At 42.2% G+C, this 288358-nt stretch overlaps 4 protein-coding genes and 1 long non-coding RNA gene across 8 annotated transcripts; 2 read left to right on the plus strand and 3 right to left on the minus strand.

The window, feature by feature from the left end:
- Positions 1 to 77832: 77832 nt before the first annotated feature.
- On the minus strand, positions 77833 to 150628 carry MACO1 (macoilin 1). 2 transcript variants are annotated; one of them, XM_070949681.1, is made up of 11 exons: positions 150395 to 150628; positions 125951 to 126092; positions 124135 to 124261; positions 121522 to 121645; positions 117346 to 117524; positions 112064 to 112559; positions 94171 to 94329; positions 90892 to 91074; positions 88263 to 88383; positions 83363 to 83537; positions 77833 to 79604 (listed from the first exon to the last, which is right to left on the minus strand). In XM_070949681.1, the coding sequence occupies exons 1-11, from the start codon at positions 150472 to 150474 to the stop codon at positions 79402 to 79404; spliced, it is 1989 nt and encodes a 662-aa protein (XP_070805782.1). In that variant the 5' UTR covers positions 150475 to 150628; the 3' UTR covers positions 77833 to 79401. The 2 variants fall into 2 exon arrangements, with proteins under 2 accessions (XP_070805782.1, XP_070805781.1); XM_070949680.1 differs by having other exon boundaries at positions 112064 to 112562.
- Positions 150629 to 152619: 1991 nt separating this feature from the next.
- On the plus strand, positions 152620 to 180792 carry LOC139321050 (RH-like protein). Of its 2 annotated transcripts, XM_070949657.1 has the most exons (10): positions 152620 to 152842; positions 158291 to 158477; positions 163404 to 163554; positions 164872 to 165019; positions 172373 to 172539; positions 174255 to 174392; positions 174747 to 174877; positions 177428 to 177507; positions 178911 to 178984; positions 179875 to 180792. In XM_070949657.1, exons 1-10 carry the CDS (start codon positions 152704 to 152706, stop codon positions 179899 to 179901), a joined length of 1242 nt encoding a protein of 413 aa, XP_070805758.1. In that variant the 5' UTR covers positions 152620 to 152703; the 3' UTR covers positions 179902 to 180792. The 2 variants fall into 2 exon arrangements, with proteins under 2 accessions (XP_070805758.1, XP_070805759.1); XM_070949658.1 differs by lacking the exon at positions 177428 to 177507.
- A 235-nt stretch (positions 180793 to 181027) lies between these two features.
- On the minus strand, positions 181028 to 190759 carry TMEM50A (transmembrane protein 50A). Its single transcript, XM_070949659.1, has 7 exons — positions 190613 to 190759; positions 188146 to 188258; positions 187633 to 187745; positions 187019 to 187086; positions 185659 to 185751; positions 183922 to 183991; positions 181028 to 181476 (listed from the first exon to the last, which is right to left on the minus strand). The coding sequence occupies exons 2-7, from the start codon at positions 188236 to 188238 to the stop codon at positions 181431 to 181433; spliced, it is 483 nt and encodes a 160-aa protein (XP_070805760.1). The 5' UTR covers positions 188239 to 188258; positions 190613 to 190759; the 3' UTR covers positions 181028 to 181430.
- A 1760-nt stretch (positions 190760 to 192519) lies between these two features.
- Positions 192520 to 195813, plus strand: LOC139321031 (uncharacterized). Its single transcript, XR_011600747.1, has 3 exons — positions 192520 to 192735; positions 194276 to 194334; positions 195121 to 195813. It is a non-coding gene; the product is annotated as an uncharacterized lncRNA (long non-coding RNA).
- Positions 195814 to 203626: 7813 nt separating this feature from the next.
- Positions 203627 to 211185, minus strand: SYF2 (SYF2 pre-mRNA splicing factor). 2 transcript variants are annotated; one of them, XM_070949578.1, is made up of 7 exons: positions 211105 to 211185; positions 209490 to 209591; positions 208246 to 208371; positions 207312 to 207429; positions 206373 to 206463; positions 204730 to 204828; positions 203627 to 204171 (listed from the first exon to the last, which is right to left on the minus strand). In XM_070949578.1, exons 1-7 carry the CDS (start codon positions 211147 to 211149, stop codon positions 204006 to 204008), a joined length of 747 nt encoding a protein of 248 aa, XP_070805679.1. In that variant the 5' UTR covers positions 211150 to 211185; the 3' UTR covers positions 203627 to 204005. The 2 variants fall into 2 exon arrangements, with proteins under 2 accessions (XP_070805679.1, XP_070805678.1); XM_070949577.1 differs by having other exon boundaries at positions 211113 to 211172.
- Positions 211186 to 288358: the final 77173 nt, after the last annotated feature.

Below are 288358 nucleotides of genomic sequence, written 5' to 3' on the forward strand. Positions count from 1 at the left end.
GGTGGCGATTGTGAGTCCCCAGGATTAGTCGTGGATTTCAATTTTTTTTTACTACCGGTTCTGTGGGCATGGCTTGGTGGGCGTGGCTTGGTGGGCGTGGCAGGGGAAGGATACTGTAAATTCTCCATTCTCTCCCCACTCCAGGGGAAGGATACTGTAAAATCTCCATTCCCTCCCCACTCTAGGGGAAGGATACTGCAAAATCTCCATTTCCCCCCCACCCCAGGGGAAGGATACTGTAAAATCTCCATTTTCTCCCCACTCCAGGGGAAGGATACTGTAAAATCTCCATTCCCTCCCCACTCCAGAGGAAGGTTACTGCAAAATCCCCATTTCCTCCCAATCAGCTGGGACTTGGGAGGCAGAGAATAAATGGGGGCGGGGCCAGTCTGAATTTTTACTACCGGTTCTCCGAACTATTCAAAATTTCTGCTGCCGGTTCTCCAGAACTGGTCAGAACCTGCTGAAACCCACTTCTGCCCAGGAATCTGCAACCATCGTAAATACATCGTAAAGCCAAGTGTGTGAGTCGAGAACTACCTGCATAGTCTGAATAATTTAATTTAATTTAATTAATTCAATTTATATGCCGCCCCTCTCCGAAGACTCAGGGCGGCTAATTTGCCTTCCAATATCACTAGGAGATTCTCAGTCTCCCAGGTCATGGATGTCCCAAAGGTGCTTTTTCAAGAGGCAGTTGGACTTTTTCTGGTTTTCCTTTGAAGAAGAAAAGAGCTGAAGAAGCTTCTTGGATGAGAAGCAGAATGTCTTCAAAGAGAAACCAGAAATTCCAGGTGCTTCTTAAAAGAGCACCTTTGGGACTTCCAATATCAACTTTTAACATACACCAGATTATTTTAAATGACTTTTTTTTTTTTTTGAGGGAACAGGAAAAAGAGAACAGGAACAACACAAAACTCCTTTTAGCAAAAATTGCCATGAAACTAGAATCCAACTAACCAAAAATCTAGAGATCTGAGACTCAAGAAACATTGACTGATTGTCTCAGGTTTGGCCATTTACTCCAGTTTTATAAAGAATTTACAGATTTTTAGAGCCTCTACGATATTTTTTTTTCTCTTAAAGGTACAACAGGATGTGATTCACCATTCTTTTGGATCTTTTTTTTTTTTAATCTTCTCAGGCTAACCTATAGCTTTGTAAGCAACTTCACAAGGTTATACACATAATACAGCAAAAAGGAAAAACCAGAAGCTGAGTTTCATGAAGTATTTGCTTTTATGACTATACTATTAACTGCTATGTTGTAAAACCAAACAGGAAGCTTATAAATGACAGCAAAGTGACTAAAAACCTGAGCAGGAAGATCAGGAAATCTCTAGTTTGAATCTCACTTGTACTGTACTAATAACTCACTTAAGTCCCTCCCATCAGTAATATGGGGTATAATAAAGGCATAGCGAGATTAAATAGTGACGCCTAGATTTCTGGATGTAGCCTCATCGGATTCAGCCAATGGTGAAGCATTGTGGGACTTGTAGTCCTACAAAGTGCAGCAGGCAACAGATTATCTATTCCTGGGCTGCAGGCACTTTAAACAGGTCGCAAGTATATTTAACACAATCCTTGGCAACCTGGTTGCCAAGTTGGGGGGGATTTTCTCTCCCCCAACTTGGTAACCAAAAGATAAGTGGATGAAGATAATCTTACATTCCGGGCAAACAATTATAGAAGGAAATGATCTTTCAGGAACCTGGCCCCAGCTAATTCGTGCTGTAAAATTTCACATCTAATATCCTACTTTAAAGGTAAAGGTAAAGGTTCCCCTTGTACATATGTGCTAGTCGTTCCCGACTCTAGGGGGCGGTGCTCATCTCCGTTTCTAAGTCAAAGAGCCAGGGCTGTCTAATGACAATTCTGTGGTCATGTGGCTGGCATGACTAAACGCAAAGATGCACGGAACACTGTTAGCTTCCTACGAAAGGTGGTCCCTATTTTTCTACTTGCATTTTTTACGTGCTTTCGAACTGCTAGGTTGGCAGAAGCTGGGACAACTAACTGGAGCTCACTCTGTTACGCGGCACTAGGGATTTGAACCGCTGAACTGCCGACCTTTCGATCAACACGCTCATCCCTCTTTAGACACAGGCTAAAAGATAGGGCCAATCAGACAACCCTGTTTTAAAAGGCCTTTACAAAAACTGCTGGCATGATTTACACCTCTACCACTCTAGCAATTCATCAGGATGGCTACAAATAACAATAGATAAATGTGAAATGCGTGGCAGTAAGTGAAAGCAGCAAATTGCAAAAGCAGAATTAATCAAAAGAGCACAATCGGGACACGCTATCAAGTCTCAGAATATAAAAGCAGCTATTCAGCTGGAATGATGGTAGTTTGTACTGCATTGATTTTATGTGATTTCATATGTTTTAAGATTGTATTTGTCCTTTTTTTAAGCTGCACAGAGCCATAAGTTTGGATGGGTGATTATATACATTGAATAAATAAATCTAGGAAGACATTATAGAAGGCAGACAGAGTCCTTCTTGGGAGCTCCACTACAGAAAAAAGAAAAAAAAACCTTCACTATTCAGGTGACAAAGAAGGGCCTTTGATAACAACCAATAGAAATAGGCTTCCTAAACTGAACCAAGCAGAATAGAATAGAATAGAATAGAATAGAATAGAATAGAATAGAATAGAATAGAATAGAATAGAATAGAATAGAATTTTTTATTGGCTAAGTGTGATTGGACACACAATGAATTTGTCTTGGTGCAAACACTCTCAGTGTACATAAAAGAAAAGATACGTTCATCAAGAATCATAAGGTACAACACTTAATGATAGTCATAGGGTACAAATAAGCAATCAGGAAACAATATCAATATAAATCGTAAGGATACAAGCAACAAAATTACAGTCATACAGTCATAAGTGGGAGGAGATGGGTGGTGGGAACAGTGAGAAGATGAATAGTGGTGCAGACTTACAGTAGTAAATAGTTTTACAGTCTTGAGGGAATTATTTGTTTAGCAGAGTGATGGCGTTCGGGAAAAAACTGTTCTTGTGTCTAGTTGTTCTGGTGTGCAGTGCTCTATAGCATCATTTTGAGGGTAGGAGTTGAAACAGTTTATGTCCAGGATGTGAGGGGTCTGTAAAATGCAAAAATGAACCAAAACCCCTGCTAAAATGCAAAAGTTCTCTAATCCCCTCAAATTTTGAGACTCGCCAATAGCTCCAGCAACTACTACGACATAAAAACTTTATAGAACCCTGTTAAATCGGCTGCTCTGGCCTTTCCAAGCATTAACATTTCTCCAGACCAGGGGTCTGCAACCTTAAACACTCAAAGAGCCATTTGGACCCATTTCCCACAGAAAAGAAAACACTGGGAGCCACAAAACCCTTCCCATGCCTGACTATTTCTTGAGCGGCCACAAAACTAGCATATCTAGTTGAATTAAACATTCTGTTTTCTTCTGAAACTTTTCTTTTCTTGGATTTATCCACGGTTGGCCTACCAGGGGTTGAAAAGCTGAATAAATCAGGTGCTGGTGGGTGTCGCACATTGGCGGTTGTCACACATATTTTGAGTGACAGGGAGCTGCAGCAGAAGGGTGAAAGAGCCACATGTGGCTCCAGAGCCGCAGGTTGCTGACCCCTGCTCCAGACCAACCTTCCTTGCTGACCCAGATTATATCTGGGGCACCTTTATCCAGGGATAACTTAATCATGGCTTATGCAAGTAATGCATCTAGCTGGATTTGCATGATACACTGAATTATAAATGAATGACAGGGGAGGAGCACTGGGGTCTCAGGGTACATGACCCAACTAACATTTAGCCCCATCCCCCCAAATAGTATATCATTTGCGGTTCTCATTTTCATGTAAGGAGAATGAGAAGGAAGAGGAGGAGGAAGGGGAGATAACCAAGAAAGAGGACGAGGAGATCAATGCTATTTATTTATTTATACTACTCTTAACTACTCATGTCTCTCGGAGAGGGAAGGAGGAGGAGAAGGGGAAGAAAAAAGAGGAGGAGGGAGGGAGGAAGAGAATAGGTTACCGTCATCAAGACTGTGTTTACATGACACACAGCAGTAGAGTTACTCACTTAAATTTAATAATAACTTGCTAAGTTTTAAAAGAAAAAACAAGATATGGAAGGACGGGTGGGAAGGGTGATTCCTATTTTGAGGTTTTAGGAAGCAGTTTATTCAGAAAAAAAAGTTAACTTTTCCAAAGGTGGTTGTTATCCGTCTGAATCAATGTATCTGGCTGCTGGGAGGGGGAGGATATGAGATGTGAAAAAGCTGAGACTAAGAAAGAGACAAAGCCTTGAATCATCATCTGGTATGCAAAGGGAACACCTGTTGTGACCCAGGCCCAAGTAGTTAGTATTAAATGCAAACAGTTCAAAAACAAACAGACTTTATTAGAACAGCTGAGAATTAACTCATTCTCAGCGTAGTCCAAATTAAATTAAAGCAAATTCTTCAAAACACCATTCCACAGTTTATCACCGACCTTGGTATAATTAGGCAAACTGCCAAAGGCTTCTCTGGGCAAAAGTTCAGAAGCAGAAGACGCCGACAAGAAATGAATACATCCAAACAAGAAGCAATTCTCTCAACGGTTGTTTTCTGACAAAGAGGCCAAGAGCCATTGCTGGTCTTTTAAGCCTTATAGGAGAGGCCAATCATCTCTTGAGCCTACTCCCAAGTCATCCTCTCTGCTTTATCTGCTCCTGCCTTCTGGCAGCTCTTCTCATGCGTGCACTAGGAACAGGCTCCTCCTGTTCCTCTGCCTCTCTACTGTTAGCCTCTGGAGGCTCCGAAGTCCATACATCACTCCCCGATGGCCCTGGCCCCATCTCTGCCTCCGATGCAGAGCCCTCATCCGGGTCTTCCCCAGACTCCAGGACTGGCCCATGTTCTTCCTCAGCCTCATCGCTGTCCGACTCCACTGCCAGCTCCGCAGGCTGCTGGCGGACCACAACACCACCTGAGGCAGGGGTGAAATCCAGCAGGTTCTGACAGATTCTGGAGAACCGGTAGCGGAAATTTTGAGTAGTTTGGAGAATCGGTAATGGAAATTTTGAGTAGTTTGGAGAACCAGCAAATACCACTTCTGGCTGGCCCCAGAGTGGGGTGGGAATGGAGATTTTGCAGTATCCTTCCCGTGTCACGCCCACCAAGCCACACCATGCCCACCAAGCCATGCCCACAGAACCGATAGTAAACAAATTTGGATTTCACCACTGACCTGAGGGATGTGATGGGAGGAAACTTGATGTCCAATGCTCTCTATGGGGGCATCTGTCCTTTCAAATAGTCTGCCCCCCCTCCCCAGGCACAATGGTTCCCACTCTCATGGCTTTCAAAAATGCTTGTTTTTTCAGAAGGATTTTACAATGTAATCAAGATGGACTCACTGGTGCCCAAATGATTTTATTAATGTCCACTACATTATCTTACTTACATGTTATTGTTTGAAATTTGTGTCCTAATATTTAGGTGATAAATGCATCCCATGACTAAAAGAAATGAACTTAAAAAAAATACGCTAACAGTTAGCAAACCATTAGAGGACTCTGAATACTATAGAGCAGTGTTTCTCAACCTTGGCAACTTGAAGATGAATGGACTTCAACTCCCAGAATTCCTCAACCAGCTATGGAATTATGCTGTGGGGAATTCTGGGAGTTGAAGTCCATTCATCTTCAAGTTGCCAAGGTTGAGAAACACTGCTATAGACCAGGGGTCTCCAAACTTGGCAATTTTAAAACTTGCAAACTTTTAACTCCCAGAATTCCTGGCTGAGGAATTCTGGGAGTTGAAGTCTACAAGCCTTAAATTTGTCAAGTTTGGAGAGCACTGTGTTAGACAAATATTTCATACTTCCTTTTGTCTTTTAATCAACAACATTCATATTCTCTCCCCTCAAAAGAAATCTGGACAATTCATGTTATTTCCATCCATTTTCACAACACAAAAGACATAAATTGCATCATTAGCTCATAACCCCTTCAGATTTGCAGGACATTTTTGGAGTAATGGTCCATTGTTCTTTGCATCCTCAAGAGTCACAAAGAAGTCGCCTCTTGTTAGATATTAAGATGATATATGACTATATGTCATACATCAAAAGAAGGACAACACTGGATAGTTTTATAAATAGAAGAGTCCAAATTACATCATTCTGATCAGCGGAGCCTGTTCTTTTCAAACTAGATCTATTCAGTTGAATGAAGATCACAGCTGTCTGGATTCCCATCTGCTTATTTCATTGTCTTTATTTATCAGCCCAATCATTGGAAGTCAGGGCAAGGCCCATAATAAGAACCCACAGACAAAGAAATAACAGAAATATCCCCTTCTCTAGAGCAGTATCTTCCCCAGACCCAGGTTAGACCATCACTGTTAATTTTTGGGAAAGCAATTAAGGCAGATCCCGATTGCTTCAGTGGATCTTCCAAGGTTGCATTTGATCCAACAAGGAGAATGAACATTTATCTGTTATGGTTGTTCCTGGGTGTCTGGATAATGCACATTGCATTTTGTTTTTAATCCTATCACTGTTTGGAAGCATGTAAGCCATTTAAGATTCACTTCTGACTGGAATGGCATTTAAATCCAATACAGAAATATCTGTTGCTGTTCCATCCACCCAACCATCAGCTGGATCCCATGAACGGGTAACCTCAATTTGCTAATCAGGAATAACAGGTACTGTGAAATAATGAAGTTCTCTCTGATTTCATAACATCAAACGCTCACTCACGTGGATCACTTTTCATTGAATCTTTTTTTATTTTTCAACTGGGAATTTGTGAGCCTATGCTTTGGATGTCAAGAGCCCAGATTCCCAAAGTTCTGGAAATTAAAAATAGAATAAATCTGGAAAATTCCAGGTAAGGACTGTGTAGAATTCCTAGCCTGTTAGAAGATTAATGGTGGCTTAATCTCACCCTGGCTAAAGAAGGCTTTGAATCGCTCACCTTTAAAGCATTGTTTATATTCTGTCCTACTATCGCGGCACCATTGAGAGTGTCCCGACATAGGGCATTCTTGCATGGTATGGGAGCAGCTCTGCAGCGGACAAAAAAGCTCTACAGCTTTTTTACATTAAAACTGCCTAGAATATCATCGGGCTCCAGCTACCAGCCCTGGACAACATTCTTCGAATCTCGCTATTAGAGGAAGTTGCAAAACATTCTCAGAGACTCTTCCCATCCTGCTTCCAATCTTTTTGGACTGTTGCCTTCTGGCAGAAGATACCGAACAATTAAAACTCGAACCTCACGTTTTCTGAATAGTTTTTATCCCAGAGCTATAATTGCACTCAACAATGAACTAAAGGGCCACCTATAGTGAGCAGTTGGACAGCATTACTTGGTCTGTTGTGTGGATGTTTGGGTGGTTGAGGGGTGGGGAATTTGTGGTGGGTGGGAGTGTGTTTGGGGATTATGTGTCTTTGGGTGTTAAGTGACTTTCGTTGTATGGGTATACTGTGTATATGCATACAATGACAATAAAGTTATTATTATTATATTTCCTGTGCAACCCACAGAGACAAAACGCAATCAGAGAAATCAGCGTGGCAAGAAACACTTAATATTTGTATACACTCCTATCAATCAGAGTGCAAAAAAAAAAAAAAAAGGATAAACCCCCCGCTTTAAAACTCCTACAGTAGAAATTTTAACACAGCAAACAACAGAAATTACAGCAACCTCGCTCACGCAATAGGCAATTATGCCGGTTGCAAATGGAGAGGGAGGCTGGTGTACCGGGGAGGCAAGTGTTCTTTGACACTTCCGTTTTTTGTTTTTTGTTTTTGGTTTTTTTTTTGCATGCTTACGACTTTTCAGCTGAATGACCGTTTTAAAGACTTTTCAAGGCGCGCCCCACAGCAACGAAACCCGTGAAAAGGAGACCCGCTTCCCCTCCATAGATCACGTTCGGACTACGAGTCCCAGCATAACCCGCCGGGACAATCCCTTGCTAGGAATTCTGGGACCGGTAGTCCAAAACGCATGAGGAGGAAGAGCGGCGGGGCTGGGGTGGTGGGGAACAAGTTAACTCAGAGGTCTTCAAAACTTGGTAGCTTGAAGACTTGTGGAGAATTCTGGGAGTTGAAGTCCACAAGTCTTCAAGCTGCCAAATTTGAAGACCTCTGAGTTAAGAGAACGATAATAAGCCAATATTCCCACCACTTTAGCGACTTTTAAGGCGCGCGGACTTTCAACTCCCAGAATTCCCCCACCCCACCCCCTACGGAAGGAATTCTGGGAGTCGAAGTCCACAAGTCTTCAAAAGCTGCCAAGTCTGAAGACCTCTGACTTAAGTTAAGACAAGTGTTTCTCAACCTTGGAAGCTTGAAGATGGGTGGACTTCAACTCCCAGAATTCCCCCCCTCCCCACCCCACGGAAGGAATTCTGGGAGTCGAAGTCCGCGCCTCTTAAAAGCGGCAAAAAGGTTGAGAAACATTGGAAAACCACCACCCCCCCTCTCTCTTTTTAATCGGAAAGCGCTTAAAAAAAAACCGCTACCCGCGTCGGGCTGGCTGGGCGCTTTTCCGATCGGGACACCGGGCAATCAAGAGGCTGGGAAAAAGCGGCCGCCGGCTCCTTGGCAAGAAAAAAGTTGGCTGACATAAAGTTACTCGCTCGCCGAGCGCGCGGCGCCTCCTCAGCAACAAGGGCTCCGCTTTCGCTGGGATTCCCATCCCGCGTGCCCATCCATCCAAGGGTGGGGGGGGATCCCCGGGGGGGAGGGGAAACCCCTTCCTCCTCTTACCCGCCCCCCCTCCCACTTTCTCCCGTCATCGTCTCCGCTTCCCCTGTGGAGAAAAAAAAAAAGGCTTGGGATTCCCTCCCCCTCATCCCCATAGCCGGCGATGCTGAGCCTCCCCCCCGCCCCCCGAGCCGAGGAAGGAAGGCCCCGAGCTGAGCCGGGGAGGCTCCTCTGTCCGTGGCTCCCGCCGGCGGAGGCTTACTTTTGTGGCGGCCGCTGGCCCAGCTCTGCTTGGCGATGCTGGGGCTGCGGATGATGGCTCTGCCGGCGGATTTGAGAGCGTCCATCCTCCAAGATGCCCGGCCCGCTCCTTCGCCACTGCATAAACTCTGGGCAAAACTTTTTTTTTTCTTCTTTTCTTTTCTTCCCCCCTTCTGCGCGCTCCGGGACCGCCCCGCCTTCGCTCCTCCTTCGCCCACAGAGAGGCTGGCGGGAGGCTCCGTCGCGTTGCAGAAGAAAAAAAAAAACCCGGCCCGACCTGCAGCTCAGAGCCGCCGGTCGGTTGATCGATCGGTCGGTCGGTCGGTCAGTCGGTGCCAGGCGGCGGGAGGCAGCCGGCCTTGCGCTTGGCGGCGGCGGCGCCAGCAGGAAGCAGCTTCCAGCCAAGGCGGGCAGGGTCATCAGCTCCAGTGCTGGGGGCCTTGAGCGCACCGTGCGCCGGGGACGGATTAGTTTCCTCCGATCTTTCCTCCGACCTTCCCGGACAGAACAAGGTGGTGGTTACTGAGGAGGATCCCTTGGTTGGCAGGGCCAGGTGGCACCGGCTTCGGTCGGAATGGTTCGCCTCATATGGTTGTCTATGGCAGGGCTCTCCAGCCTTGGCAACTTTAAGCCTGGAGGACCTCAACTCCCAGAATATTATTATTATTATTATTATTATTATTATTATTATTATTATTATTATTATTATTATTAATTATTAATTATTAATTATTAATTTATTATTAATTATTAAATTAACAATAAATTATTATTATTATTAATTTATTATTAATTATTAAATTAATAATAAATTATTATTATTATTATTAATAATAATAATAATAATAATAATAATAATAATAATAATAATAATAATAATAAATAATAATTAAATTTATATGCCGCCCCTCTCCGGAGACTCAGGGCGGCTCACAATACATTTAAAAAAAAACCATTCTAAAAACAAAAGATTAAAAAAACATTAAAAACCTTAGAATTCCCCAACCAGCAAAGCTACCTACCAGTGGTGGGTTTGAAATTTTTTTACTATCGATTCTGTGGGCGTGGCTTGGTGGGCATGGCAGGGGAAGGATACTGCAAAATCCCCATTTCCTCCCGATCAGCTGGGACTTGGGAGGCAGAGAGAATAGATGGGGGTGGTGCCCAGTCAGAATTTCGCTGGGGAATTCTGGGAGTTGAAGTCCTCCAGGCTTAAAGTTGCCAAGGTTGGAGACCCCTGGTCTGTGGAGATTCTCAGTCATCCAGGTCATGGTTGCCCCAAAGATGCTTTTTTTTCAAGCAGCAACTGGACTTTCTGGTTTTTCTCTGAGGACGTTTCGGAGAGCGGAAGAAGCTTCTTGGATGAGAAGAGAAACGTCTTCAAAGAAAAACCAGAAAGTTCAGTTGCCGCTTGAAAAAAAAAGCACCTTTGGGATCTCATACCCCTGTTTCCCCGGAAATAAGACATCCCCTGATAAAAAGCCCAATCGGGCTTTTGAGCGCATGCGCTAAAATAAACCTCCCCCCCCGAAAATAAGCCCTCCCTGAAAATATTTAAACACAGAGCTGGAAATCAGGTAAGATGGCAAGAGGAGCCCCCTCCACGCGCCCCAAAATGTGTTGGTTATCACCTTTAAAACGCTCCATGGCATAGGGCCTAGCTATCTTCGAGACCGCCTGCTGCTACCGACGACCTCCCAGCGACCCGTGCGCTCCCACAGAGAGGGCCTCCTCAGGGTGCCATCAGCCAAACAATGTAGGCTGGTGACCCCCAGGGGGAGGGCCTTCTCTGTGGGGGCACCTACCCTCTGGAATCAGCTGCCCCCAGAGATAAGGAGAATCCAAGACCTCGGTGCCTTCCACTGTGCCCTTAAAACCCACTTTTTCCAGCAAGCCGGGCTGGCTTAGGAAGAAATTTTTTAAAATTTTTAAATGTTTAATTGGTTTGTGGTTTTTTAAATTTTGGGCCAAATTTATATAGATTTTAATTGTTTTTAATATTTGTATTTCATGTTTTTAATTCTGGCTGTGCACCGCCCTGAGTCCTCAGGGAGAAGGGCGGTATATAAATTGAAAAATAAAAATAAAATAAATAAAAAAAAAATAATAAGATCTCCCCGAAAATAAGGCCAAGTGCTTATTTCGGGGTTCAAAAAAAAATATAAGACAGGGTCTTATTTTCGGGGAAACAAGGTAGATTTGTTATTGTTTTTAACCCGTTTAGTTGTGCCCAACTCTTGGCAGTTCTGTAAGCAAGCAACTCTCCGTGTTAACCTTTCAAGCAGAGATTCTTTCAATTGTTGGATGTTCAACGTTGCCATCAGATTTGGAGTTATCAAGCCAGCCTGTTCTTTGCTTGCCCCTTTTATTCCTCTAACCATTCCCAGCTTCATTGCCTTCTCCAATGAATTCACACCCATGACATGGCCAACGGAAATCAATATGATCATCTTTTGTGACCTTTTAACAAGCAAAGTCAATGGGGAAGCCACATTCACTTAACAACCATGGTACTAATTTAAGAAGTGCAGTGATTCGCTTAACGACTGTGGCAAGAACGGTTGTAATCTGGCATGACAATGACCTGGTTGACTGAGAATCTCCACAGACATTTGTGGCTTAAACATTTGTAGCAAAAGATACTTTCCTATTGATTCTACTGTAGCCATTTTGAGCAGTGTTTCTCCAATTTAGTAACTTTAAGATGTGTCGACTTCAATTCCTAGACACTTAACAACCGTCTTGCTTAACAATGGAAATTTTTGTAGTTGCAAATCGAGGAGTTCCTGTCTACCAATTGTTGCTCTAACAGGAAGGGCCCAAATTTGGGCCAAATGAGGAGCATCTAAAATAGGCATGTCCAGGCCGCCTGCAGCCCTGCACAGCTAATAATGCGGTCCCACAAGATCGTAAACTGTTAACAATATGTGCATTTAAATACATTAAATAATTAATTAATTAATTTAAATACATTAAACTGCATTATATATATTCTATATGCAGCCCAAGCAGTGGTGGAATTCAATTTTTTTACTACCGGTTCTGTGGGTGTGGTTTGGTGGGCGTGGCAGGGGAAGGATACTACAAAATCCCCATTCACTCCTCACTCCTGGGGGGAGGATATTGCAAAATCTCCATTCCCATCCCACTCTGGGGTCAGCCAGAGGTGGTATTTGCCGGTTCTCTGAACTACTCAAAATTTCCACTACCGGTTCTCCAGAACCTGTCAGAACCTGCTGAATTTCACCCCTGAGCCCAAGACAATTCCTCTTCACTCAGGCAAGCCAAAAGGTTGGACACGCCTGCTCTAAAAGGTCTTTGCAAGGTCCCACTTTTTATTCCAAGTATTGAGAAAATTTGAAGATTAGCAGGGAACAGGCTGTTCCTTGGTGTGCGTGTTTTTTCGGACTGGTGAAATGAAGGGGCTATTGAGTGAAACCAAGCTGAAATTCCAAGGGCAAAATCTAGAAACTGTACTTCCTGCCCATCCAGAGACGGGAAACAGATGGTGTCAGGCTACAATGTTGTACATATTTATCCCAAGTAAATCTATAATTGAACTCAATTGGGGTTATTTCTCGGTAGACCTAAGACGGCATGGAAAATTAAATCTTGCTGGAGACAAGATACAGTCGGTTTCAAGTTTGGAAACTGTGGACACGAAACCACAAAAAAAATAAAAAATGTAGCCATCCTAAAACATAGCATGTGTTTAAGTTGCAAGGCAGAGAGAGCAGCAGAAGGAAATGTAGAGGTTTATTAAAAACCTGCAAATAGATTTTAAATATTACAATCGGCCCAGGTGGTGATGTACATTTGGACTAGGGGCTTCCCCTGATCTACACAAACACATACACACATACATCAGCTGATTTTCCACAGCATACCAAACCTACAACCCTGTTGAATAAAACAATCATTGTTTTCATGCTGGGCTCAAATAAACACACCAATAACACAATATATACAACTTCCCCCCCCAAAAAAAAGACTAAATTCCCACAACATGCTGAATCACAAACTACCTAGCTGCATTTTAATGTAATCCAGATTTTTCAACAAATGCAGCATGCAGTTATGGCTATTGAATGAGTCAAAATTATATTGTGAGATGACTCGATTTACAGACTGTGTTAAGCATCGTTTGCTTAACTCTGGCTTATTATCTACTTATTAAAACATTACCAATCTGCAATTGGCTAACTGGTTCAGTACAATATGAGCCATAGATTAAAGTCCATAATGAATATTTGACTTTGAAAATCAAACAAGCCACATTTTTTAATTATTGCAATGTATAAACAAAGCCAGCACATTTTAACTAGAATTTCAAAGTTTTTGGGTAAGGAAATCTGTATCTGCATGCATGACAAGAAATAAGATACCTTCATGATGACTGTCAGATCTGGGCTGCAAATATTCAAATGATCAGCAGATAAAAGGTAAAGGTAAAGGTTCCCCTCGCACATATGTGCTAGTCGTTCCTGACTGTAGGGGGCAGTGCTCATTTCCGTTTCAAAGCCGAAGAGCCAGCACTGTCCAAAGACGTCTCCGTGGTCATGTGGCCGGCATGACTAAATGCCAAAGGCACACGGAACGCTGTTAACTTCCCACCAAAGGTGGTTCCTATTTTTCTACTTGCATTTTTTACCTGCTTTCGAATTGCTAGGTTGACAGAAGCTGGGACAAGTAATGGGAGCTCACCCCGTTACGTGGCACTAGGGATTCAAACCGCTGAACTGCCGACCTTTCAATTGACAAGCTATATCTTACCCACTAAGCCACCGCATATATCATATATCATAGCAGATATCATAGAGCTAAAAGGGACCTTAGAGGTCATCAAATCTAATTCCTTGCACACTGCAGGATTCACTATACCACCTCCATAGGTGATTATCCAGCCTCTGAAAATCTCCAATGAAGTAGAAGAAACCATGATGCACAGTCCAGAAGTTCTCCTTTGCATCTAATCTGTATTTGCAACCTTGAAGTTTCAATCCTACAGTATTTTTTCTAGTGTTGCCATCTGGAGCAAGTGCAAGCCTACTGCAACATGAAGCCCTTTCAGGTATTTGAAGACAGCTCTCCCGTCCCCTCTCAACAGTCCCTTCAACAAGCTAAACATTCCCAGGTCTTTCAAATCTTCTTTTGTCATCTTGGTAGCCCATCTTTGCCCTTGCTCCACCCTATCAATGATGCAGGAACATTAGCTCCTTGTTGCCATCTAGTGGTAAGCAGAATTAGTTAATCTTGCCTTAATACCCCAGCCCATGGGTGGGCAACTATGACCCCTTTACAAACCTATAGACTTCAACTCCTGAATTCCTGAGCCAGCATGGAATTCTGGGAGTTGAAGTCCACAGGTTGTAAAGAGGCCATAGTTGCCTACCCCTGCCTTAGCGCCGTGATGGCGAACCTATGGCACGTGTGCCACAGGTGGCACGCGAAGCCATATTGGTGGGCACACAAGCTCAGCTCTGGCGTGCATGCGCGTGCCAGCCAGCTGATTTTCGGGCCTTCTGGGCCCACCGGAAGTCAGGAAACAGACTGTTTCTGGCCTCTGGAGGACCTCCGGGGGGGTGGGAAAGGCCTTTTTTGCCCTCCCCAGACTCCTAGAAAGGCTCTGGAGCCTGGGGAGAGCGAAAAAACGGGCCTACCGGGCCCACTGTGCCATCACGTTTCAAAAGCGGGGTGAGCGGGCACATGCGCAGGGGAGTGGGCGGCATAGAATTATGGGTGTGGGCACATGCACATGCTACCCCCCCCTGCATTCCCCCCACTTTTGGCACGCAATGGCAAAAAGGTTAGCCATCCCTGGCCAATAGAATAGAATAGAATAGAATAGAATAGAATAGAATAGAATAGAATAGAATAGAATAGAATTCTTTATTGGCCAAGTGTGATTGGGCACACAAGGAATTTGTCTTTGGTGCATAAGCTCTCAGTGTACATACAATAAAAAGACAAGATACACTCATCAAGAATCACAAGGCACAACACCCAGTGACAGTCATATGGTACAATAAGCAATCAAATCAGAGGTGGGTTTCAGCAGGTTCTGACCAGTTCTGGAGAACCAGTAGTGGAAATTTTGAGTAGTTTGGAGAACCGGTAGTAAAAAGTCTGACTGGCCCTGGCCAGTTATGGGTTTCAAAAATGCTTACTACCGGTTCTGTGGGCATGGCTTGCTGGGCGTGGTATGGCTTGGTGGGCGTGACTTGGTGGGCGTGGCAGGGGAAGGATACTGCAAAATCCCCATTTCCTCCCAATCAGATGGGACTTGGGAGGCAGAGAATAGATGGGGGCGGGGCCAGTCAGAATTTTTACTACCGGTTCTCCGAACTACTCAAAATGTCCGCTACCGGTTCTCTAGAATTGGTCAGAACCTGCTGAAACCCACCTCTGGCCCCATCCCCATCTATTCTCTGCCTCCCAAATCCCAGCTGATCGGGAGGAAATGGGGATTTTGCAGTAACCTTCCCCTGGATTGGGGAGGGAATGGAGATTTTATAGTATCCCTCTCCTGCCACGCCCACCAAGCCACACCCACAGAACCGGTAGTAAATATTTTTGAAACTCACAACTGAATCAAATCATACTAGGAAACAATATCACAAGGATACAAGCAATAAAGTTACAGTCATGCAACATACAAGTATAGCCAGAATTTAGTGGCAAGAGCTGGTTTTCTCCCACTTGGCAAGAGAAGGGAGCAGACAGAGTGGGTGGCTGTACGGAGAAGACTGAATATTTCTGGAAATAAAACTGAAAGAGGCAGGGCACTACGTTTCCTCTGCAGGAAATCAATGGCCTAATGCTTCCCCTAGGAACCTGCATTTAACACAGAATGCTCTGCCTAATTACACTGATGACATAATGGCTGCCTTTACACAGGAAGTTGAGCAGAAGTCAGTTGGAAAACTCAGTGCCACATTGCCACAGCACGGTAAGCTGAGCACGATGGCTGTGTTGTGTAAACCAAGCCCATTGGGTCAATCTGTACTCGAGTGTGTTGCACAATTATTTTCTATCCTTTTTATATATACAGTAGTGGCCAGAATTGTGGAAATCTTTTGGGTAAAGTGTTTTTTCTAAAGGTAGCTAATAACAGCACTTTTTTTGGGAGTAGTAGTACCATAAAATTATATATCAATGGAAAGATCGTTTAATCAAGAATGCAATGCAATAACTTTTATGAAGGATTTGCTATTAGAATAGCAGGTACAGTATAGTGGTGGGTTCCTCCTGGTTCGGCCTGATTCGGCCGAGCCGGTAGCAGTGACGAAATGACGTCACCGAACCGGTTCTCTTTGTTCAGAAGCTGGGCCCTCCCACCCCGCCCGCGTTATTCTTACCTTTTATTTGGCCCCGCCCCCAATCTATTTGCTGCCTCCCAAGTCCCAGCTGATCGGCTAGAAGGAAAAAAAACTGTTTAAACTCTTGCCGCGGGGCTTCAAAGGGCCACCCTATAGCTGATCAGTGTTAAAAGGCAGTGTGGTGGTAGATCAGTGCGCTCGAAAAACAAATGGGTAGACCGGTACAGCTCTGCAAGCAGTTAAAAGCCTGGTAGACCAGTACCTCTGCTAAATCCTAAAGAATTGTCACATGACCATCAAGCCACGCCCACAAAATAAGCCACGCCCACAGAACCGGTAGTAAAAATTTTTAGAACCCACACCTGGTACAGTATAAAAAAGAAAAGCGAAACACACACACACACAAAAATGAGAAATATAAAAATTATCACCATAGAAAAAATTGACATATACCAAAATGATCACCATGTCAGTTAATACTTAAGTTGTGTAACTTTTAGCATGAATTACGGCCTTACAACATCTTCCCATGGAGTGAACCAAGTCTTTTAGTTCTGCAGCTGTTATCATGTAAAACCAAGATTGAATGATTGCTTCTATTAACTGGGTTTTATTGCTGGGTTGCTTCTAAGTAGCAAGTTTCTTTAGTCAGCTCCATCGATTTTCAATTGGGTTAAGAAGGTCTGGGCTATTCCCAGGCCATTCCAGCAGTGGAATAGGATTTTCTTGAAACTTCCCCCCAAAAGTGGTGTTATTAGCCATCAAACCTCAAAAATACACTTTTCCCAAAAGGTTTCCACAATTTTAGCCACTACTGTACAACTGAAGGCGAGGTACATAATGGTCCCTTGCCCTTTCTATGGAGATTCTCAATCATCCAGGTCATGGTTGTGCCCAAAGTGCTTTTTCAAGAGGCAACTGGATTTTCTGGTTTTTCTATGAAGATGTTTTGCTTGTCATCCAAGAAGCTCCAGCGAGCTGAAGAAGCTTCTTGGAAAGGAAGCGAAACGTCTTCAAAGAAAAACCCGAAAGTCCAGTTGCCTCTTGAAAAAAGCACCTTTAGGGATCCTTGCCCTGTTTTCCCCATAACAACTGTGAGGTGAGTAAGGGCTGAGAGAGTGTCAGTCTTACTAGGCAAACTGAACAAGACGCGTGGCCGGAGAAGCTAATTCTATTTTATTGTAAAGCTACATTAACAAAATCTTGAAAGACTTGAAAAGTGCAATTCTCCCACCCATATATTTACAGTCCAAGAACTTAGGAAGGAGCCCTCCGGAGCCTCTTTCTCCACCCATTGTCCAGCTGCTGGCTATGCCATCTGTTATCTGATTATTCCCTAAGGCTGCAGCTCTTTGCCTGTTCTCACAGATACTATTGCACTGCCCAGAGTCACCTGTCTGGTTTCCATGCCTAAGGAAGGCATGGAAGAACTGACATTCTCCTGGCTTCTAACCAGGATGGATAAAAATCAATGATTTTTTTTTAAAAAAAATCAAAAAAATTGGATTTTTCTTAATTTAAATCGGATTTTTTGATTTAAATCAGATTTTTTTTTATTTTTATTGAATTTATTTTAATAAAAAAAACTTTGGGGTAAAAATCTATCGTAAGATAGTTTTCTATTTAAGATACATAAATGTTTATTCAGCATGAAATGGAGCTTAGTTATGTAGCATGAGGCTGTATATTCTGCAGCACTGGGACTATCGGTGAGTCAACAGCGGGTCAAAGGAGTAGCAGAGATGACAGTTTAAAAATTATGATTTAAATCGAGTTGATTTAAATCAAGCCTTTACTAGTGATTTAAATCATGATTTAAATCGTGATTTAAATCGACTCGATTTAAATCAAATCCACCCTGCTTATAACCCAGCGCCTTCCCAGCATGTATGAACTTGTAGTCCAATCTGCCTCAATAGGTTAACATGTTGTAAGGCTAAAATAGAAGATTCAGATCATTTCATAACATGGGAACTATTCTATAAATGGTTAAATGATAAATATTGAGGTTAGAGGAGTGGAATTAGGTGAAATATGGTTTACAGGAGAAAGGAAAACAGATGAGTACATTTTTGTTGACGGTTATATAATTGATACTATAATGGAAGATAATATATGTTATAATGTGATTGACGTTATTGCATATTTGTTTATATATTACCACATATTTGTTTATACCCTGTTTTCCCCCAAAATAAGACATCCCCTGATAATAAGCCCAATCGGGCTTTTGAGCTCATGGCAATAAGGCCAAGCGCTTATTTCAGGGTTCAAAAAATATAACACAGGGTCTTATTTTCAGGGAGACACGGTATATATAAGATTATAATGATGATGATGATGTTTGTACGTTTGTAAGTTAACACCTTGGACACCTAGAGAGCACACTGCTCAACATAGAAAAGAAATGTATGATATAAAATAATAAAAAATATTTATAAAAAAAAATATGTGTCGATAACTCTCTCTATATCCTCTTAGGTTCCCAGAGGAAAGGCAGGATATAAATGCAATCAAGCAATCCAAGGGAAGACAGAGCATTAAGATGGTCTCATCTTTTGACCCTTCTGGAATTATTATCATTGTTTGCTGACTCTGGCTGGCTCACAATAAGCAAACAATCAAATCAATAAAATGTAAAAGAGAGATAAAGATAAAAGAAGCCTGTTGCAATATTTTCAGGATCAGACTCAATAAAGATAGTAGAAGTTATAGGTTTAAATATAATTCTCTTTAATCATAATAGGCATTCTATATTCGCTGAATATTCAAGATAGAAGCAAGGAAAATGGGGAGGATGGCTCCTTTTATATACAAGGGGCGGAGCCAGGAATGGGAGTGGTAAAATATGAATACATTAAAGCTCAAGTAATAAGTTAACCCCTGATGTTCCATATATACATTATTTACACATTAGAGAATAAGGCATTTACATCTGACAAATCCCCCTCTAAATGCCGGTTCGTTATACAACACCAGTTACATTCAGATTCAGGACAATATAATACATATAATTTAGAAGTTAAATATTTGTGTTGTTTAGAAGGTAAGGGTTTTGTTAATATGTCAGCTAATTGTTCAGAAGTATCACAATGTATTGCTTTGATGAATCCGTCTTGAGATAGTTGTCTCACGTGCTTAAATTTTATATCAATATGCCTGGACCTTTGTCCAATTGCATCGGATCTAGAAATTTCAATGGCCGCTTTGTTATCTTCATGCATAATAAATGGTAAAGTAGGTTTCTTCCAAACATCTGTGATCAAATCATTGAACCATACAAGGTTATTTGCAGCTTTAGACAAGCAAACATATTCTGCTTCTGTGGTAGAGGTGGCTACCAGTTCTTGTTTACCAGTATACCAGTAAACTGGACAATCGTTCAATAGAAAAACATAACCAGAGGTACTCTTTCTGCATGATGTATCACCAGCCCAATCTGCATCAGCATAACAAGTAATTTTTGGTTCTTTGTCATTATTGGGTTCCAATATTAAACAAAAATCTAATGTACTTTTCAGATATCTTAAAATTCTTTTGACAGCTTCCCAATGATACAAGGTTGGTTTGCTAACATATCTTGACAATAAATTGAGAGGTAATGCAATATCTGGCCTAGTCCAATTAGATATATAAAGGAGTGAACCTATAACTGATCTGTAAAATGTGTTGTCTTTAAACTCAGGGGAAGATTCATCATTGTTTCTAAGAAAATCAGTTTGCATAGGTGTGTCACATGTTTTGGCATTATTTAAGTTACATTTGTTTAGGAGTTCAATGATTTTATCTTTTTGAGTAAGTTTGAATCCCCTTTTTGTTTTGTTAATTTGTACACCAAGGTATTTATTCACTTTACCTAGTGATTTCAATGAGAAGTGTTCGTTTAACTTATTTACAAAGATTTCCCTGCTCTCTTTATGCTTTCCAATATATAAAATATCATCCACATAAATTAATACAAATTCAATATGATCATTACTCTTTTTTACAAAGAAACAGTTATCAGCAGTGGTGGCGTTGAAATCCATGGTCTTTAGTACTTTTACCAAACAATCGTACCATCTTTTGCCAGATTGCTTCAATCCGTACAGACTCTTATTTAGTAACCAAATTTCGTTCTTATTAGTGTATTGACTGTGTGGTGCTCTTACATATATTTCCTTATCTAATTTTGCATGTAAGTATGCAGTCTGTATGTCATATTGAAACACGTCTAGATTGAGTGCAGATGCTACTACAAGAGCTGTTTTGACACTCTCTGTTCTCACTGTGGGTGAATATGTGTCAGTATAGTCTTCTGGATATTTTTGTGCGTAACCTTGTGCAACTAGTCTGGCCTTGTATAAGGTATTACCTCCTTCTAAATTCTTAATTTTATAAATCCACCTGGTACCTATAATTGTTTTATCCTTAGGTGCGATCGCAGGTGTGAATACATTTAATCCTTGTAAACTTTTCATTTCTTTTTCCATAGCTAGTTCCCATTTTTCTCTTTCTTCACGGGGAAGTTTCAATACTTCCTCATATGTATTAGGTGTTATTTGTTCTCCATCCATATGCATAATATAATCTTTGTATTTATTTGGTATTTGATTTCTATTATTTCTAATATTTCTTTCAGGTTTGCTATGGTTGTCATGCAAATATCTGGCTTCCTTTTTTGTTAATGTGTCTGTCTTTATTTTATGCTGACTATTTGTCCAAGTTTTGGTTTTGTTCTTACTTTTGTTAATATTTTGATTTTCTGTTGTTCCTTCCTCGCAAGATATATTATCTTTGCTTTTATTAGGAAAAATTTCATTAAGGTGCAACTTAGACCAATTGGCCTGCTCATGAAACACAGCTGTTCTGGATACTATAAATTTGTTATTATTATCGATGAATCTGTACCCTTTGGTTCCAGTTTCGTATCCCATGAATCTTAATCTCCTGGATACGTTTTCTCCCTTTCTCCTCAATTGTTTAGGTATGTGCACGTCTGCAGTAACTCCAAATATGTGCATGTGTGCTAATTTAGGTTTTCTATTGTACATCACCTCATATGGTGTCTTATTCACAATACTGGACCATGTTCTATTTTGAGTGTAATTTGAATAATGTAAGGCTTCTGACCAAAATTGTTTGCCTAAACCAGCATCCTCTAATGTGCATCTAATCATGGTTTGTAGTGTGGAGTTCTTTCTCTCTGCAATCCCATTTTGAAAGGCAGAAAATGGATTGGACGTGAAATGTAGCATCCCTCTATCCTTTAACCATTGGGAGAATTCTTTAGACATGAATTCACATCCCCTATCTGTCATAATTTGTTTTATTCTGATATTATGTTGTGTTTCTATGCGTTTGTAGAATTCCTTAAATTTCTGAAAAGTTTCATCCTTGTGCTTTAATGTGTAAACAAAACCATAGCGACTGTAATCATCCACTATTGTTAGGAAGTAACGTTTCCTATAGGTAATTGATGGAGTTAATGGACCAACTAAGTCCATATGTACCAAATCAAAAATATTGTTAGTTGATCTGTTAGATTTTTTTGGTCTAGGACTGGTTTTTAGTTTGGTGGATTTACATACTGAGCATTCTAAATAATTTTCACAATTTTTTATTTTTACACCTTCTGCGTGTTCAGTCATTTTTTGTACTACAGGAAAGCTAGCATGTCCTAACTTCCTATGTAAGATATGAGCACACTCATCATGAATTGGTTTACCTATTTTTGGTTTCTTCTCATTGTGTGTATTTTTGTTATCATGAGTTAATTTACATTCATCATTGTCACTGTTACTGACATTTTCATCATCTGCTTCAATACAATCTTCCATATTTGAATCAATGTTATGTAACCATCTTTCTTTGGTTATCAGATAGGGTAGACCCCCTTTTATCATCACAGTGCCTACATTTGTTTTGTTCTTTTCTATAGTTGCTTTCCCCTTTGAGAAAACTATATTGATGTCAGATTCTCTGCTTAGTTTTATAGCACTTAGTATGTTGTGAGGTATTTCTGGGATTAATAATACCCCCTCTATTTTCCCTAAACCAGGCAAGGTCACATTTCCTCTGCCTAATACTTGAACCTTTTCTTGATTAGCTACCTTTATCACAAACTTATCTTCTGTAAATGAAGATAATATACTTTTGTTATTAGTGGTGTGATTTGTTGCACCAGAATCAATAAGCCAATTATTGTTCTCATCTTGTTGTGTTTTGGTGCTGTCTTGTTTATTTAGCCCATTTAGTGACCCAGATTTTCTCTCTTTTGAATTTTCTCTACCCCCTCTACTTTCTCTGTAGTTTGGTGGACTTCTATATTTGTGTCTATCTGTGGAAGATTGTCTGTAATTGTATTTGCTCCTATATTCTGGCCTATGTCTCTCCCTTGGGACTTTGGGACAGTCTCTTCTACTGTGTTCCCTGGATCCACAATTGTGGCATCTAAAGGCTTCATTATATTTATCTTGAAAGACTACTTTCCTAAAAGATTTGTGTTCTGTTTGGTTACTTGAACGATTTTTTCTTGAATTGTCTTCTGCTATCAATTTGTTAGATAGACTTTCTATTGATAAATATCCCAAATTAATGGTATCTAAGTGTGACATAAAGCTATCCCATGATGGATCAAGTGAATTGATAATAACACTTTTCATAGTTTGATCTGAAATCACTTCCCCCCTCAATTGCAGCTCAGCTCTTATTTTGTTTAGATTTATCAAATGTTCACTTATAGAAACCCCTGGTTTCACTCTAGAAGAAAAGAAATCCTTAGACATTCTTGTGGTTGTGGCTACGCTATCGCTGTGAAATAGATTAAACATGCATTGAATTATTTCTGATACAGTTAGGTTTGGTTTGATGCTATGATACATTGCAGGAGACACGCTAGAAATTATTATGAAAAATGCTCTATGATGTAAACAGTCTATTTTTAAAGTCCAAGGTCTTCTTGGAGGACTAGTTATAAAGAATAGTAAATTTTCTTTCATAAAAATAACCTGAAGCTGTTGGTACCACTCTTGTAAATTAATGCCATCAACTCTAAGTTTTGGGAAGTCACTGGGTAAGTTCCCCACATTATTTTGTCCATTACTTACAACCTGAGGCAGTCCGTGGTCTCTCAAATGCAGGAAATTACAGAACGGCATTGGGATGCTTGTAATGAGTCTGCGCGGTTCTCTGGCCAGTTCAAGTCTTTCGGGGCCGTCTACGTAGTTTTGCACATGCGCGTTGCTCATTTCTTCTTTGGCGCCGTTGTGGAAGGTTCTCTCCATTTCAGCTCTCTCGATCCTCTCCTCTTCAGATGAGTCGGTCTCTGGCTCGGTTTTTGGGGCTTTGGTGATGGCGGCGGTTCTTCTCTTTCTCTTGTGTGTGCTGGCACTCAATTCTGTCTGCGGTGTAGGGCGGAATCGGCATGGCTCTCTGGGCTCGGGTGTCGTCGTTTTCGAAGTCAGGATGGGAGCGTGCAGGTCTTGAGTTGTCGGTTTGATTTCTTGCTTCTTCGTCGATGTCTTGGAGATTTTCAATCTTGGCCCAAAAGCAGCAAAAAGCGTTTTCATTGCTGACTTTACTTGAGACTTTGTTAAATCGTCTTCACTTTCTGATTTTGGTTCATCTGAAGAGTTTGAGACTTCTTTTTCACTTTCTTCGTCTGATAGTGTTTTTCGCGCCAGAAATTTTGAACTGAGCGTTTTGATTGGCTCTGCTTCACTCTCTTTTGAAGTTCGTTGAAACCAAGATGGCTGCCGTTCAAAATTTCGCGCGGGGTCACATCTTTTCTTTTTTACAACTATTTTCTCAGTAGTCATTTCACTCACAGTTTTTTGATCTTTGGGTTTTTCTTTAATGACGTTTTTCTCTCTCGCTGCTCCGCTGTTCCTCAGCATCTCCTGGAGGTCCGCGATGAGGCTTTCATCATTCTTTTGGCTTTTTAGTATTTTTAATATTTCTGACCTGAGTTCGTTATTTTCTATCTCGATTTCTTCCTGGTCGTTATTTTCACTCATCAGTTCTTCTTCTTCAGTGGTGTATTCTTCGGATTCTCTCGAAATCGCATTAGTGGATTCGTTGATCATCTCTTGATCAGTTTCTATTCCTTTGCTGTAGGCCCTGGTGTTGGGCCTATCTTTCTTGGACATTTTTAATTACTTATTGAGTCAATTAACCATCCTCTGCTACCAGCTTGTTGCAATATTTTCAGGATCAGACTCAATAAAGATAGTAGAAGTTATAGGTTTAAATATAATTCTCTTTAATCATAATAGGCATTCTATATTCGCTGAATATTCAAGATAGAAGCAAGGAAAATGGGGAGGATGGCTCCTTTTATATACAAGGGGCGGAGCCAGGAATGGGAGTGGTAAAATATGAATACATTAAAGCTCAAGTAATAAGTTAACCCCTGATGTTCCATATATACATTATTTACACATTAGAGAATAAGGCATTTACATCTGACAAAGCCAAGCGTGATGAAGTGAGGTGTCTTCACTTTCTTTCACCAAAGAAAGTGGTGGGCAAAGACGAGCCAGGTCATCATGGGTCTTTTCAAAATTGCAGAGTGGGGGGGGGTGTCATCCAGATCTTGGGGGGGGGAGAAACCTGGTTCCAGAGGGCAGGTGCTGCTACAGAGAAGGCACCCTTCTGTGGTCCCAATAGATTAACTGAAGGAATCCACAGCATGTCAGCCCTGTAGTACTAAATCAGCAGGGCAGATGTGATCAGAGACAGGGGGTCCCCACAAGGACCAGGCCCTATGCCCGTGATGGCAAACCTATGGCACGCGTACCACAGGTGGCTCACGGAGCCTTATCTGTGGGCATGCAAGCGTTGTCCTAGCTCAGCTCCAGCACGCATGTGCGTGCCGGCCAGCTGAATTTCGGGTCTTTTGGGCCCACTGGAAGTCAGGAAAACGGGACATTTCCAGCCTCCAGAGGGCCTCCAGGGAGTGGGGGAGGCTGTTTTCGCCCTCCCCAGACTCCAAGAAAGCCTCTGGAACCTGGGGAGGGCGGAAAACGGGCCTTCCGGGCCCACCAGTAACCTTTTTGCTGTCACGTGCCAAAAGGGGGGGAGCGTGGGGGGGTCGCACATGCATGCGTGGGGGGGTGGGGCATGGGGAGCATTGAATTGTGAGTGTGGGCACTCAATCCCCTGCGCTCCCCCCACTTTTGGCACGCGGCGACAAAAAAGTTAGTCATCACTGCCCTATGCCAACTCTTGAGAGATAAGGGAAAGGGAACTTCATAGGCAATCCCCATGCTGGCATCTCGCCTGGCTTATTTTTAGGTAAATGGGTCTTGGCTTAATCAGTAACCAGTTAAACAGACTCTGAGTTGAAAGTTAAAGGGGCCGGTACTTGGTTTGAGGTGTAAGACAATTATATGCATAGAGACACACAGAAGTGAATATCTCTCCTTTGAGCTTCTCTCCTTCTTAGTTCCTTCCTAGAGATCTTTTTGTTCAGCCAAGCATTTGTGGGTTAAGCCCACAAATGCTTGGGTGTTTTGTGATGTGTTGCTGCTATTATGCCTCCCTTAAGTGCTGGGATTAGTTTTAAGAATGGCTTCAACATTAATAGTGTGCACGGTGTCCTTGTTTATATGTTTATATGTCTTTGTGTGCATGTTTGTTTTACAAGGTAACACTGGCTGACTGCTGCAAAGGTGGCGTTTGGAGCCGAACCGCTGGCAAAAGAAAAAGAAAAAGAAAAGAAAAGTTAATTAAATCAATACCGCTCAGGGCAGTATTAAATGAATGGGATAAATCTCATAAATAATAATACTAAATAAAGTAGAATGAATAACTAACCGTCTACATATTGTAGAGTTCCAGATTTTGTGTAGTAATTCAGAGTGTTTCTCATTTTAATAATTTACCTGTGCCAAAGTCCAAAGAATCAAACACATCTTTCAAATGTAAAATTTAGCAAGACCGGCTGCCAATCTGGGGAGGAAGTGACTGACTCTGGGCTCAGCCAGGGGACTAGTGCTGTCCATCAACACAGGAGCTGCAGAAAGGAATACCAGTGTCATATTTACTGCCCTGATTGCTAAGCTCTATGCCGGTTTCTCACCTGCTATTACCTGCCACCTGTAGGAGATGACCAGGCTGAGCCCGAGGGAGGGGTCAAACGCATCATCAGTCATGAGTCCCTTTGCGCCCACAAGAGATCTAAATCCAGCCCACCGCGAATTCCTTATCTACCGCCAAATTGCTTTGACTGTTAGTAGTTCAGATTCTTGTAGAGAGCTTAAGGTTGCAATAAATCTTTATTACACATCTGAATTGACTGGATCTCCTGATTTCCCTGGTGCTTAAGATTACCTGTTCTTAGGCTTTCTCATCAGCCCTCCCCTCCTCCCCAAATAAACCAGACAGGAAATATGACCAGATGAGCTGAAACTTCTTTATTGTATTATTATATTGTATATATTGTATTATAGAATCTTGCAAGTCTGAAGTCTGCACTGATGCCATACACTAGTGATGTTACCAGTGGTAGGTTTCAAAATTTTTTACTACTGGTTCTGTGGGTGTGGCTTGGTGGGCGTGGCATGGCTTCGTGGGCGTGGCAGGATAAGGATACTGTAAAATCTCCATTTCCTCCCCACTCCAGGGAAAGGTTACTGTAAAATCCCCATTTCCCGGGGATCAGCTGGGACTTGAGAGGCAGAGAATAGATGGGGGCAGGGCCAGTCAGAGGTATTTACCGGTTCTCCGAACTACTCAAAATTTCCGCTACCGGTTCTCCAGAACTGGTCAGAACCTGCTGAAACCCACCTCCAGATGTTACCTAATTTGGGTAAAAAAAACATCTGTAAGAAAACCACCAAGCTCAGAGAACACCCAGGGCTGTCAAAATAGTTTTTAAAGTTGGGAAGGTAGAGTACTTCTAATCAGACTGGAAAAATGCAGAGCAGAGTTTGGTAATTCAGTTCAAACTGATACAGGATAAGCTGCAGTTATTGAGTTATTTGTGTGACCTCATCTTGAGTACTGTTGTTTTAATCATATTGCATTGTTGGGACACTTGCTGCTTGAGGTGGATTTAGTTTATATTTTTATATAGACATTTGGGATAGACTAAAGTTCAAGCCTGCTGTTTTTATATGCATGGATTTAGTTTTACATTTATATTGGTATTCTGCCACTACCTTGGAGTTTTATTTTGTTTTATAAATCTGTTTTGTTCTGGAAGAGCAGCCAAAGCAGAGACTTGGAGATTGATTGCCAAGAATAAGATTAGAAGTCTGGTTGGCCACCAAAGGCCCAAATCTTTTTAACTGTGTGTGTTCTCCCAAAGTCAGGAAAAATGCAAGAAAGAGCTTCCAAATATGCTTTGGAATTGGATCCATACTCCACAGCAGTGGTGAAATGTAAAATTTGTTACTACCGATTCTGTGGGCATGGCTTGGTGTGTGTGTGTGGGTGTGTGGGTGTGTGTGACTGGGTGGGCGGGGTCAACTTTAAAAAAAAACTTTTAAAAGCATTTTTTCTACAACCTCTTCGGTCAGAGGCTTTTGTTTTCTTTTAAAAGCTTTTTTTTTCTTTTAAAAGAAAAAAAAGCCTCTGATGATCACGCGGCTCAGCTGGGATTGTCAGAGCCTTTTAAAAGCATTTTTTTACAACCTCTTAAGAGGCTTTTAAAAGGCTCTGATGAGCCCAGCTGAGCCGTGCGATCATCAGAGACTTTTTTTATTTTACTTTTAAAAGCATTTTTTTGGTCGAAGAGGTTGTAGAAAAAATGTTTTTAAAAGTAAAAAAAAAACCTCTGATGATCGCGGGGCTCAGCTGGGCATAGGGGGGGCAGGGAGTTTTGCTACTGGTTCTCTGAACCACTCGCCGCCGTCACTACCGGATCAAGCGATCTAGTCTGAACAGGGAGCATTTCACCCCTGCTCCACAGTCCCACCAACCATGCCTCCCAGTGGCTGAAAAAACAGATAAATGAAATTAAAACTGCATCACTCAGGACTTCCAAGAGCGCAAACTTCTTCTACAGGTAGTCCTCAATTTAGACTGCAGTTGAGCCTGACAAATACGGTTGTAAATCATGATGATTGTAAAGCAGGTCACCGCATGCCTGGGCCCATTTTTATGACTTTTGCAGTGGTTGTTAACCAAACACTGTAGTCATCAAGCAAAAACGCCCCATGTTCATTAAACGAATCCATGGTTCACTATGGGCTGGTGTTTGTTAGAAATCAGAAGTAAACCTCAGTTTCTGGCAAAACTGTTGCAAATTGGGGTGACCTGATTGTGGGGTACAGCCAGGGGTGGACTTCTGGGAGTTCACAGGGGTTCGGGAGAACCTCTAGCTAAGATTCTGTGCCATTCAGAGAACCCCCAAATCCCACTCCTGGCTGGCTCCGCCCACCCCTCCCCTCCCAGGAATCCCCATACAGCCGATTTTGGATGCAGGTAAGTGCAGGGCATGCGTGGAGGCTCGGGGAGGGTGAAAAACGGGCCTACCGGAAGTTCGGGAAGGCCGGAAACGGGCCTCCAGAGGGCCTCCGGAGCCTGGGGAGCCCGTTTTCGCTCTCCTAGGGGCTCAAAGAAAGCCTCTCGAGCCCGGGGAGGGCAAAATGCCCCCCCACTGTGGTGCAGGAGCCCAACTAGGCCATGCCCACCATGGCCACACCCACCCAGCAACCGGACAGAGAATCCCTTGCTAAAATTTTTGAAGCCCACCCCTAAATGGCCCTAAATGAGGGCCAGTTGCCATGGTCCCAAAATGTTGTCATGTGACCATGAGGTGGGCAACGTCAGAACTTTGAAACAGGGCCATAAGTCCCTTTTGGAAGACCATTGTAACTTTGAACACTAGGCAACCAGCCGTAAATCGAGGACTACCTGTATAAGAACAGCATTTGCAATCTATAGGAGATGCATGGATTCCTTTACGGCTTTGCTCTGCTGTGTGAAGCCAACCAACTTATTTTCTTGGCTCATACGAAGAGGCTTCCACCCTCAAGGGCAGCAAAGCTTAACTGTTGACCCAGATTTGCCTGGATGTGACCCAGAGTTGCTAGGCAACTGCAAAGTTCTGCAATTCTGCTACTGGATTATTTCCAGTTTGGAGGCTTGATGAAGGACCGTTTTCAAACCACGCATCGAAGAGCTGTAAACCTGTCCGGATGCATTGGGGAATCTCCCTGCTTCTACGCACCTTCCTGGATGTCTCTCCCCATCCTCCAAGTCCTGGGCCCTGCCTTTACCTTCATCGATAAAGCAAGTTTTCAGGGTAGGGATGCGGGGAATTCAACTAAATCTGAATGCTTATGATTTTCCAAAACTTCTTGGTAGAAAAATGTCTGGCCAATGAAGCACCAGCTTACTCTCCCTGTGGCCAAATTCAGCTTAATTGGTTGAGTGAGGCACCATTTATGTCCTTTAGACAGAACCTAGTACTACTTTTGTTGGAATTCATTGTTGGAATGTATTTCTATGCAACAACTACAGTAGTAGTCAGCCAATAGATGGCAGTATTTACAAGTCTGGATCTATGGTATATACTTTTGTCCTAAGCAGAGGTTCCCGATTCCTGTTACAATTATATAGTTGAGCAGTAAAGCACATGGTGACAGTACTGCTTGTTTGCTCTATGTAGTGCTTTATATAAACAGAATTTCTAACAACTTTGGATTTGTGCTATGCCTTGTCCTACCCGAGATGTCTGTAATGTCTAAAAAGGTAGAGAAAGAATTAGCTTTACTCGATCATATTGATGGGTGCAGGGCTAGGTAATTTCTCTGTTTTTCTACAAGGAGTGTACAGGTAGTCCTTAACATATAACCATTCATTTAGTGACTGCTTGAAATTACAATGGCACTGAATGAAAGTAATAGTAATTTTATTATGGTCATAGACCAGCGTTACAAATAGGAAGCATTAAAAATATGATAAATTAAAAGGAGAAGATAATATTTCACAATTAGTGGTGGATTGTCACTGGGCAGTCAAAGTCTTTCTAATTTTGCAGGCAGTAAGTACCCTGTTTCCCCGAAAATAAGTCATCCCCTGATAATAAGCCCAATTGGTCTTTTGAGTGCATGTGCTAAAATAATCCCCCCTGAAAATAATCCCTCTCCGAAAATTTTTAAACGCAAGCACAGCCAGTCCCCGCCATTTCCTCTGATTAGGGTTAGGGAAACAGAGCAGGAAATCAGGTAAGATGGCATAAGGAACCCCATCTTCCTCTATGTGCCCCAAAGTAATAAGACCTCCCCGAAAATAAGGCCAAGTGCTTATTTCAGGGTTCAAAAAAATATAAGACAGGTCTTATTTTTGGGGAAACACGGTATAACAAAATTTAGCTACATTCAAAGAAAGACTACATCAGCCAGATCCTATAACAATTGTGCATAGAAAGCATCGTGTTGCCAGGTATTTTTATGAGGTGAGATGTTATGGAATGGATCCATGGGTCTTTCTAGTTCTAAAACAAACAATGTTTTTGTTTGCTGAGCCACAGGGCCTGGTGGCTCAGCAGACTGATAGCATTGTGATTAACACCAGCTGTCTGCAATTACTGTAAGTTCGAATCTCACCAGGCTCAAGGTTGACTCAGCCTTCCATCCTTTCTAAGGAAGGTAAATTGAGGACCCAGTTTGTGGGGGGCAATAAGCTGACTTTGTATAAATATACAAAAGGATGAAGGCTATTGCTTAACGCATTGTAAGCCGCCCTGAGTCTCTGGAGAAGGGTGGCATATAAATCAAATTAAGAAAAAAACCACAATATTTTAAAATAGGTATAGTAAAGACGTGAGCTGTAGTTTCGAAGGCCTCTTGTCCACAGGGCGAATGGTGCTGAAAAAAGAGACTTATGACCAATCCTTGCATTTACAACCTTCACATTGTCCCTCTGGTCATTTGATCAAAATTTGGGCACTTGGCAACCAGCATGTATTTATGAACATTGCAGCATCCTGGGGTCTATTTAATCGCCATTTCCCATCTTCCCAACCAGTTTCCAACAGGCAAAGTCAATGGGGGAAGCTGGATTCAACTGCTTGATTCATTGAACTGCAGTGATCCGCTTAACAATCGTGGCAGAAAAGGTCATAAAACCCCACATGATTCATTTATGAGCCATGGTGGCACAGTGGTTAGAATGCAGTACTGCAGGCTACTTCTGCTGACTGCCGGCTGACTGCAATTTGGCAGTTCGAATCTCACCAGGCTCAAGGTTGGCTCAGCCTTCCATCCTTCCGAGGTCGGTAAAATGAGGACCCAGATTGTTGGGGGCAATAGGCTGACTCTGTAAACCGCTTAGAGATGGCTGTAAAGCACTGTGAAGCGGTATATAAGTCTTAAGTGCTATTGCTATTGCTATTGCTATTGCTATTGCTATTGCTATTGCTATTGCTATGAACAGCCGCCTTACTTAGTAATGGAAATTCTGGTTCCAACTGTGGTCATAAGGACTGCCCTTATAGCAATTTTGGTCAATTGATGGCAATGGCCCACCAGAGATTTATTCTTTCCCATTCCCACCTCAATGCTGTGCACGCTGACTTGTCATTAGCTGAATATATCACACCAGAGTTTATGGTGGGCAGCAGATGATTGTAGAATCTGCCAGGTCATCTCCTCATTCTCCTGCTTCAATTTTTGTCTTGGCCCTGCTTTGGCCTTCTCCACAGATCTCATTTGTGTGTGGGGGGGGCGGAGGGGAATGGGGGGGGAGGCAGGGAGAGAGGTTTATTTATTAATTTTTTTCATATTTATGTCAACATGAATATCTTCATTTCATATCATCCTATTGTGGGCGATACATGGTTGCTGTACTTTTTCTTTTCTTTTGTGGTTTGTATGGTCCAATATTTTAACTATCTTTTAATTTTTAATAATGATTGTATTTTTATTTTTATAATAATTGTCTTCATTATGAATGCTTTTCTACTGTGGTTTTATCTGATGGTTGTACCCTGCCCAGAGTCACTTCTGGTGAGATGGGTAGCTAGCTCTTTAAATTTGATAATTAAATAAATATATTTACGTGGTGTAAAGAACCATGAAAAGATACATGCTTGGCATTACAAGACCAGATAGAAAGACCTGCACGTGGATTAGAAATCAAACAAAAGTGTACAATATCATCAAGGGAGTCAAAGAATGGAAATGGAAATGGGCTGGTCACATAGCAAGAAGAACTGGTGGCAAGTGGACTAAAGCACTCATAGAATGCAGGTTCTGAGAGGGTCTAGAGAACTGGTAGCAGAAATTTTGAGTAGTTCGGAGAACTGGCAAATACCACCTCTGGCTGGCCCCAGAGTGGGGTGGAAATGGAGATCTTGCAATATCCTTCCCCCAGGAGTGGGGAGGGAATGGGAATTTTGTAGTATCCTTCCCCTGGAGTGGGGTGGGAATGGAGATTTTGCAGTATCCTTCCCCTGGAGTGGGGAGGGAATGGAGATTTTGCAGTATCCTTCCCCTGGAGTGGGGAGGGAATGGAGATTTTGCAGTATCCTTCCCCTGGAGTGGGGAGGGAATGGAGATTTTGCAGTATCCTTCCCCCAGGAGTGGGGAGGGAATGGAGATTTTGTATTATCCTTCCTCTGGAGTGGGGTGGGAATGGAGGTTTTGCAGTATCCTTCCCCTGGAGTGGAGTGGGAATGGAGACTTTGCAGTATCCTTCCCCTGCGACGCCCACCAAGCCACACCACACCATGCCCACCAAGCCACACCCACAGAACCGGTAGTAAAAAAATTTGAATTCCACCAGTGATAGAATGGATCCCGCTTGATAAAAAGCGTCCACGAAAGAGACCTAAAACAAGATGGCGCGACAACATCAACAGGTTTTGCAGGCCCAATTGGCAAAAGAAAGTTCAAGACTGTATTGGTTGGAAACATGCAGAAGATGTTCCACCATCATGCAGTCGATAGACAATGACTGGAAGGAGGAGGATGTAGCCACCCAACTCACAAAAGTGACTCAACCGTCAAAGGAACAATATTTTTTTAAATCCACATTTTAAAGATGCAGGATAGAAGGACAATTGATGCCTTTGTACTTCGGTGTTGGAGAAGACTTCTGAGAAGACCATGGACAATCAAGAAAACTGTTAAGTCCTCAGACTTATGATGTGACGGCGGGGAAACTCCTGATTGGTTAAGCTGTACGGCCTTCGCGGCGGGAGAATTAAGCCCTGCGATTGGCTGAGCGTGTCTGACAGCTGTGATATAAAAAACTGTCAGACGAATGAAATGTTCTGTTGCCATTCTAAGGTTGTTCTGTTACTGTTGTCTGCGTTAAGCCAATAAAGGCTTGTTAGCTTCAGAACCTGTCTCGCCTCAGTTATTCCAACCCCCTGTTGCCCAACAGAGCAAAAACAACCTGATGGATCACTGATCCAGAGTTTTCTCTCACTGAGGGCACAAATGAACAGGCTCAAATTATCCTATTTGGGAAATATTATGAGAAGAACCAGCTTTCTGGAGAAGGCTCTGACGTTGGTAAAGATGGAAAGACAGACAATAAAACAACCAGCAGAAGGTAGACAAACTCAGTTACAGAGATGACGTGTGCACTGTTGAGAAGCTTGAAAGGACAGGTTAATGTCAAGTGCCAGGAAAATCAGGAGATCCAGATAGTTCAAAAGGGTATAAATATTTATTGGAAGCTTCAGCTCTCTACAAGAATCTGAACAACTAACGGCCAAAGGAAATTAGTGGGAGATAAGAGTAGAAGGAATTCAAGGTGGGCGGGACTTAGATCTCTTGTGGGTGTGAAGGGACTCGTGATTGATGATATGTTGACTCCTCCCTTAGGTTCAGCCTGGTCATCTCCAACATCTAGGGATGGATTGTCATGGAGACAATCTATCTCAGAGGTCCCAATTTCCGGTCTTCGGCCCAATGCTGGACCACAGTCTGTTTGGAACTGGGCCACAAAAGTGGTAGGTTAGCATGCATGTGTGTGCGAAGCTGCATTTGTGAAAGTGGTGCATGCCTACAAAACCATCCTCTCTCCACACACACACCCTCGCCTCCGCCAATCTGCTGATCTGGAAAGGTTAGATAGACCTCTGATCTATGTGGTCACCAGGAATTCAAAACAACTTGATGGCACTTCATCAATCAATCAAAAGAGAGAGTATTTGATGTTATGGCCAATGTGGACACCTCATTATTACTCATTTCCTTGTGATCTCTACCCTCAAAACGACGCTATAGAGCACTGCGCACCAGAACAACTAGACACAAGAACAGTTTTTTCCCCGAATGCCATTACTCTGCTAAACAAATAATTTCCTCAACACTGTCAAACTATTTACTAAGTCTGCACTACTATTAATCTTCTCAACGTTCCCACCACCGATCACCTTCCACTTATGACGGTAACTTTGTTGCTTATATCCTTACGATTTATATTGATATTGTTTCCTGATTGCTTATTTGCACCCTATGACTATCATTAAGTGTTGTACCTTATGATTTTTGATGAACGTATCTTTTCTCTTATGTACACTGAGAGCATATGCACCAAAGACAAATTCCTTGTGTGTCCAATCACACTTGGCCAATAAAAAATTCTGTTCTGTTCTGTTCTGTTCTGTTCTGTTCTGTTCTGTTCTGTTCTGTTCTGTCTCCAACCCTATTGACACAACCATGATTTAAAGGATTTCAGGAAGGAAATCAAGGATTATTGATGGGAATGAAAAGTCATATGGCCCATGTAGCCCTTGCTCCTCCTCGCCATAAACCTTGAGGAGCATCTAGAAGTGATGTTCAATATCCCCTTCCGAGCACCCACTCAGCTGCAGCATTTCCTCTCTTGTGAATTACACACACACACACAAACACACACACAGAGCAATCAATATTGATATCTTCATCCGAGGTGAAAGGCGAGCAAGCAGCATGCATGCTTACCTTTGGTGAACAGAGCGGGTGAGGTGCAGAGGCGAGGCGATTAGCTGGGCCGCGTGGTGAAGGCAACATATATAGGGCGGGGTGGGAGTGTGCAGGATAGGTGGGGCAACCAGGTGGGCAGGGGCGACTGGTGCCCGGGCGGGAAGGGGCGGGGCCAGCCAGAGGTGGTATTTGCCGGTTCGGCGAACCAGTTAAAATTTCCACTACCACCTTGCCTGAACCGGTCTGAACCGGTTGAATACCACCTCTGATCCTTTTCCTTCATCTTCTCTCTCATGGTGGAAGAATACCCGTAACAATGCAGAAACAAATTTATGTTGACATCCAAAAAGACAAGCTTTGAACATAAAATAAAATCTCTCCTGTTCTGCCTCTTAAAAGGATACAGCCTTTGCCTCTGAGGAGATCCTCTGTGACTCAAAGTAGTTAAACTGAACACACACACACACACACACACATCAAATTTATATTTCGCTGATAAAGAAATAAAGGGAGACTAGTATAGATCTATTTCAAGCTATTTAGCTCTCATCAACTAGCCATACCCTTACTCGGATTCAAACTTGGGGTGCCTGCATGTTAGGCAGTTGTACTAACCTCTGAGCCACAAATTCTCCTCCTTTCATCAGCTTGAGCCAGGGGAGAGATTAAGTGTTTTTCTATTGAGACAATTGGTCTACCCCAACATGTAATGTGGGAGGGAGCATACTGCATCCCTTTCGCCTTTCAGCTCCAATCCAGGAGCCTTCAAGCAGTCGCATTCACGACAAACCATTTTATACCAAATTTATATTTCGCTGATAAAGAAATAAAGGGAGACTAGTAAGGTCTATTTCAAGCTATTTAGCTCTCATCAGCTAGCCATGGATATATATATATATCCCACCCCTGGTCTGTTAAACTTTGCAGCTAATCTTGTCTTGGTAGAATTTTTTCTTTTTTAAATTCTGCTGCTGGACTTTTCTGACCATATTGAAGATGCCAGCACTGGAGTCTAATGACGTGTGGGTGTAGTAAGAGAACAGATTTCTCCAAAGTGTCAAAGCAGCTTGAGGCTGAGCAACTGTGACAACACCGCAAGACATTTGGAAAGGAGTAGGGATTTATCAGAATTGCTCCTCTCCCGACAGTTCCTTCCCCATGATTAGCAGTAAATAAGTGGAGCACCCATGCTATCATCTAGGACAGAGAGAATATCCCAAGTATCATCAGCCGGAAACGTTCCTAAATTCACAAGATTGCTGCTAAAAATGGCAGATGAGTTTTTAGTTCTTTGCTTCGAGGGCTACCTTCATGCATTCCACAATGCCATCGTGCGATCTGTGAGAGTCCTGCTTAGACTGTGGCATGGAACCAGCCAACTGGGCTTTATTTAAAATTAAACACAGTTTAATGGGATTACGGGCCAGGTCTATGTGAAAAAGTGGCATAGAGACTATATAGGTTATTGCAAAGTAGATCTTGGTAGTGCACCATTATTTATTCACCCATTCAATTTCTATACTGCCCATCTCAGACAAGTGGCTCTGGGTGGCTTACAATTCTAAAACTATTAAACAGTTAAAAACAATAAAAAAACAATAAAAAGTATCTCAAAAATATTTATTTATTTATTTATTTATTTATTCGATTTGTATACCGCCCTACTCCCGAAGGACTCAGGGCGGTGAACAGCCAAACAATAAAATAACATAGACATAAAAAATTTAAAAACCAGATAAAATCAAATTAAATTATTTTGGCCCAGACAGATTAAAACACCCCAATAATTTAAAAACAGATTAAAATTTACATATTTAAAAGGGAAGAGATTAGGCCAAGCCCGCCTGCTGGAATAAAAAGGTCTTCACAGCGCGGCGGAAGGTGCGCAGATCCGGGATCCTCCGTATCTCCGGGGGGAGCTCATTCCAGACGGTAGGTGCCCCCACAGAGAAGGCTCTCCCCCTAGGGGTCGCCAGCCGACATTGTTTGGCTGACGGCACCCGGAGGAGTCCCTCTCTATGAGAGCGAACTGGCCGGTGGGAGGCTATTGGTGGTAGTAGGCGGTCCCGTAGATAACCAGGTCCTAAGCCATGGAGCGCTTTAAAGGTGGTAACCAAAACCTTGAAGCGCACCCGGAAGACCACCGGGAGCCAGTGCAGCTCGCGCAGGAGAGGTGTCACATGGGAGCGCCACGTCACTCCCATTACCACCCGCGCGGCCGCACTCTGCGCCAGTTGGAGCCTCCGGGTGCTCCTCAAGGGGAGCCCCATGTAGAGAGCATTGCAATAGTCCAGGCGGGAGGTGACGAGGGCATGAGTGACCGTGCGTAACGAGTAATACATAGCCACCGATATAGTTAACTGACTAACCATAAAGCTATAAACAACCCCTGGTACCAACAGTCCAATCAGCAAGGGGTACTCACTGGATCCAGTAAATAAAATATAAACCTCCAATGATGAATAGACAAGAAAAATGTTTTGTTAGTACATGTGTTAAGAAACCAACAACCATATAACTCCAGTTTTGTTTCCATTGGCCCTGCAAATTTCAGCCCTTTTGATATAGAGATGATACACATTGTTGTATGTTGTGTTTCTTTTTCTCTCTTTTCTTTCTTTCTCTCTCTCTCTGTCTGAAGTGGCCCTCAAAACTCTTTCAAAAGAAAGATATTTATAACAGAAATGTTGCAGCTTTTCCGCTCCTAGTGCCAATTTTCTTTTTTCACAATTTTAAAATAGGACCCCGGTTGGCACATTTGGAATTTTGAGAGCGTGTTGTAGGGGCTGTCACAAAATGGTGGCCAGAAAATGGTTGCCCAAATGGCTGAAGCAGAAGAGGTTGAGAACATCCAATTCTGAAAAGGCAGATTGGGAAGTTGCTCTTTTGCGCTTATCTAACCCAACTGAATGATTGGGCAGGTAGATAAGCATACCCGCATTACAACTGCCTGCCATATTTATTTTTTTAAAGAACACCATGGAACACAGGTGTGCCTGGAGGCATTCTTGTAAATAAAAACAACCCCTTTGCCTGCCAGTTTCCAATCTGTTATTTTTCATTATAAAAATATCTGAAGAATGAAATCAGGTGGAGCAGAGGAGAATCTAAACTGTGTTTTCTCAGTGATTTACAGACTCCAGATGCCTTCTGGACTCTAATAGTTCTCCAAAATGCCTCAAGATGCTGGATGCTGGTGCTTAATAGTAAGATCACATGAGTATTTTGATTTGTTCGTGAAGACATTAATACAATTGAGCGAGTCCAGAAATATTTCACGAGAAGAGTCCTCCACTCCTCTGCTCGCAACAGAATATCTTATGCCACCAGACTTGAAATTTTGGGTTTAGACAACTTAGAACTACGCTGACTTCGGTCTGAACTAAGCATAGGACATGCTACAATGTCATACCTGTCAATGACTACTTCAGCTTCATCCACAACAATACATGAGCACACAATAGATACAAACTTAAGGTAAAAAACTTAAGTTGCGTCCCTTTCTGGATCAGGACGCCTTGCGCACAGTCACTCACGCCCTCATCATTTCCCGTCTGGACTATTATAATGCTCTCTACATGGGGCTCCCCTTGAGGAGCACCGGGAGGCTCCAACTGGTCCAAAATGCGGCCGTGTGAGTGATAATGGGGGCAACTCGTCGCTCCCATGTAACACCCCTCTTGTGTGAGGTGCACTGGCTCCCGGTAGTCTTCCTGGTGCGCTTCAAGGTGTAGGTTACCACCTTTAAAGCGCTCCATTGCTTAGGACCTGGTTACTTACAGGACCACATTCTGCCACCGTTTTCCTCCCATCGACCGACACGCTCCCACAGAGAGGGCCTCCTCAAGGTGCCGTCAGCCAAACAATGTCGACTGGCGACCCCCAGGGGGAGAGCCTTCTCTATGGGGGCTCCTGCCCTATGGAATGAATTGCCCCCGGACATACGAAGGATCCCTGATCTCCGCGCCTTCCGTCGTGCTCTGAAGACCCTATTATTCCAGCAAGCCGGTCTGATGGGATAAATGATTTTAAATTGGGTTTTAAAAGTGGTTTAAAATGGTTTTAATTGGAAGTTTTAATTTGGCCAAGGATTGAATTGTTTTAATATGTTTTTTAAATTTTGTCTTGTATGTTGTTTTATCATGGCTGTTCACCGCCCTGAGTCCTTCGGGAGAAGGGCGGTATACAAATATAATAAAAACTAAAACTAAAAACTAAAAAACCGCTCTAAACTTGATTGCAGAAAATACGACTTCAGCAACAGAGTGGTCAATGCCTGGAATGCACTACCTGACTCTGTGGTTTCTTCCCCAAACCCCCAAAACTTTAACCTTAGACTGTGTACTGCGGACCTCACCCCATTCCTAAGAGGTCTGTAAGGGGCGTGCATAAGCGCACCACCGTGCCTACCGTCCATGTCCTACTGTCCCCATTTATTCATATCCATTTCATGCATTCATAATCATGTTTATACCAGTGATGGGTTCTAATTGGTGTTACCAGCAGTTCGCTTCATGCATGCGCTTTGCGTGCAATCAGCGCACAAATGCTCGCTATGCTCTGCACACACGCCAAACGTGCACTTCGCGCAAGCGCATTGAATTCCATGACAGCTGAGGCAGCACAATCCACTTTGCCGTGCCTTTCAGCTGAGCAAAAAAACGAAGGAATAAAGGTAGGTATAGTGCAGGGGTGGGTGGGGGGGCCCAGCTGACAGTCGGAGTGAACCGGTTCACTCTCACATCAACATTTCCGCTACCGGCTCTCCCAAACCGGGGAGAACCGGTAGCAACCCACCACTGGTTTATACTTATATCTGTTATCTTATACATGCTTGACAAAATAAATAAAGAAAAAAAGTAAAGAAAAAAAGTGGGGAGTTCTGGTCTCACATACCTGGAGGACCCCAGGATAGTGAAATCTGAAATAAACTTTCCACCATCGATAACATCTCGTAATCACAAATGAGCCCAGTTTCCAAACTTGGCCAGTTACCTCCAGCCGTACGCTCTAATCCATTAAAGAAGTATGAACAATTAGACTGTTCTGCCAGGGGAAGATAATTCCCCCTGCACACACGTCGGCTGTAACGTGAGCTGGAAGCGATGCAGCTGACGAAGTCTCATTTTGAAGGAAATAACTCCTCTGAGGTAAAATATCCAAACTGTGCAATTGGAGAAAAATGAAAAGGAATTAAATAAAAATGTCATGGCTTGAGGGAGTCAGGAAGAGCTCCAAATAACTCTCTCTCTCTCGCCTGCGCAGGTCCGCCATTTGAGCTGAGGCTTTGAACATTCGGGATCCTAGCTGTCAGGGAGCTTTCTCCCCCCACCCTCAGAGTTATAAATTGATTGCTCTTCCATTGACAGCAAACAAATCTCATCCTTGCGTCAAAACCTTTCAGGAGCTCGCCTTACCATGACTTCCTTCCCTTTATTTCCTTTAGCCCAGGGGTATCAAACTCGATTTCATTTGAGGGCCAATCAGGGTTGTGTTTGACCTCGGGGGGGGGCAGGGGTGTGTGGAGAAAGTGGGCATGGCCTGCTCGATGTCACTCATGTCAGGTGGGCGCCTATGGTGGCTTGAGCGCTCTGCCAGCGAAAACCGGCTCCCGAGCTCTGTTTCCGGCTGCGACGGCCTCCTGCAACCCTCTGCGACCGAAAACAGAGCTTAGGAAGGCCACACGGCCCTCCCGAGCTCCGTTTTCGCTGGCAGAGGGTTGCAGAGGGCCGTCTCAGGTGAAAGGAGCCTGAGTGGCGTAGGAGGCTAATGCCTCCTAAGGCAGTATTTAACATCCAGCTGCCTGCAATTACTGGTCGACTCAGCCTTCCATCCTTTCTAAGGTGGGTAAATTGAAGACCCAGTTTGTGGGGGCAATAAGCTGACTTTGTATAAATATACAAAAGGATGAAGGCTATTGCTTAACACATTGTAAGCCGCCCTGAATCTCCGGAGAAGGGCGGCATATAAATCAAATTTAAAATAAATAAATAATTTTTTTAAAAAATGGAGCTCGGGAGCTGGTTTTCTCTGGCAGAGTGTTCAGGACTGGTCCTTTACTGTTTCCAGGGTGGCCCTGCGGGGCAGATCTAAGCACCTCGCAGGCCGGATGCGACCCATGGGCCTTGAGTTTGACACCCCTGCTCTAGCCGAATTCCCCCTCACAGACTAGTTAGGAGCAGACACTTTTTTTAGGTGGTGTTTTTCTGGCTCTTTACCCCGCCCAGTGTTTATATTTGTCTAAATTCTATTGATTAAAGAATAAATTAAGTGGAAATAAATTAAGTGGAAAGCAAGGAAGTTGCCAAGACAATTTTCATCTCTTTGCTCGCATCCTCGCTTTTTTTCCTAAGGAGGCTCCTGAGCTCCTGATCGGTTCTGCGTCATTCTTAGAAAATTAAAACAGCAGGTAGCTGCCAACCATCGCAGGGGCTACAAGGACTGTGTGCTCACCTATCAGAGAAAAAGATGAAGAAGGGGGCCTTGGGGAGTGGGGGGGAGGTCATCCAGTGGGGCAAGAATAGCAAGACACACCTGAAACTCCCAATGCGTCTCCTGGCTGAAAAGAAATGGGCAGCCACTCCCCATTATAGCTTCTATATCTCTATGTAAGAATGCACTCCTATGTGCTTTTGCTTTATAAATCAAGTTGAATCCAGTGGTTTGCTGGCTGGTCATGCGCGCCGCACGCCAAAGCGTGCAGCGTGCACATGTGCAATACACAAAAAAAAGGAGGCTTGGGAGGATAAGTAGAAGCGAGGAGGGGGGATCAGCTGTGGTGCGTGATTTAGCTTCGCTAGAAAGCAGGATTTCCTGCTTTCTAGCAAAGCTTAACCCCGCGCCACAGCTGATCGTCGGAAATACCGGTTCGGAGGAACTGTTAGCTTTTTTAAACTACCGGTTTGCCCAAACCGGAGCGAACCGGTAGCATTTCACCGCTGAGTTGAACCCAGTACACTGTGTATGTTACATCTGCATGAGAGAGCTTAGCCAGTGACCCAAACAGTGGCCTTCCCAGGGCTGTCTTAACGCATGGGCCTGATGGGCACTTGCCCATGGGCCCCATGAGCATAGGGGCCCCATACTAAGCTGTGTATGTTAACCCTTCAATGCACCTTGTGTCATATAAATACAGCAACTGTATGGCTTACCGAGTATTATTGTGTTTTTCAAAGCTTGTATATTGTTCAAATGTTTATCAGTTTGATATCATGTTGATTAGTTGTTGCTGCCCAGGATGTTTTTAATGTTTCAACCAGTGATGAAATCCAATTTTTTTTACTACCAGTTCTGTGGGCGTGTCTTGGTGGGCGTGGTGTTGGCTTGGTGGGCGTGGTGTGGCGTGGTGGGCGTGGTGTGGCTTGGTGGCCATGGCTTGGTGGCCGTGGCATGGGAAGGATACTGCAAAATCCCCATTCCCTCCCCACTCCTGGGGGAAGGATATTGCAAAATCTGCATTCCCACCCCACTCTGGGGCCAGCCAGAGGTGGTATTTGCCGGTTCTCCGAACTACTCAAAATTTCCGCTACCGGTTCTCCAGAACCTGTCAGAACCTGCTGAATGGAACCCACTGCAACAGACGCACGGATGCCCACCGTTCTAGCAGGGCAGGCTGAGATGCTAATGAAGGCCGTTCCACATTCTTTTTCATCTTTTTTTTAATCCTCCTAATCTGCTTTGCTCAGGAGCTCAGATGTTTGGCTGCTGTCTTGTGGCCAAATCTCTTGTTCCCGTCGTGCCAAAATCAATCTGACCAGACCTACATTCAATCTGCTACTTTGCCTCCCGCAGACGTGCCAACGAATCGTCTTCCATTTGTATAATGTATCATTTATTAACAAAATATACTTTACGTGCCAACCCAATCTCCCAACCATAATAGATTTGTGCGGCATTCTGGATCCGGTTCCAAAAATTGCTTCAGAGCACACAGGAGCATGCCTATAAATGTCCTCACCCCTTGCCTGCAATTCTTTAAGACAGAATCACACAGTAGCCACATGAGGGGTCCTTGCTGCTCGCTGAACTGGGATGTTTTCTTGTTTCATGACCCAAACTAAATAATGTCATCAGTGCTTATTAGCAGCTACATGAACTTTGCAATACCAAACCTATGGTGTAAATAAACTGGTACCTTCAAATATGCCAAATGGTTTTTTTAGTGCTCTCTTCTGGGTTTTTTTTATCTCCAGGGTGGATTTTTCTGATTATTCCCCCATCCAGTCTTTAACCAAAGCTGATCCTGCTTAGCTCTCTGGATCAGCCAAGATTAGCTAGGGGCTGCCACCTAGTGATGCCATAGGGTAAGACAGTCACTCACATCAAATAAACAAGTTTGTGATACCATAAACCCGGTTACTGTATAATAACCATGATGGCGAACCTATGGCATGCATGCCCAAAGTGGCACATGAAGCCATGTTGCCTGGCACATGCGGCCTCGTCTGTTTGTCTTCCGGGTTTCTGGTGTACATGTGCGTGTGATGATCAGCTGTCCTTCGCACTTGTGGCAGTGCCAAAAACTGGCCTGCACATGCGTGCCGGCTAACTGATTGTCAGGTGCGCACGCACGCTAGAACCCGGAAGTATGGCTTTTCCAGAGCGGGCTCTGATGGCTTTTTCTGGAGCACGACATTTCTGTGCAATCTTTTCGGCACTCAGTGCAGTGGTGAAATCCAAATTTTTTTACTATCGGTTTTGTGGGCATGGCTTGTGGACGTGGTGTGGCTTGGTGAGTGTGGCAGGGGAAGGATACTGCAAAATCCCCATTCCCTCTCCACTCCTGGGGGAAGGATATTGCAAAATCCCCATTCCCTCCCCACTCTCGGGCCAGCCAGAGGTGGTATTTGCCGGTTCTCCAAATTACTCAAAATTTCCGCTACCAGTTCTTCAGAACCTGTCAGAACCTGCTGAATTTCACCCCTGACTCAGTGCCTAAAAGGTTCACCATCACTGGTATAGTATGATATTCAGTGGTGAAATATAAAATTTGTTACTACTGGTTCTATGGGTGGGGTTTGGTGGGGGTGGGGGTAATGTGACTGGGTGGGCGTGGCCAACTTTTTTTCTTTTTACTTTTAAAAGCATTTTTTCTACAACCTTAAGACATTGCAGAAAAAAATGCTTTTAAAAGCCTCTGACGCTCCCAGCTGAGCCACCCGATCATCAGAGGCTTTTTTTTTTTTTTTTTTGCTTTTAAAAGCATTTTTTTGGCTGAAGAGTTTGTAAAAAAAATGCTTTTAAAAGTAAAAAAAAAGCCTCTGATGATTGCGCGGCTCAGCTGGGCATGGGGGGGGGGAGGCAGGGATTTTTGCTACCGGTTCTCCGAACCACCCGCTATCATCGCTACTGGATCAGGTGATCCGGTCCAAACCAGGAGCATTTCACCCCTGATGATATCCAAACCTGATTGCAGAGCAAACAGCAGTTAGAGAAGAGCAGTTTAAACAATTTATAACCATGGCTTGTTGTAAGCGTATTTAACTAAACAGCATGTTATTTGGAGGTCATGTTTGTTACTCTAGGAGTGATGAAATGAGAACAAACCAACAAATAGGCAAAGCAAGGGGCATGTGGATTGTCTAAAACCATACAAATACATGTCCAGATGTTTCCAGGCAAGCAAGAAAAGACACTGGGCACTGCTAATTGTTAACACATTATAAAGGTAATCCTCAATTTACAACCATTCATTTAGTGACCACTTGAAGTCAGGATGACACTGAAAAAAATGGCTTACGACCATTTTTCACACTTACAACCCTTGCAGCATCCCTGTGGTCATGTGATCAAAATTTGGGCGCTTGGCAATGGGAATGTTATTTAGAATGGTTGCAGGGCCTTGGGGTCATGTGATCATCTTTTCTGACAAGCAAAGTCAATGGAGGAGCCAGCTGTTACTAACTTAACTTCAGTGTCTCACTTAAGAGCTGTGGCAAGAGAGGTTGTAAAACTCACTTAACAACTGTCTCGCTTAGCAACAGAAATTTTGGGCTCCGTTGAGGTCGTAAATCAAAGACTACCTGTAACAAGCCAGTCTGACTCAACACACCCTCCTCCCCAAATATGAAAAACAGTTTTGATTTATTTTATCTATTCTGTATTTATGCCTTCCTAACCTAAAGCAAGAGGGACTCAGTGGCTCAGTGGCTAAGACGCTGAGCTTGTCGATCGAAAGGTCGGCAGTTCAGCGGTTCGAATCCCTAGTGCCGCGTAACGGGGTGAGCTCCCGTGACTTGTCCCAGCTTCTGCCAACCTAGCAGTTCGAAAGCACGTAAAAAATGCAAGGAGAAAAATAGGGACCACCTTTGGTGGGAAGGTAACAGCGTTCCGTGCGCCTTTGGTGTTGAGTCATGCCGGCCACATGACCACAGAGACGCCTTCGGACAGCGCTGGCTCTTCGGCTTTGAAACGGAGATGAGCACCGCCCCCTAGAGTCGGGAACAACTAGCACATATGTGCAATGGGAACCTTTAATTTTTCCCTTAACCTAAAGCAAATCCAACAAAATATATATTTTTTCTCCTGTTCCTTTTTCCCCACCATCCCCTCCAACTCCTCCAAGCGAGGCAGACCAAGAACTTGTTAAGGGGATGAAAGCAAATTGCATTTTTCGCTTGCCTTCATTTATAAAAGTCATTATTTTTGATCTCCTGCTCCTTGCCTCCCCCACCCCCCTTCCCTGCCTTGAATCTACCATTAACCACCGAACAATGGAAGGTTAATAAACAAAGGAGCTCTTGGGAAGGGCTTTTGGCGTAGGTGGTTTAATTAATCAGATGTAAATTGGGATATTGTCTTCAGGAGGTGGAGCAACAACTCAGCTGGGGAAAGGAAGGGGGCGGGAAGAGGGAATTGCTTTCCTAGGAGGGAATTCTCCTCAGACATTTGGAGTGGAAAAAAACTACCACAGCTTTGTCTGTGGAGATTCTCAGTCCTCCAGGTCACGGCTGTCCCAAAGATGCTTTTTCAAGAGGCAAGAAGACATTCTGATTTTTCTTGGAAGACATTTCGCTTCTCATCCAAGAAGCCTGGATAGCTCTGCAGACAAGGCACTGTAATTTAACACCAGCTGTCTGCAATTAAAGTAAGTTCGAATCTCACCAGGCTCAAGGTCGACTCAGCCTTCCATCCTTTCTAAGGTAGGTAAATTGAGGACCCAGTTGTGGGGGGCAATAAGCTGACTTTGTATAAATATACAAAAGTATGAAGGCTATTGCTTAACGCACTGTAAGCCGCCCTGAGTCTCCGGAGAAAGGCGGCATATAAATCAAATTAAAAAAAAAAAAAGCTTCTTCAGCTCTGACTGGATGGTGGGGAATGGAAGGATTTATACACAGATAAACCTCCAGGGGGCCTTAACAACTCACTAAAAGAATGCAAATGACCAGCTGTCTGCAAAGAGGATAAGAAGATCAGTGTGCCAGCCAGCTGATCTTCATGTGTGCTGGAGTCCCAAAAACCCAAAAACCAGCTGGCCGGTGCATATGCACTCGCCAGCCACCTGGTCTTTGGGTTTCCGGCACTCTGGCACACATGAAGACCAGCTGCCCAGCATGCATGTGTGTGCTGGAAACCAGAAGACCAGGTGGCCAGAGCGCGCATGCGTACTGCCCAGCTGGTCTTCTAATTTCTGGGGCTCCGGTGCATGCATGCCAGTGGTGGCATTCAGCAGGTTCTATCCAGTTGGAGCGAACCGGTAGCAGCAGCTGTGGGTGGCTCCGCCCATCCGCCCAGATTTAATCACGTCCTATTTATTCATATTGTTGACGTTCTCTGCATGCGCGGAAGGCACTGTGCATGCGCGGTGGTGGTGAGCATAATGCACACTCACATTTGCGAACCGGTAGTGAATACCACCCCTGACGCATGCGCGTTCCGGGTTTTTTTTTTTTTTTTTTAATTTGATTTATATGCCGCCCTTCTCCAGAGACTCAGGGTGGGCTTACAATGCGCTAAGCAATAGCCTTCATCCTTTTGTATATTTATACAAAGTCAGCTTATTGTCCCCACAAACTGGGTCCTCATTTTACCTACCTTAGAAAGGATGGAAGGCTGAGTCAACCTTGAGCCTTGGAGAGATTCAAACCTGCAGTAATTGCAGGCAGCTGGTCTTAATAACCAGCTTAATAACAGGGTGCCTTAGACAACTGTACTACCAAGGCTCTTTGGGCACTCTGTGCCGAAAAGATTCACCATCACTGTCCTAGGCCATCTCTATGATCCTCTATACCAGGGGTGTCAACTCACGTTGTCACGGCAGCATCATGGGATGTATCGGGACTTTTCCCCCCTTTGCTAAACCGGGTGTGGGCGTGGCCAGCACGTGACGCATCCGGCCTGCGGACCAGGAGTTTGACAGCCCTGCTCTACACAACTGTGTAGAAACACAGTTTTAACAACAAGGAGTACTGTGCCTAGGGACCTGGGAGTGGAAATCATTATTCCAGTGGTGAAATCCAAATTTTTTTACTACCGGTTCTGTGGGCATGACTTGGTGGGCATGGCTTGGTGGGCGTGGCAAGGGAAGGATACTGCAAAATTCCCATTCCCTCCCCACTCCTGGGGGAAGGATATTGCAAAATCCCCATTCCCACCCCACTCTGGGGCCAGCCAGAGGTGGTATTTGCCGGTTCTCCGAACTGCTCAAAATTTCCACTACCGGTTCTCCAGAACCTGTCAGAACCTGCTGGATTTCACCCCTGCATTATTCCCCATCCACCTTCCCCTGCCCCCAAATCTGAGGAGCAAAGGCTGGAAAAGCCATGTCATGATTGCTTCGGAGCAGAGAATCAAAGACTGTGAACTGGCTTTCCTGGCAACCATTCATTTTTTTTCATAAGCTTTATGTCAACATCAAAGCAGAGAAGAGTCAAAAAGAATCAGATGATCAGAGAGAGACTTGTGTCGTTACAACTGACTCCCCCCCTTTGGGGGGTCTGTTTTGAAGGGTGCCGCTAACGAAACCTGCAATTTCAATGTAGGAAGACTTTTCAGACGGCTCAGCTATTGCCCTCCCTCGAAATAGGATTCCAGGGGTTAACATTCTCACATATACACATACAGTAGTGGCCAAAATTGTGGAAACCTTTTGGGAAAGTGTATTTTCTAAAACTAGCTAATAACACCACTTTTTTGGGGGGGGGAGTAGTACCATAAAATTATATATCAATGGAAAGATAATTTAATCAAGAATATAATGCAATAACTTTTATGAAGGATTTGCTATTAGAATAGCAGTTACAGTATAAAGAAGTGAAACATGTTGAAAAAATGAGATATACAAAAATGATTCCCATGTCAGTTAATACTTAGTTGGGTAACTTTTAGCATGAATTAAAGCCTTACAACATCTTCCCATGGAGTGAACCAAGTCTTTTAGTTCTGCAGCTGTTAGAATGTGAAACCAAGATTGAATGATTGCTTCTATTAACTGGGTTTTATTGCTGGGTCGCTTCTGACTAAAAAGTTTCTTTCGTCGGCTCCATCAATTTTCTTTTTTTTTTTTATTGCAAAAGTTTTACAATTACATTTGCACCCCTTTCCCCCCCCCTCAACCCACCCCAACCTTCCCGACCTCCCTAACCCTCCCTAACCCTCCCCTCCCCCCGGACTTCCACACAGTATATTCATATCAAGTAAAAAAAAAAAAACCCCTTTGTATAAAACTTATATAAAACTTGAACCCCTCCCTCCCCCTTATACTTTTCTTCTTTATCTTCATTACATTAACATATTTCTATCTTAATATATCATTTTCAAATAAAAGCTATTTGATACTTCCTAGTTTGATATTTGCTCTGAACATAATCTATCCACTTTTTCCATTCCCATTCATAAGTCTCTTGTGAACAGTCTTTTAAATATGCTGAAATCTTCGCCATCTCTGCAAAACTGGCCATCTTCAAAGTCCATTCCTCGATAGTGGGCAAAACTTCATTTTTCCAATATTTACCTATCAACAATCTTGCTGCTGTTATCATATACAATATCAACTTTGTTTCACCCAATGTGAAACCCTTAACTATACCCAATAAAAACAGTTGTGGAGAAAATTGAATTTTTTTCTTTAAAACATTCTGCATAACCCACCAAATTTTTATCCAAAAAGCCTTAACTTTCCTACAAGTCCACCAAACATGATAATATGTAGCATCTAAACAGTCACATCTCCAACATTTTGGCTGAACATTAGGGTACATACACGACAATTTTTTGGGGTCTAAGTGCCATCTATAAAACATTTTATAAAAATTTTCCCTCAGATTCTGCGACTGTGTAAATTTTACATTCTGAACCCAAATTTTTTCCCATGTTTCCAACATCACTGGTTCTTCAAAATTTTGTGCCCACTTAATCATACAATCTTTAACTAATTCAGTTTCTGAATCCCTTTCTAACAGAACATTATAAAGCCTTTTAATATGCATTGGACCTTTCTCTTTTATATGTCTAACCAATTCTTCCTCATGCAACATAATACCAGTTTTTTGGTCCTCTTTCCATCTCAATTGTAATTGATTATATTGTAGCCAAGTTAAATTAATCCCTTCAGCCAACAGTGTCTGTAGTGTTTTCAGCTGCCATCTGCCCGCATCTGTAAAAAGAACCTCTTTGTATAAAAACCCCCCGAGTGACATTATATTTGTATTCCACAAATTTTTCATCAATTTTCAATTGGGTTAAGAAGGTCTGGGCTATTCCCAGGCCATTCCAGCAGTGGAATAGGATTATCATCAAACCATCAAAATTACACTTTTCCCAAAAGGTTTCCACAATTTTGGCCACTACTGTACACATATACAAACACACATATATATATATACACATGTACTTGACTTACAATCATTCGTTTAGTGACCGTTTGAAGTTACAACAGCACCAAAAATGGTGGCTTATGACCATTTTTCTCACTTATGACCATTGCAGCATCCACATGGTCACATGATCAAAATTCAGACACTTGGCAACTGGCTCATATTTATGACTGTTGCAGTGTCCTGGGGTCATGTGATCGCCTTTTGCACCTTCTGACAAGCAAAGTCAATGTGGAAGCCAGATTCACTTAATAACTGTGTTACTTTACTTAACTGTAGTGATTCACTTAACAACTGTGGCAAGAAAAGTTGTAAAATTGGCCAAAACTCAATTGATCATTGTCTTGCTCAGCAATGCAAATTTTGGACTCAATTGTGGTGGTAAATCAAGGTCTGTCTGTCCGTCCATCCATCCATCCATCCATCCATCTATCCATCCATCCCATCCATCCCATCCATCCCATCCATCCATTCCATCCATCTATCCATCCATCCATCCATCCATCCATTCCATCCATCCATCCATCCATCCATCCATCCATCCATTCCATCCATCCATCCATCGATTCCATCCATCCATCCTGTAGCTATCTAATCATTTGGCTATGGTTCTCCGAACTACTCAAAATTTCCACTATCGGTTCTCCAGAACTGGTCAGAACCTGCTGAAACCCACCTCTCCCTTAACCCAATTAAAAATCTATGGAGCTGACTAAAGAAACTTGTTAGTCAGAAGCGACCCAGCAATAAAACCCTGTTAATAGAAGCAATCATTTAATCTTGGTTTCACATGATTACAGCTGCAGAACTAAAAGACTTGATTCACTCCATGGGAAGATGTTGTAAGGCCATAATTCATGCTAAAGGTTACCCAACTAAGTATTAACTGACGTGATCATTTTTGTATATCACATTTTTTCTACGTGTTTCACTTTTCTTCTTTATACTGTAACTGCTATTCTAATAGCAAATCCTCCATAAACGTTATTGCATTCCATTCTTGATTAAAATTATCTTTCCATTGATATATAATTTTATGGTACTACTCCCAAAAAAAAAAAAAAAGTGGTGTTATTAGCTAGTTTTAGAGAATATACTTTTCTCAAAAGATTTCCAGAATTTTGGCCACTACTATAAAGTACAGCATGTCAGACATAATTAGTATTTGGATGGAAGACCACTCAGAAACCCTGGGATTGGAGATGAGACCAGGGAGTCAGATAGTCTCCCCAAACGCAGCCATGGCAAGACGCTTCTACTCGGCTGCCAAGAAAAACTACATAGAGGTGTCCACCTTTGACTTAAAAATGACTTTAGTTACTGTTTGAGGCACTAAATAACTGACAAGGACAGGACTGGAGGTTTTATGAGACTTTGGCTCAATTTCAAATAGCCTCTGCCAGAATCAATCTGAATCTTTGGCAAAAGCAATGTTTTGTTCCCCGGCAGTCAGCTGAAGTGGGGAAAGAGGCTGATGGAAGAGAAAGAAAAGAGGGAATAAAACGCATATGAGAAAGCGAGGGGAAAAGGAGGGTGACACACACAGAGAAAATGCACAGCCCAAACTATTTGGGGGTCCCCCTTGTCCATAGTTCCTGCCCCCACCCCCCAATCACCTGGCACATTGCTCCCTGCAGATGGATTGAGTCTTGGCTCAGGAAAAAGTACTAAACTATCTATTGATTACTGATGGAACGTTAATTGAACACGGGCTAAATGCAAGATAAGGTTGATGTAAACTTGTGTTTCTAGTGTTTTCTAGTGTGAAAATATCTACAGACCCCTCACATCCTGGTCATAAATTGTTTCAACTCCTACCCTCAAAACGACGCTATAGGGCACTGCACACCAGAACAACTAGACACAAGGACAGTTTTTCCCCGAATGCCATCACTCTGCTTAACAACTAATTCCCACAACACTGTCAAATAATTTACTAAGACTATATTACTATTATTCTTCTCTTCCTTACTAGCATCTAGCTCTTCCCACTTATTACTATAAGCATGTTGCTTGTACCTTTCAATCTATATTGTTTTTACTTGTTTCCTAGTACAATTTGATAGCTTATTAGTAACTTTGACTATCACCGTTGTATCTCTTTATTCTTGATGAATGTATTTTATTCTCCTTATGTACACTGAGAGCATATACACCAAAGACAAATTCCTTGTGTGTCCAATCACACTTGGCCAATAAAGAATTCTATTCTATTCAACCATTTGTTGACTTCAACTCCCAGAATTCCCCAGCCATTATGCTGGCTGGGGGTTTCTGGGAACTGAAGTCCACACACCTTAAAGTTTCCTGAGGTTGACAAACACTGCTCTAAATAAATTGAACTTCACACATTTAGCAATAGCACTTAAGATTTATATACTGCTTCACAGTCCTTTACAGCTCTCTCTAATCGGTTTTACAGAGCCAGTCTATTGCCCACAATAGTCCGGGTCCTCATTTTACCCACCTCGGAAGGATGGAAGGCTGAGTCAACCTTGAGCCTGGTGAGATTCGAACTGCCAAATTGCAGGCAGCCGGCAGGCAGCAGAAGTAGCCTGCAGTACTTCAGGGATCTGAGAAACCCAACCAGATGTGAGCATTAGGAATGGTCAGAAGATAATAGAATAGAATAGAATAGAATAGAATAGAATAGAATAGAATAGAATAGAATAGAATAGAATAGAATAGAATTTTTTATTGGCCAAGTGTGATTGGACACACAAGGAATTTGTCTTTGGTGCATAAGCTCTCAGTGTACATACAAAAGAAATATGCCTCAAACTAATGTTTAGTAGAGCAGCCAAGAAGGCCTTGGAGAAGATATTCAGATGTCATGAGGGAGTCTATGCCTATAAAGATTAAAATTGTGCAAGCCATAATTTTCCTGGTGACAACTTTCAGCGAAAGTCAGACATTGAAGACATGGGTTAAAAAGACCACTGAGATTTTCAACTTTGGTGCTAGAAAAGACTCCAGGGAATGCCACCAAGATGGCAAATGCATGCTCGCTTTGATTGCCAAGACCCAGGTCTAAGCTCCACCAGGGTACATCAGATGAACAACATGCAACTTTGATGGTGAGTCAAGATATCTCATGGAAGAATTAACATTCAGACTTTCCAGCTGAATCTTGAGGACCTATCACTCCCACCCAACCACAGAAAAATAGAAGACTGCAACATTGATGGGGGGAATGGGTTGGGCAATCTGGGTGGCCATTAACATGGCTTGTTCATTGGGCTAAGCCACTGTTGACCAGTTTTGCCTCCAGTTTTGCAGTAAACTGTTACTGGCTGGGTTCAAATACGTTGAGTCCAACTCTATGATCACAAAATTTAAAAATGGGGTGGAATGTAGTCTGGATTCCAAAGAAAGAGGGGCTGCATTACAGAGGAGCAAAAGATGATGTAGTTTACATTCTTTGTGCAGGAGAGAGAGAGAGAGAGTTAAGACAATTCCTCTCTAGCAGTTCCTAGAGTATATGTTTTATGGTGCAAGTAGTCTGCTTTAGCTTGGCAAGATACTGTCTGTAGGGGAGGAACAATAAAGGAAACTGCTTAGAAGAGTCTCAATGTGTCTGTCTTGGATTTTGGAGTCTGGCAAAAAGTTAGGTTCACCCAGCATGATAGAGAGAGCAAAGATTATTACGGCACAGCTGGATGTAGGAATTGGGCTCTCTCCGTCTGTGGCATGGGGCCATCTGAGATATGCATGTATCTAGGAGTGGGTTCTATTTACCTTTACTACCAGTTTGCATGTGCAAATTGCCGATAATGACATCTGGGACAGTAGGCCTCCTGCCAGTTTTACTACCGGTTCTTGCGAACCGGTCCGAACCGGGGGCAACCCACCACTGCATGTATCCCAAGGACAGCAACTGGCAAATTCCAGCCATTGGCTGGCAATTCAGAAAAGCACACTAGGAAAAAAAAAAAGAGGACAGACGAGTGCAGGACACGGCATCAAAGAGATTTGCCTTGCTTCTTGCGATGGTCTTCCCACCCGTCTTCCAATACATCACATTTCTGCTAGCTAATCGGCACTGCCTGCTGTTCAGTTAAGTGCTTCCTGTTTTGCCATTAGCTACTCTGAGACAGTTTATCAGAAAACCTACATATCTGTGGAACAATTGCATGCATGTTACTTGCCTCTTGGGCTCTCAGTCAGAGGCCTGTATGCTCTGCCAATCCACAGCCATTTGCATTTGCATTTTCCTTTTATACTTCTTGCAAGCCAGGCTGTCACGGGGGAGGTAAATTTTCACAGTTCAACTGCATCTTTTGCTCCAATTCCACGGTGATCAAATTAAGAACTTAACTATAACAATAAACCATGGTTTATTGAACAAACGACAGCTAGATTTACATAGTATGCTAACTCATAAACCCTAGTTTATAGATCACAATGCCTAGCGAGGCAAAACATGGCTAAACTCTTAAATGAATTCGTTGCCAGTGTTAGAATGTTTTTAACTCTTCCGATGAGTTATAAAGAGACGAGAGGATCAGGAGCCTGGTGGAGGGACTTAATTACAGTGGTGAACCCTGGAACCTCAAGTTGGGAACAGATCAACCTGGTGTCAGCACTTCAAACTACATTAGTTCCAGTGCTGACATAAGGAGGAGGAGAGGGGCAGCTGGCAAGAGGACGCTTGACTTTTCACCTACTTATTTTCCCTGAAGATAATATCCCCTAGGAGATGGGGTGGGAGGGGGGACATTCCTGGGAGCTGAAGTAGTAGATATGGGGAGAGTGATTTGGAAGATGGCCAATGAGATGCAGAGAATTGGGGAACAGAAAGGGAAGGTTTGGGGTCAGGAAGTCAGTGTTGGCTTCGACATAATCGGGGACAGATTGTCGTGCTTAATAAATGAAAGATTTCATCAAAGATTATCTGTTTGGAAATGCAATTTATTTGAGACGACATCGAAACCTGACACCTGGATTAGAATTCTATTTATGTGGTTTTAAAGGTTGATACCAACTGGATGGCACACAATCATCTTGTATGCTGCCCCCAAAGATCCAACTTTCAGAAGAAATTATCATAGTTGGAACAAATAAATAAAGCATAAAGGACTCTACCATATTTTCACATGGAACGTCTAGTTACATTTTTATTAATATAATTTTAAAAAACCCACTCTTCTGATTGAAAGCAATTCCACAGTAAGGTAAAGGTAAAGGTTCCCCTCGCACATAGGTGCTAGTCCAGGGGTCAGCAACCTGCGGCTCTGGAGCCACTTGTGGCTCTTTCACTCCTCTACTGCGGCTCCCTGTCACTCAAAGTATGTGTCAGAACTGCCAATGTGCAACACCCGCCAGCATGCGATTTATTGAGCTTTTCAGCCAACCATGGATAAATCCAAGAAAATAAAAGTTTCAGAAGAAAACAGAACGTTTAATTCAACTACATATGCTAGTTTTGTGGCCGCTCAAGAAATAGTCAGGCACTATTAGTCAGGGAAGGGTTTTGTGGCTCCCGGTGTTTTCTTTTCTGTGGGAAATGGGTCTAAATGGCTCTTTGAATGTTTAAGGTTGCAGACTCCTGTGCTAGTCGTTCCTGACTCTAGGGGGCGGTGCTCATCTCTGTTTCAAAGCCGAAGAGCCAGCACTGTCCGAAGACATCTCCGTGGTCATGTGGCTGGCATGACTCAATGCCAAAGGTGCACGGAATGCTGTTACCTTCCCACCAAAGGTGGTCCCTATTTTTCTACTTGCATTTTTTAGGTGCTTTTGAACTGCTAGGTTGGCGGAAGCTGGGACAAGGAACGTGAGCTCACCCTGTTACGCAGCACTTGGGATTCAAACTGCTGAACTGCCGACCTTTCGATCGACAAGCTCAGCGTCTTAGCCACTGACCCACCGCGTCCCTTTAATTCCACAGTTAAGATCCAACAAATTCACCAGTAAGACTAGGGAAAAGTGCACATTAAAGCACAGAGCACCATTCTAAATGATGAGAGAAAGAATACTTAGAAGTCCAGGCACCAAAAGCTGAGGCAAATAGATGGACTTGAGCCCATACTGAAAGCTCACTCATCTCAGCCCTTCTTTATAAACAGGACAGAGGTCCCATGTTTGGGATACCTGCTCGAGATCTTTCTTTCCATCTACAGACTAGGGGATTCTGGTTCTACATGACACCAAGGTGGTCATCAATTATCAAGTCTTGGGGCACTACAGGCCTTGATACCTCAGCACAGGAGATTTAACCTGGTTCAATTATTAGAGGAGAGCCAGCCCAGCTTCTACCCATGAAGGCTATTTCCCTTCAGCAGCCTAGCTGCAGTGTTTTACATCAACTGCAGAGAATATTGATATTCTTTGTCATTTTTACCTCAATTATCCTTGGCTGAATGTTCTAACCGGGAAAGGCTGCTATTGACACCTCCTACTGATTTAGAACAGATGAGCACTCGGATAATATGATGCTGCAATATATTGTTAATAGGTCATCCTGAAACTCTGCTGATAGCCGAACCAGCAGCAAGCAAGCACTTACGCATTTCTGTATGTGTGTGTATATGTACCTGTGCCAAAACAACTAGACACAGGGACAGGTCCCCCCCCCACTTGTGCCATCATTCTGCTGAGCACTTAATTCTCTCAACGCTGTCTAATGTCTATGTATATTAACCCCTGTAGTGTGGCTGCAGTGTTATTTATCCTTATTATCTTTTTTATTCTCCCTTTTACTGATATTGTTCTGTTGCTTTGTATGTATACTGAGTGTTTCTGTACCGGAGACAAACTCCTTAAGGGTCTAATCACACTTGGTCAAATAAAGTATTCCATTCCATTCTATATACCCGTGATGGCGAACCTATGGCATATCTGTGGGCACGCGAGCGTTGCCCTAGCTCAGCTCCAGCACGCATGCGTGCGCCGGCCACCTGATTTTCAGCCCTTCCAGGCCCACCGGAAGTCAGGAAATAGGCTGTTTCCGGCCTCTGAAGGGCCTCCGGGGGAGAGGCAGTTTTGGCCCTCCCCAGGCTTCTAGAAAGCCTCTGGAGCCTGGGAAGGGCAAAAATGGCCAACCGGAAGTCAGGTAACGGGCCATTTCCAGCCTCTGGAGGGCCTCCATAGGGGTGGGGAAGGCTGTTTTCACTCTCCCCAGGCTTCAAGAAAGTCTCTGGAGCCTGAGGAGGGCGAAAAATGGGCCTACCAGGCCCACCGGGCCATTGCGTGCCAAAAGCAGGGGGAGTGTGGGGAGGTCACGCGCACATGTGTGGAGTGGGGGGGTGGGGCACATTGAATTATGGGTGTGGGCATGCACATGTGCAAACCCTCTGCGCTCCCCCCACTTTTGGCATGCGATGGCAAAAAGGTTAGCCATCACTGCTATATACTGCTATACATAAAAAACAGAGGTCCCTCTATGTGTTTACTAAGAGCAACAGAGCCCCTCCCCCCCACTTTGCCAACAGCCTCTTCAAAGATAGCTTGGAAAGGGGTATCCAGGTACTGCTGCAGCTGTCAATCTCCCCCACCCCTTCCCCATACTTGGGAAGAACAATCTAGCAAAAACAACATGGGTATCAGTTCAAAATCTTTAAGGCTAGTCTGTCATAGCAATTAGGAACTGTAGAAGCATTTCCTGCCTTCTTTTATTGCCCCCAAAAGTGTTCGGGGCCCTGTTTCCTGGTTGTATTAACATCTATGGTTATGATTTTTCTCAACTGCTTTATATTTGGGGGGTTTTCATATTGTGTTACATTTGGTTTTAATTGATTTTATGATTGCTGGCTGCTCGGAGTCAATTGTTTGTGATGGGTGGCCATTGAAATGGAATGAATGAATGAACGAATGAACTTGTGAGTTAATCAAGAAAAAAAATCTCTTTCAATGTCTCGATTCTGGGCAGCTCACAAAATCCAACCGCAGTATTAAAGCTATCAAAAACGTGAAAGAAGTAAGGACAACCTGGAATATAAACAGCCATGGCAATGCTGTTAACTCAAGACAAGGGCACCATTAACACACCAACCCCAGTCCAGGGATCAAAGCCAGATCTTAACAGCTTTCCAGAACCCCAGAAAAGGGGGCTGCCTAGATATCTCTCTAGGGATGCTATTCTAGAGGGTGGCAGCTGCAATAGAAAAGGCACACTTCCTCGGTCTCACAAGCAGGGGTGAAATCCAGCAGGTTCTGACAGGTTCGGGAGAACCGGTAGCGGAAATTTTGAGTAGTTCGGAGAGCCGGCAAATACCACCTCTGGCTGGCTGCGCAGCCTTCCCAAGCTCTGTTTTCTCTGGCAGAGGGTTGCAGGAGGCCATTGCAGCCAAAAATGGAGCTCGGGAGCTCATTTTCACTGGCAGAGCGCTTGGGCCACCACAGACACACCCACTTTCATGATGTTGAGCTGGCTACCCTCACCCCAGCCACACCCACCCCACCCCCCAAGGTCAAACACAACCCTGATGCGGCCCTCAGTGAAATTGAGTTTGACACAGGGGTGAAATCCTCCCGGTTCGGACCGAATCAGGCGATCCGGTAGCGATTGTGGCACGTGGTTCGGAGAACCGGTAGCGATGGCAGCGCGAGGCTCTGCCCATCTACCCGGGTGTTGTTACTTCCTGGTTTTAACCAGGAAGTAATGTGTTTTTTACTGCACGCACATGTGACATGCATGCACGCAAGCGAAGCGAGCACACGCACATGGCACATGCACTTCCGAACCGGTAAGGAAGGTAAGTAGATTTCACCCCTGGTTTGACACCCCTAGTCTACACATTCTGGCTAATGGACTTCACAAGGATTTCCCAGCATGAAGCAGCAGCATGAATACTGAAAATTTAAAAGTGATTTCTCATGAATCACTAGTTTAACGTGATGTAACAGGGATATGGTTTGGGTTTTTTTTAAACCAACCGCTCGAGTTTAGTTCAGCAATATATTTAAAATACTGCCTTAACTTTTTTTTTTTTTTAATGTTTTAAATGGGTTTGTTATTGTTCTTAAATTACGGGGCCAAATTTATATATATTTTTTTAATACTATTTTAATGTTTGCAATTTATGTTTTTCGGCTGTACTTCGGCTGAGTCCTCAGGGAGTCCTCAGGGAGAAGGGCGGTATATAAATTGGAAAATAAATAAAATAAATAAAATAAATAAAATAAATAAAAGTAAGTTTTAGCTTCTGGAGTGAGATGGTTAAATTCAGGAAAGAAACGTCCAAACAATAGAGAAAAGATAGAAATCAAATGATTTCAGAGGAGGAATGAACATGAACAGTCAAATCCATGATGATTTCTTTTTAGCATTAGCCATTGCAAGTTACCTTTCCATTTCTTTAAATTAGCACCCATGCTGATTTCTCAGTAGGAAAAGATGCAGGATGAGAAGAGGACAAGTGTGTTTATTAGCATCTACTGCAAAGACAAAAAAAGATTAGATGCAGATGATCAGGCTGATCCTGAGGAAGGGTAAATGCATCATCAGTCTGGAGTCTCCACACCACCATAAAAGACCCAAGTTCAGCCCACTTGAGGTCTGTTGATTCTTATCAATGCAATTTGCCTTGACAGTTAATAGATCAGATTCTTGCATATAGGGAGCATGGTAGTGCTTTCGACCTTTATCCTCGCTCTTGGTTTCTTGCATCTGAAATTGACAGTTGCAGTGGGGCTGCAATCCTGGATTGGGGCTGAAACAGAGGTGGTATTCAGCAGGTTCTGACCAGTTCTGGAGAACCGGTATCGGAAATTTGAAGTAGTTCGGAGAACTGGTAAATACCACCTCTGACTGGCCCCGCCCCCATCTATTCTCTGCATCCCGAGTCCCAGCTGATTGGGAGGAAATGGGGATTTTGCAGTATCCTTCCCCTGGAATGGGGTGGGAATGGAGCAATGATGGGTTCCTCCCAGTTCGGTCCAGTTCGGCCGAGACGGTAGTGGTGACGATATAATGTCACCGAACCGGTTCTCCCCCCCCGCCCTCCCACGTTATTCTTACCTTTTATTTGGTCCCACCCCCAATCTATTGCTGCCTCCTGAGTCCCAGCTGATGACTAGAGGGAAAAAAACTGTTTAAACTCTTGCCGCGGGGCTTCAAAGGGCCGTCCTACAGCTGATCAGTGTTAAAAGCAAACAAATGAGTCGGGTCGTAAGTGCAAGGACTGGTCGTAAGTGCGAGGGCCTTCCAGAAATGACTCTGACCAGCTAGCCATGCCCACCTAGTCACATGACCTCCAAGCCACACCCACAAAATAAGCCACGCCCACAGAACCGGTAGTACAAAAATTTAGAACCCACCCCTGGAATGGAGATTTTACAGTATCCTTCCCCTGCCACACCCACCAAGCCACACCTACAGAACCGGTAGTAAAAATTTTTGAATCCCACCACTGGGCTGAAAGGCAAAAGCAGAAGCAGTATGCTCCCTCCCATATTTGGGTAGACCAAGTTGCCCTGATAGGCCGGTCTCACTGGAAAAAACACGTAAGCTCTCCCCTGGTATAGCCGACAAAGAGAGGAGTGTCTGTGGTTAGAGGTTAATACATCCACCTAATATGCAAGCAGCCCAGGTTCGAATCCCAGAAGGTTATGGCTAGCTAATAAGAGCTAAATAGCTTGAAATAGATCTATACTAGTCTCCCTTTATTTCTTTGTCAAGTAAATATAAATTCAACACAAAAATAGTTTGTCTCGAAAGCGACTGCCTGCAAAGGCTCCTGGATTGGGGCTGAAAGACGAAAGCGGAAACAGAATGCTCAGAATATTTGGGTAGACCAGGTTGCCCTGATAGACCAGTCTCACTGGGGAAAAAACACTTGCAGTGGGAAAGTTGCAAATGTTGATCACATGACCCCAGGGCCGGTTGTCAAGCACCCAAATTTTGGTCACCTGACCATGAGGATACTTTGATAGTCGTAAGTGCAAGGATCGATAATATCTATGCAGATTCTCAGTCCTCCAGTCCTCAGTCACATTTTGTTGTGGTCCGCCAGCAGCCTGCGGAGCTAGCAGCGGAGTCGGATAGTGAGGAGGCTGGAGAGGAACATGGGCCAGTCCTGGAGTCTGGGGAAGGCCCGGATGAGGGCTCTGCATTGGAGGCAGAGATGGGGCCAGGGCCATCTGGGAATGATGCGCGGACTCCGGAGACCCCAGAGTCAGACAGCAGAGAGGCAGAGGAACAGGAGGAGCCTGTTCTTAGTGCACGCATGCACAGAGCTGCCAGAAGGCAAGAACAGTTAAAACTAAAGGGACGACTTGGGAGTAAGGCCAGGAGATGATTGGGCCCCCTCCCATAAGGCTTAAAATAGAAATAAAGGCACTTGGGCTTTTTGCAGGAAAGCAACGTTGCTCACTCAGTTTCCAGTCGGCATCTCTTGTTTGTTTCTGAACTTTGTGGGGCTTTGCCAAGTAAGGCCTTTGGCAAAGAAGATAAAGGTTGGTGATTATCCCGAAGGACTTCTTCCGAAGGACTTGTTTTGCAACTAATTGGGACTCAGCTGGGAATGAACGTAATTCTCAGCTGTTACAATAAAATAGATTTGTTTGGGACTAATTGTGTCTTGTAATGACTCAGTAAGCCTAGGTCACAACACGGTTGTCTCAAAGGAGCTTTCTCAAATGGCAACTGGATTAGGTTTTTTTCCTTGGGAATGAAGATGTTTTGTTTCTCATTCAAGAAGCTTCATCACTGATGAGAAGCAAAACGACTCCTTCCTCAAGGAAACACCGTAATCCTTTTGAGAAAGCACCTTTGATTAGAAGTCAATTTTTCAATGCTGCTGTAACTTTGAACGGTCCCCTCTAAACAAATGATTGTAAGTCAAGGACTATCTGTACTTCTATTCCTGTTGCTCCTTATTGCTACCATGCAAGCTAGCAAATCCAAGCTGCAAAAATCCTGAGAATCACTAGCAAGCCATTTAGATTTTTGTGGCAGAGATCCAATAGTCCCAGGTCCAAGACATTGAAGAACCTGTAGAAGAAGGCTAGGCTTCTTTCCCTTGAACCAAGTCAATGATTTGAATCTTCCCCTTTGACTTCTTCTCAACAGTTCTGACATTTTGGGCTCTCTGATCAGCCAGGGATTTTGTCTTAGTCCGTAACACCATTTATTATAACAAGAAGTAATTTGTACTTGGGAACATTTCAAGCCTTTTACAAATGAGCGGTTATTGTTGCTGCTGCCACCGCTGTGGCTCCCATAGCAACCTCCCATTCTTTTTATTTCAGAAGGCTGCAGAGTAATAATTACTACACCATTTTCATTCATGCCGTGTGTGTTCAGAAGATGCAGAGGTAGTAGGCATGGCTGGGTTTTATCTGGCTCAAAAGAACAGCCGTGGCTGAAGAAACCAAGAACAATTCTAGCTCAGTTCAATAACAGTTTCTTTCCCAATCTTGGGAACTTCAACAAGACTAGACTTCAACTCCCAGGATTCCCAACCAACTCTCCTAATGAAGAAGTGTATATTGTTCGCATTATTTTTTGTTGTAAGCCGCCCAGAGTCCTCAGGGAGTTGGAAATGCGACAAATAAATAAATAAATAAATAAATAAGTGTGTTTCTCAATTTTGGCTACTTTAAGGTGTGTGGACTTCAGCTCTCAGAATTCCCCAGCCAGCCATGCTGCTTTAGCACTAACCTAATTTCTATGGGTTTTCTTGGTTGCTCTTCTAAATTGATCCAAGTTATTATAATGGGCTTTCATCACTGCAGATAGTGGTAGACCACCAAGAGTCTTTTGGAAATACGAGAGTACCAGGGATGAAATTCAGCAGGTTCTGACAGGTTCTGGAGAACCGTAGCAGAAATTTTGAGTAGTTGGGAGAACCGGCAAATACCACCTCTGGCTGGCCCCAGAGTGGGGTGGGAATGGGGATTTTGCAATATCCTTCCCCCAGGAGTGGGGAGGGAATGGGGATTTTGCAGTATCCTTCCCCCAGGAGTGGGGAGGGAATGGAGATTTTGCGGTATCCTTCCCCTGGAGTGGAGTGGGAATGGAGATTTTGCAATATCCTTCCCCTGCCACGCCCACCAAGCCACACCACACCACGCCCACCAAGCCACGCTCACAGAACCGGTAGTAAAAAAATGTTGAATTCCACCACTGGAGAGTACAGATATCTCATGAACATTTATATCCCACATTTCTTCTGACAGCTCAGGGCATATATGAACATTCTCAATTATGGCAGTTTTCACACACAACCGTTTTATGAGGCGGGCTGGACTCTAACATATTGACCACATCCAAGGTTGTGCTTAATTATGGTTTGCTGAGGGTCAGTCATTGAACGATAAAGTAATTATACTGTTAGAGCTTTCTGCAACCTGATATGTCAGAACAAAACGGCCCATATGGTAGCTTAACACGATACAAAAGACATGAGTTTATCAAAATTCCTCTAACGAAGGCTATTGATGGAAATGTCATTTGGCTATTGATGGAGATTTCCACAAGGTAGAACCACGTGTGATAAAAGTTTCAAGAGATTAAATTCTAAAGGGATCCAACTTGCTTTCTTGCAGCCAGTTCAACCAAGCTTAGAGAACACCAAGGTCTCCAGAGTTCAACCCTGAGCTGAAGATATTCTCTTCTACTGGATCTAATTTTTTGAAGGTATTCAGGGGTATCTGCCAGGTGGGGCTGAAGAGGAGAGCCATAACTGTGCAATTAAAGCTTTGCCTTTATCATGCATGTAAAAATAGGGCAGATCTTCATTTCTCCATTAAAGTAAGTTATTTAGAAGCTGTTTCCATTTTAAAATTTGAATTGATTGTTCTATCAGGAAATTTCTCTTTAGTTCTAAGTTGCTTCTCTCCTTGATTAGTTTCCACCCATTGCTTCTTGTCCTGCCCTGAGGTGCTTTGGAGAATAGGTGGACTCCCTCTTCTTTGTGGCAGCCTCTGAGATATCTCTTCTTTCCTTCCGCCTTTCCCATAAAGATATGCCTCCCTCCCCTGCTTTCCACACAAAAAACATACAAATGGGTGCTTCCTAAGAAAGAATGAAAGAGAAAAGGAGAAAAAAGAGAAAGAAGAAAGAATGGAGAAAGAGGAAGGAGGGAAGGGAAGAAGAGAAGAGAAGAGAAGAGAAGAGAAGAGAAGAGAAGAGAAGAGAAGAGAAGATGTAAGCAGAAGGAAATGCACCCAACTCCAGTGGTTAAAAGCAGGGATGGGCTTCAAAAATTTTAGCAAGGAGTTCTCTGTCTGGTTGCTGGGTGGGCATGACCATGGTGGGCATGGCCTAGTCAGCACCACAGTGGGGGGGGGCATTTTTGCCCTCCCCGGGTTCCGGAGACCTTCCTCAAGCCTTTGGGAATGCGAAAACGGCCTCCCCGGGCTTTGGAGGCCCTCTGGAGGCTGGAAACAGTCTTGTTTCCCGAACTTCCAGTAGGCCCGTTTTTCACCCTCAAAGCCTCTGCGCGCGCCCTGCACTTACCTGCATTCAAAACAGGCCGCGTGGGGACTCCTGGGAGGGATGGGGCAGGGTGGGTGGGGCCAGCCAGGAATGGGATTTGTGGGTTCTCTGAACAGCACAGAATCTTAACTAGGGGTTCTCCTGAACCCCTGCGAACCCCCAGCAACCCACCCCTGGAGGGGGTGAAGAAGAGGGCCATAACTGTGCAATTAAAGCTTTGCCCTTATCATGCATGTAAAAATAGGGCAGGTCTTCATTTCTCCATTAAGGTAAAAGGCCTGGTGGCTCAGCAGACTGATACCATTGTGATTAACACCAGCCGTCTGCAATTACTGTAAGTTCGAATCTCGCCAGGCTCAAGGTTGACTCAGCCTTCCATCCTTTCTAGGGTAGGTAAATTGAGGACCCAGTTTGTGGGGGCAATAAGCTGACTTTGTATAAATATACAAAAGTATGAAGGCTATTGCTTAACGCATTGTAAGCCGCCCTGAGTCTCCGGAGAAGGGCGGCATATAAACCAAATTTTTTTTTTTTTAAAAAAGTAAGTTATTTAGGAGCCATTTCAAATTGAAAATTTGAACTGGGTGACAATAACAATATTCGCCTTTAACAAGAAGCTCATGATTCAGATAAACACATCTCTTGCTTGGATAGAGATGCAACTATGTGGAACTCTATAGTTTATGGGTTCAAAAGAAAGGGGTACCTTTCCTGTCCCATTTTTATTCACATGAGCCTTGCAGAGAGATGACCCTCAGATAGGAAACTACAAATTCTGAAATAGCTCTAGGAACACCATCATTTGAGAGAATGGGAGATTTAATTGTTTCCATAGACAACATTCACTTCCCAGGCTTTTGAGCAATTTATACGAAAATGGATAGCCATCACAGCGATGGCCTTAAGCAAAAAATCTGCCACACTTCAGAAGGATAAGTGCAGGAACTAGAGAGTTTATGATAAATGAAAGACCATTAAAGATCACTTAGGTTTCTACTCGGTTGCCCACACAAACACACAGAAAATGGAATAAGACAGAAAAGGATGACACAGTCAAAGAATATTAAGGAACAGTTCTAGAAGAACTTGAACACTGACATTCTTCAATGTCCACCTGACCAGATCCCACCATCTCTTCCAAATGCTTGTTTCTGTATTTTCTTACACCAAGACTGAAATCTACGACGGCTCTGGAAGCTGGCATTTCCATTCCCTCAGCAGACCCAATGTTATTTTTGAAGACCAGTAGTAAAACCAGGGGTGGGCTGCTGGGGGTTCGCAGGGCTTCAGGAGAACCTCTAGTTAAGATTCTGTGCAATTCAGAGAACCCCCAAATCCCACTCCTGGCTGGCCCCACTCCACCCCTCCCAGGAGTTCCCACGTGGCCTGTTTTGGATGCAGGGAAGTGCAGGGCATGCGTGGAGGCTCAGGGAGGGTGAAAAATGGGCCTACTGGAAGTTCAGGAAGGCCTCTGGAGCCTGGAGAGGCTGTTTTCGCCTTCCCGGAGGCTCAAGAAAAGCCTCCGGAGCCCGGGGAGGCAAAACTCCCCCACCCCCCATCATGGTGCAGGAGGCAGACTAGGCCACACCCACCATGGCCATGCCCACCCAACAACTGGACAGAGAACCTCTTGCTAAAATTTTTGAAGCCCACCCCTGCTTATAACCACTGGAGTTGGGTGCATTTCCCTCTGCTTACATCTTCTCTTCTCTTCTCTTCTCTTCTCTTCTCTTCTCTTCTCTTCTCCCCTCCCCTCCCCTCCCCTCCCCCCTTCCCCCTTCTCCCTTCTCCCTTCTCCCTTCCCCTTTCTCATTTTATCTTTCATTCTTTCTTAGGAAGCACCCATTTGTATGTACCCACCTCTCACAGTTAGAAAAAGACTTTTCCTACCTAGGAGAACACTGTCTTGCCACCACTCCTGACTTTTCTTTAGATGGGTAATGTAAGTATTGTGGTACTACAGAATATTAGAAACCTGCTAAAACTGTTAATCTTTCCAGGCTCAAATACAATAAGATAAACCAAACTAACCAAATTGAAGTTCGTAGTGAAGTCCAGGGAGAAAACTGGAGCTCAGTGGTTACCAAAGCTTGAAAAATCTTCAAGGAAGAAGCCAATGCTTGGGACTTGCTAGAAATTATAAGTCATTATTTTCACCTGCTGGAGTCCCATCCTAACCCAGCTGCTAGCTTTTATTCCTCTCTTAAGTACTGCAGATCAGTTATTCTCAAGGAGCCCTCCCTCAAGTAAGGGAGCAAGTAAGGGTACTTGCTCCCTTACTTCCAAATATTGATGAAGCTTCAGGATAACTCCAGTTCTGAACTATTTAGTTTGGAAAGGTTTTGCTGCCATGATTCTATGTTTGTTTCCGGATCTGAATATGGTGCACATTCCGATAATTTGACATCCTATTTTCAGGTCTATGTAAATATCCTAATCCATGGAAACCTGAATTAACCAAGTATCTGAGTTTGCACAACACATTTATCCATGGTTTGTTCAGTTAACACAGTTTCTAGGTTCAGAAAACACATTGAACCATGAACTGGCCACAAATGTGGGTTTGCAGAATATACTGAGACACAATCGCGCGGGGGGGGGGGGGGGGGGGAGCTTATCAAAATGAAAACTAGGCAAACCTGGTGTGTTGTGTGACTGCAACTATTATGCTACTAACTACTAGATCATCACATATTAGCCATGTGTGTTGTATAAACTCAGCATATGACTCAAGGGTGGATCGTCTTGAGTATCAAGTCTCTGCATTAGGGTACATCTGGCTAAAATTCCTGCAGATGGTGAAGAAATGCAAGCAAAGAAGGCCCTTGGTGGTATCTGCACCAATTTAGCTTAACCATCAGGAATCAACAATATGTTCACTGTTGTGAGTTTTGCTAATCAATGTGTGTAGTTTGAACTGAAGCTTGCATTCCAGCATGCATGTTTTTAGGTCTCAAAAGCTCCATGTATCAGAAGTTTTCCATCCAGGTCTATAGAGATTATAGTCAGAAAAAACACTTACCGTATTTTTCGGAGTATAAGACGCACCTACCTTTTTTGGTGAGGAAAAGAAGAAAAAGAAATCTCCCTCTGCCTCTGAGCAATTTTGCCTCCTTACAGCAAACAGCCTGCTTTACTTTCAGTTTCGTTTTCAGCATAGCTTGATTAGCACAAGGGGAAGAAAAAATCTGCTGCAGCAATTTACCTCCTTGCAGCAAGCAGCAAAGGCCCAGGCAAAACAGCTGAGAGCAAAACAGCTGAGAGTTGGGAGGCCGATCCAATCAACTTGTGCTAATTAGGCTGTGCTGAAGCTGAAAGGAGCTGGTTTTTTTTCTTGCTGTTTGCTGCAAGGAGGTAACTGCTTGGAAGCAGAGGCCAAAGGGTAGGGGCCGATGGGTGGGCAGGGCTACATTCGGTGTATAAGACGCACCTAAATTTTCACCCCCTTTTAGGGGGGAAAAAGGTGCGTTTTATACTCCGAAAAATACGGTACTTACGTCCTCTAAGAAGTTCTGTGAAATCCAACTGGACTGTTGCATTGGATAAGAAGGTGTGGTTTTTTTGGCCATATCAAGTCTTTTGTGTTATGCATCTTAATCAGTGCTGACTTGTTCTGGAGGTCTTATTCCCAACTCCATCCTTAGTGAGTATAGGAAGAAGGAACGGGCAGCTGATAAGTACCAGTTACTATACTAAATGAAAGCCAATATAATTTGGCCATCAAAAGCTGCTGACCAAGCATTCTATGATATAGGTCCATGGTGGCGAACCTATGGCATATGTGCCAGAGGTGGCATGCAGCGCCCTCTCTGATGGCACGTGAACCATCGCCCCAGTTCAGCTCTGCTGCACATGTGCGCGCGCCTCCTGCTGGCCAGCTGGTCTTTGGGTCTCTGCCATGCATGCATGGGGGGTAGGGCATGTGCAGGGGCCACACGTGTATGCATGGGGGGCCGTGCATGGGGGGCAGGGCACGCAGGGTGCATGCAGGAGGCCGCACACATATGCACGGGGAGGCGCATGCAGGGGCCCTCACACATACGTGGTGGGCAGGGCACATGTGTGGGAGCCGCGCACACATTGCATTTTGGGCTTTCTGCACTCGGTCCGGAAAAGGTTAGTCATCACTGATATAGGTGATCCTTGATTTACAACCACAATTGAGCCCCAAATTTCTGTTGCTAAGTGAGATATTTGTTAAGTGAGTTTTGCCTCATTTGATGACCTTTCTTGCCACAGTTATTAAGCGAATCACTGCGGTTGTTAAGTTAGTAACATGCAGGGGTGAAATGCTCTTGGTTCGGACCGGATCGCCCAATCCGGTAGCGATGGCGGCGGGTGGTTCGGAGAACCAGTAGCAAAAATCCCTGTGCCCCCCCACCATGCCCAGCTGAGCCACAGGATCTTCAGAGGCTTTTTTTTTTACTTTCAAAAGCATTTTTTCTACAACCTCTTCCGATGAAAAAATGCTTTTAAAAGTAAAAAAAAAAAAGCCTCTGATGATCGCGCGGCTCAGCTGGGATCATCAGAGGCTTTTCAAAGCATTTTTTTCTGCAGCCTCTTGGCCGAAGAGGTGGTAAAAAAAATGCTTTGAAAAGTCTCTGACGATCCCAGCTGAGTTGCATGATCAGCAGAGGCTTTTCAAAGCATTAGAAAAAATGCTTTGAAAAGTTAAAAAAAAAAAAGTTGGCCACACCCACCCCAGTCAAATAACACCCCCCACCAAGCCACGCCCACAGAACCGGTAGTAACAAATTTTACATTTCACCCCTGGTAACATGGTTGTTAACTGAACCTGGCTTCCCCATTGAAGGTTTCAAAAGATGATCATATGACCTCAGGACACTGCAGCCGTCATAAATTTGACTCGGTTGCCAAGCATCTGCATTTTGACGTGCCCATGGGGATGTTGCAATGGTCGTTAAGTGTGAAAGATGGCCATAAGTCACTGTTTTTCACTGGCATTATAACTTTGAAGGGTCACTAAATGAACCACCTGTATTTTGAACCAGTGTTGCTTACTTCAAGGCCTGTTCACATTCTATCAAAAAAAAAAAAAAAAAAGGTCTCTTGATACCATAAACTCAAATTTCAGTCGCAATATTTAGATTTTATTGGTCCCTAACTTGGCTTTCCCCAACAGCTGTTACAGCCAGAAGGTGCGGATTTATTTGTAACAAACAACATCTGGATAATGTGATACTGCATCTCTGAGCCTCTATGGCTTTACGACTGATAGCAGCAGTGAAACATTAATCATTTCAAAAATCTTCTCCCCATGCCTTACATTCAACATGGGCATAAGCCAATGATTTTGGGCAGAATTCTTTCCCCCTCAGGCAGGAGGGATTCCGGTGACTTGATTCATACATTGCACAAGCTGAAATGAAGCCTGCTTGTCTGCGGCAGAGAGAGCTGTATAAGTCCAGCCACCGTATTTCACAGACCATGATTTATGGTTTAACTTGTTCTGCATGTCCAAACAATTATGGCTTATGCGGCAAACTACCACTGAGAAGAGGAAGAGGACTGTATATAATTTTCCCAGCAAATCTCTCTCTCCCTTTCCCTCCCTCTCCCTCCTTTCTCTCTTCCAAGTTTATGGTTAAAAACTTTGTGCGAATGCCGGTAAAAGAGCACTAAATGAAATCTTTGTGTTGAAATTAAAACAAAAAAAGAAAATCCCCCAGACATTTATACTTTAGCTCACAAAAGTCTTTCTGGGTTTATATATTAATTTCGCAGCAAACAATCACCAGGGAGTGTTGGTGGCTCTTAATAATTGATGGTTTTATTAATTCACAGGCAGTATTTTGAATAACATTAAAATCCCAAAGCTGCATCCAGGATGAAGCAATGAATATAATCATCCCTGAACAAGGAGCAGAATTTGGGGCCTGCAGCTCCACATCTGGGTAGCTCTGATTGGTTGCTTCCACTGTACATATAGTCCTCAACTTACAACAGTTCATTTAGTTACAACGGCACTGAAAAAAGGGATTTACGGCCGTTTTTCACCCTTATGACCTTTGTAGCAGTATCCCCATGATCATGTGATCGAAATTCAGATGCTTGGCAACACGGTTCATACTTATGACCGTTTCAGTGTCCCAAGGTCATGCAATCCCCTTCTGCGACCTTTTGACAAGCAAAACCAATAGGGAAGCCAGATTCACTTAACAACCGGGTTACTAACTTATCAACTGCGAGTGATTCACTTAACAACTGTGGCAAGAAAGGTCGTAAAATGGGGCAAAACTCACTTAACAAACATCTCGCTTAACAACAGAAATTTGGGGCTCAATTGTGGTCATAAGTCGAGGACCACCTTTACCTGTACAAGGTTAATAGAAAGGTCCCAGATAACAGTGGCCGGCTTCTGGTGTCCCTGCATTTTCAAGGAGGAGGGGGGTGAGTGACACTTGCCGCTAATACAGGTAGTCCTCAACCTGCGGCCACAATTGAGGTCAGAATTTCCACTGCTTAGCAAGGGGGTTATTAAGTGAGTCACATCCTTCTTGGCATGGCTGTTAAGTGAATCATGCAGGACATTAAGTGAATCTAGCTTCCCCTATTGAATTTACTTTTGGAAGGTCATAAATGACAATCACATTGAACCTGGGATGATGCATCTGGGGTTAAAAACTTGCCAATTGAAAAGCACCCAAATTTCAATCATGTACCATGGGGATGCTGCAATGGTCATATGAGGCTGGTCCAGTAGTGGGATTCAAATCCCATTGCTACCGGTTCGCTTGTGGGCGTGCTCATGCTTGCAATGCTTCCAGTCTCTGGAGGGCTTCCGGAGCCCGGGGGAAGGAGGTTTTCGCCCTCCCGGAGGGTTGAGTAAAGCCTCTGGAACCTGGGGAGGTTGAAAACGCCCCCCCCGATGGTGCAGGAGGCCGAGTAGGCCACACCCCTGTGGCTACGGCCACCCAGCAACCGGTCAGAGAACCAGTTGCTAAAATTTTCAATCCCACCCCTGGAGGGATTTAAATGGAAACTGTTGGTACCATCCAAGCTGTTGCCCACCTGGGTCTCCCAGAACACTGGTCTACAAATTTTGGGAAATTATCAACCTCTGAGATAAACTGTGTTAATTTTACATATTTTGATTAGATGAATTAGAAGGCAGATGATAAAGATACTGTTTTTTTTTTTTTAATTTGATTTATATGCTGCCCTTTTCCGGAGACTTAGGGCGGCTTACAATGCGTTAAGCATTCATACTTTTGTACTTCATACTTTTGTATATTTATACAAAGTCAGCTTATTGCCCCCACAAACTGGGTCCTCAATTTACCTACCTTAGAAAGGATGGAAGGCTGAGTCAACCTTGAGCCTGGTGAGATTCGAACTTACAGTAATTGCAGACAGCTGGTGTTAATCACAATGCTATCAGTCTGCTGAGCCACCACTGGTTGGCTGAAGTTTTCAAGATATTTCACAATAAAGATTTATACCCAGGTGGTATGTTTGCCTACAAGGGAGGAGGTGTCTAATGATCCCGATGCATCAGAACTTCTCAACTAAGTATGGTAAAACAATGAAAATGGCACCACATGGTAGTGTATAAATTTATCTTCGCTCTGAGAGCAGCAAAGCAGATGACTTGTGAAAAACACATGGAAAATTTGCTTAGGTCCTATAAAGCACTTGGTACAAACATGTACAAACATGTTTGTACCAAGTGCAAAAACATGTACAAACATGGAGGGGCCCAGTGGCTCAGTGGCTAAGACATTAAGCTTGTTGATCAAAAGGTCAGCAGTTCAGCGGTTCGAATCCCTAGTGCCGCGTAACAGGGTGAGCTCCCACCTAGCAGTTCGAAAGCACGTAGAAAAATAGGGACCCCTTTGGTGGGAAGGTAACAGTGTTCTGTGCGCCTTTGGCATTGAGACATGCCGGCCACATGACCATGGAGATGTCTTCGGACAGCATTGGCTCTTCAGCTTTGAAACAGAGATGAGCACCGCCCCCTAGAGTCAGGAACTAGCACATATATGCGAGGGGAACTTTTACCTTTACCTTACAAACATGTCACTGAAAATTCACTTCTTACACTCGCATTTAGACTATTTCCCTTTGAACTGTGGGGCAGTGAGTGATGAGCATGGGGAGGGATTCCACCACGATGTTGCAGGCATGGAGAAAAAGATACCAAGGGGAATGGAGTCTGTCCATGCTTGCTGATTACTGCTGGAATCTCCCCAGGGATGATCCTACTGCAGCTCACAAGAGAAAAGCCAAAAAGCACAGTTTAGATACTGAATGAAGATGGAACCTTGTAGTTTAATCTGATGTTAGAGCTTGTCAGTTTGTCATGCAAAAAGCATGAAAATGTTACATGAAAAACCAATAAATGAATGGAAAGTCATGTTATTGGTATCAATAAAAAGATAAATTTATGATGATTGGCGTGGCACCGTTCTCATTGCTGTATCACATTTTGCAGAAAAGGTATGGAGCATAATCACACATTCTTCTCATAATCTTGAATTATTTTGATGCAATTTTGACCTGAAGGCTGGATCTTGGAAACTGCAGCCAATTAATACTCAGGACTTAATTTTCCTTTTATTAGTGACCCAATTCTGGTAAAATTAAGCTACTTTCGTTTCCGAGGCTTTCTCCTTGTAGACCAGTGTAAGCGATGCTCTGAGGAATATTTTCTGGAATTCTTCTCGGCAGCTTCTGGTTGAGTTTGGTTTACGGTATCATCAAGCTTGGTGCTTTGCTTCTCATCTCACATCCAATATTTGTCTGGTTTTTGCAAGGTTACCTTGCTGACACAAACACAATCCCAAACTCCTTTACACAATTTATTTCCAATATTCTGTTATTGATGAAAGAATGAAAAACAACATAATGCGTTGGGAAAAGAATGAAAGACGACTGATGTATTTCTAATTCATAGGTCAAAACCATCACAGAACATGGAAGATGCATTAAAAAAACATGCAAAACCACAAATCCTCCGTTTTTGTTTTTATTTGGTTTATTTTCTTTAGCAGGGAATATCTTGGGAAGCAACCTGATTTTTCAAGCACCATAGAACTGAGAGAGGGAAATGGCAGCCCCATTGATCCCCCAGTAATGGAAAACACACCGTTAAACGTTTTTTTTTCTATCTGCCTCCCTTGCCAATAAGGAACATTAAGTGAATTGTTACACCTCATCTTTTTGATAATATCTTCCTTCTCCACTCAGTGCAAGGAGGCTGTTAAAACCAGGAAATGAAAGGGCATCCTTGTCTGTCCTTGTTGTTAAGGCTTGCGCGTGGAAGCACATGTCAAAAGGACCATATTGCTCCCGGGTGGTTTTTTTTTTTAAAAAAAATTTGATTTATATGCCGCCCTTCTCCGGAGACTCAGGGCGGCTTACAATGCATTAAGCAATAGCCTTCATCCTTTTGTATATTTATACAAAGTCAGCTTATTGCCCCCACAAACTGGGTCCTCATTTCACCTACCTTAGAAAGGATGGAAGGCTGAGTCAACCTTGAGCCTTGGAGAGATTCGAACCAGCAGAAATTGCAGGCAGCTGTGTTAATGACAGGGTGCATTAACCACTGTACCATCAAGGCTCTTTTAAGGCAGTTGCTGAGGGGGTTTCTTTGATTAGCACGTTCAATCCATTTTCGGTGGTCCGATAACACTCTAACCCTGCAGCTTGACTCACGCTATTTCACAAGAAGCGATTTACAGCATCTTGTGGTATGACCATGTCATTATGGAACAGACCTCAAGCCTGTCCTCATTAGTAATGACGGTTAGAAACTAGAAAACGCTCTACGTTGTTAGATGGGAAATGAGCAAGATATGAAAAAGGGGTCATTTCACCTTGACATCTTCTCAAGTCCTCTAGTGAAGAATCAGAATAACGGCATTGGAAGGCCATTGGAGGTCTTCCTGTCCAACTATACCAACTATAGGCAGGAAACCTATACCGTTTCAGACAAATGTTGCCCAATCTCTTCTTAAAAACCTCCGATGTTGGAGCATTCACAACTTCTGGAGTTCCATTGATTTAATTGTCAGGAAATTCCTCCTTATTTCTAGATTAGTTCTCTCCTTGATTAGTTTCCATCCATTGCTTTTTTTGTTGTGCTCTTGTCGGGACAATTGATTCAATTTGGGATCCTTTGGTTTGCCAAGTCCTATATTTGTTCTTACTGGTTTAATATTCTCAGCATTTTCCTGGTGTCTCTCTAGTAGAAACTGACCTCTTTTCCCTTCCCCCATATGCTAAGTGATGATCCAGCAACTGCTATTATTTGGGGAAGGAATCTTCACAGCTCTGCAATTTAAAAAGATTTTCAACATACAGAATTCTGCACCCTAGGAGACAAGGGACACATAAAGGAGTCCATAAAGGAGGCAGACCAAAAGCAAGTTTTTTTTTTCCAAAGCCAAAAACAGCGCAGCCAAGTGGGGAAGAGCTCAGGTAGAAAAGAGCTGCGTTCCAAGTCATTGAGTTGCATCTGATTTTAACCACCTTTTCCCCTCGGTTGTTAAGTGAGTCACCGCCATCATTAAGAGAATCACAAGGTTGTTAAATGAATTTAGCCTTTCCCCTTGACTTTGTTTATTGGAAGCTGGGTGGGAAGTTGTAAAGGGTGATCATGTGAACCTGGGATGTTGCAAATCATCATAAATACATGCTGGTTGGTTGCCAAGTGCCTGAATTTTGATTAAGTGACTGTGGGGACACTGCAACACTCATGAGGGTGAGGACTGCTTGTAAGTTACTTTTTTTTTTTAGCACCATTGTAATTTCTAATTGTTGTTAAATGAAAGTTCATAAATCAAGCGCTATTTGTATGCTGCTGAGTGTCACTGATACAGGGGTGAAATGTAAAATGTGTTACTACCTGTTCTGTGGGCGTGGCTTGGTGGGGGAGGGTAATGTGACTGGGTGGGCGTGGCCAACTTTTTTTTTTTAAACTTTTCAAAGCATTTTTTCTAATGCTGTGAAAAGCCTCTGGCGATCAGGCAACTCAGCTGGGATCGTCAGAGACTTTTCAAAGCCGATTTTTACCAACTCTTCGGCCAAGAGGTTGCAGAAAAAAATGCTTTGAAAAGCCTCTGACTATCCCAGCTGAGCTGCGCAATCATCAGAGGCTTTTTTTTTTTACTTTTAAAAGCATTTTTTGTCGGAAGAGGTTGTAGAAAAAATGCTTTTAAAAGTAAAAAAAAAAAGCCTCTGATGATCCTGCAGCTCAGCTGGGCATGGTGGGTGTGTGTGTGTGTGTGTGTGTGTGTGTGTGTGTGTGTGTGTGTGCAGGGATTTTTGCTACTGGTTCTCCGAAACACCCGCCGCCATCACTACTGGATCGGGTGATCCGGTCCGAACCAGGAGCATTTCACCCCTGCTTTCATGTGAAACGGGCAGCTATACAAATATAATGAATGAATAAACTAACCTTATCAGAGTTAACTTTTCTTTTTTCTCTGGTATATTTTACTTCCACTGGGCCTGTACTTACAGGGAGATCATGGCAAGAATTATGCAAGGATTTCTTTATAAGATTTTTGAAAAATGCTAAGTAGCCGAGAGGTACCACATCTTGGAAACCCAGCTATCAAATAATGCTTCACTTAAAACTGGATGGGAAATTCAGAAATAAAAGGAGTCATTTTTCCTTTCTGCTGCTTTGAATTGGTGACCTGGCTCCTGCACAGTCTTATTAAAGATGATTTGCTGAAATACGATAGTTTGTTGGGTCTGTACAATTGTTAAGACAAAAATTGTGGCTTTTGCAAATCTATAATAGCTGGTTTTGCATAACGAGTGTTATTAGCCTCAAGCAAACTGCATCATGGCTGTAAAGGCTTCTGTAAGGTCTACAATTTTTCTTCCAGTCTGAGGTCTGAAATGCGGGTGAAAGAGCCAAAGTTCCCACCCTTTGAAAGTAATTTATTGTTCAGCCTTTTGCTTAAATTATTATACAGGGTTTTGAAAAGGTTGCAGGAAGAAAAGACTTCATTTTTTAAAAGAAGTCAGCTCTGCAATCCTTTAGAGGTAAAAAGACTTAAATGGGATGAATTTGGGGAGACAAATAATGAACAGCAAAAGTCAGAAGTGACAGGAGCATCCTTTTGATAAATTTAGTCATTTAGAGTTTATACCTGAAATGACGTTATCAATCCATTATAAGCCAAGTTTATTTTCATCCAGCACCTTTGTCTTCTATTTTCCCCAACAATAAGCATCTCAGAAAATTAGACTTGATGAGCCCATTTGAAGAGATTTTCCTCATTTTATTTAAATCAGAGTACTTACCTGCAGATGAAAGAATAGCTAAATCCAGGTTTCTACTATCTAAAGAGACTCCATTTAGTTCTAACCCTATGCATAAATGGCATGGATCACATGCAATAGTTTTTACTCCAATTTGAAATTCTGATGGAAGCAACAGGACACAAAACTGCATTGCACTTTGATCCCCATCAAGGAGGAGGAAACCTGAAACCTCAGGATCACATACGGCTTCCAATCCCATTTTAGATCACACACAAATCAGCAGATTTTAAATCAAGGAATTCCTGAATTTCTTGTGTTAGCCAAAACATTGGCTTAATATTAAGAGGTGCCAAACTTAAAACGCCGAATCCACCCCAGAAAATAGCAATAGCACTTAAGACTTATATACTGCTTCATAGTGCTTTACAACTCTAAGTGGTTTAAAAAGTCAGCATATTGCCCCCAACAATCTGGGTCCTCATTTTACCGAACTTGGAAGGCTAGTCAATCGAGTCGGTCAGGATCAAACTCCTGGCAGTGAGCAGAGTCAGCCTGCAATACTACATTCTAACCACTGTGCCACCAGGGATCCTTGCCTATAGGTATTATTTGGGTCCACTCTGCATCATCACTCTGCCTACTGTGCCCTCCTCAAAGATTTCAAGTGTAGTTCTCAGTGATCTAAGATGATCTTACTTGAGCACATGTTGGCTTGGGAATTCTGGAGTCTTAAAGTTGTCAAGGTTGAGAAACTCTATGCTAGATGACACCCAAACTATTCTTAAAACCCAAATCTGTTTACTTTTCCAAGAGTTTCCCCCCCCTCTTTCCAAGTATTTTTAATCTAGCTGATCAATCACTTAAACAAACAAACCCCCCCAAAAATGACTTATCTGCAAGAAAATGTTTATTTTTATATTTTTTTTGTAAACCCCACAGAAAAAAAAAAAAGGAATGCAGCCAAGACCAAGTATTTCAACAGAAAGAGTGCCCAAAAGGGCAGCCAAGAAAAATAAAACAATAAAAAATAAAAATAAAAAAATGGGGGAACCTCAACACAAAAAAAGTCAATGACAAGAGTCCATGTTTTGCACAAAGATGAAAACCAATGACATTTCTGAGTAACACTTTCATGGTGACAATTACACAAGATGATTCCAAAAAGCAAAATGACAGCAACATGCACACCTGGCTAAAGCTAGGATTTTTTTTTTTAATCTGAAAAAGAATCTGATTTAAAATGATGGACCATTAATACTCATATTTTATTGACTTGCTTGTCCTACTTAATTTGTTTTCAAACAAGGCATACCTGCCAATTATGAAACTTTAAAAAGTGTTTTAAAGAAGAACTTTGTCCTTCCAGAGTCCACTGCATGTTTGCAAAATCATAATGAATTCATTTCTCTCTTTAATAATTTTGCTAGTTACTAATACAATTTTGAATCCCTGCCCCACTGCCCCTCCCACCCATACTCAAACCTTAAACACTTCAAAAGTCGCCAGTGCAACACACTTTCCTACCAATGCACAATATACATTTAAACTGAAACCTTTGTGCAATTTTGAGTTTCTTTTTTAAAAATTCTTTAAAAAAAAAACAAAACCTCCTTGGCACAACGGCTGAGATTTTAGCCCAGTCTCATTGAAATGAAACTGTCAAACTCAGGATGATAAAAAGCTTAATTGAAATTTGACTTTAAAAAAAAAAAAAAAAAACCAAAACACCCAAGCTGCCCTTTTTATGAAACCAGTCGGACAGTCTCTGGAATACCCTATGTTGCACCGCTCTGCTTTTACTACAATACTCCCTCTGTTACTATTCAGCTACAGCGTATCCGCATCATCGGAAACACTGTTGGATTTGGTACCCAAAAATGAACAAAAAAGAGATGTAACCGCAGATGGCATCCAAATTATATTGGTGACCTGCAATAGACTCTGTAAAACGAGTTTTAGGTGTTTTTTTTTTTTAGGTTATGTGGGAGCAAAACGGGAGTGGGGGAAGAGAGATAAGTCTTAAATTATCAAATTCCCTCTTGGCATCTCTTAGTTTCTCAAGGTCCTGCCAACATTAGCATCTTTCAAAGCCATTAACCATCCTGATGGGAACCTTCACACAACTACCAAGAACATGTCATTATCATGTGTTTATTGCCTTCCTTCAAGAAAATGATGCCCTCTTATTACACATTTGGTCCTTAGTGGGGTAAGCTAAATTGGTATCTTGGACATTCTTCCTTCCATTCAACCCCATCTCACCATCCTTTATATCAAAGCTTTATTTCACTACAAATCCTTTCGCCATAAAAAACAAAAAACAGACTAAAGAATTTCCATCATTATTCCTTGCCATTTTTAATTTGCCATTTTGGCTTCATTATATTTAAAAGAAATGGGTGGGGGGAGAAAGAAGGGTTTAAAATCAAGCAGAGCTGCTTTTTTTTTTTTTGGTAGTTTCAAGGGGAAATTTTTTGCAGCAATTCATTTATGTGTGGGTATCTGTCTGTGAATTGACTTTAACTAACAAAGAAGCAGAATTTGCTATATGAAAACCAAGAATTGTGGGTTCTTTCCCCCTTAATGCATTGGCCAAGAAAAAAAAATTGTAAAGTTTTGTGAGTTTTTCTAAAAATTTACAAGAAAAAACTGATGGGCAGTTTGAGTCAAACCTTGGTGTTGGGCCCCCCCACTTCCCTTTATTTTTATTTTTAAACAAGAAATCAGTACAGTTTCACACTATACAAATTTCATCTTGACTGCAAGAGATTTTTCTGTGTTGATGCCTTCGGTGCGACAGGTGGAAAGTTGGCGCTTACTTCTTCAGGGGTTGATAAACTGAGGCATTAGGATCAAGTCCAGAAGGGCTCGTCTCCACAAATTTGGAAGAATAGTGTGGAGAAACTGGGCTCAACGTGCTGGTGGCTGCAGTGTATGTTATGCTGGGCATGACTGCCATCACTTCCGCTATCTTCTGTTTTAGGTCCTTGATTTCCTGATCTTTCTGAATTATTTGCCCTGCAAAATGGGAAGAAAGAAAAGAATCGCTCACTTTAAGGCACAGGAAGACCTTCACTTTAAGACATAGGACAGGGGTCTCCAAACTTGGCAGCTTTTAAGACTTGTGGACTTCAACTCCCAGAATTCTGGGAGTTGAAGTCCACAAGTCTTAAAGCTGCCAAGTTTGAAGACCTCTGACATAGGAGAAGAGCAAGCAGAGAGCTGGAGGCGGAGTTAAACACATCATTAGCTTAGAGTCCTCATGTTGCCACAAATGACCACAGCCTAGTCTTCCCATGAATTCCACTGACCCTTATTTAGTGCCAATTTAGCGCTGACCATTAGTTGACTGGATTCTTGTGTATAGGCTTGAAATAATAAATCTTCTTGTACTGCAACTTAATGTAGGGCCCCGATCCTTTGTGCCTGACAGGAAGGGCTTTTCAGCGGTAGCTATATAGCACAGCCAAAAAAAGAGAGGCTGCAATAGTGTGACCGAAGCTTTATCGGCACACACAACACACCAACAATAATGGAGATTGAAGTGCACTGTCATCTCTTGACTTTTTTTTTTTTTTTAACCATACCTTGTTGAAACCCTAGACCAGGGCTGTCAAACTTGCGGCCTGTGGGTCGGATGCGTCCCGCACTAGCCACACGCTCAGTTTAGTGAAGGGGGAAAAAGTCCCAATACGTCACGTGATGATGCCATGACGACACAAGTTTGACACCCCTGTCCTGGACCAATATATGGTTTTAAAAGAAGTATTATGATAAAAGGCATGTTAAGGGAGGGTGGTGCTACAGCATATCAAGGAAAAATAAATATCCCAGTTCGGAGATTTGCGCTGGTATGACTCAAGAATGACAATTCTTTTGTTAGCCTTGTGCACCCTCTGCTGGATCAAATGGCAGTTCGCAGCACCCAACAAAAACTCCAAATTGAAACTGAGGAGGGGAGACTGATTTTGCAAATGTTTTCAAGCCCAAAGGGGCCCTTCTCTCCTTAGCAATATTTTCTGGGGGGCCAGAGAGAGATGGACACAGAAAGATTTGCTTCTGCTTATCCTGCGAGACCCTTTTGTGCCTTTTCTTTCAATGCTAGAAACCTGCACTAAAAAGCATTTTCTTAAGGTTTGAAAACACAATAGCCACAAGAGTTAGGGATACAATTCATCTATTTCAGAACAATTTAGCAACGTATTTTTCTCTTTTCTCAGCATTCCATTGTGCTCAGAACATGAGGAACTCTAGCTGTGCCTGTGCTCTTAATTTGTTAACACTGCATTTTTTGTAATGTCCACACTTCGAATTGCATTTGCAGATCTAATAAAATTTAATGATCTGTTTTCTAGCACTGCTTGCTGTTATCTTCAGAAAGCCAAAAAAACCCCAACCCAACAACAAACAACAAACAAACCCGGCAATTTCCTTTTTCTGGCCCAAGCTTGCACTCTCTCCCCCATCTCACCCCATTCTTATTTACTGAGCTGATTCAAATAGGCAGGACTGAAATCAGAATAACAGAGTTGGAAGGGACCTTGGAGGTCTTCTAGTCCAACCCCTGCTCAGGCAGGAAGCCCTATACTATTTCAGACAAATGGTTGTCCAATTTCTTCTTAAAAACTACCAGTGTTACAGCATTCACAACTTCAGAACTGATTGTTCTCTCAGAACTGAAATTTCTCCTTAGTTCTAGGTTGCTTCTCTTCTTGATTAGTTTCCATCCATTGCTTCTTGTCCTGCCTTCAGGTGCTTTGGAGAATAGCTTGACCCCCTTCTCTTGAGAATCCCTGCCCCTCTTCCTGCTTTTAGGGCCTGTATTTTGATTTAAACAAAATGATAACAGAAAACCTCTAATTTCCCCACTTAACTGCTTCAACATAAGAGAGAGAAAATTGCTATACAATTATTACTCTGCAATTGAGTTTTGGCTGTGTAGTGTTGGAGATTACGAAGGGCTTCAGAAACGGGTTAGGAAGGAGCTGTCTTTGGTTAGACTGTTTCCTTTTTTATAACAAGGGTGCTTAATTTTATTAGGTTTATCTGGCCATCTCATTTCCCTTCAGAAAAAGAACTGACATTGCTGGAGAAAGAAAAAAAAAGTTCTGACTTTGGGATTTTCTGAGTAGGTAAGTCTATTGTTGTAGAAATGACTAATATATTAGGTATGTAAAAGTAAAAAGTTGACGTTGTATCTTACTATTTGTATTCTAACTGCACTAAAAAAAAGTTGGAAGTTAATACTTTTTTCTTCTTTTTCCCTCTCTACCCCACACTTCTTTTTTCCTGTTTATTCCCTTTCCCATTTCCCTACTATCTTTATTTTCATTTATTTATCATTTTTCATAGTATGAAAATGTAATAATTCTTTAAAAAAAGGGAAGTAAAAGAATAGATTTCTGAACCAACTGTCCATACTTTACCCAGTTTTAACTGATGCTCTTATGATTATAGTGGACTTTTCTAATGGAAATTAATTAGCCAGTGAATTATTGAGTCAAATGCTCAAACAGAGCAAAAGCACTTTTAAGTTAAAACAGAGCAAAAACATTTTTAAGCAGATGGGAGAGAAATGGCCAGGTCAGGGTCAGAAAAGAAGGGCCATAGGGATTTTTCCTTGCCAGTTTTTCCCAATTAAAACTTTCTAGAAATGGCTTTGGAAACAATAAGGAAATGCCATCACATAACACACGGCGATATTCAAAGCTGCGATGGAAGCTCCCACAAGGATTACAGGTAGTCCTCATTCAGTGGGTAACTTGCTTAGCAACCATACACACAATTATGATGTGATGAAAATTCTTGCACTTATGACTTTCGCATGTCTGGAAAAGCAAAGCAAAGCTAAAGACCATAAGCACAGTCATGGTTTCCCTTTGCAATCGCTTTGCTTAATGACTGACTTGCCGGTCCCAATTGTGGTCACTAAATGAGGACTACCTGAACTTTGGGTTCTTACAGTGCACTGAAGCAGGGGTCACCAACCTTTCGGACCTCAGGGACTACTAAATTCATAATTTTAAATCCCGCAGACCACTAATATAATCTTCCTAATGACCGGCTGGGTGGACGTGGCTAGGTGGACATGTGACTGGGTGGGCATGGCCAACTTGATGTCACTTACGTAGAGGGGTGCCTCGCCGGCCTCTACTTGCCCCTCCCCTCCCAGCCACTCCTCCCCTGCCCACTCAGGCTCCTTAGGGCCCCAACAGGAAGCAGTTGTTGGAGCTAAGCAGCCACCACAAGAAAGAGTTGGCAAAACAGCTGGCTCAGTTCAAATTGGATCTGACTGAGAAGAAGGCTCAGCAGAAGCACCTCACTGAGGACTACAAGCATAGGCTTTCCAAGAAGAAGGAAGACCTGTGGGAGTGCAAGGCCAGGTACCAGCGCCTGGAGGCTCAGCGGGATGAGATGATCAGCCAGTTCCAGTTCCACTGGAAGAAGGCCCTCCGGCTCTTCGCCACCAGCAGCAGTTCCCTGCAGCCTTCGCCCAAAGCCCCACACTAGGAGGCTGAAACAGACTCCGAGTCGGAATTTCTGCCCCCCTCCGACCCACACAAAAAGACCCCGAAGGGGGAGACTCTGCAGTAACACAAGCGTTCATTGCACTAATCCGGCCCAGAGGCCGTAGTTTGGGGACCCCTGATTTAATGCAATATAAAAAATGGAAATAAGCTTTCTGCAGACCACCAAAATTTTCTCATGGACCACCAGTGGTCCACGGACCACCAGTTGGTGACCGCTGCACTAAAGGCACCCCGAGATTGACTTACCTTGAGCTATTTCCAGCTGTCTTTTGGCATCTCCTAAAGCAGAGAAGAGGTCCAATTTGATTCTTGTCTCTGCGCTCAGGCTGTTCTCTAAGTGCTGCGTCTTATCCTGCATGGCTGAAAGGGCCGACATTAATACCTCGGTGTCCTTTTCATTCTCTTTGTATTTCCGCCATTCCTTTCAAAGGAATTAAAGCAGGATTGTTACAAGCACAGTCACTATTAGGAGATTCAAGGGGGAGGAAAAATTATGGGTGGGGAAGTGGGGGAGAAACTGGGGCAAACACCTGGCTCTGGGCACTTGGGAATACTTTCTGACTTGCATGTTATTTGTTATACTAGAGGAAATCCTAAAAGGTTAATCAGGACTAGATTAGGAAGGTAAACAAAAATCTTGGAAAACCACCTTTCTACCGTTGCCAAAAAAACAACAACTTCTGTGTAGGCATCAAGAGTCCAGCTGTAAAAACAAACTCACATTTAAGCCATGTTTGAACACCAAAGTAATTCATAGGGATTGGAAATGTTTAGCTATCACTAGACAACCCGTGACTTGTTGGGTCTTCCTTTCAGATATATTTTGTTACCCAAACCCACTACTGCCTTCTTGCTATCAGCTGCAGTCATGGAATCCCCACTGACTTTCTCCTGCTGGCTTCCCCAATGATTTTTGGGAAGGCGTCAGGAAACGATGTAAATCTATCTCAGCATCTACTTCTGCCCTACTATTGCAGCACCACTGAGAGTGTCCTGACATACGGCATTCTTGCATGGTATGGGAGCAGCTCTGTAGCGGACAAAAAAGCTCTACAGAGAATCGTTAAAACTGCCCAGAATATCATCAGGCTCCAGCTACCAGCCCTGGACGACATCTTCGAATCTCGCTGTTTGAGGAAGTTGCATAACATTCTCAGAAACTCTTCCCATCCTGCTAACAATCTTTTTGGACTGTTGCCTTCTGGCAGAAGATACAGAACAATTAAAACTCGGACCACACGTTTTCTGAAGAATTTTTATCCCAGAGCTATAATTGCACTCAACAATGAACTAAAGGGCCACTGTCAGTGAGCGGTTGGACAGTATTACTTGGTCTGTTGTGTGGATGTTTGGGTGGTTTAGGGGTGGGGAATTGGGGTGGGTGGGAGTGTGTTTGGGGATTGTTATGTGTGTTGGACGTGGTCTTTGGGTGTTAAGTGAATTTTGTTGTATGGGTATACTGTGTATACACGTACAATGACAATAAAGTTATTATTATTATTATTAAATGTCAGTGCTCCAGCGTGGCAGCAATGCTGAAGAATAACAACGTGGCAGGGCAAGAGCATTCCAAAATGTCATTCCCATGGGATAAACGGATCCCAATATTCTGTCCATTTGAGGCACCATGGTTGAAACAGTTTTGCCCTATGATGTACCATTTTGCCCAGTTAAAGGTTACAGGTAGTCCTTGACTTACAACAGTTCATTTAGCGACCATTCAAAGTTATAACGGCACTGAAAAAAAGTGACTTATGACCATTTTTCAAACTTACGACCGTTGCAGCATCTCCATGGTCACGTGGTTTACATTCGGATGCTTGACAACTGACTCACATTTATGACGGTTGCAGTGTCCTGAGGTCATGCGATCAACTTTTGCAATCTTCTGACAAGCAAAGTCAACGAGAAAGCCAGATTCACTTAACAACCGTGTTACTAATTTAACAACTGCAGTGATGTACTTAAATAACTGTGGCAAGAAAGGTCATAAAATGGGGCAAAACTCTCTTAACAAATGTCTCACTTAGCATCTTAAAATTTTGGGCTCGATTGTGGTCGTAAGTTGAGGACTACCTTTCTAGACACAAGAGTCTAGATATAATATAGATATTATTTTTTTGCCAAGAGCTTTGAAAAGACTGATATATTCCTCTAGTTACCACTGAATGTTGATGTTGGCTTTGGGGTGGGGAAATGTATTATCAGATGAGGCATATAAAATAATAATTAACCTATAGTTGAGAAGGTACACATTGATCTGTGTTTCTCAGGCTCCAAATTAAAGTCAAAGCATAAATGTCCTGCTCATTCACACACCATTCTTGTCACTTGCAGTGGACACTTAGAATGTCTCTGAGAAGCCTACAGGGTGGAGACAAGCAAAATCCTTGGTGCATATTTTCCCCAAAATGTTATTCAGATAAATTCTACAGTTAGCATATAAGCCTGGTTGGTAACCCTATTCTCCAGAAATGTCTTTAATCTCATTTCAGAATAATTCGTCATAATGGCTATAATGACTTCCTTCATAAATGAACCCTCGGTAATCAACTACGTAATGGATGCGGTGGCTCAGTGGCTAAAATGTTGAGCTTGTCAATCAAAAAGTCGGCAGTTCAGTGATTTGAATCCCTAGTCCCGCATAACGGGGTGAGCTCCTGTTACTTGTCCCAGCTTCTGCCAACCTAGCAGTTCGAAAGCATGTAAAAAATGCAAGTAGAAAAATAGGGACCACCTTTGGTGGGAAGGTAACAGTGTTCCGTGCGCCTTTGGCGTTGAGTCATGCCGGCCACATGACCACGGAGACGTCTTCGGACAGCGCTGGCTCTTCAGCTTTCAAACGGAGATGAGCACCGCCCCCTAGAGTCGGAAACGACTAGCACGTATGTGCAAGGGGGAACCTTTACCTTTTAATCAACTACCTGTTTGCTTAGCCAATTTGACTTGTTCAACTATGGGACATACAGAGAACTTTCAAAAAGTGAAGATATTTCAATGGAAATTCATAGGATGTTAAATTCTCAACAAAACATGAAGGTTTCCCCGAAACAATTGTAGATTCTCCCCAACCCTGTTCTATTTAAATTGAAGAGTCTGAACAAAGTGTTTTTTTCTTAAATAAGTGGGCAAGTAAATGCAATCATTAGTTGTTCAAGTACATTTAATAGCTGCCTTTTCTAGTATCCTCCAGATCTGCTGGACAGCTTTCAATCCCCAATTGGTCTCCCATAGACTGCTTTTGCATTGTGCTTGCCTAGTTCTTACAACAAAGCTATTAGTGCAAGATGCCATAAGGGATTTTGTCTCTCAGCCAGCTTGTCACACATCCTGATGCTGATTTGAGTTGAGGGGGAGTGCATGGCCCAAGGTCACCCAGCCAGCTTGTGTTCTTAAAGGGCGATTGAAATCTGGCTCTCCCTACTCCTTAACTTTTACACCTTGCTTCCTTCTTTTGTTTTCACAGTCCTCAGGAAATAAGGTAAATGGTTAGCCTTCCTTCCCCCCCATTCTCCCCTGGAAATGTTGCCTTATCAAAAATGTGAAACTGCTCTAAGGCTTGTAAACAATGGGTTCCAGACTCTGAAAATATTTCTAGTTTATTTTTTTTTCTTAAGCACAGTTTACACATTTTTCCACAATTGTGATGTCAATTCAATTATGGCCTTCCTCCCTTTTGCACCCACATTTTGTGAACATAACTTTAGTTTTGGAATGTATATCAAGAAAACTTTTTGGACTGGATTAATTTTGAAATTAATCAGATAGAACTAAGGGAATCCGTTAGACCTCATTTTGCAGATTGTTATTACCCAAACAGTGATCTGTAGGTTAAGAAATGCTTCTCAGTAAGCAAATATTCTTTCTGGAAAAGGCATGGAAAAGAAAAAAAACAGTTTTCAGGTTCAGACACTCTTCCCTAAACTATCATGTTTCCCCAAAAATAAGATCCTGTCTTACATTTTTTTGAACCCCGAAATAAGTGCTTGGCCTTATTTTCGGGGAGGTCTTATTATTTTGGGGCATGTGGAGCAAGATGGAACTCCTCTTGCTGTCTTACCTGATTTCCAGCTCTGCATTTAAATATTTTCAGGGAGGGCTTATTTACAGGGGGGAGGCTTATTTTAGTGCATGTGCTCAAAAGCCCTATTAGGTTTATTATCAGGGGATGTCTTATTTTGGGGAAACAAGGTAGCACCTTGGAAATGTGTTAAGATTATATCTTTCATCATTCCCAGCATGACCAATCTGTCATCCGTGGTTTTGGGGTGGAGTTCCATCAGTATGCTGATGACACTCAGCTGTACATCTCCACCCCAGACCATCCCAACAATGCCTTGGAAGTGATGTCCCAGTGCCTGGAGGCCGTGCGGGTCTGGATGGGGAGAATCAGGCTTCGACTCAACCTTTCCAAGACCGAGTGGCTGTGGCTGCCGGCGTTCCGGTATAGCCAGCTGGTGCCATCGCTGGTTATTGGGGGCGAATCACTGGCCCCCACGGAAAGGGCCCGCAACTTGGGTGTCCTCCTGGACGCACGGCTGTCTTTAGAAGAGCATACGACGGCCGTGGCCAGGGGGGCTTTCTATCAGGTTCGCCTGATACGCCAGTTGCGGCCCTTTCTAGATCGGGACTCCTTACGCACGGTCACTCAAGCACTCGTCACCTCTCGTCTGGACTATTGTAATGCTCTCTACATGGGGCTCCCTTTGGGATGCATCCGGAGGCTCCAACTGGTGCAAAATGCGGCTGCGCGGGGGATTATGGGAGCGACAGGGCGCTCCCACGTGACACCTCTCCTGCGCGAGCTGCATTGGCTTCCGGTGGACTTCCGGGTGCGCTTCAAGGTGTTGGTGACCACCTTTAAAGCGCTCCATGGCTTAGGACCGGGGTACTTACGGGACCATCTTCTGCCACCAATTGCCATACAAATACAAATTTGTATTTGTATACAAATACAAATCTAAAAACAAATAAAAAAACAAACAAATCTATGGGTGATGGAACTGTAGCCTGCCTCAAGCTGATTTAGAGTGAGGAAAAAGTAAAACCCTGGTGTATCTTTCAAATCTTGCAAATGTTTTGCTAACTTTAAAAGAATTTTGGCTGAGAGACAGAATCCCAGAACCTTTTGTTACTTTCTCCTTACCTGAACTTTCATTTCTAGATCTCGTATCTGATCTTCTTTCACCTTTATATCAATAGTTAGCTTTTTGCACTCTGTCTCCAGGTCTCTGATGCGATTTCGTAACGTCTCAGTGCATTCTCCTCTAGCAAAAAAATAAATAAATAAATAAATAAGGGGAAAGAGAGAAGAGGGCAAGCTTTCAGTCTGGGTTTCCGCTAATTTCATGAATGTATTAAAATAGCAAGATGTGTGGAAAAAAGGATGCAATTGTGTGGACTCTTTTTATAAAGCAGCTGAATTAGCACTGCAAAAGAAAACATAATTTGTGAACCATATAGTCCTCTGTTAGGTTTGCAGCTGTAGGCTTCCAAAAATGAGGTTTTGTTTCCTAAAAAACCAGAAACTGCTCTTTGAGCAACAGGAGAAGGGGAACTTTTGCCCGTATTTACTTGATGTTTGTAATCTTCCCTTCTCAGTTCAGTATCTGGCATAGAAAATGCTGCATTTTTAGTCATATTTGTGTAGATAGAATAACAGAGTTGGAAGGGACCTTGGAGGTCGTCTAGTCCAACCCCCTGCTTAGGCAGGAAACCCTACCCAAGACAGACAAATGGTTATCCAACATCTTAAAAACTTCCAGTGTTGGAGCATTCACAACTTCTGGAGGCAAGTAGTTCCACTGATTAATTGTTCTAATTGTCAGGAAATTTCTCCTTAGTTCTAGGTTGCTTCTCTCCTTGATTAGTTTCCACCCATTGCTTCTTGTCCTGCCCTCAGGTGCTTTGGAGAATAGCTTGACTCCCTCTTCTTTGTGGCAGCCCCTGAGATATCAGAACACTGCTATCATGTCACCCCCTAGTCCTTCTTTTCATAAGACTAGACATATCCAGTTCCAGCAACTGTTCTTTATATGTTTTATCCTCGAGTCCCCTAATCATCTTTGTTGCTCTTCTCTGCACTCTTTTTAGAGTCTCCACATCTTTTTTTACATCGTGGCAACCAAAACTGAATGCAGTATTCCAAGTGTGGCCTTGGCATTATAGGCATTATAAAGTGGTATTAACACTTCACGTGATCTTTAATACTTCACCAATGGCTGAAAAACTTTGGCATCAGATAAGTTCAGATTAAATCTTTTGCATACCCTCTCTGGATTCATCCATCCTGCCACTGATAAGAGAGCAAGTTTATAGGCTCTCATATACTGTAATAAAGCTTGTTCTGGACTGTTAAACTTCAGACTATACTGTAGGGGAAGGACTTTGCATGTTTGGATGAGAATAACATGCTCTGAGCACACAAAAGACTAACTTGTTAGAAAGGTCACATCAGCTGAGCTTTACAGGTAGTCCTCAATTTATGACCAGTCACTTATCAACGGTCTGAAGTTCTGACGAACCTCTCCCAAGACTTATAGCCCAGTTTCAAAGTTCTAACATCAGCCCTCCCTATCGTCATGTGACTGCATTTTGGGCACTTGGCACTGGCATTCATTTATGGGCGGTTGCAGGGTCCCGCAGTCATGTGATTGATTTGTGGTGTTTTTGCCAGAAACTGGTGTTTATCTCTGGTTTCTGGCAAAAAGCAGCCCGTAGAGAATAGTAGGTTCGCTTAATGAGGGGTGCCTTATGACTGCCATAATAGTCTTTAAGACAGGTCACATGGTGATATGTATGAACATAATTGCCAGGCTTAATGATGATCGAGACCACCTGTACTATTTCATTCATACAAAGTAGTTTTATTGTCTCGCGGTAGAGTCCCCCACACACAGCCTGAAATGTTATAAACCAGAATGTTATCTTCTTGGAGTATCATTTTTTTTTTTAATTTGATTTATATGCCGCCCTTCTCCGGAGACTCAGGGCGGCTTACAATGTGCTCAGCAATAGCCTTCATCCTTTTGTATATTTATACAAAGTCAGCTTATTGCCCCCACAACTGGGTCCTCAATTTATCTACCTTAGAAAGGATGGAAGGCTGAGTCAACCTTGAGCCTTGACGAGATTCGGACCTGCAGTAATTGCAGGCAGCTGGTCTTAATAACCAGCTTAATAACAGGGTGCCTTAGACCACTCTACTACCAAGGCTCTTTTTATATTATGGCATAGACATTTGTACACATCATATATCAAATACAAATGAATTGCATGAAACAGCACAAAACCTTGCTCCTATATCACTTAATTGACAGCTTCCTTTAAAAAAAAGGTTATCAAATTATTGTAAATGGTGAATAAAGACAAATATGATCAAGGAAATTTGCAACTCAGAAACACAATCATCACTTTTTCACCTGTTCAGGCGTTTTTCCTGAACTCATATATAACTGGCTAATCTGATCATTATAGGCATGCCTTGAGCACTCAAAATATTAATCAGAGAAAGAGCAGAGTATTTCTCACCATTATTGTTCTAGCAAATGTTTGATAAATTATTAACTCTTTTTTTCACCATTCTTCCCTTTCAAATCTTTGGATCTAGAGCAGGGGTTCCCAATCTTGGCAACTTTAAGATGTGTGGACTTCAACTCCCAGAATTCCCCAGCCAGCTGGCCGGGAAATTCTGTGAGTTAAAGTCCACGTGTCTTAAAGTTGCCAAGTTTGAACAACACAGTTCTAGAAGAAAAGAAGCAGCAGGAACCAAGTACCTGGTAGCCGCGGCAAATGCAACAGCCCGAGCAGCTGTTGCTTCCTCCAACTTCTTCCTTTTTTTTTCTTCCATCAACTGCTTTTCTACAAAGGTCCGTGCTTCTTGCTCTGCTTTTAGCTTTTTCTCCAATTGGCCGATGGTCTGCTTATCTTTCTGTTTCATTTGTACAGCATTATGCAGTCTGAAAAAAAGGATAAAGTCTGTAATATCTGTGTGTAAATGGGAAGAAAACCACTCATCCACCCCAACTAGCTTTGAATAAAAGTGCTTTATAATAATAGGTCTCCAATCCCTGTGTCTATCTTGAATTACTGACTGCTTATAAAGAATCTCAGATAAACTCTTTCAACTGATTGAAGTTGAAACTTCTAGGGTTCTAATCCTGACCTGCATCCATTTTTCAGAGATTTTTTTTTTAAAAAAAGAGAAACTTTACATGATGACATGAATGTGATGCTACTGCTGTGCACACATTTCCCCAACACATTCAAAGCCAAAATTCACAATGCATTTTTCAGGAGTGGATTTGGAAGAGCTGCCTAACAGTTAAAAGCAAGTCAACAGTGACATCAATGACTTAGAAAGAAAGAGACTACCATATTTTTCAGAGTATAAGACGCACCTTTTTCCCCCCTAAAAGAGGCTGAAAATTTGGGTGCGTCTTATACTCATGCAGCTTTTTCGAAGCTTTTTTTCAGCCCTAACGAGGCGCGAGCGATCTTCCCCAGCGATCTTCCCAGCTTTGCCTGCTCCCTCGACTCTCCCTGTGCTTTACCGAGGCGCTAGCAAGTGAAGCAATCTCCATGCTTTGCTCCGACTCTCAGCTGTTCTTCAGAAGCTTTTTTTCAGCCCTAAGTAGGTGCTAGCCAAGTGAAGCGATACCCCCCCCCCCCCCCCGGTGTTTTGCCTGCTTTTCTCATTGCTGCTTCCTCTCAGCTGTGCCTTAGAAGCTGTTTTTTATCCCCAAGCAGGGGATAAAAAAACCAGCAAACTAATGTGCTGAAGCTGACCAGACTAAGGACGCTAGCCAGATGAATACCTGGTAGGCAGATATTTTTTTCCCTATTTTCCTCCCCAAAAACTAAGCTGTGTCTTATACTCCGGTGCGTCTTATACTCTGAAAAATACGGTAGGTTATTGGCTGGAAGCTAGACAGCCATTTATCAAGCTGTCAGGAAAGCTTTGCTTCAGACTTCTGCGGTGCAAAGGGGAAAGCACCAACTGCTTAAAAGTCTTTTCTCACTATAATAGTGTTAGGATACTATTATCTATTTAATGAACTGAGAACAACTGAAAATAACCAGGGACCTAGCCTAAGAGAAGAAGATAATCACACATATGCAGGTAGTCCTTGGTCATGTGATCAAAATTTGGATGCTTGGCAACTGACTCATTTTTATGACGGCTGAAGTGTCCTGGGATGATGTGATCACCTTTTGTGACCTTCTGACAAGCAAAATCAATGGGGAAGCCAGATTCACTTAACGACTGTGTTACTAACTTAACAGCTGCAGTGATTCACTTAACTGTGGCAAGAAAGGTTGTAAAACGGGGCAAAAAATCACAACTGTCTCACTCAGCAACATAAATTTTGGGCTCAATTGTAGTTGTAAGTCAAGGACTACCCGTATGTGAATATAACTGATTCAGTATTCATGAATCACCTATCCTATAAGTCTTTTATGAGATTTTGAAATATGTGAGAAGCCAAGAACATGTTTTAATTGGCCTGAATTATCTGATGGTTCTGTTATCATAACACGGGTATCAAGCTTGCAATGGGCTTGCTGAGGAATATACCCAATTCATTTTTTGTACATTATTCCCTTTCAGAGAGAGCTACACTAGAAGTGCTTAGAATTGGGAACAGGACAGAACCTGGGGGGCAGAGTTAAAAGAAGGACTAGACTAGAATCCCTGCATAGCCACAAGCAAACTAATTCCAACCTCCCTTGAATTCTGTTGAGTCTTATCCAACTCCAAGCAGGTGCTGTTAGTTGAGAAGATTAATGTCAGACACGAAAGACTAGGTCCACACCAGGGGTGAAATCCAGCAGGTTCTGGAGAACCGGTAGCGGAAATTTTGAGTAGTTCGGAGAACCGGCAAATACCACCTCTGGCTGGCCCCAGAGTGGGGAGGGAATGAAGATTTTGCAATATCCTTCCCCCAGGAGTGGGAGGGAATGGGGATTTCACAGTATCCTTCCCCTGGAGTGGGGTGGGAATGGAGATTTTACAGTATCCTTCCCCTGCCACGCCCACCAACCCACACCACACCCACCAACCCACACCACGCCACGCCCACAGAACTGGTAGTAAAAAAAATGGATTTCGCCACTGGTCTACACTGTGAAGATCCAATCAAATGGAATTATTGCTAACCATGCCTACGCATGAGAATCTTCTCAACTAATGATTAGCACCTGCGTGAAGTTATGGTCAACAAGATTCTAGGGAGGTTGGACTTAGTTCACCTGTGACTACATAGGGATTCTAGGCTGATCCCACTTTTGACTCCACCCCCAGGTGCTGCCACTCCTTCTCCTACATGAGGGGAGGGATGTAGATGGATACGCTTTTCACTCATTCCAGTCTGCTTGCCATAGACCCGTAAAGGAAAATTCAAGGTACAAATGGACCCAACATGCATACATTCACCAAAATGAGTGAATGATGATCCAAACGTTCACTGTAGATTTGGGTTAGATTTGGGTTTATTTTGAGCAGTTTAGCATAGGATTTCAAGAGGGAATTTCTTACCTCTCAGAAGAAAATCCATATTGTAGCAGAACTAAATTTGGGCGAATGTTTCTGCTAGCCAAGCCTGACCTTTAGCTTTCTGTCTGAATTAAATATCATTCTGAAAAAAGAACCAGGCTCACTTTTCATATTCTCACGGTGCGTTTATTCAGTTCACGGAGAGTCAGTCCCTAATTAATATAGCACTCCTATCTCTGAAAGAACTATTTAGTTATTTAGCTCGTAATCCTTCAATACAGAATTCTCAAGTCATTAAGACGTTTAAAGCTGATGCATTAGCTTCCCACTTGAGGACTGCAGGGCAGCCAGTGAAACGCTAAGTGAGAGAACAGCTTTAATCTTTCTAACCAAAATGGATAGCGCTCAAAACCACTTAATTTTGTCAAGATTCAGATTTTTAAAAATGCTGTTATCCCTCCTCCAGAATAAAAATGTAAGAGTAAAAAAAGCAGCAGCATTTAAAAAAAAAACACCTCTCGTATGTATGGTGAAATTGGAGATAGATGGGTAAACTTACTTATTCTGAAGCAGCTCATTTTCTTGTCGGAGCTGTCCAATTTCCGATCGGATCCCCCGCTCTGTGCTAGTCAGAGAACTGATCTGACTACGCAGCTCTTGTTCGATTTGTCTGCTGGCTTGTAGATCAGCCTTTAACTTCTTAATATCTTGTTCCAACCTAGCACAGAGAACAGAAGTGCCTTTTAGAATATTCACTGGTTAAGAGCGGAGAATGTTATCATCTCTCGGCATTCAGACTTTTGCAACAGAACTTTTCCTGAAAAGTCAAACACAAAAACGGTGCTAAGGATAGGAGTGACTTTTTTTTTCCTCTCCCTTCCTTTTTGCACCTTTGACTTCAATTTTTTTTTTTTACTGATAGTCACTGGTATACAGATAGTCCTTGATTTACGACCACAATTGAGCTCAAGATTTCTGTGGCTAAGCAAGGACAGTTTGTTAAGTGCATCTTGCCCCATTTTGCGACCTTTCTTGCCACAGTTGTTCAGTGAATCAGTGCACTTGTTGAGTTGGTGACACAGGTTTTTGTTTTTTTTTTAATTTGATTTATATGCCGCCCTTCTCCAGAGACTCAGGGCGGCTTACAATGCGTTAAGCAATAGCCTTCATACTTTTGTATATTTATACAAAGTCAGCTTATTGCCCCCACAACTGGGTCCTCATTTTACCTACCTTAGAAAGGATGGAAGGCTGAGTCAACCTTGAGCCTGGTGAGATTCGAACTTACAGTAATTGCAGGCAGCTGGTGTTAATCACAATGCTTTTAGTCTGCTGAGCCACCAGGCGCCAGTTGTGGAATGAATCTCATTCCCCCATTGACTGTGCTTGTCAGAAGGTTGCAAAAGGGGAACATGTGATCCCTAGGACACTGCAACCGTCATTAAATATGAGCCAGTTGCCAAACGTCTAGCATTTTGATCACGTGACCATGGGGATCCTGCAAAGGTCGTAAATGTGAAAAATGGGCAAAAGTCACTTTTTTTCAGTGCCACTGTAACTTTGAACGGTCACTAAATAAAGTGTTGTAAGTCGAGGATTGCCTGTGTTAAGTTTCATACAGGATATATTGCAATGGTTCCAAAACCTTGCTCCTATCACAGTAAGTTAAGTACAGGTAGTCCTCGACTTACAACAGTCCATTTAGTGACTGTTCAAAGTTACAACTTCCCTGAAAAAAGTGACATATGACTGTTTTTCACACCTACAACCTTGCCGCATCCTCATGGTCACGTGATTAAAGTTTGGATGCTTGGCAACTGGTTCATATTTATGACCGTTACAGTGTCCTGGGGCCATGGGATTAACTTTTGCGACCTTTCTGACAACCAAAGTCAATGGGGAAGCCAGATTCACTAAACAATTGTGTTGCTAACTGAATGGCTGCAGTGATTCACTTAACAATTGTGGCAAGAGAGGTTGTAAAATGGGGCAAAACTCAATGAATTTCTCACTTTGCAACATAAATTTTGGGCTCAATTGTGGTCAAGTCGAGGACTACCTGTAGTAGATTTTAATCTGGTAAAACAGATCGTAGCTTCCAATAACAGGTAGCGCGGATTCGCAACAGGTTGAAGCATGAGATACATCATTTCCAAAGTATATTCTAAAAAGCTGAAGATGGTTCTAAAACCATGGACCACTTCGTATCGTGATCTAACCACCAACGGACTGCTCACTTTCTGGTACCCAAGTTGTCAGGGTTCCAAGTAACACCTCCAACGAAATCAAACTCCGAGGCCTGAGTTTCCTCAAAGCTAATTTTTATTAGAGATGTCATATTGGCACATCTGGGAAAAACCGATTCTGAGAGCTTCTAAGTTTTCCTCACCCAAAAGAAAGTTCAAGTCCTTGCCCTTCACCCACATGTCCATCACACGAACCAATCGGGTACCCTCCAGAACAGAAGATACCTCTTCATTCTTCTCAGCACAGCTGCAGGGTACAACAGCCTTGACTTTCTGGAAAGAATGTTATTTTGACTACATGTCATCTTCACTCCCTACAATCCCCCCCTCCCATTTTCCCACAGTAGAATTTGTGGCAGGCCTGAAGGCTCCAAGGTAAAAGATGGCTTCCAGGTCTGACACAAGCAGTGCTAAGAAGCAGAGAGTTTCTGAAGCTAAATTGGAAATGAGTCTGACTACAAGCTTCATATTAGGAGAGACACATGATTACTGATGATTACGTGTCATGAAGTTAGAGTCTTCCTAGTGACCAAGCAGACAGAACTTCTCCAGGATAACTTGGCTTTTTAGATCTTTTGGTGGTACGCCCGCTGCTGCTTGATCAGAGTGCTGGTTTCCCTCTTCTTCAATTTCCTCCCTTCCACCTTCCCCAGCGCTAGGGACCCAAGGCTGGATTTTTGCATGTGTCCAAGATATAAATCATCTGAGTAGGTTTGAGAGTCAGGGAGATGACCTTAAGGGAAATGGCAAGAACTTTTATATAGGCAAGAGGAATGAAGTATTCCTTAATCTTGGAATAAAAGATTGAAAGAAACTCAGGCAGGCTCCTCCTTGATCCATGGGGATGTAATAGAAGGGGATTAAAGCACAATCAAGCTTGCAAAACTCTTTTATTATAGACTATATCAACAGATCTCTAGACTTCTTATGGAGTCTGTTACAGACATCTCTTTGTATGTTTGTTCGACTGATATCAGATTGAACTCGACAATCAAGCTTGTTAACCTGCTCATATGCTGCATCACAGTTCAAGCATACACCTGGATAACTGCTTTATTAAAGGAAGATTTATGAAGTCTAATTCATATTATTTGTCATTGACTGCACTGGACCCATATACTGTGTTTGCTCTGTACCTCTTGACTAGGAATGAAATGCCATCTCTTTTCTATTTCCTATTCTATTGTTCCTCAATAATAAACAGCATGATATTTTGATTGAAAGTATGCTATGTCAGTCCCTTTCAATTTGCTGGTGCCTAAGATGTCAATGTGTGGTTGATTCATTTAATATTTCAAAATGTTGAGCTTTCCCTTTTTCGTGTTTCTTATGATCCTTGTTCCCACTGTAATTTTGTCTTTTCAGTTTCAGCTTTCATTTTCCTGCATGGCAACATCAGCAACTAGACTTCTGGAAGGCTTTAATCAGCTGCATCATAAACATCATTACTGCATCAAAAGATCTTCAGCTCTTCTTCAGTAGCATGGTAAATTCACAGTGAAGATTAATGCACATTAATTTCTCCAACAAAACTGGTTAGAATTTGTCTGGGTACACATGATCTCTAAAGTAAGTTATCCAGTTTCAATATTGTCAACACCAACCACCTGTTACAATGGCACACAGACTTATCGTTCCAAAAGCATCACACAATTATTTTCCCAATAGCATCATATCTGGAAATCTCATCCAGAACATTCACCACTCTTGGTAGCATGGAAGAGATAAAATGCACTCAAATCATTTTTTTTTAAAAAGAGATATGAGGAAAATCAACCAGATGCTAGTAATATACATCCCATTATACACCAACTCAGGCAGATTTATCTAATACATAATGACATTCTTTTACAGCTAAAATACAATTGTCTATATTTTTCTCCTTCCCTCCCATCCTCATACTTGCTTAGAGCAACCCTCTACAAGAAATAAATGAATTGCAGTTTAAGAGGGTTAATTTTAATTTCCCCTGACTAGACCATCATGGTCATATTTAGAAATAGAAATAGAAATAGAATAACAGAGTTGGAAGGGACCTTGGAGGTCTTCTAGTCCAACCCCCTGCTTAGGCAGAAAACCCTACACCACTTCAGACAAATGGTTATCCAACATCTTCTTAAAAATTTCCAGTGTTGGAGCATAACACAGTGTTGGAGAAATAACAAAACTTGTTTCATATTTAAAAAGCTGTGCATTTAAAACCACTGGAGTCTTCCAAATGAACATAATAGCAGCATATCAATCAATTCTTTTTCTACCAAAAATTTCGAAGGTAACAATAAAGATACAGCAGAAGAAGAATGAAACAAATCAATATGATTAAAGGCAGTTGAAACACAATTGAAATTGTATTAATAAAAAGAAAACCAAACTAAAAAAATAATAGCCAACAAAGTAACTTAAATCCCAAATGCCTGCTTCAATGAAAAAAAGAACAGCAGGAGAGCCAGCCTACATAAGGCGTTCCAAGCTTGCAAGCTCATTTCTTACGTTCAAACCAACCTTGTCTCTTATGGTACAAGATCAAGAGGGCTTCTTTTAGCAGAACAGCAGAGTTAGAAGGGACCTTGGAGGTCTTCTAGTCCAACCCTCTACTCAAGCAGGAATCCCTATACCATTCCGGACAAATGGCTGTCCAATCCTCCAGTGATGGAGTACCCACAACTTCTGGCAGCAAGCTGTCCCACTGATTAATTGCTCAAACGGTCAGGAAAGTTCTCAAAAGAGCCTTGGTACTACAGTGGTTTAAAGCACCCTGTTATTAACACAGCTGCCTGCAATTTACTGCTGGTTCGAATCTCTCCAAGGCTCAAGGTTGACTCAGCCTTCCATCCTTTCTAAGGTAGGTTAAATGAGGACCCAGTTTGTGGGGGCAATAAGCTGACTTTGTATAAATATACAAAAGTATGAAGGCTATTGCTTAACGCACTGTAAGCCGCCCTGAGTCTCCGGAGAAGGGCGGCATATAAATCAAATTAAAAAAAAAATAAAAAAAAAATTCTAGGTTGGATCTCTCTTTGATACTTTTTCATCTGTTATTTCTTGTCCTGCTCTCAGCTGTTTTGGAGAATAGGTCGACCCCTCTTCTCTGTGGCAGCCCTTCAAGTATTGGAAGGCTTCTTCTATCATGTCCCCCTTTAAGGATTTTTAATTTCAAAAGACAGTCTTTCGAACAACTGTTTAGAGTTTGTTAAATCGTGCCTCATGCTTTGAACTGAATCTGGAAAGGGATCCATAAATATGGCTGGCTTACAAGACCTAAGCAGATGTATTAGACCTGTAAGCAGGGGTGAAATGCTCCCGGTTCGGACCTGATCGCCTGATCCGGTAGCGATGGAGGCGGGTGGAACCAGTAGCAAAAATCCCTGCCCCCCCCCATGCCCAGCTGAGCTGCGCAATCATCAGAGGCTTTTTTTTTTTAGTTTTTAAAAGCATTTTTTCTACAACATCTTCCACTGAAAAAATGCTTTTAAAAGTAAAAAAAAAAAGCCCTTGATGATCGCCCGGCTCAGCTGGGATCGTCAAAGGCTTTTAAAAGCATTTTTCTACAACCTCCAAGCTGAGTTGCCTGAACGGCAGAGGCTTTTTTTCTTTTAAAAGCCTCTGATAATCCCAGCTGAGTTGCCTGATCGGCAGAAGCTTTTAAAAGAAAAAAAACCTCTGCCGATCAGGCAACTCAGCTGGGATCGTCAGCGCCTTTTGGAAGCATTTTTTTACAACCTCTTTGCCGAAGAGGTAGAAAAAAGGTTTTAAAAGTAAAAAAAAAAATTGGCCACGCCCACCGTCACATTACCCCCCACACACCAAGCCACGCCCACAGAACCGGTAGATTTTAGATTTCACCACTGTCTGTAAGGTAGGGAGTTTGGCCCTTTTCAAGTCTGGTAACTAGAATATTAAAGAATATTGGAGAAGTCTATATTAAGTGCATTGCTTCCTAACTCTGGTTAATAGGCGATACTGTAGCCCTGTTCAGGCACTTACTAATCATAGCAAGACACAGTCATAACCAATCTTGAAAAAAATTAAGGAGCATCACATGTAGTTAGCATTTGGATTAGAGAAAACTAAGACAATCCCAGAGCTAGACCAGACTGGGATTCTGAAAATAGTTTAGGAGAAAACGGCAAACACTTCAGTGGCATTGCCAAGAAAGGTATACAGTATAGAGGTGGGTCCATAATTACCAGGAACTGTACTCAAAGAAGACTTTATGAATCTCAAATATTATTAAAATCAGGGCACCTCAATTAAACTTGACACGCCAACAAAATGAAGTCCATCGCTCTCTGACACTTGTGCGTTCAACGTAGATGTCTGCAGGAGAAAAACCTCTATATACACTATGGATGTTGGCTTTCATGAGTCAGCATCCTGACAAGAGAACAGAACTATCAAGTGGTAGCTGAGAATTAGGAGAGCTTTGACGAACAAAAAAGATTTAAATAATTTGGTAGGAAATTATTATTGGATAGTTACTGTTATCATTAGATTGTGAAAGCAACTGAAATGATTAATATAAATGTTCTACATATATTTTGAAGTGCTCCCAGAGTAATCCTACAATTAATATGGCTTATCCCACGTCTGAATTGCCAACCTCTAGATCAGTGATGGCTAACCTTTTGGCCGCCACGTGCCAAAAACGGGGGTTGCGTGGGGGGATCGTGCGCATGTGTGCCCACACCCACAATGCAATGCCCCCCGCACACCCCACCCCTGCACATGTGACCCCCCATTCCCCCCACCCCATGCGCAAGCGCACATGACCCCGCCATGCATGTGTGTGCGACCCCCCATGGATCATTTTGGGCCTGACAGGCCTCCCTGAAGCCTCCTGGGATCAAAAACGGGCTGTGGGGAGAGCGCATCACCCCCACCCCCCCGCAGCCTGTTTTGAGCCTGTCAAGCATCCCTGAAGCCTCCTGGGACCAAAAACGGGTCGTAGAGGGGCACGAATCCCCCCCGTGGCCCATTTTGGCATGGGGGTGTGCACCGCTCCCCCACCCCTGCTTGAGACCCCTCCCACCTCCACACATGTGCGCAAGACCCCATGCATGCGTGCGCATCTGCCACATGCGCCCCATGCCAGTGATCCAAAAATCAGCTGGCCGGCGGGAGGCGCACACGCATGCGCAGTGGAGCTGAGCTGGGTGATGGCTCGCATGCCGGCAGAGAGGGCTCTGTGTGCCACTGTGGCACACATGCCATAGGTTCGCCATCACGGCTCTAGATGGAGACCATGAGTCTGCTTCAGCTAGTGCAGAGGTTCCCAAAGTGGTCAACATCAAGGGGTTGATATTGTTACTATTTGTAGTACTATTAGTTAAAATAATATTTATTAAATTCTTTTGATATAATAAATTTTGGGGGTCATTGAACAGTCTGAAACTTCATGACAGGGTCAACAAACTGACTCCTGAAATAGCATATTCTCCTTTATTTCAACCTATAGCAGTATAAACCAACAGGGAACATTCATTGCACAAAACTGTAGCCGCTAGCTTCGTGGGCACTAAGAGGACCAAGATCAGATGCCAAGACTCTTAATATCAGACAGGTCTGTTATGATCACAAGGCAGATATCAACTGTACCTCCCATTGAGAAATTAACTGTTTTCACTCTGTTGGAATGACTAGGAGGGATATAAAGATTGAAGATTAAACCTGGAAAAGTACCTTCAGACATATCCCAAATTTAATATAATGGAAGGGATTTCATCTAACAGTTAGGATAGCGATGGTGAAATGTGAGGTTTAGGAACTATAATTCAGAGTTCCAGAAGAGTTCAGGAAACACATACTGTAGAAACTCCTCAACATTTTCACCCATTATTGACAGCAACAACAATAGGAGTGGCAACAGCAACAAAGTTCAGCATAAAGGATTTCTGCAGTCTACAGTCACAGGTTGCCTGCAACTAAGTGAGAACTTGTTACCATAGCTTTATGCAATATTAAAATATGAAGAACACAAAATGCATACATTACACAATGTGTCCTAAAAATAAATTAAACTAATCTGAAGAAAACCACCTTCTTAATATAGTATTAAGGGAGATAGCTATCCATAACCTATCAATTTTTTTTTGTCTATGTGTGTGTACGCGCACACACACATATATACATATATTCATCTCCAGATTCTTAATTTAGGTCACTTTGCAGAGTGAGATGGATGGCATATAAATTTAATAAATAAATAAACAAATAAATGTATCATCTACAAGAGTCTTTAAACTAGCCTACCTTCCATGGAATACCAGATTTTTCCTGATATAGTAGCTCTCTATTGAACAAAATTCTAGCATCTATATTCTTTAAATCTTATTACATCCAAGAACTTTGTTGGGTCAGATTAACATCCATGTATCCTGAACTTTCAAAACTTAAACTTGATCGCTAAGCGGCCGCTTGTTAAGTGTGGACTACTATATGGTGAAACAGGAGAATTTGGTTTTAATAGTAACCAAAGAGCAGTGACGCAACTGCATTTCTCTGCCCTTATTTGTTCATGGATATCCATCCTGTGGCCCTGTTTTGGGTGACACATGCCCTCTTGAGCAGGGGTGGGTTCTACTTACCTTTACTACCGGTTCGCATCGCGCTCCCGTACGCTCTTCTGTGCATGTGCAGAAGCTTCTGCACATGCGCAGATCACCTATGACAACGTCCGGATCAGTGGGCGAAGCCTCCCGCCGGTTTTACTACCGGTTCTTCTGAACTGGTCCGAACCGGGGGCAACCCACCTCTGGTCTTGAGGTGAGGGGCTCAGAAAACCCTATGGGAGCATGTGAAAGATTTAACTCAGCATCTGTCAGACAAAGTTGCTTAAATTTGCTCACAGTTGGACACTAGCTTTATTGCAGGTCCAGAGGAGATGCCTGGGGAGGATTCTTGCCCAGTTATCTGGAAACAGTTTGAACCTGTTGGGCCTGATAAACAGACAGGGTATTTAGGACTGTGAGCTTAGTCACCTGCTCTTTATAGCTGTACCCCTCCAGGCTGGTTAAGGCAGTCTGGAGCAGGGGGTGGGGGAAAGGGAGCAGGCATCATGTGCGTTCAAGCAGTGGTAAATTCTTCTTTGAGTGTAGGATAGTTTCATTACCTCTTAAGGAAGATTTTGTTTTTCCTCTTCTCAAGAGAACAATTTTCATTCATTATCAATTCTTCTCTTTTTGGGGAATGTAACTGAGAAGGTGATTGCAATGCACAATAGCTTCAGAGGTTTAGATGAAAACAGATTATCTAGAATTGAAGGGAATATTCAATAAGGGAAGCCAGATTTGTTTAACAGTTGCATGATTCACTTAGCAAACACGTGATTTGATTAACGACCATGGTTAAAATGATTGTGAAATTGGATCCTGTTACTTAATAATTTGCTTAATGACTGCATTGCTTAGCAATCAAAATTCTGGTCCCAATTGGGGTCATAAGTCAAGAGATGAAATTGACTGGGCTTTCTGTGTATTAAAACTCAGTTTTAATTAGGTTGCCATTTATATAATTTTTTTTATATTGTCATATTTATATCATTGCCTATCTCACAGTGGCTCTGGGTGGCATACAACAAAGTTCAAAACGAAATGTACAAATTAATATTAAAGTTATTAATATTTAAAACTTTTTGCATTATAAGAAGGCTATTCCCTTCAAAACAATCTCTGCTTGTTGGAAGCCAGCTGAAGAGGTCGCAAATTGCAATCACATGACCACAGGACACTGCAAGTAGTAAACGTGAGCCCATTGCCAAGTGCCCACATTTTGATCAAGGTAACTGTGGGGTTGGTACGGACAGTTGTAACTTCAAGGATGGGTTGTAAGTTACTTTTTTCAGTGCTGTCGTAAGTTTAAATCATTGTTAAAGAATACTCATAAGTTGAAGGCCATCTACACAAGTTTTTAAAATACAGAGGTCCTGGGGACAGCTAACTATTATTTGTGATTGTAACTCTGGCCTCCCTTCTGCCACTGAGATACACAAACGATTTGAACAATTTCAGCAGGTCAATGCATGAATTGACAGGGCTGCATCTATGCACAAGTCTATAGGACTGTCACCTATAAGGGTGAGAACAGCTTCATTTTTCTTCTTTAAAGTTAAATTTCTATAGTTTAACTTTGAGAGTATTTTTGAGAATAGGTTGACACCTATTCTGCTGAAATTGTGTGAATTCTCTTCTATCCAAAAGGCCAAAAATAAGGAGCAAGTAAGATTTCTATTTTTATCTTTTTAATGATGGAAATTATTGAAAATGCTTTCTAGTCAAAATTGTTTTGCCCTATTTACCACTTTGTAGGTATCAAATGAAATTTATTTTATATTAGAAAGCCTATGAGACTGAATTGATTTTTTCTTTTGTTTTACTGTTGGCTTTTTGTGTTTTAATGGCAGAATGTATGCACGTATCCGTAACTAAAATAATGTGCACAAAGGATAGCTACACATAATTTTCATAACTAATGTCATTCCATTGTTCATCACCCATTTTACCATAATAATGAAATATTCATAAGGCATATTGTTCTGGATAACAATTAAATGGGAAGAAAATTAAATATGCTGGTTACATATAGTAGTAAGAGTTTTGTCTGGCAAGATTCTGTCTATTGTCTGTAAGCAAATAAAGAACTGAACTCTGGCCGAATTTCTCTTCGTTGTTCTTGGGCTTAGCCAAACGCCCATTTCCCAGATTAACCCTTACTACTCTCACAGAATAAACAGATATATTCTATGGAGTATATCTTGCTATCGTGACTCTCTTTCTGTCTCCAATCCAGCTGCGGGCTGTGCTGTCTCTTATCTCCCTCCTCCCCTTCTGGAATGTACTCCCTCCTTCCTGGGAAACTGCCGCTTCGCTGTAGTCCATCCTACGGTGGGCACCATCGCTCACACTACCTGTATGTAGTACTGCTGCTCTAGTGGATAGGAATACTAACCTTAATTTTAACTCTAATTTATAAACTTGGAATGCATAGATAGGAGAAAAGCTTTGAACTTTCTGAATTTCAAGCGTTGCTGAAAAGTTAATTTGGTATTGCTGGAAAGAAACGACCACTCTGGATTTAAAATCCTGAAACTAAAAGGGGTGTGTGAGGAATGGTCAAATTTGGTAACCCAGATGTACTGACAAATATGCTTACAATTCTTAGTGCCTCATTCTTAAGCACCATGTTACTACGTAAAACATGCTTTCTTCTTTCTTTGTCTCATGTTCTCTGTACACAAAAAGCATAAACTTAATCTTTTGTAGAGTCTCCCAAGTTAAAAGCACACACTAGAGTTGAGGATCGGTTTACCAGCTTTGGCATGGTATAGATGTTGACTTTAATTTCTAGTGTCCTTTTCTTTTTTTTGTTTTGGGGCAAGGAGGTTGGCCAAGATGTTGATGTCTGTTTCGACACCACAGTGACAGTCATAGCTAATGCAGGTACAGAAGTAAATGGTGACAGGATGTGCAACTGGAACGACTGCACAATTCTGATACACATCACAATTTTTACTACTAGTAAAAGAGCCACAAATGTATTTGGTGGAAGTTGGTAGTCTTACTTGCATGAGCAAAGAAGAGTCAACAAACTCTTCCCTGCAAATGGAGAGAGAGATTTTGTTAGTCTATGAAACCAGTTACACGGGAGACTTTTGCCAGGGATAATTAATGGGTGAGGTTAAGCATCCTTCTATTAATTTTCTTCTACAAATCCCTCCGTTTACCTGTTTGGAAATGTGCCAGATTAATGTAAAAATAAAACAAAAACAAACAAAAAATACCCAGGGAAAGTTGTGCTGATGAAAAAAATATGCTGACCAGCCACGAAAGGAAGGAAAAAGTGGCTTAACAGATCTCTAATGAGTACAAATTTCACAGCTTGTAATCACCAAAGACAGAATTTAAGCTGGATTCATTCATTGTAGCAAGGTGTGATATTTGGTTGTGTCTTAGAGTTTAACATGAAGCCAGTCACTGTGATTTGTAAATTCTTTATGATTTAAAGGATTGGTGGTGTGTGAACTTAAACGATTATGGCTTTCTTAATAAGCCAGCTGCTTGTGAGTCCACCTGTTACGTCTCATGCTTGCCTATATAATCTCATAGCGAGATGGTGCAAGGAAAGGACATCTAAGGTTAGTCTCAAAAGTGTTTCCCTCATTGGTGACTAAATGTTTTGAGTTCTTATTTAGGATACATTAATGACTTGTATTTGTTCACTGAAATGTGTGAATTGCTTTGAGAATCTTGTATCGAATTCTAGGCAGGATACAAACATAGAAAAACAAGATATAAATAATTATCAACATACAGGTAATATGCTAAAAATGAACACTCTCCCCATATCTGACTTTTACCCCATATCCGATAACCGAACTCCCCAATTGTATAAAACTATAAAGCAGCACTTGCACATAATTATTCCTTGCCATTTTTGAGATGAAAAGACATTTATGCTTGTCAAAACTGCTTGATTGGATACCTTTTTGGAACATTACTTGTTACTGTTATTAATTTACTGAAATTCAATAAATTGGCAATTAGAACTGCTGGTCAATAGAAATAGATTACCACTTTGTAAAAAAAAAAAAAAAAAGTAGCAGCAAAAACCTGATGTGAGCTCCTGATGGACATATGTACTGTATGTAGCTCCTGATCTCCTTTCAAGGCTGAGAGTAATCTGGAATTTATTTTCTCTCAGAAAGGAATTAAAATACCTATTTTTATACTGCCATAACTGGTTTAATATGACAGCATGTTGCTTTAATATATTTTTATATGTTGCGTGTTATTGTTTTTTTGTAAAGGTCGTATAAAAAACTATCAGCAGTAAATTTCAATAAGAGATTAGAGAACTGAATTGGAGAAAACCTAATTGAATAGAATAAGGAAAGATAATTGAATTAAAGATTCATCAGAAGAGATTCATTATCTAGTCAGGTAATGAAACATCCGTAAGTGAATAACCAGGCTTAGAGAGTCAACAATAGTGAGTTTTTAATATTTATTACTCACTACTATTCACTGGACGTTTCTTATTATTTCTTACTTTTTTTTTTTTTTACTAGTTTCTTCTCTTTCTCAGAAGCTGTGTATACCTATGCTATATGCCAAGGGTGGGCAACTATGGCCCCTTTAGATCTGTGAACTTCAACTCCCAGAAATCCTGAGTCAGCAGGGACTTCTGGGAGTTGAAGTCCACAGGTTGTAAAGAAGCCATAATTGCCCACTACTGCTGTAAGCCATTCCCAGAACTATTTCTTATGTATATTGTGAGGGGGGTAGGAATACACAACAAATTACACAATACAAATGTATTATTCTTTAAAATGCCACAAGACCTGTTAACTTCTGTGTCACTTCACTTTGCACAAACTAAAATCACGAAGGTGTCTAAAATTGTAATATATCATCAAAGGCTTACATATGGGTCACACAAAATTAACAAACCTAAAAAGTGGTAGTATAAATCACTGCTGACAATAAAATGTTTGAGAATTCATGCTTTATCTAAAAGATCTTCCTAAAATAAGAATGAAGAGACTTGTAAACTGGGGAAAAATGGGGAAAAGAACTGAGCTTATCTATTGATAGCTTTATAATAAAATGCAAAGCTAGGATCTCTGGCTGAGAAAATATAAGTAATCTTTGACTTAAAACCACAATTGAGCCCAAAAATTCTGCTACTACATGGGACATTTGTTAAGTGAGTTTTGCCCCATTTTATGACTTCATTTTGTTAAGTGAATCACTGCAACTGTTACATTAGTAACATGGTTGTTAAATGAATCTGGCTACCCCATTGACTTTGCATGTCAGAAGGTCACAAAAGGTGTTCTGTCCCCCTTCCCCACACAGGCAAACACACAACCAGGCATGGTTTATTAAGCAATCAGACTAGAAACCCTTGCAGATATGAGTTTTGGCAATAAACTGCGAAATGCCTGCCAAGTCAGTTTTCACTCACAGTAAGCAAGAGAGAGTTTCTCCTCAGTCCAGTTCAGTAGCAAAAAATAATCCACGAAGCAAGAGTTAGCCAAGGTCCAATCCAAATATGCACAAGCCAGATTTCACGTAACGCAATGTCTCTCAGGTTTTTAACTTTGACCATCACAAAGCCTGAAGAGCAATCACACCCACTTTTATTCCTTGTCGGGTGTGGCTCAGTGACTCAGCTCAATCTCTGGCCCTCCTACGCCTCTTTCGTTGCTGTGCACGCTTCTCCCTCTGACGCTGCCTGGGATCAAGCCAGGATTCATCGTCCTTGCTCCCTATCTGTTGTTGTTTCAATATGCTTTCCTCCTGGCATATCCCAGGCTGTTCCTCTTAGCCTTCGGATGGAACCTGAGGCATTGCCAGAGAGGAGGGTCCTGGAGAGGGAGGCCTTATCAGTTCCTCTCCATCACCTTCTGAGTCCTCTTCCTCTGTTAGGACAGGCTCGGGAGTCGGGGTCACAACAAAAGGTGATCACCTGACCTCAGGACACTGCAGCCGTCACGAATATGAATCAGTTGCCAAATGTCTGAATTTTGATCATGTGACCATGGGGATGCTGCAACGGTCATAAGTGTGAAAAGTAGTCTTTTTATAGTGCTGTTGTAACTTGGGGCGGTCACGAAATGAACTATTGTAAGTTGAGAACTACCTCTATACCAACCAGGGAAATTTATTTACCAAAAACTATACAGCCACTCTTAATGCGAATGGTCGTTAACTGGGGCGCCCTCTGAAAAATGGGTGCTTTCCAATCATGCGAGACCTCCAATTGCTAGAATTCATGCCAGCATAGGCTAATGGAGCTTATCTATTAGGCAAAATTCCTGCAAGGTCACTCATTTCTGAAATCTTTCTGTTCTGTAGATCAATCTTATGTTCTAAATGTCCATGTTTGTAAACGTAAACGTTTTATTAGAGTTGAGTGAAGGACTGTCGAGAGATTTCAAAGACTGAATAAATTGAATAAATGTGCAGGAACCTCCAGCTAGACTGGAAGGTGGTGTTAAGAGGGAGTTGAGTTTAGAGTCCTGGCACTGCAGAAAGCGGCAAAGGCCTGACTGCCCCCAGAATCCCTGAAACCTTATATGACCCTTCCCAGGGGAGTGAAGTCAGTCTGGCGAGATTCTTGTACCATAGATAACTAGCAATAAAACTTCAATTAGAGACTCTTCTTGAGACTCTTCTTCTTGAGACATGAGTGATTATGGTTGCTTCTGCATGACAATAAATCTATTTCTCTGATGCTGAGGGTAACATTACTGATCCCACTACTATGGGGCAGAAGAGGCATGCAGGTCTGATGTGGGAGTTAATTCCATTCCAATGGTTAGTTGCCTTAAGATTTGGTGAAATATGCTTGATTCATAACAGCAACTACAGGTAGTCCTCAACTTATGACCATAATTGAGCCCCAATTTTCTGTTGCTAAGTGAGTTTTGCCCCATTTTATGACTTTTCTCGCCACATTTGTTAAGTGAATCACTGCAGTTCTTAAATTACTGACATGGTTGTTAAGTGAATCTGATTTCCCGATTGATTTTGCATCTCAGAAGGTCACAAAAGGGGATTGCATGACCCCCCCCCCCGAGACACTGCAACCGTCATAAATATGAGTCAGTGATCAAATACTCAAATGTAAATCAGGTGACCATGAGGATGCTGCAATGGTCATAAGTGTGAAAAATGATCAACAATCACTTTTTTCTTAATATACTAAGTTCCAGTTTCTGGTTAGGATTACATGAAGGGCAAAAAACAACAACAACAGCAACATGGGCTCTGTATTTAACTCTTGAGTTATACAGAAAAACAAATACGAAACTTTTTTCTTGAAGAAACTGTCTTCCAATACAGCCCCATTTTAGGAACAGTGTAACTATTGGAACATTTTAGGAAAAGACACTGCTATACAAAAATATTAATAGTGGAAAAGAATAGAAATACCACTTGAATTTGCAATCTAAAACTATTCCTGTTGCATGTTTGTCTTGTCCAAACTTAATTTGCTAGCTCTCATCTAACATCAAGCATCAATCTAAGTATGATCAGCACATACAGTAGATTGAAAAACACCCCAGGGTCAGAACAAATTCCGAAGAAATTATTATTATTATTATTATTATTATTATTATTATTATTATTATTATTATTATTATTATTATTATTATTTATATTTCTATGCCGCCCACTCTCCGAGGACTCTGGGCGGCTTACACCAAAGACAGTATACTAAATAGCATATTGCCCCCAACAATCTGGGTCCTCATTTTACCCACCTTGGAAGGATGGAAGGCTGAGTCAACCTTGAGCCGGTGAGATTTGATCCGCTGATCTGCTGAACTAGCAGTCAGCTGAAGTAGCTGCAGTACTGCACTCTAACCACTGCACCACCTCGGCTCATTAAGCTTATTAGCTTAATGAATTAGCTTATGAATTAGCTTATTTCCTTCTGGAAATACTACCATTACCATTACTTTGATGTTGGACTCAGATAAATAATGCAGAAGGACACCATAATAAATGGCATTAAATACCATTTAAATTATAATCAACAGAATCCTGTTCTAAGGATATTTTACTAAGGTCTACCCTTTTAGTCTCATGTCCAGAATGGTTATCAGGTGAAAATAAGCCTAGAATATTAATTTAATCTAGGAAAATCACAATCCCTGGCTCCACACTCTATTTTCCCCATCAAAGAAATACTGAGCCTAGCCAAATAATTCTGCAATGTCTTAAATAATGGCTTTAAAGCAACATATTTACATTTTAGCTGATAACATCAAAATAATAAAATTGTTGTTTGTATCTCAGGCCAAAGCTTTCCAAAGCCAAGACTACAACCTTCAGATTTCCCATGTCGGGCAGGAATTTTGGGATGAATACTTTCGATACATCTGGAAGATACCTAGTTGAGGAACAGCTTGTTCATATGCAGCACACAATAGTAGCAAATTAAACATACATGGATAGTCAGAGCAGATTCAAATTGAGCGCACTTAAGTATTTTGCAGAGAAATGAGAAGAAACCTTGATCTTCTTGGTGGAAACCAGAGCTGTAGGCTACACTAAAAGTGCCAACAACTATGCTGGAAGAAAGCAATGACAATTTCTACAAAGCTTCAAAAACAAATTACATGTCCATGAAATCTACAGGGGTTGAACTACTCAGAAGAGACACTGCCTGCAATCAGTGGTATATGACAGTATATTCACCTCCATCAGTGAAGAGTAAGATGGAAGAAGAACTAAATTTGTGAAATTTTATGGAATGTGCACAAACAAATCAGTTCCAAAATCTTGTGGTGAACTCTTTTCATCATTTTTCTTCATACCGAATAGTAAACATGCATTTTTTTCTTTACCTCTCTTTTTTATGGTTTACCCCAGACTTCAAAATATCATCTTATTTAGTAGAGGCCAATTAATTTGTAGAGGCTCTCAAAAACCTCTCCTGCATGAGCTAAACATCAAGGCCACTATGATTGACAACTGTAATCATCTGCTTATTTATTCTTAGCAATAAAACACCAACTCAAAAAACTCTGCACTAAGTAAACTACAATCAATCATGTGCCAAACTAAAGCCTGTATATCATACGCTGTTTTGCCGATCTGACTACTGGACTGCATGAATACAGGTAGTCCTTGACTTACAACCAAAATGGAGCCCAAAATTACTGTTGCTAAATGAGACAGTTAAATGAATTTTGTCCCGTTTTATGAACTTTCTTGCCACAGTTATTAAGTGAATCACTGCAGTTGTTAAGTTATTAACATGGTTGTTAAGTGAATCTGGCTTCCCCATTGACTTTGCTTGTTGGCAGGTCACAAAAGGTGATCACATGACCCTGGGACACTCTAACCGTCATAAATATGAGCCAGTAGCCAAGCGGCTGAATTTTGATCACGTGACCATGGGGATGCTGCAAAAATCATAAGTGTGAAAAACGGTTGTAAGTCATTTTTTTCAGTGCTGTTGTAACTTCAAATGGTCACGAAGGAAACTGTTGTAAATCAAGGACTACCTGTATGGCCCATCAAAGCTAACAGAACCAAATCTTGACTATGGACACGTCTCAATACATAGCATGCGCCTCTCCTAACATAACAGGTTTTCCCCCCTCAAAACAGAGCACTCTCACTTACTGGGAAACAAACAGTAAATAGGTAAGGGTGTTGTGGTGATGACAGATCAGTAACATATCAAACTTACCTTACCAGTGCATCTGGTTTGCTTAGCTGGTTATTGGGGATACAATTTTCCATTAAGTCTTTATGTGTGCTTGGGCTCTTGCTAGTGCACTTCTGTTTTTTCTCATTCTTAGCTGATGAGGAAGGGATGCTTCCATTAGTTGCACTGTGGTTGTGAGGTGAGGAGTTCACAACTCCACTAGCATTTTTGTAATTTTTGGATGAGGCAGTGCATGAGTCCTCTTTTAAGAGGTTTTCTGTACTTCCCACAAGATCGTTATTTAATCTTTTACTGTTGATATGGTTCTCCATATATTCAATTTCCTGTATTTTAGAGTCTACAGGTTGCAAAATATTGTTATTTATTCCAAGGTTATGTTTTTTGGCATCCTTGTCTTTTTCTTTCCCTTTTTCTCTGTATTCTAGTTCCGGTAATGTTGTAGATAATTTTTTATTAGCTGGAATGCCACCATTGTGTTGCAAAAGTATTGAGGAATCCATCTCAGACAATCCTTTGGCTACTGAAACATCCAGAACGAAGGAAGGAAGGAAAGAAGGAAGGAAAAAACAACATTTAAAATTTAAGTCAGAAGTAGCATTTATTCTCATATTCCTTTTACAAGCATATTACATTACTCCTATTATTCCCCCACACCCAATCAAATATTTTTCCTTTAGTTATATTGCAAAAAATAAATTAAAATTCCTAATAGTTTCCAAATTAATGGAACCCTGAGACTGATTCCTGTGTTGCACCAACCAGGGCATTTCAGTAAACTTCAAAATAATTTTTAAAAATCCATCTAACCCTCTTTCTAAATACAGACAAAATTTATACCAATTTAAGAAATGTCCAGCTGCTATTTTGTATGATAAATTAATATAAAATAATAATAATGTTGAAACAAAATACATCTTCATCAATTTTAGTCAAGATCTTATGTCCCTCCTGGAACTTGAGCAAGCAAGTTACAGCTCTAAGGCCAGACCCTGTTCTCAGCCAAATTTCCTCTAGTTTCTCTGCCTAATAGCAAGAAACATTTCTGAACATGTTTTTCAAATATTGAAGTTTTAGGATATTATTTTAATGAACCAAACCATGTTTACATCACCAACAGAAATAAACAAGTAACTGCAAAAGACTTTTTTAAAAGGTAAGATTTTTTTTTAGAAAATAAGTATTTGCCCCTGCTACAACATAATTTTCTAATCTGATTTAAATCAAAGGCATAAAAGGCTATAGGAATCTGATTAATACCAAGCACAGTTACCTAAACTTATCATTTCAACTGAATATATTTCTTAACCCATATCCCGTACGATTAAGAAATACTTTTCAAACTGCCTCCAACAAGGCTAATTTTATTTTATTAGAATATTGTCTGTATAAAAATAGGACAATCAGTTACAAAGAGGCTACACAGCATCCTACAAAGAATTATACTCCCGTAGCAAAAGATTCACTATGGGTATATTCCAGTGGTGGGTTTCAAATTTTTTTTACTACCAGTTCTGTGGGTGTGGCTTGGTGGGTGTGGCATGGCTTGGTGGGCGTGGCTTGGTGGGCAGGGCAGGGGAAGGATACTGTAAAATCTCCATTCCCACCCCACTCTAGGGGAAGGTTACTGCAAAATCCCTATTTCCTCCTGATCAGCTGGGACTTGGGAGGCAGAGAATAGATGGGGGTGGGGCCAATCAAAATATTTACTACAGGTTCTCCGAACTACTCAAAATTTCCGCTACCGGTTCTCCAGAACTGGTTAGAACCTGCTGAAACCCATCTCTGGTATATTCACAGACATTTCAGCCTTTATTCTTCACAGTATGATAATACTAAATATGACCTATATGACAAGTTTATAGTTTAAAATCCACTGCAAAGTTGCTTGTTTTGAATATTAAAAAAATGACTTCAATTTTTCTTCCACCTTCACGTTTCATAATACGGAACATAACTTTTATCTGTCAATAGTCTCAAGTTAAGAACTATTAATTACTGCAAAGTCCAGTGAAAGTAATAGATGAAATCTCTCCACATACCCCACACAGGATCAGGTCATTAATTTATGTTCAGATATTTATTTCCAAAATTCTTTTCATTCTGTACTATCAAAGAGCATACACAACCATCATTCAATTAGTACACTGAACATGATTAATGTATAAATATCAAATAATTTACTGTGAAAGGTTATTAAGTCATAAAATGTACATGCTGTCCATGTGTTTAACAAAGGAGTTGATTTACTAGCCTTTAATTTCTCCTGAGAAATGGAGAACTCTAAATATCACCTACGATTTGGAACGAGCTCCCCCCGGAGATACGTAGGATCCCGGATCTGCGCACCTTCCGCCGTGCGCTTAAGACTTTTCTATTTTATCAAGCTGGCCTGGCCTAAATCTTCCCCCTTTTTAAATGTGGAAATTTTAAATTTTTAAATTTTAAATTCGTCTTATTTATAGGGGTATGGGTAAGGCGTTTTAAATTGGGGAGCCATTTTAGATTTAATTCTGTTTTAAACATATTTTAATTGTTTATATTGTATGTTTTTTAATTTTGGCTGTTCACCGCCCCGAGTCCTTTGGGAGAGGGGGCGGTATAAAAATCTAATAAATAAATAAAATCATTAATTTTTCCCCAAAATCACTGGTGACACACAGAATGTGAACTGTCTGGGGCTCTCATACCTCTCATTCCAAACTCTAAGAATCAGGAACCTATTCCTTTCCCGTCCCCCCTTCAGAATGATCACCTCCCTTTTTTTTTTTTGAATTGACTTGTATGTGGTTTTTTTTTAATCCTTGTAACAGTGTTCCTATCTTTGCACACAAGTCTGAGAATGTTCTGACTGAAACCTGGACAGCAAAGCTAGAATTTACACAATGTGGCCTGTATGCAGATCTATGGCATTCAGAAAGACATATTCTGCTGAATTTAAAAAAAAATCACGCAAAAAACAATTTGGCCAATAAACAGTATATTTCAAAGAAAATGCTCACAAATCTATCTGTGTAAGGAAATACACCAGTCCTTATTAACAGTAACAACATTATTGGTTATTCTTGAACACTGGTAAAATATTCTGCAAATATATAAGTCAAAAGTTCTCTTCTGCTCTTTTCCCTCTCTCTCTTTTTTTAATATCTTCAAGTCAGTCTTGACTCTTGGGCCCTGAACATTTTTGGCAGCATTTTCTGAAGTGGTTTGCCATTGCCTTCTTCCTAGGCTGAGAGAGAATGAGTGACCCAACATCACCCAACTAGCTCTGTGCCTATTGGTGGGGCTAGAATTCACAATCTCTCACTTTCTAGCCTGGTCCTTAACCACTGTATGAAGCTCTTATCTTTTATTCTTAAGAATCTAGAAAAGAGCAGCAGATGAAATCACATTTGCAAAAGTGGTATAGAATCAGCTTTGTCCCTCTTCTGTGACTTTGCAAACTGACAGGAAAAAAAGGGAGCAGTGCAGCTCACTGACTGGAAAGATTTACATCAGGGATGGGTTCTGCTTACCTTTACTACCGGTTTGCATCGTGCCTGCGCATGCTCTTCTGCGCATGCACAGAAGCTTCTGTGCATGCGCAGATTGCTTATGACGACGTCTGGGTCAGTGGGCGGAGCCTCCCGCTCGTTTTACTACTGGTTCTTGTGAACCAGTCCGAACCGGGGGAAACCCACCACTGATTTCCATACCTACTGCACTTACTATTGTGTACCAAGGTAATACTTAATCTGGAGTAGAGATATCAACTGCTAAGATATGATACACATTCTAACATAATTTGGGCAAAAATTCCCAGGGCAAAGTGCGTTTTAAAGGGTGAATGGTCTTCATGGATGTTGAAGGAAAGACATGGAGTTCAAACAAGTCAAAAAGAGGAAACTCAGAATTAAGACCATCTAGCAGTATAAAATCTCCTAGTGAACAGAAAGAAGGGGGGAGTGAAGAGTCTCTAAATTTGAGAAGACAATTTGGAAGGCCTGACCACTAGCAACAATAGCAATAACAATAGCACTTAGACTTATATACCGCTTCACAGTGCTTTACAGCCCTCACTAAGCTATTTACAGATTCAGCATGTTGCCCCCAACAATCTGGGTCTTCATTTTACCGACCTTGGAAGAATGGAAGGCTGAGTCAATCTGGAGCTGGTGAGACCCGAACTGCCAAACTGCTGGCAGCCAGCAGTCAGCAGAAGTAGCTTGCAATACTGCATTCTACACACTGTGCCAACGCGGCTCAGTGGTTAGTATGACACATACTAAACCTGGGCAAGTCTGGTATATTCCATTCATCTTCCAAGGATGTTTGGATTAGAAACTGCTGAAGAACATGCTGTAAACATGTGTTTGGTTGGTGCTAACTATAGCTAAGTTGGGGAGGGGGGGGGCGTGCGGGACGGGGTGAAAGAGGAACTTGGTGGATTTAAATTGTGGCTTTTTATTGCTGTATTCCAACCGGAGTCACCATATATGACTTGGCCAACTATATAAATTTGTTCAATAAGTAAATCATTAACAGATAAGTTACTAGAGTAGCAGAATCTGCAATGGCACAGAGGATACAAGATTTCGGAGATCAATAGTAACATTATCATAGCAAATAACGTTGTGACCTAAATTATTTAGACAACTGCACCAAGTTCTAAGCAAAGGAGCACACACACAATTTTGTAATATTGATCACTATATAGAGGATTCCAGAAATAGGAAGTTTACTCATAGGTAATCCCATCCCTTTAAAAGCCCATCTGCTGCAAGGAAAAAAAGGAGAGGCAGATGGGAGAGAGAGAAGGCAGTCTTCTCTCCTAGGAAAAATGAATCATGTACCTTTACTTATCCTGGGGCATGACCAAAGATTCAACCTGTGCTTCTTCTAGAGAAGGGCAAATGGAATATCTCCAAATAAATTCTGCATATATATTTACAGACTATACAGGGGAAAAAAGCCTTAAACTGTATAAACTGTGCTGTGGTACTGATTGAAGAAGCCATGGTCTGGATTTAAAGAGAAGGGGGGAATGTACCATTGATTCATAAGATGGGTTCCAAAACTGCAGATCATTATGTCTATGGAGATTCTCAGTCATCCAGGTCATAGTTGTGCTTTTTTTCAAGAGGCAATGGGACTTTCTGGTTTTTCTTTGAAGATGTTTCACTTCTCATCCAAAAATCTTATTCAGATTCTTCTTGGATTAGAAGCGAAATGTCTTCAAAGAAAAAAAAGAAAGTCCAGTTGCCTCTTGAAAAAAGCACAATGGTGCAAACCATTACTTCTACCCAAGGCCTGTGTTAAGAACCTACCTTCTTCTGCTTCTCTTTCTTGCCTTTGTAGCATCTGTTGTTCAGGGGGTAATGCTTGCTGAAGGAGTTGCATGTAAAATTCATTTTCTTTCTGCACTTCCTTTTGTTTTCGCAATCGCATTTTATAGCTGACATAACTTTTGAAGCCAAAGCCCAAAGTCACAACAGGGTATCCAATACTTGAGGGGAAAAAAGCAAGACAGACTTTACTAATTAAGATAGAACTATCTAAGCAAATTAACATAATACTCTAGAACCGTGATGGCGAACTTATGGCATGTGTGCCAGAGGTGGCACCCAGCGCCCTGATGGCACACGAGCCGTCAGCCCAGTTCAGCTCTGCTGCACATGTGCGCGTGCCTCCCGCCGGCCAGCTGGTCTTCAGGTCTCTACCATGCATGCACAGGAGGTGTGGGGCGTGCGGGGGGGTGCGCATGCATGGGGAAGTGCAGGGGGCCGTGCATGCATGCGTGGGGGGCAGGGGGCATGTGGAGGGCATGCACGCATGCACAGGGGTGCGCACACATGCACAGGGATGTGGCGCATGTGTGGGGGCGTGTGCACATTGCATTTTGGGGGTTTGACCACGTGCATGTGCATTCACGCGCGCACACTTTGGGCACTCGGTCCGGAAAGGGTTAGCCATCACTGCTCTAGAATATGACAAAGGGAAATCACAATGGAGATATCAAAGAATTATCCTTAGAAGCACTTTGTCTACAGAGGAAGAAAGACATAGATATTCAGTCACTTTTCAGTCATCCGGTTCAAGTGCATCTTTCCTAAGAGCTTGGTATGGCTGCTGCTTAACTTAGCTGCCAAGTCTCCACTGTTGTGAGAAACAGAATCCATTTTTAAATATTGGGAAGGTGCAGTTGAAATTATTGAAAGATTTTATAATTTCCCCCACTGGGTGTTTCAAAACACAGAGAGTAAAACATTAATTTTCTACATTTATTATTTATGAATTAAAATAATACATTTCGGAATAAAAACTAAAGTCCTGCAGCTATACATTTTGCTCATGTTTGGAAACTGAACATTTTTGAGACTTATACAATCTCAGCATAACCCAGAGTGCCAATTTGGTACAGTGGTTAAGGTGCTGGCGTAGAAACCAGGAGTCTGTGAGTTCTAGTCTCATTTTAGGCATGAAAAATTGGCTAGGTGATTTTGGGCCAGTCTCTGTCTCTCACACGGTGGCTGTTGTGGAGAAAATAGGAGGCGGAAGGAATATTGTGTATGCTGACAAACTTAAATTACCTATAATAATGGCGGGGGAGGGAGAGACATCTAATAAATAAATAAACCTCTATGAAATTTTGCCTCATTTTATGACCTTTCTTGCCACTTTTGTTAAGTTAGTGACATGATTATTAAGTGAATCTGGCTTCCCCATTGTTTTTGCTTGTCAGAAGCTTGTCACGTTGATCACATGACTTCTGGGACACTGCAACCATCATAAATGCATGCTAGTTGCCAAGCGTCTGAATTTTGATCACATGACCATGGAGATATTGCAGCAGTCTTGTGAAAATTGATCATGTCACTTTTTTCAGTGCCATTGTAACTTCAAGCAGCCACTAAATGAATGGTTGTTAAGTCAAGAACTACCTGTAATCATATCCAGAATAGCTTATATTTGTTTGGTTGGTTGGTTCTATTGTTTGATTACAAAGCCTGTGACGTTTTTGTAATCAAATTATTTTTCCCCTTGTTATTTAACTAAATGTTAGCTCTGAGCAGTTGAATCCATTTTCCTTTCAACTTTCATATTTATGTTTTGTGGATGAAAAGAAGTGTTGGGTGATTCACAAAAGGGAGTGTTCTCAAATCAAATCTTTATTACAGTCATAAACCAGCATAAAAAATGGAGTTAAGCCATGGTGATAGTGATTTCTAAAAGTTGTATTTAATTCTGGATATGATTACAGGTAGTTCTCAGGCTTTGTAATCAAACAATCGAACCAACCAACCAACCAAATATAAGCTATTTTAACTGAAAATGTATTTTTGTAATACTCCAATAACATAAAAGGTGCAAAATCAGTTAAGTAACAAATGCTGACAACAATCTGAAGGAAGAATTCAGGAGATTTTAGCAGGCAGTGAAATAAAATGATTTTTTAAAAAATCATGGTCAATGACCAGAAAAATCTCTGTTAAAAAAATATATGCAAAAATGCAAAACAGTAAAAGTATAATAGCAAAAGCTAAAAGGCAATAAAGAATAATGCAGATAAACAATAAAACAATAAAAATAAGATAAAGAAATCAACAATTGTCCAGTTCTATAGGCAAACTGTAGCAACATTTAAGGAAATTATGTCTTTCTAGTCAGACTATAAATAATAGTGATAAAATACAATTATGTGGTCTGAGAACTTGATTAAAAGGGGAATTATAAAAGTTGCTTAGATATAAAAAATGGTGAGCTGTGCTAATTCTGATCTGCATATGGCATCTTCTTAAATTTCCCTTTCAATGCAGCCATGGTTAACACACAGAAACACACTCAACAAACACAATGGTTTTTAATAAACCACAATTGCTAATTTCAATCAAAGGTTTAATCATTAATTTGATTCAAACAACATCTGCTATCCCAGGTCCTTGCGAAGAATTCAATAGGTGGGTCAAAATGCCAAATCTAGTCTAGACTGGCTAACTGTGAGACCAACCACAATAATTTGGTAAGATACTTGTAATCTGACTTATTATGGAATTTATATTTGCGTAATGAAACCTGGTCTCTCGCTTTTCCTACCTAGTTCCAATTTAAATCCTATAACAATTCTGCACCTGATGAAGAAAAAAAATGCAGCTTCTGGTTTTTTTTCCCCCTACCACAGGTTAGGGACATTCCTCCTACAATAGATAAATCTCTTCTAAATTTTGGCACCTTCAGGTAATTTAAATATCTAGTTGATTTTTAAGGAAATATGAGAAACTGGTTTGAACGTTATTGTACCAATGATGGCCGGGGAATAATGCAAATCCAGTTTCCCCCATTGGCTGTTCGAAGTCAGCTGGGAAGGTTGCAAATGGTGAAGATGTGACTCCAGGACATTGCAACCATCATAAATAAATGCTGGTTGCCAAGCATCCAAATTTTGATCACGTGATTCCGGGGATACTACGCTGGTTGTAAGTACGAGGACCAGTCATAAATCACTTTTCTCAGTGCCACTGTAGGCTTGAATGGTTAAACAAATGGTTGTAAGTTGAGGACTAGCCTATAGATGGGCTAGGGGTCCAATCCAGCAGGGCATCCTTACGTTCTTACAGGCAGTCCTTGAAGTATGATCACAATTGAGCCCAACATTTCTGTTGCTAAGCAAGACAGTTGGTAAGTGAATTTTGCCTCGTTTTATGATATTTCGTGCCATGGTTGTTAAGTCAATCATGGCAATTGTTAAATTAGTAACATGTTTGTTAAATGAAGCTGCTTTCCCATTGACTTTGCTTGTCAGAAGCTTGCAAAACGGTGTTCTGCCCCAGCTACGGACCCCAAAGAATGCAGCACACACAAAGTCCGTTCAAACCTTAGTTTACTAAATAAACCAGTTTTTTACAACAACGGCTATTAACTGCATTAACAGCCGCCAAGAATGCAAAGAATAATACTGAAAGCTTACTGTGGTTGGCAGAATGCCCAGAAGCAATTTGCAGGAAGCTAATAAGATAAGCAAGACAAGACACGAAGATATGTGAACAAAGTTGTTCCCTGCAAATTGCTTCAGTCAGCGTTCCTCCTTAGGCTAAGGGAGTGGCCAATTAGCCCCAAGCCTTACTCTTGAGGAGACCTCCTCCTGAGGAGCCACTCCTGCCTTTTGGCAGCTCTGTGCGCCCATGCATTGAGAAGAGGCTCCTCCTCTTCGTCCTCTTCACTTAAGGGAGGTCCTGGAGGTTCTGAAGGCCCTGGCTGAATCCGCTGACGGGCCATAACAAAGGGGGATCACGTGACCCCAGGACACTGCAGCTATCATAAATACATGCCAGTTGCCAAGCGTCTGAATTTTGATCATGAGATCACGATGAATAATGCGAAAAGTGGTCATAAGTCACTCTTTGCTGTACCATTGTAACTTTGAATGGTTACTAAATGTAAGTCAAGGACTACCTGTATTTCAAAGCATTGCTTAAGAGAGGAAAAATCCTGGAATGTACACTTACCAGTGTGCAGCAAAAGGTCGACAAAGGTCTACATGAAAGTTTTTGAGATCCTTAAATCTGATTGCTGCTTCAATATAAACAAACAGTATCCATAGTGATACTGTTGGTAAACACACGCCTCTCTCTGTTGGAAACAGAAAACAAGCCAAGCATCAACATTAAAAAGAAAAAAGAAAAGAAAATTAGACTTCTTAAAATAGGATGCGTAATTATGAAGGGGAAAAGCCCTATGCTATAACTGAGCAAAGCTAACATCCATTACTCTTCTTTGTACAGAGACCCAAAATGACATGGAGGTTAAGATGCTGGACTGAGATTAGGAAACCAGGTTTCCAGTCCTCCCGTGGGCCCAGAAGCCAGTGGGCTGATCTTGGGCAATCACATCTTTTCACCACAAGCTCTGCAATAAGTCAGCTGAACAGCAAAACCCCTTATTGCATCATCCATTTGATAAACATCGCTAAAAGAACTAAGTCAGGGGTGGGGAACTGTGGCCCTTTTATAACTTGTTGTTCTGACCTAGGCTTCCTGAGAAAGCATAAACCACAATTTTAGTCCCCAAAAAACCTCTTTTATTGAGGCGGCTGTGAATTATGGTCATTCACCGCCCCATAATGATTCACAAACAGTCTGTGAAGATTCAAACAGATGTTTGCTCGAATTGACACAGTCGTTCAGGGTAATGTTGATAAGGAACCCATCTTAAAACGCTGCCAGAGACCTGGTTGCCAATTACTTTTTCTTTGCAAGGCCAAACAGAACACAGAGTCAAACGGACTTCTCAGAGCTTGAATTGACTATATGAACTAATTGCTTTAATTTAATTTTGTTTTAATATATTTTAATATTTGTATTGTGTGTTTTTAATTTTGGCTGTTCACCGCCCGGAGTCCTCCGGGAGAAGGGGCGGTATAAAAATTTAATAAATAAATAAATAAATAAAATAAATAATTGCTTCCTGCAAAGACTCACGTCTGTTTGCTCCTCTTTTATGTCTTATGGGAGGGGCCAATCAACTCCAAGCCTTACTCCCGAGTCACCTTTTTTTTCTTTAATTGTTCTTGCCTTCTGGCAGCTCTGCACATGCACACACTGGGAACAGGCTCACACTGTTCTTCTGCCTCGCTGATGTCAGATTCCGGAGGCAGCACATAACTCCCAGACGACCCTGGCCCCCTCTCTGCCTCCAACACAGAGCCCTCGTCCGAGCCTTCCTCAGACTCCAGGACTGGCCCATGTTCCTCCCCAGCCTCCTAACTGTCCGACTCTGCTGCCAGCTCTGCAGGCTGCCGGCGGACCACAACACTTATGAACTTCAACTCCCAGAATTCCTCAGGCTCAGGAATTCTGGGAGTTGAAGTGCACAAGTCATAAAAGGGCCGTAGTTCCCCATTTTGAACTAAGTGAATGCAGTGCAAAAACAAGTAGACATGAAGCTATGTCGAAACAGCATTAACTAATTGCTATTAATTCAAAGCACGTCTTTTGAATCTCTCTATGGCAAAGCTCATGTCCTGCATTGTTGGGCTCTGTCATTATATATGCTACAATATAACCCCTATAACACCCAGCCAGCCTTGGCCTTGCCTGCTAGGAATTAAGGACGGTTATTTCAACTTTTCTGGAGATCAAAAGGATGGTTTACTGTAAGGTTAATAATGAACTTTACTACCTAAAGATAAGAAGAAAAACAGAGCCAGTATCCTGCAAGAATTCTAAACATCAAAACACTTCGGAGCTTCCCACACAGTTTCCAATTTATTAGGCTGAATCGCAAAACATGAGATCTGACATTCTCAATAAACATTTTAAATTTGAAGACAGAGTAAATATGGACATCAGGCTTCTGTTCCTTTTGCTCTTGCAAGTTACAGGGTGGATTATGAGGTAGGGTGTGTTTTGATGATATAGTTAATTATTGCCAAAGCATGAATGAATAGTGAGTGACTCCTTGATAGCTTCTCCTGAAGCACTTTTACGTGCATTCACAAAAGATATTTTACAAAGAAGTAAGATACATGAACAGGTCCACCATCTCATGCATAATTTGGAAGAGAGCTTCTATATTTTAAATTGTGAAATAGTTTAACTGTGTACAGTCCTCAACTTATGACTGTAAGTGAGCCCAAAATTTCTGTTGTTGAGTGAGAAACATCCTAGTCGTCCATTTTACGACTTTTCTCGACTCATTTGTTAAGTGAATCACTGTAGTTCTTAAACTAGATTGTTAAGTGCATCTGGTTTACCCACTGGCTTTGCCTGTCAGATTGCTGCAAAAGAAGATCCCATGACCCTGGGACACTGAAACCGTCATAAATACGACCTGGTTGCCATGTGTCTGAGTTTTGATCATGTGACTACAAGGATGCTGCAATGTTCGTGAAAAACAGTCACTTTTCTCAGTGCCATTATAACCTTAAATGGTCATTAAATGGACTGTTGTAAGTCGAGAACTACCTGTAATGAGATTTCAAGAGTAAACCTGGGATCATTGGCAAACTGGAGGCCAATTTAATAGGGACCACATGTGATTTTTAGACAAAAACAGGATGATGATTATTTTACAACTTGTTCTCAGATTTAATAGGCAGTAAAATAAATAGGAAGACTTACCCGTATGCCAGACATACTGTACCCAAACATATGTACTGGCAGCAAAAAACAACCACTGTATTGGTATGAATAGCAGACATATGATATTTGATGTGAATGCTACACAAACGAAAAATACTGAAAATGCCTAAAGAGAATCGAAGGGTTGGGGAGAAGAGAAAAAGGAGAAAGTCTGTTAGGCTTTTTTAAAGATAGTGAACAGATTTCACTGAAGGCATTGCAATTGCATCTATCTATCTATCTATCTATCTATCTATCTATCTATCTATCTATCTATCCATCCATCCATCCATCAATCCATTCATCCTTACAAAGACTCAACATTCTACCAAGAAAGCCACATAACAGCATTTTCCCCCTAATTATTAATAATAATTTCATGGATAACATTTTATTGCAACTTTATAGAAGAGAATTTCCTTTTTGTAAATACTGGTCATGCTCCTGATTTTCTCTCACATGGAATTCTGAATGTTTGCCTTCAGTATAATTTACCAAATGACTTGCTGGAGTAGCATGGTTGTCTTTAATTCAAATTTGTTTCAGCTTATATGACTATAAGCACCCTTCAATCTAACAGTTCTAGAAATTCCACAAAAGTTTATCTATCAGGGTTCTTGCATGAAAATAATGTATATGAGTTATACATGAATTCAATGGGATTCACTCTAGTATACACAGGAACAAAAATGTAATTTTATTACTTTAGAATTATCTTTCCTTTATCTTAATCACTATCCATCACAGTCTTTATCAGTGTTTCTCAACCCTGGCAACCATGCTGGCTGGGGAATTCTGGGAGTTGAAGTCCACAGAGCTTAAAATGGCTAAGATTGAGAAACACTGCTCTGTATGAACTGAGGCACTGTTTTTATTTTTCAGAACATAAAGGGAATTGCTAAATAAATTTACTCTGCATTTTAAGTAGCAATTTGAACCAGAGTATGCTAGTTGGATAAATTCATATTGATTATTTTTAAAATCTTATGCTGCCTTTCAAAGCATATTAAAATCTATTTATTTTCATTTATTCAATTTACATTCATAGAACAATATGTAAAAAGAAAAAGATTGTTATTGCGTAAAAGCTCACTGAAAGAAAAGGGAAAGACAATAAGCAAGCAGGATTTTTTTTATCCAGAAGTATAGAGTTTCTTGATAAATCACAATGCATATATTTGATTTATATCTTTCCACCCAAGAAAATCTTAACAGCTGCTAACTTTTTTTTTAATTCCCAAAAGTTAAAACTATAAAACTATTCTGTTATTCTATTATTAGAAATCTGGCAAAAGAGATGCGCTTTTAAAATGTTTTTGCTGCGGTGATTTTAAGGGTATCTGCAACATACTATAAACATCTGCTTATAATGACCATTATAATCCAGTATTAACCATGTTTGGTAACTATGAGACAAATGACTATTAGATATTGAGAGACACTCTGTCTGTATTCTTCCTGTCCTTTTGTCTCATGTTACTTGGTGTTCTCAAAATATCTGTTAGATCCAAAGCCTGCAATCCAAAGAGCTGCTTACACCAGAAGTCCTTTCCCCCTTAAAGTTCCTTGACCCTTGGATAAAAGTTGCTTCTGAACATCAAGGGGCCCTATTAAAGCAACAGCCAGGGTAGCAGAAGGGGATGTTCTGCAGCTGAAAATAGAGACAAGTACTCCTCCTTTTTTTGCAAATAACTTTTTCAGAGCTATATATATCAAACAGGACTTCAACTGAGAGATACATTGGAGAGCTACTAATGCTAATGCTAGTAATAACAATAAATAAGTAGATAAGTAGTTTTTCTATTTTTATACATACCAATCCCTGGTATCTGAAGGAATCATAAACACTCCGGATGAAAAGCCAGAATGGCCACAAATATTCAAATCTGAATTCCAAAACAAAGTCAGCCACCAACACGAGGGCCCAAACTACCAGGAACTTCAGATACAGGAAAGTACTGAAAGGAAAGAAGGGGGGGGGGAGAAACCCATTAATTTTGCATGTAGGCAAACTAGTAGGGCAATTTCATTTCTTATTCAAAATAAGCACATATGGGTCTGTATTAATAAACACAGAAGGAAGGATCAAGTAAAAACAAAAAAAGTTTCATAACTGAAATTTGCAAACATAATCTACACTATGTTATACAAAAGCCAACAAAAGTACATGGACAGTTGGTAGAGAAGGGACATTTAAAGAGCTGATGAAATAGAACTTCTAAAAACTTTTTTTAGAAGTGCCTGTGTTTTGTTTTTTCCTCCGGAGAATAACTTCAACATTCAGCACTTTCATCTTTCAAAATGAAGCATGTCTGCCATAGTTGTAGTTTGAATTATGGTCCTGTATATCAATCTGCAATGCTCATTTTATTTGCCTTCTGCTCAAAGATGCAGAAACGCTGAAATTTTGCTCCATTTGCAGTCCATGCAAAATACAGATTATACTGAAGCAGACTGAAATTATATGGTTTAGTGGCATATAATACATATCCCAGTTCCAATAAATGCTCAGATAATCAGTAGCAAGCATCAAAAATACTCTTTTTGATATTGAAGAACCAACAAAACTACATTGAGGTGAGTCTGTTAAAAGCGAACTTCCTTTTTGAGCAAAAACTATTATCTGGGGGTTAGGTTTCTATATCATTGTGTTGCCTGCTGCTTGGCTGTTTCCACTTGCTTTTCTGATTAAGGAATTTTTAAAAATGTGCCTGCTGGCCTTGGCTTATTTTTCTAACAAATCAGAGTTAGAAGATGTGGTATGTCCTTGGCTTCCAATATTTGGCTTATTTGTAAGATGTAAGACAGTTTCTGATTTACACATGACAGTAAGTAACTTACAAAGGGAAAATTTGCTTTTTCATTCTCATTGGCAGGAAGAAGTTAGCCCTGTTGATGTTGGAAGAGAGCCATTATCTTTGCCAAGATATCTGCCCAACAGTATTGATTTCATTAGACCTGGGTGCATCTTTATTTGTAAATGCCTATTTTTTTTGGTATAAAAAACTGCCAGTTTCTACTACAAAATTATGTGAATTCTTTTATTGAATTATCAATACTTCAAAGGATAGGCAGCTACTTGTAATACTTTAGTTCCCCTAACAATCAGTTTCCCCTAACATTGTACTAATTTCTGAATTACTTACTAAATATCACATATTTTTCTCAAAGCTCACCTTCCAAGTTCACCCCAGGGAGCCAGTGAGTATTCTTATAGAATTTATATGATTTTTATGATCCATCTTCAGGGTGGTTGCAAGCAGAGTTCTGGAACTGAAGCTGTAACATTCACCTTGGGGAATGACTTCTGTCACCAGAACAGTAGGAATGCAGTCTTGTAAATTTTTCTAGCAAAGGAACATTTTCAGAGCAAGAGCCACATTTGATTTTTGAGCAGCATTTTGGGGATTCCAAAAATAGGCTAAGCTGGGACAAATGATCAGATCATGACAAATGGAGCATCTACCTTAATTAAAAAGTGAATACCTTACATCACACCTGATAAATTTAATATTTTTCCCCTGGGTTAAATGAAAAGTTACAAACTAGTGACAAATTTGGGCAGGGCCTTGAGGCCATGCTTTTCATTGAACATGTGTTGGCCTCAGGTTATGCATTTTTGCAACAACTGACAGCAACCTTTGATATCATTGACAGTGCTGTTTCCTGCTAAGCTGCACAGGTTGGGAATGAGAATAGTCTTATAGGTTTATTTTCTAACTGAATGGAGGAATTCTATTTGACTCCTTAAGACAACGGAATTTTGGAATCTGATAGGTACCCTTTCAATTCTCATACATTAAATCACTTGACATTGTTACCTGGACATTTGGGCTAAGGTGCCATTTGTCATAAAAATGACACTCAGTGTTTTGTCTCCTTCTGATTTCCATCAAATTCAAAAGAAGTCCTGTACTGCATGTTTTGATCAGTGGTTGGGTGTAGTAATGCATTGGTTGAAAGCCATTTAACGCAGGGATGAAATCCAGCAGGTTCTGGAGAACCGGTAGCAGAAATTTTGAGCAGTTCAGAGAACCGGTAGCAGAAATTTTGAGTAGTTCGGAGAATCGGCAAATACCACCTCTGGCTGGCCCCCGAGTGGGGTGGGAATGGAGATTCTGCAGTATCCTTCCCCTGCTGTGCCCTCCAAGCCACGCCCATCAAGCCACACCATGCCCAAGCCACGCCCACAGAACTGGTAGTAAAAAAATTTAGATTTCGCCACTGATTTAACAGTGCCTCAATTTAGTCAAGATGGAGACATTATTGCAGGATAGATCTTTTGTTTAGCTCAGTAGCCTTCATCCTACTCTACTTGTCTTCCACAGCCTTCTACAGTTCACAGTTCAGGAGTACTTACTGATCTAGTTTACGTACAAAAGAAAGCAAGCTATTGCTGGTGACTTAGCCCTATAAAAGACACCGTCTGAGTACACAGCAAAGCACAACCAGGTGGATCTCACAGCAAACCATCTCATAGCAAACCGCTGTTTGTATACTAGCTCAAGTAAGTGGTGGTTTTGCATGGATTTGCAATTTGTTGACACAGAAATATTGAATTTGTGAACCAAAACAAGAACTGCTTGGCGAACTGTTCCTGCCACTGAAGGACAGGAGCGATGCATACATTGCCCGTGTCCAAACCTCAAGATTGTGACAGCTGTGAGAAATTGCTAGACGTCTGTTGTTGTTTTTTTAATGAATCATGAGATTATTCAAATAGGCTTCAAATGGAAAAAAGTCATTTATGAAACATATCAGTCTTGTAGTGTCACTGTAGTATCATCATTAACAGAAAGGACAGCCAGTTTGGTATACAATTAAAAGCAATGAGCTAGAACCTGGGGGACTGTGAGTTCTTGTCCTGCCTTAGCATAAAGCCAGATAAATAACTTTGGGCTAGTCCCTGACTCTTAGCCCTAGAGAAAAAGCAATGACCATCTGTTTCTGAAAATATTGCTAAGAAAACTGTAGGAACTGGTTTAGGGAGTCACCAGGAGTCAACACTGACCGAAAGATAACAGGCAAACAAACAAACAAACACACACACACACACATACAATCCCCCCAACCCCCCAAATCCTCTAAACCAGAAAACACCCCTTCCATCTGATGGGACTTCTTTACCAGACAGATGGTTCAGTTTAGTTCATATGAGTATCTTAAGAAGATTACTTCATATGACTAAAAAACATCTCACACAATCCTCATAAAGCAATGTTGTCAATTTCAAAAGCTGAATAAAATAATTTAAAGTATTTATCTGTTATAAAACAAGTTTTCCTGACCATTCAAATGCTGATTATCCTTGAATAATAGATGAAAACACTCTTTTCCATCGTTTTTTTACTTTCTGTTTGCAGCGTAAAAGATAATGCACATGCTGGAATCCTTAACAGAATAATAAATTATCTACATGATTAGAATTACTGACACAATTGCTCAAGACTGTCCAAATATTTACCATATAATAAACACTATAGTATATAGTATACTATATATTATATGTATATATCACTAGACATTTATTACAAAAGCAAATGCTTCAGACATCTGTTCCCAACTACAATCTTCAGAGATAGGCCCCCATCTAGTAAAGCAGCTGATTAAATGAATTAAGGCAAACTTAAATGTTAACGAAATGAAAGAGTTACTGCAAACTTAATATTACGGATCTTTTAAATGATTAAAGAATTTAAAGAATATTGGGTCCATGCATTTTCTTCACTTCCAAAGTAATCATACCCTGAAAATGAAGATAAATACCCTCATAAATACAATGCAGTAATTTATTTTAAAGATGACTATATAACACATTTGAAAGAGAGTGATGAAATTGTAAACATTTATGTTCCATATACTGTATTTGTCCAAAAACAGAGGAGAAATTACTATTAGAAACATTTTTTAAAACCCAGAGTGGGCTTTATACACAATGCAGATTACACCATAGCAAAGGGAATCCCTGTGTATCAGGATTGCCTTTAGAAAGATAGATTGGAACAATTTATAAGGGCAATACCAGTAAATGGCATTTTCATAGCAAAAACATAGCCAAAAAGTGAGAAGAAATTTGCACAGGAGAAAAAGAGGAAAAGCCAAGAGCCTGATAAAGTACTATTTGCTCCTACATACATTTAATCAAAACAGAGTAAAGAAACAAGGAGAAGGAAATGTCAGAATGTCAGAAATGAAGAGAAAACAGAAGAAAATCTCCTGCTTTTTGGGAAAAAGTGGTGGTAGTTTAACTCTTTCAAGAAATATAAAAAAGATATTACAAAAGAAATATAATCTATAAACCCAGATCAGGGATTTCTTTTCTTTTTTCCCCCAGTTCTTTTTCTATGCAACAATGCTGTCCTATGAAATCACTATCAAGGGAATTATGAAGTTAAGATTTTTAACCTATCCATTTATATCTCAAAAAGCATCATCTCACTCAATTTATGACCTCAAGACACAAAACCAGCAAAAAACATGCTGTAATAGCAATACCGAATCACAGATGTAGCACTTAGCATTAGCAGATCCAATCAAACATCAAGCATTAATGTTCTCTATCCTCATGCAATTTCCTCTCTTTAACAAACCGTAGTTGAGATTGCAGTCTGAGATCTGTAAGGACCAGGAGAGCTGAAAATCAGGAATTAACTCAAACTAGAGGAGGAGTGAGCAAGAACACGGCCATTCATGTAACTCCCCCCCCCCCAAACCATGCCTTGGCATTATAAAATGGCTTTTCCAGTGATGCCATGTTAACTTTAAAACTAGATCAAGCTAGATCAATATTAAGGCAAAGGAACTTAGATATAGGGTTGTAATTTAATTGTATACTTATAATAATTATAAGAGGGGATGCGGTGGCTCAGTGGCTAAGACATTGAGCTTGTTGATCGAAAGATCGGCAATTCAGTGGTTCGAATCCCTAGTGCCGCATAATAGGGTGAGCTCCTGTTACTTGTCCCAGCTTCTGCCAACCTAGCAGTTTGAAAACACGTAAAAAAAATGCAAGTAGAAAAATAGGGACCACCTTTGGTGGGAAGGTAAACAGCGTTTCGTGTGCCTTTGGCGTTTAGTCATGCTGGCCACATGACCATGGAGACGTCTTCGGACAGCACTGGCTCTTCGGCCTTGAAACAGAGATGAGCACCGCCCCCTAGAGTCGGGAACGACTAGCACATATGTGCAATGGGAACCTTTACCTTAAACTAAGCATCTAAGCCATCTTCATATTTATATCATATCACAGTCCCCAAATTCAGGTAAGCCTTATCTTTCACCCAATTTAATATTTTCTGTGGGGTTCTTGGTGCTCTGAGCTTTGTTGTTTTCTTGCAGACATTTCATTACCTAACTAAGTAACATCATCAGGACTAGAAGGGAATGCTCTCTGTTTATATACTAGTGGCTTGCCTTGTCAGTGCTAGTGGGAGTGTTGGTGGTTCCTTGAATTTGCTGTTGTTTTCTGTTAGCTTGTTTCCTTCATTGGGGTATATTTTCTCCAGTTGTTTTGGAAGGGAAATATGAGAAAACCCCTTCTGAAACTTGATACTGCCCCTGTGACACAGGTGTCATAGAAACCACAGCACATGTTATTTTGTATTGTCAGTTCTACAGGGACATTCACCACCTGTTGATTACCCCTTTTTAAAATTTCCTGGGCACGCCAATATTTTTTACTTGCATCCTTTGTTAGATAACTAGGACAAATCTATTTATCTAAAAGTAGCAAAATTCTGCTACATTATGACTAAACTTTGCCCACAAATGGTTGCCAACAATCCTTAAAATTAGCAGTTAACTTTGCTTTGTTTTACTGAATGTATTTTAATTGGTCAATGGTGGAAACAAAGTTTCTGCCTGTCTGTCTGTCTGCCTGGGCATTACGTTTGAATTAATGCAGCAAAGCTTTCCAATCTGTCATGCTCATGTATACAGAATCAATTGCCTTCAGTGGTGAAATTTGAGTTGAGGACAGGGAATGAAGTCCCTGCCCGGTTTGGAAGAGGAGAACAAGGCCTCGTGGGGGTTCGACGCGGACGCAGTCTCAGATGTTGCAGGCGCAGAGGCAGACATGTTAGTGACCTGACGAGCCTTATGTAGAAGAGATTTAAACAATGAAGGCCTGAACAGCCCGGTAAAGGCAGGAACATCAGGAGCGAGGCCCTCGTCCTCCGAAAATTCTAAATCCTCAACAACATTCTCCCCTTGATCGGACTCATCCGAAGAATCAGGCGCCAAAAGGTGAGAAGGCCTCGGAGTCGGTGCCATAGGTGGTTGGGGCACCTGATGGGGGGCCATCTGTGCAAGAGGCAAGGACGGTTGCTGGATTCCCGCGGCCAAAATTGAAGACAAGGCGTTAGACAGCAAAAACTGCAAGTCCATCTGGGGAGGCAATAATTGTCCATCAGCCCCACGAAGACCAGCGGCGGTTGGTGTGAAAGTCGCCTCAGGGTGAGAAGCAGGAGGAGGGGGGGCGGGGTTGAACAAGCCCACCGATGAAACATCAGGCAACGAGATTGAAGCTCTTTTTGACAGCTGTCCAGAGGTACCTGGCTGTGGTGGATCAGGCACCTGGGCTCCACCAGACGCAGGCGACAAAGGTGGTGGATTCTGGCCAGTCGGAAAAACAGAGGCCAAAGTGGCCTGCCTGGCCTTGTCATATTGGCGCTCCAGAGCCCTGTGGCGTCGCTGTGCGTCCTTATCCGCCGCTGCCGATGATTTAGGCTGGCGGGAGTCCTCAGAAGCAGACACGACTCTGCTACGAGATTTGGACTTGTGCTTGGCTGGAGCCCTAGGGGGGCTGGGCTCACGCTCCTCATCAGAGGAAAAAAAGGCATCCGCCATGACTAATAAGATTAGATATAATCAATTGGTTTTTTTTTTTTTTTTTTTTTTTTTTTTATAGAAAAATGTAATAAACAATAACTTGTATAATGTTTAACTTCTTTTAGTCCTTTTTTCTTTTTTCTTTTTTTTTTTTTTTTTTTTTTTTTTTATATATATATATATATATATATCCAAACACAAGCTGAACTATATACACTTAGCCCTCTTTAACTCCGAGGGTGTCACAGGGGATTAACAAATACTGCCCAAGCTCCAATAAAATTAGTGGGACAACAGACAGCTGGTCCCCTTAACTGGGCGGGCTGACAAGCAAGCGTACACCCCAACTAAAAAGTGGCTTAGAGAGAGGGTGACCCAGGAAAAAAGGCGGCCCTTAAAGAGCGACTTTGCCGTTCAAAATGGCGCCCGCCAAAACGCTGCCAGGAAAACTGCTCCAAAATGGCGGCCTCGGGCCGTTCAGAAATGGCGGCAACACAGGCGGCTGAAATAGCGTCCAAATAGGGATCAAGGGCAAGCCTCGCCAGACGCCGCCCGAGGGACGGGCGTCAGCGCAACCTCACCGCCGCAGCAGCCGACTCTCTCCACAAGGCTGTGGGCTGGAACGAAGTCTCCGACTCTGCCTGGGCGCCTGAAGCTCCGAGCGGCAACTTTGAAAGGCTGACAAATGGATCGCAGCGCACACAAAAACAGCAGCGGTGAGAAATTGACTAATACGTCAGAGGCCGCAGGGCAAACCTTGCGGAGCACTCCGGAGCCGCCCTAAGAGAGCCAAAAATACCGTGCAGAAATTGGTGTGGGGGAGGAGATGCAGCAATCGCAAATCCCCGCGCTCCACACCGGCGGCTAGGAATAAGAGAGGGAACCGCCCCGAAGGGCCGGTAACCCGAGCTGCTGTCAGAAATGCGAAACCCCCGGGCGGAGGACGTGCCGGCTCCCCAGGCACCTATCTCGCGCCCCGCAGCTCACCAATAGAGGCTCTCACCGATCAGACAAAAAATTACTAAGAAAAATAAATAAAAAAACCTAACGCAAACTGCTAAATTCTCCAAAAAATGAGCACGAAGAGAAAGGCACACCAGTCAGTCAGCGACTGAGTGAAAAGACTGGTGCATCATGGGAAGGTGGGCGTGGCCACAGCACGGAGAGACAGTTTTAAAAAAATCACCCAGTCAATAGGAAGCGAGGAAGAAGGAAACCCAGAGGTGGATTGCAGGAGCAGAGGGCTGGAAAATTAGCAGTTAACTTTGCTTTGTTTTACTGAATGTATTTTAATTGGTCAATGGTGGAAACAAAGTTTCTGCCTGTCTGTCTGTCTGCCTGGGCATTACGTTTGAATTAATCCAGCAAAGCTTTCCAATCTGTCATGCTCATGTTTACAGAATCAATTGCCTTCAGTGGTGAAATTTAAACAAATAATGCTTTAAATATTGATTATTTCATTGGGAATGCAAGAGAAAACAAAGACAGAGTGCAGAAATATTGGATAGTGTAGGTGTGGATCAAATATGGTAGTTAGAAAGCCATACAACAGCATCTATTTGCAAAAATGTATATAGCAAATAAAAGCATAGGGAATTTCCATTTTAACATAAGAAACTGTTACCTAATAAGAATAATATAAAAACCTGCAGGGCTTCTTTGACAAGATAAAACATTTCTCCTACACTGGAATTATTGCTGAATTACAAACATGATACTGTAAACTCTATGTTATGGAGACCGAGTTCCTAGAAACAGCACTCAGTGCAATGCCTTTTCAGAACATCGTAGTCGAAGTAGCTGGATTTAAACTTTCTTCCTTTAGAACACATGAACAGCTGAAATTGAAAAGCTGTATTCTCTCATTGCAGAAAGAAGAGCTGCAGGGCTATTATCTATCAGTAAATATTAATGTAAGCTTCTGATGGATAAATTAGACTGCAGTTAATTTTCCTCATTTTTATTAAAATGACTGATCTTAGGCCAGATATATTGTAAGAGAAATGCACGCAGAAAGAATAGACGTGAAGTTTGTGTTATTGTACAAACTTCACCTATTCTAACTTAGCTTGCCCATAACATCTAATCAGTACCGTAAATGTAATTTTTCTCAAAGGAAAATGTTTAGGACAAATGTTTCTCAGTTTCAGCAGCTTTAAAATGTGTGGATTTCAATTCCCAGAATTCCCCAGCTGGCATTCTAGGCATTGAAGTCTGCACATCTTAAAGTTGTTGATGCTGAGAAACACTGGCTTAGGACAGTCTCCAAGGAACAAAAATTTCAGAGTATGTTATATTATCTACTACAATAAGGGGTATTATATTCAGCAGCAAATAAATATTCCCAATAGTAGGTCTAATTAATTTTTAAAAATTAACTGCATCAGGAAGCAGAAAAGTTGTGCATAAAGAAACAATACTACTCCTGATCTTTGCATTTACAATACTTTTTATTTATATTGCCATGAAGTTCATTTCCAATCTCTAAGACAAAATAGTATAATGTTCTATTTTAATATTTATTACCTTCATTGCAAATTGTTTTAAAATGTGCCTGAATGGAAAACAGTATAAAAACATATTTAACATTATTGAAGTACCATAAGGAAGTATATCCTAAGTTAATGAAATCTAGCCACTCCCTATTTTTAATGTAGAAAACATTCAACCATAATTTGAAGTTGTCTTCTATTAAAGCAGTTACTTATTTAATTATAAAAACATTATTGAATCTCCAATATGGTCAATTTATTCTCTTAATGAATATTTGCTCATTATTATTATAAATACTCATCCCTTATTGAAAAGGAGATGAATAAGTCTTGTGGGAAAATTTGAACATGGCCAAAACTTGTTCAGTTCCAATTTTGATTTCATCTTTAGTTTGATGTCATTGATAATTGTTAATTGATCAAGTTATTTTCATACAAAGATTGGCTATACATCCTGGTTAAGAAAAAGGGCATAAAAACATTATCCTGATAATCAAAGTGAAGAAGTTAATGTGGGTAAGTGCATGGAGAGAGCCAGTTTGTGTAGAGAACAAGTTTGGTGTAATGGTTTAAGGCATCTGGCTACACAATGGGAGATGAGTCCTAGTCCTGCCCTTCTAGCATGAAACCCTCTTTGTATAGTGACTTTGGGCCAGTCCCTGTTTTTCAACCCTAAGACCCTAAGAAAAAGACAATCGTAAACTATTTCTAAAAATCTTGCCAAGAAAACTGCATAGACTTGTCCAGGCAGTTGACAGAAGTCAGGAATGACCTGAAGGTACCAAAAAAAAAAAAAAAAAAAAAAAAGTAGTTCAGGTAATTCTATACACATGGGTAAACAGGTGGCAGAGGATGAATGAAAGAGCTACCTTTCTCTTTAATGAGCAGAGAAATAAGCGAGCTGCCAAAGGAAAGAGCTCTTCCTATATCCAAGACAGAAATATATCAAGAATCTCCTCTGCCAGCTTCCGGAAAGGTGGTGAAGGATTTTGCAAGTTAGCAAATGTTTGTGGACTTGGTTACAAGAGTGGACTAGCTAATAGATTTTGGACAGAAGTTAAGATTTCTCCTAAGAATTTCCAGGCATTTTGTATCATCAAAAGAGAGAGAGAAGATTGTGTTGAACTATGTCAGTAATGTGCAGTCCTCTCAATTTGCTTTCTGGCTGTTCCTTGTTATTAGCATTTTTTTCTGAATGACAAATTAAACCACACACCCAGTTCCCCCACAATCTATTAGCTATTCTGTTTGTTTGCCAATAAGACATAAAATTACTTGTCATATTATTCAAACATGGTCAGAGTGATATGAATATGTGTGTCTGTTTTAGTTAATGATTGATGGAAAGATGGAAACACCAATAAAAGAACCACTCCCTCCCACAATTTCTAGGGAAAGGCAGCCCTATTTTACCAAAGAGTATAACAGGTAGTCCTCGACTTACAACAGTTCGCTTAGTGACTGTTCGAAGTTACAATGGCACTGAAAAAAGTGACTTATGACCATTTTTCACACTTACAACTATTGCAACATCCTCATAGTCACACGATTTACATTCGGATGCTTGACAGCTGACTCATATTTATGACGGTTGCAGTGACCCAGGGTCAAGTTTTGCCACTTTCTAACAAGCAAAGTCAATGGGAAAATCAGATGCACTTAACAACCGTGTTACTAATTTCACAACTGCAGTGATTCATTTAACTATGGCAAGAAAAGTCGTAAAATGGGGCAAAGCACACTTAACAGATTTCTCTCTTAGCAACATAAATGTTGGGCTCGACTGTGGTCATAAGTTGAGGATTACCTGTAGTTGAGCTAGTACAGTTGAACTAGGTTTGCAGAGGCCCAGGAGCTTCAAGTGCCTCCTCAAAGAAGCTCACCAAATGATTTGTACCTGGTCATTAGCCCAATTGACCTCAAAGGGTTGTGGTATAAAACATCTGGAGGAAGGAGATGTACTTTTGTCACATTGAGTTCGGGGAAGAAAAGTGAGGTATTCACTAGATATGTAACATACTAATTAACAAGTTAATATCCATACTTTCTCCTTATACAACAGTGTTTACCAACCGCTGCAATTTTAAGATATATAGACTTCAACTCCCAGAATTCCCAATCCAACAGGCTTGGCAGGGAATTCTCATAGTTGAAATCCATAAATTATAAAGCTGTTGGGTGTGAGAAACACTTGGGGCAGAATAAGTAACTGACAGACAGACAGGTTTACATAAAGGAAACAATGAAAATGAGTAAGCCAAAGCATGGAATTTTCTAATAGGCTCAAGCAAAATTATTTAACAAGATTCTTTCCTTATGGACAAAATACCCTCTGCCAAGAAGCAACCAGAGCTGTTTGGAACTGCTGCGATGACATTCTACCTAGATTTTCTAGGCGCCAAAGAAAATGCAGTTAGAGGGATGGATGCTTCATTTGTGAAGGAAGCAAATTGTCCAATGATCTGCAATACATATTTCATAATATATCACAGAGGAATAACCCAAGAAATGGAAATAAAATCTGAACTTATTTCAAAATTAAACCTGACAGAGGTAGTCATTAACCACTACTACCTGTACAATAACAGAAAGATATACAACAGAACCATTCATCATATTTTAAATCAAAAGATAAGGATCGCAAAACATTTTTCAATTATAAACATTAAAAATCACAGATCAAGGAAGAATAAAGAGCCAGAGAGAAATACATATCAAATGGCATTAAGCCATTCTAAAACAAACTTGTCTATTTGACAAAGAAATGGAAATAATTACGTTCTACTCAACAAAAGTCAAATAAATTGCAGTTTTGCCACAAACACACTTTGCTATATACAAAAGGTTCTACAACAAACAAGAAGAATGTAATTATATGTCAGGTTTCAAATAAATGCAAAGATGTGGTGGGAGTGGAATAATCTAATATAAAAAATAATCCATGAAAGGATCTTTTAGTATTTACCAATATTCACTCCATTATGTATTATTAGTCACTAAAATTTCTGAAGTATAAAGCTACTGAACAAAAGAAGCAGTCATCTCACATCAAAGCAGATTTGCCAGTAAGGAACAGATGTTACTATCTATTAGCATTTTTTTATCCACCACTTCCTTTCACATATGATAGTTATTTGTGGCCACAAGGGGAGTTGGATACTGAGCAAGCTTTTGTCAGGCTCCTCTCGGGTCTTCCTGGAGGCAATTCTTAATTCCCATAAGGGTGTGGTTGTTTATAAGCTCGTTCCACCGCACAACTGCATATCAGATGTGGCATTAAGAAAGCAAATTTAGACATTGTAGAGAATTATTCTCCAACAATAATGCATTCAGAAAAGACACATGGTGTATTATCCTCCAGATGGCATCCTTTCAGGGCATAAGTAGGTTGAAATCCGAAAAGATGAAATGGGACAACTCGCCACAGCCAACTCTCTATGGCCAACTAGCTGTGGCCAAGTCACCATGACTGTAGGACGATTTGCCTTGGCCAACTCGCCACGGGCCAACTCACCACAGGACAATTTAACAATGCAATTTAATTATGTAAAATAAAAACAAACTGTCATTCAATTTTTTTTGTCCCTCCTTTTGCATCCATTCTTTAATTAGTTTATTCCACCATTTCTTTCATATTTGCGAGTTTCCGGTGGCAAGTTGGCCATAGTGAATTGTCCTATGGTGAGTTGGCTGCAGCAAGCTGCCCATAGCAAGTTGGCTATGGCGAATTGTCATGGATCCCTGAAGAAGGTGAGGCGACAAGTTTCCTTATGGCAGGGGTGTCAAACTCGATTTCATTGAGGGCCGCATCAGGGTTGCGTTTGACCTTGATGTGGCCAGGGGGCATGGTCAGCTCAGCACCACTTGTGGCGGGGGTGCCTGTGGTGGCCCAAGCACTCTGCCAGCGAAAACAGAACTCGGGAGGGCTGCCTGTGGCCCTCCCAACTCTGTTTTTGCTGGCAGAGGCACCACAGGCTTCTCTTTCGTTGTTTCCAGGGCAGCCTCGCAGGCCAGATCTAAGCACCCCGTGGGCCGAATCCAGCCCCCGGGCCTTGAGTTTGACATCCCTGCCTTATGGTAATGGCATGCTACTATATTAGGGTATCCCAATTTGCCTCATGGATTACTTGTATTCAGAAACCACACTACCTGCAGTACTATATCACATGCTTATTCTGAAGGCAAAGATTAGCATAAAATAGATGCTGAATTATGTTTACAGGAGTGTTAGGCAGAAGAATGTTTTTACCCAAGGAGAGACCCAAAGAGACCCATCTGTAATGGTATCTACACAGATTCTAAACTGGTGGGTTTACAAGGACATTTCTAATTTGCTCCACACTTTTCTCTATGGGGAAAACTAGTACCAGGGATATAAAAGAGGCAGGAACTTGTTCAATTCCTCATAGACCAAACGTTTTTCATCCTTGGCCTACAACTTAATGTAAGCAACCATGAAGCATTGGAAAATAGGCCCCTCATTCTTTCACCATAGAAATTTCTGTCCCCCCAAAATAGAGAATGTTTAGCAGTTGAAGAAAATGGAGGCATTAACTATAATCATCACTGTAAGATAAAGGTTCCCCTCGTACATATGTGCTAGTTGTTCCCAACTCTAAGGGGTGGTGCTCATCTCCATTTCAAAGCCGAAGAGCCAGCGCTGTCTAAAGATGTGGTCATGTGGCCGGCATGATTAAACACGAAAGGCGCACGGAACGCTGTTACCTTCCCACCAAAGGTGGTCCCTATTTTTCTACTTGCATTTTTTACGTGCTTTCAAACTGCTAGGTTGGCAGAAGCTGGGACAATTAACGGGAGCTCACTCTGTTATGCGTCACTAGGGATTTGAACTGCCGAACTGCTGACCTTTCGATTGACAAGCTCAGCGTCTTAGCCACTGAGCCACCTCATCCCTCTCAATCATCACTGTACAAAAGGTTATTTATCAGTACAATTTATATATGCTAGCAAAGAAACACCATATTAACGATCTATTTCAAAATCCTGTACAATCTTGAATAACACTCTTTTTAAATGGGCAGTTATTTTACTTGTTTTTCTGTGTTTCATTTTTGCATGCACTTTGTTAGAAAACGTATAACTATGCAATTTCTTAAATTCTACTAGAAGAATTTGGAACTCAGTCTGCTTTGTCACTGCCAAACCTAAGGGCTTATCGTTCCTATTTGCTCTGCTAGAAAGGGATTCCTTAGGAAAGAACTATTCATTACACAGAGATTCCTGTGGGCATGTGTCCAGTTGTGACAAGGAAAAGAAGGATTCTCTTATGGCTTTCATCACAAGTTCATCACACTACTTTGCCTACGATGTGGCCTGCATTTAAAGTGCAGCTACAGTACGAGTCCATCAAATTTGCTGCTGCTCTAAGGCAAGTCAGAAGTATTCTCTATCTCAATTGACAATATTCAAACCCTGAATAAGATTACTTGCAGCTTTTTTCCCTAAAACTGTAACTTACAAAGCCAGGATATGTGATATAAAATTTAAAAAATATGCAGGTAGTCTTTGACTTATGTCTTCCTGTAGTGATCGTTCTAAGTTACAGCAGCTCTGAAAAAAGTGACTTATGACACTTTTTCACCCTTACAACCGTTGCAGAAGTGTCATGTGATAGACTTTTGCAACCTTCTGACAATGAGAAAGCCAGAGTCACTTAACTGTGCTACTAACTTAATAACTGCAGTGATTCACTTAACAACTTTGGCAAGAAAGGTTGCAATTCACTTAACTGTCTCACTTAGCAACAGAAATTTTGGGCTCAGTTGTGGTCATAAACTGAGGATTACCTGTATTTCCATTGCTAAACCCTTATTTTACAAAGCAGTTTGCAACATGTCAGCAAGATATACTTACAAAAGCTATTGGTAAAAACAAAAAATAAGGCTCCCTTATTTCATCTCTGAGGCCTACATGATCACGTTGATGTTATTTTCTTGACAGAAATACAACATTAAAAAAATGTAACAGTTCAGATAAAGCAGTCTGATTCTTTATTTTTGAAGACACAAATGGGACTGAAAGAATTTAAGATAAGAATCAAAACTCTGGCATCCCATTATTATTTCTTCTGTAACAAAGCAGTTAAAATGCAACTCACATAACTAATGTGCTCTAGAATTGTCTTGTAAATTCAGGAGAAAGTTCCCATAACATTTTAGCTCTAGTCAAATGGGAACATTTTATCATTTCTGAACTGCATTTATTCATCAACCTAGATGAATACTTTAGAGCAGGGTTTCTCAGCCTCAGCATCTTTTAAGATGTATGGACTTCAACTCCCATAATTCCTCAGCCAGCACATTTGACAGTACTGCTGTAGAGTAGATGTATATTCCAGTGCTTAAGATAAACCAAGACAAAACCTTGCAATCAAGATACAGAAAATAGGTTTTTTAAAAACATATTATTTAGCAAGTGATTGCCATGCAGCAGCTTATGTGCTTTATTCTACCCACAGAATCAAAGATGACCAAAAATGGCCAGACCAGGAGTAAGAAAGTTTCACCAGCTGTGCAAGACATTCCAAGCCAACCACTTAGATTTTTTTTCCATCTTCTTGCCAAGGCACTCCTCCAAAAACTTCTGTGTTATCACACAGTCTGGCTGGGCCATTTTTCCCTTTAGAACTAGGGAAATTTAGTATGTCATCTCTCCAAAGTGGCACCTGGTTTCCAGATGTGCAGCACTAACCTAATTTCTTGATTCTCTCACCCAACTTGGGTAGGCTCCTAGACTGGAAAACATATTAATCCAAATTAAATTATAAAGCAGTTTACTCTGAAAGGCTCAGAACTGCACTCTGCATTGAGAGATCAGTGCAGGAATCCCAATGCTTTAATATTACCCATAAAAGGTTTTTCACAATATGGTAATATCTATTCTACATTCATTTGCTTCTACCCACTACCCACTACATACAGAGGCCAAGTGTACTATAAATAGAATCAGTACATTATCACAGCCTATGATTTTCAGCAATCTGCTCCACAGTTCTTTCTGAACATTCGCTATTTCTCTTCAAGAATCTTTTAGCCATATAGCTAAACTCAATATTCCTCCCATTTTCTTATATGGAAGAAATAACCCTGTGCCAAACGAACATCAAGAAAATTCCACCTTAAAAAATAGATCCAGAATTTAGTGGCTTTGCTGAAGATAGTATTAACAATCATCCTTAAGCAAGCTTAAGTCTTGGGACAAAATACCTTTATAATTATTCTTCATTGCATTGCATGGCATGGCTTGGCTTTCTGTTGCCCTAATTACACCCATGGTTTAACGCTATCTTGTATTTGATACTTAGAAAGTAACGATTAAACAACAATTGGAAATACAGTTGTTGCAACAATTGCAACATAACTGTTGCAACATGCCTAGTGGTAATTGTGGTTACCAGTACTTTAACACCAAAGAGCCTATGGACATGATGTAAGATCAGATCTGTAACTGTCCTTGTCTCTCTAACACTGTTATTGTTTGCTTTTCTCAGAAAACCAGGTTCAAAATTTCACATGTACAACCTTCTGGACTATCCATTTGAGGTGCATCGTTTAGTATTTTTGTGCGAAAAAAAAGCCATCATTATCATGAGCGTAATCAATCCCTGAAATGGTTGTGGATAAGCTTTAAATTTCAATATGTATAACTTTGTGGGTTTTTTTTTTTTACTAAATAGTGTTGATTCCATAATTTTGATTGTATTTATTTATATTTTGCATTTCTTAACCACCCAGCTCTCTCATTTTTCCTGATTTAACTTAACAGATCTGCCTCTTTGTTATACAGAATTTCATGCAAAATCAAAGCAGAACTCATCCTATACTAAGTAGTCTTTGCTGAAAGAATCTCCTACTACATATAAGTGTGGTGCCTTTCCAATTTAGATACTGCTAAATCTCACCACTTACACTTCCTGTTACAAAGAAACCCCTAATCAAATGATAAAAATTTCATAGCAAAGTATATTTGAAAGCAGGTCTATGAGTCCAAAGATGCAACCATGAGCACAATCTACTGTACTTTTGTTTGATTCTCCTTAATTTGAGAAATAATGAGAAATTAACTGATCTGATGACTAACCTCTACATAAAAATACAAAGGCTCTCCCCCCCCCCCCAAAATGAATACAGGGCTGTATAAAAATGGAAATGATGGAATAACACAATTTAAAAATCTGGTAATGATTGTTCCCCTAATCCATTGCAGCAAAAATATTCTTCAAATAGCTACAACATTTATTTGAGCCATAGCTATTTCAGGCCCTAATCATTATACAAGAATGCATTGGCTTGCTTGGTACCAAAATTATCATTTCATTTTTTTAATGGAAATTATTCTGGGGGGAAAAAACCCTGACTAAACTATTATTTGGTAGTTCCTTTTAAAAGTGAAACCTACATTGCTGAATAACAAATAATATGCATTCATATTACATATGTGACTGATGTATCAACACTTTTTCTCAGACAAGAGAAATATTTTGCACACAACCCTGAGCAACAGGTCCATATGCCAATGGAGCCTTACATTTATTTTTCTAAAACAGTAGCCAGAGATCCTAATCTTACCAGTTACATAGCAAAGGACTTCGAGTACTGATTTGGAATGGGGGGAAGGCTTAGGAATAGGTTTTCGTCAATTTAAAATTAATACCACTGCTATGTACATCCATTTGGCTGCTGCAGCAGAGTGACAAGGTAGCATGGCATACTCCATTTGTTTGGCTGGCATCAACTGGATTCCCCCCCCCCCGAGCGATCTCCTTCCAATGACTACCCCATCTATTCTTCATTAATGATTTATTCATCTATATAATACAATCTATCAGTACATCTCACTACAAAGAGCAGGGAAACTGAAAAAGGAATGGAAGTGAGAGGGAGGAATCTAAAGATAGAAATCATGTAAAGCTTCGGCTTAGTTCTACTAGTAAGAATCAAAATAGAATCCACATAGCCTTTCCAGAAAAGGTGAGTTTTGGGATAAACATAAAGTAAGTAGGAGATTACAATACGGCATTGTTTGACAACACAAGTGGTTTTTGGTAATGTTACATAAGGAATGTGCTTTTTGTTCTCAAAACATTCTCATGTAAGGCAATGGCAAACCACTTCTGTAACAATGCCACAAAAACGCATGGAGGCGTCTGCCATTGTTTTATTATGACTTTATAGACTGTAAATATATAGGTATGGTAATCTGTCTATGGAGATTCTCAGTCATCCAGGTCATGGTTGTCCCTTTGGGAACAACGCAAAGCACCTTTGGGACGTATGGTAATTTTTTTTAAAAAAGTCTAGAAAATATTAATCCATACACATACATTTACTAATCTAAGAAAACTAGTAAATTATATTAGCCATGAAAAGAAGCCACATTCTTTTTGGCTTAGCATGTAAGCTATTTGTCTCTTTAAAACGTTAACAAAAATGCCCGTTCTAATCCCTCATTCTTCCATCTGCAGCAATGAAATGATCACATTGCTTGTAGGGAATCCAGAGTTGCTTACGGCTATCAGACAAGTTACTCCACAATGCATCCAATCTGAGTAGCTACTTGAAGCCTCTCATATTTACAGAGACTAATTTAGCACAAAATTTCTCAAGCTTTTCAAATTCTTTGATGTCAACACGACAATTCTGTAATTATGCTAGCTCTGACAAAACATGGAATTGTAGAAATATTTTCAACCAGTGTTCAACATTTATGTAAGATCACGTCCATTTTCAGTAAGCTTATAACAGCTTTCTAAAATAGATCAGTATTATCACATTTATTATTTATTACAAGTCTTCCACTGTGATAGAATGCTGAGATAATGCTTTAAAGTCACTTCCTGACTTTATAGCTGAACTAAGATTTAAACTAACATGCCAATAAGAAGTGATTAGTACCCTCCAGAAATGTTGACTCCATATGATAGTTGGAAGTCTGGTAGTGTAATTCTACACAAGGCTGTTGAAACATGATTTATACCCAATGCAGTTTTAGCACTTCAACTAGAACTTAATGCCTATGATCTAGAAATAAAATTGTAGAGAAAGCTGATAGTTTATTCAAATGTTATTTCTGCATACACCAATAGGAAAAGGCAGGGCTCTTAATAATGTTATACAGACCCCTGTTTTTCAAGCAATCCATCCTACAACAGCATTTTAGTATAGATACACTTCTAACCTAGTATCGTTGTCTTTCCAATCCTTAATCACCTATATGACAAATTCTTCCATACCAAATCCCTGCTCTGCAGACAAAAATATTCAAAATAAAGCCAAAAGACTGTTCTTGGCATGGTATCACAAAGTGCAAGGTAATATTCTGCCATATTAAGATTAAAGAAGCACAGGGATCTGGTACAAAGCTAAACTCATGCATTAACCTAATAAATTAATCATAGGTCTGAAACATCTACCAATCAATGTTCAATAGGGAAGCAGAACATAAATCTTGCAATTTTTAGCCCCATGTTTGAAAGAAAAAAACAACAACAGGATTACTATCTTCTGTGGCCTGGCAAAAAAGCACAACAAGACCTGAGCTGAAGGTTGGGTCATGATCTCTGGGATCACACCAAACTTTGTCTGCAGCATGTACTGTATGTAGCAAGTTTATATTCTGACTGTCTTTGCTAGCATCTTCAGGGAACATGAGTCCTGTATATACCCAAGCAAGTCTTCTGCCACTCAAGATCAAGAAAAGCTATACTTTATGCCTGTCATTCAAAAACATTACCATCTAAGAGAATAGGGGACTTAAATAATGGTATACTCATTTTTAACAGTATGTGACAAAAATAACCATCATAGGTTAGATTTAGAGACATGCAGATTGGTATTAATTCTGTGGCTGGGAGGGCCGTGCTTACTTCTTTATAGGAAAGGATTATCTTAGTACTATAAACATAAATGAGCAGTCAGAGAAGAGAGCTAGTCCAGGAGGTATAACTAGAACTGGGCTCTATTTGGAATCATTTTTCAAAGCAAGCAGTTGATAATTTTATTTGATCTTGACTGGGCTAACTTTATCACATCAATAAAGAAACAGGCCCTGTCCAGTGCGTTTTGATAGCCGAAAAATAACTAGGCCAGTCCTCTGTTTGCTTCTGTGAAAGATCTGGTTAGCCTTGATTTAAAAAGCCTCAGACTTTTTTTATCAAATTTTGTTTTGTGTAAGTAATAATTGGGAGAATACCGATACTGATACAGCCTGCCCTGTCAACTGTTTTCCTAAACATTTAAAGAGTACCACTCACTATTATATATAGAGCACGCACCAGAAATATGTGAAAAATATAGAAATTAGCCTGGAAAATAATAACTGCTGTTCTTAAGCAGTTAGCTATGCAGTATTGCATAACAGAACTTCAATTCAAGTGGGCAAATTTCCTTTGGGGGAAATATAGATTTTCACAGATGGGTCTCATTCTAAATTATTCTTTATGACAGTTATTAATCTGTGACTTCTCTGAAAACAAAACTCATAGAGCAGTGGGTATTAATTGATATTGTGATCTCTTTTCCTTTCCCAGTCATTGTGAAAACATAACTCCTCAGGCTTAGCCAATGACAAGTATAATTTGTCTGCCAAACTTTGTATCTATTAGGCCCTTTGTAGTTATATAAACTGACAGCAATATAGCATTTTCTGCAAATTGTGTAGTACCTTCACTGGGAAACTATTGAAATTAATGATTGGAAGAGGTGAATGAAGTATTATTATGTTCAGCTAATAGGTACTTCAAAACACTATTGCATATAATGTGCAAAAACTAAATCGCCACAGAAAATTCCACTACTTTAATATCTTTCTCGCCAAAGAATACAAACCATTTTTGATATAGTACCAAAAAAGAAAATAATGCAGAAAAAAAAAACAGACATGGAAAATTGAAAAACCCAACAATGATTCTCCGGCTTGGGAAGGAAGTCTGAAGTTAAAAGTCTCCAGAAAGGTTATGGTAGTTACAAAAAGGAAAAGCCCATTATTTAAAACTATAAAGCCAAAAAAGGTCTTTGGGTAAGGGACTGTGGCAAATAATAAATGGGTAGGGAAGTAAACACGAGAAAACTAAGCATAGAGAAAAACATAAGGTGTGTAAAACTGTTACAGAGAAGGACTGGGAAATGTAATTGCTGAGGAAATAGTAAAAAGCAGATGATCATAATAAATGAGTCGAGTCATTACCAAGGCTCATTGACAAGAAACACTAATGGCATGAGGGGGGGCAATGGAGTAGCTTGGCAAAGTACAATGGGGAGGGATGAAAAGGCGAGACCAGGCTCATTAATGTAGATAAGAGCTACAGGAAGAGGTCCTTAAACATCATCTACAGAAAAGAGTTATCACTGTAGGACACAAGTACAAAGATAGCATTAAAAATTACAAAATCAGAAGTTTCCTACAGAAAACTCTGTCAACATAGAGCAGAAACAAAAAAACAGGTGTCCTCTGAATTTGAGAATTACAGAATCTACAATTAGCCAATGGGAGCCAAGAGTGTTGGCCAAATTTATGTCTCTTTCTTGTTCGTCCTTTCAAGAGGTGGCTGTTTCACTGGATGATGTTATGAATAAATGAGTAGGAAAGCAAAATAATCCCTGAAAACGTTGCCAAACGGAAGAGTTGAGAAGAATCTAGAAGTAATGGGGGATTCTAGAAGATGTTCTCTATGAGAGGGAAACTATGGATGGCTTCTAATTGTTGGATTGGTAGAGTATATTTATAAAATTTATTTGCTGCCGATCTCATATCCAACGATTCTGGGCAGCTTACAACATAGAAAGCTTACAACATAGATTTGAGAGCATCAAAACAATCTGATGAGGCCTAAGTAATAATAGACTAACCATGTGGGACACCACTATTAGGGAAGGCTGTTCTAGAAGAAAGACAGGCTCTCAGGGCAAGATTCCTAGTGTAGGTGTGGTGTAGACTGAGGACCAACCACAGGAAAGGAATGACTTCACACAGAGTCTTGCAGAAGATCACAAGCTACTTCTACCGTTAAAGCCGTGTTTCTCAACCTGGCCAACTTTAAGCAGGGTTCATTCCAAGTCTCAGAATTCCTCAGCCAGTTATGTCGGCTGGGGAAATTTGGGGAGTTGGAAGGTCCACACACCTTAAAAAGTTGCCAAGGTTGAGTAACACCGAAGGGTACAAAAACTACCTAGGGGAGCAGTAGACCCAGGAGAAATGACTTCCATTGGGTGCCAAATGTCCAAGCTCGAAGGGCAGAGACCAGCCAAGGGTGCATATAACGGGAGGCAGAAATGGGGCTGCCAGGAAAGGAAATCCTGTCCGCAGACCACACTGTTCCACTCTTAAAGACTCTTAAAAAGCTGCTCTCAGAACTGTGGCTTAAAGTAGCTTGTAAGGTAGAAGAACCTGAGTAGCTGAGCTTGTTGATCAGAAAGGTCGCGGTTCGGCGGTTCGAATCCCTAGTACAGGTTGGACTAGATGACCTCCAAGATCCCTTCCAACTCTGTTACTGTTACTGAGAATGGCCGGCGGTTCGAATTCTTACTACATGTGTCCTGTGTGAACAGGGGGAGTTGGACTAGATGACCTCCAAGGTCCGTTCCAACTCTGTTACTGTTACTGAGAACGGCCGGCGGTTCGAATTCTTACTACATGTGTCCTGTGTGAACAGGGGGAGTTGGACTAGATGACCTCCAAGGTCCGTTCCAACTCTGTTACTGTTACTGAGAATGGCCGGCGGTTCGAATTCTTACTACATGTGTCCTGTGTGAACAGGGGGAGTTGGACTAGATGACCTCCAAGGTCCCTTCCAACTCTGTTACTGTTACTGAGAACGGCCGGCGGTTCGAATCCTTACTACATGTGTCCTGTGTGAACAGGGGGGTTGGACTAGATGACCTCCAAGATCCCTTCCAACTGTGTTACTGTTACCTTTCCCCTCACACACACACACACACAAAAAGAGGTTTAAAATCTGAACGACAAGTTTATGTACGAAAGGGACTTCTGACTTTTAAAAACACTGCTGCTTCACCCCTTTATCCAAGGTGGGTCACAAACATCATATATTCCCCTCCAGAGACCAACTGTTCTCCCCACCCAAAAAACCCCCAAACATCTGGTGCTTTCCAGAGACCCAGGACTACAAAAACCAATCCCACCGAGCCAGCCATCCTGTGGATCAGGCTAGCCCAGTGTTTCTCAACCTTGGAAGCTTGAAGATGGGTGGACTTCAACTCCCAGAATCCCCCAGCCAGCGCTGCTGGCTGGGGGATTCTGGGTGTTGAAGTCCACCCATCTTCAAGCTACCAAGGTTGAGAAACCACTGGGCTAGCAGCTGCCAGCCCTAAAAGCCGGGATTAAAAACCTTGATGGGGAACAGCCTGGAGTTTGGAAAAGAAAGGAAAACTGAAAGGAAGCCCAACCTCCACCTCCACCACCATAAGGCCACTTCCAGAAACAGGCCAGAGCTTTGCCATTTTTGGGGGACGGTGGGAGGGGGGGGGAGAGAGAAAGAGAGGGGAAGTTATTGAGGGAAAGGCACCCCTTCCCTCCACCCAAGCAGGCTGCACTACAACTCCCATGCTTCCCTCCCCTTCTTATGAAGAGCCGCGGAAATTGTGAGGGGGGGGGGGAGAGAGAGGAAATTGAGGTCATCCAAACGATCCTCCGGGCCGGCTGGGGATGAGGGCAAAGTCGCCTCAGCGCTATCTTGAAGGCGGCTGGGAAGGAAGGGAAGCCCGGTCTGGTCGTGGGGGGTGGGGGGTGGGCCGGGGCTTTTTGGAAAAGGTGTGTGAGGAGAACCTGAGGGGGGAGAGGCGGCGGGGGGTGTCGGGGCAGCGGCGAGGGGGTCCATCCCGCCTGAGGGGAACGCGTCGACCGGGACGGCGCCTCTGACAGGCCGGGGCGGGGCCGGGCGGGCGCGGCAGGTGCGGCCCTACCTGCCGTAGATGCCCTCCGTGATGCGGTTCCGCTTCAGCGGCCGCCGGAGTTTGCTGCAGTCGGCGCTCCGGCGCTTCATCCTCCCGCCCGGCTCGGGGAGTCCCAACCTGGCCTGCTGGCGGCGGCGGCAGCTGCTCCTCCTGCCCCGCCCGGGTCACGGCGACAACATCCGAGCGCGCCGGTCCTCGCGGAGGCCCGGAAAGACTCCCGCTCCCGTTTAGGTGCTCCGGCTCTCTGTCTCCCCGCCCCTTCCTCCCCTCTTTTTTTTTTTTTTTCTCCCCCTCTCGGAAACAAAGAAATAAAAAATAATTTCAGATCCGTCCCTCCCCGCCGCCGCGGCCCCGCGCGCAGGCTCCACGCCTCGCCCCGCCTCCTTTCAAGCCCAGGCCAATCCGCTGCGAGCCAAACAGGAGGGCGATGCGGGGAAGAATCAATCAGCGCGGGGCGAAGGCGAAGAGAGACGGGCGAGCCGGCCAATGAAAAGGAGAGACAGCGACCGACCGACCGCCTTTTCCTAAGATAACAAGGACCGCCCAGTCGCGCGAACCACCGGTCTGAAAGTCTGTGACAGAAAGGATTGAAGAGGAGCATGTCCAATCCTGGGGCGGAGTTAGAGTAAAGAGGGGCGGGGCAGTCTCAATATTTCCCAATGGGAGAGAAAGAAAGGTGGTGTTTTTTTTCCTTCCCCCCCCCCTTTTGATCTCAACCTTTGGTTTGGGATTCGGGTACGGCCCTCTACGATTAATTGACGTAAATGCTGACCAATAAAACTCCTCCCGTCATCCGTGGCCCGAAGAGAAGAAGAGGCAAAGAAGAATGCTCCCGCTACTTTCTAAAAGAAGGCTCGCGGACGGATCCGCCCACTCACAAAAGTGATGGTATATTTAGCCAATAAAGATGGCGCTCGACAGAAAGGGCACTGAAGACGACCAATAGAGTTCTGGACTAAGTGGGACTAAGCGTAGCAGCCGTGCAAAGTGTCCTGGGAAATCGAGTCTTGGCCAATCGGGGTGGGAGTTCCCCCTCTGTAGCCTTTTGTTAAGGTGGCTGGGTATCTATTATGAACTGGAGGAGGTTTGCGGTGGTTCCCCCGCCCCCTCTTGCTTACCTCTCAGATTTTCCCATTCCTTTAGTGCCCACATAAGTATGTTCCTCTTTTTTCAAAATACATATTTATCTTCCCCATCCTGAACTGTTTTTTTTTTTATTGAAAAAGTTTTTCAAATACAAATTTTCTCCCCTTCCCCCCCCCCCGATCTGTTTTATTAGGAACTAAATTGGATCAAGTTTGAGAGAAGGATTTTTCTTGGTGTAAAGGTATTTGTTACTCAGAAGTTTACTCCTGGAAAAAAAAAAGTGTATCTGCTTGTATTTACTACTTCTGTTGGATTCTGTTAAATCCAAGAAAAGTTTCGGAAGAAAACAACGTTTAATGGGAAGTGGTTTACCAGTATGCTTAATATCTGGTGAGAAATTGGCAAACAACAAAAAGTCGAATGTTGCAAGATACTAAACACCCTGTCTTTGCTGAAAAATATCTGGATGGAGATGACGGAGAAAAAGCCATTTCGGAACTGATGTGGAAGGTTGATCTGAAGAAAAATCATTTCAGGAAGTGGATGAAGTCTGTGAATTCAACTACATAAGCTAGTTTTGTGGCCATTCACTGATTTCATAAATGTAACAGGCTATAGTTTTTTTTATACATAGCATAAAGGTTAAAAAAACGATATATGCAGTGTTACCTTCATTTTAGATGTCAAAAAGGTTTTGTGGCTCCCGGTGTTTTCTTTTTGGTGGGAAACGGGTCCAAATGGCTCTTCTGAGTGTTTAAGGTTGCCGACTGCTGGTTTAGTGAGACCTGTTTAAACGGACATCAATTTGGAACTTTGCTTTTGTCCCTGGGAGGAATTAGCCAGGAACATGCATTTACAGTATCGTCCTTCTTGTCTCCTCCGAGTTCAAATAAGCGCACCTATGTCAGGCTCACAAAGTTGATGAGAGTATGTAAGTGTCTACTTCTGGGAGGTTTTCAATAGTATACATTTTGGTATGACTCTCATGATTGCAGACAATCAGCTTGCTCAATACTAATCAAACATTTGTCAGCACAAGTCAGGCAGTCTCCCTGGCCTGTCTTAGATAAGGGTTAAATGCTTTGCTAATTCCTTCTAAGAACCCTTATCTCCTTCACAGCTTTCTCTTTTCTTTTTTTTTTCTTCAGTGGAGACTCATGGACTGTTTGAACCAAAGGGACTGTATTAACGCTTGCTCGGTCCTTGTTTTGCTGCTTTTCTTTTAAGCCACGATGTCTTCCCAGTATCCTCCCAATCTCCGGATTCGTCTTCCTGCGCTCATTCTTCTTTTGGAAGCTGCTTTAATCCTTATATTTGGCTTCTTCGTTTCTTACGACAACCGCAGTCAAAATCTTGCAAGAGACTACCCAGGTAAGGTTGTGTGCTTGCTGTCGGAGTTGAAGAATGTCTTTGGTGGCATTGGAAGGTTATGTAAAGGCTGCTATCTCAGGGAAGTTTCTTCTCTGGAAAGGCTCTGCCAGTTGTGCTGCCTCTTGCAACTCCTCAGCTGTGAGGAATTCAACACTGTTCATTGGGTACAGTCCCAGTTGAGAGGAGAGGATACAGTTAATAGAATAGAAAATAGAGTTGAGTAGAGTAGAGTAGAGTAGAGTAGAGTAGACTAGACTAGACTAGACTAGACTAGACTAGACTAGACTAGACTAGACTAGACTAGAACAGAACAGAACAGAACAGAACAGAACAGAACAGAACAGAACAACAGAATTATTAATTGGCCAAGTGTGATTGGACACACAAGGAATTTGTCTTTGGTGCATATGCTTTCAGTGTACATAAAAAAACAAGATACATTTGACAAGAATCAAAATACAACACTTAACGATAGTCATAGGGTACAAATAAGCAATCAAATCATACTAGGAAACAATATCAATATAAATTGTAGGATACAAGCAACGAAGTTATAGTCATGCAGTCATAAGTGGGAGGAGATGGGTGATAGGAACGATGAGAAGACTAATAGTAATGCAGACTTAGTGAATATTTGACAATGTTGAGGGAATTATTTGTTTAGCAGAGTGATGGCATTCGGGGAAAAACTGTCCTTGTGTCTTGTTGTTCTGGTGTGCGAGCCCTATAGCATCCTTTTGAGAGTAGAAGTTGAAACAATTTATGTCCAGGATGTGAGGGGTCTGTAGATATTTTCACAGCCCTCTTTTTGACTCGTGCAGTATACAGGTCCTCAATGGAGGGCAGGTTGGTAGCCATTGTTTTTTCTGCAGTTCTGAAGTCTGTGTCTGTCTTGGGTTGCAGAACCAAACCAGACAGTTATAGAGGTGCAGATGACAGACTCATTAAACAGATATAGTACAAATCTCCTTCATCTTTAGGTAAAATTGAAGGAGATGCATAGCTGAGCCCCTGAAGAGTCTTTGGCACAATCTAGAAATGCATGATCCAGATTTGAGGATAGCCTCTGTCCTCCCCCTCCCCCCAAAAACTCAGATTTGTCCCCTCCCCGACCTCCTGCCAAATTACTATCAGATTCTACTTTTTAAAATGAAGGCTGAAATTACTTGCTATTTATATATATCTCACCTTTGTGTTTTTTATGAATAATTCAAAACGACAACAGACATATCTAATGCTCCTTCCTCCTCCTCCTCTTTTTCCCTCCACAACAACTCTGTGAGGTGGGTTGGGCTGAGAGAGAAGAACTGGCCCAAAGTCACCCTGCTGGCTTTCATGCCTAAAGGCTGTACTAGAACTCACAGTTTCCTGGCTTCTGGCCTGGTGCCTTCACCATCAGACCTAACTTAGCATTAACTGAATTGGATTCACTTTAAATTAACTCTTATCTAGTTTTGGTTCTTATTCCTTGTCCTGTCTGCTCAATGGTGGGTTTCAATTTTTTTTACTACTGGTTCTGTGGGCATGGCTTGGTGGGCGTGGTTTGGTGGGCGTGGCAGAAGGATACTGTAAAATCTCCATTCCCACCCCACTCCAGGGGAAGGTTACTGCAAAATCCCCATTTCCTGCCGATCAGCTGGCACTCGGGAGGCAGAGAATAGATGGGGGCGGGGCCAGTCAGAGGTGGTATTTGCCGGTTCTCTGAACTACTCAAAATTTCCACTACCGGGTCTCCAGAACTGGTCAGAACCTGCTGAAACCCTCCTCTGTGTCTGCTATTCAAAGTTGAATACAACCCTTGGCCTGAAAGGAGTTTGTCTGGTTGCGTTAAAGTATTTTCTCTTGCTCTTAGCTAACATGGTAGGGTATAGATCCGGAGCACAAGATATCCCAGGGTTGTCTGTTGTGTGATCAAAAATGTCAAGATGTTGTATTCTGGCACATTTTTTCCATTCAAAAAGTCCCAGATACAACTCCCTACCTGTGACTGAGCCAAAGACACCAAAAGCCTGAGTCAAGATTAGGAAGGTTCTGATGTGATAAAATTAACTGTTGCTAAAGGAGAGGAAGTGGTTTTAGTATCAGGTCATTTGAAAGAGGGAGCCAGATACAATGGGTCAGCTTTGGAAGCCGTATTAGCGCCAGAATCTTCCCCGCTGCCAACTTCTTGCGCTTGGGAAAGTATGTGGGGGGGGGGGAATTCAGTAGAGTGATTGTAGTTAGACATAATAGCATTCTTCCTTTCGGTCAAGGTCAGGGTGTTCCTGCATCTGGAGGAGGAGTGGTTGCAGTGATGGCTCAAGTTGGGACGGAGGGTGATTGGGCCATGTGACGGACTGATGGGTGCAGGGGCTGGATTGGGAGTTTTGATTTATCAAATTTCTATACCGCCCTACTCCCGGAGGACTCAGGGCAGTGAACAGCCAATATAAAATACAGATAATACAAACATTAAAAGTCCATTAAAATTATAAAATATTTTGGCCGAAAACAAATTTAAAACACCCAATTTAAATTTAAAACACCCAAGTTAGTTTTGATTTACTGAGGGAAAACCCGGGACTCTCAGATTCGGGTTTTCCCAGATGTGCTAGTATACCTCTTCCAATAAATGAAAGTTTGGAGAGGATGCTTGTCTCGGAGTTTTCAATTGGAGTTGGGTCGTTCTGGAACCCTGACACAATGCCTCCATGCTCAGAAAAACCTGCGTTGTTCTAATAGAACTGTTTTAAAATACAGCAGCTCAGAAAGGCCTGTGAGAAATAAATACCATATTTTTCGGAGTATAAGGCACACTGGAGTATAAGACGTGCCTTAGTTTTTGGGGAGGAAAATAAGAAAAAAGCTGATTGGCAGGTGGATCAACCTCCCGGAATCCCCCCAATCAGCTCTTCCCAGAGGTGAATTTTAGCAACAGGTTCCTTGGTCGTGAGCTTGGTGCCTTGCATTTTTTAAATTTTTTTTTTCTCCCTCTGAAAGCCTCTGAAGTAGCTTCATAAAAAAAGCCTTTGAAGCTCTGTTTGGGGGCTTCTTTCTGACGCTCTATTTGGGGGCTTTTTTTCTGAAGCTTCGTTTCTGGTGCTTTTTTCAGCCTCTGAAACCTCCGTTTGAGAAGCTGGGTGGGGCTACATTCGGAGTATAAGATGCACCCAGATTTTCAGCCTCTTTTTTTGGGAGAAAAAGGTGTGTCTTATACTCTGAAAAATACGGTATATAAGGGATGTACTACAACTTGAATGAAATTACAGCCGGGCAGCAAATGTCCCAACAGTCATTAGATGGTAGCAAATCCTTTTAACTCTTTGCTAACATCCGGTGGTTTTCTGCACCTTGCAGCCCAGACCTGGAACTAACTACAATAAAATGATGATTTCAGACAACGCTAGTACAGGTATCTATGGAGATTCTCAGTCCTCCAGGTCATGGTTGTCCCAAAAGGTGCTTTTTCAAGAGACAGCTGGACTTTCTGGTTTTTCTTTGAAGATGTTTCGCTTCTCATCCAAAAAGCTTCTTCAGCTCTGAACATCCTCTGATCCTTTGGGATAGTACTGGTAGTCCTCAACTTACCCCAGTTTGTTTAGTGACCATTCGAAGTTGCTGAAAAAAGTGACTTGTGACCATTTTTCACACTTATGACCATTGCAGCATCCCCATGGTTGTGTGATTTACATTCAGATCAGGGGTGAAATCTACTTACCTTCCTTATCAGTTCGGAAGCACGTGTGCACAAAAACATTACTTCCTGGTTAAAACTAGGAAGTAATGATACCGGGTGGCGATCGCTATCAGATCGCCGAACCACAGGGAAAAATCGCTACCGGATCGGGTGATCCGGTCTGATCCGGGAGCATTTCACCCCTGATTCAGATGCTTGACGACTGGTTCATATTTATGATGGTTGCAGGGTCATCTGATGCCCTTTGGTGAACTTCTGACAAGCAAAGTCAATGGGAAAGCCAGATTCACTTAACAACGGCGTTACTAATTTAACAACTGCAGTGATTCACTTAATAAATGTGGCAACAAAAGTTGTAAAATGGAGCAAAGCTCACTTAACAACTTTCTCACTTAGCAACATAAATTTTGGGCTCATTTTTGGTGGTAAGTTGAGGACTACATGCAATAGTAAATGTCTACGGAGATTCTCCATAGTAGTAGTAGTAGTAGCAGCTGCAGCATTTCTGGGGAAGACAGCTTGTACAAAGTCTTATCTTCACTCTTTCCATAAAAGTCATACTTAGCAAAAGCCATTTGATGGATAGCATCAGGCGATCGTGCCGGGGGAAGTAAGCCTATATTGCAGTTGAGTTCACTCATTTTGATAAGCCGTGATGTGGTTTGTCTGGTTTTAATAACATTTCCCAGTCTTGGCAACTTCCAAACACCTGGATCTCGCCACCCAGAATTACCCTTTCAACTCCTTGCTAAGAAGTTAGTTATCAGATGGGCGGCTATATAAATGTTTTAAATAAATAAAAGTTCAGGCCTCTGGAAGTTGCCGAAGTTAAGCAAACACTTAATGAAAGTTTTGAACTCTCCCATTGCTGTTTGAGAACCATGTTTTATGGCTTAGCAGTACATTGCAAATTGGGCCGCTATGATCTGCATGAATCATGGCTACAGTACACTGTGGCTTATAGCAGGGGTCTCCAATCTTGGTAACTTTAAGCCTGGAGGACTTCAGCTCCCAGCAAAGCTGGCTGGGGAATTCTGGGAGTTGAAGTCCTCCAGGCTTAAAGTTACCAAGGTTGGAGACCCCTGGCTTATAACACAGAGCCTTCTTTTTTTGAATGAAGAAAGGGGTATGGGAGTGAGTGATGTGTATGTATAAATGTGTGCATACATATAAAGGACAGAGAGAAGCATGTTCCTTGTCTTTCCTGAACATATGTGTGCATAGGCAGACCTCTTCTACTGGTTACATGGGGTGCCTAGGATCCAAAGCTTGAAAGTCCATGTGTCCTTTAGTTTAAGATCCAATTGAACAGACAGCACCAATCAATGATTGGATTGATGCACCTCACTCTAAGCCAGAGGTCCCCAACCTTAGCAACTTTGAGACTTGTGGACTTCAACTCCCAGAATTCCTCAGCCAGGAACTCTGGGAGTTGAAGTCCACAAGTCTTAAAGTTGCCACGGTTGGAGACCCCTGATCTAAGCCCAGCCAAGGGTGGGAAATGGTGGCCCCTTTATGACCTGTGAACTTCGACTCCCAGAATTCCTGAGCCAGCCAGGTTGTAAAGGGGCCATCATCGTTCCCCACCCCTGCTCTTAAACCATGATTTGTGAATAAACAGCTATGGCTCGGATTATGCAGCAAGCTGAGTTGAAGCCAAACGAACCACATGAAGGCTCAGTATGATGTGGCGATTACAGCTGGGTCTCCTGGATTGGGGGGGGGGGGGGTTCCCAGCTCTCCTTGACACAAGTGTTCTGTGTTCCCTACAGTATTTCAAGATGTCAACCTCATGGTGATTTTTGGATTTGCCTATTTTCTGGCCTTCCTGCAGAGATACGGCTTCAGCAGCATCGGATTCAACCTTCTCCTCGCTGCCCTCGGAGTACAGTGGGCCGTGCTTGTCGACGGATTCCTCTTTCACTTCTCAGCTGGGAAAATCAGGATAAATCTGCAAAGGTAGAGGTCAATGGTCACGGAGCTTGGTTCTCTGCTAGGAATTCTGTCCACCTCATCTCATAGGGTTAAGGGAAAATGGGAGAAAGGAGCATTGGCTATGTTCTGCTTTGAAAGGTAAAAGGTAAAGGTTCCCCTCGCACATATGTGCTAGTCATTCCCGACTTTAGGGGGCGGTGCTCATCTCCGTGTCAAAGCAAAGCTGGCTGGGGAATTCTGGGAGAAGTCCACCAGGCTTAAAGTTGCCAAGGTTGGAGACCCCTGGTCTAGAGAATAATCTTGGGAAATTAATTGCTTTTGACGCTTAGTAAATTTGATCTTGACAAATACAGTGCTAAGCTTGAGTATCTTCTATAAAAGTATCTGGCAAGGGTATTTTTAAAGCGTAACGAGCAGTATCCAAGTTAACACACCAATGTATTCACAGCAAACATGGAATTTAATTGTAGATATTAAAGTTATCGTGTACACATATAGGTTCCCCTCACACATATGTACTAGTCATTCCCGATTCTAGGGGGCGGTGCTCATCTCCGTTTCAAAGCCGAAGAGCCAGCGCTGTCCGAAGACGTCTCCGTGGTCATGTGGCCAGCATGACTAAATGCCAAAGGCACACGGAACGCTGTTCCCTTTCCACCAAAGATGCTCCCTATTTTTCAACTTGCATTTTTTACGTGCTTTCGAACTGCTAGGTTGGCAGAAGCTGGGACAAGTTACGGGAGCTCACCCCGTTACGTGGCACTAGGGATTCGATCCGCTGAACTGCCGACCTTTCGATCGACAAGCTCAGTGTCTTAGCCACTGAGCCACCGCGTCCCTCTTTTACACTCTATACACATATAGAGAAATGCTAACTTCAGTTAATCTTTTATATTGAGCAAACACGTTGTTGTGTTTTTGTTTGAAAACATTACATCACAGACTGAGCCAATCTGCATTCTCCCCCATGTTTCCCTGAGTCACATTTCTAAAATAAACACAATATTTCCAAATTTGGGGTAAGATGTAGCAGCGGCAACAAGGCTAGGTGGGATGTTACATAACAGCAGAATGAGTATGGCCTTCAGTTACAATATTTCTTCAGGAATGTCTAAAGAACCTACTTGTTCTGAATATAAGTCCCCCTCAGATCAGTGGGACTTCTGTTGAGTTTAAAATTGCAGTGGGATTACCAGGAAGAGATAGAAGGCTTCAGCATTCAGTCATTGTCAGCTGGAGATTTCAACTTGCAGAATCGTGATAGGTAAAGATTAGTATTTAGCAACCTCTTATCTTCTATTCCTTCTCAAACTGTCTATTTTCTTCAGTTATCAGCTCTGAAGAAACTCAGCACAATGTGTTTAAAGACATGTGCGTGGACTATAAATACACTTCAAAGTTCTTGAAGAAGTGCACATTTTAAGAGGGGTTAAAAAAAAACAAAACAAAAGGAGGGATAGAGAGACCAAATGGATTTATGGATGAATACAGATCAAGGAAACCTGGAGGAATACAGACAAAGCTGGAAAGCTGACAGCCTAGGGTTCAAGACCCGAGAACGCTGTGCGATGGGGTGAGCTCCAGTTACTTGCCTCAACTCCTGTATACCTAGCAGTTCGACAGCGTACAAATGGAAGTAGGTAAATAGGCACCACTTTGGTGGGAAAGTCACAGTGTTCCATGCGCCTCGGCGTACAGTCATGCTGGCCACATGACCATGGAAATGTTTTCGGACGATGTTGGCTCCCTTAATTAAGAAACAGAGATGAGCACTGCCCTCTAGAATCGGACACGACTGGATAGGGAAAACCTTTACCTTTACTTTATAGATCAAGGAGACCCAGAGAAGCTGGCTGGACTTTTGGGATGAACTGAGATGTTAGAGGTGTCAGGTTGGGGGGAGAAACAGGAGGTCCAAAGGGGAGGGTGAGAAAAGGATAATAGCTACAACCAAATGATTGAAGCCCTGCTCCCTTTTACATCCGTAACCCTCCTTTTATGCCTATAAAAGGGGGGAGGGGGGTTCAGTTGCATGGCTGTAGCCCCCATCTTGATTTTGTGACACCCTCCCTGTGGACATTCCTGGGAAGAAGCCCACCGTGAACTGCAACCGTGAGTTCCTGTCAGAAGTTTTTTTACTACCAGTTCTGTGGGCGTGGCTTGGTGGGCATGGCAGGGGAAAGATACTGCAAAATCTCCATTTCCACTCCACTCCAGGGAAAGGATACTGCAAAATCTCCATTCCCTCCCCACTCCTGGGAGAAGGATATTGCAAAATCTCCATTCCCACCCCACTCTGGGGCCAGCCAGAGGTGGTATTTGCTGGTTCTCCGAACTACTCAAAATTTCCACTACCGGTTCTCCAGAACCTGTCAGAACCTGCTGAATTTCACCCCGGTTCCTGTGCATCTAACTACCCCTCTGCCATCCCTGTTTTTCCCCACCTCCAAAGGACGGCTTCCTTCCAAACCATTGAACCCAAGAGGCAATAGGTCTGATTAAATATTAGCTTTGCACAGGTGCCCATATTATTTATGATTTCAAAATTAATGACCCTGTCTCCCTTTTAATTAGGCACTCCATCTTCTACCCTGATAGATGACACTTCTGCCCCCATGCACGCTCATGCATTTGCCCCAGAAGGTGTGGGTGAGCGGATTAATGTATGTGCACATCACCGTGAAGGCATCTCCTACTATTTGCATCCCACCAGTACCATAAACCTCTTTTTGACTCCTTTAAAAAAAAAAAGAGTAAATTCCTCTCTCTTCAAAACAATACCCACAATGCATATAAACTGTTCTTCTTTTTTTTTTTAACCCCTTTTAATGATCTCGTGTTAGACAAAATGAGCTCTTTCACGGTCAAGAACCAAATATAAGATTTGGAATGAGGTGAGGGCTGCTTGTGGATTGAAGCAATGATGGCAGAGGGTATTACATACTTACGCCAAGCCATTTTTAACATTTCCCTCTAGCTTTGAGGGAACAATATTCCTCCAAATCAGGGGTGAAATGCTACCGGTTTGCTACAATTCGGGCGAACCAGTAGTGATAAAAACTACTGGTTTGGGCAAACCGGTAGTAAAAAAAATGCTACCAGTTCGGGCAAACTGGTAGTTAGCAACCGGTTCGGTTAAACCGGTAGTTAAAAAAAACTATTGGTTCCTCCGTACTGGTATTTCTGACGATCAGCTGTGCAACAGGGTTTAGCTTTCTAGCAAAGCTAAATCGTGTGCCACAGCTGATTTCTCCCCACCCCCGCTGTTCTACTTACCCTCCCAAGCCTCCTTTTGGCGTGTACTATGCATGCGCATGCAGTGTCCGTTTGGCGCACGGCACACATGCACAGCCAGTGAACCAGTAGCAAACTGGTTCGGATTTCACCACTGCTCCAAATCCAAAATTCTTTTTTATATCCGACTTACCAATTATCGTATTTTTCGGAGTATAAGATGCACCTGAATATAAGACGCACCTACCTTTTTTGGTGAGAAAAAGAAATCTCCCTCTGCCTCTGCCCAATTTTGCCTCGTTGCAGCAAACAGCCTGCTTTACTTTCAGTTTCGTTTTCACGCCTAGCTTGATTATCACAAGGAAAAAAAAAATCTGCTCCAGCAATTTACCTCTTTGCAGCAAGCAGCAGAGCCCTGCGCAAAACAGCTGAGAACAAATCAGCTGAGAGTCAGGAAGCCAATCCAATCAACTTGTGCTAATTAGACTGTGTTGAAGCTAAAAGGAGCTGTTTTTCTTGCTGTTTGCTTGCAAGGAGGTTAACTGCTGTGAGGCAGAGGCCAAAGGGTGGGGGCCAGTGAGTGGGTGGGGCTACATTCGGTGTATAAGACGCACCTAAATTTTCACCCCCTTTTAGGGGGGAAAAAGGTGCGTCTTTTACTCCGAAAAATATGGTAAGTAATCATTTTTGAAACAAAAGTGTTCTGATTGATCAGGGGCGCAGTGACATTCCTTACACCAATGTAGGGACTTAATGATTTCTTGTGGTTACAGGACTATCACAGGTTTGCAATGTGTGTAAGAGTTGTGTTATTAGGGTTCTTCATTCTGTAAATATACTTCTAAGGAAACATGTTAGCTTAAGGCAGGGGTGGGCAATTGTAGCTCTTTTACAACCTGTGGACTTCAACTCCCAGAATTCCCTTGGCTGGAGAATTCTAGGAGCTGAAGTCCACGCAGGTTAAAGTTGCCCAGGTTGAGAAACATTGCCTTAAAGGCACTCACCATGCACACCCATTGAGTGAGATTCTAGAAAGAGTGCAGAGAAGAGCAACAAAGATGATTAGGAAACTGGAAGCTGAAACATATGAAGAACAGTTGCAGGAACTGGGTATGTCTAGTTTAATGAAAAGAAGGACCAGGGGAGACATGATAGCAGTCTTCCGATATCTCAGGGGTTGCCACAAAGAGGAGGGAGTCAAGCTATTCTCCAGAGTATCTGAGGATAGGACAAGAAGCAATGGGTGGAAGCTAATCAAGGAGAGAAGCAACTTAGAACTAAGGAGAAATTTCCGAACAGTGAGAACAATTAATAAGTAGAACAACTTGCCTCCAGAAGTTGTGAATGCTCCAACACTGGAAGTTCTTAAGAAGATGTTGGATAACCATTTGTCTGAAGTGGTGTAGGGTTTCCTGCCTAAGCAGGGGGTTGGACTAGAAGACCTCCAAGGTCCCTTCCAACTCTGTTATTCTATTCTATTCTGTTCTGTTCTGTTCTGTTCTGTTCTGTTCTGTTCTGTTCTATTCTATTCTATTCTATTCTATTCTATTCTATTCTATTCTATTCTATTCTATTCTATTCTATTCTATTCTATTCTATTCTATTCTTTAAGAAAACAGCCATAGGGAAAGCAGAAAACTCTCTAGATCTGATTGGAAAAGAATCTCATCATCTCATAACATCCTGCTGGTTTCTCTCTCTCTTTCTTCCCACCAGCATTTTAACTGCCATTATGAGCATCACCACAGTGTTGATTTCAACGGGCGCAATACTTGGCAAAGCCAATCTCATGCAGTTGACCTTGATGGCTGTGGTGGAAGTGACCGTCTTCACCGTCAACAGGTGGATGGCTGTGAATCTTTTGCAGGTACAAAGCTGTCCCTTTGCCAGAATGTATTCAAATCAGTGGCCTAGTTCGGGGGTCTCCAACCTTGGCAACTTTAAGACTGGTGGACTTCAACTCCCAGGATTCATTGGCTGAGGAACTCTGGGAATTGAAGTCCACAAGTCTTAAAGTTGCCAAGGTTGGAGACCCCTGGACTAATTCACACTTCACATTACTTTATAACATATAACCTAAGTGACTGGTCAGGTTAATCTAGCAACTTGATTTTGACTTTGCGTACAGTGTGAACAGGATACAGGTAGTCCTCAACTTATGACCATATTTGAACCCAAAATTTATATTGCTAAGTGAGACATTTGTCAAGTGAGTTTTGCCTCATTTTACAACTTCCCTCATCACATTTGTTAAGTGAATCACCACAGGTTTTAAATTGGTAACCTGGTTGTTAAGTGAATCTGATCAGAAGGTCGCAAAAGAGGAATCACATGACTCCGGGACACTATAACCGTCATAAATGCGAGTTAGTTGTCAAGCATCCGAATGTAAATCTCATGACCGTGGAGATGCCGCAATGGTCATAAGTGTGAAAAATGGTCATAAATCACTTTTTTCAGTGCCATTGTAACTTCAAACGGTCACTAAATGAACTGTTGTAAGTCGAGGGCTACCTGTATTGTAATTTGTAAGCTGTGAGCTGCAGTTTATGACCAGAGGGCAGGAATAGTGGAATTGCACTTTAAATGCCTTTACCTTTCAACACTTACATATTTTTGGAAAGGGCAGAAGGAAGGCATGTCCTGGATGTGGGAGGGACTGCTTGGCTGGCTAGCGGGAGCTTTCACACTGTCACCTTTTATTATAGATATGGAATATTTTCAGCTTCTTTTTTTTCTTGTGTTTTTTCTTCCCCCCCAAAAAAATCAAAGTCATAAGCACAGGGATCTTGCACTAATAAGAAAAATTGCTCTGGGTGCGATTTAGCATATTGTAGGAGCCAGCCAGGGTGGACTACAAATTGTAATTGATGACTTAGTGTTGTGTTTGTTAAACTCAGCACCTTTAAGCCCTGTGGACTTCAACTCCCAAAATTCCCCAGCCAGCCATGCTGGCTGGGGAATTCTGGGAGTTGAAGTCCACACAGTTTAAAACTGCTGAGGTTCAAAAATACTGTAGCAGAGAATTAATTTAAAATACCCAGGGGAGCAATTCCAAAAAAGAAAGATTAATCACCCCTTCAGAAGTTTTCCTCCCTCATATTAAGCCACTACAGGCTGGCACGTAAAAACCATCCTCCATCTTGACTACATAAGAAATGGCGACTGCTTTTGCTGTCCACAGATCCAGAGCCACGTCAGTGTGATGCACGTCCACTTATTTGGGGCCTACTTTGGCTTAATGGTCTCCTGGATGCTCTACCACTCCTCACTGAGTCGGAAAGCTGAGAAGGAAAGATCCAGAGCCATCTCGAATATGTTTGCTGTGCTGGGTAAGCAGTCTGATTTAGGCATGAGAAAAGGTCAAATGGCGCCCTTCGTGGGGCCGAAACAAATGCATGCCCACCAAATTAGGAGGTTCCCGTGTTGGCCAGCTGCATGACATCCAGCGTAGGACATATTGCTCAGCAGTTGGCATTTGACTTTTGTCTCTTATTTCAGAATGACTCTGGCAATTTAGCTGCTAACGCGGAGAGGTGTATTGATAGTAATGGTGACTCAGTTGCTGGATTTTATAGAGGACATTAGATCTCTTCCAATCTGGACTCAGGCCAACTTTTCGAAATTGAGATTGCCCTGGCGCTTGGATCCTCAAGAGCAGAGGTGTCAAACTCAATTTCATTGAGGGCCGCATCAGGGTAGGTGTGGCCAACCAGCATGATTTACAACCAGCATGATTTACAATGATTGCAGCATCCTAGGGTCATATGATCACCATTTGTGATAGTTACCCAGCTGACTTTCGCCAAGCAAAGTCCACAGAGGAATGGCGGATCCTGAATCCACAGCGGATTCGGTGAACGGCTTCCTGATTCACTTAACAACTGCGTGCTTTACTTAACAACATGGCAAAAATCATAAAAATTGGGCATGGCTCACTTAATAATTGCCTTGCTTAGCACTGGAAATTCTGGTCCCAGTTGTGGTCTTAAGTCAAGGATTACCTGTATTTGTTATCTCAGATGGATCTCACATTGGCATGCTTAAAAAATGAAAAGGGGCACAGATTTGATCATCACAGAACTGCAGAATTGGAGGAGAGGATCTGCAGAGGGTGAGAAAACCAAACTTCTACAAAACTCTCCAAAGATAGAGGACTTACAATATCGGTTAACAGATTTTCTACTGTTGTTCAGATCTTATCATCAAGAAAATCTGGGTCAATGTCTCTTAACCTTGACAACTTTAAGATATGCGGACTTCAACTTTTGGACTCCAAACACCTTAGAGTTGCCAAGGTTGAGAAACTCTGATTTAGGTAGTTGAATCTGTTACAACCGGCTTTGTTATTTCTGACCCTGGTTTCTATGGCCATGGAAAAGAATTGGCCATCTTCTTTGCAGCTTCTCTTTTTAAGTACCTGAACATCAGAGATGGGTTTCAGCAGTTTCTGACCAGTTCTGGAGAACCGGTAGCGGAAATTTTGAGTAGTTTGGAGAACCAGTAGTAAAAATTTTGACTGGTCCCCATCTATTCTCTGCCTCCCAAGTCCCAGCTGATCGGGAGGAAATGGGGATTTTGCAGTAACCTTCCCCTGTCACGCCCACCAAGCCACGCCCACCAAGCCATGCCATGCCCACTAAGCCACACCCACAGAACCGGTAGTAAAAAATTTTGAAACCCACCACTGCTGAACATGGTTATCACACCTTCAAACAATCATCTTTTCTCCAGATGGAACGTCTCATATTCCTTCAGTCAATCCTCTTCCATTGCTCTTCTAGGGATTCTCTCTTCCAATAACGCAGAAGGCAGAGAATTCCGTCTGGCAGATGAACAAACTTCCCGGCGAAGCAGTCACACACAGTATTGATTAGATAATTTAGCAAGTGTAAAAGAACTTCTGAACTGGCCTAGCGGTCAGTGATTTCTACAGATCGTTACTAAATCCATCAAGGATGCCTGCAGGGCATGGGCAGAAAAGTTAAAAACAACTAACCACAACAGTGCTATCCAAGTTCTGCCTGTTTTTATGGACGCTGAATATGACACGGTATATGACACACTATATATGACGCACGCACACACACACACGCATTATACACACGCATATATATATATATATACACACATACAGTATATACATATACATACATACATACATATACATATATATATACATATACATACATACATACATACATATATATATGTAAAAAGTTAAAATCTTGGGTGTTTTCCCGCGTCATTTAAAAGTCTGTTAGTTAAAATGCTTAAAATCCTGGCATATATATATGCCTCAGTGGCTAAGATGCTGAGTTTGTCGATGGAAAGGTCAGCAGTTCAGCGGTTTGAATCCCTAGTGACGCGTAACGGGGTGAGCTCCCGTGACTTGTCCCAGCTTCTGCCAACCTAGCAGTTCGAAAGCATGTAAAAAATGCAAGTAGAAAAATAGGGACCACCTTTGGTGGGAAGGGAACAGCGTTCCGTGCACCTTTGCCATTGAGTTATGCCGGCCACATGACCACGGAGATGTCATCGGACAGCGCTGGCTCTTCGGCTTTGAAACAGAGATGAGCACCGCTCCCTAGAGTCGGGAACAACTAGCACATATGTGCGAGGGAAACCTTTACCTTTTATATGACAAACATAAAAAAACAGGTGGAGCTTTGATCATACCGTTGTGGTTGTCATCTTGATTTGCCCGAGCATACTCTGCAGACACTCTTGTCCATGGTTCCTTTAATGAAAGATTATCATACTGTGCAAGTACAGTTACAGATAAATGGACAGATCATGAAAGAGAATGCCGATGGAGCTGTAAAAGCCCTGGTCTGTTGATATTTATTTACGTTTTGGCAGAGAGCCCTGTCTGGGGTGGATTATGACTCTGCTCTGAGCAACCTATCTTAGAAAGAGCTCTGAGCCATTGCTTTCTGCTCAGGGAGAGATAAACAGACTCCCTGCTTCCTAGAAGGTCAAGGACAGGGAACACCCATCCAACTGGTGTCTGGATCTTGCCTGCAACCTATCAGCCTCCCACTGTTGGCTGAAAATGTCTCTCCTTGAAAACTAATAATAGGAATTAAGCATCCAGGGAGATGCTTTTTATTTAAAATGTGGCTTAATTGTTAAAGTCGTCCTTGGGTTGCAACGGCAATCGAGAGCAGGATTCTTATCGCTAAGCGCTAAAAGGCCATAAAATGCAACAGCTCCTGACTGCAGCGGCAACAGCAACTCCAGGGTTGCCAAAGTGCCATCACAACCCTCAAGATGTGCTAGTTTTTAAGCAGCAAGTGGCAGGAGTTGCGTGTTAAGAAAGTGCAGGGGTGCCGCAGAGGGTGTGGGGAAAGCCCTGGGGGCGGGGGAGGGGGAGACTGGCTCAGGTCATGCATGAGCACAAGGAGGCTGATTGGGGGACTTAGCAGAACAACCTGCAACCTTTTCTGCCAGCTTCCCCATGGATTTTGCTTGTGGGAAGCTGGTAGGGAAGGTGGCAAATTGCAATCACCTGAGGATAGGATAGGATAGGATAGGATAGGATAGGATAGGATAGGATAGGATAGGATAGGATAGGATAGGATAGGATAGGATAGGATAGGATAGGATAGGATAGAATTAGAATAGGATGGAATGGAATGGAATGGAATGGGAATGGGAATGGAATGGAATGGAATGGAGGGGAGAATAGGATAGGATGGGAGGGGATGGGATGGGATGGGATTGGAGGGAGGAGGGGAGGGGAGGGGAAAATGGAATGGAATGGAATGGAATGGAGGGGAGGGGAGAATAGGATGGGATGGAGGGGAGGGGAGAATGGAATGGAATGAATGGAAGGAAGGGGAGAATAGGATGGGACGGGATGGAATGGAATGGAGGGGAGAATGGAATGGAATAGAGGGGAGGAAACAATAGGATGGGATGGAATGGAGGGGAGGGGAGGAGAGAATAGAATAGGATGGGATGGGATGGGATGGGATGGGATGGGATGGGATGGAATGAAATGGAGGGGAGAATGGAATGAAGGAGAGGAGGGGATGGGTTGGAATGGAGGGGAGGGGAGAATGGAATGGAATGGAGGGGAGAATAAGATGGGATGGAATGGAGGGGAGGGGACAATAGAGTAGAATGGGAGGGGATGGGAGGGGAGGGGATGGGATGGGATGGAGGGGAGAATGGAATGGAATGGAATGGAATGGAATGGAATGGAGGGTAGTGGAGAAGAACAGAACAGAATAGAATTACAGAGTTGGAAGGGACCTTGGAGGTCTTCTAGCCCAACCCTCTCCTCAGGCAGGAAACCCAATACCATCTCCAACAAATGGTTGTCCAATCTTATAGGGGTGTTGCAAGAGCTGGAACTTTGAGGACTGGTTGTAAGTACCCCTCATTCAGTGCTGTTGCAACTTAAAATGGTTGCTGAATAAATGGTTGGTAAGTGAGGATTACCTGTCAACATACAGGGGTTAATTTAAGTCAAAAGTTACCTCAAGTCAAGGAGTGGATTTATACACTGTATTAAGCCTGCCAATGGGTGGTTTGGGTTGGTGTAGCATAGTGTAATATATAATGTCGCCCTTTTTGGGGGTGCAAGCAAACAGATCCACACGTGAAAGTTTCAGGTTAGCTATTTTATTGCGTTCCACCCAGTGGTGGGATTCAGCCGGTTCGCACCACTTCGGGAGAACCGATTGTTAACTTTCTAAGCAGTTTGGCAAACTGGTTTTAGGGCAGAGAACCAGTTGTTAAATTACTTGAATCCTACCACTGGTTCCACCTATATTAAAAGAATCTCTCCCGTCTGCTTCCCTTCCCTTGGGAACGAACAGATGAGGTCCCATGGAACTCGGAGGCCCAAAATTTAGAGGAATAACCAAGATGTACAAATCTACTTATCAAGGTAGAGAAACCGGCGAAAAGAGCAATATGAAATACTGGTATCAGCATTTTCCAGAGGCATCTTTTGAAATACTTATTCTGATCCCTGGTTGATAGAAGGATAGATGACAGAACAGTCCACTCTTTGCCAGGGTGAATTCCAGACTTAATGTAGGCAATCTTCCATGTCCGTCATAAATTATAAGCCACTTGCACCTGTTATTTCTCTTCAAACAACATTGCAAAGGGAGATTGGGTTACAAAGCTCCTTGAGTGAATACTGGTTCTGCCACTTACTCTGACTGATAGATCAAATGTTCAGCATAGATTAACAAAAAAAAGAGACAAGTATCCAAAGATGGGACAATAATACTAGCGCTTCCAGATCTGGGCTGCAAAACATCCAGATGTCAATTAGATGGCAGCAAAGAAACACAGGAAAACCGAAATCTTTGCTGCCATCTAGTGGACCTGATGTCAGGCTCCAAAAACCAAGAAAGTCGCTGGAGTTTCTTCTAAGAAGTTTCCTTTATTGTTCCTCACCTATTGACAGAAATCTTGCCAAACTGGAGCAAAGTATTTGCATCATTAAAGATACACTCTGAGAAACTTGAGGAAGGAGCTGTCTTGACCCTCTTCCTACCAACCAAAGTATCTAAACCAGCTATGGCAAACCTTTTCAGCGCCAAGTGCCGAAAAGGTCGTGCGGAAACATCCCACGCGCAAGCACCTGCTCGCGCTCGTCGGGGCCGCGCTCTTGAAAAGCCAAACTTCCGGGTTCTAGCGTGCATGCATGCCCGACGATCAGCTGGCCAGCACACATGCACAGGCCAGTTTTCGGCACTGCCGTGCGCACAAAGGGACCGCACTCCGGAAAAGCCGAACTTCCGGGTTCTGGAGTGCATGCACACACTGGTTTTCCACAGTGCCACGCGTCTGAAGGACGGCTGATCGTCACGTGTGCATGCGTGCCAGAAACTGAGAAGACAAACAAGCAAGGTAGTGTGTGCCGGGCGACATGGCTTTGTGTGCCACTTTGGGCACGCGTGACATAGGTTCGCCATCACGGATCTAAACGTTGCTGTCTCTTCTTCCTCTGGAATGCAGCCTGTCCCTCTTGGGAATCCTGACTACATTCCCATCACACCTGTAGACTTCTACAACTCAAAGCTGTCAGCCTTAACCCTGGTAGTTTGCTCATGGTATGCCAGATACACAGGGGGAAATTGCTAGAGAGAAGTGCTGTGATAAGCAGAAGCAAGTCACAGGCTTATAAAGTTCCGTATTTCTGGACTACATGTTTCCATTCCTTATCAAATCAGACCAGTGGTGCAGTGGTGGGTTCCTTCCGGTTCCTCCCGGTTCCGCCGAGCCAGTAGCGGTGACGATATGACGTCACCGAACCAGTTCTGGCCCTCCCTCGCCCCCCACCCCCGCATTATTCTAACCTTTTATTTGGCCCCACCCCCAGTCTATTGCTGCCTCCTGAGTCCCAGCTGATGGCTAGAGGGAAAAAACCTGTTTAAACTCTTGCGGGGCTTCAAAGGCCCGCCCTACAGCTGATCAGTGTTAAAAGAAAACAAATGAGTAGACCAGTGCCTACAAAAATACATGAGTAGATCAGTGCCTGCAAAAATAAATGGATAGACCGGTACAGCTCTGCAAGCAGTTAAAAGCCTGGTAGACTAATACCTCTGCTAAATCCTAAAGAATTGTCACATGACCATCAAGCCACGCCCACAAAATAAGCCACACCCACAGAACCAGCAGTAAAAAATTTTAGAACCCACTGCCCCCGGTTCAGACCAGTTCGCAAGAACCGATAGTAAAACCAGCGGGAGGCTCCGCCCACTGACCCGGACATCATCAGGAAGCATCTGCCAATGTGCAGAAGTGCGCACGTGCGTGCAAAGCATGCACGTGTGGGCGGCCCCATTGCAAACTGGTAGTAAAGTTAAGTAGAACCCACCCCTGAATCAGACACTTCATTTAGGTCTATATGTCTTTGGAGAAGTTGCAAGGAATGGCGAATTGTAAACATTGATTTGATTTGTTTGAGAAGATAATCTGTCCTTTCTTTAGCATTCTCCACAGGCATGGTGCCTAATGCAAGACCTTATCAGAATAACAGAATTTGAAGGGACCTTGGAAGTCTTTTTTTTTTTTATTGAAAAGTTTTACAAAAAACACCCAAAAATTTTCTTCCCCCCCATGTTCCCCCCACCCTTTCCCTCCCCTCGTCCCCCCCTCCCCCCCAGACTTTCCAGAGCAAAATACAAGGTATTTCATTTAACAATCAAGGTAGATTAACCTACTTATCCTCAGACTACTAACTCCCCCCCTGAAACCTTAACTCCACTGGATCTTGGACGTCTTCTAGTCCAACCCCCTGCCAGCAAGGTCATCTGGATGAAAGAGACTGCTAAAAACTGGAAGCAAAGATAGCACCTTTGTCAAACTAACAACTTTATTTATTTATTTATTTATTTATTTTTCATATTTGTATACCGCCCTACTCCCGAAGGACTCAGGGCAGTGAACAGCCATAATAAATACAAATACATATAGAAGTTAAAAACTATTAAGAAACAGATTAAGTAATTTAGGCTCAAAGATTAAAAAACATCCAAATGTTTTAATTAATCAAACTTTGATTAAGAGGCTGCAAGCTGTTATTTATTTGTCAGAGAAAGTGTTTCCAGACTTTACTGCTCTAGAGTAGCAATGGCTCTCCTCCCAGAATGATGAGAACTGGAGCTCGGTTGGGTTTGAGAGTTTAACCATTTTTCTCTCTTGTGGTTTATCAGGTACCCTCTTTCTCTGGATCTTCTGGCCCAGCTTCAATTCTGCCCTGATCACGGAAGAAGACAAGAAATGGACTGCCATCTACAACACCTACTTTGTGATGGCTACAAGCACCATTGCGGCTTTCTCTTTCTCAATGGCAACCAGCAAAAATGGAAAACTCAGCATGGTGAGACAGAACAGAAGCATCTGTCTCCTTAGCCAGAAGAGCAGTATTCTTGATCCTGTAACCCTCCAGGTGTCAGGGCAAGAAGCTGCCACCCAGTGGATCTGGAGAGGAGCAAGTTGCACAACACTGGTGTAGAACAGCATTTCTCAACTTGAGCAACTTTAAGCTGTAGACTTAATGTAGACTTCAACTCCCAGAATTCCCTAGCCAGCCATGCTGTGTGCGGAATTCTGGGAGTTGAAGTCCAAATACCTTAAAATAGCAGAGGTTGAGAAACCCTGGTTTAGAATGAGTGAGGCTAGATAATTAAAGGGTTCCCCTCGCACATATGTGCTAGTCGTTCCCGACTCTAGGGGGCGTTGCTCATCTCCGTTTCAAAGCCTAAGAGCCAGCGCTGTCCTAAGACGTCTCTGTGGTCATGTGGCCGGCATGACTAAATGCAAAGGCGCACAGAACACTGTTACCTTCCCACCAAAGGTGGTCCCTATTTTTCTACTTGCATTTTTTTACGTGCTTTCACGTTTTTTTACGTGCATTTTTTTACTGCTAGGTTGGCAGAAGCTGGGACAACGGGAGCTCACCCCGTTACGTGGCCCTAGGGAGTTGAACCGCCAAACTGCCAACCTTTCGATCAACAAGCTCAGCATCCTAGCCACTGAGCCACCGTGTCCCTTAATCACCGCTAGATAATTAGGTTAAGGTTATTTTGAGTTTCTTTCTCATCCTTTCCTCTTTCTCAGGACTGTGTTAATTCTTTCTCGAAGTCCTCCCTTAATTCTTTGGCCATTCCTTCCCCATTCCCATAGGTCAGGGATCGGCAACCTTAAACACTAAGAGCCACAAAGGTCCTAACTGGAAGCCGACTGGAAGACTGGTTCCCCCACCAGAGAGTCTTCCCCTAGTGTGGCATCCTTTTTTCTCTACCTGTCCTAACCGAAAGCCCTATCAATTGTGGAGGTGACCGGCGACAGGGAGCCACAGCAGAGGGATGAAAGAGCCACATGTGGCTCCAGAGTCGTGGGTTGCTGACCCCTGCCATAGGTCTACATTCCTTCAATAAGATAAAGGGAGACATTATATGTACCACTCTGACCTCCTTGAAAGGCAAAAGATGTTACAAGTCCATACCGTATTTTTCGGAGTATAAGACGCACCTACCTTTTTTGGTGAGGAAAAGAAGAAAAAGAAATCTCCCCCTGCCTCTGCCCAATTTTGCCTCATTGCAGCAAACAGCAAACAACCTGCTTTACTTTCATTTTCGTTTTCAACCTAGCTTGATTAGCACAAGGGAAAAAAAAATCTGCTCCAGCAATTTACCTCTTTGCAGCAAGCAGCAGAGCCCTGCGCAAAAGAGCTGAGAGCAAATCAGCTGAGAGTCAGGAGGCCGATCCAATCAATTTGTGCTAATTAGGCTGTGCTGAAGCTGAAAGGAGCTGTTTTTTCTTGCTGTTTGCTTGCAAGGAGGTAACTGCTGCAAGGCAGAGGCCAAAGGGTGGGGACCAGTGGGTGGGTGGGGCTACATTCGGTGTATAAGACGCACCTAAATATTCACCCCCTTTTAGGGGGGAAAAAGATGCGTCTTATACTCCGAAAAATACAGTAAATGAAATCCTGGTTGAAGCTATTCCAAGGCTATTTTGTCTTTCATGAAGAGAAAGCAGCCACTCAGCTTAAACCCTGGCTCTGATTTCTTCTTCTTCTTCTTTTTTTTTCAGGCTCACATCCAGAATGCTACGCTGGCAGGTGGGGTTGCCCTTGGCTTCTCTGCTTCCGACATCCAACAGCCTTGGATTGCAATGGTTTTGGGTCTGGCAGCAGGCACAATTTCTGTCCTTGGCATGGCCTGTTTACAGGTGACCCTCCCTATTTTAAACCTTTTCATTGCTGGTTATGGAACAAGCAACTGGGACGCTTTAGAATTTTGGCTTTCTGGAGGAACTTTTCTTGAATATGTCCCGGATATGTGCTAGTCTTTTCCGTAGTTATGATAATGCTCACACGGTCCACGTGGCCAAGTCCTCTGCATTCCACATTTCTGTGAAAAGTAGCCTGCAGACTGTTCTATTTAAAGCCCTGCTTTGCGACTGCAAGAAAATTAATACAAATGTAGGCTATATGTTTATAAATAAACGTTGATCGTTGTAAATTCTGATTCCAAAACCTTATCGTGTGTTGCCTTTTCTACATTTCTCTTCCTATCAACTCAGAAACGCTTGGATCCAGCACTCAAAATCCATGATACTTGTGGAGTTCTTTACACTTTCGGCTTGCCCAGTTTGCTTGGAGGGATAATCCACGTTATTGTCATCCTAACAAACCACAGCAACAATCTCTCCGTGTAAGCTGAATCTGTCTGTTTTTAATACCTTTGATTAATTGTAAGAATCCTTGGTTGATATCAGAGTCAATTATGTGTTGTATAATCAGGTGAAGGCAGTGGTGAAATCCAATTTTTTTTACTACCGGTTCTGTGGACGTAGCTTGGTGGACGTGGTGTGGCTTGGTGGGCATGGCAGGGGAAGGATACTGCAAAATCTCCATTCCCTCCCCACTCCTGGGGGAAGGATATTGCAAAATCTCCATTCTCACCCCACTCTGGATCCAGCCCAGAGGTGGTATTTGCCAGTTCTCCGAACTACTCAAATTTTCCACTACCAGTTCTCTGAACTGCTCAAAATTTCCGCTACCGGTTCTTCAGAACCTGTCAGAACCTGCTGGATTTCACCCCTGGGTGAATGAGGATGCCTACAGAGAGGGATCTGGTGTGATGGACTGTAGTGAAATGGTAGTTTCCCAGGAATGGGGGAGCACATTCTAAAGAGAAAGGCAGGACAAGTACCATATCAGAGTTTCTTGCAAAAATCAAATCCAGAAACACACACAGATAACTGATTCAGTAGGATTCTTTAACTTCTTTATATACATAATAACAGATGAAGTAAATTTTACAATACCAATAGCAGAGTTCTTCCAATGTGGTAACAAGTAGAGATCAGTTTCCAGTTTCGTTTCAGCAGACAGACTAGTTTCATTTTAGAGCTGAGGAGGCAAGCAAGTCCAGACTTGTTTAGTTTCTGTTTCAGAGCTTCTGCACAGACTCAGTTGCCTAAGCCACGCCCAGACTTCTTCCTTAAGTTTCTAATTCCAAAACAAGCCCCATTGGCTGACCTGTTACCATGCCTATTCATTAACTGATCTATTCCAGTCCATCAATATTCATACTCTGACATTTATTTATTTATTTATTTGTTTTAATTTATATACCGCCCTTCTTCAACAGGACTCAGGGCGGTGAACAGCCACGGTAAAACACAACATATAAAATTTAAAAACAGTTTAAAAAACATTAAATAATTTTGGCCATCAATTTAAAACAACCCAATTAAAACCAATTACAAATTAAAACCACAAGGATAGGATCAAGCCAGCCCTGCTAGATGAAATAGATGTGTTTTCAGGGCCCGACAAAAAGTCCGGAGGTCTGGTATCATGCGTATCTCTGGGGGTAGGTCGTTCTAGAGGGCAGGTGCCGCTACAGAGAAGGCTTTCCCCCTGGGGGTCGCCAGCCGACATTGTCTGGCCGACGGCACCCTGAGGAGGCCCTCTCTGCGCGAGCGAACTGGCCGGTGGGAGGCTATTGGCGGCAGAAGGCGGTCTCGTAGATACCCCGGCCCTAAGCCGTGGGCCAGTTCTGTGGGCGTGGCTTGGTGAGCATGGTGTGGCTTGGTGGGCGTGGCAGGGGAAGGATACTGAAAAATCCCCATCCCCTCCCCACTCCAGTAGCAGCACAGCCTGGAGCTGGATTGGAACAGAGTCAGGATTAGGGTGAGAATAGTATTGATTTAGTCTGGCAAGATTCTGTCTATTGGGTATAAGAAAATAAAGAACTGAACTTTGCCTGGAGTATTCTACGTTGTTCTTGCATTGAGCCTGTCAGATTTTATTCTTGTTATTATGTTGGATCAGTCTGGAAAGACCCATATACAAATTCCTTCTCAAACATGGAAATCCTTAGGTGACTTTGACTCAGTCACTCTATTCTCACAAGCCTAGAATTACCTTCAGGTTTTGGAAAAGTGATTTGGAAGTTCATATATGAAGTGGTGTATATATATATATGTGTGTGTGTGTGTGTGTGTGTGTGTATACATACATATGAGTTCATATATACATATAGGTGTTCATATATGAGTTCATATATGACACAGTGGCTCAGTGGCTAAGACGCTGAGCTTGTCGATCGAAAGGTTGGCAGTTCAGCGGTTCGAACCCCTAGTGCCGTGTAACGGGGTGAGCTCCCGTTCCTTGTCCCAGCTTCTGCCAACCTAGCAGTTCGAAAACACGTAAAAAATGCAAGTAGAAAAATAGGGACCACCTTTGGTGGGAAGGGAACAGCGTTCCGTGCGCCTTTGGCATTGAGTCATGCCGGCCACATGACCACGGAGACATCATCGGACAATGCTGGTGCTTTGGCTTTGAAATGGAGATTAGCACTGCCCCCTAGAATCGGGAACGACTAGCATCTATGTGCGAGGGGAACTTTTACCTTTATATGAAGCTCAGGTTTTTTGACATTATTCTATTGATTTTCAATTTTCCCTACAAGATAGCTGACCTCCATTATCTTTGCACACCTGCAGTATGTTTCAGGTGGGCATGTTTCAGGAAATATTCAGTTTAAACAGCTATAGGGAAATAGTTGAGACCTAGAGAATTCCTGGGTGTACTATACCCAAGGAAGTATGGTGTCCTCAAGAAAGTTTGAGAATTACTGACACTGTTCATAAGGTCTACCAGAGATCGTATTTAGAAAGCAGAAGCTGACACTCCCTCCCCCCCTCCTTTTACTCAGTTTTGAACACCTCTCTATCTTTATGAACCTCTACAGATTTGGTTGTTCAGCTTTAATTGAAGTTGGTGCACTCAGCTTGAGCCTGTGCCTCAGTCTGTTCAGTGGTCTGCTTACAGGTCTGTATCAAAAACCACTTCACTGCAGAGATGGAATTCAAATTTTTTTTTATTACTGGTTCTGTGGGCGTGGCTTGGTGGGCATGGTGTGGCTTGGTGGGCGTGGCAGGGGAAGGATACTGCAAAATCTCCATCCCCTCCCCACTGCAGGAGAAGGATACTGCAAAATCCCCATTCCCTCCCCAGTCCTGGGGGAAGATATTGCAAAATCTCCATTCCCTCCCCACTCTGGAGCCAGCCAGAGGTGGTATTTGCCAGTTCTCTGAAGAGTTCTCAAAATTTCCGCTACCGGTTCTCCAGAACCTGTCAGAACCTGCTGAATAGCACCCCTGCTTCACTGTCAGTAGAACTTCAATAACAAGTGTTTTATTGGGTCTGCAATTGTCCTCCAAGATTGTCCAATTTTTAGGGGAAAAATCACTCCTCTAAAACTTGTATTAAAATCTGAATTCAGTGAAGGTAATATAGATCAGATTCTTTCTGATAAAAGGATCTGGATTTCTTGGAAATTCAGTTTCCAAGGAAGTTTGTCAGATGTGGTGGCGGAGATTAAAACTACTCCAGTGGTGGGTTGCCCCTGGTTTGCACCGGTTCTATAGAACCGGTAGTAAAACCAGCAGGAGGACCCGCCCACCGACCCCGACGTCATCAGAACGCTTCTGCACATGTGCAGAAGAGCGCGAGCGCGAGTGAAGCAAGCGCATGCGTGTGGCCTCGTTGCAAACCAATAGTAAAGATAAGTAGAACACACCCCTGAACTACTCCCATCCTATACTGGTTACTAACTATCCAGCTGATGGATTTCTGGAACATTTTCACCATTACTTACAATGGGGACAAGAAAGCCTGAGATTTAAAGAAGTGGGATGGTTCTTAAACCAAGTTTTGCACAACTGGACATTTGTAGAGGGAACCCAGCAAACATATGGTTATTTTGTTTCAAATCCTGCCATATATTTACAGATTCTTATCTGTATTTTGGCAAAACTCATGTCTCTAAAAGGATATTCTAGAGTTTAAAAAATGGCTAGGGGGATGTTGTGGCACTATAGTCCAGTTTTGTTTAAATTCAAGTAAATTACATATAATTATCTACGGTGTATTTTAATTATTTTCCATCCTGTTACACGAGCAAATTTATATTGATGGCAACTTTTGGCAGGGTCTGGGAGTCTCCAACGCTTATGGATTAGAAAACACTTTAGGGAAAAAAAAACTACAGTTCAGATTTGGATAAAGGGGAAACCAGATGAAGCAAGGGACACTTGGGGAGAATTAGATGCAAGCTAAAAGACCCAAAATGCAGTGGTTTGGGTGGGTATCGTTAACAGGGATAAACTGTAGAAACTTTTTGCAGTTGTTCAGATTTTGAATGCAGGCCTGGTTTCAACTTATTTTTATAGGTCTCGTTTTAACTTGCAAATTATGGAAAGCACCTCCTGTAACAAAGTACTTCGACGATCAAGTTTATTGGGAGGTAGGATTATATTTTATACTTTTGTGTCTTGTACAGATTGGGATTCAGAAGGTTAGCGTTACATAAATATCTTATTCTTTTTTGCTTCTTGGCAGCAGGGTTACACTGAATGTCTTAGGATATGAGCTATTTTACTCATGCGTTGTTCTTCAACTAAAGCCAGGAGAAAAAAAAGAAATAAACTCCCAGAATGTCTAGATCCAATTCCTCCAATGGACAGTGGTGTTTGGTTTTGGCTTAGTGTGTGATGCAGATTCAGTCAATAAATCATAGTTCAACAAACCATACGGATCATAGTGAATGCTACCATATTAAAAAGTTCAGAACCAAATCTTTCTCATTGATGAATACATGAAAATGTAATATGAATATGCTACAAACACCCTACTTGTTTCTCACTCTTTTGGCTATCTAGAATTAGATCCCACTTGAATGTAATTTGCCTGATTTGGTCCTGTTAATGTGTTGTGGAAACCTAGTAATTTTCATTTGTAAGCTACACTTATGGCTAAGTATTTGAATTAGCCACGTAGGGGGATTCAGGAACTTTACTTAAGCAAGCAAGATTTGTACCCCGTTTCCCTGAAAATAAGACATCCCCTGATAATAAGCCCAATCGGGCTTTTGAGCGCTGGAAATCAGGTAAGACGGCAAGAGGAGCCCCATCTCGCTCCACGTGCCCCAAAATAATAAGACCTCCCAGAAAATAAGGCCAAGCGCTTATTTCGGGGTTCAAAAAAATATAAGACAGGGTCTTATTTTCAGGGAAACACCGTATAACTCACACTTCTGCAGAACAAACTCTCCACTATATATAAACCCATAGTAATTAGTTGCATTTAAGAGTGCATTACAATATTTTAAAAAAAAATACCTTTTTTTATATCTAGTTCCCCCACTTAGCTGTTGGATTCTGAACACCACCATCAGGAGGGCAGCAAGTTACCCAGCTAAGAGACTTTCTCTCTGATGCCACAAGAATGCATGAAAAAAGAGACTTATTTGCTTTATTAAATTTGCCAGCATATTTGGTAAGCATTTAGTATAAAATACTTGCTTGTAAGGCTAAAATGAATATGCCAAAGTGTTTCTATATAAAAAAAGTTTCTTTATATTCTAGGGGCTTTTAAACGCTTAAATAATGTAAGTGGAAAGTGAAGATTAAATATTATATGAGAAACTGAGTTCAGTCATACTATTCTGTGTTTATATACAGTGTTTTTCAGTCATGGAGTTCATGACTCTAAGCCCATGATGGCGAACCTATGGCATGTGTGACACGCCAGCTCAGCTCTGGCACACATGTGGGTGCCGGCCAGCTGATTTTTGGGCCTTCTGGGCCCACTAGAAGTAGGGAAACAGGCTGTTTCCTTCCTCCGGAGGGCCTGGGGAAGGCCTGATTTTCTTTCTCACCTGGCTCCAGATCCTCTCTATGCATCTGGGGAGGGCAAAAACAACCTTCCCCACACTCTCGGAGGCCTGAAACAGCCTGTTTCCCAACTTCCGGTTGGACAGGAAATGACGTTTTTTGCTGTCCCCCGTTTCTAGAGACTCCTAGAGAGGCTTTGGAGCCAGGTGAGAAAAAAAACCGGGCCTATCGGGTCATGGCGTGCCAGGAGCAGGGCGGGGGAGGGGAGCACATGCGTGGGGCGGGGCACACAGAATTATGGATGCGGGCACATGCGAATCTCCTGGCAAGCTATGGCAAAAAGGTTAGCCATCACTGCTCTAAGCTGTCATATAGTTTGGTTTAGCATCCTGTGTTAAAAGTGCTTTAATTAAAAAAAAATATTAAACCAATGGACAAATCAGACTACTGATTCTTTTCCACAACTGAGAACAGACTTCCTTGCAAAGTCAGAAGATTGCATAGGACATTTCTTATACAACCTTCTGCAAATAGCACCTTCCAGACATGTTGGAAAACTACACTGTGCAGGGAAGACAGGGTGTGTATTTGAGGAAAAAGCTAGTCTTTCCATTATGGATATGCTTTTGCTAAAATTCAAAAACTTCGCAAAAAATTGCAAGAAGAAAGTGGCATTAGAAATACAATAAGAGTATATTTCTATTACATTTTATGCACATAAGTAATAACCTTCATATACAAGCATTCCACATATACTGTCAGTCAAGTATTTCACATTTTAAAAAACCAGCACTTATACCCCGGAAAAAAGGAACGGTAAAAGATACATTAATATTAAGGTATAACAAAAACATTCAGTAAGAGGACAGTAAGAGTTCCTCTTCCATCTCAGCTTAATCACAGGCTACAATATTTAATGTCAAAAAGCCAAGAGTAGAAAAGTCTCAAGTTGAAAGGAACAAAAATGGAAATGTGTATCATGATTTTAAAATGTGGGCATTTTCTTTTTTGCTGATAGCAGAGCACTAATATTACAAAATGACAATTAAAAATAGGAGGTGAGATGCTCCACGTCACTTATTGCCACAAATCCTCAGTGCGACCAAATTTAAACACCAGACCGCTGTTAGAAAAAAAGACAAATTATTAGATACATGGATGTCAGAACCCTCATATTAAAAAGCGCAGAACAGGAAAGATTTCCTTCGATCACAGATTAATATAGTTCCTGTCATTTCAATGGTTACTATATTTTTCAGAGTATAAAACACACTTTTTCCCCCCCTAAAAGAGAGTGAAAATTTGGGTGTGTCTTATACACCAAATGTAGCCCCACCCACCCGCTGGCCCCCACCCTTTGGCCTCTGCCTCTCAGCAATTTGCCTCCTTGCAGCCAACAGCCAACAGCCAGTTTCAGTTTCAGCACAGCCTGATTAGCACAAACAGCTGATTGTCGGTTGGATCCTCCCAACCATCAGCTCTTTCAGGCTGCAGGGATTGCCATTGCCTATTGCCGCCTTTGCGCGCCCCATTTTCAGCCTCCGCTGTTTGCTGTTAGGAAGCAAATTGCTGGGAGGCAGAGGCAGATTTTTTTTTCTTGTTTTCCTCCCCCCAAAAGGTAGGTGCATCTTATAGTCCGGAGCATTTTAAACTCTGAAAAATACAGTACTTTGATTGCTTTGCTGTGCCACTATTAATATACTATTCATACTTTACAGAAATATTTTTCAATCTCAGCACTTAAGATGTGTGAACTTTAACTCCCAGAATTTCTCAACCAGTGTGCTTGATGGGGAATTCTGGGAGTTGAAGTCCAAGCATCTTAAAAGATGATAAGATGGAGAAACACTGCTTTGCAGGCAAAGAGACTACATAAAGGAATGGTCTGATTGCTGAAAAGGCAATCCAGTGTGGGAAGGAAATAAGAAAGGCCAGAAAAGAAGCCATGATGGTAAAAATATATTACATAGATAAACTTTCCCCATTTTATGGCCTAGGTTGACTAGCAAAGATTCCCCCAATCATTTCATCCTCGCCAAAAGGAAATTTGATCCGAAAGCTTGCTTTTCCACCCTCAAGTGTATTGACTCCACATCACAATGCCTGAATAGGCCCTTCAGCCAAAAACACCCTTAGTATATTTAAAATCCTTGTTAGTTAAATGGCTAGTTTCATACTGCCAGTTCCTAAAGTGGTTTCTTCACTTTTGGCTTAATACCTTCTGGGAATAAGGCAAAAATTTGAACTAAGCCATAGGTTGTTCACTAAACAAATGAACAACCTATGGCTTAGTATGATGTGTAAGGCAAATAAGTGCAAGTTTCAGAGAGCTTGGTCCTTCTCAGATAATCAAGCTTAGTTTTGTTGGAACAGAAATGTAAAGAGAAAAAGGCCTCAAAATCAAAACTTTGCTGCTCAAATGGGACACAACCAAAGCTTAGTGTAAGGAAAATGTGGAGCCCGCACTCCTTCTGGCATGCTCAGTCTAACCGTGTTTCTAAATGCTATCTATAGTGTCAATAATTTGCACTGTTTCTTTTTGCTATGATTTACAGGTGTTTCACTATATAAAATATACCTGAAATATGGACATGCAGCAGAGTTACCCTGTTTCCCCCAAAATAAGACATCCCCTGATAATAAGCCCAATTGGGTTTTTGAGTGCATGGCAATAAGGCCAAGCGCTTATTTCAGGATTCAAAAAAAATATAAGGGTCTTATTTTCATGGAAACACTGTAGTAAAATAGCAAGTTTGGTGTGTGTTTGTAAAAAAGTTTATATTGTTGGCATAAATGTCTCACTCATTTCCTCATTTTCAAAATCAAGCATCACCCCCATTTCTTTGGACAAATAAGGATTTCTTAGGCATATAAGGTATCCTTATCTTGAAAATGTCTCTAGATGCCTTTCTCTAGGAAAAGATAAAGAAAAACAGCCTTGTCCTGAATCAGACTGAATATTATTTCAGATGGAGGATACAAGGGGTAACCTAAGCTCCCGTTTTATTAATACATCTTTGAATGAAAATATGTTCTTAGTGTAACTTCAGAAAAACTTTATTTCATCAAGATTCTGCTGCTGGTTCTTGTTTGATATTGTTATTTGATTTGTTTAGTTTTGCTTTTATACTTTTACTGGGTAAAGATTTATATTTACTGCCCTTCTTTGACTAATTTGACGATTTTAACTAAAGTGGTTGTTGTGTTTCTCAATAAAAGGCACTCTATAAATACATTTTTATGATTAGTTTTGTTGGCTCAGTAAGCATTTTACTTTAATTAGCATAAAGGAGAACGATGATATAAATATCCCAAATAAATCTTTTTTAAAGCATTCCAATTTTATAAGTTTTATGGTAATGCTCCCACACACCAGTGCTAAAATTTATATCCGTATCATAAACTGGTTCATTTTTACCACTGCCTCCAATCTTTTTTAACAACTACTTACACAGGGCTTCCAAAAATATCCAGGTTGATATATATATAATAGATTACCACACTAGATAATGGATGAGCATAATAATGTATATAATAAATCCAAATAAAGAATGGAAAGCATTCTTACCCAAAGAAAATAAAAGCATTCTGGAAGAAGACTGCTATTCCTGGATAAACTGGTGGTTTGCTTTGTTTGTCTGTGGAAAAAAATAATCACTTTACCAGGTTCCTAAAGTTTATTATTAGCATCTTTCCCACACTAGTGTACTTTATTTTCTCAATGCTAAAAGCATTAATAGATGGCTTCTGATGCTGCCATTTTTATCACAATCTGGCGAACAGTTTTTAGGAATGCATCTAACAGTTTTATTTAGGAATTCATTTATTTGCAAAATTTGATACTGTTTTTCTATCTTGATAATCTTTTTGCTCAAAAACCATCTTGAAAATATATTGAATTGAAAAGAAAAACAACAATGGAGAGGGAATAGACAGAGGAAATAGAGGGACAGATAGGAAGAAGAGGGGAGAAGAGAGGAAAGGAGAGAGGGACAGAAGAAAGGAAAAAGGAGAGGAAGAAAGGGAGGGGAAACAAGAGTAGGAGAGAGGGTTAGAAAAGGAGGAAGAGGGGAGGAGTGGGGGAAAGGAAGGGGAAGGAGAGGAGGACAGAAGAAAGTGGAATAGAATAGAAGAAAGGAGGGAAGGGAAAGAAGAGAGAAGGAGAGGAAGTGGTTGTTGTGAAATAAGAAAGATATGGAATCGTAGAAGAGCAACCCCGAGTATACTTTAAAATTTTAGGAGGAAGACTGAACAAATATGAAAATCAAAAGATAATATGTATGATTAATAATGGCTAAGAGATTGTACATTTGTGTATGCTTTTGAGAAAAAAAAACTTTCAAAAAGAAAAGATAATCTTTTTGCTAGCTTTTTAATTGACACAATTAAAATATTGTTCAAGGCATTCTGTTTCAAACTTCAGGAAGTAATTACGCACTGAAAAACAAACCAGCAAATACGAATTGAAATGGTAGAAAGATGGAATATAAATAAACTTCCTCAAAGCAAATCTCATTCTGCTAGGGAAGATAACTCTGTAAATATGCCTACAGTCCCAATATACAATAGTTCCTACAAAGATATTAAGGATGAGCTTTCACAACTCAGGATTCTCTGAAGCCATGTTCATATAATATATTAAAGCACAATATGATTTGTGTATAGCCATAAAACTCAGCCCATTGTGACTTATGCTATAAATATATTAGATTTCGTATCTATGTGTACACAGCCTAAACATTTTAAAGAAAAAGGCAGTGGTAATATAACTGTATTGAGCCTCCAGGAAAAAACTATCCCTATATAAGAGAAGAGCTTTATAAAAAGGTAAAGGTTCCCCTCGAACATATGTACTAGTTGTTCCCAACTCTAGGGGGCGGTGCGCATCTCCGTTTCAAAGCCGAAGAGCCAGCGCTGTCCGAAGACGACTCCGTGGTCATGTGGCTGGCATGACTCAACGCCAAAGGCGCACGGAACGCTGTCACCTTCCCACCAAAGGTGGTCCCTATTTTTCTACTTGCATTTTTTAATGTGCTTTCAAACTGCTAGGTTGGCAGAAGCTGGGACAGGAAACAGGAGCTCACCCCGTTATGTGGCGCTAGGGATTCAAACTGCTGAACTGCCGACTTTTCGATTGACAAGCTCAGCATCTTAGCCACTGAGCCACCACATCCCATCAAGAGTTTTACACTTCATAGCTTTATACATGATTTCTCATTTCCAATGGAATTTTAGAAGAGCTTCACACAGAAAAAAGATACAGTCCTTTTCCACAGAAGACTACCATTTCAATAATATTTCTTACCATTGATAACATAGCCTCCAAAGAGAATCCACATTGATGCAATCAGGGATCCAAAGGCCAACATAAAACCGATGAACAGCCAGATGCGAGCACCTTAATGTACACAAAGATAACCTCATTATTTTCAAAATAAATAAGTTCAAGACACTGTTTCCTTGCTTGAATGGTAACACCTGTGGACTGTTAGGAACTTTCTATGCTCAAAACCGTAAAAATGTATTCCCCCAATGTACAAACATAGCACATTATGTTTTCAAACACATCCCTTTATAAAAAGAAGCTTTTTTTCACTGCATCTCCTTAAAAGCACATTTTGAGATTTTGAAAATTTGGAATACTGGGTTGGGAAGATCTATCTCCAATCCTCTGCATAACCAAAATAGCCATGTAAAGATATAGATAGCCTAAGAGTTAATTATTGGAATTCATTTTAAAAACAATAGTTCTCCCAGAAGCAGAGGGAGCAGAACCATGGTCTAAATCAATTAGCATGGCATATAAATTGCTAATATAGGAGAATCGGGCCTCAACAAAAAATGGCAGATACATCAGTGGTGGGTTGCCCCCGGTTCGCACCGGTTCTATAGAACCGGTAGTAAAACCAGCAGGAGGCTCCGCCCACCGACCCTGATGCCATCAAAATGCTTCTGCCCAGGGGTGAAATGTAAAATGTGTTACTACCAGTTCTGTGGGTGTGGCTTGGTGGTGGTGGGGTTAATGTGACTGGGTGGGCGTGGCCAACTTTTTTTTTTTTTAACTTTTCAAAGCATTTTTTCTAATGCTTTGAAAAGCCTCTGCCGATCAGGCAACTCAGCTGGGATCGTCAGAGACTTTTCAAAGCATTTTTTTTTTACCACGTCTTCGGCCAAGAGGTTGTAGAAAAAGTGCGCTTAAAAGTAAAAAAAAAAGCCTCTGATGATCACGCGACTCAGCTGGGCATTTTGCTACCGGTTCTCTGAACCACCCGCCGCCATTGCTACCCAATCGGGCGATCCGATCCAAACTGGGAGCATTTCACCCCTGCTTCTGCCCATGTGCAGAAGAGTACGCACGCACGCACGCATGCAAAGTGAGTGCACGCGCGTGGCCCCACTGTGAACCGGTCGTAAAGGTAAGTAGAACACACCTCTGAGAGGCATTATTTTAAAATGTAACTGAATTTTCTCCACAAAATTAGGAATACGATACCCCAGCTTACTAAATGAACAGAATAAAGGAAAATTATTATTTCTCATCCATGACAAAAAAAATAAAATAAAATGAATTTGTAAATAGATGGGAAAGAGGCCCTCAGCATTAATTTTTTTAAAAAATTAGCTTTCTTTCCATTGTGATATAAATAAGCGAAAAATATGTTTACCTGTTTGCCCAAGACACCCTTCACTGTAACTGTCCCCACGCACCTGACCGTTGGAGACGGCATTGATCCTACACAAACAACACAGAATGGAGTTTGGCATGAGCATTGAGAATTCAGCAACTGATGACATATTGAAGTGTCTGAAATGTTCATTAATTTTGCATTATATGTTGCCTTTCTTGCAGTAACAACAGAATTATTATCCCTATGTTGCAAAAGGAAGAAGGGCGAAGGCAAAAACTTGCTAGTGCCATCTAGCATTTTCATGACACAAGTCAGCCTTCAGGCACTTCTGAGCCTAATTTTTCACTACCGTATTTCCCCGAAAATAAGACAGGGTCTTATTTTCTTTTGAACCCCGAAATAAGGGCTTGGCCTTATTATCGGGGGTCTTATTATTTCAGGGGTGCACGAGGCCCGGATGGCCTGCGCACTCACAGCCGGGAGAACTCACAGCCGGGAGTCCAGCAGAGAGAGGCTCCCTTCACGTGCTGCCATCAAGTCCCTCCCCTCCCGCGGGGTGTGTGTAGAACGGGAGCGGCCTGAAGGCACCAAGCCGCGTGAGTGCCTGTCCCCAGAACTATTTTTAACATTGGGATGGAAATGTTACCTACATTAGGAATGCAACTGTAGCTATAACTCCACAAGCATGGTATGAATGGTTGAACTCTGCTGAACCTGGATATTTGACAGCTGCATCTATTATAATCCACCACCCTGTAAAAAACTGAACACATTTCCATTATCAGCATCATCAACACAACGCTTATCTTTTAACACTACTCTCACAGACATTAAAATAACAATATTCCAGAGGCAATGAGAAAAGATTACAATAAACACAAACACTCTGTTGGCCCCAAGAAACAATATTTTTATAGAAGAATATTAAAAGATAAGATGCATTCTAAATTTATTGAATTAGATCAATATATTTCAAGGTGGACCTATTGATTCTTCCATATTATGCATGTAAAATATAATAACAATAAAGATTTTTATATCACCGAGTCGTTTAGTTTAGTTTAGTTTAGTTTAGTTTATTGATTAGCTCTTGGTCATATCAAAGTTCAGAGTTCCAGATGTAATGTAAGGCGTGTTAATATATAAATAAGAATTAAACATACCAGCACACCAGCTGCGATAGAAGCTATTGTATTTCGTTTTTCTCCCCAGTCAACACACTCGGAGCATCTAACATTTTCAAGGAACCCAGACATATTTCAATCCTCTGAAAAACCTAGGTGAGAAAATGAATGTAATTTTTCTTTCTCTGGTTTTGTTTTAAATGCGTGATTTTTTTTAAAAATGTGCTAACTGTATTTACTGCTTTCAAAGTGTTAGAATCCAAGATGCTTATAAAAATGTGACAGATATCTTTAGGCATATATGAAGTACAGATACACAGAGATCCAGAGGTGCTGATACACATATCGGAGCTGTGCTCTGTTAGTCTCCAGATGCATTTAATTATAAAATATGCTGTTAACAAGCAAATGTTTACCATCATCAAACTACTTTTTTAAAACAAAAACAGATGATCACACAATTGAAAATATCCCACTTACAACTTCCCTTACTGGACAGATTTTCAGCACACTCAGGATAAAAACACTTCCACCCAAAAAAGTGTGCAAATACAGTTATTCACATACTCTTCCGATCACTTCTGCTTAATACAATGGAGGTTTTCTCAAATGAACACAACTTTTGGCCTTCATATCAACAAAATGGCTACATTTCAACAAACAAACTCTTAATAACAACTAGAGCCCCACTTTTCAAACATCCTTTTACAAGGAAACTTCAGCACCCTAGTTGGTGAACATTATTCACAGATCAAAAATAAGTTGCCCCAAATGCATCGCAATCAAGTCTACTGAAATAGTCTGACTGTTCTACTGAAAAATCTATGGAGATTCTCAGCAGGGTGGATTTGATTTAAATCGAGTTGATTTAAATCACAATTTAAATTATGATTTAAATCACTAGTAAAAAGGCTTGATTTAAATCAACTCGATTTAAATCATAATTTTTAAAGAGCAACTGTCATCTCTGCTACTCCTTTGACCCACTGTTGACTCACCAATAGTCCCAGTGTTGCAGAATATACAGCCTTGTGCTACATAACTAAGCTCCATTTCATGCTGAATAAACTAAATTATTTATGTATCTTAAATAGAAGACTATCTTACGATAGTTTTACCCCAAAAGTTTTTTATTAAAATAAATTCAATAAAAATCAAAAAAATCCGATTTAAATCAAAAAAATCTGATTTTTTTGATTTTTAAAAAAAAATCATTGATTTTTATCCACCCTGATTCTCAGTCATGCAGTCATGGTTGTCCCAAAGGTGCTTTTCCAAAAGGCAACTGAAGAAGCTTCTTGCAGTAGTGGCTTTCAATTTAGTTTGCTACTGGTTTGCTCACACATACGCAGAAGCGTTTGGGCGGAGCCTCCCACTGCCTCTGCTACCAGTTCGCCCAATCTGGGGCGAACCGGTAGCTACCCACCACTGGCTTCTTGGATGAGAAGTGAAACGACTTCAAGGAAAAACGAAGTCCAGTTGCCTTTTGAAAAAGCATCTTTTGAGTTCTACTGAAATAGTTCTTTACATTTCAATACCGGTTTTATTGTGCAGATAAAACACTCCCATTTCCTACCATAAGAGCACCACTCACAGTTGGATTTCTCCCAAAAAAGCATCCTGTTTCAATTCAATTATTAACCCATTAAGCAACTAAGCACATGCTTACGGCACCACGCCCAAAAGGGGGCACCACAAAGTTGAGAAAGGGGAAAAAAAAACAAACCCAATGAAGATTTGTAAAAAAAAAAAAAAAAAAAAAAGTAAAACTAAAACATCTTGAGCTTAGGGCACCAGTGAGCCTTAATCCACCACTGAATTAACCCCACTGGTCCACACGATTTACATCGTTATAAACCTGCCAGCCACATTTTAGTGTCGTTTTTGTATGCCAGGCCAACTCAAAAAAATAAAAATCAAAAATCAAATCCCCTTATTAAATCAATCACGATTACATAGACCTGGAAATCCCAGTTACTGAACCTTAAAAATTTCCACACTCTTTGGGATTGCATAACAGGCAAGAGAGGCCTCCAATCTCGGCAACTTTAAGATTTGTGGACTTCAACTCCCAGAATTCCTCAGCCCGCTTTGCTGGCTGAGGAATTCTGGGAGTTGAAGTCCACAAGTCTTAAAGTTGCGGAGATGGGAGACCCCCTGCACAACGGGATACCCCAAGGTTTTGTAATCTCATCACGTTTAGAGGCGTGTGGACTTCAACTCCCAGAATTCCCCAGTCAGCCATTGGGCCGACGCCGTTTGGATCTATGCCGCAGCCCCAAGCGGATTCATTCAATCCCCCGAGTTAGGCGGATGGTGAGAGCGAAGGAGCGAGGCCCTCCAAACGCTCAGGCCCTGCTTCCGGTGGGGGAGGGGGGAGAGAGAGAAAATCGCCAGGGCGACCCGAGGCTTCCCAGCCCCGCGATACACCCACGCCGGCCAGCTCTAAGCCCCGGGCTGCGACCCTCTCGGACACACGAATGGTTCCCCCCCCCTCCTCACTTACCGCCCCTCGAGCGCCTTGGGAAAGTAGCCGGCGCGCGCTCAGCTGACTGCGGGCGTCGCCAGCGCTAACCACGCCTTCTCCCTCCCTCAGGTAAACAAAAGCGGGGCCGGCTCAAGGACCCGTATGCTCGAAAGGCCGCAATCCAGCATGTCTCTCGTTTTGCGCAAGCGCTAATTTCGGGCTCGGCCTGCTGGTACGTGCGCAGGCGCGTTCTCGAGCTCCCCCGCTGGCACCACAGCTTTGGAGCCTGCGCATGCGCCCCCAAGCGGCGGCGGCGGGGGCGGGATCGATTTGGCAGCCGGCAGCAGGCTGCGCAGGCGCTCTGCTCAAAACGGAGTCGTTGGGTGGTGTCTTGTGTTTTGAATCCTTTTAAAAATCGAAACAACTATTCAGTAACAGAGTTGGAAGGGACTTTGGAGGTCATCTGGTCCAACCCCCTGCTGTACTAGGGATTCGAACCGCCGACCTTTCTGATCTTGACAAGCTCAGCATCTTAGCCACTGAGCCAGAGAACAAAGTTACCAATACATTCCCATAAATCACAGAGGCTCAATTAGCCACCTGACCGCCTATGACATCCCTGTTTTAAATCTTTTTATCTAATCATGAGAAAATGCACGTTGGCTTGGAGGTGGGGCCTATGAAAGCCACACCCCACAGGATGAAATAAAGGTAGTCCTCAATTTACGACCATAATTGAGCCCAAAAATTATGTTGCAAAGTGAGAAATTTGTTATGTGAATTTTGTCCAATTTTACGTCTTTTCTTGCCACATTTGTTAAGCGAGTCACTGCAGTTGTTAAATTAGTAACACCATTGTTCAATGAAACTGGCTTCCCCATTGAATTTGCTCGTCAGAAGGTCACAAAGGGTGATCACATGACCTCAGGACACTGCAACTGTCATAAATTTGAATCAGTTGTCAAGCATCTGAATTTAAATCATGTGACCATGGGGATGCTGCAATGCTCATAAGTGAAAAATTGTCATAATTTTTCAATGCCGTTGTAACTTTGAATGGTCACTAAGTGAACTGATGTAAGTCGAGAATTACCTGTACAGCACAATACAAGTAGTCCTCAAATTATGACAACTGGACCACAAAATGTATGTTGCTAAGTGAAGTGTTTAAGTGAGCTTGCCCCATTTTGCGACTTTTCTAGCCACGGTTGCTAAGTGAATCATTCCATTTGTTAAGTTAGTAACACGGTTGTTAAGCGAATCTGGATTTCCCGTTGATTTTGCTCATCAGAAGGTTGCAAAAAGGTGATCACATGACCTCAAGAAACGGCAACCGTTGTAAGTATGAACCAAGCAACTGAGTTTTGATCATGTGACCATAGGGATGCTGCAACGGTCATAACTGTGAAAACGGTCATAATCAGGGGTGAAATCCAGCAGGTTCTGACAGATTCTGGAGAACCGTTAGCAGAAATTTTGAGTAGTTCCGAGAACCGGCAAATGCCACCTCTGGCTGGCCCCAGAGTGGGGAGGGAATGGGGATTTTGCAGTATTCTTCCCCTGGAGTGGGGTGGGAATGGAGATTTTGCAGAGATTTTCCCTTGCCACGCCCACCAAGCAATACCACACCCACCAAGCCACGCCCACAGAACCAGTGGCTTATGACCAGTGGATTTCACCACTGGTCATAAGTCACTTTTCAGTGGCGTTGTAACTTTGAACGGTCACTAAATGAAGTGTTGTGGAGGAATGCCTGTCCATAGCTGAGGGAGCAGAATCCTGTTTCTATGGTGAAAAATCAAAGCCCTGCCCACACCGTAGTACGCATGCGCAATAACGACATTGACAGTCGGCGGGCGCGCGCTTTACCCGAGCTCTTCGCTAGGCTGTTCTGGAAGCTTCTGATTCCTTCAGTCGGAGCCAGGCGCTCGAAGGAGGCGGTTGTGTTGGTGGTGGCTGCTACTAACGGGGAGCCAATTGAACGTGCCTTTTTTCTTTCTTCTCCTCAGGAGTCTTGAGCAGCAATCGAGTGGGCTTTTTTAAACCTATTTCATCGTTGGCGTGAGGAATTCGGAGTGTTCTTTTCAGGCGTTTCCTCATCTCGGCTTTTTTGCTCTAACGGCAGTGACTAACGTCTCCCCTCACGGACCTCCGCGGAGCCAGTAAGTCCTTTCTCGGCTTTTAAAAAAAAACGTACTGAATCTTAAGACCTAAAAAAAAAAGAAAGGAAATATCGTTCTGTTTTGGCGTAATAATAACTCTCCACGAAGGCTACGTTCACACAACGTAAACCCTGATTTAACCGCCTCAGCCCCCCCTTTCCCGAGATTAACGCTACACCTAAAGGCCTGATGGAAAGGAGGTGTCGGGTTTCCACCTCACTCGAAGAAGCTGCAGGGCGTGGAAATACAGGGGTGACATTAAGATGGTCGTGTTGAAATACTGAAGAGAGCTATTATTATTAATTAATAATAATTAAGTAATAATAATTAAGTAATAATTAATATTACTTAGTTATTGTCTATTGTTTATGGCGGGGTGTGTGTGGCGCGGGTGAGGTAAGCTTGCCCTGTTTTGCTAGTCTTGGTCTGTAAAAAAAAATCGGCCGAAGCTGCTCGAGGTGCGTAGAAATCTCCTGTTAGGTTTTCCCTTCGTTAAAATCTGCCCGCAAAAGTCCACCCTTTTCGCGTTGCCTTTGATCTGTTTTGTAAAAATCCTTCTGTACTCGTCAATGGCCGTAAAATAGAATATACAGAATTCTTTATTGGCCAAGTGTGATTGGACACACACAAAATTTGTCTTTGTCCGAAAAATCAGTTCGGTTCTAAAATTTTTATTTGGAAATCCTGTATCAAGCCTGTTTTCTTAAAAAATAAATGCAAATTTATAAAGTTTATACAGAAATTGTACCTAATCTCTGCTGCTATTGGGTTTTAATGGGCAAATTACAGATTTTTTCCCCCTTAATTTGTAGTCTTAATTTCCTCCTATCTTTCCTTTGTTGTAGTCCTCCCATTATTTGGCTATAAACTTGAAGGACCAATTGTAAGAGTGCAATCTACTAGTTTTTAAACTCGGGTCCTCCTGGTCTTGGTCTTTTTCCCCTAATGCATTTGTTTAAAATCATAACCAAAGGCATTGAGTATATTTACAATAACCAAAGATAGGGCTAGGTAAAGTATTGCTAATCTGTAGGCAAGAAGGAGAGAGAAGAAATTGTTAAATTCTAATGGCCCAGCACTCTGTAGGATGTACCTTAACACAGGAAAATTAAGAATCATCTAGTCAGAAGTTTAATATATGAAATTTTGTGCTGATTGGGATTGCATATCACTGTTGGCTGTTTTGTAGTTCAGTGTTGTGCAAAGGCAGAGTGATTAACATGGCTTGGTACACTGTGTGAATTTTGGTAGCCTTTTAATTCGATGATTTAGTTAAAATGAATATTGCAGGTGGGTGATAGATGAATTTGCTGAACACAACTGATTCCCCCCCCCCATGTACTGTTTATAGTATCTCAAGGTGTGCTTGAATGCTTACACTGTGTGATTTTACAGTGCATTTCATTGCAAACTACAATAAACTAGGTATTATGAAATAAATCTCAGTGTGATGTTACTAGGAAAAATACCGATGTTTTTGCATTAGGAAGAGGCTGATCTAGTTATAAATTTGATTGAGGATCTTAAAACTCTTTTACAGGAGTCCTTACCAAATAAATGGAAATTGCAAGAAGAAAGAGATTTCTGTGGCACTTAATGGTAATTTCAACAATAAATTGGTTTTTTTTAATTTATTTTTAATTTGATTTATATGCCGCCCTTCTCTGAAGATTCAGGGCGGCTTACAATGCGTTAAGCAATAGCCTTCATACTTTTGTATATTTTATACAAAGTCGGCTTATTGCCCCCACAATCTGGGTCCTCATTTTACCTACCTTAGAAAGGATGGAAGGCTGAGTCAACCTTGAGCCTGGTGAGATTTGAACTTGCAGTAATTGCAGGCAGCTGATGTTAATAACAGTGCTTTAGTCTGCTGCAATACCAGAACTCTTATGTTGAATTAAAGCTTTATAGCTAGAAATTTGTAGTTGTCTGAAATTCTGAGATAGAGGAAAAGAACAGGGTACAATCTTTCTAAATATGCAGCAAATTTATTAAAAATGATGAAAGTGAAAATAAGGAAAAAAGCAGATATATAGAAGGAAAGGCTTAGAGTTGTGTTTATAGCAGGATGGACTCCATAGCAATGATGTATGTTGCTAAAATGTCTTATGTAACAGCTGCATTTTGACTAAGTACAGATAGACTTAATCTTTGTGGGCATATTGTTACAAGAATTCTAATCCTGTTTTGTGTTAGTACTAGCGAAACAGGTGTCTGAGTAAATTGTTTAGGCTTGTCTCCTAAATACTTGATTATTCCTAGGATTTAGTGATGTTTATAAAATGGAATATGAAATAAGGCAGTTCAGAAAGACATAAGTAGTAGAAGAAATGTAAGTTTACGGTGTTGAGGTTTTCTAAAACGTTGTTTTTCAATCTAAAGTAATTGGGACTGGACAGCAGACAGCAGAAGGGACATGTTCTAAAATTTCTGAAAAGCAGAAAGTGAGCAAGATGACAGATGAGATGACAGGATTCATGGATGACTTGACTCTGAGCTCACCTAAAGGGAAATTTCAATCATGTTCAAGGAGCAGCTGCAGCAGGCGATCCTCAGTATCTTCTAGTGATTCATCTTACAGTTCAAGTATTTCATCTTCCTCCACAAGCTGGAGTAGATCAAGGAGCAGATCAAGATCACATGCTAAAAGGATTTGTTCTCAGAGATCCAGAGGATACTCAAGATCTTATTCCAAGAGTCATTCAAGATCACACAATTACAGATACCAGGAAAAAGCCCATCTTAGATATTACAGAAGATATCCTCTTTCATGTCCAATATATCAATCCCAGAGCAGATCTTCTGTTAGATCATACTATCACAAGTCTTACTCCAGAAGTAAATCAAGAAGCAGAAGGATAGTATGGGTTTGGAAGAACCGCATGTCCTGAAGATTATAGAAGGTGAAGAAACCACTCCCGAACAAGATCTCACAGTAGAATCCCTCTTCGCTTGACAGAAAAAGGTATTCGGGGGGATGGGGGGGATCTTGGGTTGTCAAAGTATTCCAAAATTATTTGGAAAATTCTTTGTCCAGATATGAAAATGGCAATGTTTGAAGCATCTTACAGTGTATCTTATAAATAATGGCAAATCTTGGAAAAAAGGAATAAATATGTTGGGTGCCTTGTAATTGAGTGAATGATGTTAGATATCTGCCTTCAAATTACAGTGTAATTGTTGAATTATTGGCTGGTTTTGAAAGTCATTGCATTGCATTTACGAAAGAAAGAATAGAGTACTAAATTAAAGCTGATGAGGGAATGTTAGTGCCTTTTAGTAAGTATGGGGGCAGGGGCAAAACTGATCTCTGAGAAATCTGTGTATTTTAAACAATTTCTTTCTTTCTATAGAAAAAGAGAACTACTTGAAATAGCAAAAGCTAATGCAGCTAAAACTTTTGGGAAAGAAATTGTCCTGTCAGACAGTTTAAAAATCGATTCCAAAACCAGTGAAAATGGAAATCCAAAAGACAACTTAGATTTTAAGGTAAATATAAAATATATTTTCAAATAATGAAAGTTTTGTAAGAGTCCCTTAAAAAAATCTTGCGTTATTTCATAGTCAGAAAATAAACTTTGAAAACTGAGTTGTGGAATTTGTTAACGAATTCTGGTTACCAAATCTTGAAATCATCCAACTTCTGATGTTTTAAAAAATAATCCTATTAATAAAACTATATTTTTAAAAAATCCTTCCATTTTTTTCTTGTTAACCCAGTCAAACCATATCAAATGGATTTTAAACTTTACCTGTCAAACTGTCATGGAACAATTTGTTTCCAGAAATCCATTATCCAAACGCACTACACATTTTACATGCTTTATTTCTGTCATATAGAAATCATGAATAGGATCTGCAGCTCTGATGAAGATAATATTGGCAATTGATTGGGTTTTAGTTCTGACTCATGGGAGGGGTTCAAATTAGTCTGAAATGGTTGGAAAACTTTTATATAAAATTGAACAAATTAAGTATCAAAACTTTAATAAGCAGTGATGTTAGGTGATATTAAAATACTATACAGTTCTATTCCAGGTATTAAAAGACAGGAACTGCCTATTTGAAAATATTTTCTGAATTCTTTAATATGAAATAACAAAATTCTTTATGTAATTCTTAATGAAGTGTGACCTTTCCATTCATTTATTTTACAAAGAAATTAAAATTTAGGAATGGCTCTTAATCTTGAGCTAAATGTACTGAAAATAGCAAAGGTGAACATAAATTGGCATTAATCTTAGTCCTAACATAAGTTCATTTGTCTGAAAGCAAGAAACTGATTAGCGATTTTAGTGTAGGATTGTTTTGCAATCACATATAGATCTGTTCAAAAACCAGCCCAATTAAATTTTGGGAGAGTTATTCCCAAGTTATCATGCAAAGAATTCCAACCACTTGTCTCGAAGGTCCCTTCCAACTCTCCTATTTTGTTGTTTATCCTTAATTCGAAACAATGCAAAGTATATTCCTATAGGAGAAACTTCATTTCATCATGACTATTACGAATATTAGGAAAAGCAAAGTACTTAATAAGTTCATATGACGTTGATTTTGTGAGTTTGCATTTTGTTCATGTAATTTCTGTGAAATTCAGTATTTTTTGTACATCCTTAGAAAGAATTGTAGTTTTAGGATACTGTAGGAATATCCCTAAATACCCTAAAATTCCACCTTTTTATTATGCTGCCTGTAAGAATAAACATATTTGCTTGAACAAATAATGACTGACAAATTCTGACTTATTCTAATTTTCTATTTTTCAGAATATGCCAAGGTCGCTGGCCCTGAAATCAACTAGTCTGCTTTCTAAAAATATGGTAGTATCCCCAACAAGAGAAGAGAAAAAGGGCTCTGCTGGCCAGTGGATTCCTGTTAAGAATGAGGAAAATGTCCTGTTTCATAATTTTTCACCTAAAAGTACAACTTTCAGAGCAAGCTAGTAGTTCTGTTCTAGTTAATAACATCTGAAATATGAAATCCAAAATATCTCATTTTTGAGGTTTAAATATAGGTTACCTCATTTGAAACTAGAATTTGTTTTGCAGATAGAAAATGGAACACACAGACCAGGGGTGAAATGCTCCTGGTTTGGACCGGATCAGCCGATCCGGTAGTGATGGCAGGTGGTTTGGAGAACTGGTTTTTTACTTTTAAAAGCTTTTTTTACAACCTATTAGACTGAATAGGTTGTTTAAAAAATGCTTTTAAAAGTAAAACAAAAAAGATTGCGCGCCACAGCTGATCCCCACCCCACCCCACCCCACGCTGTTCTACTTACCCCATGCCTCCTTTTGGCGTGCACTGTGTGCACGCGCACACCTCACATTTGGTGTGTGTTGCACATATCCGTGTGCATGTACCGCCAGTGAACCAGTAGTAAACCGGTTCAGATTTCACCACTGACACACACCCAATGAATACAGGTAAGATTTTTTTATCTGTAAATTTTGCTTTTTTACTGAAATGGATTATGTCACAAACGGGAATTCTTACTGATAGGTTTTAGTGTGTAATATATGTAGCAGAACAAATGAAGGTTTCTTCATTTTATAATTTTAAGCACTTTTAAACTGAATTATGGCTCCTGTTGGTAATTCATTTTACCTATGTAGTTAATGTTTTGCTTTAACAAGAATACTTGTTACAGTAAGTACAAAGGCAACAAAAGATGCATTAGTGAGGTTCTAGTATTTTCATATTAATTCTTGCCTGTTACCAACACTGCATAAATTACTCTCCTTGCACTATTAAGAAACATTTCTAATATGAAATCTAAAGTTTATATAGCTGTGAATAAGCCTGTCACAAATATTTAAGTCATGCTTCAAGCAGAAAGGGCTAGTACCTAAACTTGCCCCCTATTTGGGGGCTGGAGGCTGGAGGTATGAAGGACTTGAATGTTGGAAAGATCTGGGGGGCTCGGAGAGGCTGGTGGTCAGCTGAGGAGCGGACATCTGGTCGCCTCGGGTTGTCTCTCCCCCCCCTTTTTTTTTTTTTTTTACTGGCCTGGTTTCAGGCCTTATTGTGGTCGCTCGTCCCCAGCTTGCTTCCTTGCTGCAAGTTACCTCCCTTCTTATGTTTCATCCGCCCTCTCCCGGGATTATTACTATTCTGCTTTTATGGATCGGCATTATATTACAGCTGCGCCCCTTAACCATATGGAGAGTGGACAATGATGTTGCGGGGCTGAGGGAACCGATTTTTTACTGCTGTCTCACTATCAGAGGGGATAGTCCATCGAAATTTCTACTGCCTTTTCCATCCAGGCCAGCCACCGTGAGAGGGTGGCTTTGGATGTTTACCCTCTGATTATGTCGTAATGGCACGAGATTTCTCCCACTGCCGTGAGAGGACAGTGGAGTCCAGCCTATCCGCATCGAGTTCTCTGCTCTTCTGCTCCTAGACCTTTAGACTATCTTACTGAACCCTGGCCAGATGTCACCTTCCATTACCGGTTATTGATGTACTCGGCGGCCGAGCTTCTTGCATTGCGAGACTCCCCCCTCTCGCAGGTCTGGCTCTCCATACTATCGAGGGCCTACCTTGATGACGGGTTTTGGATACCTGAGAAGTGGCATGCTGCGAGGAGGTGGTTGAGGGATTTTCTGGAGAAGTTTTTAGCTAAAATTTTAAGGGGTTCGGGGGGGGGTTGTTCTGTGACGGGACCTGGGGGGGTCCTTACAGATCAGGGAGATAGCCGGTCGAACGGCACCAGTGGGGATGGCGGGGAGGGGGGGCTGGACGGGGCGTGGTGGGGTGAGGGTCATTCTATCACTGTGGTGGTTGGGAGATACAGTGATGGAGGGAATAGAGGGTGTAAGGACATCAGAGGGGCGTGTCCCCACTGTTTACAGTGAGTTCAGCGCTCCGGCCTTCATAGTTCTGCCTGCGCCCCTGGGGGGTTAGGAGTGTGGAACCTGGGACTCCGGCTGGTGTATGTTAATGCCAGGTCCGTTGTTAACAAGGCTCCCCTCGTACGAGATCTGATTGATGGGGGTGCGGACCTGGCCTGTATCACGGAGACCTGGTTGGGTCCGGAGGGAGGGGTTCCTAGGGGTGGCGGTTGTTATTAGGGAAGGACTTAGACCTAGGGAGGTCACTGTCCCTCAGATAGGCGGGTGTGAATCATTTCTGCTGAAGTGGGACCCTGGAATACAGTCGGCTCTGTTGATTACGTACCTGTCTCCCAGCTGCATGTCTTCAGTCCTGCCTGCACTGCTCGAAGTCTTAGCTGAACTGACGGTTGAGCTCCCCAACCTGATGGTTGTGGGAGAGTTTAATCTCCCGTCAGCCAGTGAGACATCCGAGTTGGTCCGGGAGTTCATGGCCTCCATGATGGCCATGGACCTGACTCAAATTGTACAGGGCCCAACTCACAGCGGTGGGCACACACTCGACCTGATTTTTATCTCTGGGCAGTGGATAAATGTTCGGGGTAGGGGTGAACTTTCTATTCAGCCCCTGTCATGGACCGACCATTCCCTCCTTAAGCTAGACTTTCCATCGGTCAACCCCCACCGCTGGGAGGCGGAACCGACTCATTGGTTCCGCCCCAGGCGCCTGATGGACCCTGACAGGTTCCTGACAGAGCTTGGGACATTTCCCACTGATCTATCCCGCGATTTGCCAGAGGCCTTGGTGGACGCCTGGGAATGGGTTGCCACCGGGGCGCTGGATCGAATCGCCCCTTTACGGCCTCTCCTCCGACGGGGATCCCGGGCAACTCCATGGTTTTCCGTGGAGCTGTGGGAGATGAAGCGTCGGAAGAAACACTTAGAGGGTTGTTGGAGATCTTCCCGTACCGAATCTGATCGAACACAGTTAAGAACCCATATTAGGTCTTGTGGCGATGGAAGCGGCGAAACGTGACTATTTCGCTGCTCTCATTGCGTCTGCAGAAAATCGCCCAGCGGCCTTGTTCCGAGTGACCCGCTCTCAATCAGGGAGCGAGGGAGGACTCCTTACAAGGAAGTGCTGAGGACTTTGCACAATTTCTGCATGAGAAAGTTGCTCAGATCCATTTGGGTTTAGACTCTGACTGGACAGGATCCGACGAGGTGGGAGCAAGTCTTGAAGGTAACATTTAGGTTGACTTTGACCCTGTTTCCATAGATGAAGTGGACAGGATTGTGGATAGATTGGGGGCCTCCACATGTTTGTTGGACCCATGTCCCGACCTGAAGACATGGCTTTTTCAGCAAATTCCCTGATCTGCCGCGAGGTTTTAATTGTCGGGGGTTTTAAATTGGCTTGTTTTAGCATTTTTATTGTTATGTTGTTTTTATTCTGTGAGCCGCCCCAAGTCCTACGGGAGAAGGGCGGCATATAAATATGATAAAATAAATAATACTTAATACATTGTTGATTGTCTTTTACTTAATTGAACTGTATGACATTACAATGGTACTAAGAAAAAATTGCATTCAAAATTAGTGAAGGATGAATTTATACAAACTGCATATTTTCTGCAATTTTTATAAAAATCTGTACTAATAAAGAATTTCAAATAAACTTGTGTTTTTATTCAAAGGAACAAGACGTGAAAATAGCTATTTCAGCAAATCACATATTTGATTAGATTCTGTTGTCTGAAATATAAAAGACCCAAGTAGTATATGACTACAGGGATGGATTACCCATAAAGTTTTGGTGAGCCTCCTGGAATGTTTGCCACCCATGGAACAGACAGATTTGAAATTATTCTGCTTTTGTGTTAAGGGGTAAAATGGGTACGTTAGAACAGAAGTATAATGTATTAGAAGTACCACTTGAAACTTCCAAATTAGTCTACATGTTTTCAGGTAGTTTAAAGGGGCAAAATGAATGATAACAGATTTTTGAGTCGGGGGTACCTGTTTTTCCTTGTAAGTCAAGATTACTTTATTGTCATTGCACCTTGTACAATGAAATTAAAGGAGCACCCAGCTGCAGCATCCATGTGCACAGCCATCTTGAATGGCAGTTTTCAAGTACCCAAATAAGGCATATCTACAAATTTAGTTTCATCTGCTTAAGTGATATTGCCAATTGCAAGATGGTACTGGAAGAAAGTACGCGGAAATGTTTCTTCTCTTTGCAAGATTAAAATGAAAATTAATAGCTTTGTCCTGTGTACAGTTGCCCTTCATAAGTAAATAAAGGATCCAAGCTATTAATACATTGAAGAGAAACTTGCAACCTTTGTAGTAAAGAAATGCAGTACTAAATTAAAAATGCTCGAGTGGGGTATAAATCAGAGAACTCAGTTATTTTATTAGAGATGTTATATTTAACTATATTCTTGAATGCTGAGAAAGATCGGAAACTTACTGCAAAGAGGTTAAATTGTTAAAGGCTTTTACAACTCTGTTGCACATAACTTGATCAGAAACCTATATGGTCACAGGTAACTAATGCTTTCTGAATTAATTGTGATATTTTATAGATATGAAGGTAGATACAAAAAAGATAAATAAAACAGCTATCTTTAATCATGCTGAGCACATCTTTTCCCCAAATTTTCATAATTAATCTTGGGAAATTAACATATCCATAAGGCAATTTTGTGATCAAGCTCATCCTTTGGAAGCTTTCTTCATTCATCCGCCTTCAGGATCCTGTAAAGATCTTCCCAAACTCTTATCCAAGCCTGAATTATTTTCTCTTGTCCCAGAGCAGGAGTAGGTCTTGTTTTGAATAAGATGTAAGATGTTATTGACAATGCAAACAGTAAGCCAAGACGGACGAAAGAGGCTAGTTCCAAGCTCTGTAAAGGCAAGCTAGCACCACCACTTCAACACTACTCAAACTGCATCAACCAAGTATTCTATACCACCTTCTGTTTTGGAATCAACTCCAAAGGCAGTAAAGTCATATATGTTACCACAAATAAGCGCTAGTTGGGTATACAGCCCTTGAAATGAGAGGAAATGGAGTCATTCCCCCCACTCGAGTTTACTTACTAGCATCCACACAGTCTAGCAAATTGAACCACACCCCAGCCTTTTCAGCAATGTACCAATTAGAGGCAGCAGCAATTTCAGGCAGGTTATCTTCAATTGCCAGGACTAGAAGCTACAGCTGGTGGGATTCCTGCCTAGTTTGGGAGTTCAGCTGGCAACAAGCAGAAAAGGAGCAAGCACACTGAGGCAGCACCTCATTCCAACAACCACAAGAACTTTTGGAGGGAGGAAAAGCTGCTATGCAATTTTACAGACTAGAGTTTTGTTTAAAACTGCAAGGCCTAAAAGGAGCAAGGTAACCCTGAACAACAGCCAATTGTTGGGGAAAGTGTGCCACTAACCCAGACACAATTAACCATTTGGTCACATCCAACACCTGAAGTAACAATAAAACTGGCTCAATTATGGCATCTTTTGCTGAAACGCTTAAATTTGTTATAAAGGTATTTTCGGGTTACAATGGTAAGTTGACTGGAATTGCCAATACTAAATGACGTAGTCAAAGCATATCACATGAATGCATCACTTAGTGACAGCAGTCCCCATTGCTGCTGTAACCTGAGGACTGCAAGTCATTAAGTGGGAAGAGTTGAGTACTAAGTAAGGATCATGAGGGGATGGAAAAGTGCTGTGGGTGGGCCTTGGGAAACAGGTTAGCAGGTAGCAGGTGGTGCTGGGAAGTGTGGGGGAGTGGGGAGTGTTCAGTGGAGATCCCTGAACAAGCATTCGTATGTTGAGGGCTACCTGTATAAACAATATTACACGGATTTCTATAAATAATATTTAGGGAGCTTTCTAACCCAGCCTTTTTTTGTGTACAAAAGCCAAGACTACTTGGATATGTTTCACACATCCGTCCGAATTATGTTTCATTACTTTTTGGGGCTTCCCACTAATTGCATTATAAACCAGATGCTCATTAGGCAGGCAAAACATACCAAGAGTGTTTTAAAAACAGCTTTATATGCCATGGCTCTTCGTTTCATCAAACTACCAAAATCAACGTATCAACTTACACAATTGTGATGGTTTTCAAATAAACTACATGTGCATTTAAAAACGGTTTGTGACTCAACATTCACATTAAAAACAAAAAACAAAAAATGAAATCACAATTGGCTCACCAACCATAACTTCAAATACTTTGGTTTTCTACAATTACATAATTGTTAAAACTTCTCTAACATACCTTTCTTAGAGAGGAGGAGTACTATACGTGGACAAATTTCATTCTAGCATTAGAACATGTTTGCAAAGCGTATTTTACACATGAAGGTTTTAAAGAAGCCAAACAGAAAGGGCTAGCCTCCTGAACTTTTTGGTCTACACAGCTGTCCCTCTTTCCAAATTCTGTTTAATTTCTGCAGTGTATTTGCCGTAGAACCTCTCAGCCTTTTTATTGAACTTGGCATTCCGCTCATTAATGTAGTCGATATCTGCATCGTCATTGTAAGAACGTCTCCGGCTGTATTTTTCACGTTTTTGAATTCTGAAAGAGAAACCAAAATACTCAGCCTATGTTTGTATATACTGTGTTTCCCCGAAAATAAGACCCTGTCTTATATTTTTTTGAACCCTGAAATAAGCGCTTGGCCTTATTGCCATGCACTCAAAAGCCCGATTGGGCTTATTACCAGGGGATGTCTTATTTTGGGGGAAACAGGGTAGTTACATCTTGAATTCATATTTTAATGAGGTACTGGATGTTCTTCATTTGAGACAGTAATAGATTTTTTTCCCCCTTGTATATTCAGCTAATGGGGTCAACGGGAATAAAAAACTCCATTAATCCATTCCAAAGCAAATTAATCTCTGGGTTCTGTAGTTAATATGAGTATTTAAGAATCATTTAAAAGGGGCAAAGCCTTGCCTGATAATTGTATTATTTGAAAAATGAATAGGAAAGAAAACGAGATGGACTCTATAAGTACAGAGTGCTTAAATAATGCAATCTGAAATAAAACATCAGCAGGAGGTCTATGATAAGTACATATACAAGATGCTTAATAAATTTAAATGTGCTGTTCATTATGAATATGGCACTTACTGTTTTTCAAGATCTGAAACCATTTTGTCAACACCTTCTTTGGAGGGCACATGAGTTCCATGGAGTAAACTATTTGAAGTTGGAAAAAAATCTTCACCACTGAAGGAGAAAAAGGAGAAAATAAACGTTAACAGTAACATTTTTGGGGAATTTCTCTAGCTCAGGAATTTGGGACAAAAAATATCTATCTCGCCCGTTATGGTAGCGCTGATTAAGAGTCTGTACTCTAATTCCACATCTGTAATCTTTTCCACTTTTCTCATTCTCTTTAACTAAAATTGAACCAGGTAGATGAAACATTACCCCTCTACTTTAATACCAGCTGTGCAAAATTATTTAGAGGTAGTCCTTGACTTAGGACTGGTCATTTAGTGACTGTTCAAAATTATAATGTAGACCGAAAAAGCTACCGTATTTTTCGGAGTGTAAGACGCACCTTTTTCCCCCCAAAAAGAGGGTGAAAATCTGGGTGCGTCTTATACTCCGAATGTAGCTCCACCCAGCTTCTCAAACGGAGGTTTCAGAGGCTGAAAAAAGCATCAGAAACGAAGCTTCAGAAAAAGAGCCTCCAAACAGAGCTTCAGAAAAAAAAGCCTCCAAACAGAGCTTCAGGAAAAAAAGCCTCAGAAACAGAGCTTCAGAGGCTTTTTTTTTGCTGAAGCTCTATTTCGGAGGCTTTCAGAAGCAGAAAAAAGTTTTTTTTTCCAGAAAGCAGAAAAAAAAAGCAAGGCACAGAGCTCACAACCAATGAACCTGTTGCTAAAATTCACCTCTGGAAACAGCTGATTGGTGGTATTCCGGGAGGCCGATCCACCCGCCAATCGGCTTTTTTCTTATTTTCCTCCCCAAAATCTAAGGTGTGTCTTATATTCCAAAAAATACGGAACTTACACCCAGATTCATCAACCTCGCATATACACCCACATGTCACATTTTGGGCAACCAGCTGCATTTATGGACGTTTGCAGTGTCCTGTGGTCATGGGACCATGATTTATATTTTTGCCAGAAACCACTATTTCTAATTTGCAGCAAAAAAAACACCCTATAGCAAACAATGGTTTTGCTTAACGACTGCGGCATTCGCAATGCAATGTGCACAATCACATGGTAGCCTGGTTTATGACTTATGATCAAAATTGCAGGCTCAATTACCATCCTAAGTCATGGACTACTTGTATTCTAATTTAGGGGTCTCTAACCATGGCAACTTGGCTGGCTGAGGGACTCTGGTAGTTGAAGTCCACAAGTCTTAAAGTTGCCAAGGTTGGGAGACCCCTGTTCTAATTCATATGCCTTTGGGAATGATCTCATTTGTAAATATTCATTCTAGATCCTTCTACCACATAATAATAATAAATTACTATTACTATTAGGCTTCTCATCGTTCCTATCACCCATCTTCTCCCACTTATAACTGTATGACTGTAACCTTGTTGCTGGTATCCTTAAGATTTATATTGACTGTTTCCCTATGACTATTATTAAGTGTTGTACCTTATGATTCTTGACGAACGTATCTTTTCTTTTATGTACACTGAGAGCATATGCACAAAGACAAATTCCTTGTGTTGCCAATCACACTTGGCCAATATTCTACTGTATTCTATTCCAGAAAAAAAACTGTGAAATAAAATTACTTGCCTTTCTTCTCTTAATTTTCCATACTTTTCCAGGTCAGGTTTAATTTGCTTGGTCAACCGCCGATACTGGCGTAATTGAGCAGCTGCATAGTCTACAGAGCAAAGAAATTAGCTTAGTGAACAATAAACCTTTACTAAATAGGGCAACCTATCTCAGCAATATTGTGATTCCCTCCGCAATGATAAATACATTTGTGTAACCCCTTTCTCAGGAGCAAGATGAAGAATATTTAAAAGAATAAATTATGGCAAATGGACCGAAGTTTATTAAACAGAAATGTTTTGTTACTCATCCAAGTAAGTTCTTCAATCAAAATGAATTTTCTTTTGGTTAGGTTAGGCATAGAGTCTGAGAGTCCTTGGAATGTACTAACTCTGCCAGACTGACTGCAGCAGGATTTCCCCCCAAAATGAAATGCAATAATGTAAATAATGTTCTTCATTTACATATTGAATTTCATTTTGGGAAGAAACTCCTTGCAGTCAGTATGGCAGAGTTAGTACATTCCAACAACTTTCTGCCTAACCAAATTTTTTTCATTTTGATTGAAGTTACTTGGACGATTAACGAAACGTCTCAGTTTAATAAACTTTGGTCCAGTTGCCATGATTTAACCTCTTTAGATATTTTTGGCCTAGATGATTTGAGTCTTTGTTTACATAAAGAAGAACAGATCATAAATAAAGCTGCTTTGATTGACAAGTATCTCTGACTTTTGCTCTCAATTTGAATTTACCATGACAAACAGGAGTTTTGACAATGTTCTCACTTTGGCTGGGTAACCACGATCAATTCTGAAAATATTTCATGATCCCCTTCCAATTTTCTTATGACCCACTGGGCCAAGTACTACAGAAGAACCCCTGATATGAGCCACTGCGTATAACTTTCTTTTTATTCAACATGTATTTGAGAAGAGTAAGGATCATTTCCCCCTACCTGAAAACCCAAGATCAGGATTTCTCTTCTTCCTTTTCCTCTCAAAGCGTTCTGCATCTTCCGCACTTACTTCTAGCAGCTTTACTCTCTCATAATCTTCCCCTTTCAGCAGGCATTCCTAGAATACAGTAAATTCATTTTAATAATTTAAAACACAGATCCTCATAAAATGTTCCTGTGTGAGCTAAAATTTATATTTCCTTATAAAATTAGTCTTCAGCTGAATTATACGTGATCTGCTGTTGATTTCTCTTTCTCTAGTCATAATAATTCCAACCTCTTTTGACAAGTGTTCTAGAACAGGGGTCTGCAACCTTGGCAACTTTATGACTTGTGGAGTTCAACTCGCGCTGGTTGAGGAATTCTGGGAGCCGAAGTCCACAAGTTGTAAAGTTGCCAAGGTTGGAGACCCCTGTTCTAGAACATCCTGACAAAAGGAATGAATGATGAAATCCCTTGTTTAAATCATGCCTAATCCAAATACTGGGTGGGCTGATGCAAGCATATGGCACGAAAGAATAAGAGTTTCCTTGAAATCACAAATGCATCCTAATGTTATATTGGAAATTCTAAAAAAAAAATAATATGTGAACTATGGCTTTACTCGTTTGATGAAGGGTTATGAAATCTCAATTTTGGAATAATAACAGAATTTTGATCTTTCAGAAGCTACATTGGGCCCTTTCATTTAAAACATAAAAATATCTATCTTTTACAGAATTATTTTGAGAGTTATTAATGTACATCACATGTTTTGCACACTAATGCAAAAGGGCTCTATTTGGAATGCCAGTATTTTCCAGTAATGGTGCAAGTATTGTATCTATCATTGCTCATTTCTAATATAACCCAGTGAAAAAACAGTAACCGTTAAGGACTTTTTTTCTTAGTTTTCTAATTGTCTTAAAGATACACATATTATTTGCTTGTTTACCTTTTTCTTTTCTTCCACTTTGAGTTCCCATTCTAAGCGAGCCTTTTTTGCTTCCCAGTTGGTTGGTAACTTCAGCCTTTTATCTTCTTCCACAACTTCCTGATGATTTAGTTTACGGGCTTCATTCTTTTAAAAATAAACAAGAGATAACAACATCTCCCATTTACTAGCGATTGATAAATTAGAAAATAGAAACAAATCAGCAGCAAAAAATTAAGAAAGCTACAAACTCCACCAATAATAAGAAATACTCTGCCAGTGAATGCTAAATTCTCATGGCAATGCAAATAAAAATTGAAAAACAGATCCTGCAGCTGAGGTTTATTAATCTGCTTATTGGTGGGCTGTTACTGCATAATAGTAATTGTTCTGACTCTGTCATTTATTTTAACCTAATACAACAAGCAATACCCAGGCGAAGAACATGGTGATTTAAGGACAACCCTTAAGGCTGGCTACTACTGAAGATGGTGAGTGATGTTCTCCTTCTTGAGCTGATGAATTGCTAAAGTTGTGTGTTTTTTATATACAGCCTGTTTTCAGTGGTTCCTGAAAGTGGAGTTTCAGTGATTCATTGGCTCCAGGAAGGATACCGCCATCTGCCATTTTTTAGTAGTAGGCAGTTGGTTTGTAAATACATGTTCTGACTTAGGAATTTGAGTTAAAGATGAATTTAGGAGCTCTTTCTTTACCCAGGCACTACCTGTAACATTACTCCTCAGCCTTGGTAATATAAAAACATTCATTTATGGCTAGTGATTCCCAGGACCTCAGATTGCCTCTTAATTGTGGAGTTGTTCTCAAGATATTGGCAATGTACTTCTAAGAATATGAGATCAGCTCGTTTCCTATTATTTTCACTTTCAGCAATCCTGAAAAGATGCAGGCATGTAGTATCTCAGAAGATCAGTTTCCATGGTTGTCCTGCTCCCAGTACTAAGACTGTACTACACACACACACACACACACACACACACTTATCCCATTTATATGGTTGCCTACCTCAACAAGTGACTCTGGGCAGCAAACAGAATTAAAATAAAAACTCTTACAAATTTTATATCCTGAAATACCAACTTTTTTTCTTCTCACCCTCTTCAAGCCATTTTCTATCTTGCATGCTAAATTGTTTCCCCATAAATCTTGTACACTGTGCTATATAATTTAATTAGGTCTCACAAGGGTATGATCCAGCAGATTTACTATTCTGGGATTTGAATCCAAAAATCACAAAGTAACCTTACCCTTTTCAAATGAAGCTCTCGGAATTTTCTAAGCCGTTCTTCTCTCTTTTGGGCAGCAGCTTCTTCAGCTGTCATCAGACTGTCTGAAGTGTTGGAAACCATCTGGAGTATCCCCCACATGTATTTAAAAAAATAATAATCCGGGGTTGAGATAAACGGTTATACAATACACTATGTATAAAAAGCAGTTTCACAATCAGAATTGCATATTAAATAAAACACTAGTTAAACATATGTTATACTTGCTCTCTTTTGTTACCATACTGATTTTAGCCACATTTCCTTTTAATTGACACGAGCCTACTTGTTATGGATCGGTTCTATTGCTTCTTTCATTTTAGCCCATGGTTTGGGATCTGACTTGGTGGATATATGGGATCAATTTTTATTATTTTCACTGCTGTTATTGTCTTATTTGTACTAGTTTAAAACCATTACCAAGATGTGTCTAATTTTGTCACTCAGGGTCTGATATTTAATACTGTATTTTCTAAAGAGATCAAAAAGTTCAAGACACAGGCTTTTGAAGTATAATTATTGTCTTGAGCTTTAACAATACAGTACCAAGAGAAAATAAAAAACTTTCATAGTAAACTCTCTCTACCCATTAAAATTAAAATACAGAAAGGGATCAAGGATGATGGAGTAGTTTATCAAAACCCAAGAAAAACCAATTATCCTTGTAAATCACTCTCAACAATACAATGTTAATAATTATATGTGTAGTATATCTATATGAACAATAAAATAAGAAGGGAAAAGAGGAATCTATGCAACCAAGATGCATAGATTCAATTACAGTGATGATGACGTGAACCATTGGGAGTCTTAAAAGGACAGATTACAGACAAATCATGGGAAAAGAAATCTATGCTGTTGCTAGGAGTCAAAAACAACTTGGATGGCTCCCAAATCAACAAATCAATGGGCAAAATATCTCAACATGCAAGAGGAGCAGGGATGAGGCTACACATAAAAAGGCTTTTCTCAACCGATTCCTAAATACAGGGGAAACGGAACGAAACTGATAATTTGCAGGATATTCTAAACTTAACACTTCCAGGATCTACCTATACACACCTGACAGTATTAACAAAGCAAACAAGAATGAGATTCTCTCTCTCTTATCCTCTTCCCCGCCATTAATTCTTCCCATCATCTGCTTTGACAGGGTCTCTTTTCCACAAAGCTCATGTATTCTTCTAGGCCAGGGGTCTTCAACCTTGGCCACTTTAAGCCTGGAGGACTTCAACTCCCAGAATTCCCCAGCCAGCAAAGCTGGCTGGGGAATTCTGGGAGTTGAAGTCCTCCAGGCTTAAAAGTGGCCAAGGTTGGAGACCCCTGTTCTAGGCATTGCTGAATTGCAGCTCACAGCAAGGCCGCACAGGCAGGCCGCTGGGGATGTTGGGAGTTGTAGTCCACCCCAGGTTCCCCATCCCTGCCACCGATTTAGAGCAACCACTCCGGCCAAACCAAACCACTTTTACTTCCCGGGATACAAGCAACCTTTCCCAACGCGGCGCCTCGAGGGTGGGGGTGGGGGTGGTGCTGGACTGAAGCTTTCGGTTACAATCCGGTGGCCAGGATTGCCCTACAACGAGCCCTTATCTCTCACCGTCTCACCATCCGCAGAGACTCCCGTATCCACAGCAGCCGCCATTTTGTCGTCGTCTCGGTAAACATCGAGCACTTCCGGCTTCCGCTTTGTGATGTCATCGAGGACGCGAATGAAAACAGACCTCCCTCGAGGGAGAGACATTCCAGCAGGAGGGCTCTATGTTTGGTTAGAAACCATCGAGATGCGTGCGCGAGCGGCTGCCATGGCGTCGGGGCGGGCGGTGTTAGGGTGCGAATTGAGCTGCAGCGCTTAAGTGGCCAGGCGAGGAATTGCAACCCACCAAAGAGAATAAAAAAGGGAAGGAGGCCCCGTCAGAAAACTAGCAAGGTTGAAAGCAACGTTGATCTCTTGGGAGCGAGTTCTGTTATTCTGTTCTGCAGAAACTTTCAAGGTTTCTGCTGCGGATTGAAAGAGAGCCAAAGCTAGAGCTTGCAAAAAAAAAAAAAGGAACCTCGCTTCCTTCATTTGCTCATTTCTTTAATGCGCTGTTTCATCGTCAAAATGAACATCAAAAAACGTCACCAAAAAAAGCACAACAAAGAATGTTCTTTCTGAAGATATACTTGATTATTCATGTAATAACAGCAGCGAGGATTGTATTTGCGCAAAATTGGAAAGCAGGGAAAATACCTCTGGAAGAGGAAGTAATTTAAGAAAATTTTAGACTCTGCAGAAATGAATAGATTAACTTTGAAAATTAAAGAGAGGATTCAGAATACTTTAAGATATGGGGGTCAATGTTACCATTGGCTAGAAAAGAGATATAGATAAACGAATTGATAGTTATGCAAGAGAATGGTATAATTCAAATATTGTATTTTTGAACAGTGGTTGTAATAGATGAAGAGAAAATGAAGAAAGAAGAAATAACAAGAAGATAATAACAAGATAACAAGAAATAACAAGAATAACAAGGAGCCTGAGTGGCGTAGGAGGCTAATGCCTCCTACTAAGGCAGCATTTAACATCCAGCTGCCTGCAATTACTGCGAGTTCAATTCTCACCAGGCTCAAGGTTGATTCAGCCTTCCATCCTTTCTAAGGTGGCTAAATGAGGACCCAGTTTGTGGGGGCAATAAGCTGACTTTGTATAAAAAATATACAAAAGTATGAAGGCTATTGCTTAACGCATTGTAAGCTGCCCTGAGTCTCCGGAGAAGGGCGGCATATATATATATATAAAAAAAAATAAAAAGACGAAGCCATTGAAGAAACACTGAGATGACACAAGAAAGGATGGACTGATGTATTAAGTGTTTGTTTGTGTATAAAAGAAAAACTTTTTAAAAAATGTTCTTTCTGCACCAACTCAGGAAGCTGCTGAGGAGCTGCTGATTCAGTTCTACAGAGGAATTATTGAGTCTGTCATCTGCACCTCTATAACTGTCTGGTTTGGCTCTGCAACCCAACAAGACAGATACAGACTTCAACGGATAATTAGAACTGCAGAAAAAAACATGGCTACCAACCTGCCTTCCATTGAGGACTTGTATTCTGCACGAGTCAAAAAGAGGGCTGGGAAAATAACCACAGACCCCTCGCATCCTGGACATAAACTGTTTCAACTCCTACCCTCAAAACGACGCTATAGAGCACTGCACACCAGAACAACTAGACACAAGAACAGTTTTTTCCCGAATGCCATCACTCTGCTTGTTAAGTTGGGTGAGTGAGGAGACAGGAGCCAAGTCTTTGTGAACAACAGCTCTTTAATACACAGTGAGAATCCAGCAAAAGTACAATAGGACAGCTCTCCTTATATAGTCTCTTGGCCAGGATGCTGGCCAATAATAATCGAGCTTTTTCCCACTTAATTTTCCCTCCAAAATTAGATACATAATACCCTTCCCCTCCCAGAAGACACTTAGACAACTATTTATATATAATCATGCAGGTGACTAGGACATTCCCTGATCCTAGTTGACTTGCGCAATTCAGTCTGAGGCAGGGAGTTGGGTTGGTCGGAGGGACTCTTCGTTTCTCCCAGTCCAGCCAATGGAACCTCCTGGATTTTCTTGTGGGCGTTGCACCCTTCGGCTGGGACTGTTGTGGCCCGCCAGTGGCCTGCGCGGATCATGGCTGATCCCGACGACGAGGAGGCTGGTGTGGTGTCGCGCCAGCAGCCTGTGCAGCCGGTGCTTGCGTCGGACAGCGAGGAGGCTGAAGAGGATGTGGTGCCAGAGGCAGAGACTCAGCCAGGGCCTTCAGAACCTCCAGAGGCTCCTTCAAGTGGAGAGAGCGAAGTGGAGGAGCCTCTCCTCAATGCTCAAGCACGCAGGGCTGCCAAAAGGCAGGAGCGGCTACTCAGGAGGAGGAGGTCTCCTTGAGAGTAAGGCTTGAGGATAATTGGCCACTCCCTTAGCCTATTTAAGTCACATGCCGTTAGTAAGTTTCTTGCTAGAAACAACTTGTAATTATCATCAGCATTTTTGGAAAAGTCTTATCGTATCTTGTTTTCTGGGCTGGTTGCCAACCTTTGCCGGACTTTGGTTTATTCTTGCTACTTAATAAATTTGATAAGGACCGTTGGTGTGTGTCAATATCCTCGGGAATCCGGAGCTGGGGCAGAACAGGGACTGGCTTCTCGAGAGGGCGGCGCTGGACACCAAAGTTATCAGGTAAGTCCTCCGGCCACTTCGGGTTTGAGTCAGCTATTGGAGGAATGTTTGGTGAGTCAGGGACTGGTATTTTTGGTTGATACTCTGGCTCAGTGGGCATTGTTTGGCCCAATCGTTTCCTTAATTGGACTATGTGTCTGTGCCAGACCCTTCCGTCACCCATATCTACTGTATGTGACCTGAGACAAGTGATTTCAGAGATTTGCCCTGCAACCCAGAGGGGACTGTCTGTGTAGTTCCTTGCGAACACCGGTGTCCTAATGGACAAACCTCTAGCCCTTTTCTCAGTTTCCCTATACCCGTCAGGGGAATAATTTGGATGTAGTCGATCCAGAGCACAGCGGAGTCTCCGGCCCATTAAGAGTTCAGCTAGACTTCTCCCTGTGGCCATGCACGGGGTGACATGTTGGGCAGCCAGGAAGGTATCGATCCTGGCCTGCCAGTCTCCCGGCCCGAGTCTGGCTAATGCCTCTTTGGCGGCTCTTACAAATCTTTCAGCCTGCCCATTACTAGCTGGATGAAAAGGTGTTGTGAGTGCGTGTCGGACCCCAGTTTCCGCCAGGTATCCCTCAAACTGTGTAGCTGTGAGTTGAAGCCCATTGTTGGATACCAGTGTGTCCGGTAGCCCATGTGTGGTAAACAGCTTTCGGAGTGGGAGAAATAGGAGATGGGCGCCTTTAGACCATTCGGTAGTCTATGATTCAAGACGGCCCCTACGCCAAAAGGGGACGCGTCACAGACCAGTACAAGGGAAAGCAACTCATTATGCTTCCGCCTTCCCCCAAACCCACTGGGATTTCTTCTAGTAATCTGTGGATCTTTTTCCCGCTTAATTTTCCCTCCAAAATTAGATACACAACACTGCTGAACAACGAGTTATTTTCCAAGGCAGGATTTTATATTTAATCCTGTCAAACAAAAGCGTGTTCATTGTTCTAATACCGGTAATGGAAATCAAAATAACGCCTTTCAGTCCTGCAGAATGAACTTCTTGTATTCAGACTTGACAAAAACTTAGCATATTTTATTCAAATTTTAATATTCATATATTCATTCCTGTCTTTGCACCAAGCTATATTGGTCATACGATGGCAGTATAGTTCTAAATATTCATCTGGAGAACTAATGGAAGGCAACACCATCATGACTCACTCTGAAAATACACAAAGAAATTGTATTTTTCTTTTCCTCCACTTCACCTTTACAAATCCATGCTAACACTTCTTGGAGTAAAATGCTTGGGCAACTGTGTACTTTCATTAGAAGCTAGGCTGAGGGAAATGCTGAACTAAATAACTTCATTTCTTAAATGCAGAGGTTGCAATGAGCTGGGGGGATAATTATCTTTCACACACACCCCTTACAGATTATTTGGGTATGAATAATCCTCAATTTATGACTACAATTGGGATCGGAATTTTCATTGCTAAGTAAGGTAGTTGCTAAGTGAATAGCAATTGATTTTATGCTGATTTTTGCACCAGTTGTTTGCAGTTGTTAAGTGAATCACACGATTGTTAAGCAAGCCCAGCTTCCCCCATCGACTTTGCTTGGCAGGAAGCCAGCAAGCAACATCACAAATGGTAATCACCTGGCCCCAGGACACTATAATCATTGTAAATACATGCCAGTTGCCAAGCACTCAAATTTTTATCACACGTGGGGATACTACACTGTAACTTTGAACAATCAGTAAAGCTTACATTAAGAAAAATATATTAAGATAAAAACTCTACATTCATGTAGAAATATGGATGTTTATAAAATTTCACTTTCAATTTTCAATTCTGTCATTTCTTCTGGATAAAAATTATCTTAAAAAATTACTTTGAAATCACATTACCTAATACTGTAATTAAAAATGAAATTGTTACCTGATAGTGGGGTGTTCCTCACCTAAGTTGTTGTTTAGGCCAATTCTGCCTTCAGATTGTTTTTTCCTCTGAAAATATTTATTAAAAAAGAGTTTGAAATAGTTTGTTCACTGCTTTGAAGCTATTAAGAAATAAGCTGCTAAACCTGCTACATTAACATTCACACATTTAACTAGTTTCATTCGTGAGGATGTAAAAATGATCTGGAAAGTGCATTTCCAACCGGGCGGGCAATTTCTTTCTAATTTGCAGGTTTTTTCATTAAGGAGAAATTGACTCCAAGTTAAATTTCCTTGTATGAAGGAATAAAATATTGTCGATTGTCTTCTACTGCCCTCTACTGGTTGCTGTCAGCCACTGATAATTGACTTAATTATTTAATACTTCCCTGTGATGTATTGTGAATCAGACACTGGCTTCCTTGGGCTCAAGATAAAATATCTTCCACAGCATTAGTTGTCTTTTATCTTTATCTTTCTTTATCTTTTATTAGATTTATATACCGCCCTTCTCCTTTCGGACTCAAGGTGGCGAACCGCCAAAATAAAAACATTTGTACACAAAAGTTAAAGTAATTTTAAAAATAATTAAATGAAATTTGGCCCATAATTTAAAACATTTCAATTAAAAATCAGTATCAAACTTTAAAACCAACATAGAATCAGGCCAGCCCGGCTAACTGAAAAAAGTAAGTTTTAAGGGCCCGACGAAAAGTCCGGAGGTCTGGGATCACTCGTATCTCTGGGGGTAAATTGTTCCAGAGGGTAGGTGCCACCACAGAGAAGGCTCTCCCCCTGGGGGTCGCCAGCCAACATTGTCTGGCTGACGGCACCCTGAGGAGGCCCTCTCTGTGGGAGCGAACCAGCCAGTGGGAAGCAATTGGTGGCAGAAGGCGATCCCGTAAATACCCCGGCCCTAAACCATGGAGCGTTTTAAAGGTGGTCACTAACACCAACAGTTGTTGTCTAAATGCAGTAATTTTCAAACTTACGAGTTTCAAGATGTGTGGACTTCAACTCCCAGAATTCCTTGTTGGCTGGGGAATTCTGGGAACTGAAGTCCACACATCTTTAAGTTGCCAAGGTTGAAAAACAATGGTCTAAGCCAGTGATGGCTAAACTTTTCTGGACCGAGCGTCCAAAGCGTGCATGTACATGCCAACTTCCAAAATGCAATGCATGCACCGCCCCTGCACATGTGCCCTGCACCCCCACGCATGCATGTGCAACCCCTGCATGCCCCTTACCCCCCCGTGCACATGCATGCGCACCCCGCACACGCCCCGCCTCACGCATGCGTGGCAGAGACCCGAAGACCAGCTGGCCGGTGGGAGGCGCGCATGCATGCGCAGCAGAGCTGAACTGGGGCAACGGCTAGCGTGGCATCAGAGAGGGTGCTGCGTGCCACCTCTGGCATGCATGCCATATGTTCGCCATCACAAATCTAAGCCTGAGAGTCTAAGGCATAGATCAGGGGTGTCAAACTTATGGCATCACTGCATCGTGTGGGCATGGCCTTGGCTTAGAGCATTGGTTTTCAACCTTGGCAACCTAAAGGCATTGCTTAAGTACTTTAAGGCACTTTGCATTAAACTGTGTGGACTTCAATTGGTGGTTGGGGAATTCTGGGAATAGAAATCCACACATCTCAAAAGTTGCTGAGATTGAGAAATGCCACTTTAGGATAGTGTTTTTATTTTAGCTACATAACATTGTATGAATTCAACCATGGTAATTGATAAGACATGGTTTGCAGCAGTGGTGAAATCCAATTTTTTTTACTACCGGTTCTGTGGGCGTGGCTTGGTGGGCGTGGTGTGTGGCTTGGTGGGCATGGCAGGGGAAGAATACTTCAAAATCTCCATTCCCACCCCATTCCAGGGGGAGGATACTTCAAAATCTCCATTCCCACCCCATTCCAGGGGAAGGATACTTCAAAATCTCCATTCCCACCCCACTCCAGGGGATGGATATTGCAAAAATCTCCATTCCCTCTCCAATCCAGGTGAAGGATACTGCAAAATCTCCATTCCCATCCTACTCCAGGGGAAGGATACTACAAAATCCCCATTCCCTCCCCACTCCAGGGGGAAGGATATTGCAAAATCTTCATTCCCAATCCCACTCTGGGGCCAGCCAGAGGTAGTATTTGCCGGTTCTCCGAACTGCTCAAAATTTCCGCTACCGGTTCGCCAGAACCTGTCAGAACCTGCTGGATTTCACTCCTGGTGTACAGTGTGATGCAATGTATACATGCATCAAACTATGAACCATGTGGCAGAACTGTGGCAAGAAAGGTCATAAAATGGGGCAAAACCACTGTCTCACTTAGGAACAGAAATATGGGTCTCAGTTGTGGTTGTAACTGGAGGGCTACCTGTACATTAGTTGGGTTTTGTGTTGTTGGGTTCCTGCAATACTGCTAAGATTAGGGCAACTGGCTGAGTTTGCAGAAATCTGATTGCCTATCAGAGAACAGCAGGGAGATTTAGAAACCTCCAAGTTTTTGCTCCCATCTAGTGGTAACCCTCGTTACAATTTTTCAAAGCCCAGAGACATATAATCATTTGATTGGGGAGCTAGAAGTACCTGACTAATGTGCTTAACAGAAATTAACCTGGTTAGAGCAGTACTCTATTGAAAATGAAAGAGCGCTAAGGATCAAAATCAATTCCTTGACAGCCAAATTAGTGCAAGGCTGGCTTTAAATTTCATCTAAATACCCTTAAAATGATAATCCTAATTGCATTATATCCAAGTCCCTGATCAGATAGTTCAAATGATGATAAAAATGGTTGCACTGGGAGGTGGATAAGAAAGCCAGGAGCGACAGCTGAATGATTCCAAAGAAAGGTTTCATTCATGTATAAAATTGATAAGAGGTCTTCTACTTAGATGTTGCCCAAATCAATGTCCTACACAGCAGCCCCGTAGGACATTATTGCCCGCTTGATAAATCACAGTTCAACAAACCAAAGTTTATTGTGTGATATATGAAAGTAGGTATTGGTTCTTGTTTTGGCTGAAGTAGTTTGTGGGCTAATTCTTGTACAGGTTGTTCTCAATTTACAATAATCCATTTAGCGATTGCTGAAAGTTACAAGGCACTGGAAGAAAATCATGCTTACAACTGCTGCAGCAGCCCCATGGTCACATGATCAAAATCCAGGCACTTGGCAACTGCCATGTACCGTATTTTTTGGACTATAAGACACACCTTTTTCCCCCCTAAAAGAGGCTGAAAATTTGGATGCGTCTTATACTCCGAATATAGCTTTTTCAAAGCTTTTTTTCAGCCCTAACCAGGCACTAATGAGGCACTAGTGAGCGATCTTTCCAGCTTTGCCTGCTCCCTCGACTCTCCTTGTGCTTTAATGATGCGCTAGCGAGCGATCTCCATGCTTTGCTCCGACTCTCAGCTGTTCTTTAGAAGCTTTTTTTCAGCCCTAACTAGGCGCTAGCCGAGTGAAGCGATCTCCCCGTGCTTTGCCTGCTTTTCTCATTGCTGCTTCCTCTCAGCTGTGCCTTAGAAGCTGTTTTTTTTATCCCCAAGCAGGGGATAAAAAACTAGCAAATTAATGTGCTGAAGCTGACCAGACTAAGGATGCTCATCAGATGAATAGGTAGGCAGATTTCCCCCCCCCCATTTTCTTCCCAAAAACTAAGTATTTTATACTCTGGTGTGTCTTATACTCTGAAAAATACGGTATATATGACACTTGCAGTGTCCCAGGCTCATATAATCATTTGAGATCTTCTCAACAAGCAAAGTCAACGGGGGAAGCTGAATTTGCTGACCGAATGCGTACTTCTCTTAACTGCCGTGATTCATTTAACAATCACTAGGCAAAAAAGATTGTAGAATTGGGTGTGACTAATAACCCCCTTGCTTTGTCATGGAAATTTTGGTTCCAGTGATGGTTGCAAGTTGAGGACTACCTGTAAATAACCAGATAGGACCTCACTAAAAGAGCATCCTGACTCCACAAAGTTTCTTCTTTCAAAAGAGTGAATAGAACAATCTAGAGTTGCAACAGGTAACTAATACATGTTAAAATCTAAAGGGGAAGAGAGGCCCTACAATTATTACATCCAGAATTTACAATGACCAAACTGTATCCTGGGTCAAATTGCCTGTCACCTTCTACTATCTGAGTGATAAAAAAAAAAACCCTCTGAAGATACTGTACTTGCTACATTTGGATCAGGATCTTAGTACAATTCCCATTAAAATCTTGGAACAAGTCCTTCCTTCCTCCCTCCCTCCCTCTTTTCCTTGAAATACAGCTTTTAGAAATAAGATGAGGCTTAATATTTTGCTTTCCAGCACCTTCCAAATCTAAGAAGGCATTTTCAAAAGAAGAAGACAATAAATTTGCAGAATGAAGGTGTCCACAAAATAAAAAAAAATCTCAGGTATCGACTTCATTGAATATACAGGGTGATACAAGATGCACCCTTAGCTGGGTTTAAGAATCTGACAACACTTTGCCACTTTACAAAGTTGATCCCTTGGATATTTAACAACCGGTCAAATCTATCAAACCTTCATTAAGGGATAAATTTGATAAGGGCTTTATAAAGATACAAGTTTACGCTGGGTTTATGCGAGACATTCTTGATGCTAAGATGTTGGATGCAAATCTTTGTAGCACTGTAGTTTCTAAGTTTAATTCCATTTACGTAGACAACTCCAAAATGAATGACATCCAAGTGCAATAGAGAGCTGGTTGACCTTCAAAGTCTGAGATAGGCAACTGTGGCAACTTTATAACCAATGAACTTCAACTCCCAGAATTCCTGAACCAGCTCAGGAATTCTGGGAGTTGAAGTCCACAGGTTATGAGTCCCCCTCCACTCAGTGTAGCTGGGATACATGTGCTCCCTCTGCTTCAGCTGTTTCAGAAATAACATCCATCCATCCATCCTCTCTTAAAGAAGGAAAATTCAGCCAGCAGGATTCCCACGGAGCTCTCCCTGGTCCTGTTTCCTGCTGGTCTCTGTGCCAAAGAGCTAAGAGCTTCTGACCGGTTTTGTCTTTCTTACTTGTTGCTTTTCTGGCTTGGAGCCCTGCCTTGACTCATCTTTTGGATCTGATTGACACAACCCATCAGCCATAGCCCGTTTCCACTGCCAGACCCAGCTCACGCATCCCACTAAGCCACAACATGTTTCGTTTGCTCTGGACTTCAGTCAAAAGCAGCAACATGGATTTATAAACCATGGTTCATTGCTTTGTGTATTGCACAAAACCACTCCATTGCAGCTTTTTCCATAAACAATATTAAACAAACCGTGTCTCTAATACGGGTAGTCCTTGACTGTGTGAGCTGTGCCGTGATCACATGACTGCAAGATGTTGCAAACAACCGTCAATGAAGGCTTGGTTATCATGTGCCAGAAATGCAGTCACATGACAGGGGAAAGGTATCATAACTTTGAATCTGGGCCGTAGCAGAGATGGGTTTTCAGCACGTTCTGACCAGTTTTCGAGAACCGGTAGCAGAAATTTTGAGTAGTTTGGAGAACCGGTAAATACGACCTCTGACTGGCCCCACCCCCATCTATTCTCTGTCTCCTGAGTCCCAGCTGATCAGGAAGAAATGGGGCACATGCACTAAAATAAGCCCACCCCCAAAATAAGCCCAGCCCAAAATAAGCCCACCCCAAAAATATTTAACCGCATGCACAGCCGATCCCCGCCATTTCCTCTGGTTAGTGTTAGGGAGACAGAGCTGGAAATCAGGTAACACGACAAGAGGAGCCCCATCTTGTTCCACACATCCCAGAATAATAAGACCTCCCCGAAAATAAGGCCAAGCGCTTATTTTGGGGTTCAAAAAAAATATAAGACAGGGTCTTATTTTCGGGGAAACACAGTATGCCAACTATGTGGTTGTGGGGTTGTTGTTTTTATAAAGCATTGTTGGACTCATTGTAGTTTAGTTAAACCATGGCTTAGAACAGGGGTCACCAACCTGTAGCTCTGGAGCCACATGCAGCTCTTTGGGCCCTCTGCTGTGGCTCCCTCTCAGGTGATCCCAACATTGGCTGTCCCCACCCCTCGCCCTCCCCTCCCAGTCACTCCTCGCCTAGCCTGAAAAGGTAAGGGCGATGGCGGGGGATGGAGAAACAGCCAGGCCAGAGACAGAGATGGCTGGCTGGGTGGGGGGGTGGGTCATGTGACTGGTGGAAGTGAGTGACATCGAGTTGGCCACGCCCATCCAGGTTTTGTGGCTCCCGGTGTTTTCTTTTCTGTGGGAAATGGGTCCAAATGGCTCTTTTGAGTATTTAAGGTTGCAGACCCCCTGGCTTAGAAGAATGAATGTAGACATGGGGGGTTTGGGCTTAGCAGAGTGGGTAAGCCAGCCACAACCGTTTTTAAACTGTGGTTTGTGGAGTGGTGTGCATTGTGAATCCACCCTTAAAGTGAGGATAAATGGGTGTGAACAAGCGCTTGGAACAACTTAAAAAAATAATAATATGACCCCAGTGGTGGTGAGTTGCCTGCGAAATTTAACTTTTCTATATCTGAAAAATGCCAACCATTTTATGGGATTTGAAAAGAAAGCTAATATTGATACTTATGCAAAGGGTAAGACTTTGGGGGACCCTGCCTCTTTGTAGTCCACCCTCTGGGACCTCGTGTTCCAGAAACTGCTTGCATTCATTTGTGGGGGGCTAAACTGAAAGTACTTTTATGGCTGATCGTAGAAGAAACGTCCTTTGAGTGATTTCCCCGTGGACTGATCTAACAGGATGAGGTTAGCTTGTGAGTTTCTCCCTTCTCCACCCAGGTGCATTCATGCTCTGCTCTGTTTCTTGAAAATGCAAACCACGTGTTTTATTTTACTGTCTCGGATGATACAGTCTGGACAGGGAGGAGTGGACAGGCTGCAGCAAAAGCTTGCATTTTAGCTGCCACAAAACTTGAACTTTTTTAACCTAACGATTGCTCCATTTGCATGTCTCTCCTCCCAACGTTATGTCAAAAACACACTCCGAATGTCAATAAATGTTACCAAGACAGCTGGGTGCCTGTAGCTCGCTTTCAGGCAGCTTTGTGAAAAACATGAATTGATGACGGTGTTTGCTAGCAGAAGAAAAGCTGGCTCAGATTTCTCCAAATTAGCACCCGTGTTGATGCTGGGATGTTATTCCTAACTCTTCTATTATGGGAAATGTTGGCTCTGGTTCGCCTGAGGGAAGTTGTCGAATTTGGGAAGCTGGTTTAGCTTAGAAATAGAAATAGAATAACAGAGTTGGAAGGGACCTTGGAGGTCTTCTAGTCCAACCCCCTGCCAGGCAAGAAAGCCTACATCACTTCAAACAAATGGTTATCCAACATCTTCTTAAGAACTTCCAGTGTTGGAGCAGTCAAAACTTCTGCAGGCAAGTTGTTCCACTGATTAATTGTTCCAACTGTCAGGAAATTTCTCCTTAGTTCTAAGTTGCTTCTCTCCTTGATGAGTTTCCATTCTTGCTTCTTGTCCTGCCCTCAGGTGCTTTGGAGAAGAGCTTGACTCTCTCTTCTTTGTGGCAGCCCCTCAAATATTGAAACACTGATATCATGTCTCCCCTAGTCCTTCTCTTCATTAAACTAGACATACCCAGTTCCTGCAACCGTTCTTCATATGTTTTAGCCTCCAGTCCCCTAATCATCTTTGTTGCTCTTCTCTGCTCTCTTTCTAGAGTCTCCACATCTTTAGCTTGATAGCTATAACTCCACATCAGAGTTAGCTTGATAGCTATAACTCTGCAAATTCATGACAAGAGTTAGGAACATCAGATAGATGGAATTCCATTGTGGCTTAGGAGCAGAGGTGGTTTTCAGCAGGTTCTGACCAGTTCTGGAGAACTGGTAGCGGAAATTTTGAGTAGTTCGGAGAACCTGTAAATACGACCTCTGACTGGCCCCGCCCCCATCTATTCTCTGCCTCCTGAGTACCAGCTGATCGGGAGGAAATGGGGTGACAAATGTTGCAGCCACATCGCCCTCACATCCACGGATAGCCTTTGTGCAGAAGTGGAAAGAGAAAGATACCCCAAATAAAGAGGAAATTACTACTAAAAGTTTTTAACTGCGCAGAAATGGATAGACTCACCTTGGAACTCAAGGATAAAAGCGAAATGTACTATAAAATCTGGGCAAAATTCTATGAATGGTTAGATAAAAGGAGGATAGCTGAGACAAATGTGTAGTGTTAGACTAGAATTATAGACGTTATTATAGATAAATAGGTATGTGAATTGTATAGATAGGTATATGTAGGTAGAGATATGTATAATTATATAGGAATAAGGTATAATGACTATTATTATACTATGTCTAAATAACATATAAGGTGTAAGGAATATATTATATTATCATTAGTATATTATGTATTAACTTAAAGTCTTGGAAGATGCTTGGGACCAGTGATGTCATATCTATGTCCAATGTTTTTAATTTTGAATTACTAATAAAAAACTTAAAAAAAAACAACAACCCCCCCCCCAAACAAAAACAAATGATGGCTCTTTATAAAGGACGTGGCAGTTAGTTGAGGCGAGTCAGGAGACAAGGGACTGTGCTATTGAGTGATGACCTCTTAATTGATTCAATTAAATTTTCTACCCTGGCTTCTTTTGACTCAGTTTATTAAAACAACCAGTTTTCAATGAGGGGTTCATTTACTAACATCGATTCCTTTAATCGCATTTCACCATATACCTAGGTTTCTCCACTTTCTCTAATGGACGTTCCTATTTATAAATCTTATTCTGGTAGAGTAATACTTTCAGAGATGATTATATAGGAGTAAGACCAAGAAAAAATAAGTATCTTATGCCAGATTAAATCCATCGGCATCATTATTGATGGCTGATAGATTTGTGGGTAGACATCCATGCTGTGTTCTTTTTCAACCAGGTCAGTCACAACTTAGTATCCATATTTGTAATATGTGCCAGGATTACATTTAACCTTAGTTAATAGGTTTTAGGACCTGATTAATAGGACCTGATAAGTTAGATAGTTTGGAGCTTACATTGTACAAATGTTAGACTTTTGGTTAGTTTAAGGTCAGGATCTTCTTCTTCCTTCTTCTTCTTCTTCTTCTTCTTCTTCTTCTTCTTCTTCTTCTTCCTCCTCCTCCTCCTCCTCCTCCTCCTCCTCCTCCTCCTTTTTCCTCCTTCCCCCTCTCTTCCTCCTCCTCCTCCTCCTCCTCCTCCTCCTCCTCCTCCTCCTCCTCCTCCTCCTCCTCCTCTTCTTCTTCTTCTTCTTCTTCTTCTTCTTCTTCTTCTTCTTCTTCTTCTTCTTCTTCTTCTTCTTCTTCTTCTTCTCCTTCTCCTTCTTCCTCCTCCCCCCTCCTCCTCCTCCTCCTCCTCTTCCTCTTCCTCTTCCTCTTCTTCTTCTTCTTCTTCTTCTTCTTCTTCTTCTTCTTCTTCTTCTTCTTCTTCTCCTTCCTCCTCCTCCTCCTCCCTCCTCCTCCTTTTCCTCCTTCCCCCCTCTCTCCTCCTCCTCCTCCTCCTCCTCCTCCTCCTCCTCCTCCTCCTCCTCCTCCTCCTCCTCCTCCTCTTCTTCTTCTTCTTCTTCTTCTTCTTCTCTTCTTCTTCTTCTTCTTCTTCTTCTCCTTCTCCTTCTTCCTCCTCCCCCCCCCCTCCTCCTCCTCCTCCTCCTCCTTCCTCTTCCTCTTCCTCTTCCTCTTCCTCTTCCTCTTCCTCTTCCTCTTCCTCTTCTTCTTCTTCTTCTTCTTCTTCTTCTTCTTCTTCTTCTTCTTCTCCTTCTCCTTCTCCTTCTCCTTCTTCTTCTGCCATATCCATCATCGGACATTGGCGATCATGTTGGCAATCCTATTTTTGTCAACAGCCATATGAAAAAGTGCTGCTGAGTTTTGCCCAAACCAGTCCCTTAGATTTTCAAGCCATGATGTTCTTCTTCTGCCTGGACCTCGTTTGCCTTCAATCTTTCCCTGGAGGATTAAGTGAAGGATGCCGTATTTTTCTGGGTGTCGCATCACATGTCCAAAATATTCTAACTTTCGCTTTTTAATGGCTTTGATGATTTCCCTTTGCTTTCCCAGGTGACTTATCACCATCTCATTTGTGATTTTGTTAACCCATCTTATACGTAACAGCTGCTTGTAAATCCACATTTCAAACGCTTCTAGTCTCTTCAAGTGGTTTTCTGACAGAGACCAACTCTCTACTCCGTAGAGCAGGATAGAAAAGATGTAGCATCCGACAAGCCTGATTTTCAGTCTTAGGCTTATGTTGTGACTGCAGAAGACCTTTTTTTATTTTGAAGAATGTTGTTCGAGCTTTCTCTATCCTTGTCTTTACTTCACTGATCATGTCCCAGCTTTCATGTCAATTAAAACCGAGGTACGTGAGGACCTAGCAAATGTTAACATTGTATGAATGTTAATTGGTTTTAAATGGGATTTTAAATTTGGGGTTTTATAAATTGGGCCTATTATTTAATAATCGTAATTAATTTTAAATTTTGTCTGTCTTTGTGTTTTTAATTAGGCTGTACAACGCCCTGAGTCCTTCGGGAGAAGGGTGATATAGAAATAAAATTAATAAATAAATAATAAATAATAAATGAATGGACCATTAAACTAGATTTCTTGGAGATCACTTAATGCAATCATTTTCTCTCAGTGCTGGATTTTCACTTCAAGAGGCACCTACAACATCCTCACAATGTCCAGTCAGCCTCTGCTTAAATATGCTCAATGAGGGAGAATCCCTCACCTCCCAAAACTCTGTTAGGATCGGAGATCTTTAAAAAGTGGCAGCTCTCATACCTGAATGGGTTAATTTTGAGATATCTGTAAATTAGGGGAAGGATTTATCCTTCAAAATCAAAAATCTCTACACAAAGGTGAGAAATCCTTTTTTTTTTTTTATAAACAAACATACATATACAGACGTAGACATTAAAACAAACTATACATAAACTAACTAAACAGAAAAGTCAAGTCTTACAGCTTGAACTTTAAAAATAGAGCTACTTCGGTAATTATATATCTATATATCTATGTATATTTATCTTTCATCATGTATCAATGTTTATACAACGATATTTCATTTTATTTCCTTATTTTTGTATCATTGGGTGGTATTCCCTTATTTCGTGTTCTTTTTATCTAACCAGTTGTACCATTTCTGCCAAATTAAATAATACTCTGAATCTTCTTTTCCCTGTATCTCTTTGGTAAGTTTGTCCATTTCCGCACATTCCATTGTTTTTTGTATTATTTTTTCCTCTGATGGCGTGTCCTCTAGCTTCCACATTTGTGCGAAAGTGATTCTGGCTGCGGTCAGGATATGTATTATCAAGTATTGTGTCTCTTTTTTATAGTCCTTTGTCAGTATTCCTAGTAGATATGTTTCCAGTCTGAGGGGCACTTTTTGGGTGGTGATTTCTTCCAGCTGATTCTGAATTGTTTTCCAAAATTTTTTGGCCTTTGGGCATGACCACCACATATGGTAGTAGTCCCCTTCTGTGTTTTGCACTTCCAACAGTTCTGATTCGTGTTAGGGAACATCCTTGCCAGGCGTGCGGGGGGGAGATGCCACCTATAAAACATCTTGTATGTATTTTCTTTGTAGGGCACGGACATTGTCAGCTTGAGAAATCCTATTGGTCCATCTCTTTCTCTAGATTAAAAAAGAAACAATGAATGAGATGCTAAATCAGGCCAATATCAACATACATTCATACATACTCACACACATGCACAGCAGTGGTGGGTTTCAAATTTTTTTTTTACTACCGGTTCTGTGGGTGTGGCTTGGTGGGTGTGGCTTGGTGGGCATGGCAGGTGTGCCTACCTTGCCAGATTGAATTGGCTGGTCAGGTACCCTGTGACATAAATGTTCTCTCAAGTATTGGTAGACCCAGTTGCCAAGGGTCTGAATTTTGATCACATGACCATGCGGATGCTGCAATAGTTGTTAAGTGTGAAAAAATGGTCATAAGCCACTTTTTTCAGTGCCGTTGTAACTTCGAACGGTCACTAAACAAATGGCTGTAAGTTGAGGACCTCCTGGAACCAGGCCCTATGTCATTGAGTCACGACCAGCACCTTGAAACGATTACAGTAAATGATCCGTTCATTTTCACAGCGGCCAAAAATCCTCCATCACTTTGAAGTAGCTTTAGTAGCTTCATTGAAGGCCTGCAACATGTTAAGCTTTCTTTTTTGATGGAAGTGATGATTGTGAGCTAGCGTGCCTTACAAATCCAGTCCCATTTGGATAGCTAATGAGCAGCAGTACTCTGCTGATTCCGGAGTGAGTTAAAAAAAAAATATGTGCAAATGCAGGCAATTCGGGATGGCTCTCAACTGCAGAAAAACCTGTAAGTCACTATCTTATCAGCAGCCTCCATCAGCCAAGCAGGAGAAATTGAAAATCTGGCTAAAATACAAAATGTTTTTTAAAAAGAAAAGAAAAGAGGAAGACCGAAGCCCCTGCTGCAGCCCTCCCTCCCCCCCGCCCACCGCTGTTAAAAATGTTGAAGCACATTTCTTAGAAAACGGTTGGTGCCATTCATAGAAGCAAGGGGAAACTTGCAGCTCTGGTTTCCTTCCGGGAGTGAGTGGGTGGGTGGGTGGGAGGTAAGGAGGAAGCATCCAAAACGAAGCGAGGAAAACAGGGTGTCCTACCTTGCCAGCTATAAGATCTGTGGACTTCAATTCCCAGAATCATCATCATCATCATCGTAATTTTATTTGTCAAGCATATATAAGATAACAGGTAAAAGTATAAACATAATTTGAATACATGAAAAGAGTAAATAAAAATAAAAAGGAATATTAGGACAGGAACGGTAGGCACGCTGGTGCGTTTATGCACGCCCCTTACAGACCTCTTAGGAATGGGGCGAGGTCAACAGTAGACAGTTTAAGGCTAAATTTTTGGGGGTTTGGGGAAGAAACTACAGAGTCAGGTAGTGCATTCCAGGCATTGACTACCTCAATGAGCCTTGGTGGTGCAGCAGACTAAAGTGCTATTAAGTAGCGCCAGCTGCCTGCAATTACTGCAAGTTCAAATCTCACCAGGCTCAAGGTTGACTCAGCCTTCCATCCTTTCGAGGTAGGTAAAATGAGGACCCGGATTGTGGGGGCAATAAGCTGACTTTGTATATATATATAAAAAAAGAACACCGCTTAAGGGTGGCTGAAAGCCCTACTAAGCAGGTATATACAAAAGTATGAAGGCTATTGCTTAACGTATTGTAAGCCGCCCTGAGTCTCCGGAGAAGGGCGGCATATAAATCGAACCAATAATAAATAAATAAATAAATAAATAAATAAATAAATAAATAAATACATACATACATACATACATACATACATACATACATACATACCTTAATCAAGGAAACAAACAAGCTAAAGTTAAACAACTATCTTATCAAGGAACCACTAAGAACACTCCTACCAACTCTGACAGGGCAAATCACTCGTATATAAAAATAAGAGCAAACCCAACAGATCAATACACCACCTGAAGAAATAGTAATTTAAAAAAATCCTCGAATGTGCTGAAATGGATAAAATGACAATGGAGATTAAAGAAAGAGATGATCCGGATTACTATAAAGTGTGGAATAGATTTTATACGTGGCTAGAAAATAGAAATCAAAAGAAGAAATAAGAATGTAAATTGAAATTTGACTGATCAGAATTTAAGAGTATTAAATTAAGGATAAAATATTGACTATGTTAATAAATGGGATGTACGTATATATAATAATTTAGTTTAAAAGAATGCTTAATATGATTATACAGGAATAAGTGAATGAGAGAATACAAGAAGATTGAATTTAAAAAGTATAGATAACTGTCAATGCGGAAAGTTGTAAAATATTATATAATGTTGTTATTTATGTTTTGTATTTTTTTTTTAATTTGATTTATATGCTGCCCTTCTCCGGAGAGTCAGGGCGGCTTACAATGCGTTAAGCAATAGCCTTCATACTTTTGTATATTTTTATACAAAGTCAGCTTATTGCCCCCACAAACTGGGTCCTCATTTCACCTACCTTAGAAAGGATGGAAGGCTGAGTCAACCTTGAGCCTTGGAGAGATTCGAACCAGCAGTAATTGCAGGCAGCTGTGTTAATAACAGGGTGCTTAGACCACTGTACTATCAAGGCTTTACTGTTTGGTGTGTGTGTATCAGAGGTGGGTTTCAGCAGATTCTGACCAGTTCTGGAGAACCAGTAGGCTACCGGCGGTAGCAGAATTATTGAGTAGTTCAGAGAACCGTTACTAAAAATACTAAAAATTCTGACTGGCCCCATCTATTCTCTGCCTCCCAAATCCCAGCTGATTGGGAGGAAATGGGGATTTTGCAGTATCCTTCCTCTGGAGTGGGGTGGGAATGGAGATTTTTGCAGTATCCTTCCCCTGCCACACCCACCAAGTCATGCCCACCAAGCCACACCACACCACACCATGCCCACTAAGCCACGCCCACAGAACTGGGGCACCAAGGACCGGTTCCGTGGAGAGAGCTTTTTCAGTGGACCGGAGGGGGTAAAATTTCATATACTGCCTGCATCCCATGGATGGGGTTCTGCTTGTTTGTGCAGCCCGGTTTATGGCATGCTGCAGCCCAATGCCGGTCCATGGACCGGGAGTTGAGGACCCCTGCTATACAAGATCCTACTTTGTTTGAAAAGTTACACAGTGGACATTTTTGGTAATTTAAAAATCTGAAGGAAAGGGAAGAAACCTTGAAGTTATCTCCAGCAGAAGCTGCTATTCTCATTTAAGACTGGCTCTTTTAATGGCTATGAAACAAGAAAAATGGATTGTGTAATCTTTTTATAATATAATTTTGGCATAGAAAGTAAATCTCCTAAATCTTTTTCTGTTTTGACTAAGTCGTAGAATTGCGATTAAACACACTAGATTTGTTTTATGGGTTTCTTGTTCTATGAATTCATTGTTTTGCTCCATCCACAAGTGATGCTTGGACACCCTAAATTTAATTTAATTTTAACACAAGGCACCTGGGCACACCCAGAAATTTGTTCTAGTTAATGGAAATTATGGAAGAAGCACCAGAAATGACTCAAAGCCAGAGACATGGTAGCTTCAATGGAGCCATCACGGCTGCTGTTTTGATTTGAACTTTCCTGGTGGGAGAGCCCTACCAGCAGAATAACAGAGTTGGGAGGGACTTTGGAGGTCTTCTAGTCCAACAGTGGTGGGATTCAGCCAGTTGGCACCTATTTGGGAGAACCGGTTGTTAACTTTTTAAGCAGTTCGGAGACCCGGTTGTGGGACGAAATCTTATTTTGTTTTTTTCCCACTTTACAGGGCTAATCCTGTAAGGAAGGCAGGAAGGAAACATTCTGGTGTTGTTTCTAGCCTAATCTTTATTGCCCTGCTTACAGAAACTGCCTCTCTGCTTAACCCTTATTACATTGTAACAGCTAAGGCGAAGCGCCCATCGACGTGAGTAACATTGAGTTGGCCACGCCTACACAGTCACATGATCACTGAGCCACGCCTACCCAGCTGGTCATTAGGGCAGAGAATCGGTTGTTAAATTATTTGAATCCCACCACTGTAGTCCAACCCCCTGCTTAAAGAACCTATATCACGGGTGTCAAACTGGATTTCTTCAAGGGCCAGATCAGCATTGTAGTTCTCCTGCGTGGGCCGGCAGGGAGTGGGGGGCAGGGATTGGGGGGAGACGGGACAGACACCTCCTGCAGCACCCTACTGGCCAAAACATGGCGTGGGGGACCTGTGCGCGGCCCCCTCTGCCCTGTTTTCGGGCTAAACAGCCTCCTGCAGCACTTTACTGGCTGAAACAGGGCATGGGGTGGGCTGCACACGGCCCATTTTAGCCGGCATCGGCACCATGGGCCAGTCCTTTGATATTTCTAGGTTGGCCCCACAGGTTGGATTTAAGGATCTGGCCCACAGGCCTTGAGTTTGACACCCCTGACCTATGCCATTTATTTTTATTTATTGGTTCGATTTATATGCCGCCCTTTTCTGGAGACTCAGGCTGGCTTACAATTCGTTAAGCAATAGCCTTCATACTTTTGTATATACCTGCTTAGTAGGGCTTTTACCCCCCGACTCCTAAGCGGTGTTCTCCCTCCCTATCTATCTATCTATCTATCTATCTATCTATCTATCTATCTATATAATGTACCTACTTTTGCACTACCAGTGTGTCTGTGTCTATGTATGTGTGCCTTCTGGAGAAAAAAAAAAACCCCGAAACTGTAATCAAGGTACAAAATTAATCTTTTGGTCAAAACGCCATCCAATCAAAGATGAAAGCTTGGTGAAAACTCTTCAACTAGAAAAACCAGTGTGGTTCCCCACGGTTCCTCTCTCTGACTTAATATAAAGCCGACTCTGGTTTTCCTAAAGTGTATCTTTGACCAGAAGGACATCGGAGGAAATCCCTGCATAGGAATGGGTCAAAAGAGTTAACAGATACCATTTCAACCCCTCTCTCCGCCCCCCCCCCGCTTTTCTCCCATCCTTTCTTTTCTCTGCAAAATAATTAGCGGTTTTAAAGAAAGCCTCCTGCCCTCTTTTATTGGCACAATAATTATATAAAATATCTGGAAGACTATTTACAAACTTCCCCATAATCATCAATCACCGCTCTTTCAGAAGAAAACGGGGAGGGAGATAAGCTAACCTCAAGAAACTGCTAATGCACCCGGCAACTTAATGGCGGAGTGGTGAAGAGGGTGGGCTGGGAGGGGAAAGGAGGATAATTTTTTTTCCCTCCTTTCTCTTCTTTAGCTCCATTACTATGAAATTCATAATAACATCAATAATTAAAGATAAAATTAGATTTAATATTTTATGCTGGCGACATACAATTTACACTCTTCCCGAGAATTCAAAAGGTCACGTCTAATATAAGTGAGTGGTATATATGTGTGTGATGGTTAGGTGCTCATTCAGGGTGAAATGAGACATAATTGGTTAAAACACACACACACACACACACACACACACACACACACACAAAACAGCCCTGGGGAGGCCCATTTAGAATATTAAGAAATGGCTTTGCATGAAGTCAGATCTTTGTTATGTGATTTATACGGTGCCTGCTTTGTTCTCCTTGACTACCCAAGCTAATTAACAGCAACAACAATGAAATCAACAATGAGCAAAGCCTACAAAAATTCATATTAAAACTCTGGCAATCAACGATCGAAGACCACGGAAGAGAGAAGCCTCCTGGATTCCCTTCTGAAGAGAGGATTGAGAGTGGAATCAAGCCCAGCTTGATTCAAAGAATGTCCTTCCATAGCTTGGGAACAGCACCGGAGAAGAAGACCCTCTCGTACGTGCTTCAAGCAGGTGGAGGGGGCTGTTGATAACTGGAGGGTTTTCAGAAGGACTTTTTCTGCAGATCAACATCTAGAAAGTTTGATCCCAAGGCAGACAGGCAGTCTGCCAGATAATCAAGCATGAAGAGTTGCTTGGAACTCTAAAGGTTCGCACCAGTACATTAAATTGGCCCAAAAAGCATAGAGCAATCACTGTAGAAATTTCAATGGGTGGGTGGGCATCATGCGATCTCTGCATCTTGCAGAGATATTTTACAATACTCGGAGCATCTGGGTGAAAGTTTTGTTTTGATAAATAATAATAAATAAATAACTTTATTGTCATTGTACGTGTATACACAATATACCCATACAACGAAATTCACTTAACACCCAAAGACCAGGTCCAACACACATAACAATCCCCAAACACAACCCCACCCACCACAAATTCCCCACCCCTAAACCACCCAAACACCCACACAACAGACCAAGTAATGCTGCCCAACAGCTCACTGATGGTGGCCCTTTAGTTCATGGTTAAGTGCAATTATAGCTCTGGGATAAAAACTCTTCAGAAAACGTGCGGTCCGAGTTTTAATTGTTCTGTATATTCTGCCAGAAGGCAACAGTCCAAAAAGATTGTAAGCAGGATGGGAAGAGTCTCTGAGAATGTTGTGCAACTTCCTCTTGACAGCGAGATTCAAAGATGTCGTCCAGGGCTGGTAGCTGAAGTCCGATGATATTCTGGGCGGTTTTAATGGTTCTCTGTTGATTGTTTTTTTACTCCAGAGAAGACTTTACAACGGTGGTGAAATCCTACCAGTTCACACTGGTAGTGATAACCGGTAGTAAAAAAAAAAAGCTACCGGTTGGTCCGAACCGGTATTTCTGACAATCAGCTGTGCCGCGCAATTTATATTCACTAGAAAGCAGGAAATCCTGCTTTCTAGCAAATCTAAATCGCGCGGCACAGCTGTTCCCCCCCTCGCTGTTCTACTTACCTTCAAATGGCTCCTTTTTCTGCACAAAGCGCACATTTGGTGCGCACTGCACATGCACTTGTGTACAGCATGCATTTGGCATGCATTGCACATGCACATGTATGCAGTGTGCGTCTGGCATGCACTGTGCATGCATGTGCGCATTGCGCATCTGGCGTGCACTGTGCATGTGCAGGCAGCGAATCGGCAACCTGTGGAGGATTTCACCACTGCTTTACAAAAAAAAATAGAACTCTTTTGGCCCCCCACTGACTGAGGAGAAAGGTTGATGAATTGGGCTGGGGGGATATATATATAATGGGAGCTCACCCCATCACACGGCACTCGGGTCTCAAACCCAGGCTTTTGGCTTTCCCGCTGACAAACTCAGCATCTTAACCACTGAGCCATCACACCACCTTTAGAGCTGACAATTTATTGATACCTAGCATAGAGTCTTTTGGGAAAGGGACAAGTTATAATTACCATTAAAGCAGTCAAAAATAGACTTTTGACTGTATTTCATTTTAAATTTATCATCAATTCATTTTAAATTCATCATTTTAAAAGTTATACAATGTGATTGTTGATTAATTTAAGCATAAGGTGTGGTTAAGACCAGAGCATTTTATTGTGTCATTGTGTTTAACCTGACAAGAAATGGAAAGCACCAATCTTTTTTAATGCTTAGTTTTGAACCTTCTGAAACCGTGGCTAGGAGACGAAGTACTTTTTGGTGAAACCTATGAGCAAGAAGTTGAAAATCTCTCATCAGCTTTTAGAGAATGTCCTGTTCTAAGCCCTAATATTATCATTTATCTACCGTATTTATATTCTGCATAAAACTCCAGTCAATTTATCAGATTATCAATAATCTCCAGTCAAAGAACCAGAGCTTCTTTGGTCTGTCAAGACACTGATGGTTAGATCCCAATTTTCTGAGCTCCAGTGAGATTATTCTGTTCCGTGTCCAGTTGGAATAATATGAATAATATTATTATAATATTATAATACAATATGAAAAGTTTAACTTATTACCGTGTTTCCTCGAAAATAAGACATGTCCGGATAATAAGCCCAATCGGGCTTTTCAGTGCATGCGATAATATAAGACACCCCAGGGGTGAAATGCTCCCGGTTCGGACTGGCTCGGGCAAGTAGATAGCGATGGCGGGGTGCAGTTCGGAGAACCCAGTAGCAAAAATCCCTGCCTCCGCCCCCCATGCCCAGCTGAGCCGCACGATCATCAGAGCCTTTTTTTTCTTTTAAATGGCTCTGACGATCCAAGCTCTGACGATCCCAGCTGAGTTGCCTGCCGATCAGGCAACTCAGCTGGGATCGTCAGAGCCTTTTGAAAGCATTTTTTTACATGGTTTTACATGTAAAAAATGGTTTTAAAAGTAAAAAAAAAAAATTGGTCACACCCACCCAGTCACATTACCCCCCCACACCAAGCCATGCCCACAGAACCAGTAGTAACAAATTTTAGATTTCACCCGTGAGCCACCCCTGCAAAATAAGCCCCTCTACCAACTACTTACACGCATGTGCAGCCGGTCCCGCCATTTCCTCTGGTTTGAGAAGTTTGATTGAACATGTGAGAAGGTTTTCTTTTACAACGTGTTTCCCTGGACACAACGTCGAGGAACGCGATGGAGCTGGAAAAGTAAGACGCGCTTCCCGCTTCTCACCCACCCTACCTGCCACCCCCAAATTGCATCCCTAAAGGGGGCGGGTGGCTAAGCGAGGGGCAGGAGCCCTGTCATGCCCAGCGAGAGGGGGGGGGAGAGAAGAGACAGCAGGGAAGGGAAGCAGCTGTTGCCATTGGGGTGGGGTGGAACGTGTTGGGCCGCTCGGCCAACACGAAGAACAGGGAGGGGAGGTGACATCCAGTCCCACACTCGCCGCCTCCTGCACCCCTAAAATAATAAGGCCCCCCCGATAATAAGGCCAAGCCCTTATTTGGGAGGGGGGGGTCAAAAGAAAATAGAACCCTGTCTTATTTTCGGGGAAACACAATATGCAGAGTTAAGGAGGCCTGAATTTCCTTCTATCCAATAATTCAAGAGACCAAAAATTTGCCCTTCTTTATATTGCTCGTGGTTGCTTATGTAGTCTTGATAAGATGTTTCATTACTCTAGTGCTGATGCTGTTATCTGGTTTGGGTAGTGAAACATTTACAAGAAAACAAGCAAGCTCAGAGAGCACCAAGGACCCCTCACGATCACATTTATCAGAGTGTTCTGCCCCAGCTACGGACCCCAAAGAACGCAGCACGCACAAAGTCCGTTCAAACCTTAGTTTACTAAATAAACCAGTTTTTTACAACGGCGGTTAATTAACTGCATTAACAGCCGCCAAGTATTCAAAGAACAATACTGAAAGCTTACTGTGGTTGGCAGAATGCCCAGAAGCAATTTGCAGGAAGCTGATATGATAAGCAAGACAAGACACAAAGGTATGTGAATGAAGTTGTTCCCTGCAAATTGCTTCAGTTGGCATTCCTCCTTAAATAGGCTAAGGGAGTGGCCAATTAGCCCCAAGCCTTGCTCTCGAGGAGACCTCCTTCTGAGGAGCCATTCCTGCCTTTTAACAGCTCTGTGCGCTTGTGCATCGAGAAGAGGCTCCTCCTCTTCGTCCTCTTCACTTAAGGGAGCTTCTGGAGGTTCTGAAGGCCCTGGCTGAATCCCCGCCTCTGGCACCACATCTTCTCCAGCCTCCTCATTGTCTGAGTCGAGTGCCAGCTGCACAGGCTGCTGGCACAGCACCACACCAGCCTCCTCACTGTCTGAATCAACTACTAGCTGTACAGGCTGCGTACGGGCCACAACACAGAGTCTCTACATCATTTAATGGAAGTTGTGATCAAGGAGATCAGCAAAATGCATCCAAAGTTTTCAACACAAGTATATAGGATTGATAATAAGCTACAGGAAAAAAAAGTATTTTTTAAAAAATCACGTGGCATGTTCTTAACAACAACCGAAGGATCGTAATATTAATCGAAAGCACTGAACAATATTCTTTTGTTTTCACAAAGCAGAGAGAGAAAAACAATATCCCAAGTGCAAAGGATGGAACTTAGTTGCCATCGTATTGATATGCAATTATTTTCCATCTTTATTTATCCCTTGATGCACAAGGAATAACTCCCTCCAGGCCATTCATAATTGAAAAATGCTTTTAAACCCTTTAAGAGATGAATACTGCATTTTGTGAGGTGCCTGTTTTATTGTCTCCAGGAGTCAGATTGATAAACGACTTGGCTCATACCTTCTTAAGGAACTGAGTAGCAAAGGTTATAGATGGACAACAAACGTTGAAGTCACTCAATGGTCAATCAAAAGTATGTCCAAATCAATTTGACATGAAGAGAGCCATTGCAGAAAGGTTGACCTAGACCAGAGGTCTTCAAACTTGGCAGCTTTAAGACTTGTGGACTTCAACTCCCAGAATTCTGGGAGTTGAAGTCCACAAGTCTTAAAGCTGCCAAGTTTGGGGACCCCTGACCCCTAGACTTTAAAGCGCTCCATGGCTTAGGACCTGGGTACCTACGAGACCATCTTTTGCCACCAATAGCCTCCCACCGACCAGTTCGTTCTCACAGGGAGGGACTACTCAGGGTACCGTCAGTCAAATTATGCCGACTGGCGACTCCCAGGGGGAGGGCCTTCTCTGTGAGGGCTCCAACCCTTTGGAATGAACTGCCCCTGGAGATACGGAATATCCCTGATCTCCGTGCTTTCCGCCGTGCCCTCAAGACCCTGATGTTCCAACAGGCGGGGCTAAACATATGAACATGTGAATGATTTTTTTTTAATGTTATCTAATTCTGGGTTTTATTTAATTGGCCAAACTAAGTAATAATTTTAATTAGCAATTTTATGATGTTTGTGTGTCTATATTTTTCTTGACTGTACACCGCCTTGAGTCCTACGGGAGAAAGGCGGTATAGAAATATAATAGATAGATAGATAGATAGATAGATAGATAGATAGATAGATAGATAGATAGATAGATAGACCAACATCTGTAGAACTAGTTCTACTGCTACATGCAGTACCTCAACATAAGCAGATATCCATGGGAATATTTTGAGCAACTACAGAGAACCCACAGTAGATTTCACACAAATTTATAAATTTGAGCCAATAGGATTGTCCTTTTCCCTTAGTAACAATGGAAATAGAAGCTTTGGACAACTGGAAGAGAAGATATGAAACCATCCCAAAGGTGCTTTTTCAAAGAGCAACTTCCTTTGTTTTTCCTTGAAGACGTTTCGCTTCTCATCCAAGAGGTTTTTTCTTCAAGGAAAAACAAAATCCAGTTGCCTTTTGAATAAGCACCTTTGGGACAACCATGACCTGGATGACTGAGAATCTCCAGAGACACAAAGATATTAAACCTTCAGTTCCATCTGCTTTGACTTAAGAGTTCCTTCAAATGGATCAATCCAGGGGTGAAATCCAGCAGGTTGTGACAGGTTCTGGAGAACCGGTAGCAGAAATTTTGAGCAGTTCGGAGAACCGGCAAATACCAACTCTGGCTGGCCCCAGAGTGGGGTGGGAATGGGGATTTTGCAATATCTTTCCCCCAGGAGTGGGGAGGGAATGGAGATTTTGCAATATCTTTCCCCCAAGAGTGGGGAGGGAATGGAGATTTTACAATATCCTTCCCCCAAGAGTGGGGAGGGAATGGAGATTTTGCAATATCCTTCCCCCAGGAGTGGGGAGGGAATGGGGATTTTGCAATATCCTTCCCCCAGGAGTGGGGAGGGAATGGAGATTTTGCAATATCCTTCCCCCAGGAGTGGGGAAGGAATGGAGATTTTGCAATATCCTTCCCCCAGGAGTGGGGAGGGAATGGAGATTTTGCAATATCCTTCCCCCAGGAGTGGGGAGGGAATGGAGATTTTGCAATATCCTTCCCCCAGGAGTGGGGAGGGAATGGAGATTTTGCAATATCCTTCCCCCAGGAGTGGGGAGGGAATGGAGATTTTGCAATATCCTTCCTACCAAGCCACACCACTCCCACCAAGCCACGCCCACAGAACAGGTAGTTTAAAAAAAATGGATTTCACCACTACATCAATCCATAACCAATCCATGTGGGTCAGAATGCAATTGCATTTCTTCAGTTCCATTGCTGTCCTAGGGGATGTCTTCTGGTCAAATGGACCAAGCTGATTAATCCCATGATTGTCCTTGTCATTTCTATGCTGATCAGTCAAAAATGGTTTTTGCCATTCATCTACAGTTCCCTTTTCCACTGCACAAGGGCACACTTGGCTCCAGAAACCAACGGAAATTTCTTCTTCACCATGAAAACCAGAAAAGGACTTCCTAGCAGGGTACTCTGACTATCTCCCCTGCTTATTTACAGAGCTTCCATTTGCTTTGCACTCCTATTACTCATCCTTCCTTTCCCTGAATATTGAAGCCCCCCCCCCTTTTTTTTTTTGCACTATAAACACATTTTTGGGGAAGCTGCTTGGGTGTTTTAAAGACACGCTTTGAAAGCAGGGAGGTTGCGGAGAAATATGATTGCATGATTGCATGAATGATAAACAAAAACCTTGGAAAATGTCATCCCGGTCTGCATTCCAAGCAAATAACATTTTTTTATTTACTTTGAAGGCTTTTGTACTGCTCAGATCACCCAACACGAAGCGGCTTGCAGCAGAAAACAGGACATTAGAATATTTTTTGTTTTAATTAAAAAAGAAAAACAAACAAACACAAATACGACAGTACAATACATACAACTGATAAACATACATCAAGTCTTACAACTTGTATTTTAAATAATCATATCGGTAAATTATATACTTCTATGTATATTTCTACACATTTACTTGTATAATAATTCCCTCTTTAATGTAGTCTTTTCCTTAATGGTACTCAATTTTTGTCTAAATGTTCCATTTCTTTTTTTGTGTCCCTATTTTTATTTTTTTCTCCAGCCAATCGTACCATTTTTGCCATATTAAGTAATAATCTGTTTCTTCTTTTTCTTGTATCTCTTTCGTGAGTTTGTCCATTTCTGCACATTCCATAAATTTAAGGATTATTTTGTCTTCTGATGGTGTATCTCCATGTTTCCAACTCTGAGCGAATACTATTTGTGCTGCTGTTAAGATACTCATAACTCGACATTAGAATATTTTTAAAATCGTGGCGCTCCCATGTAACACCTCTCTTGCGTGAGCTGCATTGGCTCCCGGTGGTCTTCCGGGTGCGCTTTAAGGTGTTGGTTCTCATCTTTAAAGCGCTCCATGGCTTAGGGCCAGGGTATTTGCGAGACCGCCTGCTGCTACCGATAACCTCCCACCGGCCAATACGCTCTCACAGAGAGGGCCTCCTCGGGGTGCCGTCGGTCAGGCAATGTCGGCTGGCGGCCCCCAGGGGGAGAGCCTTCTCTGTGGGGCACCCGCCCTGTGGACTGATCCCGGACCTCCGGACCTTCCGTAAAGCCCTGAAGATGTTTTTATTCCATCAAGCCGGCCTAGCCTAAATGGTTTAAACTGGGATTTTAAATTTTATGGATTTGGGGGTTTTAAATTGGGAAGCTAGTGATTTAATTCTTTTTAATTATCTTAACTTTTGTATTTGTATGTTTTTTAATTTTGGCTGTTCACCGCCCTGGGAGAAGGGCGGTATACAAATTAAATAAATAAATAAATAAATAAATAAAATCAAGGATATCCTGATAAAAACCACATAAAGCATAATATCATAAAGGACATGCATGGCTCTGAGAGATTTTAGGATCGTGATGGCAAACCTATGGCACATGTGCCACAGCTGGCACACAGAGCCCTCTCTGTGGGCACACAAGCCATCGCCCAGTTTAGCTCCGCTGCGCGTGCATGCACATGCCTCCCACCGCCCAGCTGATTTTTGGGATGCGCAGGGGGTGGGGCACATGCGGGAGTCGCGTGTACATGCACAGGGGGGTCGTGTGTGTATGCGCGGGGGGGGGGGGTGCAGCACACCCCCTACAGCCCATTTTTGGGCCCAGGAGGCTCCCAGGAGACTCCCAGGAGTTTCTACGCGGCCCGTTTTCGATGCCAGGTAAGTGCAGGACCCATATGGAGCCTGGGGAGGGTGAAAAACGGGCCTCCCGGAAGTCTGGAAATGGGCCCGTTTCCGGCCTCTGGAGGGCCTCCGAAGCCCAGGGGAGACCATTTTCATCCTCCCGGAGGCTCAAGGAAAGCCTCCGGAGCCCAGGGAGGGCAAAAACGCCCCCCCTCGTGGTTCAGGAGGCCGACTAGGCCACGCCCACCATGGCCACACCCACCCAGCAACTGGGCAGAGAACTCCTTGCTAAAATTTTTGAAGCCCACCCCTGATTCCATGCATAGGAAAAGAGCTATTTTGATCCAATTAGCTCTGTATCCTAACTAAAGTTAAACTGCTCCTGTGTATCACGGCTGCAGTCTTTTGCAACTGAAAGCAATTACAGCTCAGGGGCTCCAGAGCTCTTACCTACCCAACTTGATCTGCCTTGTCATGTCCCATTAACTTCTCCTTCAGTTTCTGCTCCTGGCCCCTGCAGTCTATAATGAAAGACATTCAAATATATGTATCAAAATGGCATCGGTATTGATTTATTAATGCTAGGGAATGCTGTCCTAATTGAATTGAGATCCAGGAAGCAAGTTAATGTAGCTAACAGTGATACAGGAATTCAATCTCCCCGGTGCTTAGAATTACAACCTTTTTTTCCCCCTGCCTTTGTTGTCAGTCAGATAAATTTCAACAAGCTTTTCTTGAGCTGCAAAGCCGAGGAAGCGAGCATGACATTTAGCATTTAGAGAAATTAAGGGAATTTTGGATTACAGTTACGATTGCCCAGGGGCCAAAAGTGACTGGATAGCCCAGGGGTCAGCAACCTGCGGCTCTGGAGCCGCATGTGGCTCTTTCACCCCTCTGCTGCGGCTCCCTGTCACTCAAAATATGCGTCACAACTGCCAATGTGCAACACCCGCCAGCACACGATTTATTAAGCTTTTCAACCGTCGGTAGGCCAACCATGGATAAATCCAAGAGAAGAAAAAAGTTTCAGAAGAAAACAGAACGTTTAATTCAACTACATATGCTAGTTTTGTGGCTGCTCAAGAAATAGTCAGGCACGGGAAGGGTTTTGTGGCTCCCGGTGTTTTCTTTTCTGTGGGAAACTCTGTATGGCCAAAACTCTCCCTCACTTCTCCTCCAGAGGTGGTATTCAGCAGGTTCTGACCAAAATTTCCGGCAGCGGAAATTTTGAGTAGTTCGGAGAACCGGTAAATACCACCTCTGACTGGCCCCGCCCCCATCTATTCTCTGCCTCCCGAGTCCCAGCAGATTGGGAGGAAATGAAGATTTTGCAGTATCCTTCTCCTGGAGTGGGGAGGCAATGGAGATTTTACAGTATCCTTCCCCTGGAGTGGGGTGGGAATGGAGATTTTACAGTATCCTTCCCCTGGAGTGGGGTGGGAATGGAGATTTTACAGTATCCTTCCTCTGGAGTGGGGAGGGAATGGAGATTTTACAGTATCCTTCCCCTGGAGTGGGGAGGGAATGGAGATTTTACAGAATCCTTCCCCTGCTACGCCCACCAAGCCACGCCCACAGAACCAGTTGTAAAAATTCTGACTGGCCCGGCCCCCATCTATTCTCTGCCTCCCGAGTCCCAGCAGATTGGGAGGAAATGAGGATTTTGCAGTATCCTTCCCCTGGAGTGGGGTGGGAATGGAGATTTTACAGTATCCTTCCTCTGGAGTGGGGAGGCAATGGAGATTTTACAGTATCCTTCCCCTGGAGTGGGGTGGGAATGGAGATTTTACAGTATCCTTCCTCTGGAGTGGGGAGGGAATCGAGATTTTGCAGTATCCTTCCCCTGGAGTGGGGAGGCAATGGAGATTTTGCAGTATCCTTCCCCTGGAGCGGGGTGGGAATGGAGATTTTACAGTATCCTTCCCCTGGAGTGGGGTGGGAATGGAGATTTTACAGTATCCTTCCCCTGCTACGCCCACCAAGCCACGCCCACAGAACCGGTTGTAAAAAATTTTGAATCCCACCGCTGCTCTCCTCCCGTGCATGTTCCATCCCATGACAGTTCTTTCTTGAAGCCTAAGAAACCCTGGAATCTGGTCTCCAGAAGGTGAAGGAGAGGTCTTGCCAATTGGGACTGCCAGGGGTTAAACCAGGGGGCTTCTGGAAGCAAAGCACGCCCTTCATCACTGAACCGTGATCCTGCCATCAATACAGAGCAAAGGTTAAATGTGCACAAATTTCATGATGATTTTTCTCAGCTTTTGCTGAAAATCAGATATAGATAACATACATTTCTCGAGCCATGCTGTTGATGGTATTTCGGCATTACTAGGACATTGGTAGGGATTTTTTAAAAGTTTCCTACAGTATATATCAGGGATGGCTAACCTTTTTGACGTCGTGTGCCAAAAGCGGGGGGAGCGCGGAGATGTCGCGAGCACGCATGCCCACATCCAATGCCCCCCCGCCCCACTCCCTTGCGCATGCACATACGACTCCCCTGCACCCCGTTTTGGGCCTAGCAGGCCTCCCTGAACTTCTGGAGGCTGGAAATGACCTGTTTCCAGACTTCGGTAGGCCCATTTTTCACCCTCCCCAGGCTTCATAAGCTTTCCTGGAGCCTAGGGAGGGTGAAACTGGCCTCCCCCACACTCCTGGAGGCCCTCGGGAGGCCAAAAACACCCTCCCAGCGTCTCCTCGCGAGTCCTGTACTTACCTGGCATCCAAAACGGGCTGCATGGAGACTCCTGGGAGGGGAGGGACGGCGTGGGCGGGTCCAGCCGAAAATCAGCTGGGGAGCTGAGCTAGGGCAACGGCTCGCGTGCCCGCAGATATGGCTCCGTGTGCCACCTGTGGCACACGTGCCATAGGTTCACTATCACGGGTATATATCCTAGTTCACTTCTTTCTTACACCTGTGAACAATGGTTTTCTTCCCCCCACAGCCCCAATTTAAGTGCGCCACTAACAGTGTTAAGTCTCCATGCCTTTGATCCAAACCAGGGATAGTCTGGCAAGAGCTGTGGCTCTTTAGTCCAAATTCTGGGGTGATGGAAGTTATATTCCAGTTACATCTGGAGAACAATACATTTCCCACATTTAGACCAATAAAGGAGAATATTTGTAGCTTAGGGTTGAAATGCAGGGTCCTTGGTGCTCTCTGAGCTTGGTTGTTTCCTTGCAGGTGTTTCACTACCCAAACCAGTTAACATCCTCAGTGCTAAAAGGGAGTGGGGTTTGCTCTCTGTTTATATCAGTGGTGGGTTGCTCCCGGTTCGCACCGGTTCGCAAGAACTGGTAGTAAAATAATTTAGTAGTTCGGACAACCGGTAATAACATTGACTGGCCACGCCCCCGAACTGGTCCTTGGCCCGGTCACCGGTCGCTTACTCCACCCACCTCATCAGAGGCTTTTTTTAAAAAACTTTTAAAAGTATTTTTTTTTACAACCTCTTCGGCTGAAAAAATGCTTTTAAAAGTTAAAAAAATATCCTCTGATGATTGTGTGGCTCAGCTGGGATCTTCAGAGGCTTCTGAAAACATTTTTTCTGCAATCTCTTCAGCCGAAGAGGTTGTAGGGAAAAAAAAATCCCTTTAAAAGCCTCTGGCGATCCCAGCAGATTTGCCTGATTGTCAGAGGCTTCTAAAAGCATGTTTTCCTGCAACCTCTAAAGGTTGTAGAAATAATGCTTTTAAAAGTAAAAAAAAAAAAAGTTGGCCACGCCCACCCAGTCACATTACCCCCCCCAAGCCACGCCCACAAAATAAGTCACACCCACAGAACTGGTAGTAAAAAATTTTAGAACCCACCCCTGGTTTATATACAAGTTGCACTGATGAGGTTATCTAGTTTGGGTAATGGAATGTCTGCAAGACAACAGCCAAGCTCAGAGAGCACCAAGGATGCGTCAAAACCTTTGGAAGGATGACAAATATTTTTCAGTATTTAGGTAATCCTGCCCTGATTAAAACAAATTAAAAACTATATTGTACTTGTCCTAAAAAAACAAACAAACCCAAAACCCACATGTTTTCGGTGCACAGAGATTATTCCTTTACACCCCCACACCCATACAGTCCACCTTCTTTTCCAAATGCCCGGAAATAAGAATGCAATTGATGGTTGGAATCTGTATTAGGCTCTGCATTACTGTGCTGCATTGCTTTGGTCAAGTAACTGAGGAGGCTGAGTTAATTAAATCAACAGCTATGAGTGCGGGTTACCCACAAAAGTGAACCTTGGTGCCCTCAAACCACTGCCCAGAGCAGGGCTGAGAAGAGGGGAAAAATGCTTAGAGGTGAAAGTAACCACAACTGGAGTAAAATGGAAAAAGAGTTCATTGGCTCTACATCACTTTGCCTAGCCACCGGTATCAGAATATTAATTGCTCTTTGACTTGATTTTCTTGTGGGATGAAGGGCACGTTGTGGCTTGCATCGGTATTCAAGATGCTGGGGGAAATGGAAGGAAAAATCCATCACGCGATGCGGCCGGATGTCACCGGATGGAATAGGTTTAGGTCCACCCCAGGAAGAACCCGCCTTCGGTGGTCCTGCTTCCAGGCTTGGCTCCTCTGCTGGAGTTTCTTTCGAAGACAGCAAATATAGCTTTGGGAGGTGGAGGGAATAACCCATGGAAGGGGGTCATGGAAGGTCTCGCTCAACAGCCCAGAGGGTGGGCAAATGGTCAGTGGGGCTTCCATTGAGGAACGCACAAGGTTTTGCAAGTGGACAATAGGAAAAAGGTTGTATTTTATCTGTCTGTCTGTCTGTCTGCCTGCCTGCCTGCCTGCCTACTTACCTACCCATCTCTTATCATCTATCTATATCTATCTATCTATCATCTATCATTTTCATCTATCATCTAACATCTATCAACTATCATCTATCTGTCTATCATCTATCTATCATCTATCATCTAACATCTATCTATCATCTATCAATCTATCTATCATTTATATCATCTATCATCTATCATTATCATCTATCATCTAACATCTATCTATCATCTATCATCTATCTATCCATCTATCATCTATCATTATCATCTATCATCTAACATCTATCATCTATCATCTATCATCTATCTATCCATCTATCATCTATCTATCATCTATCATTATCATCTATCATCTAACATCTATCTATCATCTATCATCTATCATCTATCATCTATCTATCCATCTATCTATCATCTATCATTATCATCTATCATCTAACATCTATCATCTATCATCTATCTGTCTATCTATCTATCTATCTATCTATCTATCATTTATCATCTATCATTATCATCTATCATCTAACATCTATCTATCATCTATCATCTATCATCTATCATCTATCTATCCATCTATCATCTATCATTATCATCTATCATCTAACATCTATCATCTATCATCTATCATCTATCATCTATCATCTATCATCTATCATCTATCATCTATCTATCCATCTATCATCTATCATCTATCTATCATCTATCATTATCATCTATCATCTAACATCTATCTATCATCTATCATCTATCAATCCATCTATCATCTATCATCTATCTATCATCTATCATTATCATCTATCATCTAACATCTATCTATATCTATCAATCTATCTATCTATCATCTATCTATCTATCTATCATCTATCATCTATCTATCTATCATCTATCTATCATTATCATCTATCATCTAACATCTATCTATCATCTATCATCTATCTGTCTATCTATCTATCATTTATCATCTATCATTATCATCTAACATCTATCTATCATCTATCATCTATCATCTATCATCTATCTAACATCTATCTATCAATCTATCATCTATCTATCTATCTATCTATCATCTATCATCTATCATCTATCATCTATCATCTATCTATCTATCTATCTATCATCTATCTATCATCTATCATTATCATCTATCATCTAACATCTATCTATCATCTATCATCTATCTATCTATCTATCTATCTATCTATCTATCTATCTATCTATCTATCTATCTGTCATCCATCCATCCACCTACCTACCACGCTGACTTGGACAGGAATTCCCCTGTAGATGGTGAGGCAACCCTTTACAAGAAAGTGTGTTTTAGGTAAAACGGCGCTGAATCTTGCCTTGTGGTTTCTCAGAAATTTCCTTGCCCTGCCAACGAGGCTTTTCTACTTTTCTCTCATCTTCTTGGGGTGTCTTTTGGGTGTCTCTCAGTCGTGTTTGTGGGCTGATGAGGAGTGGAAGTGGTGGTGGTGGCGGCGGATATGGCTGAGACGGTTGCTTTCTTTTATATGTGGTGCCCTTCCTCTGAAGCTTCCTTGGCTCCCCACACAATCTCAACCAGAAAAACCCTTCGGAGAGTTGAATGGAAGTGTGGGAAGCCTTGGAGGTTTGTAATGGTATGTGGGGAGGAACTTGAAGAGATGGGGTGAAGAGATGCAGTGCCTAGAGAGCAATATTTCTCAACCCTGGCCGCTTGAAGATGTGTGGACTTCACCTCCCAGAATCCCCCACCCAATTCTGGGAGTTGAAGTCTTCAAGCAGCCAAGATTGGGAAACACTGGCCTAGAGCAGGGGTCTCCAACCTTGGCAACTTTGCTTTGCTGGCTGAGGAACTCTGGGAGTTGAAGTCCTCAAGTCTTAAAGTTGCCAAGTTTGGAGTCCCCTGCTCTAGAAGAAGTTGTATGACATTTGTAGATATCTTGTCTTTCTCCTCCTCCACCACTTCCTCCTCCTCCTCCTCCTCCTCCTCCTCCTCCTCCTCCTCCTCCTCCTCCTCCTCCTCCTGTCACTTTCTGTCCCCTAAACCTGTTCAACTCCTCCTCCTCTCCCCATATTGACCACACTTTTTCTTTTGTGCCTATATCTTCCCACTTAAACATTCAATTAACAGAGCACAGCTCCTAACCGAGAAACGTAAGAGGATCACATCAGAGGAAGCAGACCAAATAAGTGCTTGAAGTCTTGGAAAAAAGGGAAATAACAGGTCCCATAAGTCATGAGATGTCAAGTGTAGCCACAAACATTAAAACTATACTCCAGTGAGTAGTTTAATTTCCTGTGTAGAACTGCTACTTTGACGCTAATGGCAGATGAAAGTTAAGGCTGCTTGGTCATTCTAACCTCATTTTGGGTAGTAAAAAACCCAGGAATGGTTGCTATTAACAATACACCTTTTATCCAATGGACCAGAGTCCCATTAGTCCTAAAGACGTTAATCATAACAGTGATTACCTACAGAAAACAGGCCCAGAGACTTCAATGCATAAAGTTAGTAATAAATTGACCATTCCCTTCATTTCTGCTACTGGTGCCATTTGGACAAAATTTGTTTTCCCTCCTTCCCTTCCTTTTTAAAATCTCTTTACTGTAATAATTAACAGGTTTGGTTTGGCTGTGGTGGTTGTAAGCACCCCACGTGCCTGAACAAAGATGATGGTAGGGAAAGTTTCTGTTAACCCTTAATGAAGGCTATATTTACATTTATTTTATTTATTTATTTTATTTTTTTTAATTTATATACCGCCCTTCTCCCTGAGGACTCAGGGCGGTGTACAGCCAGAATTAAAAAACATAAAATACAAATATTAAAAAACAATTAAAATATATATAAATTTGGCCCAAAATTAAAAATACAAACCAATTAAAACATTTAAAATTTCTTCTTAAGCCAGCCTGGCTTGCTGGAAAAAGTGGGTTTTAAGGGCACGGCGGAAGGCACTAAGGTCTTGGATTCTCCTTATCTCTGGGGGCAACTGATTCCAGAGGGTAGGTGCCCCCACAGAGAAGGCCCTCCCCCTGGGGGTCACCAGCCTACATTGATTGGTAGCTTGCTTAATTTGGTTAGTTCATTAACTTGCACAGTAGTACCTTGAAATACAAATTAACCAATTTATGTTCACACATAGGGTTGCCAGGTCTGCTTCCAAAAAATAGCGGACAAGCAGGGGTGGGGTGGATGGGGGGGTGGGGTGGGGGGTTAAGTAGTAAAAAAATAAAAAAAATTACAATTAAATTATATATTTTCTTACAAACATTTTAACACGTATTAAAATAATCACTTCAAAACTTTACTTAAAATTCAAAACATCAAATATATTATAATAATATGTAAAATATTAAATTACATTTTAATTTCATCATAAAGCTTTTGAATAAAAAAAAATGTCCACTATTTTGTGAACAAAAACAGTGAACATAATGTGAAAAAAGCGGACTGTCCGCTCAAATAGTGGACACCTGGCAACCTTAATTATCACACAGCATACAAGGGGCAAGGACAGAATAACAATAACAGAGTTGGAAGGGACTTTGGAGGTCTTCTAGTCCAGCCCCCTGCTCAAGTAGGAAACCCTACACCACTTCATACAAATCCTACATCCAACATCTTAAAAACTTCCAGTGTTGGAGCATTCACAACTTCTGGAGGCAAATTGTTCCACTGATTAATTGTTCTAACTGTCAGGAAATTTCTCCTTCGTTCTAGGTTGCTTCTCTCCTTGATTAATTTCCATCCTTTGTTTCTTGTCCTGCCTTCAGGTGCTTTGGAGAATAGTTTGACTCCCTCTTCTTTGTGGCAGCAGCTGAGATATTGGAAGACTGCTATCATGTCTCCCCTAGTCCTTCTTTACATTAAACTAGACATACCCAGTTCCTGCAACCGTTCTTCATATGTTTTAGCCTCCAGTCATCTTTGTTGCTCTTCTCTGCACTCTTTCTGGAGTTTGTTGTATGGATACATCTTTCATTCTGAGTGTCCCATTTGAGAAATATGCAACAAATACGAAGAAATCTGGTGCAAATCAGAGTACGAAGCAAATTAATAGGCAAGCAGTAGCATAAAATGATTCTTTTATCAGTAAACGAAGAGGGGAAAAAGGTAAGCTGTGGACAGACTTGATAGTTTAACTTGGTTAAATCAAAACCAAGTTTGGCTGGAGACAAAGGGCAATTTGCAGAGAAGGGAAACAAACAAAGGAAGAAACTGGTTATTTTTGGAGTCACATTCATCCTTATCTTTTTATATTTAAAGTAAAAGAAAACTTCAAATTGTTAATTGAAAATGCCATCTCTGGGCAGAGATTCCTCCCTCCTGCAGCCCAGACACCCTTTGGGAGTGAAGAGCACAGAAATATTTTGTCCCTTGTCCCTATCATCTCCCATATTAATGAACACATTAAAACGAGACAGCTTGTTTATATCTATTTCAAAATCTCCAAAGACGTTCCTATATATAAGCACGGCTTCAAATCCCATCCCTGTAATGGGGCATTAATGTATTTTAAGCGAGAGAGAAAAACTTTGCTTTGGCAGGAGGCAAACGCTGAAGCAGATTGCTTTAATAGCAAAATGATCCAGAGTGCCTTTTGATTGCTTTTAAAATTCCCAATGAATAATAGATAGAGGAATGGATTTGGCATTATAATTCAATGCTAATAGGCCACCCTGTGCAGTAGCCAGAACACTTGGTTAACAGGGAAAAAGTCAGTGCATGAAGTTTAAAAGAGATGACAATAATAGAAAATCTTTTAGAAAGGTGTCCTCTAGAAGAAGAGTTACCCCTTGGTGAATGCAGTATTTAAAAGGGATACTTGGTTATTTAATTATGGAATGCAACGGTTGACAGAAAAAGTGTATCTTTGAAGTTTACGTTCCATTCCTACAGAGGAAGGATGCACCTCTATAACTGTCTGGTTTGGTTCTGCAACCCAACAAGACAGACCCAGACTTCAGAGGATAATCAGGACTGCAGAAAAAACAATGGCTACCAACCTGCCTTCCATTGAGGACCTGTATACTGCACGAGTCAAAAAGAGGGCTGTGAAAATATCTACAGACCCCTCACATCCTGGACATAAACTGTTTCAATTCCTACCCTCAAAATGACGCTATAAAGCACTGCACACCAGAACAACTAGGCACAAGCAGAGGTGGGTTTCAGCAGGTTCTGACCAGTTCTGGGGAACCGATAGCAGAAATTTTGAGTAGTTCGGAGAACCAGTAGTAAAAATTCTGACTGGCCCCACCCCCATCTATTCTCTGCCTCCCAGGTCGGGAGGAAATGGGGATTTTGCAGTATCCTTCCCCTGGAGTGGGGTGGAAATGGAGATTTTACAATATCCTTCCCCTGCCATGCCCACCAAGTCACGCCCACCAAGCATGCCATGCCCACCAAGCCACACCCACAGAACTGGTAGTAAAAAAATTTGAAACCCACCACTGGACACAAGAACAGTTTTTTCCCAAATGCCATCACTCTGCTAAACAAATAATTCCCTCAACACTGTCAAACTATTTACTAAGTCTGCATTACTATTACTCTTCTCATCGTTTCCACCACCCATCTCCTTCCACTTATGACTGTATGACTGTAATTTTGTTGCTTGTATCCTTACGATTTATATTGATATTGTTTCCTGATTGCTTATTTGTACCCTATGACTGTCATTAAGTGTTGTACCTTATGATTCTTGATTAACGTAGCTCTTCTTTTATGTACACTGAGAGCGTATGCACCAAAGACAAATTCCTTGTGTGTCCAATCACACTTGGCCAATAAAAAATTCTATTCTGTTCTGTTCTATTCTATTCTATTCTATTCTATTCTATTCTATTCTATTCTATTCTATTCTATTCTATTGACTGTTGGTCTCCAGCTATCATGGAAGTCAATAACTCCCCTGGTTGGTTGGAGTTGGTAGTTCTGGGGTCATAGTCTGATTCTTCTTGAAGACCCATGTTTGGGGAAAGCTGCATTATTCCACAGTAGATGCATAATAATGATGGCACCCTTTATCTTCTTGTAGAAATCTTCTTTGAAAGGAGTGAAGCTGACCTGAGCAAAGCCATATTGGAGATTCAGTGTTGCCACACTGGAGCTGAGGGATAGGGAGGGGAGTCACAGCCCGAATTGATTGGTCCCCCAAGGGGGGGGGAATGTCAAAGTTGGCGGGTTCAAGACCACTCTCACTTGCTTGGGTTGATGGAATGGATGCCGACGCCGAGGCTCAGCTGGCTGAGTCTCTCTGGTAGCGATTCTAGGGTTTGGCGGCAGGCTGCGGTCTGGTACCTGCAATCCCTGGATTTACTGTGGTCCAGAGGCCCAGTCGACCTCCACTCAGGGATCGTCGTTCTTGCCTCCCTTGTCGAGGTGATTGGGCGCTCTCCCCCTGGCGCCTGGAACGTAGCCTGGCAGCTAAGGGATAGGGATAAGGAGGGGGGAATTATGGGCAAAATTAGAATCCCAGTTGCCTCTTTTAGGTTAGGTCAAGGTAAAGGTTCCCCTCGCACATATGTGCTAGTCATTCTAGGGGGCGGTGCTCATCTCCGATTCAAAGCCGAAGAGCCAGCGCTGTCCAAAGACATCTCCGTGGTCATGTGGCCGGCATGACTCAATGCCAAAGGCGCACGGAACGCTGTTATCTTCCTACCAAAGGTGGTCCCTATTTTTCTACTTGCATTTTTTACGTGCTTTCGAACTGCTAGGTGTGCAGAAGCTGGGACAAGTAACAGGAGCTCACCCCATTATGCGGCACTAGGGATTCGAACTGCTGAACTGCTGACCATTGCTTCTTGTCCTGCCCTCAGGTGCTTTGGAGAATAGTTTGACTCCTTCTTCTATGTGGCAGCCCCTGATATGAGGCTAATATGCCTACACCTCTGGAAATTTAGTGTCAAGCTTTAAAAATGCCCAAGTTCAGTGAAGAACGTAACGTTGGCTTGTTAAAAATGAGAAACTGAAATTCAACTTGAAAGGTTTCCCCATCTTTGGGGTTCTTGTTTTTGCTTTCTTCCACAGCATCCAGGAATCTGCAGAGAAAATGACTTTGCCTATGGAAAAGACTTTCTGCCAGATTAAATTGTTCCACTGATGAATTGTTCTAACTATCAGGAAATTTCTCCTTAGTTCTAAGTTGCTTCTCTCCTTGATTAGTTTCCACCCATTGCTTCTTGTCCTGCAATGTACTTTGGAGTACTTTGGAGGTACTTTGGAGAATAGCTTGACTCCCTCTTCTTTGTGGCAGCCCCTGAGATATTGGAACACTGCTATCATGTCTCCTTTAGTCATTTTTCAAGCTGAAGGTTGTTTCCTGGTGATTTTGTCATTGCAGCTCACTTAGTGGTTGTGGTGTAATAAGAAAAGGCACTTAGTTCTTCCTAGCCTTTTTTGCGGGACCTGCCAGGTGTGGGCAATTGCTCTTCAACCCTGGATGGCCCAACTCAGTGTCACTTCAATTGCTGGTACAGACCTGAGTTGCCACAAGCACCAGAGTGAAGGCGGCTCTGCCGTTTTGTAATCAATAGGCATTAAGAGCGTCTAAATCCTGAAAGAAAAAGGCATTTGTGGCTTCCCTCTCTAAACCCGAGTAGCCAAGGAGAATTCCACATCATTGAATTTCCCAGAGACCAAAAACCTACAGTGGGATGTGGAATCACGATTCAGGCATCCTTGTAAATGTCTAAACCTCTTTTTTAAAAAAAGTTATTGTTAAAAAAAAAAAAACTGCCTTTATTATTTTTTATAAATAACTCAAGGTGGAGAATATACCTACTGCAGATTATCCTCAATTTACAACCACAATTGAGCCCAAAATTTCTGTTGCTAACCAAGGCAGTTGTCATTGCTCCATTTTGCAACCTTTCTTGCCAAAGTTGTTAAGTGAATCACCGCACTTATTAAGTGAGTGACGCGGTTGTTATGTGAATCTGGCTTCCCCATTGTCTTCGTTTGTCAGGTCGCAAAAGGGGATCACATGACCTTGGGACACTGCCACTGTCATAAATAACATGAATGTCAAGGGTCCAAATTTTGACCATGTGACCACAAGGATGCTGCAATGCAGGGCTGAAATGCTCCCGGTTCGGACCGGATGGTGGCGGGTGGTTCAGAGAACCGGTAGCAAAAATCCCTGCACCCCCCCATGCCCAGCTGAGCTGCACAATCATCAGAGGCTTTTTTTTTACTTTTAAAGCATTTTTTCTACAACCTCTTTGGCCGAAAAAATGCTTTTAAAAGTAAAAAAAAAAAAGCCTCTGATGATCGTGTGGCTCAGCTGGGATCATCAAAGGCTTTTAAAAGAAAAAAACCCTTTTTTTCTTTTAAATGCCTCTGACGATCCAAGCTGAGTTGCCTGATCGGCAGAGACTGTTTTTTTCTTTTAAATGCCTCTGACGATCAGGTAACTCAGCTTGGATCGTCAGAGGCATTTAAAAGAAAAAAAGTCTCTGCCAATCAGGCAACTCGGCTGGGATCGTCAGAGCCTTTTGAAAGCATTTTTTTACAACCTCTTCGCCGAAGAGGTTGTAGAAAAAATGGTTTTAAAAGTAAAAAAAATAAAATTGGCCATACCCACGCAGTCACATTACCCCCCCACCCCCAAGCCATGCCCACAGAACCGGTAGTAACAAATTTTAGATTTCACCACTGCTGTAATGGTTGTAAGCAGTGGTGGTATTCAGCCGGGAGAACTGGTAGCAGAAATTTTGAGTAGTTTGGAGAACTGGTAAATACCACCTCTGGCTGGCTCCACTCCATCACAATCTTACTAAGGTTGGCAGAAAGCCCAGAAGCAATTTGCAAAGAATCCAGACGCCAAGGAGAATGAACTGAAGTTGTTCCCTGCAAATTGCTTCAGTCGGCGTTCCTCCTTAAATAGGCTAAGGGAGTGGCCAATTAGCCCCAAGCCTTACTCTCGAGGAGACCGCCTCCTGAGGAGCCACTCCTGCCTTTTGGCCGTTCTGCGCGCCCGTGCATCGAGAAGAGGCTCCTCCTCTTCATCTTCTTCACTTAAGGGAGCTTCTGGAGGTTCTGAAGGCCCTGGCTGAATCCCCGCCTCTGGCACCACATCTTCTCCAGCCTCCTCATTGTCTGACTCGAGTGCCAGCTGCACAGGCTGCTGGCGCAGCACCACACCAGCCTCCTCGCTGTCGGAATCAGCTACTAGCTGCACAGGCCGCTGACGGGCCACAACAGCCAACTGACTTACGTTCAAAACATTACGTGCAAAATTCAGCCCTTGAAGAGCGAAGAATCCCTTTGAAAATGCAGACCGAGGCTCCTGCAGAATTCTTTTTGATGAATTTGCAGAGGTAGAAAACAGGCCCGAGGTGGGAAAATGAGAATCTGAGTGAAACTGAAATAGACAGATTTGTGTCTACTACACTCCTCCACACACAGCCTTCCTGTCACATTGAAAATTATTAACCTGGGGCATGCGGAAAGTTGCTAAGCTGTATTTCCCTCCACTTGCAAATACGTAAGAACACACACTTTCAGATTTTAGTCAAGACGTGATGAAGACTGCCTGAGTGGGTGGCAGAATTTTTTTTGCTGGCTAATCACTCTTCAAAGCCAACTTGATTGTGTTTCATGCAACCTAGATGTCAATTGATATTTTTTTTCCCCAAAGACAGAAGGATGGCTAAAATCAGTACATATAGGCAGTTTATGGGACTATGATTCATTTCTGATATAGATGTATAAAAGGGCTCTGCTGGAAGAGAGTCTCTGTATTTAAACTATATACAGAAAGTCAGGTTTCATATACAGTAATCCTCTAGATCAGCGATAGGGGTGGGAAGGAGGCTGTGGGGCATGGAAACCAGGCTCATGGCCTGTGGGGGATGCAGTGGGGCAGGATGAGGGGAAAAATAGGAGTAGGGGCTTCTGCAACATCCCTGTGGATGGTTGTAAGCGCGAATTTGCCCAAATGTTGTGCTTGTGACCACAGGGCAGTGGTGGGATTCAAATTTTTTTTTATTACCAGTTTTGTGGGCGTGGCTTGGTGGGCATGGTGTGGCTTGGGCGTGACTTGGTGGGTGTGGCAGGGGAAGGATACTGCAAAATCTCCATTCCCACCCCACTCTGGGGCCAACCAGAGGTGGTATTTGCCGGTTCTCTGAACTTCTCAAAATTTCCGCTACCGGTTCGCCAGAACCTGTCAGAACCTGCTGAATTTCACCGCTGCCACAGGGGCACTGCGGTGGCCATACAATCAATCAGAATAGAGCTGGAAGGGACTTTGGAGGTCTTCTAGTCCAACCCCCTGCTCAAGCAGGAGACCCTATACCAGGGGTATCAAACTCACGTCGTCACGGTGACGTATCAGGACTTTTTCCCTCTTCGCTAAACCGGGCATGGGCGTGGCCAGCATGTGATGCGTCTGGCCCGCGGGCCGGGAGTTTGACAGCCCTGCCCTATACCATTTCAAACAAGTGACAGCCCAGTCTCTTCTTAAAAACCTCAGCATTGAAGCAGAAGCACCCACAGGAGGCAAGTTGTCCCACTGGTTAATTGTTCTCACTGTTAGGAAGTTTCTCCTTAGTTCTAGGCTGCTTCTCTCTTTGATTAGTTTCCACCCATTGTTTCTTGTCCTCGCTTTGGAAAATAAGTCGAAGCCCTCTTCTTTGTGGCAGCCCCTCAAATATGGAACACTGCTATCTTGTCACCCCTAGTCAGTGGTGGGTTCCTCCCGGTTCTGCCCGGTTCGGTCGAGTCAGTAGCGGTGACAATATGACATCACCGAACCGGTTCTGGGCCCCCGTCACCCCCCCGCCCCCCCGTGTTGTTCTTACCTTTTATTTGGCCCCACCACCAATCTATTGCTGCCTCCTGAGTCTCAGCTGATGGCTAGAGGGAAAAAAACTGTTTAAACTCTTGCCGTGGGGCTTCAAAGGGCCGCCCTACAGCTGATCAGTGTTAAAAGAAAACAAATGAGTAGACCGGTGCCTGCAAAAATACATGAGTAGATCAATGCCTGCAGAAATACATGAGTAGATCAGTGCCTGCAAAAATAAATGAGCAGATCGGTACAGCTCTGCAAGCAGTTAAAAGCCTGGTAGACCAGTACCTCTGCTAAATCCTAAATAATTGTCACATGACCATCAAGCCATGCCCACAAAATAAGCCACGCCCACAGAATCGGTAGTAAAAAAAATTAGAACCCACCCCTGCCCCTAGTCCTTCTTTTCTCTAGACTAGCCATGGCCAGTTCCTGCAACCGTTCTTCATGTTTTAGTCTCCAGGCCTTTAATCCTAGTTGCTCTTCTCTGCGCATTTTCGAAAGTCTCCATGTCTTTTTTGTAATCCGGTGCCCAAAACTGGATGCAGTATTCCAGGTGTGATCTTACTCAGGTTTTATAAAGTGGTACTAATACTTCATGTGAGTTTGATTCTGTGCCTCTGCTTATACAGCCAAGGATTGTGCAACAGTTTGTTTAGTCACCTTTCAAAATTACCACGGCACTGGAAAAAGTGACTTATGACTGTTTTCACACTCTCCATGGTCAGTGCTGGGTTTCAAATTTTTTTACTACTGATTCTGTGGGCATGGCTTGGTGGGTGTGGCAGTGGAAGGATACTGTAAAATCTCCATTCCCACCCCACTCCAGGGGAAGGATACTACAAAATCCCCATTTCCTCCCAATCAGCTGGGACTACGGGAGGCAGAGAATAGATGGGGGTGGGGCCAGTCAGAATTTTTACTACCGGTTCTCCAGAACTGGTCAGAACCTGCTGAAACCCACCTCTGCCCATGGTCGCATGATCCAAATTCAGATGGCTGGCAAGTGGTTCATACTTACGACGGTTGCAGTGTTTTGGGGGTCCTGTGATCAGCTTTTGCAGACTTCTGACAAGCAAAGTCAATGGGGGCGGGGCAAGCCAGATTCACTTAACAACCAGGGGTGGGTTCTAAATTTTTTTACTATCGGCTCTGTGGGCGTGGCTTATTTTGTGGGTGTGGCTTGGAGGTCATGTGACTAGGTGGGTGTGGCTAGCTGGTCAGAGTCATTTCTGGAAGGTCCTCGCACTTACGACCAGTCCTCGCACTTACGACCCGACTCATTTGTTTACTTTTAACACTGATCAGCTGTAGGGCGGCAAGAGTTTAAACAGTTTTTTTCCCTCTAGTCATCAGCTGGGACTCAGGAGGCAGCAATAGATTGGGGGTGGGACCAAATAAAAGGTAAGAATAACGGGGTGGGTGGGAGGGCAGGGGGGGAGAACCGGTTCGGTGACGTCATATCGTCACCGTTACCGGCTCGGCTGAACCGGACCGAACCAGGAGGAACCCACCACTGTTAACAACCATGTTTACTATCTTGGCAGAGGTCAAGGGAGAGAAAACCTGCAAAAGACGGTTTTCAACGCAACAGTGAGTACTCTAAAAAATTCAGATTGTTTACTTTCTCTCTGGATATGTAAACAAGTGTTCCTTTTTGCTAGTCTACTCTGCAGAAAAGAAAAGAAAAAGGACAGGAGGCGAGGAAAGATTTTAATATATTTAATTGACCGAGCTAATTATTCAGGATTCTTTTCCCTACAATCACAAAAGGAGTAAAGAAGCTTCGGCAGCCAGTCCTGAGTCAATTATTTCGTTAGCCTCTCTCCCCTTTTTAGGGTCTCTTTGCAAAGCTAATTCAGCTTATAGTAATGTGGGCAATCATTAAAGATCAATAACAAAATCATTAGCAGTGTGACGCTCATTTTTTGGATGGGCTGATCGACAGATATGCCACTTAATCCGGCCGTAAAATCAGCACCATGAGCTCATTTTAATGGGTGTCAGCGAGATTGATTGGCAGGGGTCTAGGGGTTAGAGCAGAGAGATGTACTAGACTGGCCACTAATGTACTTGAAGCTCTTTGGAGCACTTTGAGGCAAGTTAAACAGAAAATGCCCTGCAAACCGCACAGAATCTCATTTTGCATCAGACAGTTTAAGAAGACCTTCAAACCTGACAGCAGAAAAGGGGCCTCAATATAATGGGGGAAGTTTTATTTAGTTAAAGCAAAAACAAGAAATGAAGTTAATGCACAGGTAGTCCTTGAATGACAACCACCGCTAAGACCAGAATTTTCATTGCTAAGGACGGCTGTTGTTAAGTAAATCGAGCCTGGTTTTTAACCTTTTACATCATGGGTTGTTAAGTGAATCATACCGTTGTTAAGCGAATCGGCTTCTCCCATTATTCTGCCCCAGCTACGGACCCCAAAGAACGCAGCACACACAGTCTGTACAAACCTTAGTTTACTAAAATAAAATCAGGGGTTTTTTTCCCAAACAAAGGCTGTTAATTAACTTTCTTAACATCCTGCAAAAATCCAAAGAATAAATAATCTTAATCTTACTATGGTTGGCAGAAAGCCCAGAAGCAATTTGCAGAGAACTAAGATTGAGGCATGAAAGACAGTGAACAGTTGTTCCCTGCAAATTGCTTCAGTTGGCGTTCCTCCTTAAATAGGTTAAGGGAGTGGCCAATTAGCCCCAAGCCTTATTCTCAAGGAGACCTCCTCCTGAGGAGCCACTCCTGCCTTTTAACAGCTCTGCGCGCTCGTGCATCGAGAAGAGGCTCCTCCTCTTCGTCCTCTTCACTTAAAGGAGCTTCTGGAGGTTCTGAAGGCCCTGGCTGAATCCCCGCCTCTGGCACCACATCTTCTCCAGCCTCCTCATTGTCCGACTTGAGTGCCAGCTGCACAGGCTACTGGCACAGCACCACACCAGCCTCCTCGCTGTCCGAATCAGCCACCAGCCGCACAGGCCGCGTACGGGCCACAACACCCATTGACTTTGCTTGTTGGAAGCCGGCTGGGAAGGTTGCAAATGGCGATCACGTGATTCCAGGCTGCTGCAACCCTTGTAAATGTAGGTAGTCCTCGACTTACAACAGGTCATTTAGTGACCGTTCAAAGTTACAACGGCCTGAAAAAAAAATGACTTTTGAACTGCTTTTCCCAGTGACGACTTTTGTAGCATCCCCATCAAAATTCAGACACTTGGAGGAGATGATACAACAACGTATGGACTTAAAACCAGAGCTGTTCCTATTGGGTATCTTACCGGAGAAAATTAGTAAAGATAATATATATTTGATTATACATGTAATAACAGCGGCAAGGATTGTTTATGCACAAAACTGGAAAGCAGAGACTATACCATCGGAGGGAGAAGTAATTAAAAAATGTTTAGATTGTGTAATAGTCTTTGCTCAAAATTGGAAAAACAATGATATACCATCGGAGGATAAGGTGATTAGCAAAATTATGAAATGTGCGGAAATGGACAGGCTTACAAAAGAGATACAAGAAAAAGAGGAAACGGATTAATATTTAGTATGGGAGAAATGGTATAAATAATTGGAAGAGAAAAAGGAAAAAAGATATGGAAATAAATGAGAAGATATAAATTGCGGTTAGGAAATTAAGTACCAATTTATGTAAATAGTAAGCTAAATATGTAGATTAGGAGAACACATATAGATGATATATTAGGAATATATGTATAAGGGAAATGTTAAAATAAGAAAGAGAAAATGTATAAATGTGAATATTGACTACCGATGCGACATGTTGAAAAGAAGATGTAAAGATGGATCTTTGTTTATGTGTTTGTTTCATTGTTGTTTGTTTATATTAAAAAAATGTTTAATAAACAAAATGTTTAGATTGTGCAGAAATAAACAGATTCTGTTTATCATCATCTATGATGATAAAAGAAAGAGAAGACTCAGAATACTTTAAGATATGGAATCAATTTTATTACTGGTTAGAAAAGAAATACAAATAAGTGTTAAAAGAGATTGAAAAAAAAAGATATAACTAGAATACTATACTAGTGGAAAATCTCTGTAATGGACTTGGCGAGAACGAAGGTAGAAGAGATAATAGAAAAGAAGAATTTTTGGAAATAACACCAAGATGTCACATGGAAGAAATGAATGATATATTAAATGTTTGTTTGTCTTTCAAAAAAATTCAGACGCTTGGCAACTAGTTCATGCTTATGACCGTTGTGGTGTCCTGGGGTCATGTGATCCGCTTTTGCGACCTTTTGACAAGCAAAGTCAACGGGGAAACTGGATTCACTTAAAAAACCATGTTGCTAACTTTTCCACTGCTGTGATTCATTTAACAATTGTGGCAAGAAAGGTCGTAAAATGGAGCAAAACTCAATTAACAAATGTTTCACTTAACAACAGACATGTTGGGCTTAATTGTGGTCGTAAGTTGAGGACTACCTGTATATGCCAGTTGTCGAGCACCCAGATCTTGATCACATGACTCTGGGGATGCTGTAACAAAAATACTTCCTTCAAAATCTCAGGATGGCAGAAGCGATCGTATCTTTGAATCAGTGGTGAAATTCAAATTTTTTTACTACCAGTTCTGTGGGCGTGGCTTGGTGGGCGTGGTATGGCTTGGTGGGTATGGCTTTGTGTGTGTGGCAGGGGAAGGATACTGCAAAATCCCAATTCCCACCCCACTCCAGGGGAAGGATATTGCAAAATCTCCATTCCCACTGCACTCTGGGGCCAGCCAGAGGTGGCATTTGCCAGTTCTCCAAACTACTCAAAATTTCCGCTACCAGTTCTCCAGAATCTGTCAGAACCTGCTGGATTTCACCCCTGATACTACAGCTTTACAAGCTTCTGAGGTTAAATGACTGAAGAGGCCACAGTGATCCAATAATAATAATAATAATAATAATAATAATAATAATAATAATAATAATAATAATATAGAATATCATAATATATAATATTATTATTATAATATTTTATTATATTTTAATAATATAAATATATAATTATAAATTATATAAATTATATACATTAAATTATATAAATATAAATAATAAAATAATATTTTATTATTTTATTATAATAATTATAATTATTATAATAAAATAATAATAATAATATATATATAATATAGCAGAGGCCCAGGGTTTTATCTAACAAGGTAGACTTGCATCTTCATTTAATCCTGAAGGCCGCTGGATTAAGTGGAGAAGTCCCAGTATTGATGAGGGGAAATTGTGGTGATACTATAAAGCACACACTAGAGCAATTAGCGGGCAGTGATCCTGGCCAATGCTGGTTTAATTCTGTGGTCATTCCCATCTAATGAAAACCCCACGCGAAAGGAAGGCACAGAGGCTGTGACCTCCTCATACTTCACGCTGGCCACATGTGCACCACAGTGGTATCGAGAGTGATTTGAGGCATTGAGGGAAAATTACTTATTGTAGAAGAGTGGGCTGAGGAAACTGAGGGAAGGGGGAGGTGGAAGAGAAGGTGGTGGGGGTGGTGCTGGAGGAGGAAGACTCCTGACTGAATTGATGATGCCATCCCTGTAATTCTCGGGGTTAAATTATTGCAACGGGTCATTCTTTCGTCTGACCCTCTAGCTGGTCTCTTTATTATCATAACCTCTTCTGAACTGGCATGGAAGGAACCAAGCATGGTTTACACATTCGGACCACCAGAGGGCAGTTTTCTACGTTCAAATGAAAATCTGAACTAGCCGAATTCTAGAAGCCTTTTGAAGAACTAGGATGATGACAGAAGGATACAGTCCTGTAAATTCCACTATTAACTGAAAGGATCTGTGCTGCCCCAAATTAATATGTGGATCAGATATTCCCTGTCTCTAAAAGGCTCGCGTTTCACACACACACACGTGCCAGTTCTTTGCTAAGAATTCTGGGAGATAGTCCACATATTTGGAGAGTGTGTCAGATTGGCCATGGTCAATTCATGTGCATAGTTGATAAAACGGTGTTGTTTCTAAGTAGGTTGATCTTACTTAATTTTGGAGCCTGGACAGGTTGGTTCTCACCTGCTAGAAAAATCCTTTAAATGTGGCAACCCATTAAAAAAAAAAAAAGACAACCCTGTTTTTCCAAGTGATGGAAGTGAGTATTACAGCAAATCTATAGATGTAGCACATGGTGAAAGGAAGGAGTGGAATATAATAAAGGAAGCTTGAAAACTAACTTTCTTTCTTTCTTTCTTTCTTTCTTTCTTTCTTTCTTTCTTTCTTTCTTTCTTTCTTCCTTCCTTCCTTCCTTCCTTCCTTCCTTCCTTCCTTCCTTCCTTCCTTCCTTCCTTCCTTCCTTCCTGTCTCTCTCTCTCAGCTTTCCCAGCAAAACGGGAGATGGCCTATTTAGAACTACACAATCATTTACAATCAGACACAATAATAGTCATTGGCATGTTGTCAAGACATTGTGGTGGTTGCCCTCCGGCTTGGAACAAGTCTGCTCTATGACATTTGATCAGACCTTTCTCCAAAGCACTTTGCAATTGAGGTTGGGATAAAGATTCTAAGAACCGATCCCTCTTTGAAATGCCCAAATTCCATTCTACTTTGATGGACTGGAGCTTCTGGAAGTTCCTTAGAGAGGAAGAATGATTATTTTGGTCTGAGCTCTCTCGCTTGTGTGTGTGTGTGTGTGTGTGTGTGTGTGTGTGTGTGTGTGTGTGTTGCATGTAAAAGAACTTGAAGACGTGACCAATTCTCCTCATTGGAGCACTGCTGGTTTTCAGGTCAAAGCTTCTGCTGAAAATGTAGTAGCCACCCAATTTTATATTGGACTTTCCAGTAACCACGTTGTGCATTAGTCTGCTGCAAGCCAGATATTATTTCCTGTAAAATCTCTTTGCTCTGACCACAAACCTTTGCTCCAGCATGTTCTTTTGCCTGCAGGGTTTTGCCAACTTGATATCAAAATAGAAATCAACCAAGACTGTCTGGCTTCAGTTACTGGAGCCACCTCCCCTCCCCCAGGTGTACATACACACACACACCTTTCTTGACTGTGCCCTAATAGATTAGCTCTTGGTTGATGACAGTGGAGGTTGTGAAGTTTGCCATTGGAAAGGAGGAAAGTACTTTCTGTGGCCATTCATTAAACAGTCCTCCCACAAAATCTGCAGTTGCCTGTTATTCACACGGCATAGATTTATAGATTTTTAAGGGCTTGTCGCTCAGTTTGGGACTCTTTGTTAGTTGGTTTTATGAAGAGTTGTGGGTTCATTGATTTATTTGCAGGTCTATGCAGTTGTGGAAAGAACAGCTTAAATAACAGGAAAGGAAAGGGAGAAAAAGGGGAAAAGGAATAGAGAGCTTGCAACCATTTTTAACATACCTCTGATGCGTTGTGGGTAAAAGCTATAGAACTAGAAGGTAGCTGGAGGCTTAGACTTATGAATTATGAGTTGCAGCTTCCAGCTTTCATCTCGATGGGTAAGTGGACATCTCTAGAGCCCGTCTACTGAGGTCAGAAAGCCACAGTGCCTTTCTAAAAATTACCAACCAATGCTAATTGCTAATGAGACGGAAAGAGAAAACTATGAAAGGGCTTGATTGAATTTATCTATATTGAACTCCACTTCTATGTAAATTACGTGAAATTAAATTCAGTTTCATTCTTAGGCTCTCTTAGTTTCGAAGTGCAGCCTTTGAAACATTACAAGACTAAAGGTGGTTCCTTAATTCTTAGGGATCTACTCAGGGGTGGGATTCAGCCGGTTCGGAGCAGTTCAGGCGAACCAGATGCTAATTTTACAACTGATTTGCCGAACCGGTAGTTGCAAGGACTGGCCGGCTCCTCCCACCCCTCCCCTCCTCTCCCAGGAGTCTCCACGCAGCCCATTTTGGATGCCAGGTAAGTGCAGGGCAAGTGCGTGGAGGCTCTAGGAGGGCGAAAAACGGGCCTACTGGAATTCCAAAAACGGGCCCATTTCCGGCCTCTGGAGGGTCTCCAGAGCCCAGGGGAGGCTCGAGGAAAGCCTCCTGTCAGCCTCATGATGCTTGCTTGCTTTCGGCTGCCATTGTAAGAGGAGGGGGGAAGTATTGTGGGCATTTGGGAGCGGGGGAAGCGAGCTGGTGTAGATGTCTCGGAAAAGGGAGGAAAATTCTCGCTGTCTTTTTAGCAGCTGCAAAGAGAGCTGATAACTGTCAAGGTCAACCGTTCCGTCATACCAGATAGATGGGGCCGCCTAAAGAAGTGGCCCACATGACACCTTGGGGAGATGTGGATTGGACATTTACCTTGGGACTGTGGGGGGAGGGATTTGGGGGATGCTTTCAATATGTAATTTTCGCGCCTATTGCCTCAGACTTTGCTTTTCTTTCGCTGCGTTCAGTTCATCCTCAGTAAAAGTACCTTTCTCTACTAACATGGAGTTGGGGTTGTTCTTTCTTGAGCTTTGAACGGAGGAAAGCCTGACACCTCCGGAGCCTGGGGAGGGCGAAAATGCCCCCCCCCGCTGTGGTGCAGGAGGCTGAGTAGGCCACGCCCCCATGGCCACGCCCACCCAGCAACCGGACAAAGAACCAGTTGCTAACATTTTTCAATCCCACCCCTGGATCTACTGCAGTTTTGTACTGGTTTGCGTAGATAAAGGATCATAATGAAGATGTGCCAGTGAAGTTGGTACTAGGATTTTGGCACACATAGGAAAATATCAGGTAGCAGAACTGAAAGGGAGATGTTTAGGGGCATGAACTGAGAAGCTAGGATGAGATACTCAATGACAGGCCAGCAACTGAGGCTGGCATTTTTGTGCTTAGCTGTTGATCGGAAAGAGCAACAGTGGAAAAGCTAATTCACAAATCCCCTCAGATCATAGTGTCCAGTTCTAAAATAGCTACAAATAATAAAACCAGTCCCATCAACTTTGGCGCGTTTTAAGCCACGTTTAGTAAGCCCACCTCATCCTAAATACATTTTCTGTTTCTCTTCTTGTTCAATGCACTTCAAGCTGCCCAGTAGAAGTAATTTAGAACGTGAAGCAAGCATCTGAGTTTGCTTTATCTGGCATTGACCCTTTCAAACTGGAAATCTGAGGGCAGACATTGCCTTACTATTGATTTATGCAAGCCGCTCTTGAAAGCATTTGGGCTAAACCTTTCCCACAAAACGACGACGTTGTTTGCCGTAAGGTACCACAAGTCTCTCTGTTGTTTTTGGTGCAACAGATTAATGCAGTGGCACTCCTCAAATTTATACTGATTTAAATTCTGGGGTTTTCTTTTTGCAAATCTAGGTCATTGGTATCACAACCCCTGAGCCTGTGGTCTTGAGGTGAATTCTTGCAAACCCCAAGCCTCAACTGAGTGGGCCTGGATGGAGCCTGGTGCTTTGAAGCTTGTGTATCACTGGCTGGAAAGGGTGCCTGCTACACTGTGTAAATATGATGGGTTTCTCCACAGAGAAAAGCTTTGCGGGTTCCAGAGGGTGGAGCAGGTTAAACTGCGGCTTGTTGTCCTGAAATGAACAAAGATCAATGTGACGTGTATGGAACGAACTGCTCATTATGTCCGGAATGGACCATAGTTTTGTGGCCAGGCAGCTATGCTTTTAAAAAAAAAAAATAGACTCCAAAGGGGATTTGAGGAAAATCTTAAGATGCTTGTTTTGTCTCTCATTCCCCTGGCTCTTGCTCCAATGGAAAACAATTCTGAGCCCCAAATACTCTCGATGGAGTGGGACCCTAAAACAGCTGCTCGGGAGTGGCACTTTTCTATTGTTTATGGGATGCTTATCTTTGACGGACACAGCGGAGTGTAAAGACCATGTATGCGCATTGCTTCTTGGGACAGTTCCAGGCCAGAGAAGGTTTCAGACCACTGTGAAGGGTAACAACTATCTTCTCAGTAGGTGACACAGGGGTGAAATCCAGCAGGTTCTAACAGGTTCTAGAGAACCGGTAGCGGAAATTTTGAGTAGTTCAGAGAACCGGCAAATACCTCCAGAGTGGGTTGGGAATGGAGTTTTTGCAATATCCTTCCCCTGCCACACCCACCAAGCCATGCCCACAGAACCGGTAGGGAAAAATTTTGAATTTCACCCCTGAGGTAACATGTATAGAAGTGGGTGTGATAACGCTGAACTGGGTAACCAAGAATTGCAGTTTTAGTTGACCCATGAAATTCTGCTGTCGTCATCTCCCCCCACCCCAAAACTAAGAAAGAATACATGGCAGGGGTGAAATCCAGCAGGTTCTGACAGGTTCTGGAGAACCGGTAGCGGAAATTTTGAGTAGTTTGGAGAACCAGCAAATACCAACTCTGGCTGGTCCCAGAGTGGGGTGGGAATGGAGATTTTGCAATATCCTTCCCCTGGAGTGGGGTGGGAATAGAGATTTTGCAGTATCCTTCCCCTGACATGCCCACCAAGCCACACCACACCCACCAAGCCACGCTCACGGAACCGGTAGTAAAAAAATTTGGATTTCACCACTGATACATGGTGATTCTCCCAAGTAGATTTCTTTATTGTTCCACACCTGTAGACAGGATCTTGCCAGACTAAACAGACTATTGCCCTCATAAAGCATATTGTCTGGGAAGTATTAGGAAGGAGCCATCTTCATCCTCTTTCTCTCACATAAACTATTAGAACTGAGTTGTCTCTTATCCTCTTACCCTCCCTGGTTATCCGAACGAGTACAATCTATCACATCCTTGGAGTGTAAAGGATGCCTGAAAGTGTTGAAATTAGTGCTGTGAGGGACAAAGGAGAAAGGGAGAGGGACAAAGTCCTTCTCTTCCAGATGAGGAATTTCTGACTTAAACCACCACAGGGTTGTCTGCTGGATATGATAAAAAAAAAAAAATCAAGATGGCCACTGCAATGACGCAATTGGAGCTTTGTTATTTCTTATGTGCATTTCACAACTGCCATCTTGTATTTTCATTTTTGACCATATCCTGCAGGCACCCCTAAATCACCCCAAATGGCATATGGAGATTATTTCTTTAGTCCACACTGCTGGCTCTATTCATATGAGATGAGAAAAGTGAAGTTGGTGCCTGCGGTTGAACCCGTGTGTCAGACAGAAGAAGTGGGACTCGGTTCACACAGACCTTTTGACATTTTTGAACCCACCTCAAGAGGACACCAAATACGAATGCCGAGGACTGCATACTGCTATGTGTTTGTTTTTGAACATCGTCCCAATATTTGCAACGGTAGCGGATAAACACAAACAAAACTCCACAAAACAAATCCCTGAAAAACGAGAGTTCGAAATTATAATAGTAGTTTTTAAGTCACAAAAACCAATAAAGACATACATGCCACACAATAGTCTAGACCAGTGTTTCTCAACCCTGACTGCTTTAAGCTGTGTGGACTTCAACTCCCAGAATTCTGCTGGCTGGAGAATTCTGGGAGTTGAAGTCCACCCATCATAAAGTGGCCGAGGTTGGGAAACATGGCTGTAGACTTAAAGCATGTTGGCTGGGGAATTCTGGGAGTTGAAGTCCACCCATCATAAAATGGCCGAGGTTGAGAAACATGGCTGTAGACTTAAAGCATGTTGGCTGGGGAATTCTGGGAGTTGAAGTCCACATATCTTAAAGTGGCCAAGTGTCAAGTTTCTGAAAGATGCCCTAATTAATTCATGAGCCATGATCCAAACTTCAAAGGAAATATATTCATTTATTAGGAGCACCATTCCGGCAATACTGGGATGCAGTCAGGACTGATCCTGCATAGATTTACGTTCCCCTATGACCCTGTCTCTCCCCTCCTCTCTGGCCATGGCATAAATCACATTCTCCAATTAACCACTTTGGCTGGCTGTGAAACCTAACACCCTCCTTCTGATTGCGGTCAGAAAAATGTATGGAATTCACTTCAGTTCTTCCTCCCTCCTGCTCATGGCAATTTGAAAGCTTTGCAAGTTGACACCAAGATTGAGGAACACTGATCTAGACCCAAAGCCCACTGGGTTAAAATTCTTGTGAATTGTTCTTCCTGAATGCAAGGATAGGGGCCTCTTGAATCCCTGCAGGGAGGGTATCCCACAAGCTGGCTTCACAAAATGGCACCAGGGCCTAATCTGTGGCATTTGCACAACCTTCTCTTCATTCTCGTGTCACTTCCTTCTTTGATCCCTCAAGGCTGCAGCATTTTCATGTGAACGAAAGGAAGCCAGCCGGCCCTTGTCTTTGCTGCGCTGTGGAGAGGATCTGGGTGGCCCCAGTGTCGGTCTCCCACTCAGCATCCGGTCTTCCTATCTGGCTGCTGTGACATGAGGTAGAAGAAACAGGTGCACAGAAACCGTCCGAGGACCATCCCAATGCCGATGAGTTCTCCGCTCACGTAAACTTCTCCTTTCTGAGGCAGTCAAAAAAGGAGATGTGGTGGGGTTTTTTTTGAGAAACTGGTTTTGTGTGCAGAGGCTGAACGAGCCGCCTTCTCTGTCTGGTGGCGGCTCTTCTTTTGCCTGTGTTTCTTTTCTTTTTGAATTATTTGTCAAGAAAACTACCGGAAACGACTTTTGTCATGTCTGTGGTTGCAGAGTAAATACTAATACGATTCATTTTTTTCTTCTTCTTCGGGGGGGGGAGGGGGGTATGAGACGGTAGAATTTCCCAAGGCAACAGGTTGTAACCATAGAACCTCTTTTCAAAAGCAGTCGAAATCCACAGAGGAAGGGGGGGGCAAAGAAGTCAAGATGGCAGCTGAAGTTGTTTAAAATGAGGAGTGGCCCTTGGATCGCCTGGTTGCAGATTAGCTTTAGCGTTTTTGTGACCTTTTTCCAGGGGTGAAATCTACTTACCTTCCTTACCGGTTCGGAACTGCATGTGCCACGCACGCATGCATGCACAGACCCTCTGCGCATGAGCAAAACCTTCTGCAAATGCGCAAAACCTTCTGCGCATGCACAAAACCTTCTGTGCACGCGCAGAGGGTAAAAAACACATTACTTTCTCGTTAAAACCAGGAAGTAACGACACCCGGGCGGGTGGGCGGACCCTCGTGCCGCCATCGCTACCGGTTCTCCGAACCACCTGCCACAATCGCTACCGGATTGCACGATCCGGTCTGAACCGGGAGGATTTCACCCCTGCCTTTTTCCACAGGGTACTTTTGAAATGTCTGTTTTTGAACTGTTCGTGTTATATTAGATTTCTCATGTTTGTCACCCACAATTGTGATTATCAGGGTGACTCCCTTTCACAGTTGCCCCTGCTGCTCACCAAACACTTATTCACCGGAAGGCCACTTGCGAATCTGCCTTTTTGCTTTCTACTCCTACAGATGCTCTGTCTCTGCGACTGCAAGTTTCCTTTGAGTAAACAAAGACCTTTGCAAACAAAACCCTGAGTTACAACAATGCCCTGTGTTTCAGTTCGGACGAGTGACATTCTAAAGCACAGTTTCTCCAACTGGGCTACTTTAAAATGTGTGGACTTCAACATGCTGGCTAGGGGAATTCTGAAAGTTGAAGCCCAAACATCTTAAAATGGCCAAGTTGGAGAAACGCCGCTCTAAAGAGAGTGAAACAGGTCCCTGTCATCCTGTTGGAACTCAGTTTAACACTGGAGGCTGGCTTTTGCTTGTTTGCTTGCAGTTTCTTATGAGCAAGGGGTTGGACTAGAAGATCTCCAAGGTCCCTTCTGTTATTCTATATTCTGGAACTGAGATGGAATGGGAACCTACTGGATGACTAGTTTTCTGTTTGTAAGACAGCTTCACTTAAGGCAGCTAGAATTGGTCTGCAAAAGTCCAGATCCCCATTGTTGTTGTTCTTAGGTGCGAAATCATGTCTATGCGACCCCATAGACAATGTTCCTCCAGGCCTTCCTGTCCTCTACCATCCTCTGGAGTCCATTTAAGCTCATGCCGACTGCTTCAGTGACTCCATCCAGCCACCTCGTTCTCTGCCGTCCCCTTCTTCTTTTGCCCTCAATCGTTCCCAGCATTAGGCTCTTCTCCAGCGAGTCCTTCCTTCTCATTAGGTGGCCAAAGTATTTGAGTTTCATCTTCAGGATCTGGCCTTCTAAAGAGCAGTCAGGGTTGACCTCCTCTAGGACTGACCGGTTTGATCGCCTTGCAGTCCAAGGGACTCACAGGAGTCAGATGCCCATTAGAAGGCAGCAAAGAGATACAAAGAACTCTTTAGTCCTCCTGCCAATCTTCCCCTGATTTTAAACTTAGCTGAAACAGCGGTGCAAATGACTCTAGTGTGCTGCTTTAATATATTGACTCCATTAGACACCCTAGCATTTTGCCCTTTGTCCTGGGAAGTAGCAGCTCTGCAGGACCTCATCTGGAGAAGTTTCGTTTAGCCTTGTCATCTCAGATCCATTTCAACAGAGACATGAGCGACTGCATATAAATACGCTATTAGCTGATTGTTGAATGCTCAGGGATGAAGTTTAGAACTGGGCAGCAGTAAATACTCTTAGTAAATATTTACCACTTATGACCAAATTGTCAAAATGGTCAAATTTCACCAACTAGATTTTGTAGTGGATTGGCAGGGATTTTAAGAAGGATATAAAACCGTATAACTGCTGGAGGTCTCATCTTTCCATTTCTGTTTTTATTATTTGAAAAAGAAAATGATACTTCTCCACCAAATGTTGCTGGAAAGATATTTGGAGTACGGAAGTTGCCCAGGATAAGAAGGTCTTAGGTCAAGTTTTTTGAATAATTGCAGCCATCTGCTTTCAGCACAGATTTTTCTAGAGAGGTCAAATAGAATGGAGTGGAGTGGAGTGGAGTGGAGTGGAGTGGAGTGGAGTGGAGTGGAGTGGAGTGGAGTGGAGTGGAGTGGAGTAGAGTAGAGTAGAGTAGAGTAGAGTAGAGTAGAGTAGAGTAGAGTAGAATAGAATAGAATAGAATAGAATAGAATAGAATAGAATAGAATAGAATAGAATTCTTTATTGGCCAAGTGTGATTAGACACACAAGGAAAATGTCATTCCATTTAGTACCTCCTTCTCCCCAAAACTTCTGCAGAAATCCTAGACTCAATCACGCCTTTTATAATGTTTGGTGGAGCCAGTACTGATGTTAGCAATGTTTTGCAGATCATATTGGTTGTGTTCAAAGGATTCCATGCCTCCCCAGCATCCCTGCATGAATTTTCACAACACCTTTAGATTCTGCTAAGTTTTGGAACAGTTGGATAATGTGATCGATTGGACAAGGATGATTATGTTTAATAGAGGAAGGCTTTCATTTTAATGAATCCCAGATCTGCATTTCAGTGCCAGATTACCAGGAAAATAAAACGAAGGCACTTTGAGACAGATTGAGACATTGGTTTTTGTTTTTAAAACTACATTAATGTCATTTACTTTTTGCTGATAATAATCCTTCTTGACAGATCCGAAGTGGAAGTGTTAGGTGGAAAGAGTATTCATTTATTACATTGGTAGCAGAGGTGGGTTTCAGCAGGTTCTGACCAGTTCTGGAGAACTGGTAGCAGAAATTTTGAGTAGTTTGGAGAACCAGTAGTAAAAATCCTGATTGGCCCCACCCCCATCTATTCTCTGCCTCCCAAGTCCCAGCTGAATGGGAGGAAATGGGGATTTTGCAGTATCCTTCCCCTGGATTGGGGAGGGAATGGAGATTTTACAGTATCCTTCCCCTGCCACGCCCACCAAGCCACACCCACAGAACGGTAGTAAAAAAATTTGAAACCCACCACTGATTTATAGGTGGCCAACACAGGGAAATTTTGAAAAGGAAATATTCCATAATATGTTAAGGTCAACGAGAGTACTAATTATGCAGAATCTGCCTCATGCAAACTGAAGAAAGAATATTGAGGAAGGTCTTTGGATGATGACCTTCGGTTTCCGCATTACTATTCTTAGAATGGTCAATCTTTATTTAGAAATGTGTGTATTAATCTGGGATTTTACAGGGATTTTTATTTGTCCCTTACCCATTTTTAAAGAACTTCAGAATGCTTCCTCTTAGTCAGCTCTTCATTGATGTTCCATTTTCTTTCTTCATTTGTTCTTCAGCCTCATTTCAGCAACGTAGTAGAGTTCACACAATATGATGTTTGTGGTGCCATATGTGGTGGGAACCTGGCCCTTGCCTTAGCACCCTTTCTGACCCATATTATTAGGTCATAATCTGGTTGGCTAGTTTGACCAGAATGTGGTATGTGAACAAAGCAATTGTCTTTTTTTGTTAACCTAGATTTGTCCTTTAGTTTGCTCAATGAGCCCAGTTGTTCTCAACAAAAGCTTGCACGTGTAAAACTGCCCTCAAGCTGCCATCATTTTATTTTCTTTATCATGAAAGATTAAACTTTTGGGACTTTTGGTGTTAGGAAAGACCCTTGCCCGAGATACTGCATAGCCCACCAGTCCAATCAAATGCAAAATATCTAAGGCCACGCTGCTTCCTTCTGAGTGGGCTTGGGCACGGGGTTGGGATGAGTTGATGATCACAAGAATGAACTCTCTGGATCAGCGGTCACCAATGGTGGTCCGTGGACCACTGGTGGTCCGTGAGAAAATTTTGGTGGTCCGCAGAAAAATTATTTGCATATTTTATATTGCACTAAATCAGGGGTCCTCAAAGTACGGCCCCTGGGACAGATACGGGCAATGAACGTTTGTGTTGCTGCAGAGAGTCTCCCCCATTGGGGAGCCTTTATGTGGGTCAGAGGGGGGCAGAAATTCCGACTTGGGGTCTGCTTTGGCCTCCTGGTGCAGGGCTTTGGGCGAAGGCTGGAAGGAACTGCCGCTGGTGGCGAAGACCTGGAGCCTTCAGGCGCTTGTACCTGGCCTTGCACTCCTGCAGGTCTTCCCTCTGCTTGGAAAGCCTCTGCTTATAGTCCTCAGTGAGGTGCTTCTGCTGAACCTCCTTCTCGATCAGATCCAATTTGAACTGAGCTGTTTTGCCAACTCTTTCTCGTGGTGGCTGCTTAGCTCCAACAACTGCTTCCTGTTGGGGCCCTAAGGAGCCCGAGCAGGGAGGCGAGGAGTAGCTGGGAGGGGAGGGTGCGTAGAGGCTGGTGAGGTGAGGCGCCCTTCGACATGAGTGACATTGAGTTGGCCATGCCCACCCAGTCACATGACCACCTAGCCACGCCTACCCAGCCGGTCATTAGGCAGATCATATTAGTGGTCCATGGGATTTAAAATTATGAATTTAGTGGTCCCTGAGGTCCGAAAGGTTGGTGACCCCTGCTCTGGATGACTGTAAGAGATCCTGGAATAAGGTGCTGACTAGAGCCACAGAGTTTTAGTGAACTGGTCCACACTGTAGGTCAGTTTCTCTCAAAGCTTCTTTCTCACCGTCCTCTCTTAACAACTGGATTCCAAATGTTTCTGAGAGACCATTATGCCTGTTGTGTCCTTCAAGGTGAGCTCTGGGACTTCTGTACTGGCTCTCTCTCTCTCTCAATCTCCCTTCCCCTTGTCTCCCTAACTCGGAGGATGACTCACCCATTCAATTTGAGAAACCGCACGTCTGCAGAGGTTTCCCACGGTCAACCCTTTAAATAGCTTCTACTGAAAGATGGAGACTGTGCATTCGCTAATTAATTCGCTAGACACATTCTTCCTTCCCCCTTCCACTCCTTCCATTCTTTGCTTACTTCCCCACCTACCCTTGAGCTATGAAGTGATGAAATCTGGTGATCACACTGGATTGAGAAGTGTGAAATGTGGAGGGTTTTTCAGTAGGAGAAGCGTGGCTTTTTCTCAGAACAACATCTGAAGAGGATAAGACAGTGACTGCAGCCTATGTGTTGTGACCTACGCTTACTGAGTCATTACAAGACACAATTAGTCCCAAATAAACCTATTTTATTGTAACAGCAATATTATACGTTCATTCCCAGCTGAGTCCCAATTAGTTGCAAAACAAGTCCTTCAGAAGAAGTCCTTCGGGATAATCACCAACCTTTATCTTCTTTGACACCCTGCCAAAGGCCTTACTTGGCAAAGCCCCACAAAGTTCAGAAACAAACAAGAGACGCAGACTGGAAACAGAGTTAGCAATGTTGCTTTCTTGCAAAAGGCCCCAAGTGCCTTTGTTTCTCTTTTAAGCCTTATGGCCAATCTTCTCCTGGCCTTACTCCCGAGTCATCCCTTTTGCTTTAGCTGCTCTTGCCTTCTGGCAGCTCTGTGCATGTGTGCACTAGGAACAGGCTCCTCCTGTTCCTCTGCCTCTCTGCTGTCTGACTCTGAGGGCTCTGGAGTCGGTGCATCACTCCCAGATTGCCCTGGCCCCATCTCTGCCTCCGATGCAGAGCCCTTGTACGGGCCTTCCCCAGGCTCCAGGACTGGCCCATGTCTCCCCCCCCCCAGCCTCCTCACTGTCTGACTCCGCTGCCAGCTCCGTAGGCTGCTGGCGGACCACAACACTATGAAGTCTTCCACTTTGGCCCAAAGATAATTGACTACTGTTTCAGTTGGCTGACCAGCTATCCTAGAAAATCTTTTCTGCTCTGGTGCCTTGGTGGCTGTAGGGAAAGCTTTGCTGGTTCTGCCCTGCAGAACAATAGTTCGTATTTCCCAATCTCTGGGAGGCTGTCCGTCAAAGAGAAGCATGCGATTTTTTCTTGACAGACTAAGAAAAAAGCAAGAAAAGGCAGCTGAGAAGGCAGCAAACTCTTACAGAAGAAGACCTTATGAAGTAACCTGCAGCTTCCCCCATTGGGTATCACCAGCTCTTGTGTCACTAATCAAGGAAAAGAACAATCTAGAAATAAGGAGAATTTTCCTGACAGTGAGAAAAATTAATCAGTGGAACTGCTTTCTTCAGAAATTGTGTGTGCTCCATCACTGGAGGTTTTTAAGAAGAGATTGGATAGCCATTTGTCTGAAATGGTATAGGAGCAGGGAGTTGTACTAGAAGATCTCCGAAGTCCCTTCCAACTCTGTTATTCTGTTTATCTTCATGTTAATTAAGGGGGGGAGGGCTTATCTGAGATATTTCTTCACATTACTTTCTTGGTCTGGGCTCAAGCCTCTCTTAGCTGACCATTGCCTCGGTCGCAGCTCTTCCTCCAGTCCTTCAGGGCCATTCCCTCTCCCCTCTACAGAAAACAAATGTCACTTTTTGATGCAACCTTCTAATATGCAATGTTGGATGGGACTTTTTGTGCAGAATGATCCTTTTTTTTCCTCAGGGTTTAAGACAAAAGCAAGGAGAAGGCTGTAAACTCCTTATGAAATAGCCTGCCGCTTCCCTCATTGCCTTGCGCTCAACAATAGGAGATTACGATTGGGGGTACCATCAGCTCCTGTTTCTTAAGCCTTTTTTCCCCAAGGTGAACAAATAATAATAATAATAATAATAATAATAATAATAATAATAATAATAATAATAATAATAATAATACACGGATTGAAGATAAGCAGCAAGAAAAAATCACAAAGTACCGGGACTTGCAAATTGAAGTTGAGCGACTGTGGAAAAAGAAATCGTGTGTTGTCCCGATTGTAATTGGAGCCCTTGGAGCAATACCCAAAGGGCTACCCCGCTATTTAGAAATTCTAAATTTGCCGGACTTGAACATTTTGACTCTACAAAAAACCACCTTACTCGGAACAGTTTACATCCTCCGACGATACTTTAACAGTTCCTAGGTCCTTGGTTAGGACTCGAGCTGCTGAGCTATTAACCAGCCTCAAAGGCTGTGAATCTCACTAAAGATTAACTAATAATAATAATAATAATAATAATAATAATAATAATAATAATAATAATAATAATAATGATGATGATGATGATGGAAAAAATTATCGAAAATGAGACAGTGAAGATCTTGTGGGACTTTCGAATACAGACGGATCGTCACTTGGAACACAACACGCCGGATATCACAGTTGTCGAACTGGAAAAAATCATGAAATATCGCGACCTGACCATCGAAACTACACGGCTATGGATGAACATGTCACAGTGATACTCATTGTCATCGGGGCACTTGGTACCATGTCCAAGAATTTCACAAAACACTTCCAGAAATTGCAGCTTCCTGCAATAACACCAGCGGAACTGCAAAAAACTGCGCTACTCAGAACATCGTATATCTTAAGAAGGTACTTGGTTGATACCTAGGACGCTGGCAGCAACCTGTATCAACCATTAGCACCAGTCAATGGTATTTGTGACACATTTTTAAATGTCCAGTTGACTGAGTTTCATTTTTAATGAATAAAAGAGAATAACAACAACAACAACAATAATAATAACCTTTATTGTCACTGCACAACAAATGTACAATGAGATTGGTTGAGCTCCCTCAGTGCACCCCCGCAACACAATACAACTCACAGTGAAGACAGAAAATCCCTAACCCAATAAATCATATTAACAAAACACCCAGTCCTATTGCACTAGTGTGAACATGTTACACGTTGCGCCGGCCCTGCAAATCCATCATACTACGTAGTAATAATGTTATTTCACATCCAGGAGTCTGACAGCCCAAGGATAAAAACTGTTCTTCAGCCTGTTTGTGTGGCTGGCTATGCTTCTATACCTCCTTCCCGATGGTAGGAGGGTGAAGAAGTGATGACCAGGGTGTGAGTCGTCCCTGAGGATTTTCCTCACTCTTCTAAGGCAGCAAGCCCTAGCGATCTCGTCTAGTGGTATCGGGGCAGCCCACAATGTTTTCTGCTGTGCTCACCACCTTCTGTAATGTTTTTCTATCCGCGACTGTCATGCCATACCGTGATGCAATAAGTGAGGACGCTTTCTGTTGTGGACCAGTAAAAGGAGATCATCAGTTGTTGTTCCACCCTGTTTTTTATGCAAGACCCTAAGGAAATAGTCTTTGTTGGGCCTTCCTAGCCACCTGGATCATGTGGTTTTTCCAGGTGAGGTCTTCGCTGAGATAGACTCCCAGGAATTATAAAGGAGGAGACTCTCAGCAGCGAGCATTTTGAAGGAAGAGAAAGCAGACACTCATCGCTGAGAACAAACAGAAAAGAGGACTTCTCCTTTCCTGCATCAGAAACACATGATGAGATTTTTTTTTTAAATTTTTTTAAAAATTTTATTATAAACTGAAGACAAAAAACAAACAAAAAGAAGACAATAACAAAACAAAATCACATACATAAAACTAGGGTTGATTCAACCCCCATATACATACAGTTCCTAAGTAACATTACATACCATCATACTACATCTTTGATTAAATTTTCCACATTGCATCTTACACTTGTTAATCTTCTTACATCTAGTATTACCTTATATATATATTTAGCTTAGTATCAACAAATCTATGCTATATGCTTTCCTAACATCTACCTCATGGCATTTTTACTTCTATCCATTTGTACCATTTATCCCAGCTTTGATCGAAAGTTGATTCTTGTCTATCTTTAAGAGTACATGTTAATCTATCACATTCTGCACACCACAAATTTTTTTTAATAATCATCTGGTCCGATGGTACTTCTTTCCCTTTCCAAAATAGCGCATATGCAATTCTAGCCGCAGTGGTAATATGTATAAAAAGGTACCAGTCTATTTTTCTTATACCCCCAGGATTTATTCCTAATAAGTAGACCTCTGGTCTCAGTTGAAAGCTAACTGCTGTAATCTCCATGAGCCAATCCTTTATCTTACTCGAGATCTGAAATACTTTGGGATCCATAGTTGCAGTTCACTGTGCCACATAGTCCTCGTTGGCTATGGGTGGTTTGGTAGGCCACAATTTTTCAAGTGTGGAAGTAATACATATTACTCAAGTTCAAAGGCACACATTTGTAACATGACTCATCATATTCCTGGCATTCAGCCCTGGGGTTGTTCTTAATCTTGAGGAGTCCAGACCTCAATTAAACCCCATGTGCCACTTTGGGGAAAATCCAGATATAATCTTAGCTCCCGAATGTGATGGTGATAATCTGTTACTGTGATATCTTTCACAGTTGATTTTTATTATTATTATTATTTTATTAATTTTAAAAGTAAAACAATGGACATTGCTCAACGTCTCTGGTTTCTAACATTTACGTCAAAATCAAGTTAATAAGTATTCTATTCCTTGCTCTATATACACATTTATATATCTCCTACTTCATTATATATCAAGTATACAGTATTTTACTTCCTAACCAACTATGCATATATTTAATAAACCAATATTACATTCACAAGTTCAATATACATTGATATATTAATATACATTGATATATACATTTCCAGACATTCGTTATCTCTTGTTTTTGGCATTCAACGTTCAGTTGATTTTTGAAGATCAGTCAGCTCTCTCTCTCTCTTTCTCTCTCTCTCTCTCTCTGAATGCAGAAAAGACCTCATCCTTTCTCCTCCTCCCATCCAAATTATCTTCTTTAGGTTTGCATCTTTGCAAGTCATTCACTGGCTTTTGCAGAAACGCCTTCGCACCTCTTTTCTGCACCTCTTTCCTGCGGTGATGACACAAGCCTTCGACTTCTCAGCAGTTAGAAAAGAAAAGAAAAGAAAAAAAAAAGGTAGTGAGGAAATGGCATGACAGTCCTCTCCCTCTTCCTCAGTGTTAAATGCCCATTTCCAGTAAACAGACATCACCCTGCAAGCAATATGTTAACCGTTCTCTTCCTTGCTCTTGCCCCAATTAGAAGTGGTATGACTCTGAAGCCTTGTAACATGTGTTTGCAAACTAGTCTGCAGGGCTTAGCAAACTCTGCCAGTGTTTGCGGTTTGGGGCTCCGCTGAAAATCCACAAAAGTGAAGGTTGAGAGTATTCAAGATGCTTTAAAGCAGAGTTTTCAAACTTGGCAAATTCAACATAGCGGATGGGGAATTCTGGGAGTTGAAGTCCACCCATCTTAAAGTTGTCAAAAGCTAGATGGCAGATGGGGTTAGATTCTCAGTCATCCAGGTTATGGATGTCCCCAAAAGTGCTTTTTTTTCAAAAGGCAACTGGATTTTTTTGGGCAAAAAAAAAGCACTTTTGGGACAGATGGGATTAAATGTTCTTCCAAGTCCCATTCAATCTGTCATCTGCAGCCAAGATGACATTAGTGTTATGGACATTCACATATGGGATTGCACAGCCAGAGGCATCCACAGAGATGCTTAAAACACATGAAGATGTTGGATATGTGAACAAAATCCTGGGATGCATGTAAAAAAGGAGGAAGGTCTTGATCACATGGGATTGCCACTAACTTGACTTTTTGATGCCTCTCCATCATAGCTGAGTACAGCTGTGACTGAAACATATACCCCAATGACTCTTTTAGAGAGACATTTGTCCCAAACTACTGTCATTCTTAAGTCATCTTTTTCCAAGATGGTGTCTATAGCACTTTCCCCCATCTATTGCTTTTGAGAAGTTTGGGATTACGGCTTCCAGTATAGCAATAGAATTTAGACTTATATACCGCTTTACAGTGTTTTACAGCCCTCTCTAAGAGGTATACAGAGCCTATTTCCCCCAATAATCTGGGTCTTCATTTTACCCACCTCGGAAGGGTGGAAGGCTGAGTCAACCTTGAGCCTGTTGAGATTGGAACTGCCAAATTGCAGGTAGCTGGCAGGCAGCAGAAGTAGCCTGCAGTACTGCATTCTAACCACTGTGCTACCGAGGCTCTAATAGCTAGCATAGCCAGAAATAGCTGGCTATGACAACATTAGATTTTCTGAAAATGGTGGTGGGGGACAGTGGTGGGTTTCAAATATTTTACTACTGGTTCTGTGGGTGTGGCTTGGTGGGCGTGGTATGGCTTGGTGGGCGTGGCAGGGGAAGGATACTGTAAAATCTCCATTCCCACCCCACTCCAGGGGAAGATACTGTAAAATCTCCATCCCCTCCCCAAACCAGAGGAAGGTTACTGCATTTCCTCCCGATCAGCTGGGACTCGGGAGGTAGAGAATAGATGGGGGCGGGGCCAGTCAGAGGTGGTATTTACCAGTTCTCCGAACTACTCAAAATTTCCGCTACCGGTTCTCTAGAACTGGTCAGAACCTGCTGAAACCCACCTCTGGTTAGGGACACAAATAAAGTAAACCAAAATCTGGTTAGCCATGACTTTTTATTAGTTTATTGTCTGAATCTAGCTATTGTCACCTTGGCCAAGATATATTCTCCATTATTACTTTGATTTCAAAATTTATAAATCTTTGGAAGTAGATTAAATTACTAGGAACAAGTTCTTAGGGAACAATGACCGTAATGAGGGTCACTAACACAAAGTGGCATATTTTGGAATTTAATAGACAAATAATAACAAAGAGGCTTGAATATATGTGCCAATGTGCATACAGCTTTATGTGTCTATGGATTGTACACTGTACTTCAGATACAGGTAGTCTTGGCTTACAACACTTCATTTAGTGACTGTTTGAAATTACAACAGTGCTCAAAAAGGGGACTTTATAATCATTTTTACGACCATTTCAGCATCCCCATGGTCACGTGATCAGAATTCAGGTGCTTGGCAACCGACTCATACTTATGACCGTTGCAGTATCCTGCAGTCATGTGATCACCTTTTGCAACCTTTTGACAAGCAAAATCAATGGGGAAGCCAGATTCACTTAACAACCGTGTTACTAGCTTAACCACGGCAGTGATTCACTTAACAACTGTGGCGAGAAATGTCGTAAAATGGGGCAAAACTCACTTAACAAACATCTCACTTAACAACCAACATTTTGAGCTCAATTATTGTGGGCGTTTAAATCGAGGACTACCTGTATGCAATGTAGGATGGGACTTTTTGTGCAGAAGGACCCTTAAAGGATCGGGAACAGAAGTGAAATTGCCTGTGTAATGCGGGCATGGAAGTGTTATGTTTTATCACCAGCCAAGAGCTGGATCTGTTCTCAATCATTATGGACTATAACAAAAATGGGACATCAAGGAGGAAAAAGGAAAGGAGAAGGAAAGAAAGGAGGGGAGGGAAAAACTGAGCCGAAAACCAGATGACAGACCTAACTTCTCCAGACATCTGGCTCAAACTGTAAAAGAAGCTTTAGAATTAGAATTAGAATAACAGAAATGGAGGGGACCTTGGAAGTCTTCTACTCCAACCCCCTGCTTAGGCAGAAAACCCTATACTCGTGATGGCGAACTTACGGCACGCATGCTACAGGTGGCACGTGAAGCCATACCTGTGGGGACACGAGTGTTGCACTAGCTCAGTTCCAGTGCATACGTGTGTGCCGGCCAGCTGATTTTTGGGCCTTCTGGACCCACCGGAAGTCGGGAAACGGACCCTGGTGGCAGAGTGGATTTGATTTAAATCGAGTTGACTTAAATCACAATTTAAATCATGATTTAAATCACTAGTAAAAAGGCTTGATTTAAATCAACTTGATTTAAATCATAATTTTTAAAGAGCAACTGTCATCTCTGCTACTCCTCTGACCCACTGTTGACTCACCGATAGTCCCAGTGTTGCAGAATATACAGCCTCATGCTACATAACTAAGCTCCATTTCATGCTGAATAACCTAAATTATTTATGTATCTTAAATAGAAAACTATCTTACGATAGATTTTTACCCCAAAAGTTTTTTATTAAAATAAATTCAATAAAAATAAAAAAAATCTGATTTAAATAAAAAAAATACGATTTAAATCAAAAAAATCTGATTTTTTTTGATTTTTTTAAAAAAAAATCATTGATTTTTATCCACTCTGCCTGATGGGGTGGGAAAGACTGTTTTCCCCTCCCCAAGCTCCAAGAAAGCCTCTAGAGCCTGGGGAGGGCACAAAACGGTTCTACTGAGCCCACCGTGCCATCGCGTGCCAAAAGTGGGGGGAGCACGGGGGGTCGCGTGTGCATGTGCGTGGGACATGGGGCGTGGGTGCATAGAATTATGGGTGTGGGCACGCAAGCACGAGACCCCCCTGTGCTCCCCCCCCCCGCTTTTGGCACGCGACGGCAAAAAGGTTAGCAAAAATGCCCTATACCGTTTCAGACAAAAGGTTGTCCAGTCTCTTCTTCAAAACTTCCAGTGTTGGAGCACCCAAAACTTTTTAAAAAAACCTTTTCCAAAGAAAGAAAACCCTAATAGAATCAGCTCCCTTCATCTTTACTAAGCACCTAGCTAGCCTCTGATTTGTTACCACAAGTAGAGAGTACCTTACACATTTGTAATTTACAATTAAAATAATAGAGAGAGAGAGAGCTCCAAATGGTCAGATATCCTATCTCAAATCTGTTTTCTGCGATAGAGCTGCAATTGATTATTAACAATGATTGATTATTCTTAACCCACAATGAACTCTTACTAGCTTATTTAATTCTTTGGAAAGTTCAGATCAGGTTAATATAAAATAGTACGCCGAATGGTTCAGCCAAAGTTAGAAGGGCAGAATATACAATGAACAAATAAAAAGCATAGTAATAAAAACTGCTGAAAGGAAGAACTGCTTGTAATTGGATATTTCTGAGTCTCTTCTTATATAAGCAGAAACACTTCTTCTAAAGGATTTTGGCATAAAAGTGTATGATATAAAGAGAAAGAAAATTGGCACCTGCTTCACAAATTTTGCTCATTTTTAAATGTACACAGCTATAGGCTTGCTAATCTAGAAATTAATGAAGAAATATCTCCCATTCATTTATTCATTGATCTTTGGGCTGTAATTCTAATTTATCTTGGAAAGCTTAGCCGTGTCTTTATTGATGCTAAATGTGAAAAGCTACCAGAAAAATAGTCCTTTTTAAATTTGTAATCATATTTTTATTGCTCTTGATAAGATTTTTTGGGTAGTGTGTTTAAATTCTGTGGTTTATTTTAATGAAATTAAAAAGTTAATAGAAATCTACTACATATTTTAACATAAATAAATAAAACATTTTTTTAAAAATGCCTGGAGACCTTTGCACTATTGGCTGTATACTACCAGGGGAAAGTTTCATTTGTCTACAGACACCCTAAATGTATGTCAGAACAGTTTTGTGTAGTCTTGTGTAGTTTTGTGGAGCCTCTGTTACACTTTTACACTGTAGAAGAACAGGCAGAGGTGGGTCTGAGTTAAAGGTGTCATCAGTTTAGAGTTGTTACGTTGCCACACTCCAACCCCTCTGAATTCCATTGGCCCTTATCTGGTGCCAAGGGAAGGGAAGGGAGGGAAAAAGAAGAGGAAAAGCGCAAGGAAAAAAGCAGGGAAGGGGAGGGGAGAGGGGAAGGGAAGGGGAGGGAAGGAGAAAGAAGAGGGAAGGAGCAAAGAAAAAAGCAGGAGGGCAGGGAAGGGGAGGGGAGAGGGGAAAGGGGAAAGGAAAAGAAGGGAAACTAGGGAAGGGAAAGAAAGGAGCAAGGAAAAAAGCAGGGAAGGGAAGGGAAGGGAAGGGAAGGGAAGGGAAGGGAAGGGATGGGAGGGAAAAAGAAGAGGAAAAGCGCAAGGAAAAAAGCAGGGAAGGGGAGGGGAGGGGAAGGGAAGGGAAGGGAAGGAGAAAGAAGAGGGAAGGAGCAAAGAAAAAAGCAGGGGAGGGCAGGGAAGGGGAGGGGAGAGGGGAAAGGGGAAAGGGGAAAGGAAAAGAAGGGAAACTAGGGAAGGGAAAGAAAGGAGCAAGGAAAAAAGCAGGGAAGGGAAGGGGAGGGGAGAGGGGAAGGGAAACTAGGGAAGGGAAGGAAAAAGAAGAGGGAAGGAGCAAGGAAAAAAGCAGGGGAGGGCAGGGGAGAGGGGAAAGGGGAAAGGAAAAGAAGGGAAACTAGGGAAGGGGAGGGAAGGGAAGGAAAGGGAAGGAAAGGGATTTGTCCCAAATCTGAGAAGCCATTTCTTTTCTTTCTTTTTTTTTAATGTAATGTTTCAGAATATATTGCACACATGTATTGTCCTGCGTATACTGAAATAAGGCACATACCCTTAAATGGAGGAGTGTGTCCTGTCAAGCAGGGCATCTGGAGGCTTTTTTCCATAACTGAATCAAGTCATCAGACAAAGCGGAGCACTTGTCTCTTGTTGGCGTGGCAGCTCCGAATGAAACCACACATGGAAACTCGGCACTTAGTCTGAGGAAGTATACAAATCTAATTTAAAGTATTTATTAAAGGCAGTAGTGTGGAATTTCCGAAGCGCCGCCCCCTTTTCCCGGTCCCTTGCCGAGCATTACCAGTTTGTACTTTCAGCTACTGTTCGCTTATTAAATAATACTCCAGCCTGTCTGGCAGAACTTCCTAGGAATGCAAGGGGAAATTTGGTTTCCAGATCCGAGTGTTGCCTTCAAAGCTAAAACCAAAGAGCTGAACAGCCAAATCTAATCCAGTTTCCACATATAATATTTCAGCCGAGCTGCAATTCTGTGCAGGCCTTCCTGGAAATGAATCCCACTAAAGACAGTGGGGTTTACTCCCGAGGAACACTCGTGGAATGGGTCTGTTACTCATTTACCATCACTAAAACGATACAAATGTACGTGAAATAATGATGGGCAAATGGGAAAGTTTTGATTTCTTTAAGTTTTTTTTTTTAATTTTGCTAATCTGTTACAGGCAGTTGTTGATTTATAACAAGGGTGTCAAACTCGATTTCATTGAGGGCCGCATCAGGGTTGTGTTTGACTTCGGGGGACAGGATGGGAATGGCCAGGGTGGGTGTGGCCAGGGTGGGTGTGGCCAGCTTGACGTCATGTGTCGGGGGCGTCTGTGTTGGCCCGAGTGCTCTGGCAGCGAAAACGGGCTCCCGAGCTCAGTTTTCAGCCGCAACGGCCTCCTACCGCCCTCTTTCAGTGAAAACGGAACTCGGGGGCTTCCCCGAGCTCCGTTTTCACTGGCAGAGGGTGGCTGGAGGTGGTTGCAGCCAAAAACAGAGCCTGGGAAGGCCACACGCAGCCCTCCCGAGCTCCCTTTTCACTGGTAGAGGCACCGCAGGCTGCTCCTTTGCTATTTCTAGGGTGGCCCCATGGGCCAGATCTAAGCATCCCATAGGCCGGATTCGACCCCCGGCCCTTGAGTTTGACACCCTTGATTTATAACTACAAATGGGACCAGAACTTCCAGTGTTAAGGATTGGTTGTTAAGGCACACCTGATTTTACAACTGTTTTGCCTTGATTGTTAACCGAATCACTGCAGTTCTTAAGTGGACCATGCAGCAAATCTGGCTTCTCTCATTGACTTGCCTTGTCAGAAGCTGTCTGGGAAAGGTGTAAATCAGGGGTGTCAAACTCGCAGCCCGCGGGCCAGATGTGTCACATGCTGGCCACGTCCACCCCCATTTTAGCAAAGGGGAAAAAGTTGTGATACGTCATGTGACAACAATGTGACAATGCGAGTTTGACACCCCTGGTGTAAACGGTGATCCAATGACCTCAGGACATTGCAACTGTCATAAGGACATGTCAGTTGCCAAGTGCCCACATTTTGGTCATGTGACCGTGGGGATGTTGTGACAGATATGTGACAACCAGTTGTAAATCATTTTTTTTTTCAGTGCCGGTGTAACCTTGAACGGTTGCTTAAACGAATCATTGTAATTTCAAGGCTTTTAGTTTTTGCCTTTGTGACTCTGTCAAGTTTTGTTCTTTCTTTTTTTTTCTCATTGTGATGAGCTTGCCAAATTCCATTTCTTGAACAAATTACTTTAAAAAACCACACCACAGCTTCTACATTTTAATGCATATTTTTCCAAACAGATACGTGCAATAATTTTTTTGTAGACAATTTCCTTCACAGCATCATCATTATGTTTAGTGTTATTACTGGTGGGCTGCTTTGCAAAATTCAGAGATCTGCAAACGTCAGGTGGTAACTTTTGGGTCTAGGTGCTGTTTTAAGAATATAAAATAAACCCATGTCTTTCCGATTGGCTTGATAAAACCAGGCAGCAGATGAAAGAATCAAATATAGACGGTTGGTAGATCGTTGCAAAAACACAACCGTACCCAAGAATAATTAGGATCACGTGAATTCTGCTCCATTCTAGACCACTTTTCCTCAATCCTCAGATGTGTTTGCCACTTGGCTACGACAAAGAGGAATTGTCATCCAGCACATTTGGAGAGCAATTCCAGATTAAGGAGGGCTGACTCATGCCATAATAAACATGCAACAGAGCCACGGAACTGTTTCTTGTTTTAGATAGAATTGGAGAAGCCTTTCGTAATATTGTGGACTCCTTCATATTTAAGCTTGATTTAAAAATAGGAAAAATAAGAGATGACAACAATATTGTAGGCTAGTGATGGCTAACCTTTTTGCCATCGTGTGCCAAAAGTGTGGGGAATGTGGGGGGGGGGGGTCGCGCACACGCGTGCCCACACCCATAATTCAATGTGCCTCGCGCATGCATGTGCAAACCCCCCTGTGCTCCCCCCTTTTGGCATGTGATGGCATGCCGGGCCCGGTAGGCCCGTTTTTCTCCCTCCCCAGGCTCCAGAGGCTTTTTTAGGAGCCTGGGGAGGGAGAAAACAGCCTTCCCCACTCCGCCAGAGGCCCGCCAGAGGCCAGAAACAGCCCGTTTCCTGACTTCCAGTGGGCCTGGAAGGCCCGTTTTTCACCCTCCCCAGGCTCCTAGAAAGCCTCTGGAGCCTTGGGAGGGTGAAAAACGGGCTTTCCACGCCCACCGGAAGTCGGGAAACAGGCTGTTTCCAGCCTCCGGAACTCTCCAGAATCCGGAAACAGCCCCTTTCCCAACTTCCAGTGGGCCCAGAAGACCCAAAAATCAGCTGGTCGGCACGCGTATGCACACTGGAGCTGTTGTGGCCTGCCAGCGGCCTGCGTGGATCGTGGCTGATCTCGACGACGAGGAGGCTGGTGTGTCGCGCCAGCAGCCTGCGCAGCCGGCGCTCGTGTCGGACAGCAAGGAGGCCGAAGAGGATGTGGTGCCAGAGGCCGAGACTCAGCCAGGGCCTTCAGAACCTCCAGAGGCTCCTTCCAGTGGAGAGAGCGAAGTGGAGGAGCCTCTCCTCAATGCTCGGGCACGCAGGGCTGCCAAAAGGCAGGAGTGGCTACTCAGGAGGAGGAGGTCTACTCGAGAGTAGGGCTTGAGGATAATTGGCCACTCCCTTAGCCTATTTAAGTCGCACGCAGCTAGTGCTTTCTTGCTAGAAACAACTTCTCCTTACTACAGAGCATCTTGGAGTGCGAGCGACTTTTCATATCTAGTTTTCTGGGTTGGTTGCCAACCTTTGTCGGACTTTGTTCTTAATAATTTTGATAAGGACCCTTTGCACGTGAAGCCTGCATTCTTGAAAGGGGTTTGTTTGGAATTAAACAGTGTTTGTGAAGCTTGGTGTGTGTCACATTCTCTGGGAATCCGAAGCTGGGGCAGAACAGGAGCTGAGCTAGGGCAATGCTCACGTGCCCACAGATATAGCTCCGCGTGCCACAGGTGGCACGTGTGCCATAGGCTCGCCATCACGGTTGTAGGCCTTCTAGGTGATCTTGAAAAAAGTGTGCAACTGGAGTTGCCCGAGTCACATGCTGTCCAGGTGATGTCCAAGGTGCTTGTGATAGTGGCACCATTTGTAAGAAGAGTACAGTTAATTCTTGAATTACGACCTCAACTGATCCCAAAATTTCCGTTGCTAAGCGAGGTAGTTACTAAGTGAGTTTTGCCCCATTTTACAACCTTTCTTACCATAGTTGTTAAGTGAATCACTGCAGTTGTTAACTTGGTAGGACAGCTGTGAAATGAATCTGGCTTGCCTGTTGATTTGGCTTGTCAGAAGGTTTCAACTGCAACCGTCATAAATATAGACCCGTTGCCAACTCCGAATTTTGATCATGTGACCATAAGGATGTTGCAATCATAATAACTGTGGGAAATGATTATGTCACTTTTTTCAGTGGTGGTGTAACTTCGAACGGTTACTAAGTGAAAGGTTGTAAGTCAAGGACTAACTGTTGGACATTTTCCCATCCGTTTCAAGTTTGCCTGAGCAAACTTGAGCAGTTGGCTTATTTCTCCTAGTCTTTGGTTTGATTATTAACCATAA

This window comes from Pituophis catenifer, unplaced genomic scaffold (genome assembly GCF_029215685.1).
Source record: "Pituophis catenifer annectens isolate HBS135680 unplaced genomic scaffold, rPitCat1.0.hap2 SCAF_9, whole genome shotgun sequence".
NCBI lineage: Eukaryota > Metazoa > Chordata > Lepidosauria > Squamata > Colubridae > Pituophis > Pituophis catenifer.

What these genes read in the sequence shown, in the direction of transcription:
- MACO1 (XM_070949680.1), bottom strand. Translation starts at nt 150,474, where the DNA reads ATGAAGCGCCGGAGCGCCGACTGCAGCAAACTCCGGCGGCCGCTGAAG. An exon ending in AATGAGCTGCTTCAGAATAA is followed by an intron (nt 91,075 to 94,170) that starts GTAAGTTTACCC and finishes CCTTTTTTTCAG; the next exon opens with ACTGCATAATGCTGTACAAA. An exon ending in ATCTAGAAATGAAAGTTCAG is followed by an intron (nt 83,538 to 88,262) that starts GTAAGGAGAAAG and finishes TTCCTTTGAAAG; the next exon opens with GAATGGCGGAAATACAAAGA.
- LOC139321050 (XM_070949657.1), top strand. Translation starts at nt 152,704, where the DNA reads ATGTCTTCCCAGTATCCTCCCAATCTCCGGATTCGTCTTCCTGCGCTC. An exon ending in TGGCTGTGAATCTTTTGCAG is followed by an intron (nt 163,555 to 164,871) that starts GTACAAAGCTGT and finishes TGCTGTCCACAG; the next exon opens with ATCCAGAGCCACGTCAGTGT. An exon ending in AAAATGGAAAACTCAGCATG is followed by an intron (nt 172,540 to 174,254) that starts GTGAGACAGAAC and finishes TTTTTTTTTCAG; the next exon opens with GCTCACATCCAGAATGCTAC.
- TMEM50A (XM_070949659.1), bottom strand. Translation starts at nt 188,238, where the DNA reads ATGTCTGGGTTCCTTGAAAATGTTAGATGCTCCGAGTGTGTTGACTGG. An exon ending in CTATCGCAGCTGGTGTGCTG is followed by an intron (nt 187,746 to 188,145) that starts GTATGTTTAATT and finishes AAATGTGTTCAG; the next exon opens with TTTTTTACAGGGTGGTGGAT. An exon ending in GCTACAGTTGCATTCCTAAT is followed by an intron (nt 187,087 to 187,632) that starts GTAGGTAACATT and finishes TTGTTTGTGTAG; the next exon opens with GATCAATGCCGTCTCCAACG.
- SYF2 (XM_070949577.1), bottom strand. Translation starts at nt 211,172, where the DNA reads ATGTTTACCGAGACGACGACAAAATGGCGGCTGCTGTGGATACGGGAG. An exon ending in GAGAGCTTCATTTGAAAAGG is followed by an intron (nt 208,372 to 209,489) that starts GTAAGGTTACTT and finishes TATTTTTAAAAG; the next exon opens with AATGAAGCCCGTAAACTAAA. An exon ending in GGAAAATTAAGAGAAGAAAG is followed by an intron (nt 204,829 to 206,372) that starts GCAAGTAATTTT and finishes TTTCTCCTTCAG; the next exon opens with TGGTGAAGATTTTTTTCCAA.